The 236,574-nt window shown below is 43.3% G+C and overlaps 2 protein-coding genes across 5 annotated transcripts; both read right to left on the reverse strand.

The window, feature by feature from the left end:
• Positions 1-37,629: 37,629 nt before the first annotated feature.
• On the reverse strand, positions 37,630-173,849 carry LOC311137167 (SH3 and multiple ankyrin repeat domains protein 2-like; the record flags this gene model as incomplete). The annotated part of the gene is made up of 22 exons (XM_084171517.1): positions 37,630-38,158; positions 39,826-42,268; positions 42,568-42,715; positions 43,300-43,427; positions 46,289-46,315; positions 48,643-48,729; positions 49,548-49,683; positions 93,419-93,543; positions 95,160-95,242; positions 100,944-101,025; positions 112,673-112,789; positions 113,475-113,635; positions 121,158-121,473; positions 129,354-129,420; positions 132,502-132,579; positions 138,756-138,872; positions 141,382-141,549; positions 167,555-167,706; positions 168,222-168,330; positions 169,325-169,396; positions 170,852-171,058; positions 173,631-173,849. The coding sequence occupies 22 exons, from the start codon at positions 173,847-173,849 to the stop codon at positions 37,630-37,632; spliced, it is 5,571 nt and encodes a 1,856-aa protein (XP_084027643.1).
• Positions 173,850-213,230: 39,381 nt separating this feature from the next.
• LOC311137185 (actin, alpha cardiac muscle 1-like) lies at positions 213,231-217,586 on the reverse strand (the record flags this gene model as incomplete). Of its 4 annotated transcripts, none has more annotated exons than XM_084171543.1 (7): positions 213,231-213,374; positions 213,608-213,789; positions 214,233-214,424; positions 214,870-215,031; positions 215,219-215,303; positions 215,669-215,779; positions 217,458-217,586. In XM_084171543.1, 7 exons carry the CDS (start codon positions 217,584-217,586, stop codon positions 213,231-213,233), a joined length of 1,005 nt encoding a protein of 334 aa, XP_084027669.1. The 4 variants fall into 4 exon arrangements, with proteins under 4 accessions (XP_084027669.1, XP_084027668.1, XP_084027667.1 ...); XM_084171542.1 differs by lacking the exon at positions 215,669-215,779 and adding an exon at positions 215,780-215,908; XM_084171541.1 differs by having other exon boundaries at positions 215,669-215,908.
• Between the last annotated feature and the right edge of the window lie 18,988 nt (positions 217,587-236,574).

Genomic DNA, 236,574 nt, shown 5'->3' on the forward strand with positions numbered 1-236,574 from the left:
TGTGAGGGTAGTGGGACAGATTTAACGTGAACTGACACGTTCATCCAGAGGTGTTCTGAAACATGACAAAGTGTGTTGTAACCAGTGGCGGTCGGTGCCATTTAAGATGAGGGAGGACGATTTTTTTATTTTATGAGCATGGCCTTCTTTCTATAACAGCATATTGGATGACTGTCATTCATATTCCATTCACCCAGTTCAATTAAAATGTATACATCGGTTCCACATGAATGGAACGTTAGATAAACACAATTATTATTTTTCAGATTACTCATTTTATTTTTGTCAAGCAAATATAATTTCTTCAAGTAGATGCATTGTAATGGAATATAATCAATTTATTTGAATTAAATGTGTAGCTTCAAATGGATTTTATCATGTTCCCTAAACCTGATCACTACTTAATAATTAACATTATTTTATTGATGATATTACTCATAATTATGTAGAACTTTGTCCATAATTTATATTATGGACAAGGTTCTACATCATTATTTGTGTAAGCACAAGATGAAATGCTGCCATTTTCTACCTTAGTGTTTGTATTTATACAAATTAATAGAGAAATAAAAAGTATATGCTAAAGATGTGTAACCAAGGAGCAAGAGACCATCTGCATCAGTGACAAAGAAGGCAAAAGGAATGTGTTAAAAAAAATTATACTGTATGTTTTGTAACAGTTCAGGTCTTTGGAACGACAAATGTCCATTCACTGACATTCAGTGTTCAATGAATTGCACAGGTCTAAATCACATCTTTATAAAAAAAAATAAGAAGAGTTGCCCTAACAATGATTGGGCACTCTCTCTAATGCATTTTGTTACAAAATGAGGTAGTTCTTTTTCATAAGAAGTAACATAGACAAAGAATGAGGTAGGTATGTGTGCACTACCGTTCAAAAGTTTGGGGTCACTTAGAAATTCTTGTTTTCGAAAGAGAATATATTTTTTTGTCCATTAAAATAACATCAAATTGATCAGAAATACAGTGTAGACAATGTTAATGTTGTAAATGGCTATTGTAGCTGGAAACGGCTGATTTTTAACGGAATATCTACATAGGCATAAGTATGAAAAAATATATATATAAACAGTGGGGGAAAAAACTATTTAGTCAGCCACCAATTGTGCAAGTTCTCCCACTTAAAAAGATGAGAGAGGCCTGTAATTTTCATCATAGGTACACGTCAACTATGACAGACACAATGAGAAAGAAAATTCCAGAAAATCACATTGTAGGATTTTTAATGAATTTATTTGCATATTATGGTGGAAAATAAGTATTTGGTCAATAACAAAAGTTTCTCAATACTTTGTTATATACCCTTTGTTGGCAATGACACAGGTCAAACGTTTTCTGTAAGTCTTCACAAGGTTTTCACACACTGTTGCTGGTATTTTGGCCCATTCCTCCATGCAGATCTCCTCTAGAGCAGTGATGGTTTGGGGCTGTCGCTGGGCAACACAGACTTTCAACTCCCTCCAAAGATTTTCTATGGGGTTGAGATCTGGAGACTGGCTAGGCCACTCCAGGACCTTGAAATGCTTCTTACGAAGCCACTCCTTCGTTGCCCGGGCGGTGTGTTTGGGATCATTGTCATGCTGAAAGACCCAGCCACGTTTCATCTTCAATGCCCTTGCTGATGGAAGGAGGTTTTCACTCAAAATCTCACGATACATGGCCCCATTCATTCTTTCCTTTACAGGGATCAGTCGTCCTGGTCCCTTTGCAGAAAAACATCCCCAAAGCATGATGTTTCCACCCCCATGCTTCACAGTAGGTATGGTGTTTTTTGGATGCAACTCAGCATTCTTTGTCCTCCAAACACGACGAGTTGAGTTTTTACCAAAAAGTTATATTTTGGTTTCATCTGACCATATGACATTCTCCCAATCCTCTTCTGGATCATCCAAATGCACTCTAGCAAACTTCAGACGGGCCTGGACATGTACTGGCTTAAGCAGGGGGACACGTCTGGCACTGCAGGATTTGAGTCCCTGGCGGCGTACTGTGTTACTGATGATAGGCTTTGTTACTTTGGTCCCAGCTCTCTGCAGGTCATTCACTAGGTCCCCCCGTGTGGTTCTGGTATTTTGGCTCACCGTTCTTGTGATCATTTTGACCCCACGGGGTGAGATCTTGCATGGAGCCCAAGATCGAGGGAGATTATCAGTGGTCTTGTATGTCTTCCATTTCCTAATAATTGCTCCCACAGTTAATTTCTTCAAACCAAGCTGCTTACCTATTGCAGATTCAGTCTTCCCAGCCTGGTGCAGGTCTACAATTTTGTTTCTGGTGTCCTTTGACAGCTCTTTGGTCTTGGCCATAGTGGAGTTTGGAGTGTGACTGTTTGAGGTTGTGGACAGGTGTCTTTTATACTGATAACAAGTTCAAACAGGTGGCATTAATACAGGTAACAAGTGGAGGACAGAGGAGCCTCTGAAAGAAGAAGTTACAGGTCTGTGAGAGCCAGAAATCTTGCTTGTTTGTAGGTGACCAAATACTTATTTTCCACCATAATTTGCAAATAAATTCATTAAAAATCCTACAATGTGATTTTCTGGGGGTTTTTTCCTCCATTTGTCTGTCATAGTTGATGAATGATGATATGATGAAAATTACAGGCCTCTCTCATCTTTTTAAGTGGGAGAACTTGCACAATTGGTGGCTGACTAAATACTTTTTTCCCCACTGTATATAGGGCAGTAGTCTCTAAGGTGCAGGGTTGAGTACCAGGTGGTAGCAGTCTAGTAACAGTGACTAAAGTTCAGGCAGGGTACTGGGCGGAGGCCTGCTAGTGGTTACTAATTACAGTCTGATGGCCTGGAGATAGAAGCTGTTTTTCAGTCTCTCGGTCCCAGCTTTGATGCTCAATTTGTCTGTCATAGTTGACGTGTACCTATGATGAAAATTACAGGCCTCTCTCATCTTTTTAAGTGGGAGAACTTGCACAATTGGTGGCTGACTAAATACTTTTTTTCCCCACTGTATGTATGCACTCACTAACTGTAAGTCGCTTTAGATAAGAGCATCTGCTAAATGACTAAAATGTTTTTAAAAAAAATAGGCATACTGAGGCCCATTATCAGCAACCATCAGTCCTGTGTTCCAATGGCACATTGTGTTTGCTAATCCAAGTTTATCATTTTAAAAGGCTAATTGATCACTAGAAAGCCCTTTTGCAATTATGTAAGCACAGCTGAAAACGGGATGCTGACCTTTTAGGCAGAGTTGCAAAGAAAAAGCCATATCTCAGACTGGCCAATAAAAAGAAAAGATTAAGATGGGCAGTCTGAGATATGGCTTTTTCTTTGCAACTCTGCCTAGAAGGTCAGCATCCCAGAGTCGCCTCTTCACTATTGACGTTGAGACTGGTGTTTTGCGGGTACTATTTAATGAAGCTGCCAGTTGAGGACCTGTGAGGCGTCTGTTTCTCAAACTAGACACTCTAATGTATTTGTCCTCTTGCTCAGCTGTGCACCTGGGCCTCCCACTCCTCTTTCTATTCTGGTTAGAGCCAGTTTGCGCTGTTCTGTGAAGGGAGTAGTACACAGTGTTGTACGAGATCTTCAGTTTCTTGGCAATTACTTGCATGGAATAGCCTTCATTTCTCAGAACAAGAATAGACTGACGAGTTTCAGAAGAAAGTTATTTGTTTCTGGCCATTTTGAGCCTGTAATTGAACCCACAATTGCTGATGCTCCAGATACTCAACTAGTCTCAAGAAGGCCAGTTGAAATGCTTCTTTAATCAGCACAACAGTTTTCAGCTGTGCTAACATAATTGCAAAAGGGTTTTCTAATGATCAATTAGCCTTTTAAAATGATAAACTTGGATTAGCAAACACAACGTGCCATTGGAACACAGGACTGATGGTTGCTGATAATGGGCCTCTGTACGCCTAAGTAGATATTCCATAAAAAATCAGCCGTTTCCAGCTACAATAGCCATTTACAACATTAACAATGTCTACACTGTATTTCTTATCAATTTGATGTTATTTTAATGGACAATTTTTTTTATTTTCTTTCGAAAACAAGGACATTTCTAAGTGACCCCAAACTTTTGAACGGTAGTGTACATATTTGTGCATGTTAATTCTATTGACTAAAAGTCACCACAAAGTGAAACTGAACTTTTTCCATAAGCAGCAAAGAAAATTAAGGGCATCTACCCAAAACACCATACAAAAAAACCTAACAAAATCACGATAGCTCCATCTTTGGACATGCTAATTCTGTTTTGAGTTTTTGAGAACAATCTAACAAGGTCAACACATAAGTCAAACATATAGTGTAAACACAAAATACAGTGTGAAACACAACACACAACAAAACAGCTCACTGAAACATCCTGTTTTTAAATGCAACAGCTTTGTTAGAAAGTTTGTCCCCATTCAGTTCCATAAAAACCTTCTGAAAGACTTAAAAGGTGTAGCGGAGCTCAGTGGGGTAACTGAGGTTCATGGCATACATGAGGCCGAACAGCATTGCAACAGCAAATGCTACGATGCCCAGATCCTGCAGCACCTTGACGCCTTCAAGGACAATCCCAGTGTCCTCTGGTTCCTCACTCGAGGCATGGTCTTTGATAATGTAGATCTCCACAGTAGTGTACTCAATGGCTGCCTTGGTGGACTCTTCATCCATGCCCTGAACAAGACACAAAGGCAAAACTTGTCGATCATACAAAATGAATCATTCATCAATGAAGTGTTACAGTTAGGGACTCTAGATTGCAAAAAGTATAGCTCATGAAGCACAAGAGCATGATACAGACAGAAATAAATCAAGACTGGAGTCCTTTTAAGTGTCAACTAAATCAAGAACTGCTGGTAATATTTGAACACCGCCTATTACAAGGCTAAAATTAAAAGTGGTTCTAACCAAGATTTCCATTCTATTCAGATTACATTTGAGACATAGCCAATTCGATCACTGTATTCAGCATTCATCCAAACAAAAAAAGACATGGAGTTTTTAATCTGAATAATAACATTCGGAATAAATAAAAATAGTGCATCTAACCGCAGCTAATGAAATAAGATGGAAGACAGAGGAGATGACACAGTACTAGAATAGCTAGTGATAGAATATGATGGTGGCACGGAACAGGAGAGGAAGAGAAACACACTCCCTTTATGATGCACTCTCGTCCGACATCTACGCTGCTGTTCTAAGAAAAGAGAAGAAGGATTTTTTAATTTATGTCTCATTTTGAAGTCAACTTTTGGTGTAGAAACACATATGAATGTGTCTTTTGAAGCATAAGGAATTCTCACATCAGCCATAGGTGTCATGATTGATATGAGTCTTCTGCCCAGCTGTCCTCCTCTTCTTTGGAACAACTTCAGCAGGTTATCTGAGTGTATATCAAGTTGAGAAATACATTTGGACTCTGGAGTGGGGTTGTAGTGATTCTCTTAAACTCAGGATTGACCTGAAAATAGTAATTAAACAAATTAGATTAAAAACTGCAGAAAGGAAAATAGACTGGAGTTGATCACCCAAGCAGCAAACTATAGGGTTCTCTATAGAGAGAGAAATAACTAGGCAGTCAGCACAAATGGCGATAACTCTGAATAAGGCTCACTTATGTGGCAAGCTGAGGGAAAATAATCTTCTAACTTCACCAACAAATCCCAGATAACGTACCCAATAGATCAACAATAAGACAAGCATGGCTAACTTACCACAATGACTTCAAAGAGCGCAGGCCATCTTGCCATGAAGTCCTGTACCATGGGTGCGTCACAGACAACTTCATGTCTCCTGTATGCAAACGTCTTCTCCATTTTCAACTTCACTGTCTCTCTGTTGTTCCTTTTCTTCACATCGGACAGTAGAGCTTTCCGCATGTCCTCAAGGCTCTCTTCTGTTTCTCCTGAGGGATACAGTGCCTTGCAAAAGTATTTATCCCCCTTGGCATTTTTTCCTATTTTGTTGCATTACAACCTGTAATTTAAATGGATTTTTATTTGGATTTCATGTAATGGACATACACAAATTAGTCCAAATTGGTGAAGTGAAATTTAAAAAATAACTTGTTTAAAAAAATTCTACAAAATAAAGAACGGAAAAGTGGTGCGTGCATATGTATTCACCCCCTTTGCTATGAAGCCCCTAAATAACATCTGGTGCAACCAACTACCTTCAGAAGTCACATAATTCATTAAATAAAAAGTCGACCTGTGTGCAATCTATGTGTCACATGATCTGTCACATGATCTCAGTATATATACACCTGTTCTGAAAGGCCCCAGAGTCTGAAACACCACTAAGCAAGGGGCACCACCAAGCAAGTGGCACCATGAAGACCAAGGAGCTCTCCAAACAGGTCAGGGACAAAGTTCGTGGGGAAGTACAGATCAGGGTTGGGTTATAAAAAAATATCTGAAACTTTGAACATCCCATGGAGCACCATTAAATCCATTATTAAAAAATGGAAAGAATATGGCACCACAACAAACCTGCCAAGAGAGGGCTGCCCACCAAAACTCACGGACCAGGCAAGGAGGGCATTAATCAGAGAGGCAACAAAGAGACAAAAGATAACCCTGAAGGAGCTGCAAAGCTCCACAGCGGAGATTGGAGTATCTGTCCATAGGACCACTTTAAGCCGTACACTACACAGAGCTGGGCTTTATGGAAGAGTGGCCAGAAAAAGCCATTGTTTAAAGAAAAAAATAAGCAAACACGTTTGGTCTTTGCCAAAAGGCATGTGGAAGACTCCCCAAACATATCGAAGAAGGTACTCTGGTCAGATGAGACAAAAATTTAGCTTTTTGGCCATCAAGGAAAACGCTATGTCTGGCGCAAATCCAACACCTCTTCATCACCCCAAGAACACCATCCCCACAGTGAAGCATGGTGGTGGCAACATCATGCTGTGGGGATGTTTTTCATCGGCAGGGACTGGGAAACTGGTCAGAATTGAAGGAATGATGGCTGGCGCTAAATACAGGGAAATTCTTGAGGGAAACCTGTTTCAGTCTGGAAGTTCACCTTCCAGCAGGACAATGACCCTAAGCATACTGCTAAAGCAACACTCATGTGGTTTAAGGGGAAACATTTAAATGTTTTGGAATGGCCTAGTCAAAGCCCAGACCTCAATCCAATTGAGAATTGGGTGGCGCAGTGGTCTAAGGCACTGCATCGCAGTGCTAACTGTTCCACTAGAGATCCTGGTTCGAATCCAGGCTCTGTCGCAGCCGGCCGCGACCGGGAGACTCATGGGCGGCGCACAATTGGCCCAGCGTCGTCCAGGGTAGGGGAGGGAATGGCCGGCAGGGATGTAGCTCAGTTGATAGAGCATGGCGTTTGCAACGCCAGGGTTGTGGGTTTGATTCCCACGGGGGGCCAGTATAAAAAAAAAAAAAAAAAAAAAAAAAAAATATGTATTCACTAACTGTAAGTCGCTCTGGATAAGAGCGTCTGCTAAATGACTAAAATGTAAATGTAAATGAGAATCTGTGGTATGACTTAAAGATTGCTGTACACCAGCGGAACCCATCCAACTTGAAGGAGCTGGAGCAGTTTTGCCTTGAAGAATGGACAAAAGTCCCAGTGGCTAGATGTGCCAAGCTAATAGAGACATATCCCAAGAGACGTGCAGCTGTAATTGCTGCACAAGGTGGCTCTACAGAGTATTGACTTTAGGGGGGTGAATAGTTATGCACGCTTAAGTTTTCTGTTTTTTTGTCTTATTTCTTGTTTGTTTTACATCTTCAAAGTGGTAGGCATGTTGTGTAAATCAAATGATACAACCCCCCCCAAAAAATCAATTTCAATTCCAGGTTGTAAGTAGGCAACAAAATAGGAAAAATGCCAAGGGGGGTGAACACTTTCGCAAGCCACTGTAGCTTTGTCCTCTACTTCTGCTATTGAGGTCAGGTTAAATAACTAATTTCCAAAAATAGGGTACATGAACTGAAGTCTGAAGTTGCCGTGAATTCCACACTGTTTCTTTACATCGTTCAAAAGGTCAGTCACAGATTCAGGTAGTCCACAACGGAAGGTCAGTCTCTGGCAGCTGCCATCAATCAGGATGATCTTCATGATTGCAGGAGTTGACATCATCTTGCTTCTTAGTCTGCAAAGAAGGCAGACAAGAACGACAGTCAAGGATTATTCTTCATGGTCCATAAAATGTTAATTATATTTGAAAGTTGTAAGAAATATAGTTTTCATATCTATTTTCTACTTATTAGGCAGGCATGCATATTCATTGATATTCAACCAGTATGTGCTAAACATACTTAACCTCCTATTGGATATGCCATTTCAAAGTCACCATGCGGATTGATCCAATGATGTAGTCAACCAGTGGATAACTGTCTGCCAGTTCACTTAGTGCCACTAGAGTGACATCTCTTGTGGGAGCAGAACTAAGTTAGAATGCTCTATAATGTTCTCTGTGCCAACCACACAGTTCCTTGACAATGAAAAACACACTCTCATGCAAAATGCAAATTTGAACAATTTCACCAAAATCCAGTAATCCACCTGCAAATTTATGGGCAACTATCATTCCTGTCCTGTAGGTTATGCCCTTACTTGTCACACACTGGGAAAGATGATCCTCAGGTGTGTCAGGGTACTTCTGTCTAATGGTTTCAGCTATTCCATTTTTGAGTAAATCCACTGGGAGAGTGGAGACAGTTGAGACCTCCGGTTCAGACTTGCTAAAATATGGAGAGCTCAACTGGTAAGATATCATCATCTGATGCTTGGAGGCTAATGAAAGAGGAACATTTTTGAAGCACCTTGTGTGTCTGATAACTTGCTTAAAAAAAGCTATGTTTGGCCTCAAACCACATTGTCCATAGCCTTACAATAGGACCAAAAAAACTAATCATCTGGGAGTAGTGTTCCATCTTCAGGGACAAGGGGGCCGATCAAAAATGGTAACATGAGCGTTTCCACCCACTGTTTTTCTACTGGACAAACTGTGTGGTAACACATGAGGTCTGTTTGTCTTGTCTGACCACTTGTAGGGGAAATTCAGAATAGCTTTATTCAGGTCATCCAATGTAAAAAGTCGTCTTGATACAAGTAATGCTAAGCAGTGGGACAATACCCTCAAAAATATTGTGAGTAAGATCTGGAGGATAGCCAGAGATGACGTGAAAATGAGATAAGTGGCTTGTGAAAACAGTCTTTCTTCACCCCAGAAATGTTTGTACAAGTGTCTTGAGCTTGTTTTACATGAGTCTCATGAAGATATTTTGTTCTCAAGCTGAAAGCACCAGATGCAACTTCATTTAACTGAATATCACAACTCTTTCCTGTGCAAAACCTGCAATAGTACTCCACTGAGAAACTCTCAATGAAACCAGCTATGCCGTGAGCTCCCAGATTGTCAGCCACTACACTCTGTACTGTACCTTTGACAGATACACCTAGTAGAGGGGCATAAACACCAAGTTCCTCCAGAGTTCGTAGATCTCGTAGAAGAAGTTCTAAAACCTTACCATAACCATAGGTTTTAACATCATTGCTCTTGCACAGAACCGCTAAATAAATGGATGATCAAGAGGAATGAGACCCATGGGGCAAGTTAGCCAACACCAAATAAACAGCACGTAGCTTGTATTTCTTCTGTGAAGTGCCAAGGGGATTACATGTTTCAAATTCATCCATATAAAGACCTAAGAGTATCCTTAGCTCTTCTCCAGAGAGAAAACAGTTCTCCTTAAAATGTGAGCCATCTTTGTATGACTTGTATTGATATGATGGTCCAATATTAATGTCCTGCTGTCCCCAATGACTCTCAACTACTTTATCAACAATGCCTCTTCTACTTAAACGTTTCTTTAATGACTTCAGTATTGGGACATACTGGAAAGTGTGTCTCTTTTTAGCGTTGAGTATGTATTCAATTGGCTCCACAACCCTGAAGTTCTCCTTGTAATTCTGCTTACGCTGATAAGCAGTGCTAAAACGACCACCTTTTTCAATAGACTTTTGCACAGGATCACCAGAACAAACTGCAATAGCAATTTCTTTAATGGTCGATTCATCCACTTGGAGGTTATGTTGACGAAAGATGCCACTAACGAAGTCACTAGATAAAAGGACCAATAGCTGAGCTTGGCACATGGACCTAATGCTCTAATTAAAGTAGAGAAGCTGTAAATATTTCCTCAATAATAGTTGCTAAGAGTTTAGCTGTACAATACAAATCAGAAGAAGCATTGGCATCATCAACAAACTCTTCTTCCTGACTATTTGCAAGTGATTCATCCGCTGATGGTGAAGATACTCTAATAGTTGTGACTACTCCAGGTTTAAAATCCAACCATGTGTGAGAGCAATGTTTGCGATTTTTGCGAGATTACAGGTACAATTAATGTTTGTCTGAAAATTACAGCCTACAAGTGATAGTTTCATTACTCTTGAGATGGCTGTTGATGTGTACAAAATAATCATTTTCTGATGCTAAATCATTACAAGCACATAGATGACAACTGAATATTGCCACTTTTGTGAGATTTTTAGTAACCTCTGTTGAGTGGACTTTACTTTGGTGCACAATTAAGGCATTCCAGGTCTTAAATGCGCATGGACAGTCAATGTATGTACATGGGTAACGGACAGTATGGCCTTAATGTGGGTGCTTTAACTTGTAATTATGCAAAAGTTGGGACCTACTTGACACCAATTCTGAACAGTCCTTACATTTCCACATTCACACAACACTGAAAAAAAGAGAACAGAAATACTTAAAGACCTAAAGACTGATATTCGGAGTGAATCTCTGATAACAGTACTCACCAACAATATATAGACTTTGAATGGGTAGACAAAGCAGCATAAATGTAGTAGGCAAACATCATGGACCTGTAAATATAAATTTTGTTCATGAAATTATGTATTTTTTCATTATGAAATGTTTGATTCAATTATCTATTGATTTATGCATGCATCCACTCATATGCACATACGTTGACTAATGTATTGATAAATGGACACCCATAATATAAAGTAACACTGTTCAAGTGCTAAAATGAACTCCACATCCAATTTCAATAAGTTTGTATGTCACCTTCGCACCACGTTTTACAACATGGAGGCAGCCATGGGCAAACTGTTAAACTGCATGTAAGCACCAATCTCATGGGATTAGGTGTATAATCATTAGATCTTAAATATGTAATGAAAAACAATCTTTAAAAAATGTCTGTTTTAAACAATTTAAAACTTTTACCTCACAAGAAAAAAAATATGCTGCACTAAATACTGCTGCAAAGTGATTGCAGACGATGTCGTGCACAAGCACCAAAGCATTAGTTAGCTAGCAAGTTAGTTAGCATGTTAGCTCAAGCGGTGTACACTCCTCAGCAAACCTTAATTAGTTATTGGCTTGGTAAATTAGAAGTTCTTGACCAATAGGTAAATATCATGGTGTTTCGCCAACTAACTTTACCTCCTTGCAAAATGTTAATCATCTCCTGTTTTACTGTTCATAGAAACTAGCTAGCAACATCGTATTTTACCTTTAGCTGCCATGCCAATATGTTTCAGACTCAAGAGCACAAAATGAGGATATGGAGCAATAACTAATAACGTTACTGCTTACAATTCTGACTACAACCACACAGACAAATGTTGAATAAAATCAATCACCATGCTTACCTTGACCAAGATTCTAGGTACTGTCTTCTCCACTAACGCGCCAGCGTTCTATCTGGAAGATTCTTCTCTCGCACGGTTTGAATTGTTCCTCATTACTCGTCATGAATTAGCTTTATTGGTTCACACTCCCCCTACATGATTCAAACTAGTAGATCTGATTTTGCTACGTGTTGCATTGATTGCAAGCAATGGAATTGCGTTGAGAGGAGAAACAAAACATGTTTGAGTAAATCACACAATATGTTTTCATAAATCTGACAGCCCACCTTGTCCCGTTTTTTCAGTGTAGGTGCACACAGGTCGAGAGAAAAATTTGAGGTGACAGACAGTGACACATTCAATGCCGCCTTGAACACTCTTGCCTGTAATCATTAGTCCAACAGTTGCAAACAAGAGTTTCTATTGGACAAATTCAGGTATGTTTGTCCCCGTTTCGTTCCGTTTGCTTCCGTTTAAGAAATGTTTTTCAACAGAATTGATGGAATGAATACACCCCTGATCACACGTAAACACAGTTCATTTTCATAGCAGCCACGTTGTATTCCTTTTCGCATCTATGCACTCTCACCTTTTTCCTTCGCTTATGGACTTAATGCACAACAAATCAGCTGTATGTGACCAGGCGAAAAAACCTTTCCAAGCCAAACCATATCATAACCAACACACACAGCCTACATCGTTGTCACCATATTAGCTAAAGTAACGTCATAGTCAACATACAGTGCATTTGGAATGTATTCAGACCCCTTGACTCCTTCCACATTTTGTTACATTACAGCCTTATTCTAAAATTTACACAATAACCCATAATGACGAAGCAACAAAGTTTATTTTTAAAAAGATATTTTTGCTAATTTATTACAAATAAAAAACTGAAAATTACATTTACATAAGTGTTCAGACCCTTTACTCAGTACTTTGATGAAGCACTTTTGACACTACAAGCTTGGCACGCCTGTATTTGGGGAGTTACTTCCTTTCTTCTCTGCAGATCCTCTCAAGTTCTGTCAGGTTGGATGTGGAGCATCACTGCACAGCTATTTTCAGGTCTCTCCAGAGATGTTCGATCGGGTTCAAGTCCGGGCTCTGGCTGGGCCACTCAAGGACTTTCAGAGACCTGTCCCGAAACCACTCCTGCATTGTCTTGGCTGTGTGCTTTGAGTCTTTGTCTTGTGGGAATGTGAACCTTCGCCCCAGTCTGAGGTCCTGAGTGCTCTGGAACAGGTTTTCATCAAGGATCTCTCTGTACTTTGCTCCGTTCATCTTTCCCTCGATCCTGACTAGCCTCCCAGTCCCTGTCGCTGAAGAACATCCCCACAGCATGATGCTGCCACCACCATGCTTCACCGTAGGGATGGTGCCAGGTTTCCTCCAGACGTGATGCTTGGCATTCAGGCCAAAGAGTTCAATCTTGGTTTCATCAGACTTTTGGCAAACTCCAAGCGGGCTGTCATGTGCCTTTTACTGAGGAGTGGCTTCCGTCTGGCCACTCTACCATAAAGGCCTGATTGATGGAGTGCTGCAGAGATGGTTGTCCTTATGGAAGGTTGTCCCATCTCCACAGAGGAACTCTGGAGCTCTGTCAGAGTGACCATCAGGTTCTTGGTAACCTCCCTTACCATGGTCCTTCCCCCCCGATTGCACAGTTTGGACGGGAAGCCAGCTCTAGGAAGAGTATTGGTGGTTCCAAACTTCTTCCATTTAAGAAAATGGAGGCCACTGTGTTCTTGGGGACCTTCAATGCTGCAGAAATGTTTTGGTACCCTTCCCTAGATCCTGTCTCGGAGCTCTACAGACAATTCCTTCAACCTCATGGCTTGGTTTTTGCTCTGACATGCACTGTCAACTGTTAGACCTTATATAGACAGGTGTGTGCCTTTCCAAATCATGTCCAATCAATTGAATGTACCAGAGGGGGACTCCAATCAAGTTGTAGAAACATCTCAAGGATGCTCAATGGAAACAGGATGCACCTGAGCTCAATTTCGAGTCTCATAGAAAAGGGTCTGAATACCTATCTTTCTGTTTTAATTTTTTATACATTTGAAAAAAAAAATCTAAAAATCAAATTTTTTTCGCTTTGTCATTATGGGGTATTGTGTGCAGATGGATGAGAATTGTTTTTAATTTAATCAATTTTAGAATAAGGCTGTAACGTAAGAAAATGTGCAAAAAGTCAAGGGATCTGAATACTTTCAGAATGAACTGTAGCTAATAGAACTAATGCGTTAGTAAACCCGCTACAATAATGCAGTAACGTTACAGTGTACAGTCAGTAAGTAGTTTAGCGCTTACACCGGCGGGCCCCGTTGGCAATAAATTAGTAAAACCTTACCTTGACTTGGAAGAGTTCCGGTGTTGTGTTGGATAGAGAATAGCCAGCTAGCTAACATAGCATCCCTCTGTTTGAGCAGGGTGTTTGAGTAGGCTAAACTAGCTAACTGCATTTGCTAGCTAAGTAAGTGAAACTAAAAGTGAAAAAATTTATGAAATCTCTCTCTCTCTTTCTTGCTTCTCCTTCATTTTGGAAGAAATGTACAGTATTTGTTCAACTATTGTCTTTCTCTCTCTTTGAGGCAACTATTCACCACATTTTATGCACTGCAGTGCTAGCTAGCTGTAGCTTATGTTTTCAGTACTAGATTAATTCTCTGATGCTTTGATTGGGTGGACAACATGTCCGTTCATGCTGCAAGAGCTCTGATAGGATGGAGGACGTCCTCCGGAAGTTGTCATAATTACTGTGTAAGTCTATGGAAGGGGGTGAGAACCATGAGCCTCCAAGGTTTTGTATTGAAGTCAATGTACCCAGAGGAGAACAGAAGCTAGCTGTCCTCCGGCTACACCATTGTGTTACCCTAGCCTACAGAGTGCTGTTGAGGCTACTGTAGACCTTCATTGCAAAACAGTTTGTTTTAATCAATTATTTGGTGACGTGAATATATTTAGTATAGTTTTATCTAAAAAGGATAACTTTTTTAATGTTTTACAATTTTTATTTGTATGAAAGTCACTGAGGAGGATGGTCCTCCCCTTCCTCCTCTGAAGAGCCTCCACTGCTTGTAACAACACTTAATATAGAGATGTGCAACGCCTTGCCAGAGACTGGGAGCACTAACCCGGAAAAGGTTGAAAACACTATTATGGTGTTTTGAGTCCTGTGTAGGGCAGAATTAGATCCCTTCTCCTTTGGTGTCATTTCCTCTCTCTAAAGCACCTAAACACTATAGTGTTTCACATCCTGTCATGTGCAGAATTAGAGCCGTTCTTCTGGAGTCCCTCCTCTTGTTGTATATTCCCTGCTCTTACATGGTGTGTTTATAAACGCCTCATTGGTAATTACTACAGGTCAAATGTACAGTATTATGCTCAAACAAAAGTCAGAAGAAAATATAATTTTGCAAAAATACAAATGTATAAGTTTGTCCAGGATAATAATTCCTTTTTCAAGACATAATTTTGAATCTTCAAATGCTTTCTCTTTTCTTTGCAAATGATCAAATGACAATAAAACAATCAGTTCTTTCCTATTTTTGATGTTGATAAAGTAAGATAGTTAAAAAATCTGTAAGGTATTTATTATATGAATATTCAACAGAAACATGGCATTATATTTCACATTCATGGAGGAAAATGTCTACTAATGTCAGCAGTAGGACATACAAAACTTGTATACAAATTCCAGGGCTCAATGCGATCCATTATGCTAATGTTCTGACCTGAGTCTTTATATTCAGATGAGGGTACATGGCATGGAAGGTTGTTCTGATGGATTTAATCACAGTACAGTTGAGTTAGATTATATGATTGACAGTTGACAGTTCAGCTGACAGTCTGATTCATGTCTTGATTGGCTTTGGTTTGAATTGGCCAGCCAGTGTGTAACATGGTTTGTATGTTTTTCTTCAGGGAGACAGAGAAATAGCTAATAATAACAAGCAATAATTATAGTATATGCTTAATTAGGTTATTAACTGATATAATATTAATACATTGCAATATGAATATTCAATTATTAAACATATCAATAACACTATGCACAATGCATACGTGATTAAGTTATGCAATTATAGCAACAAGATAACAATATGAATGTCAAATGTGGGATGTAATAAAATGTGGAGTGGTATGTCAAAGCTAGAGCAGGCTAAATTGGCAGTGGCTATTTAGTGTACCATATATAATGTGTGGCATACATCATCAAACAATAGATAAAGCTTATACAGTTAGTAGGCAAATAAGCCAGAAGTATTAACTAAAAAGCAGGCCTTCATTTGCATAAAAAACAAGTGCACGAAAGGCAAAAAACAATGACGTGACAATTAACAACTACATGTAGCATCAAGAAAACTGATCAATTAATCAAAATGTTTGTTTGACTTGGACTATTAGCATTAGCGGCCGAAATGCAAAAAAACAAACAACGTAATGTTCTTATTGTGAATTCCTTTTCTGTTTCCTTCTTCAATGTGATGTAATTTTGTACTCACGTTTTCATTTACACATTATTTATTGGATTGGTTCGTCTGAGCGTTTGGTGCTCTCACCTGTATGACTTCAGGAAGAACCCAAACACGGGAGGCACCTGCAAACTTGCCTGTTTTATACTTGACCGTAGAGTTTGTTTGAGGGCACACCTGCCACTAATGCCCTCTTTCCACCTCCATGCCTCAGACTGGGGTAATTCTGAACAGTACGGTAGCACAATGTTTGAAGTTCACGTTTGTCCTGTAATCTAAACATTTGTCTTCTGATATGGGTGCCCAATTTCTTCACACGGCATGTGGCTGTGGTTGAGGGGGTAAAATTCAGAAGAACTGTGCAATCGTACTGCCTGCCCCAGCAGTCTGGGGTTAAATTCCCGCAACCAACTTTCATTCCTTCTCTGTCTCCTCCCATTTCTTATCTGTCTAAACAAAGCACAGCAAAAATAAAGGTGGAATTTCATCCAAAATAAAATCTCCCTAGGCACTATTCAGACTTGCGATAAGTTCATTTAACATTAAAAATGTTTTTACTTAAGTCTATTCTTCATTGAGTCCATGTTAAAGTCTACTTATCTCAAGTCTGTATCGGGCTCCATGTGCTCAGTGTAACAAGGGTGGTTCAGCACAAAAGTTCAGTCTTCAACACTGGCTGAGTGGACTAAGGCATTTTTTTCACAAGCAGGAGACCTGGGTTCACATCCACCTCTCACATAAAAGCCCACTTTATACATGTTACCTCTGCTATAACTTACATAGCCCTAAATATTTTTATTTTAACATTATTTATAATCTCACAATGGGCCTGGCAACTGTTGCCTATAATTAGAGGCATTGTCTACTTTAGGAAAAGTATTAAATTCCCAGTGTCTTCTTTAAAATGTTAATCAAAATATTGACTGAAAATCCTTGTCAATCAATATTTATGCTTTAAACTATTGGCAATTTAAAACTATTTCATTGTATGAGACACAGTTTGCGAAAACATTATTTTACATACACTAAAACACTGTTTTAAAAACACAATTATTCAGATTGAAGAACCAATTTGGGTGTTTCCGAGTTCTTCGTTTCTTTTAAAAAATACATTCATAACACTTACATTGGGTTTATATTTGTTATGTGAATTATTTAACAAACTATTTCAGTGTCTCTGTGCGTCTCCCAAAAGGTTGTAAGTCTTTTGGGATTTAAGTAACGGACAGAGTCTCGATCTGCATAGTCAGAGATTTATTCATTGAGAATTCTGCCATCACAATTTCAGAGTCCATCTTTTATATTCATACGTCATACAAAAAAATCCCTCCCCTCTGTAGGCGGGCTGTAGTTTTCCACTCTAAAACTGCTCTCCTGGCCATCAGTTCACACACATATATACACACACACACATGCATACACACACTCATCATAGCCTACTCCCTGCATTACTCAGTTATTGCCGTTCTCACAATATTCTGCACCATGTTTTCATAACAGTTTCTCTACTCCCTAAATTCCTCAGTTATCAGTTGCCTTTGTTGTCTGGCCTAACTCTTACTCACATTGCTAAATAGTGGCTCAATGACATAGCCTTTACTGGTCCTAAACTCACACATTTCTAACACATTACACACAGTTTCAGGGTGTAATAATTAGTCATTAATAATTAATCTATCAATCCACCCATTGACTAATTATTACGCACATACAGTGGGGAAAAAAAGTATTTAGTCAGCCACCAATTAAAAAGATGAGAGAGGCCTGTAATTTTCATCATAGGTACACGTCAACTATGACAGACAAAATGAGGGAAAACAATCCAGAAAATCACATTGTAGGATTTTTTATGAATTTATTTGCAAATTATGGTGGAAAATAAGTATTTGGTCAATAACAAAAGTTTCTCAATACTTTGTTATATACCCTTTGTTGGCAATGACACAAGTCAAACGTTTTCTGTAAGTCTTCACAAGGTTTTCACACACTGTTGCTGGTATTTTGGCCCATTCCTCCATGCAGATCTCCTCTAGAGCAGTGATGTTTTGGGGCTGTCACTGGGCAACACAGACTTCCAACTCCCTCCAAAGATTTTCTATGGGGTTGAGATCTGGAGACTGGCTAGGCCACTCCAGGACCTTGAAATGCTTCTGACGAAGCCACTCCTTTGTTGCCCGGGCGGTGTGTTTGGGATCATTGTCATGCTGAAAGACCCAGCCACGTTTCATCTTCAATGCCCTTGCTGATGGAAGGAGGTTTTCACTCAAAATCTCACGATACATGGCCCCAATCATTCTTTCCTTTACACGGATCAGTCGTCCTGGTCCCTTTGCAGAAAAACATCCCCAAAGCATGATGTTTCCACCCCCATACTTCACAGTAGGTATGGTGTTCTTTGGATGCAACTCAGCATTCTTTGTCCTCCAAACACGACGAGTTGAGTTTTTAGCAAAAAGTTCTATTTTGGTTTCATCTGACCATATGACATTCTCCCAATCCTCTTCTGGATCATCCAAATGCACTCTAGCAAACTTCAGACGGGCCTGGACATGTACTGGCTTAAGCAGGGGGACACGTCTGGCACTGCAGGATTTGAGTCCCTGGCGGCGTAGTGTGTTACTGATGGTAGGCTTTGTTACTTTGGTCCCAGCTCTCTGCAGGTCATTCACTAGGTCCCCCCGTGTGGTTCTGGGATTTTTGCTCACCGTTCTTGTGATTATTTTGACCCCACGGGGTGAGATCTTGCGTGGAGCCCCAGATCGAGGGAGATTATCAGTGGGCTTGTATGTCTTCCATTTCCTAATAATTGCTCCCACAGTTGATTTCTTCAAACCAAGCTGCTTACCTATTGCAGATTCAGTCTTCCCAGCCTGGTGCAGGTCTACAATTTTGTTTCTGGTGTCCTTTGACAGCTCTTTGGTCTTGGCCATAGTGGAGTTTGGAGTGTGACTGTTTGAGGTTGTGGACAGGTGTCTTTTATACTGATAACAAGTTCAAACAGGTGCCATTAATACAGGTAACGAGTGGAGGACAGAGGAGCCTCTTAAAGAAGAAGTTACAGGTCTGTGAGAGCCAGAAATCTTGCTTGTTTGTAGGTGACCAAATACTTATTTTCCACCATAATTTGAAAATAAATTCATAAAAAATCCTACAATGTGATTTTCTGGATATTTTTTTCTCAATTTGTCTGTCATAGTTGACGTGTACCTATGATGAAAATTACAGGCCTCTCTCATCTTTTTAAGTGGGAGAACTTGCACAATTGGTGGCTGACTAAATTCTTTTTTTCCCCACTGTACAAAATATATGTTGTTATAGAAATGTTGGATTGCATATAAAAACATTAAAAAGTCTTATTCAATACAGGTTCATCAGGGTTACCCCATGATTAAAAGTGTAACGTTACTTTTTAGCAATGGAAACTAGTACAACATACTTAAAACGAGACTTTAATACAAAAAAGATCATTACAATAACTTTTAAACTAGAGATTTATAGTTCTAGGAAAACATCCAGTCTCAAACTATCTGAATCGTCGTCATCCTCCACCAAGCCTGGTAGGTCATATCCTTCATTCCTTAGGTCGGAGTCCGGGATTGGGCCGTATCTCACCATCTGTTGGGAAACCGCCTTCTCCATCGCCTTGCTCACCAACCCCCGGACACAGGGAATAAGACAACATCCACAAAGAACAAGTATACCCATAGAAGCTATAACTGCACCCAGAATAGTTACAACAATAGTTTTCCATTTACCAAATATGTTATCAAACCAACCATTTAGGGAGCTATCAATACCAGAGTTCTCAGCCAGTTCGTTCGCCAGCGTGGTGAGTCCCTGAAGCGCTTTGGTCACGGACCCGTCCGGTGCTGTATTGTTGGGGATGAAAGTACAGCACATAGATCCAAACAGAACACAAACTCTGCCCCGCTCAGCCAAAAGCATATCTAAAGCTATTCTATTCTGCCATGCCATTAAGCTAGTTGCCGCTCTCTGCTCAGCCAATCCCTTTATTGCATCACGAGTGTGGTTTATAAATCTTTGCTGGATATAGTAAATATAATTTATCCAATCTACGTTTTTATTAAATGTTGACCACCAGAAAATACTTGATTCAAACCCAGCTGCGATCTGATTCCTAGCTTGAATTCTTCTGGAACCCCTCGAGGTACTCCTATCCCATAAATATATATCCTTTCATCAAAGGATCCCGGGAGGAGGTCCCACTTTCTACGTGACAACTCACCAGTCTCTGACACGTTTGATTGTTTGCGTATGTAGGTGAGTTCACAATCTGTTATCACTACACAACCACCAGATGTCAGCACGGGCCTGGTTTTGGTTCCTAAAATCCTCTGACTGCAACAAAGAGGAGAGATTAGTCATGGTCTCTTTAGTTGTGACATTCTCTGTGTGGGAGCAGGAGCTAAGATGCCCTACCCTGTTTCCTATCTTACTAGTCCTAGAAAAACAATAATAAGAATCCCCTGAGACTTCAAACGGAGGCAACCTAGGTTGGGGTGACTTTGTTATCGGGGGATACAGATAGTGCAAGTTACTACAAGACTCCTTCACCACATTCCCAGGTGGCTTGAACAATTTAATCATGCAGGATAAACCTGACGGAGAGTTAAAGCCCGTCAAGGGGAACGGAGTAGTTGTTAACCTTGGTTTGGCTGTCCCACAGGCATAACAGTCCTCTTTAGACATAGTTCTTGCCGTATACTGAATCCATTCCAACCACAGGTTAGGATCCCTATACCCCGTCTCCACCTGTACTACTTCCTTCAGGTCTATAGTTTGCACTATCTTCACCACAGCCCCTGTCTCACTACCTCCCTCAGAGAGGTTTACTCTATAGGGTGCCCCAGTTGAAGAGGATATCTCACTTGTCAGGTCTGTAACCTGTTTTAGCGTAATTCAGACTTTCAGACAGTACCTACCCTTATATGGGTCACACTGCCATTTCTGGTAATTCCATACTTTCACAATACTACACCTGTCCTTAAACCGTGTATGGAGATTGACATATCCCCCCCCCCCCCCCCCCGCTCGGTATGAGCAACTACATAGTCCCAGGATGTACATGGTGACATACATATATATCTCCCATCCTTTACGATACTACCAGCCAGTAGTCCCCAACTCCCCAACTGGTCCGCAAAGACCTCAAAAGGTGATGTCCTTCCCTACAGTCCCTAGAACTTCCCCTTTCCCTACGTCTAGCTGTCTCCTATGCCTTCGTAGACTGTGCTCAGGTATTATTTTATCAACTTGTGTTAGGTTAACTACTACTTCTGGCGGATCAGGAGGGTTTGAGTGTGTTAGGACTATGGCCCCCACAATCAGACAGCTACCTACCGTCAGTAGACCTGTGAATCCCCACACTCGTCCTGAGAACATGTCAGACGCCAGAGGCCAACCCATTGCTTCACCTTCTATCGAACTCACACAGGGATGATCAGACAGGGTAAGGGAATCTTCGTTAAGGAGCCAACCCCCGAGCCCTAGTGGTCATCGGTTCTTTCTCCTAACTCTGTGTTTGTTCGTCAGGTGTAGCTGGGTTTACCTTTTTGCAGTGTGTGACATGCACCCAGGTGGATCTTTCGGCGATTCTTACAGCGAAGGCCGTCACCAACAGGACCTGATATAGACCTTCCCAACGGGGCTGCTTCCAGTTTTTCTTCTTTAAGGATTGGATCCACACCCAGTCACCTGGTTGGAGGGAGTGGGTTACCTTCTCCTTTAGTTCACCTGTGGGGCACAAAACCTCTGACATACAGGTGTGGTTAATAAACTACCTTCTCACGTGTTCTGCTAGGGTGCTCTCTAGTTCTATGTCTGCCTGTCTGGTCCTGCCAACTGTGGCATTCTGTAAGGTCTTCCAAACACTTTCTCAAAGGGGGATAACCCATCTTTATCTGGGGTTACTCTAAATTTCTTCCCTTCACTCCGCGATAACTCTATAAAATCAATTTCCAATTGCTGGAAAGGGTACTTAGCCGGAGGATACTCACCCTGAGGTGCCCTTTGTCTGCCCTGGTGATTATTTTGAGCACAGATAACACATCTTGAACAAAAGTTTTTATTTATTTATTTTTTATAATTAGTAATCCCATATGCAACAAAGTGTTGTCTAATCTGCTCTACCATCCATCCCTCCTTTTGACACATGTCACTGCCCATGTGTCAATATTACCACCTACCTAAACAATCACTTAGGTAATATTGGTAATTTATCATCCAATTGCCATCCCTTATTTTTGAGACTGTCCCTTGCTTCTTTATTGCTCCTATCTTCCTGATCTCATTACTAAATAAATGATCTAGGTAATAGCTGTTTTGCATTAGATTGTGCCTTCCTCTGATTACTGCAGCTCATTGCATTAATTTAGTTTCAAATACCAATTTGTTGTTTATTAAAGCATACTAAAAATGAAATTTAAATGACAACATTTGATAATACCTCAATTTACTTCTATCCCGTAAAAGTAATCCAAGATTAGTACAATTGACTAGCAACAGGTATCCCTCATTCAGGGAAAGCTCTCTCTCTCTTCTGTTATTTTATGGTTCAAATCATATATATTATTACCAAATTATAATCTTCTTCACACTTTTCACAGTATTGTAAATTACCCTCAACTTGGTAAAATAAACTATCTTAAAGTCCTCCTCTCATGCCTTTAGAATTTACCAGTGTGGATGATTAATTAACACCAGAAAGTTAAAACAGAGTTCAGAGGCAATTGAAATTATTCAACGAACTGTTCCATCCCATAGTATACCAAACATTACCATTATTCTAAATATTTCATAAATGTTACTTATCCCAAGTGTTCATTAAGTCCTCATGACATTCTTTCTCATAAGAAATCATATATACCCCAAACTCAGCCAAAAATTCACTGTGCGTGCTCCTCCAAGACCTATCACCCTTGACCTGCTGAAAACCCCCCAAAATTGAAACAACAACCCTTTATAAACATCATACTAGGTGTGTTATTTTTTTATTTGAAAACCCCAATTAAAAAACAACAACCAAACAGCCAGGTCATGAGGACTCCTGATTTCTCTCTTCCCCTTCTGCCCACAGTTTCTTAACTGGTGCCCTTTCCTTGCACAGTAACTACACGGATCCTCACATTCTCTAGCAAAATGTCCCGTTTTGTCACAATTGTAACACTTCCACTCACTCCTGTCTCCACTATTACCATTTCCTTCTTGTCTGTCTTTGCTACCGTAACCTCTCTTCTCTCCTAGGTATTGACTAATAGTCTCACTGTCTCCCTGCTTTCACTCGTGGACTTTGGAGAAGTCGGCATGTCTGTGATAATATTCTCTCAGATTATCACAGAGTTGTGCCAATTTATTTCCATAAGCCCCTCCTTCTGCCCACTCTAGAACCCCTGTATTCATCTTAAAGCTGGCGGTCAGCCCTTCCATATCTCTTCTGAACTGGTGTACCCCCGTCTTAGGGTGGGGTATCCCTTCCACTGCTCTCACTACATCTCTCTGCTTCATTTACTAAATCCTGGCATTAGTCAATTCTATCCACACACCACCAAAAATGAATAACATATTTGCATACACATAACTAGAAAGCATGAATTTAATGCCATTCTTGCTTAAACAATGCAATTCAACCTTTCTCAAATCTAATTACCTCTGTTATCAACAAAAAATATAGCCACCTCTTATGAAACCCCCAATCTGTCATTGTTTAGAAAACAGCAGATATAGGTAACTGTCCTTTCTAAGTAGGCTACAAATAACACCAAACACATGCCGTAGTTGACCAGAATATATTGAATTTATCTCCATAGTATTAATATCCAATGTAGTGATTGACGTTCCTTAATGGAAACCTTAAATTGGCTTTGTACAATATTATATTAATTATGTCTCACCCATGACGTATGTCTATGTTTGGGTGAGCAAGTTAATATATAATTATTATTCCAATTATTATTTTATGAAGTCTCTAGCCTCTAATTCAACACAAAACCCCATCATCAAATGTACTCCCAGCAGAACTGAAAAAAACAAAACAGACTGTGATTTCCAGGACACTGCACCTTTGTTTCTGGCCTCACTATCTCCCCAAGAATTGGCCCTCCCTCAAGGTCCCTCCCAATCTGCTCTTGGTAAACTGCAAACCTTTTATTGCTTCTGGTTTCATAGGGTATTGCTTCTGATATGACCTATGATTAGATTTGGGTATCACCTGTACTGGAATTACCCCTTTTATTAATCCTACGTCTGCTGGACCCCGGGACCACAAATGCTCTGGAACTTCTTTTAAGTCTGACTCCTGTTGTTCTGTCAACAGGTATTCCTCTCCTCAGCATCTGCTATTCTCATCTAAATGTACTATCTGTGGATGGGCTGTGTTGATCGCCACTCACAATATTGACCCAATCAGTGATCCTCTTACCCTTGGATACCCACTGGCCCATGTCTTTCCAGTCCTCTGCTGGCTCCTTTGCTATGGACACATGTGGGCTCCATCTTTCCCTGAACTTTGGGGCCCTAGTTCCACCTCCACTGCTGCGTGGGTGTTGTCATAGTGAAACCACCTCTCTCTCTCTCTCTCTCTCACTGCTTCTTTCTCCTTTACACACCTTATGTATCTGTTTAAGCATGGATTCGAGTTTATCTGCGTCCAGACGTCCCTCAAAACCATACCTCTCCCTCCACCTGGTTACATAATGGAGAATTCTTCTATCCCTGGATTCCATTTTAATTACATCAAGTATTTCTCGTCCCCAGTAAATTCCGGGACCTCTTGTGAGGATTTTCCCCCCACGGTTGGTACTGTTAAAAATCCCTTAGCCACCTCTTCTATATAAAAAGTCAATTTAACAAGGAATTAAAAACAGCTTCACACCACAACACCTGCAATCACCCCTTCCTGTATGTGTAATCTTGACTAGTCCCCCAGAATTATCTCATACTTTACAGAGGGATTTATCCCCACAATGTAATCTTGATAATTCATGACAGTCTCATACAACAGGAATGGGTTCTCCCTCCTCTATACAACCACCTGGAATTATTCATAGATGTGACTTTTGAGCAAACATTAGGTCTCACACGTATACAACCTTACATGATTATTGGTTAACACCATCGGTAACCCGGAGTTTATAAGGCTCCAGAACGGATAGAGTTACAGCAAAATCTACAGTTGTTTGTGACTTTTGACTTTACTAATATTCTATTTCTCACACATGCTATTTTAATTCCTTCTGGTGTACTTTTTGTATTTGTTTAACCTGGATTATTTGTTGACTGTTCTATAATCTCTTACAGGTTACATCCCATGGGTGTACTTTTAATAGTTTCTTCTATTTCAACACCGGGTAGTTTATTTTGGTAATGGCCTATTACCGTGAATCGTTACGGACCCACCAACAGGTTGACTAGTCCCCCAGAATTATCTCCTACTCTACGGAGGAATATATCCCCACAATGTAATCTTGATAATTCCTGACAGTCCCCTACATTTCACTTAAAATGGCTACGCATTGATCAATTTACTACTTTTCAATATTTTAGCAAGTTCTCAAATCAATTTCACCAAGTAATGAATAAAGACTACTGACCTTATCCTTGCAGCCGAGATTCAATGTAGGTTTGGATTCCTTCACCGTCTCTGTCATTAATCAGGTGTCCTCTGGCCTGTTTTAACCCTTAATGTCAAAGGGCAGGACTTTCTATTTATGAATGTATCATTCGCCTGTCGACGGTTTTCAGAGTTACCTGGAATGACAGAAGCAGGGTATTGGAATCCGGCTCAAAGGACCAAGCTGTTACGTGAATTATTTAACAAACTATTTCAGTGTCTCTGTGCGTCTCCCAAAAGGTTGTAAGTCTTTTGGGATTCAAGTAACGGACAGAGTCTCGATCTGCATAGTCAGAGATTTATTCATTGAGAATTCTGCCATCACAATTTCAGAGTCCATCTTTTATATTCATACGTCATACAAAAAAATCCCTCCCCTCTGTAGGCGGGCTGTAGTTTTCCACTCTAAAACTGCTCTCCTGACCATCAGTTCACACACACACACACACACACACATATACACACATGCATACACACATACATACACACACACACACACATGCATACACACACTCATCATAGCCTACTCCCTGCATTACTCAGTTATTGTCGTTCTCACAATATTCTGCACCATGTTTTCATAACAGTTTCTCTACTCCCTAAATTCCTCAGTTATCAGTTGCCTTTGTTGTCTGGCCTAACTCTTACTCACATTGCTAAATAGTGTCTCAATGCCATAGCCTTTACTGGTCCTACACACACACATTTCTAACACATTACACACAGTTTCAGGGTGTAATAATTAGTCATTTATAATTAATCTATCAATATTCAAACACCCCCCAAACACCAGATCTCAGCTTAGGTGCACTACTTTTCATGGTTTTACTAAACAATTATGGTGTTTTGAGTCTTTCTATTGTAACAGTGCACAATAGCCTAACCAATCCACTGATAGCTAGGTACTCCACCTTGTAAAATGTAATACGGTGCACTGTAAGCAAATATGAGCTGTGACTGTTGTATTTAGATTTTAGATCTCTTTTAATCTCTATCAAACAGGTGCACCCTACAAGAGAACCCTGACGTATCTCTCACCTTTGATATTTATCTCAAGTGCATTCCATTAAGGGTAACTATGTAGTGGGTCCTTCATTCAACTTCTACAAGCAACTCTAATTGATTGTACTAGATCTGTCAACTCAACCTTTGGTGTGATAGAATCAACTGTTACAGGAGTGGGTCGCAGTTCCGGAGTGACCCACAAGGTGTCATCCTCCGACTAATTATCTGCCTATTGGTGTCACCTGTGGCTATCTGATTCACCTGTGTTGTATGCCCTCACTTCTGCTAGTTCCTTGATGTCAAGCAGTACGTATCAGTGTCGGATCATGTGACGGAGTTACAGGTACTTGAGAAGTGTTCTCCCTGTGTCATTGTGTTTTTCCACTCAGAGTTAGTATTTCGTATTGTTTGCTGTCAGCATGTTTTTTGGAGACCTATGTGCTCCTCATTTGTTTTCGTGAATAGTCTGTTGTTTTGTATCCTGGCTTTTGGACCACCAGTAAAGATCTGTGTTTCACCATCCTTGCCTACATCCTGCACCGCACCTGGGTCACAGCTCACACCAACCCTTACAATCAACTACTTCAGGAAACCCTTGTTAGTGACGCATAATGATAACAATCAGATGATAATCATCAGATGCTATAGCTTTAAGGTCGTCCTTGTTTGGAGAGGATCTCACTTGCTTACTGCTTGACATTAGTTATATGAGTTCACCCCAAATTGCTAAGGTAACGCTTTTCTTGGCCATGTGACCTGACCAGGTAAAACTCTACCTGAGTATTTGAGTTGTCATTGAACTCGCATGACTTCAAGCTAGAAAACAAGGGAGATTTTGTCCTAAAATGGTTATCCATAAAATGGCATGAGGCTTAACATTTGGCCAACATTCTTACAATTAAATGGCAATTGAATAATATGATTTGCCTTCACATACGCAGTTCAAGCAGACAAACAACAAACTTAAGTCACAAGTGAACAATTAGAACAAGAACTCAGTGGCCATACCACAATATTATTGAAGACACAATGGAACTTTAATACTTGAGTGAAGTTTTTCTTGGTGCAATATTAAATAAGTGGTAATACAATCAATATAGCCACACTACACTAAGAAATACATTTAGAGCATTCGATTCCAACATTTGGTTAAGAGAAACATGTTATTTTGGTTGGTTTATCTAACCATCTAGCTTCTTGTGAGTTGAGTTCCATAGGTTTCCTTTTCTGAGCCGGAATGTTTCCTGACTAGAAGGTGTTTCTTTCTTTGATTGACATAAATACAGAAATAGTAGTCTATGTGGCTGCCCTGCAACTGTCTGTCCACAATGCACCACTGTGCAACAAAGTTTGAGATTGACTCTGGTTCAAGAGACTGCTATAGAGTTATTGTCTGCTACCTTAACTCCTTATAAACATTATGAACTGTCCGTCCACTGAAGCCAACAAACATCAGTCTAACAGTCTTTCATGGTCCAAGTCATGGCATTGATATAACTGAACTGAAAAATTCCACTGGGGTTGTGACCCCCTCTGTCTGCCTGCCAGCAAAAACCACCATAAGACGCAATAGTCCGCTGTGCTACTGTAGATCACATCTCTGGATCAAATTTTTACAGATAATAAAAACATCTGTTGTCTGAACTTGTGGCGTGGGATCATGTTTACCGGTAGAGTATGTTTGGTTATCAGCTGTTTGTTTTAGAGATTCATATGAATATGCTGACCCATATATTTCAATGTTTTTATTTTATTTTACTGAATAAACCAACATCTATTTTACAGCCTGAATGTTGATTGTTCCATTGTCTCAAAGTTATATTTACACGTTCTTGTTGGTGGTTGTGAATGTGTAAAGGGGTGAATGTATCAATGTGTGCTGATAACTACTGTACTTTGTTGAGGGAAAATGTACTTGCTATGATTGTGATATGTTGTTGTCTTACCTAGCTATCTTAAGAGGACTGCACAAATGTAAGTCACTCTGGATAAGAGCGTCTGCTGAATGACTAAAATGTACATGTAAAAATGGGTTGGGGTGGGGGAGTTTTAATGCTGATATGAGAAACACAGGAAGTGGAAACATTAGGACAGGGATCATCAACTAGATTCAGCCGCGGGCCGATTTGTTCTTGAGCTGGTGGTCAGGGGGCCGGATCATAATTACAAATTATTTGTAGACTGCAAATTGACCGCCCAAACAGATATAATATTTGACTAAAACATGATCATTTCAAACATTGCTTACATTTGTATACGACCAAATACAGTATATCTCTCTGTTATGTGTGGGAATACTTTGGAACCAATTTCCAAACTTAAAATAACTTGGAGCTGATTTTCTGGCGTTTTTACAGTATTTTATGTCCAACAGTTGGAGAACCCTGCATTGGGATATTGCTTCAGTCACATTACTTTTACTGATGATATACATTTTTTGACAAATGGAATTGTAAACTCCCTGTTTACAACCTACAGCTTTATAAAAACCAGCACTGCAGTGAATGAGCTAACTCTGAGAGGCTTCTATGTTCCAGTCATTGTCCCAAAGGACTCTGAAGGAGGATGGGTTAGTGATGAAGTGAGACCTTTGAAACAGCTGGATGTGGATGTAGGAACACACAGAGTGATCTGGCAGAGTTCAGCCAGCCTCCAGAGACTGCCGGCCCAGCCTCGGGTCAAAGGTTACTGAGAATGACCAATGCTAGCGTGACTCTGCGACCACCTCCTCACGCACATCATGGACTGTGTCCCAAATGGCACCCTATTCCCTATATAGTGCAATACTTTGACCAGCGCTGGTCAAAATTAGTGCACTATGTAGGGAATAGGGTGCTATTTGGGACGAAGCCCATGATAGGCTACAGCTCTCTCACCAAAACAAACTGAAGGCTTTCTGCTATTTTTAAACAGTCTAGGGATCCTAAAATAAAATACTTTTTTGGTTTCATGGAGTAGGCTACAACATACACAGTAAAAACAGGGTTAATGAAATTAAAAGCCAGTGCTTTAGTTTTGTTGAGAACATTGAGACCATAAATATCCTATAATTGAATTACAGGATCTCTATGGTTGAGACTGGTTCAAGTGGCTCGTTTGAATCACAAATTAGCCCTACAGCTGTTTATGCAGTTTCAACCGGTCTTATAATTTCTACATAAATGCACACTAATTGGTTTCCCCTCCTCTTGTGCACACACATTACAGATTAGTATTGGTAATATGTTTCCTTTCCACTCCTCTGCAGGGTGTGTGTGTTCATGTGTGCGTGTGTGTGTGTGTGTGTGTGTGTGTCTGTCCGCATGTATGTGTGTGTATACATGCGTGTGTCTGCATTTGTGCATGCATACGTGTGTGTGTGTGTGTACACCCATCGGGTATATAAAGGCACTTTCTCACAGTATCACAATGGGCGTCCAGTTTAATGAACCCCAGCTGGACGTGCAGTAGTCCTTAGAGACCTGATGACCACTGAGGGATGCCTGACCTGCAGGGTGTGTGTGTTTTGTGTTTGTGTGTGTGTGCGCCTCGTCTGCAGGGTGGGAGCCTGCAGCACCACTGACCAAGGACACTCGGAATCCTCCAGTGGCCCAAGAGATTCATACCAAAATAACTACATTCATACAGTGTAATTACAATTCAATGTTATTGTTCTTTCTAAGTAAATGCCTTGTGAGGAAAAACAATCTCCTATTCTTCAGTGTAGCCTATATATTGGCAACATCTTCCGTTAGGACTGAGTTCTTGTAATGATGGATATAAGGACATTCAGGGGCCATTGCTCAGAATCATGATAACCACTAGAGGGCAACAATCTCCATCTATATATAGGTCATCTAATTCTAGAAGGATGGAGTTCAGAATATAATTATTCGTTGGCTCCAAATGGACGATTATCCAGGTGCTCACACGCACAGTAATTATCCTTCAATTAAAATGACTATAACTCAACAAATGTCACACTAAAACGCATATTACAGCAAAACAATATTAGATCACACACACACACACCTGCTGCCAAATGCTAACTCAATATTGGACCAGTGTAATCAAAAATAATTCAAAAAGGCATCATTGGAGAGACACTACCATAGCAACAGCTCAGTATATCAGAATGTATAACTTTGGCATAGGAGTAGGTTGGGTGAGTGGAGTGCTGTATACCGTACCTTTGATCAAGCTGTAAGGGTAGTGGAGATGATGACGTATGTCCAGACCTCCTGTGGATTGCATCACATCCATATATCTAAATGATTGAACACTAGCCTGATCCCAGATCTGTTTCGGCTGTCTTGCCAACTCCCATAATAATTTTCAAGCCAAACATTAGCCCCGTTTATACCTGGTGCTAACATGGGTCCTTTGTCCTGATCTTGTCTATATTCTGATTGAGCCCACATTTCCAGAAATATGTTTACACACGGTACTAAAATGTGTCTGTTATCCGTCCAATGTGTCTGCATTGTGACCAGATATCCTGGTCCCTTCCTTTATGCAAATTATTTCACAGCTATCCCTTCAAAATAATATGTGTTTATTTATTGTAAGATTGACGTAATCAGTCAATGGTGCCACCTGTCAATGATTTTAGAGGGCGGAATAATGATTATTTAAATGTTTTCTCTGTCCAGATCCATCTATACTTGTCAGATATCCAGACACAATGTGTCTTGACTACTTCCGGAGGTGGGCAGGATGATCTGATCACAATCAGATCGCAATGTGTCTTTTGATTGTCTACACCGGTCAAAAAATGTGGGCACAATCAGAATGTGGAGAAGATCAGGACAGAGGACACAAGTTAGAAACAGGTAGAAACAGGACTATTGAGAGAGATACAAGAGACCATATGAGTTACCATAGGCATTGGCAAGACAGCACAAACAGATCTGGAACCAGAATAATTGAATACATCATTAGAACTCATTGCAACACCAAGTGTATCAGTTGTCAATCAAACATGGAGCACCATTGGACGTGTCTTTTCAAGACAAAAAAGCAATACAACATCAATGTCATCAAATATTGCGCAATATTATATTTATTAACCTCCATAAAATGTTGGTTTGTGGACTTAGGGGAAAGTGCAGCTACAACTACTTATCTTCCCTTGATCTCAATAATAATATTTTTTCTCTAAAGTAAATAAATTATTTGTAGCACAAAATTACAGCAACATAGATAGCATGAAAAGGACGTTGACAAAAAGCAGAGTGATTCTGTATCTATGAAGAATAAAACAAGAGGACATCAAGTTTGGAGCTGATACCTGTCAGTTTACTGCATCTTAGCATGTCCAATGTAGCCAGACTGCATCATACTACATTTCACTTTTGTTTCCCAGTGGAGTGAAACAAACCTGAAATAGAGTTGAATTCAGTCTGGATTTCTAGGCTATTTTCCATTGACAGCATACTACGGTGGCCCTACGGGGCAAAGTAACAAGCCAAAGTAGCTTTTAAAATGTTTGCCACGGTACAGTAGCATAGCCCCATCTCCTGATGAATTGACTTTCGTTGAACCTCTCTGGGCTTCAGATGCCTTAGTACGTATGTCAGGTCATAGGTCTAGTCAGCTTCACTACTAAGCCTTTAGACCTGTACATGACCTCAGTGCAACGTGCAGCCATCAACTCTACTATATCATCAACAATCATATTCAGAGGTGTTTTTTTCATCTTGGTCATATAGTGGTCATATAACGCTTCCTATAGCAAATAGTGTCGAAACTGAGAATCTTCATTTATACACACAATGCACAAAATCTGTTTATATCAGCTTTTAATAATTACAGAGGCTTAGTAAATACATGACTATCAATTGCTAAAAGTTTCAAATATGCTCTATAGGAATATGGATTATAACACAATTATTTATATCAATTTTAAAAATAGAGAGACTTGAAATCCTGTTACATGTATAATTATTCCTCTGAAAAATAAAAACAACAACTTGAAACAGAATTTATATTATATTGCTTCTTAACCATATTTCTCTTCTTTTTTGAAAACCTAACCACAGCTCAGGATAGGAATATATCCTGATATTAAATATCTCTACATCATCAAAAAATACTGTGCTCTTTCTTGTTCCTATGGTTCTTAACATAAGATCTCATCTCAAAGTATGCCCACATGTCAACAGTGACAACTGACAGGTGATAATCACTACTCTGCAGTCTATCACACTATAATTGTTATGTTATGATGTCATACTACAGTCATCAGACAGTCATCAGACAGTCGTAAATAAATACAAATTAAGTAAGCTTTATGCAACATCCTTTTGACTGCGGACCATCACACTTTTTTACTTAATCAGACAGTCATATCAAGGTACGTTTTCCACCTCTCACCATTAGATCACACACACATCCCACCCATACATTGAATTTATTGTGCTCTGAGATGTAGATCCAAAATAATGTTTCACAAATACTGTCGTTAGAACTTTAACTAGCACCCTAATTTTGTTTTGGGGAATTTCAAATATCAAGAAGTTTACACTGTTAAGGTCCGGAATATAAACCCAAAGTAAACTGAATGGAAAATACCACTTCAGACCGTTTCAGAAAAAAACTCAGTGGAGAGAGTAAACTACATTTAAACTTATCGGAATCCCTGCCTTTTTGGACTGGTCATGGTATGAGGAGACTTTGCCTTGAGAACATGGAGGGAAATTATACTGAACATTAGGACATTCTTATTCTGGTGATACTGTTTTTGATTTGGCCAGTTTCAAACGTGTTGTATAAAAGAGACCCGTCAAAGAAGTCCAATGGCACATGGTTTAGCAAATGTACTGTAGCTCCATGTGTTCCAGAACAGCGGTCGCTGGGAGTAGAAACTCCCCTAAAAGCATTACCTAATTCTATAAAGAAGCTGTCATCCTTTTGAGCTCTGTGGATATCTACAACTTTCTTCCTCATCAACAAAACACATCAAAACACAATCATAGAATAAATACATCTCTAATACTTCAATTATCATACAACATTTCTACCAAATTGATTCCTAGAGGTATCTGCCTCTCTTCAATTGCCAAACAAGTTGAACTATTCCTATTCTAAAGGAAAGGGAAATGCCAGCTTTAGTGTTTGTTCACCTACTTGTTCTCATCATTGCATAAACTTGAATGATATCCGTCTTCAGAAACATGCCTACTCTGCAGTGTTGGGGTGAATTCCTTTTAAATTCAGGAAGTAAACTGAAATTCCAATTTTCTTCAATGCTTCTCTATGAGAAAAATGTGGAATTGGAATTGGAATTTACTTCCTGAATTGACTGAATTGAAATGGAATTGACCCCATCCCTGCTACGCTGTTGAACTAGGGTAATCCATTCCTGAGTCTTCAATCCCAAAGCCCTAAACATCAGTTCAGGGTATAGTAATAACCTAATGTGATAGTGTGTGTTTTATTCCTCTCAGAGGACATAGAAGACTGTGAAAGAAAGGATGATGGTTGGTGATAACGATGGGAAAGCCCTGACTGCCAAGCTCTGCTCTCTCTGCCATGTCATGTTCAGAAGACAACAGTAGGGAGAGCTGTTGGCACACATTTCAGCTTCCTGTGGAAGACAGTATAATGATTTATGAACTTAATTTACATTTTCAATATGTATTGTGTTCCACTTTTCAACCTCAAGTAAACACAACTACAAACAAATATTAAAACTTGAAAGTATGTTGAAAACATGGCAAGTGAAAACTAAGGGCAACAACTTGCTACTGTACCTATTTTGAAATCCATCTGATGTGACCTCCTTTCAGGGTAGAAATGGGCAATACCTTTGTCTGAGAAACACTGTACTGTCCCTCAAATTAAACTACAACCCAGTAAAAAGGGAGAGAGAGATGTATTTTCTTCACACACTGCAGTGCCATGGCCGGCGTTATGGGCCCCCTAAGCCCTATTGAGTAACACAGTGTGAGTCATACAACCCGGAAATGGTTGAAATCGTTTTTTCATCATTCATTTTTGTGTCTGGGATTTTAGAACTACTTCATATAAGGTCTGTGTTTTGTGTTGGCTTACCCTGGAGTGATGTTTTGATAACCGCACAAATCTCTCCCAGACAAGGTAACTTTAATCTATAATTAGCATATCACATTTTTTATAGTAAATTGAGGTGAATATATTGATAAAAACTCACCTTGTCCGAGAGAGAATTACACAGCTATCAAAACCAAGGTAAACCTACACCAAACACAATTAATTTGTACTTTCTAAAAAATTCACGATATGAAAAATTTATGTCCGAAAAACCATTGGAACCATTTCCGTGTTTTTATGGGTATTATGACGCGTCCACTGTGGCGGATAATTTATTTGACCCGAGACGCGCGCCGACATAAATACGCATCAATCTCAGATAAAGCATCTGAGCGAGCGAAACAGCGCCCCGCTGTCTCAGTATGTGTAGCCCATGTAGCTGATGGTGTCTGGACTTAAAGAGCATGGCATGTCATTCTCTTTTTTGCCAGACCGCATCAGATACATGGGCTACATATAGTAAGACAGAGGGGCGCTATTTCGCTCACTCGGACGCTATTTTGGACGAATGCGCGAAGATAACCTATTTCTTGAAGTGATTTGTTGGACAATCAGATGAAAACATCATGACTGGTTGTGTTCATGCCACATTAAAAGTTAATACTTTTTTACAGCTAAATGTCTTTACTATAAAACCCACACCAGAACTGCTAAAGCAGTAATTTGGACTGCTCGTGAATTTAAAACATGTATTACTCTGCTATTTATAAAGTCATGCCCACTTTCGTCCTTTACTTTTCCTAAATAAGTCTATAAAACACACTGTTAGAATCTTCAAATCACAACCAGAACTGGTGTTATAACCAGTTTTATAATGGGTTTCCCCCATTGCCCCTCCTCCTGCCGACAGTAGGGCCTGCTCCCCTCCTTCTCGCGATAGTTGAAGGTGCCATGCCTAGTTGATAACCACCCCGATAACTGCCTCGAAACTGAACCTAAACTATACTGAAACTAATTTCACACATATAACAACAGATAAACTAAATGAAGTACAGTATGATGTGGGAGAAAGGGGGAGAATGGGTGAGTTGATGAGTGAGGGGAAGCGAACAATGCATCATTATTTAATCACCAATTGTGAATGAAGAACAGGGCGGGCCATTCTATTGTATTGATCAATTCTAATTATATAATCTCAAAATAGTGTGTACCCTATATCAGTCAACTGAATCCAAGCTGTCTTTTCAGTCTACTCTGGCCTACTTGGAGTAGACCGTGAGAGCGTGCGTAATTTACAATGGCAAGCGTTGCTACAAAATCTGAATGAAAATGATTCAGATGGTGGAGAAGAAATGAATCATGATGAAATCTCTGATGATTATTCTTCTGATTCTGAGCCTCAGCCTGAACCTACACCTCCGAGGCCTAAAGGCAAAAAAGCCAGAATGGTGCGCACTGAGCAAGTGCCCGCGCCACCACCAAATGAAACGGTGAGACAGGAGAGAGGAAGGGACGGCACCGTTTGGATAGAACAAGCCGGTGAAAATGCTACGGGCCGATTATCAGCACAAAATGTCATCACTGAGAGAGCAGGCCTCAAGCACTAACCAGCTTTCGTTGTTTATGTGAGATGGACATGCTCCAACTGATAATTAATAATTTCTTACTGCTGTCATCGACACTTACTGTATATTCATTATAATGTCATTATTACTTTTGTGCTGATTTTCACTATTTATCAAGCACACTTGGCGCTTATATGTTTAAGCTACTGATGTTTTCATCATTTGACTGCGCACCGTGCGTCTTGGTGGTTGGGGTATTTTTATTTTGTTGTTATAAAAAGAAGCTGTTACTGCGTTCCAACACCTATGCTTTCTGTTACATAGTTGTAACAAAGGCACTCCACGAATACAATTTACAGAGGGTGGTCTTCTGTAGCTCAATTGGTAGAGCATGGCGCTTGTAACGCCAGGGTAGTGGGTTCGATCCCCGGGACCACCCATACGTAAAAATGTATGCACACATGACTGTAAGTCGCTTTGGATAAAAGCGTCTGCTAAATGGCATATTATTATTATATTAACACTTGAATTTGGGTGTTTTTTGTGTTTTTCAGTTTTTACATACTGTATCCTACAGTAACATAAACGAATGAAAATGCTTTTGTGTTATTTGAAATAAATATATTTTTGTATTCTAATGTTACTTAAGACCTTCCTAAACACAACCAAATTTATATTTTCGTGATAGCATATATTAAATGTATGAATTACATTGTTAGAATGTTGCAGTCAGAATGACTGCTCATTACTTTGAAGGGGGTCCCTTCAGGCCCATCACCTACACACATAGGAGGTCCCGTGAAAAAAACCTGCCTCCATATGGAAATCAAATGCCCGTCTGATTTGTTCTAGCGCCGGCCATGCGCAGTGCAGATTCCCACCCTTTTTCCTGAAGAGATCATTATTCACATACTTTCTAACTGAGATACAATAGAAAATGCAACCCCTGCAAAGCTGGTTCTGGTTTTGCATTCAAATGAGGTTGATTTAAAAAAAATCCTTAAGTCCCATAGCGATTAGGCTGCTGTTCTGTTTGATAGTGGTGTATTCCACGTCGCAGCCAGGTCCCTGTGTGTCTGCTTCCTTACTTCTACTGACAGAGCGGCTCTGTCTCACCTGGGATCGCTCTATCCCACTCTGGGGGACTTTTGTGCTTATTCAGGAAACTGCAGTGCTGTTTCAAGTTGCAGTTTCTTCAGGATACATGAGGATATTTCTAAGTTTCAACAAAACAAGCATCATCATAAGAATTATACAGTAAGTATAGTTTAAATAAGCCAACATAAATAAAACTGTTATGTGAAGTTGTTGTGTTGGAGACTGAGAGACCTCATCCTCTCTTCTCATCTGTCCATCAGCAGTTTCAAAGCTCTCTCTATGTTCATCCGATGGCCGACCCTGGTCACCCCGAGATCTATGAGGTCGTCCTTCTGCAGGCTGGGCAGGTGGGAGCCCTCGATGTCGTTGTCCATGAAGGTGTCTCTGTGCTCAGCCAGGTTTAGGCTCTCCAGCCAGTCGGCCACGTCGTGTTTGCTCCACATCAGAACCGGCTTGGTGGCAAAAGGCTTGTTGGACACGGCCTGCATGAGGGTGAGGGGGGAGGGTGAGCGGCTGCTCCCCGTGCCCAGGCTGAGAGGGGGGGTGGGCAGGCCGAACACATCCGAGAGGGTGGGGGAGGTGGCGGGGAGGGAGGAGGCACAGCCGAGGCCTGAGTCTGGGGGAGAGAGGATGGGGCTGGGAGCTCGGTGGTGGGGGAGACTCTCTGTCTGTCGTTTTGGAGATGGGGCCGGCACACTCGGGCCGAGCTGGGCAGCAAAAGTGACTGTGGTATTCCGCTGTGTACCTGAGGCGAGGGACCCACCGTCTGGACCCCTACAGAACGTACAGAACGCACCAGGTCAGAGGACGAGAGAGAGGTGTTGTTTATCAGAAAATAATTTACTAAAACATTAGTCAGAGACACTGAGTCAGCTTGACAAACAAACTTAAATATTCCACAACTACACCTGGATGCAAACAAACACAGTACACACCCCTGCAGTATATACACTCATCCTGCCTCCTCCCTCCCTGACTGCTCTGACCGGGCCAGTAAGAGACGGACGCTTTGATGTCTCTCCTCCTGCGAGGAAAGGAAGATGTAGTCTACTTGACCTGAAAGACCTACTGGAGAATAAAACAGTCTTTCTCTAAACTACACCAACTCCTGCAAAACTGCAGACTGGGAGTAGGCTACAGTGTGTGTGTGTGTGTGTGTGTGTGTGTGTGTGTTTGTTTGTGTCAGAGGAGAGGGAAGTAAAATAAGTTAAGAAACAAAAGAGATATTCACTCCTTTGTAAGTAGGAAGTGGGGAATTCATTCTAAATACAAATGAACAAACAGTGTTTTTCTTCCCATATAAAGTGACAGCCATTTCTTTGAAAGTGTCAGAAGATCTCTATGCTATTCATCTAGTCACACTATGAATCAGGTTGAATCAGGTTAACCTAATATCTCATTCAGATCACACGACAGGGATGTGCTCTGCTCTGCAGCATATTCAGCAAGCAGAGCTTTGCTGGTATAGCCATGCATTTTAGGGTTAGCCTCCTCTGGTTTGCTCTGTAAATAACCACAGCTTTCCATAATAAGTGCTGCTATCACAGGGGACTGCTGTAGGGAGGAACGCACCGTGTCTGTAAGAAATGCCACACCGGCTTAGGTAGCCTACTGTACAAAACAGATATATGTCATTTACACAAATAGACAAACAGTAACTATTCACACACCAATAAACAAACGTACTGACAGAAACCTGCATAGCCTACATAATGCTGGTGACATAAATACACATTCAGAAATATGTATCCATACGGTCAAAAACCAACCACACAATTACAGGCTACAATCATACATCCCACACATTCAACACTGCATAGCCTACATCTGTTGGAGCCTCAATGTATACACACACCTCTAGTCTCCAATGCCATTCTACTTTAGTAATCTGACGTGACTGGTAGAAGAATGAAGAGGAGGGTTAACTGACGAGAGAGCCCCTCTGCTCATAGATATTTCACCTACTCTGGGTTTGTTGAAATTATAGATGATAAAGAGACAGGTTACACACACCATCCACCCCTTTAAAGATACTCTGGCTGGGTCTCAAATGGCACACTATTCCCTATTTCCCTATGGGCCCTGATCAAAAGTAGTGCACTAAATAGGGAATATGGTGCCATTTGGGATGCAGCCTCTGTGCTATTTTGAACCGTGCTGCTAGTGACACACACAGTGACACATGGCTCACCCCTTCCTTCCAAGGAGAGCGCTGTGGTGGTTTAGTCTCTATGATATCAGACTGACATGACGTTGTTGCTCATCTACTCCTCAAGGCTGCTGCTCTCATTATTAGGTTGCTAGGCAACTCTATCTGCTCTCCGGCAGAACACACACACAATCACACACACACACAAAAACGCGGACACACACAAGCATGCTTAGACACGCACATATGCACGGCATGCACGCACACACACACACAGAGAAAAAAAGATTACCTTGATCCAAAAACGGTCCTACATCCTGAGGAAGAAGAGTCTATCCCGTCCCCTGGCTTTGGTGTTATGTCCTTGTTCTGCATGTCCTGGGGGTTAGAGCCTGGCGGGTCTCCCCACAGCTTTGAGGTCCTTTGCGTTGGTGTTCTGGGGGGCTCTGAGTGGACGCATGCCCCGGGGGGAGGTGGCGGGACAGAGGAGGGCGTTCCGAAAGTTCTTAGGTTCTCTTCTCTATCCATCAAGGCGGGGTCCTTGTAAAGTGCATTACTCTTGTTGGCGGCAGGTTGCCTGTTTTTTGGCTTTGAGGTCCGGTCCACCAGAAAGGCCTGTCCGTCTGCATAGACTGTGCATGTGTTGTCCAGCGCCTCACCGCCCTCTGACGACAGCGTAGAGATACTGAACACAGTGGATGCAGTGCTCGTAGTCTCCATCTGAGGGTCTCCACTACTCTGGCTGTCTGGCTCCACATCAATCCCAGAGTCACTGATAGGCTCGTAGCTCTCCAGGGGGTTGGGGGGGAAGCTGGGGGGCATACAGTTAGTCAGCACCGCAGGCCGTTTGATCATCGTCTGATGAGGGTGGCCTGGGGTGTTACCGTGATGTGGGTAGAAGGGAGCTAGAGACGACGGGGCTCTGCCAGCATTTCGTTGCTGTTTGAGCAGTTCAGCGATCACCCCCTTCTGGTCCTCTGGGATGTCGAAGCTGTTGGCGAACTCCAGCGGTGGCGGCAGTGGGTCAGCAAAGAACTCATCGTCGATGTCCACGGAGGGAACACAGGGCGGAGGGGGGATACCGAAGGGGAGTTTGACCGGCTCATCTACTGAGGTGATGGTGATCATGGTCTTACTACCTCTCAGTCCAGGGCCCATAGAGTGGGGGTTATGGGGGTTAGGGGAGGACATTTTGGAGGTGTTAGGTTGGTTGGGATCCCGGAGCTCGCTGGGGGTGCTGTCTGGACTCACTGCCCCGTCCCTGTCCCCCTCAGACAGGCTGTTCTCCTCTGACCTGGCCCCATCAGTGGTGTGAACCATCAGCAGACCAGTAGACTTCTGCTGAGATGTGTCCACGGTATCTATCAACATGTTCTTCTTCTCCTCTTCTCTCTCAGGTTGGGATAGACTCTTGTCCTGGTCTTTAGCCAGTGGGTGGTCGTATTTGGACTCTGTCTCGTACTTGGCCTCGGTCATCTGCCTGCGAAGCCCTGCCCTGCCTGGTCGACCCATTGTGGCCGTCGCGGAGAAACTCGCATCCATACCAGTCCTTAGCTTGGTGTCGATGAACAGAGGCTTGTTCAGGTCAGGTTTGGCTGGCTCGGTCTTCAGTGGGAGAGGCTGGGACTGCTCTCTCATGGCCCGGTCCCGCGCAGCTAGAGCCAGTGCAAGAGGGGAGTTGGGGTCCAGAGGCTTCCCGGTTACTGGGTGGACGTAGTGTCCGCTGCTGGAGGTGTAGGTCTTGTTTGGCAGACTGACCGGGCTGTGGTGACCCGTGCGGGTGTGGAGTGGCTCCCTCACCATGTTGGGCTCTGAGGTATTGAAGTTTGTCACGTTGCCTTCTCCTCTGGGGATGCTGAGGAGAGAGGCAGGTGGGGCCATGATGCGGCGCAGGCGTTCATCACTAGTGAACATCCCCTCGTCGATGGACTTGGAGTGGCGGAGGCGAGGCGTTGGGGCGGGAGGCGAGTCTTCATCACCCTGGTCGGTGAACCTGTAGGACGGGGAGTTCTGGTGAGACTCCACCATCCTCCTCTCGCGCTCTCGCATGGCGCCCGCCATGGCCGTCGCAAAGGGGCTGCTGGGGTTGTGTCCGTCGTCGGGCCGGAGCTGTCCCGAGTGGTCATGGGCACCAGTTTCTATCTCCATGCTGCTGCCCTGGCTGCTCTTACCACTGCTGGATGTAGACGGCTCCTTGATGATGATGGTTGGGATTTTGATGGTGCAGATCTTCTCCGGGCTGTCCTCGATCTTGTTCTGCTTCACCAGCATGCCCTTCCTCCTCTGGGGCTTGTTAGGGGCAAACAGCCCCAGGTTGCCCATCTTACCCAGGTCTGAGTAGGGGTTCTCAGGGATCTGGGCCCTGCGGTTCAGGAAGCTCTGCTGGGCTGTGAGGCCTTGGCCTGGGCTGTGGCTTCCCTGTTGGTGGTGGTGGTTCTCAGACTGGTACTGTTCAGACTGGGGCTCTCTGTAGTACATACCCCCCTGCTCCCTCCACCCATCGCTGCCGCCCGTGTTGAGGTCCCCTCGCTCTGGGGCGGTGCCTTTAGGAGCAGAGTGCCTGATGGTGCCGTAGCCTCTGACCTGGGGGTTGGGGACGTTGTTGTAAGGGGGAGATGGAGGGGAACTGGCGGGTGGGGGTGGGATGTCCTCTGATGTGTCCGGCATGGAGAGGCTCCTGGTGAATTTCAACATAGGAGGGGTCAGAAACTGAGGGGTCTCCTCTTCTGTTATTCCTGAAAAATAAAAATACATTAACTATTACATTATATCAATGGCAATTATATAATTGAAACCTTCAAGGTTTTGTGTGCGAAAAAGTCATTTCCTAAATTTTTGCTCTGTCCAATACAGGGATTTATCCACAGATGTGTGCATGTGTGTGGGCTTGTCTGTCTGTCTGTGTGTGTGTGTGTGTGTGTTTGTGTCTGTGTGTGTGTCTGTGCACACACATTGATGCTGTATGTATGTGTGTACTGTACAGTATGCAGGTTCAATATTTAGCCTTGACAGAAACATGTTGATATGTTGTTACCAGATGTTCCTATGGACTTCTGTCGTCTCATGGTCCCCTGTCTGTTTGGCACCCCCAGGTAGGGTCCTTGACCTCTGGGACTGCCTGGCTCTCTGGGCTGGGCCTGGGTCTGGGTCTGCATTGACATATCCTGGCTCTCACACATGGACTGCAACACAGAGAGAGGACACTTGGTGCCTGGACTGATCTTTACTACATAGTATTACAGGTCTTTTTGAGGTACATTTCATCAACAATATCCAACTGTGTGTGTTTGTCCTCAAAGACGCAGATAAACTTGTGAAAGAGATGAAGGACAATCAAGAACAAGAAGCTGTTTAAACTTCATATACTCTTCTGAGACCAAGCAAATCAGGGAATGCAATTCCCATCAGGTCATGCACAGCGCCTAACAAAGGAAACCAATCATGCATTTCTATTACCAGCCAGAATATAGCAGTAACTTCCAACAGGCAATGGTGCAGCCACCAGAATTCTCTTAGCATTAGCTTTCAAAAATTACAGAAACTTTTCCAAAATGCCCAGTTTTTCAAAAAAATGTCTATTGATTCCCAGTTGGTTTCCCAGTCCCAGCTGATTTTGGGAATACACCCAACTGCAATTTTTGGAAAACCTGGGAAGTTTGGGAAATGTTCCAGTATTTTGCTACCCTACTCAGTGTACACCTTTCTGGTCTCACTCCTGTGCCACACAGCCAACAATACTTACACTGACGGTAGGGCTTATACTTACATTCATCTCGGGGCTCATGGCAAAGCACCTGCTGTTGGGCCGTGACTTGACTGTGTTAGCGACCCTTATGTCAGCGTTGGAGTTCTCCCACATAGGCTTCTGAGAAGGCATGTTCTCGTCCACTTTATCTGGAACACAAAGACACACACATCTCCACTGTCAGTACAGGACACTGTAGCCTACATCCTACATCTGTCTCTAAGCTAAAATGAGCCTTCATCTCAGGCAATGACAATCCAGGCCCATCAGTCAGAACTGATATCAAACCGAGCAGAAAGGAAAAGAAAGAGAACAGAAATAGTCACACTGACATTGGTCAAAGTCAAAGCCGTGCAAGCTTCCCTTGCTAGCTAACCCTCGATCAGGCTTTTGCTTTTGTTTCTATGGTTTAGTTATCCTGGGTTGCAGTCTATTTCTGCTCTCTTTCCAACTCCTTCTGTGTCCTAAATGGCACCCTGCTATCTATAGTGCACTACTTATGACCTGGGCCCATAGGGGCTCTGGTCAAAAGTAGTGCACTATGTAGGGAATAGGGTGCCATTTTGTACACAACCCTTAAATAATTTACGAGTGACAAGAAGTTGGTAAGACTGCACAAACAGATATGGGAATAGGTTTATGGTTCAGCGGCCACTGCACAACCAACATGCTAGCGTTCTTTTCTTTTTTTTTGTTGGAGCGCTCCCATGCATGGGACGATTACTTAGAGTGACTGAGAAAACAATCCTCTTCTTTAGACTCTCATTATCTGAAGACTGATCATCTACAACAGGAATACACAGGAAGAAAAGGCAGTTCAGATTCGGACATCCATCCATATGGCATCCTTATTCTATAGTTAGTGATGAGTACATTCAAACACGCGTCTCCCTCAAGTCACTGCTGTCAAAACCTGTCAACAGAGGAGAGAGAGCTGTAGGCTACATACATCCCTCTTTATTGTCTTCATGAAATACATTATGAATTAATCTAACCAAGGGCAGACATCCCCACATGAGAAAATACTATAGTACTGTATATTAAGGTATAAATATATAGTATTCACTGTAGTGTTTTTGCAGACTTTATTGTAGTATTCACTGTAGTGTTTTTGCAGAATAAAGTCTCCAAAAACACTACACTGAATACTGTAGTATTTACTGTAGTATACTATAGTATTTAGAGTTTACTATAGTATAAATACTGTGGTAGAAAAACTGTAGTATATACTATAGTAATTACTGTAGTGTTTTTGCGGACATTACTGTAGTATTTACTATAGTGTTTTTATTTTATGATCTTTGACATAGAAGTGGGGGTCTTTCTCCTTGAAGAAACCTACTGGAGAAATACTAAAACAGGTAGGGAAACCTACTGGAGAAATACTAAAACAGGTAGGACTGGGGTCTGAACGGATAGTTCAGAGCTTCTGCTCTTTTCTATAACCTGAAAGGGAACACAATATATGGTCTATACTTGGCATGTATGTTTTTTTTCTAAGAGTGTACATCTTAAGGAGAAATCTTGCTATCCCTCTGTCTGCATACTACGCTTGAACACATGACCATGTGTGTACTGTATGATTAAGATGGAGAAGATTCCAAGGCTGTCTAAAAACATTCTCACCATCACTGACCCTCCCCCCTCCACTAACCCACCCACCCACTCACCCACCCCCTCTTCCTAAAGCCATATCTCTCTCTCTCTCTCTCTCTCTCTCTCTCTCTCTCTCTCTCTCTCTCTCTCTCTCTCTCTCTCTCTCTCTCTCTCTCTCTCTCTCTCTCTCTCTCTCTCTCTCTCTCTCTCTCTCTCTCTCTCTCTCTCTCTCTCTCTCTCTCTCTCTCTCTCTCTCTCTCTCTCTCTCTCTCTCTCTCTCTCTCTCTCTCTCTCTCTCTCTCTCTCTCTCTCTCTCTCTGTCACATCCTCTGGCTACAGTAACATTGCAGTATTTATGACAGCAAGAAACCCTGGTGGATTGATGAAGCCATTCTAGGACACCTCAGTGTCTGGTGTCACCACACATTCTAGAATTCTAGAAGCATTCCTGCAAATCTCCAGTGTTGTGGTGTGAAGCAGTGAACACAGAATGAGGCCAATACAGCTGGAGAACGAGTCTAAGAGTAGGAAGCTGCAGGACTGTAGAGAATATGTTTTGCAGGTAGAATGCTGTGCTGCAATATTGAACGACACACTACACTGTATGTAGCAATATTTCCATGGCAACACCTTGTTTCTGTATGAGTCAAAGCCTATCTGTAGTGGGCTCATTGTATAACAGTGTTGTGCCCTTAAAGTTAAGTCTCAGTGTATTCTGAGAAGGTAGCTAGCTGCTCTTTGAAATGTGCAGCTGACTGTTGTGCATTATCTAGGCCCCTAGTTCTTATTCCATAAAGGTGTTTCAAATTCTTTTATCATTACAGAGAACAGTGCAACTATTTTGGAAGGATAAAAATCTGTGGTAAAAGATGAGAGCTGCATACCAAATGGAACCCTATTCCCTTTGTAGTGCACTACTTTTGACCAGGTCCCTGGTCAAAAGTAGTGCACTATAAAGGGAATAGGGTGCCATTTTGGATGCATATGAGATCTCGGCTGTTGTTTTTTTCCTGTTCTTGCATAACTGTGTTTAAAAGAGGGGCAGAGCAATGAATAATGCATGGGAATAGCATTGCACTCTCACACTGAACTGAAGTACGTACGCTGTGAACGCTGTGAAAAGCTAAGGACATCAAGTGTTGTGATGTGCTAACAAGTCTTTAAAAAGCTTCTAGTTCAGAAGGGTATTTTCTTATGTTCTTAATGTGCTTGCACCCCCGTTTACAACCCTGAGACAGCAAACATTAGTTCACCTTCATACCTGCCCTCTTACAGTTTAGTGGGCATGCAAGTAAATTGTACAAATTGTGTTGATAAAGAAATAAGAATCTAGAGAATAAGAGAAAGAGTACTTTGTACATTCTATGGACATACAAATAACATGTCATGTATAAAGCATGCCTATCACACTTACCACCGGTCACTTTTTTCCTCAAAGTGGCTTAAAAAAAAGAGAATATAAGAACTTATGATCAAAAGAAATCAACAAAAATAATCTCTCACCATGAACACAGGCTATTATGCAAAGATAGTGGAATCTTGTAATGTAAAGCAGCATAATATAACGCCCCTACTCATCACTACTTTGCCAAATATAGGCCTACTTATACGCTACATGACCAAAAGTATGTGGACACCTGCTCGTCGAACATCTCATTCCAAAATCATGGGCATTAATATGTAGTTGGTCTCCCCTTTGCTGCTATAACAGCCTCCACTCTTCTGAGAAGGCTATCCACTAGATGTTGGAACATTACTGTGGGGACTTGCTTCCATTCAGCCACAAGAGCATTATTGAGGTCTGGCACTGTTGTTGGGCGATTAGGCCTGGCTCGCAGTCTGCGTTCCAATTCATCCCAAAGGTGTTCGATGGGGTTGAGGTCAGGGCTCTGTGCAGGCCAGTCAAGTTCTTCCACACCGATCTCAACAAACCATTTCTGTATGGACCTCGCTTTGTGCACAGGGGCATTGTCATGCTGAAACAGTGAAGGAACTTCCCCAGACTGTTGGCACAAAGTTGGAAGCACAGAATCGTCTAGAATGTCATTGTATGCTGTAGCGTTAAGATTTCCCTTCACTGGAACTAAGGGGTCTAGCCCGAACCAAGAAAAACAGCCCCAAACCATTATTCCTCCTCCACCACACGTTTACAGTTGGCACTATGCATTGGGGCAGGTAGCGTTCTCCTGGCATCCGCCAAACCCAGATTTGTCAGTCGGAATGCCAGAGAACGCGTTTCCACTACTCCAAAGTCCGGCGAGCTTTACACCACTCCAGCCGACGCTTGGCATTGCGCATGGTAATCTTAGGCTTGTGTGCGGCTGCTTGGCCATGGAAACCCATTTCATGAAGCTCCCAAACAGTTATTGTGCTGACGTTGCTTCCAGAGGCAGTTTGAAACTCAGTAGTGAATGTGGCAATCGAGGAGAGACGATTTTTACGCGCTACGCGCTTCAGCACTCTGCGTCCCGTTCTGTGAGCTTGTGTGGCCTACCACTTCGCGGCTGAGCTGTTGTTGCTCCTAGACGTTTCCACTTCAGAATAACAGCACTTACAGTTGACCGGGGCAGCTCTACCAGGGCAGAAATTTGACGAACATACTTGTTGGAAAGGTGGCATCCTATGATGGTGCCACGTTAAAAGTCACTGAGCTCTTCAGTAAGGCCATTCTACTGCCAATGTTTGTCTATGGAGATTGCATGGCTGTGTGTTTGATTCTATACACCTGTCAGCAACAGGTGTGGCTGAAATTGCAGAATCCACACATTTGAAGGGGTGTCCACATACTTTTGTATATATAGTGTATTTTCATTAAGCAATTGTATACATGTTTAAAAGCTTACAAACATGACACCTGCCCCATAGACATAGAATGACCGGTATTTTTATTAAAATTTTTTGTGATCCAATTGACATATTAGTCAATTAGCAGACGCTCTTATCCAGAGCGACTTACAATTAGTGAGTGCATACATTTTTCATACTGGCCCCCCCGTGGGTCATCCCATAGACGTAGAATGATCAACCCTTTCATGCTATTTCTATGACTGGACCTTCAAAAGACATCTACTGCAGAACAGTTATAAGCAACAGATGAGTCAACAATAAGGTAAACGTTTTTTTCAAATGGTGAGTTAAATCAAAGCTATTTACATACAGTATACGGCTCTGAGTTAAATCAATCAAACAATAACAATAAATTCAACAATTAAGTAAATTAATAATCAAAAGCATATTAGGTTAGGTGTATGATGACATGGCATGGAATTATGCAATTGTTATGATCGTTCAAAGCTGTTCAAAACGATCAGTCATGCTGTCTAATGAGCTCTTTATCACATTAGATGATACCGCACTGTCGTTAAAATGTTTTCTCTCCAGCTCTCTTCAGATCAAATGGTACAGAGCAGAACACCTTTGTGCCTTTTCACAAAGTACATAATTGCCTGAGCCCCCTCAAAGTAGAGTAAATATAGTACTATATTAAATGGAGGAAATTAACATTTAAAAATGAAAGAACAAAACTATTTTAAGACAGTTGCGAGCAGCTGTGACTAAACAGTAGCTACTGTATGCTGCGTACCTTTGTCCACTGTAGTCGCAGATATTGAAAAACAAATCAGGAGGACACAATTACTTTTAAAAAAATGTCTTCCAGAGAATAACATCACTAAACAAACACACAGAGGACAAACCAAGTGGATACAAAATGCATTTGACCTCTTGGAATTATAATCTCCCATGTATGGATGCTTTGCTGATTCTTACCTAACTCCTCCAGCTCTGATGTCATGGATTTGGAGCGCATGGCCATGGACAGGGCCGTGGAGGGAGCCCTACGAGGAGGTGTGGGCACTGCAACAACACAACACAGAAAAAGCAGGGGTGCATTCAGGGACGTGCTCTGAACGTTGCAGATAAAGATAGAATGAATAGAGCTGACACTATTCCCTATTCTATCTGACAGAAAATCATTTCTGCTTTATGCAATAGGCCTACATTTCTATCTGAGCGTTCTGTAACGTTACATCATCCTGAACAAGCCCCAGATGAGAGAGCTACAGTATACAGCTGGGCGCATTAAAAAGTTTCTTTTCAAAACGCTTCAGCAACTTCACAAGTCTCGTAGGGTGACGCCAAGCAAGCTCCAAGTTCAGCAATCATCTAACAAAATACCTTAAAAATGCCCTTCTAAATTATGCCCCTGACAGTTAATGTAGTACATCAACTTTGAAATGTTTTTACCTGTGCTGCAGTACAGGCACATTTTTTGAATGCCCCCAACTGTAAAACCCCCGTCTTAACTTCAAGGCTGAAAATCAGCACAGTCATCAGGAAAAACTGCAATGTGGTCACCGCTCTAGCTTCCTGATAAAGTACGGTACAGTATGAGGACGAGCCAAGAGGGTTTAGAACAGGCCTGGGTTCAAATACTATTTGGAATCTTTAAAATACATTTGCTCTAGCCTGCCTAGACTGCGGGGTTTGCAGTTTTGGGCCTATCTATTGGTCAAGCACATTTGAAGTATTTGTAATAATTTAAACCCAGTTCTGGTTTGGAGGGCTAGCTGGGACCCTCACTGTGGATTCACCCCAACTAATCAGACGGGCGGTGTAGGGCAGAGCAGCATGGTGGGAGAGAGAGGGAGAGAGAGAGAGGATAAGAAGCTTACCTTTCTTCCTGGCCGTGTCATCAGGGTCCAGATTCCTGCTAACCGTCACCACTTTGATGATGAGCCGGTTTCCCCCGTGTCGTATCGTATTGACCACCTGTTTGTGGCCCACCTTCACTACATTTTCCTGGTTCACCTGCAACACAGAAGACAAGACACCTAGGTTACAGTCTACATCGCTACATCACGCAATGACTGGACAGAAACATAGCATCACAGCCATAAAATACAGGTGTAACAACACGTATTCCCACGGCTGTTACATCTCTTAACAACAACTCACTATCAAGCTGATCTAATCTTGGCAAAGTCAACATCCCTTCATCACTCAAAGACTGGACAGAAATATTAAAATCACAACCTTAACTAAAGCTTCTTAGCCATTAGGGCGACTATTTAGGGGACCTTGAGTGGTTCTGGACCAGTTCCGACAGACATTTCTGTGTACAGCGCACTCTGTGAAAGACACAGTATCCATGCCTGTGCACTCTGTGAAAGGTCTGGTTGTCCCACTTCTAATGCTGTCTCCCAAACGCCGATGAGATCCAGTATGTGAAATCTGACACCTCATTTGCATTGCAAGCGATACGTCACATTTTCTGGCCTATCCAGACAAAGGATATTTTTGCTCTGGTTGTGGAGCACGCAGCTCCGATTGCAATACGAATGAAACGGAAGAGTCTAGCGATTTTAGCAAAAGCAGTCTCATTTCGCTGTCATGTTCTCAGAGCTTTCAACATGAAAAACTACAAAATAATTTAGTAGAATTTAAACAAGACCACTTTCTCTTGGTCACAGAAGGACAAAATCACTTTGTGATTAAAGATGAAGTTGTAACGAGTCTGCAGCCATTTGAATGATGTCTTTGCATTGCTCAAAGGACGTTTTGGAGAAAAGTCTCTGTCGTCAGTTTTATGAAATGGTGCCAATATTGTACTGTCATTAAGTGTGATCATATTTATTAGAATGTTATAAGAAAGGTGAAATCTTATGGTAAATCATTTTAAATTTGATTGTTACTATCTCTAGAAAGCATTTTAGTCATTTCATGCCCTATTACCCCACTTTTGTTGAATAGGAAAAACATCATATATGATTTTTCATATTTTCATAATATTTGTACTATGTACTTGAGCTTGTGTCCTCAAAAGTGAATACACCTAAGCAATGTATAAGTATTGTTACCAGAAAGGTGAGTTCCAGAACTTTCTAAAACGATGCTGCATTACTAGTTATTGTTTATAGCCAAGTCATGAAAAATAATTACCTTGGGGCATGTCTATTTAGGCGGAAATCTACATCTTCCCCTAACGTTCATTAAAGTATGCTGTAACAACTCCTTAACCCCAGGGATACAACTCTCCAACAAGTTGATCTGAACTTGGCAAAGTCATGAAGTCAGCATCTCTTCATGACTCAATGACTGGCCTGATATAGTGTATGAAACCACAACCCTTAAAATAGAAATGCAACAACCCAGAAAAACATGGCAAAGTACTGAGGTCTGACTGACATTGAAGGTGATTAGATACAGTGCCTTCGGAAAGGATTCAGACCTATTTAATTTTTCCACATTTTGTTACGTTACAGCCTTATTCTAAAATGCATTAGATTTTTTTTCTCAGCAATCTACACACAATACCCCAATAATGAAAAGTAACAACAGGTTTCTAGAAATGTTTGCAAATCTATAAAAAAGAGAAGAAAATAAATGCCTTATTTACATAAGTATTCAGACCCTTTGCTATGAGACTCTAAATTGAGCTCAGGTGCATCCTGTTTCCATTGATCATCCTTGAGATGTTTCTACAACTTGAATGGAGTCCACCTGTGGTAAATTCAATTGATTAGACATGATTTGGAAAGGCACACACCTGTCTATACAGTGGGGGGGGAAAGTATTTAGTCAGCCACCAATTGTGCAAGTTATCCCACTTAAAAAGATGAGAGAGGCCTGTAATTTTCATCATAGGTACACGTCAACTATGACAGACAAATTGAGAAAAATAAATCCAGAAAATCACATTGTAGGATTTTTTATGAATTTATTTGCAGATTATGGTGGAAAATAAGTATTTGGTCACCTACAAACAAGCAAGATTTCTGGCTCTCACAGACCTGTAACTTCCTTCTTTAAGAGGCTCCTCTGTCCTCCACTCGTTACCTGTATTAATGGCACCTGTTTGAACTTGTTATCAGTATAAAAGACACCTGTCCACAACCGCAAACAGTCACACTCCAAACTCCACTATGGCCAAGACCAAAGAGCTGTCAAAGGACACCAGAAACAAAATTGTAGACCTGCACCAGGCTGGGAAGAATGAATCTGCAATAGGTAAGCAGCTTGGTTTGAAGAAATCAACTGTGGGAGCAATTATTAGGAAATGGAAGACATACAAGACCACTGATAATCTCCCTCGATCTGGGGCTCCACGCAAGATCTCACACCGTGGGGTCAAAATGATCACAAGAACGGTGAGCAAAAATCCCAGAACCACACGGTGGGACCTAGTGAATGACCTGCAGAGAGCTGGGACCAAAGTAACAAAGCCTACCATCAGTAACACACTACGCCGCCAGGGACTCAAATCCTGCAATGCCAGACGTGTCCCCCTGCTTAAGCCAGTACATGTCCAGGCCCATCTGAAGTTTGCTAGAGTGCATTTGGATGATCCAGAAGAGGATTGGGAGAATGTCATATGGTCAGATGAAACCAAAATAGAACTTTTTGGTAAAAACTCAACTCGTCGTGTTTGGAGGACAAAGAATGCTGAGTTGCATCCAAAGAACACCATACCTACTGTGAAGTATGGGGGTGGAAACATCATGAGTTGGGGCTGTTTTTCTGCAAAGGGACCAGGATGACTGATCCGTGTAAAGGAAATAATTAATGGGGCCATGTATTGTGAGAGTTTGAGTGAAAACCTCCTTCCATCAGCAAGGGCATTGAAGATGAAACGTGGCTGGGTCTTTCAGCATGACAATGACCCCAAACACCCAGGCAACGAAGGGGTGGCTTCGTAAGAATCATTTCAAGGTCCTGGAGTGGCCTAGCCAGTCTCCAGATCTCAACCCCATAGAAAATCTTTGGAGGGAGTTGAAAGTCCGTGTTGCCCAGCGACAGCCCCAAAACATCACTGCTCTAGAAGAGATCTGCATAGAGGAATGGGCCAAAATACCAGCAACAGTGTGTGAAAACCTTGTGAAGACTTACAGAAAACGTTTGACCTGTGTCATTGCCAACAAAGGGTATATAACAAAGTATTGAGAAACTTTTGTTATTGACCAAATACTTATTTTCCACCATAATTTGGAAATAAATTCATAAAAAATCCTACAATGTGATTCTCTGGATTTTTTTTTCTCATTTTGTCTGTCATAATTGACGTGTACCTATGATGAAAATTACAGGCGTCTCTCATCTTTTTAAGTGGGAGAACTTGCACAATTGGTGGCTGACTAAATACTTTTTTCCCCCACTGTATAAGGTCCTACAGTTGACAGTGCATGTCAGAGCAAAAACCAAGCCATGAGGTCGAAGGAATTGTCCGTAGAGCCAGGATTGTATCGAGGCACAGATCTGGGGTAGGGTACCAAAAAATTTCTGCAGCATGGAAGGACCCCAAGAACACAGTGGCCTCCATCATTCTTAAATGGAAGAAGTTTGGAACCACCAAGACTCTTCCTAGAGCTGGCCACCCGGCCAAACTGAGTAATCGGGGGAGAAGGGCCTTGACCAAGAACCCAATGGTCACTCTGATAGTGCTCTAGAGTTCCTCTGTGGAGAAGGACAACCATCTCTGCAGCACTCCACCAATGAGGCCTTTATGGTAGAGTGGCCAGACGGAAGCCACTCCTCAGTAAAAAGGCACATGACAGCCCGCTTGGAGTTTGCCAAAAGACACCTAAAAACTCTCAGCCCATGAGAAACAAGATTCTCTGGTCTGATGAAACCAAAATTGAACTCTTTGGCCAGAATGCCAAGCGTCACGTTTGGAGGAAACCTGGCACCATCCCTACGGTGAAGCATGGTTGTGGCAGCATCATGCTGTGGGGATGTTTTTCAGCGGCAGGGACTGGGAGACTAGTCAGGATTGAGGGAAAGATGAACGGAGCAAAGTACTGAGCGATCCTTGATAAAAACCTGCTCCAGAGCGCTAAGGACCTCAGACTGGGGCGAAGGTTCACCTTCCAACAGGACAACAACCCTAAGCACACAGCGAAGACAACCCAGGGATGTAGCTCAGTTGGTAGAGCATGGCGTTTGCAACACCAGGGTTGTGGGTTCGATTCCCACGGGGAGCCAGTATAAAAAATGATGCATGCACTCACTAACTAACTCTGGATAAGAGCGTCTGCTAAATTACGTAAATGTAAGTCTCTGAATGTCCTTGAGTGGCCCAGCCAGAGCCCGGACTTGAACCCGATCTAACATCTCTGGAGAGACCTGAAGATAGGGTGTGACGCTCCCCATCCAACCTGACAGAGCTTGAGAGGATCTGCAGAGAAGAATGTGAGAAACTCCCCAAATACAGGTGTGCCAAGCTTGTAGTGTCATAACCAAGAAGACTCGAGGCTGTAATCGCTGCCAAAGGTGCTTCAACAAAGAACTGAGTAAAGGGTCTGAATACTTATGTAAATGTTATATTTCCGGGTAAAAAAAAAATACATTTGCAAAAATGTCTAAAAACCTGTTTTCTTTTTCTTTGTCATTATGGGGTATTGTGTGTAGATTGATGAGGAAAACTATTGAATTAAAATATTTAATAAATTTTAGAATAAGGCTGAAACGTAACAAAATGTGGAAAAAGCCAAAAGTCTGAACACTTTCCAAATGCACTCTATCTTCAGTTCCATTAGCCGTGGCATTCCTTGTTGTATGGTGTAGGCTAGGTTTTTCAGTATTTCCTGCTTGGAGGTCTCTGGTGGTATTTCAACCATCCTGTATTATACTGTGCTGCTGTCTAATGAACAGTTCCTGCTCAGAGGTGGTCACTGAGGTGTTCAACCAGTCTGTAGTTCCCTGTGCTGTTGTCTAATATATCATTATTTCAAGCCACTCAATCAGGTCTATTACTTTTCCTATAACACAATGTTAAATATGCTGTCAGTATTGACAGGCTGCTCTGCTCACTGCACAGGCCTGGTCAGTAATGGAGGAGGGGGTCCATTAATGGCAAAGACACACAGTGTGTGTGTGTGTGTGCGTGAGTGCATTTGAGTGGGGTTTGGTTTATTTGCAGCAGCTATTCTTCCTGGGGTCTACACAAAAACATAAAAGATGACAAGTAACACAACACTGATAGACTGATAGACAAGAACAGTCACACAAACGAAAATACAACGATATACAAACAATACAATTAAAGAATAATGTGTGTAGATTGTGTGTTTGTGTGTATGTGTCATTTCCCAATCCCTATTGTGCCATGAGGTGTTGTTTTATTTTAAAAAATGAATGTTGCTGTTTGCTTAAGTAATTGAAAGATGGGACATGCGATCATGGCTCTGTATAATACTGTGCATTGCTGAGAATTCGTTTTGGACTTGGGGACTGTGAAGAGACCCCTGGTGGCATGTCTTGTGGGGTATGTATGGGTATGTATGGGTGTCTGAGCTGTATGTTATTTGATTATGCAGACAATCTGGAATTTTAATCACAGTAATATTTCTCATAAAAACTAGTAGAGAAGCAGTTCATCTCTAGTCAACCCTCAACCAGGAAAGACTGGCATACATGTTGTTGATGTTAGTTCTGTATGTGCAGTTAAGGGCAAGGTGTGCTGCTCTGTTTTGAGCCAGTTGCAGCTTTGCTAGGTCTTTCTTTGCTGCACTTGACCATATTATCAGACAGTAATCAAGATGGGACAAGACCAGAGCCTGAACAATTAGTACAGTTGATTTTTGTGTCAAAAACGCAGAACATATTTTTACAAGAACATTGTCTATATGACTTGACCATGATCATTGACCATCCAATGTTATACTTGTACACTAAGTTTAGCTTCCTCAACTTGCTCAATGGCCACACCTCGGCTGTGATGGTCATGACATTTCGTCAGCCGGTGATTGTCATGCAAATAGCTGCCGGTCTCACGGTAATTGACCGTGAATTAACATAAACATGTTTAGCATTTCCTGGCTTCCACGCATAGCCTACAAGCCACTGATGTGGACCTTTGGAACATCTACATTTTATCAAAAAGTCTAATAAATCAATTTAAACAAGCCTACACCATCACAATTAATCCATTATTTACTTTAGACAGGTCTAAAGAAACATGATATGAAGAAAATATAGCCCATTTCAGAAAAACCGAATAGCATATTCTGAGTTGTCCTTATGTTAGGCCCTGATCTGTCTATGCCGACAAGATTTGCTTAGAATTCCGTGGCATTATTTTATATTATTTTATAGTAAGAAGAATACAATTGAACATAGCTGAATAAAATAGAAAGGATATTTTCCCCTAAACGATTTCTGAGGTGCTCACATGCGGCTATTCTATGTTGAGCGGTTAACAAAGAAACAGGTCCTCCTATGTGCATAATGTAGAGTTATTTATGCAACTTTAGTTGTGATACAAACATTGGGCTATATGTTTAGATTTTTAATACATTCTAAGGCTGCATGATGCGACTCTAATGATGATTTGAAAAAAGTTGCATGAAAGGCATGAGCTCTGCTTTGTTTCTTGCGCAGGCTGCACACACTTCATCAGTCTCTTATTCACAATTTGACAAGCACTTTATAATATTCTCACCCATCAGACTATTCTTAATTGAATCTGTTTTTTTACATATAGCCTACTAATAGCCTATATGTGTGGAATTATGTTTTATTTCGAATGGTGCACAAAAACAAAACATGCCATCCATAGCCTGCACTCGAATAGCGAATGGAGGTTACGTGTGGTTACGATAAGGCTAGGGGAAAATTTCCCTAAAGTAAAGTGAATTAAATTGCCAAAATGATTTAACCTAACTAGCCTACTCCTCTCTATACAGAAATAAATAAAATCATTCAAAATAGACTACTAGAGCTTGATTTGTCCACAGAGGATGATTCTTAAAAAATATGAGTTGTGGATTGTTTTAAATCGCATTGCCTACAGTCAGAAGGAAAGGCAACGCACGCTAAGTAGAGAGGTCAACCCAGGCATCTCGCAATATTTCAAAATACAATCACAGGAAAACATAGTTTGGAAAGAAAATGGTTATAGCTGTAAAGAAAAGACATTGAAAAGACTAATCTGTCTTTTAATATTAAAAATTCACAATTTAATTGAGAGAACAACAGTAGAGCCTATCTTATTGGCACCAGTGGAGAGCATCGGTAATATCCCCAGCGAGTACTGCGCAAATTCACTATTTACCATTGTTGGGTAAGTGCTACTTAAAAGTTTGTTTTTGGACAATACATTTCCTCCTCCAGTTTAGATGGATGTCATATTCTATTTGTGTCTCCCCTTCTCATAGGCCTATTATATGGACAATGTCACTTTTATTGATCTGTTTGTCAGTGTCAGCAAAGTAGCCAACCCTTTAATTTGTCGTATTAAAAAAGATTCTGCTAATGTCTCCAGTCATCTAAAGTGTAGTAGAATTGCATGAAATGTGTTTATAAAAGGCCACATTTTTACCTTGCAAAGAAATAAGAAACATATCTGATATAGCCTAGGCCTACTCTAAGCTATACATGCTCAGCCATGCATTGAACGGTATATTTTGCAAACAGTGATCGAGTTATATTATTAGCCTAAATTATGACTATCCAATCTACTCATCACATCACAAATAGTAGGCTATCTTACATACGTCTGCAAATGCGATGACGCATGTAATGCTTTATTATAAAGGTGCATTTCTATGGTGAACATTTTCTTCCCCAAACTTGAAACTCACGTGCCTATGTAGGCCTATGCCAGTGTCACGCCCTGATCGAGAGAACTCTTGTTGGTTGGGTCAGGGTGTGAGTGTTGTTTGAGATCTATGTTATTAGATTCTATGTTTAGGTTCTAGTATGTGTAGATCTATGTTGGCCGGGTGTGGTTCCCAATCAGAGGCAGCTGTCGATCGTTGTCTCTGATTGGGGATCATACTTAGGTAGCCATTTTGCCTACCTTAGTTGTGGGATCTTGACTCGTGTTTGGCTTGTTGTGTGTAGCCACTGTTTGAGCTTCACGTTTCGTTGTTTTGTTATTTTGTAAAGTGTTTATTCATCTTAATAAACATGTACGCATACCACGCTCCACCTTGGTCTGACCCGTCTCTCAACGATCGTGACAGAAGATCCCACCAAACAAGGACCAAGCAGCGTACCCAGGAGCAGCAGACACCCTGGACACAGGTGGGAAAGACATATTGGACTTGGGGGGAGATATTGGCTGGTAGAGGACCCTGGGTGAAGGAGGAAGCCCAGGCAGGAGAGGAGAAACGGCGACTCAAAAGGACTCGGTCACGAAGAAAGCCCGAGAAGCAGCCTCAAGAAACATTTTTGGGGGTGCACACGGGGTGAACGACGAGGCAGCAGGAGGCCGTGAAAGGGCGGATCTGCAGTTTAAGAGAGGAGGCCACCACATTACGGGGGCTGATAGCGGGGATAGAGCAGGAGAGATCCCTTCAAGAGGAGGCGCTGCAGGAGGCCCGTAGGGAGAAGGAAGTGGTGGATGCACGGAGAGAGGGGCTGGTCAGGCAACAAAAGGAGCGTGTGTTCATTGAGGAACCTAGGTATGCGGAGATACGCACTGTGTCGCCAGTGCGCATTCACAGCCCAGTGCGTCCTGTGCCAGTGCCCCGCACGTGTCGTACGAAAGTGGGCATCCAGCCAGGACGGGTTGTGCCGGCTCAACGCTCCTGGTCTCCAGTGCGCCTCCATGGTCCAGTATATCCTGTGCCAGTCCTACGCACTGTGTCGCCAGTGCGTGTTCACAGCACAGTGCGTCCTGTGCCAGCGCCCCGCACGTGCTGTGCTAAAGTGGCCATCCAGCCAGGACGGGTTGTGCCAGCTCTAAGCTCCAGACCTCCAGTGCGCCTCCACAGTCCGGTACAGCCTGTGCCAGCTCCTCGCACCAAACCAGTGGTGCCTGTCGCCAGCCCGGTACGCCCCGTACCTGCTCCCCGCACCAAACCAGTGGTGCGCGTATCCAGTCCAGTACGGCCCGTACCTACTCCCCGCACCAAACCAGTGGTGCCTGTCGCCAGCCCGGTAAGCCCCGTACCTGCTCGCCGCATCAAACCAGTGGTGCGTGTATCCAGTCCAGCCGTACCTGCTCCCCGCACCAAACCAGTGGTGCGTGTCGCCAGCCCGGTACGCCCCGCACCTGCTCCCCGTACCAAACCAGTGGTGCGCGTGTCCAGTCCAGTATGGCCCGTACCTGCTCCTCGCACCAAACCAGTGGTGCGTGTCTCCAGTCCGGCACGACCCGTGCCTGCTCCTCGCACCAGACCAGTAGTTAGTGTTCCCAGTCCAGCTCCGGTCAGCTGCTCCACTCCGGTGCCAGAGCAGTCCGCTCCACCGGTGCCTAGTCCAGCTCCGGTCAGCGGATCCACTCCGGAGCCAGAGCAGTCCGCTCCACCGGTGCCCAAGCCAGCTCCGGTCAGCGGCTCCACTCCGGAGCCAGAGCAGTCCGCTCCACCTGGGTCCAGTTCTGCTCCGGTTAGCGGCTCCACTTCAGACCCAGAAGTCAGCCCCTCTCCAGGGTCGGGGCCTCCCGCACCAGGGTCCAGACAGGGCTTGACCTTGAATTGAATCTCAAATATAACATATATTTTGATTTGTTTAACACTTTTTTGGTTACTACATGATTCCATATGCGTTATCTTATCGTTTTGATGTCTTCACTATATAGAAAATAAAGAAAAACCCTTGAACGAATAGGTGTTCTAAAACTTTTGACCGGTAGTGTATACTAAATATATGTGTGGAATTAGTTTTGATTTAGAATGGACCATTATCATGCACCTGTCCGAACTGGGGGGGGGAAAATACGTCATCTGTATGCACTTAAATAGCGAATCGAGGACGCTTTTCCCATGGTTCATTTTCATGCCAGCCAGGTAGGCAACTCCTGTTGTAAAGTAAAGCAATGTGCTTAATATTAGGAAAGTTGAGAAATAAATATAGTAGGCCTAGCCTATAGAAAGATGATGGGATCCTCTTTTTAATAGAGGCCATCAAAACTATTTTTTCTCACGCAATTGCGTAGCCTATAGAAATGTTGTGCAACATGAGCTCATGGGCTCTTATGAAGTGTTTGATTAGATTTTCGATTGCATTTGCATTGATGCCAGAATGATTAGAGAGTGATTAGAGGGACATGCCATTAGGCGACAGGCAGTTAGCAAGTTTGGTAGGCTACTAATGACCATTAGCAGCATCAGAGCACAGTTTTCGAGAAGCCTAGTTACCGTGACTACACGTTCAAGTGGAATTTGACTGCGTTTGTGACAGCTAGTGTGGCAGTAATACGGTCACCGTAACAGCCCTAGTCACACCCTTTATGCACAACTCCAGTTGAGGTTTAGGTCTTAGAAAATGTTTTGAACCAAATACAATGCTGTTAGTTTTAGATGTATTTAAAGCTGCAATATGTAACTAAATTAATATACACTAAACAAAAATATAAACGCAACATGTAAAGTGTTGGTCCCATGTTTCATGAGCTGAAATAAAAGATCCAAGAAATTTTCCATACACACAAAAAACGTATTTTTCTCAAATGTTGTGCACAAATGTGTTTACATCCCTGTTAGTGACCATTTCTACTTTGCCAAGATAATCCATCCACCTGACAGGTGTGGCATTTCAAGAAGCTGATTAAACAGCATGATCATTACACAGGTGCACCTTGTGTTGGGGACAATAAAAGGCCTCTCTAAAATGTGCAGTTTTGTCACACAACACAATGCCACAGAAATAGGAATATTTCTGTCTGTAATAAAGCCCTTTTGTGGGGAAAAACTAATTCTTATTGGCAGGGCCTGGCTCCCCAGTCACGTGAGAGCCATAGATTAGGGCCTAATTTATATATTTCAATTGACTAATTTCCTTATTTGAACTGTAACTCAGTAAAATCTTTGAAATTGTTGCATGTTGCGTTTAGATTTTTGTTCAGTATAGAAATATGAATTACAGATCTATCATTGCCATTGAAAGCAAATCTAAGAATAGGTAGATAGGAACAATATGCGCTATTTCTATGTTCCCATTCTTAAGTTTCGTTTTTGCTTCTTTTACTTTCAGTTTTGTACACCAGTTTCAAACAGCTGAAAATACAATATTTTTGGGTATGTAAAATATATTTCACAGCGGTTTAGATGGTAAAATGATTCTCTATATTATACTTGCTTATTTTGTCACATAAACTGAAACTATTATAATTCTAGCAACCAGGAAATGCCGGAGAGTTTTCTGCATAGGGTATCTTTAAGACCGGTTTATTATTTATCACCCATTCTGATACTGACTGTAACTCCTTAAATAGAATTTATGTGAGCTCACTGGCTTTGGGAGCTGACATGTAGAGTGTGGAATCATGCGCATACATAGTCATTCTAGCTTCGTGTAAGACCAGTGGCAAATCATTTGTAAAAATAGAGATGAGTAACAGCCCAAGGCAACTGCCCTGAGGGACACCGCACTGTACATATCTGATGTTAGAGAAGCTTCCTTTGAAGAACACTCTCTGGGTTCTATTGGATAAATAACTCTCCAACCATGTGATGGCAGGTGATGTAAAGCCATGGCAAGTTTTTTCAATAACAATATGATCAATAACATCAAAGGCTACACTGAAATCTAACAATACAGCTCCAACTATCATCTTATAATCCGTTTATTTTAACCAATCATCCGTCATCTGAGTCAGTGCAGTACAAGTTGGGTGCCCTTCTCTATATGCATGCTGAAGGTCAGTAGTTAACTTGTTCTCTGAAAAATTGCATTGTATTTGGTCAAACACAATCCTCTCCATCAGTTTACTAAGAACAGGCAGCAAACTGATTGGGTGGCAGTTAGAGCCAGCAAAGGGTGCCTTACTATTTTTAGCCAGTGGAATTACTTTAGCTTCCTTCCACGCCTGTGGACACACACACTCCTTTAGGCTTTGGTTAAAGATATAGCAAATAGGGGTGGCAATGCAGTCTGCTACCATTCTCAATAGCTTCCCATCAAAGTTGTCTATACCTGGTGGCTTATCATTATTGATGAATAAAAATAGTTGTCCCACATCTCCCACACTAACTTGACCAAATTCAATACAGCAATCCTTCTCTTTCATTATTAGATATTTTATACAAAAATATGATGGTTCACTGTTCAATGTTTTTTATTGATTGATTTGGATCCCCAATCAGTTCTCACAGTTAGTTTCTTAACAGGTGCATGGGTTTCAACAATTGGCATGAATCATTTTACAAACACTTCCAGTGCTGCATCTGGATTCACTTCCTCTACACATCAGACCAACATACATTTTTTACATCTTCAACAAAATAAAACATTTTGTATAATCTCTTATAAATTACTTTAGGCCCAACCTTTGACACTTTGGCTTTCCTTGTTATTGCCACAAAGTTATGGTCACTATAGCCAATGGGAACTGATATTGCTTTGGAGCAAAGCTCTGCAGCATTAGTGAAGATATGATGAATACAAGTGGATGTCACAGATCCAACCATATAATTAGGAATTAGAATACTACAATTTATGTAAACCTTCTTATGATGGTCCAAAGGTCAGCCATGTTGGTCAGGGAGTTGGTCAACCATAGTTTGCCAGTGCTGTCATAAGATATAGTGTAAAACAATGAATGTGAATAATTTATCTGCACTGTATGTGTGTTAGCTAGCTAGCCAGCCAGTTTTAGAGGAATGATTCCATAAAATGCTCTAATTAACTGCCAATATGACAACATTCCATTCAACGATGCAGTCAATCCACATCCATACACTGGTTCAGTTGATGATAGGACTTAGACAAGTTGTAAATGCAACAAGTACTGATATTGTATCATAATAGCACTCACAGTTTTCCAATAAAACAAAATCTGGAGACATTTATGGTCTGTTTACATATATTTTAGAGGCTATTTATACCGGAAATTGGTATAGAACCTGTATAAACTGTATTTATAATTGTATGACAATATTTTAGGTTGACTATTATTCCATTACACAATTTCTGATACATCACATGCCTCACTTTTCCTGCATATGTAAAATCAGGATTATGCCTCTACTGCCATTCATTCCAATTAGACTGTTTTGGATTTCTCCCTGACCAAGATGGCTGTAATCTTTGCCCCATTATGGAACTTTGAGGGTTTATGACATAGCCTCTCTAGTAATTTAATATGATCTCTATGGATCCAACACTATTGGTATGCACTCTAGTTGGTTGAGTAATAACCTGAGTCATATTACAGGCATTTGTCACAATTAGAAGCTTCCTCTTGAGAGGACAGCTAGTTGCTAACCAGTCAATGTTCAGGTCACCCAGAAAATAGACCTCTCTGTTAACATCACACACACTATCAAGCATTGCACACATATTATCCAAATACTGACTGTTAGCACTTGGTGGCCTATAGCAGCACCCCAAAGGCTTTAGATGAGGCAGGTGAACTTGCAACCACAACACTTCAACAACATTTGACATGAGATCCTCTCTAAGCTCTACAGGAATATGGCTCTGAACATAAACAGAAAAACCTCCCCGATTCCTGTCTTTTCTATAGATATTATATCCTTGCATTGTTGCTGCTATATCATCAAAGGAATTATCTTAGTGAGTTTCAGAGATGGCCAGTATATGAATGTTATCCGATGTTGGCAAGTTATTGATTTCATGAACCTTATTTCTAAGGCTACATATATTAATATCGGCTATTCTTAGCCCTTTCCTGGGTAGCTTATCGGAGATAGACATAATATGTGTGTATGTGTGTGTGTGTTTGTGTACGAGGAATTAATCTAGTTAGTAGTATTGTGAATGCATCTCCTCTTTATGTCACTGGTGATAAACAGATCATTACTGTTAAGTACATAAATCATGAGGGTATTGTGCTGCTGGAACAATGCAGCGATAAACACTAAGGTTTGCCAAAGAGACTGTTCGTCTTAACGACACAGCATGTTGTAGCCTTCTGTCTAAACTGATCAAAACCATGGTTGCGTCCCAAATGACACCCTATTCCCTATTTAGTGCACTGCTTTTGACCAGAGCCCATAAAATATGGTTAAACTTGGCTGGAATCCTAAGCACCAACCGGCTGGAATCCTCTGCACATAGAAATCTATCCCCCAGCTTCTAGCTAGGCTAATCACACACCCAGTACAGAATGCATTGTACTGTAGCGACCCTGCATCATAAGCATGTACACTGAGTTGACAAAACATTAGAAATACCTTTGTAATATTGAGTTGCACCCACTTTTGCCCTCAGAACAACCTCAATTCGTCGGGGCATGGACTCTACAAGGTGTCGAAAGCGTTCAACAGGGATGCTGGCCCATGTTGACTCCACAGTTGTGTCAAGTTGGCTTGATGTCGTTTGGGCTGTGGACCATTCTTGATAGATATGGGAAACTGTTGAGCGTGAAAAACCCAGCAGCGTTGCAGTTCTTGACACACTCAAACCGGTGTGCCCGGCACCTACTACCATACTCCGTTCAAAGGCACTTAAATATTTTGTCTTGCCCATTCACCCTCTGAATGGCACACATACACAATCCATGTCTTAATTGTCTCAAGGCTTAAAAAATCCTTCATTATTCTGTCTCCTCCCCTTCAGCTATATTGAAGTGGATTTAACAGGTGACATCAATAAGGGATCATAGCTTTCACCTGGATTCACCTGGCCAGTCTATGCCATGGAAAGAGCAGTGTTCCTTATGTTTTGAACACTCAGTGTATATCGACTCCCCCAAGGGAGCTGCCTTTCTTGGTGCTGTCAAGAGCATGCAAGTCTATGATCGAATGTTGGATTACAGTTCCATTATAGTAAAAAACAGAAAAATTTGACAAACAGAAGACTTAAAAAGACAGATTTTAGAAGAGATGTCTCACTCGTGAATACACGCATGAAACACTGCTGCTCCTAGCGATGCCTTCACTCATCCACTTCTACACACAGTACAGTAGATATTTTCTGCATATGGCTGACACTGGAAAACACCGAATAAACATGAGCTCTGGGAGCTAAAGCCAACAATCACTCTCGAATCTGAGGTCCTGTCACAAACACATCATATCCAAATATTACCAAACAATCTTTTACTCATAAAAATTCTCAATACCCATCATACAATACTCTTAAAGTTTCCATTGCACAGTTAGACAGCTGATATTAACAGATCTGGGGACGGTATTATTGAGCCAAGCCAAAAGCCAGGGGAGTGTCTTCATCATAATAGGGACAGCAAGCAATGTATTGAGCCAAGTGTCATCACAACCCCCATCTGCCAGAGAAGTGTCCAAATGGCTAGAAGGCTGTTCACACATGGTGTTAATGATGGATGGCCGTTTGGTCGCGTATTCATTTACTAATACACCAGAACAATCTCAAATTTGCCCTGAGAAGGTCACTCGAATGTAGTTTGAATTGTTGAAATCATTATTGAGAACATAACTAGCTGTTACGTGAGCATAATAGAATGCTAATGCTTCTATAATGCCAGTCCCAGAGTCCCAGAGTGACAGAGGATGCTGATCCTTTGGGGAAGGTGAGTCTCCTCTCTGACCTCTGACCTCTGATTCTGCCACACCATTAAAGTGTACAGAAAGACAGACTACAACCATAGCCCATGTATTTCTTAATGATGATGCCTCCATAACAGAAAGAGTCCCAGAGTGACAGGATCATGCTAATCCCCTGGGGAAGGTGAAATACTCCTTACCCTCTGTGACCTCTGCCTTATCCAAGCCACCACCACAACCCCCCTAAGGACACAGCCTTCTCTACACCACAACAACTCCCTAAAGACACAACAGGGGTGAAAGTAAGGTGGTACGGTACAGTGTCCCGGCAAAATAAATAGTGGGGGTACACTGTACCAGTAAATCATGAGCCTATCGCAATAATTAAAACAAAATGTCTAGAAAACTGTAGGCTATTACGTCACTTTTTATCATTACCGGTTGTCAGAGGCATGGTAAATGAGCGAATGGACTTGAAAATGGGTGGTATAGCCTACGATCCAAAATGTGATGTGGTTCCACGAGAACACTGATATTTTGCCAAGGCAGAAATGAGTGGCCGACACCGAGACGCGCACGGACAGCAGTGGATGCATATATTCTGGCCTAATGACAATCGCCAAATGTTATTACACTTTGTGGTGTTTTGTGTAACAGATGTCTCTTTCCATTCACCACTGTTTGGAGGCTGGAAATATGTTGCGAGTGGATGAACGTGCACTCGTAGCCTAGTAAAGGAGCCCTTTGAAGTGATTGTTTGACAATCAGATGAAAAAATCCTGACTGATTGTGTTTTTCCCACAATAAAAGTAATACAGTTGAAGTCGGAAGATTACATATAATTAGGTTGGAGTCATTAAAACTCGTTTTTCAACCACTTCACACATTTCTTATTAACAAACTATAGTTTTGGCAAGTCGGTTAGGACATCTACTTTGTGCATGACACAAGTAATTTTTCCAACAACTTTACAGACAGATTATTTCACTTATAATTCAATGTATCACAATTCCAGTGGGTCAGAGGTTTACATACACTAAGTTGACTGTGCCTTTAAACAGCTTGGAAAATTCCAGAAAATTATGTAATGGCTTTAGAAGCTTCTGATAGGCTAATTGACATCATTTGAGTCAATTGGAGGTGTACCTGTGGATGTATTTCAAGGCCTACCTTCAAACTCAGTGCCTCTTTGCTTGACATCATGGGAAAATCAAAAGAAATCAGCCAAGACCTCAGAAAATATATTGTAGACCTCCACAAGTCTGGTTCATCCTTGGGTCATACCGCTCAGGAAGGAGACGCATTCTGTCTACTAGAGATGAATGTACTTCGGTGCGAAAAGTGCAAATCAATCACAGAACAACAGCAAATAACTTTGTGAAGATTCTGGAGGAAACAGGTACAAAAGTATCTATATCCACATTAAAACGAGTCCTATATCGACATAACCTGAAAGGCCACTCAGCAAGGAAGAAGCCACTGCTCCAAACCGCCATAAAAAAGCGCTTTGCAACTGCACATGGGGACAAAGATCGTACTTTTTGGAGAAATGTCCTCTGGTCTGATGAAACAAAAATAGAACTATTTGGCCATAATGACCATCGTTATGTTTGGAGGAAAAAGGGGATTGCTTGCAAGCCGAATAACACCATCCCAACCGTGAAGCACGGGGGTGGCAGCATCATGCTGTGGGGGTGCTTTGCTGCAGGAGGGACTGGTGCACTTCACAAAATAGATGGCATCATGAGGAAGGAAAATGATGTGGATATATTGAAGCAACATCTCAAGACATCAGTCAGGAAGTTAAAGCTTGGTCGCAAATGGGTCTTCCAAATGGACAATGACCCCAAGCATACTTCCAAAGTTGTGGCAAAATGGCTTAAGGACAACAAAGTCAAGGTATTGGAGTGGCCATCACAAAGCCCTGACCTCAATCCTATAGAAAATATGAAAACTGTGTGTGCGAGCAAGGAGGCCTACAAACCTGACTCAGTTACACCAGCTCTGTCAGGAGGAATGGGCCAAAATTCACCCAACTTATTGTGGGAAGCTTGTGGATGGCTACCCGAAACGTTTCACCCAAGTTAAACAATTTAAAGGCAATGCTACCAAATACTAATTGAGTGTATGTAAACTTCTGACTCACTGGGAATGTGATGAAATAAATAAAAGCTTAAATAAATCATTCTCTCTACTATTATTCTGACATTTCACATTCATAAAATAAAGTGGTGATCCTAACTGACCTAAGACAGGGAATTTTTACTAGGATTAAATGTCAGGAATTGTAAAAACTGAGTTTAAATGTATTTGGCTAAGGTGTATGTAAACTTCCGACTTCAACTGTACATTTTAAAAGTGATATGACAAATCTGTATGACTAGGCCCACAGAGATCCTATTGAATTAATAGGGATTCTATATGTAATTCTATGATTAGGCCCTACGGGAATACATTAATTATACTTTCACCCCTGCCCTAATATCACAACCCCCTAATTCCACAACCCCATAACGAGATCGCAGCTCAATTCAGGGCGTGACGAGATGCAAATCAACCACCCAAACGGGAAATGATCATCTGCCATCTCACCAGTGTCATTTAATCTAGTTAATCTCATTACGTTTGGGCTACAGTGAGAGAGCAGGATACAGCCAGACAGAGACAGAGAAGGCATTACACACACGCACAAGCACACACACACATGCATGCTTGCATATTAATTAAGGGGAGAGTGTTGCTCTGTGCTATATATCTCATACGTCATTAAACCCTGATGAAATGAATGACTATTTATCAGCTAACACGGCGTCACACACAGAATGTATTATAAACTGCTGACTGAGCCCTCCATTTTACTCCTCTTATCTGTTCACTTAGGTTCACTATTGTCTTTGGCTGTGTCCTAAATTGCACCAACCCGGCTCTGGTCAAAAATAGTGCACTATGTAGAGAATAGCCCTGCTGACAAAAAAACAGCATAGACCAGCATAGGCTGGTGACCAGCCTTCTTTGTGTTTTCACTGGTGACCAGCCTTCTTTGTGTTTTCACTGGTGACCAGCCTTCGTTGTGTTTTCACTGGTGACCAGCCTTCTTTGTGTTTTCACTGGTGACCAGCCTTCATTGTGTTTTCACTGGTGACCAGCCTTCTTTGTGTTTTCACTGGTGACCAGCCTTCATTGTGTTTTTGCTTCGCTGTGTTTTGGACAAATAAACTGGTCACCCGCAAAACCAGCATCAAGTCACATTATGCTGGCTTGCAAAGTGATGTCTAATTCCTATTGGAATCCAGCCTGACGGGATATCCAAACATTTTTACATTTATTCACCCACAATCTGCATTCAGAATGACTGCCAGGGTTAGAACGATAAGTACGATAAATTAATTAGACTACCTAAACCATGTAAACTGGAACAACCATATCAGTAAAGGGTGCAATAAATCCAACTAATAGATTGGATTAGTTTAGAAAAATATATTTTATCCATATATATATTTTTTTGTGAATATATAAAATATATATATATATATATATATATATATATTTGTATATATTTTCCTTTATTAATTTCCCCTAACCCTACCACCCATCCCCTAATTGAAGTAAACTAATGGACAACAACACTTAGGCTTCTACTTCCAGCTTATACATTTTAGGGACAATATTTTACAATAGTTGTTATTTTTAGTCCCACCCTTCAGCTCCACTCAACCCCTCCCATCTATCTCTGAACACCATCCGGTTTTGATTTCTATTTTTCAACTGTGCTGTGATGTTTCACAAAAGTTCTGAACCTTTCTATTCTCATAGTTTCTACAGATTGTAAATTAAAGACAAACATTTTTGCTTTATATTATTGATCGATTGACTATGACTTTTTAAATCACTCAGCAGTGCTATTTGCAGAGTTAGCTCCAGGTAAATGTTGCAATTCTTCTATTTATCTTTGTGTAGCATGAAAGGTGAAATACATATAATTGTGTAAATGTCTAATAGTTATGTTTAGATATTTTTCTTAAGCACTGGATAGCCTACAGACCCTATAAACAGGGTCCCTGTGAGACAAAACATTGCAGTTTTAAAGCTAATTTCCTGTAATAAAAAATATCTATACCATAGCCTATGACGTGTTTGTTACAGGTCCCAGGATTGAGACCAGGAAAACAGATATGTTTCCTGTAAAACAGGAGAAATTATGAGACAAGAGAAAGTTAGCTGGCTTCAGGAAAAGTTCTCAATAGAATTTAATAAACTTATTTTTTCCAAAAGTGTCAAGGGTCAATTATCTGGTTCATTATAATTGCTTTGTAGAAAAATATAAATTCACAGTTCTCATTATCAATAGAAAACTATCTACATAAAAAATGTGACCTACTTTCATATCCTATACAGTGCTGTGAAAAAATATTTGCCCCCTTTCTAATTTTCTCTACTTTTGCATATTTTTTATACTGAATGTTATCAAATCTTCAATCAAAACCTAATATTAGATAAAGGGAACCTGAGTGAACAAATAACACAACAATTACATACTTATTTCATTTATTTCATAAACAAAGTTATGCAACACCCAATGCCCCTGTGTGAAAAAGTAATTGCCCCCTTACACTCAATAACTGGTTGTGCCACCTTTAGCTGCAATGACTCCAACCAAACGCTTCCTGTAGTTGTTGATCAGTCTCTCATGTCGCTGTGGAGGAATTTTGGCCCACTCTTCCATGCAGAACTGCTTTAACTCAGTGACATATGTGGGTTTTCAAGCATGGACTGCTCGTTTCAAGTCCTGCCACAACATCTCAATTGGGATTAGGTCTGGACTTTGACTAGGTCATTCCAAAACTTCAAATGTGTTGCTTTTTAGCCATTTTCATGTAGACTTGATTGTGTGTTTTGGATAATTGTCTTGATGCATTGACCCGGCTGCGCTTCTGCTTCAGTTCACAGACGGATTGCCTGACATTCTCCTGTAGAATTCTCTGATACAGAGCAGAATTCATGGTTCCTTCTATTAAGGCAAGTCGTCCAGGTCCTGAGGCAGCAAAGCATCCCCAAACCATCACACTACCACCACCATGCTTGACTGTTGGTATGAGGTTCTTACTTTGGACCCATGTCATCCAAAAAGTTGACTCAAGTTTGCAAAAAAGCACCTGGAAGCACCTGGATGATCATCAAGACTCTTGGAAGAATGTTCTATAGACAGATGATTCAAAAGTAGAACGTTTTGGACGACATGGTTCCAGTACTTCATCTTATCAGCCCTACAGGCACCCAGTACATTTTATGGTGATGTGGTATTCATGGCTTTGACTTCAAAAACAGATATCTGGGAATGCAGCGAGTGATTTGCCAGGGAGAGAGGTTATGTGCCAGTGTCTACAGGGCCCTTTCATATTTCATAAATAGGATTTTGTGTCACTTCTGGTAACTTCCAGCAGAATTAACATGTGCACTGTACTAAAAGGGTGCACACATGCACGCAAACAAAGAAAGCAAGAATGTGCATGTGCACACACACACGCATAGTGACACACACACATACACACAGTCATTACATAACGTTGAATGTTTGGTAGCCCAATCATTAAATAACACTTCTCAGTGAACTATAGAGACCCTCAGGTACCTCTGCCCAGACCACAGAGATAGAGACATGATCCATTTTAGACTAACAAGAAAAAAACTTGAGAAAAACAACCCAATCCAGATACAGCCAATTAAAGGAAAGAGAGAGAGATGAGTAGATACAGCCTGTATACAGTAACAGAACAACAGACAACATAATAATGATTCATCGCTTGATTCATCATCCAGTACACAGGCTCAAACGCACAGAAACCACATACACTTCACCTGATGCACAAAATATGTATTCAAGTCAAGTGCAAAAAGCCTTCTGAGACACACTTGTTGTATTGTGGTTATGGAGTACAATGGAGTACAATCAGCTCCTGCTACCCGGAGAGAATGGATGCATTCCAAATGGCAACCTATTCCCTAAATAGTCCACTACTATTGACCAGAGCACTATAAGCCCTGTCAAAAGTAGTGCACTACATAGGGAATAGGATGCCATTCGGCACGCAAAACAAACGTTTTCTTCCCTTTTGGACAAGGATGTTATCATGTAAGGCCAGTGGCTGGCAATCAATGAAGTGCAGGCTGTTTCACTGCAGTTTCACTGAGCCACTTCAGAGACGGAGGGTTAACATTGGCCAATCACCCACAGTCCCATTGCAATTCCATGATCAAATGCAATCTCCTCTCTGCTATTCTATTCTTCAGTCTTCAGGGCAGGCAAAACTCTTTTGTCTTGAGTAGGCTAATTACCAAGTGCACAGAGGAGCTGCTGGGTGAGATCACCTATCGCCGTTCCATTTTAGAGCCTTTTCTGGGTGGCCTGAATCAGAGCTACCTCAGCTCAAAGCCCATGTATTAAGAGCAGCGGAATCGTACGTCAGGCATACGCAGATAAGAGACTATTGAAGAGAGGAAAGGGATCCCCACACAATGATAACGTTCAAGAGAAAGGAATTACATAAACCACATTAGATACTACAGTGGGGAAAAAAAGTATTTAGTCAGCCACCAATTGTGCAAGTTCTCCCACTTAATAAGATGAGAGAGGCCTGAAATTTTCATCATAGGTACACGTCAACTATGACAGACAAAATGAGATTTTTTTTTCCAGAAGATCACATTGTATGATTTTTAATGAATTTATTTGCAAATTATGGTGGAAAATAAGTATTTGGTCAATAACAAACGTTTCTCAATACTTTGTTATATACCCTTTGTTGGCAATGACACAGGTCAAACGTTTTCTGTAAGTCTTCACAAGGTTTTCACACACTGTTGCTGGTATTTTGGCCCATTCCTCAATGCAGATCTCCTCTAGAGCAGTGATGTTTTGGGGCTGTAGCTGGGCAACACGGACTTTCAACTCCCTCCAAAGATTTTCTATGGGGTTGAGATCTGGAGACTGGCTAGGCCACTCCAGGACCTTGAAATGCTTCTTACGAAGCCACTCCTTCGTTGCCCGGGCGGTGTGTTTGAGATCATTGTCATGCTGAAAGACCCAGCCACGTTTCATCTTCAATGCCCTTGCTGATGAAGGAGGTTTTCACTCAAAATCTCACGATACATGGCCCCATTCATTCTTTCCTTTACACGGATCAGTCATCCTGGTCCCTTTGCAGAAAAACAGCCCCAAAGCATGATGTTTCCACCCCCATGCTTCACAGTAGGTATGGTGTTCTTTGGATGTAACTCAGCATTCTTTGTCCTCCAAACACGACGAGTTGAGTTTTTACCAAAAAGTTCTATTTTGGTTTCATCTGACCATATGACATTCTCCCAATCCTCTTCTGGATCATCCAAATGCACTCTAGCAAACTTCAGACAGGCCTGGACATGTACTGGCTTAAGCAGGGGGACACGTCTGGCACTGCAGGATTTGAGTCCCTGGCGGCGTAGTGTGTTACTGATGGTAGGCTTTGTTACTTTGGTCCCAGCTCTCTGCAGGTCATTCACTAGGTCCCCCCTTGTGGTTCTGGGATTTTTGCTCACCGTTCTTGTGATCATTTTGACCCCACGGGGTGAGATCTTGCGTGGAGCCCCAGATCGAGGGAGATTATCAGTGGTCTTGTATGTCTTCCATTTCCTAATAATTGCTCCCACAGTTGATTTCTTCAAATCAAGCTGCTTACCTATTGCAGATTCAGTCTTCCCAGCCTGGTGCAGGTCTACAATTTTGTTTCTGGTGTCCTTTGACAGCTCTTTGGTCTTGGCCATAGTGGAGTTTGGAGTGTGACTGTTTGAGGTTGTGGACAGGTGTCTTTTATACTGATAACAAGTTCAAACAGGTGCCATTAATACAGGTAACGAGTGGAGGACAGAGGAGCCTCTTAAAGAAGAAGTTACAGGTCTGTGAGAGCCAGAAATCTTGCTTGTTTGTAGGTGACCAAATACTTATTTTCCACCATAATTTGCAAATAAATTCATAAAAAATCCTACAATGTGATTTTCTGGAAAAAAAATTCTCAATTTGTCTGTCATAGTTGACGTGTACCTATGATGAAAATTACAGGCCTCTCTCATCTTTTTAAGTGGGAGAACTTGCACAATTGGTGGCTGACTAAATACTTTTTTCCCCCACTGTATGTGATGTCATGGTCGAAGAGTAAGCGTATGGAAAATTAATTATATTTAAAAAATGTCAAGAAGAACAATCAAAGTATCAATGGTATTCCCAATACCTGAAATGTAAACACTACAAGACAATATACACTGAGTATACCAAACATTATGAACACATTCCTAATATTGAGTTGCACTCCCCACTTTTGCCCTCAGAACAGCCTCAATTTGTTGGGGCACGGACTCTACAAAATGTTGAAAGCGTTCCACAGGGATGCCTATGTTGACTCCAATGCTTCCCATAGTTGTGTCAAGTTGGCTTGATGTCCTTTGGGCGGTGGACCATTCTTGATAGATATGGGAAACTGTTGAGCGTGTAAAACCCAGCAGCATTGCAGTTCTTGGCATCTACTACCATATCCCTTTTAAAGGCACTTAAATCTTTTGTCTTGCCCATTCACCCTCTGAATGGCACACATACACAATCCATGTCTCAATTGTCTCAAGGCTTAAAAGTCCTTATTTAACCTGTCTTCTACCCTTCAACCTGAATACATTTTAATGCTTTGTATACTCAGTGTATAATCTCTCGCTTTAGTTTAATCAGTGCACATCTGAGATTACCTTGAAGTGAATACCATAACATTTAGCTAATCAGCTAAGTTAGAAATAGTAATAGTATACAGGCTGTTTTACAGTATACAGAAGACAATAAAGCAACTTTTCTGGCATGAGACACACAGCTACATAGAACACACACACACTGTCACCAAACCCCAGCCACTCGCATATGTTTTCACACACGTTCAGATTAGAGTACCCAGACCGTCAGAGAGACAGAGAGGGTGCTGCTGGGAAATCTCTAACAGCTGTCTCCCTCCCTTTTATCCATCAAAGCGTGCGTAGGGACAAAATGTGAAGCTGGTTGCTAGGTGACCACTGTGACATATTACGACGTGCGTGAACCCTGGACATCCATCAGCATGTGTAGTGAACGAATGAACAGGTCCCCACCATCGCTAATGAGATTGTATTTACATTCTATAGTAAGAATGTATTTACAAGAATCCAAATTACCCAATGAATAGGAAGTATAATGATTTGACTGGCTATTCATTGGGTAATAATGGTGATTCTTGTAAATACATTGTCCTTTTTTCAGACTCAATCTCCCCTGCTTTCCCTTGGGGACAATGTAACACTGAACAACGGCATCATTCTAAAGCTTGGATTGAATTAATTACTACAATATCAACAACTAAACAATTAAGAGACAGTTGGCAATGTTAGTAAGTGGCTAACATGCATACACACACAATTCACTTTCCTCCTATCCTCAAAATAGGTTACACCATGCCGAGTTATTTACTTTAGTGACAGGTTGTGTGGTTATTAGGCTATGAGGTACCTCCAAGGCATGCCCTGCAGTCTCTGGGCTACTGTCCACAAAGAACAACTCACTGTCCATGAGATAGTCACGGTCATGGCCACAAAGAGAGCAGAGCAGAGCACTGCAGAGGGCTGAGATGGGCTGAGTCTCTAATATCAATACAGTACCAGGTAAAGGGAGAGAATGTGCTCAACTCTTATCCTCTTGCGTAAATAACTGAAATGGTGTTTGAAAACAACAAAACATTTAACAAAAAGGCCAGTTGCAATTGAAGACTTGTTTTAATTTTCTTTCCCTTTTTTGCCAAAACAGTGGTGGGGATAAGACTTTGTTATTGTTTCAACTTCAGATTGCCCCTTTAAACACTGAAAATATGTTCCTTCTTCTTCACACACACACACACACACAAACACACCTACGTCCACCCCCCGCCCTCACAAACACACACACACACACCATCACCTTTCACACTGAAAATCTCTTCCTGCGGGGAACATAACATCAGTGCTAAACATAAGCTAGATTCTAGGTTATTTCAAGCAGCTGCTGTGTTCTCTGTGAGAGGAGAGTAAGGCACACAGACAGATAAGAGCTCCTCATCCAACGGGGAGGTAAAGACCATTGGAGGGCCACTGCTAAGAGGTTCTGTATTGTTGTGAGGATGCACTGAGGTTGTGTCCCAAATGGCATTCACTATATATTTTTGACCAGGGCCCATAGGGAATGGTCAAAAGTAGTGCACTATGTAGATAATAGGATGCCATTTGGGACTCGGCCTGAGTCCTTTTATCAATAATGCTGAAACACTCTCAGAGAGAGAGGCTGTTCAAACAAACAATGCTTGATTGTGACTGCCTCACATCCGACCTGAACGTCAGGTGAATATGAATGTTAAATTGTATATCTGAGCAATGATACACTGAGTGTACAAAACAGTAAGAACACCTTCCTAATATTGAGTACCCCCCACCCTTGGATGCTGGCCCATGTTGACTCCAATGCTTCCCACAGTTCTGCCAAGTTGGCTTGATGTCCTTTGGGAGGTGGACCATTCTTGATACACAGGGGAAACTGTTGAGCGTGAAAAACGCAGCAGCGTTGCAGTTGTTGACACAAACCAGTGCACCTGGCATCTACCACCATTGTAACACTCTGGCTCTATGGACGTTTATATTGAGCCAGGGTTGTTCATTTTCTTGTGTTGGGTGTATTTCATTTGGTGGTGTTGGGAATGGGTGAGTCTCATTTGGTTTGTGTCATGTGGTGATTGGTCGATGACTCCCAATCAGAGGTAACGAGTGTCAGCTGTCGGCTCGTTATCTCTGATTGGGAGCCATATATATTCGGTGTGTTTTTTCCTTTGTGTTGTGGGTTATTGTTTCTTTGTAGCTGTTAGTCGTATTTTCAGTTTAGAACTTCACGTATTGTTATTTGTTGTTTGCTTCGTGGTTGCTTTAATTAATAAAGTCATCATGTTCACTCGCAACGCTGCGCGTTGGTCTCATCCTTCACACGATCGTGACAGAATAACCCACCAAAAGAGGACCAAGCAGCGTAACAAGCGGCAACAGGACCTACCTCCAACGGATTCATGGACATGGGAGGAGATACGGGCTGGAAAGGGTCCTTGGCCACAAATGGAGGAATATCACCGACCTCGTGAAGAGCTGGAGGCGGCTGCAGCCGAGAGGAGGTGGTACGAAGAGGAAGCGCGGAGTCGAGGCTGGAAGCCCGTGGTTACTCCCCAAAAAATTTTTGGGGGGGGGCACATGGCTTGGGCGCCTGGGCAGCAGGAGGCTGCCACAGGTAGAGCTGGAGAGAAGGCATTCGGATTACGGGAGCCATTGGCGAGTGGAAGGGGGGAAGTTGTTGTGGCACGGCATGAGAGACTGAAGTGTGTTCCCAGTCTGGTCCGGTCCGTTCTTGATCCCCAGTTAAGGCCAGTGGTGGGTGTTCCCGGTACGGGCCGGTCTGTTCCTACTCCACGCACCAGGTCCACGATGTGCGTCGCCAGCCGGCCAGAGTCTGCCGTCTGTCCTAGGGCGTCTGAACTGCCCGTCTGCCAAGCGCTGCATAAGCCGCCCGTCTGTACTGAGCCTGTAAAGCCGTCCGTCTGCCATGAGCCTGCAGAGCCGTCCGCCAGACAGAATCAGACACCTGCTATGGAATCAGCAGGAGCCGACGCAGCCCATACTAGACTGGAAGCTCAGGTTCGGAACCAGAAAGAGCAGATCCTGCAGATGGGAGCCGCCCTGCTGGAGGTGATGACTGCTATCCGAGGCTGGGGTCCGCCTCCACCGCCAGCCTCCCAGCCAGCACCATCAGCCAGCCATGAGCAGCCAGATCCGTCAGTCAGCCATGAGCAGCCAGACCCTTCAGCCAGCCATGAGCAGCCAGATCCGTCAGCCAGCCATGAGCAGCCAGATCCGTCAGCCAGCCATGAGCAGCCAGATCCGTCAGTCAGCCATGAGCAGCCAGATCCGTCAGCCAGCCATGAGCAGCCAGACCCGTCAGCCAGCCATGAGCAGCCAGATCCGTCAGCCAGCCATGAGCAGCCAGACCCGTCAGCCAGCCATGAGCAGCCAGACCCGTCAGCCAGCCATGAGCAGCCAGATCCGTCAGCCAGCCATGAGCAGCCAGATCCGTCAGCCAGCCATGAGCAGCCAGATCCGTCAGCCAGCCATGAGCAGCCAGATCCGTCAGTCAGCCATGAGCAGCCAGATCCGCCAGAGCCGGTCAGCCCGGATCCGCCAGAGCCGTCTCGCCAGGATCCGCCAGAGCCGTCCAGCCTGGATCCGCCAGAGCCGTCCAGCCTGGATCCGCCAGAGCTGTCCAGCCTGGATCCGCCAGAGCCGGCCAGCCAGGATCCGCCAGAGCCGGTCAGCCCGGATCCGCCAGAGCCGTCCAGCCTGGATCCGCCAGAGCCGTCCAGCCTGGATCCGCCAGAGCCGTCCAGCCTGGATCCGCCAGAGCCGTCCAGCCAGGATCAGCCAGAGCCGTCCAGCCAGGATCCGCCAGAGCCGTCCAGCCTGGATCCGCCAGAGCCGTCCAGCCTGGATCCGCCAGAGCCGTCCAGCCTGGATCCGCCAGAGCCGTCCAGCCAGGATCAGCCAGAGCCGTCCAGCCAGGATCCGCCAGAGCCGGTCAGCCCGGATCCGCCAGAGCCGTCCCGCCAGGATCCGCCAGAGCCGTCCAGCCAGGATCAGCCAGAGCCGGCCAGCCAGGATCCGCCAGAGCCGGTCAGCCCGGATCCGCCAGAGCCGTCCCGCCAGGATCCGCCAGAGCCGTCCAGCCTGTATCCGCCAGAGCCGTCCAGCCTGTATCCGCCAGAGCCGTCCCGCCAGGATCCGCCAGAGCCGTCCCGCCAGGATCCGCCAGAGCCGTCCCGCCAGGATCCGCCAGAGCCGTCCCGCCAGGATCCGCCAGAGCCAGCCAGCCAGGATCCGCCATCTAGTCAGGTACTGCCCCTTAGCCCGGTGCTGCCCCTTAGTCCTGTACTGCCCTTCAGCCCGGTGCTGCCCCTTATCCCGGTGCTGCCCCTTAGTCCGGTGCTGCCCCTTAGTCCGGTACTGCCCCGTAGTCCGGTGCTGCCCCTTGTCCCGGTGCTGCCCCTTATCCCGGTGCTGCCCCTGAGTCCGGTGCCGCCCCTTAATCCTGTGGGGTTGAGTTGGGGGGTGGTCATGAGGAAGGGAGGACGGAAGCGGAGAGTGACTAAGGTGGGATGGGGACCACGACCAGAAGCAGAACCGCCACCGTGGACAGACGCCCACCCAGACCCTCCCCTAGACTGTATGCTGGTGCGCCCGGAGTTCGCACCTTTAGGGGGGGGTACTGTAACACTCTGGCTCTATGGACGTTTATATTGAGCCAGGGTTGTTCATTTTCTTGTGTTGGGTGTATTTCATTTGGTGGTGTTGGGAATGGGTGAGTCTCATTTGGTTTGTGTCATGTGGTGATTGGTCGATGACTCCCAATCAGAGGTAACGAGTGTCAGCTGTCGGCTCGTTATCTCTGATTGGGAGCCATATATATTCGGTGTGTTTTTTCCTTTGTGTTGTGGGTTATTGTTTCTTTGTAGCTGTTAGTCGTATTTTCAGTTTAGAACTTCACGTATTGTTATTTGTTGTTTGCTTCGTGGTTGCTTTAATTAATAAAGTCATCATGTTCACTCGCAACGCTGCGCTTTGGTCCAATCCTTCAGACGATCGTGACAACCATACCCCGTTCAAAGGCACTTAAATATTTTGTCTTGCCCATTCACCCTCTGAATGGCACACATACACAATCCATGTCTCAATTGTCTCAAGGCTTAAAAATCCTTCTTTAACCTGTCTCCTCTCCTTCATCTACACTGATTGATGTGGATTTAAAAAGTGACATCAATAAAGGATCATAGCTTTCACCTGGATTTACCTGGTCAGTCTATGTCACGGAAAGAGCAGGTGTTCTTAATGTTTTGTATATTTTCAATTGGTTAAATTGGAGCCTGAATACATTTGAATGTGTATGTAACACCTATACAGTATGTGGTGGGATCACTAAACCTTAACATATGTGGAGGTCCGTTTGACCATGGCCATCCAGGCCAGCAGCACTGTCATATTATCTCCACTACCAGACCCATACATACATATTCATGTTAAATATACGTCCACTATGTGCATTAACAAACCATATTACAACCAATGAAAAGCTGACATTTACATTGACATTTTAGTCATTTAGCAGACGCTCTTATCCAGAGCGACTTACAGTTAGTGACATAAGCTCACTGACTACAGTACTCTGTTTACTGGGCTTTGACAGAACGCCTATGTGTGCTACTTGCAAAGACAACAGAGAAAGAGTAGGCTACAACCGTGATGAGAAAATAAGAGGAGAGGTGAGAGGAGACTAAATAGATTCATTCAATATACATATACAAAATACATATACATGTGGTGTGGGTATTTTCTTTCCAACATACAGCTATACGCTACGGTGCTAAAGTAAGCAAACACGCTGTAAAAGAGACAATCAGAGATTCAGCACCATTGAAGTGGACAGCGACTGTATCAGAATTCTGAAGTTCAGCACCACATGACAGTGGACAGCATCTACAATTTGCGCTACTGTCACAGTGGACAACATTGGATCACCAGAATAACCTGGGCTACAGTGTCACAACCGGTTATTGGGCTATATGCCTGGGACAACCAACTACAAAGCGGCGTTGGTCTGCTTCTTTAGATTAAGTCCTGGCTGACCAACATCTGTAATAAATGGAGCTGCCAAAACCAGAGGTCACCCAAAGAAAAACAACACACTGAGATTTGGCTCTAGCTTGCTCACAGCGAAAACAACAATGGATAGTAACTAAGGATGTGACAAATGGAAAAAAAATCTTAACGTTTAAACAACAATATTTTTTTGCGGTTTTCCGTTAAAACAATATGAAAAATTCATACAATTCCACCTGACGGTTTGGGTCTCACGGTGCGTCCCTTTCAGATGGTTGAGCATTGCACCTGTACTACCATTATTGTACCTCAATTTGGGCTGACCCCATTTAATGTTTGGTCAATAGGCTGTTGGTCGACCAATACTTTTTTTAGTTGAGCTGTCTAAAATATATCTATTTTTTATGGCACATGAGACACCTGTCTGATTCACGTATGTCTAATCCATTGCGGATGCCGCGGGGATGGAACACCAGTATCAGCACTAGTACATTTACCGTTAGTTACCATAATAATAATAATAATAATAATGTTTGTTTGGTTACGGTAATTTCTGTTAATGCATTCAATATATTATTATTACAGTCTTTTATCGTTCTCATTGTCGGAGTGGACACTTGTTTGCGGACCGCACAACCTAGGCTACACTTGTGAGGAACACGTTTTGGTTAATTTCATTCCATTTAGGAGTTGTCAATTTATTCATTGTCGTTTGTTTGTAGCGCTCCTGTTGAGTAAGGATGCGCACCTGATTATACATAGAAGTAGGCCTAGGCTACCCGGCCTGCGTGCAAATGTGGAACTTCTCAAAGTATTTTTTTCTTCACCTCAAACAGCAAGTAAAAAAGTATGTTTTTACATCCATTGAGAATGACAATAGTTTCTCAACGTAGCCTATTTGAAAATTCTTTCCAGCTCTCATTCGATAACCACTAAGAGTGAAAGGGGGGGGGGGAGAATGTCATGCTCTGATCCAGTGGAAAAGTTATATAATAGGCCTACCTGATTACTTATTATAATTTGTGCAAACAGCATACAGCTACTGTATGTCTGTCCGGAGCTCACTGGAGCTGGAAACTTTGAGGGCCCAGAATATGTTATACAATGTCACAAGTTTGCTAGCTCCAGCTTCAGGCCGGACCAAAATAAATAGTTGATACAACGTTTCAAGTTCCTTGCAGACAGGCTATGCGTAGAATTTTGATGAACCACATGATTTTGAGATACGAAGACTTTATTATAAATGAAATTAAACTGTTCCATGAAAATGTGTATATAAAAATCAGAACTGCCAAGCAGATCGGTAGAAATGGTAAGATAAATTGGCACTCCAAATGGAAATGGTTGCCGACCCCTGGTGTAGCCTATTAGGAGCGCAACAGCAGGAGCGTAACAGAAGAATCTGCGAAAGCCAGCAGCAGCGGGAGGAAGAGGGTCTGGAACAGGTTTCTTTTCTTCTGGTTAGGCTATCTTGATCTCTGGCTCTCTCAAGTCATTTGCGTGTCTTAATTATTTAATCACAGTGTGCTTAAAGCATCAGACAAGCTCAGTAGCCTACATATAGCTGATTTTATTAAAATACATAGGGTGTGTCTATATAGGGAAACAGACGATTAGGTCAACCAAGATTTTTTCTTTGTCGGGGACAGCCCTAACCTGAATTCCACCTCGCAAAGTTTGCATGTCACCATCTTACATTTTTAGTCATTTAGCAGATGCTCTTATCCAGAGCGACTTACAGGAGCAATTAGGGTTAAGTGCCTTGCTCAAGGGCACATCGACACATTTTTCACCTAGTCGGCTCGGGGATTAGAACCAGCGACCTTTCGGTTACTGGCACAACGCTCTTAACCACTAAGCTACCTGCCGAACCCTCTTCTCATTGAACTTCTCAAAGTATTTCCATACAGGACCTCAGGGTACTCCAGGCAGAGCAAAATTCAGTTGGTGGTACAGTAACCGAAAAAGGTTGGGAACTACTGGGCTAGGATATTCTACATGCAACAGACCGAAGACTGAACACACACTTCCATCCTTAGCATAGAGAAAGAGCAGGCGAGCCAGCGCGAGGGGGAGAGAGGAGGGGGCAGGCAGAAGAATGTGCGCACATTCACATACACACACACACACATAACACACACACGCATACCGACACAACACAAACACACATTCATACACATTACACACACTACTACTGTTTTTTTATTTGTCTGTTATTATTATCTATCCTGATGCCTAGTCACTTTACCCTGCCTTCATGTACATATCTACCTCAAATACCTCCTACCCCTGCACATTGATCTGGTACTGGTACTCCTTGGATATAGCTCCATTCTTGTGTGTTTTATTTTATTCCTCTTCTGTTACTATTTAATTTTAATTTTAATTTTTAAACTCTGCATCATTGGGAAGGGCACAAAAGCAAGCATTTCACTGTAAAGTCTACACAAGTTGTATTCGGCGCATGTGACTGTCACGACTTCCTCCGAAGCTGCCTCCAGTGACGAGTACTGAGGATACGAAGTGGCAGGACGCAGATGCAGGAATCAACAATGTAAAGGTTTACTTAACACTGAGCAAGAGAAAAACAAAGAGTGAGTACACGACAAGACACTAACAATCACACACAACACAACACTGAACAGTCCAGGGCTATATAGGGGTGGTGATGAGATGATGAGGTGCAGGTGCGCTGGAGGTGATTAGGGTGCGTTGGATTTCCATTCCGGTGTTGCCGAGGTGGTGCGCTCAGACTGGTGGCTCAGTAGACCGGCGAATCAGAGTGCCGGAGGGGAGCAATGGAAGGAGACGTGACACCTCCTCTCCTTGTTCGGGCAGGCTTCGGCGTTCGTCGTCACCGGCATTCTAGCAACTGCCGCTCCTCATCTCATTATTCCATTTGTTTTGTCTAGTTTCTACACACACCTGGTTCATATCCCCTCATCAGTACTTGTATAAGTATTCCCTCTGCCCCCCATGTCTTTGTGTGTGATTGTTTATTGTGGAGGTGACGATAGCTCTGTGGAGTTTTCTATATTTGTATCGCCGGGATATTCACCCGTGTGCTTTGTTTTCTCCAGTGCGTTGTTATACCACACTGTAGAGTTTTACGCATTGCTGCGTACCGCTGTATTTGCCGAATAAACCATTTATTCTGTGATTTACCCTCCTGCACCTGACTCTATCCAAATCACCCAATACGGAATCACACACCCAACAGCATGGAGTCAGCAGGAGCGCGGAATATGCCTGCAGTCGTTGAGCGGGTCCGGGAGCATTCCAACATGTTAGCAAGCTTGGTCGAAGCGATGGATCGGGTTCTCCAGGTCATCCAGCGCCTGGAGAGAAGAGGACCCGACCCTGCGGAACCAGCTGAGCGACTGGACACAGCCACCCACACCCCAGCGCCCAGAGGTATTCACCTGTCTCGACCGAGGGAGTACGACGGGACAGTGGCCCGCTGCCATGGTTTTTTCCTCCTGCAGTTGGACCTCTATTTTACCACCATCAGCCCGGCTCCATCGGGTCGGGAGAAGGTATCAGCCCTGGAGTGGGCCAACGCGGTCTGGAGTGAAGGAGTGAAGCAGCGAGGAGGCTGAACCCTCGCCAGGCCAGGTGGGCCTTGTTCACGCTGTCGTACATACCAGGCACAAAGAACGTGAAGGCAGACACACTGTCACGGCTGTACGAAACAGAGGAGAGGCCCATAGACAACACCCTCATACTCCCGGCCTCCTGCATTGTGGCGCCGGTAGTATGGGCGATGGACGCGGATATAGAGCGGGCGTTACGCACAGAGCCATCTCCACCTCAGTGCCCAGCTGGGTTGCATACGTGCCGTCTATTGTCTGTGATCGTCTTATCTATTGGGCACACACGTCCCCCTCCTCTGGTCACCCAGGCATCGGCCGTACAGTGCGCTGCCTGACCGGGAAGAACTGGTGGCCTACCTTGGCTAAGGACGTGAGGGTGTACGTCTCCTCCTGCTCGGTGTGCGCCCAGAGTAAGGCACCTAGGCACCTTCCAACGGGTAAGTTACATCCATTACCAGTTCCACAACGGCCATGGTCCCACTTATCGATTGACTTCTTAACTGATCTTCCCCTATCTCATGGTAACACCACCATCCTGGTCGCTGTGGACCGCCTTTCTAAACCCTGCCGCCTCCTTCCTCTGCCCAGTCTCCCCATGGCCCTGCAAACTGCGGAAGCCCTGTTTACTCACGTCTTCCGGCACTACGGGGTGCCAGAGGACATAGTGTCTGACCGGGGTCCCCAGTTTACTTCTAGGGTCTGGAAGGCGTTCATGGAACATCTGGGGGTCTCGGTCAGCCTGACCTCTGGGTTTCACCCCGAGTCTAATGGGCAGGTGGAACGGGTGAATCAGGATGTGGGTAGGTTCCTGCTGTCCTACTGCCAGGACCGGCCGGGGGAGTGGCCGGTGTTCTTGCCATGGGCCGAACGTGCCCAGAACTCTCTCCGCCACTCCTCCACTAACCTATCTCCATTTCAATGTGTTTTAGGGTATCAGCCGGTCCTGGCACCGTGGCATCAGAGCCAGACCGAAGCTCCTGCGGTGGACGACTGGTTTTGGCGCGCAGAGGAGACGTGGAACGCTGCCTACATCCACCTCCAGCGCGCCGTGCGTTGCCAGAAAGCCAATGCTGACCACCACCGCAGTGAGGCCCCGGTCTTTGTACCGGGTGATCGGGTCTGGTTCTCGACCCGGAACCTGCCCCTCCGCCTGCCCTGCTGGAAGCTGAGCTGAGCTGAGTTTGTGGGTCCGTTGAAAGCTCTCCTGAGGAGAGTAAACGAGGTTACGTATAGGTTATTACTCCCTCCTGATTATCGTATTAACCCCTCGTTCCATGTGTCTCTCCTCATGCCGGTGGTGGCTGGTCCGCTCCAGGAGTCTGAGGTGCGGGAGGTCCCTTCGCCCCCTCTGGACATCGAGGGGGCCCCGGCGTACTCCATCCATTCCATCCTGGATTCGAGGCATCGGGTGGGGGGCCTTCAGTACCTCGTAGAGTGGGAGGGGTACGGTCCGGAGAAGCAGTGCTGGGTCCCGGTGAGGGATATCCTCGATCCCTCCCTGTTGCCGGATTTCCACTGTCGCCATTCGGCTCGCCCTGCAACGCGTCCTCCTGGCCGTCCCCGAGGCCAGTATCGGCGCGCTGCTGGAGCTGCGCGTCAAGCGGGGGGTACTGTCACGACTTCCTCCGAAGCTGCCTCCTCTCCTTGTTCGGGCAGGCTTCGGCGTTCGTCATCACCGGCCTTCTAGCCACTGCCGCTCCTCATCTCATCATTCCATTTGTTTTGTCTTGTTTTTACACACACCTGGTTCATATCCCCTCATCAGTACCTGTATAAGCATTCCCTCTGCCCCCCATGTCTTTGTGTGTGATTGTTTATTGTGGAGGTGACGATAGCTCTGTGGAGTTTTCTATATTTGTATCGCCGGGATATTCACCCGTGTGCTTTGTTTTCTCCAGTGCATCGTTATACCGCACTGTAGAGTTTTACGCATTGCTGTGTACCGCTGTATTTGCCAAATAAACCATTTACTCTGTGCTTACCCTCCTGCGCCTGACTCCATCCAAATCACCCGCTACAGTGACAAATACAATTTGATTTGGTCATCTTTATGTCGCAAATTCACCAAAGTAGCCTAAAGTTCGCCTCGTCCTCTCTGGTTTTATATATTTAATTTCCTAATAGTAACAGATCACTGATGGATTGAAGGGAATAAGAGACAGATTACTCTGAGGTCCCAAACACACCCATTTGTAGAGCAGCACCCTCTCTCCCTGAAGACAGGCGATAAACCTTCTCCTACACATCCCCAAGAGAAGCACCCTCTCCACCCGACAGGCTTTAAACCCTCCATCCCCATCCCCGTCCCAAGGCCATCCACATCTCCAGTATTGACTGGACCATTAAACAGGGGTTTACTGGCAGCCTGCAAGGTCATTGGAGGTGGTCTGGAGGGGATGACCGAGCAGAGCACCAAAACACACAAGAGTAAGCTGTGAACTCCCGAGACTGCCATTGTCCCCCAACCAGGGCACAGAGTTGCTGTAATGTCATCATAATATTTGACAGGAACTTACTGTTGAGCTAAATCATTTAATATTTCATTTGAAATACTGTACATTCTTGGCCAGTTCGATTACATCAAATCAAGATCAAATGTTATTCTGAGGAATAATCACCAAAAAGATGTAGAAGTGTGACAAATATTAAAGCTTCCCATGACTAATAGAATATTATAGCACAATAACAACTTCGATTGCAAAGGGACAATTCCCTGGGGCTATCTCTATCTTGTCTATACAGTATTATGTGAAGTGGTAGGATGATATTAGTTTAGCTGCAAGACAAACACTCTATTCTACACTGTTAAAATGAAGTGCTTTGTAACACCAAAACTAGTTGGAACTGAGCTGCCACCAATGCGGAGACAAAACCTTAACTTTGCTGTAGTATTGAAACACATCATCCTGAGATGTTTTGAAACAAGTGTCACACTCTGGCTCCGGGACTGTGTGTTAGAGCCAGGGTGTATTTCATTTGGTGGGGTTGGGTTGGGTGAGTTTCATTTGTTTGTGTTTTTGGTGATTGGTTAATGACTCCCAATCGGAGGTAACGAGTGTCAGCTGTCGGCTCGTTATCTCTGATTGGGAGCCATATATATTCTGTGTGTTTTCTCCTTGTGTTTGTGGGTTTTTGTTTCCTTGTGCTATGTTCAGTTGGTGTCATAGAGAACTTCACGTATTGTCTTTTGTTGTTTTTTCGTGGTCGCTTTGATAAATAAAGTCATCATGTTCACTCACAACGCTGCGCATTGGTCTCCTCCTTCAGACGATCGTGACAGAAAAACCCACCATCAAAGGACCAAGCAGCGTGTCCAGGAGCCGAGGGTCTGGACATGGGAAGAGCTTTTGGACGGTAAAGGGTCCTGGACGTGGGAAGAAATCCTGGATGGCATGGATCGCCGTCCATGGAGCGAGACAGAGGAGAGGCGACGGAGAGAGGAGCAACGGCGTCGGCAGAGCCAACGTCGGAAGGACGAGAGGCAACCCCAAGAAATTTTTTGGGGGGGGCACATGGCTTGGGCGACTGAGCAGCAGGAGGCTGCCACAAGGCAGAGTCAGAAGGCTGCCAGGTTAAGGGGGCTGACGGAGGCAGAGAAGGGACGGATTCAGGAGGCTACCAGGTCAAGGGGGCTATTGGCGAGTAGAAGGAGGGAAGTGTGTGTGGCACGGCGTGAAGGACTGATGTGTGTTGCCAGTCCGGTCCGGCCCGTTCCTGATCCTCGGTTGAAGCCAGTAGTGTGTGTTCCCCGTACGGTACGGCCTGTTCCGGCCCCTCGCACTAAGTGTACGGTGCGCGTCGCCAGCCCAGCCCGGCCTGTTCCGGTCCCTCGCACTAAGTGTACGGTGCGCGTCGCCAGCCCGGTTCGGCCTGTTCCTGCCATCCGCACCAAGTGTACGGTGCGCGTCGCCAGCCCAGCCCGGCCTGTTCCTACTCCACGCACCAGGGATACGGTGCGCTTCGCCAGCCCGGCCCGGCCTGTTCCGGCCACTCGCACCAGGGATACGGTGCGCGTCGCCAGCCCAGCCCGGCCTGTTCCTGCTCTCCGCACTAGGCGTGAGGTGAGTCCCCAGGGTCCAGCATGCCCTGTTCCGGCTCCCCGCACTAGGCGTTATGGGAGTCCCCAGGGTCCAGCATGCCCTGTTCCGACTCCCCGCACTAGACCTGAGATGCGTGTCCTCAGCTCGGTACCTCCAGTTCCGGCACCACGCATCAGGCCTACGGTGCGTCCCCAGGGTCCAGCATGCCCTGTTGCTTCTCCCCGCACTAGCCCTGAGATGCGTGTCCTCAGCCCGGTACCTCCTGTTCCGGCACCACGCACCAGGCCTACGATGCGCCTCAGACGGCCAGAGTCTGCCGTCTGCCCAACGCCGTCTGAACTGTCCGTCTGCCCAACGGGGCCTGAACTGTCCGTCTGCCCAACGCCGTCTGAACTGCCCGTCTGCCCAACGGCGCCTGAACTGCCCGTCTGCCCAACGCCGTCTGAACTGTCCGTCTGCCAAGCGCCGCAGGAACTGCCCGTCTGTACTGAGCCTGCAAAGCCGCCCGTCTGCCATGAGCCTTCAGAGCCGTCCGCCAGACCGGAGCCGCTAGAGCTCTCTGCCAGACAGGAGCAGCCAGAGCCTTCCGCCAGACAGGATCAGCCAGAGCCTTCCGCCAGACAGGATCAGCCAGAGCCTTCCGCCAGACAGGATCAGCCAGAGCCTTCTGCCAGACAGGATCAGCCAGAGCCTTCTGCCAGACAGGATCAGCCAGAGCCTTCTGCCAGACAGGATCAGCCAGAGCCTTCTGCCAGACAGGATCAGCCAGAGCCTTCTGCCAGACAGGATCAGCCAGAGCCTTCCGCCAGCCAGGATCCGCCAGAGCCGTCCAGCCAGGATCCGCCTGAGCCGGCCAGCCAGGATCCGCCAGCTAGTCAGGTACTGTCCCTTAGCCCGGTGCTGCCCCTTAGTCCGGTGCTGCCCCTTAGCTCGGTGTTGCTCCTTATCCTGGTGCTGTCCCTTAGTCCGGTACTGCCCCTTAGTCCGGTACTGCCCCTTAGTCCGGTACTGCCCCGTAGTCCGGTGCTGCCCCTTAGTCCGGTGCCGCCCCTTAACCCAGTGGGGTGTAGTTGGGGGGTGGTAATGTGTAGGAGGCTAATTAAGTGGGTAATGACTATGGTGGGGTGGGGATCACGACCAGCGCCAGAGCCGCCTCCGTGGAGTAACACCCACCCAGCCCTCCCCATTTTTGGGTTAGGCGCGGTCGGAGTCCGCGCCTTTGGGGGGGGGTACTGTCACACTCTGGCTCCGGGACTGTGTGTTAGAGCCAGGGTGTATTTCATTTGGTGGGGTTGGGTTGGGTGAGTTTCATTTGTTTGTGTTTTTGGTGATTGGTTAATGACTCCCAATCGGAGGTAACGAGTGTCAGCTGTCGGCTCGTTATCTCTGATTGGGAGCCATATATATTCTGTGTGTTTTCTCCTTGTGTTTGTGGGTTTTTGTTTCCTTGTGCTATGTTCAGTCGGTGTCATAGAGAACTTCACGTATCGTCTTTTGTTGTTTTTTCGTGGTCGCTTTGATAAATAAAGTCATCATGTTCACTCACAACGCTGCGCATTGGTCTCCTCCTTCAGACGATCGTGACAACAAGGCAGAATTAGATACCTTCTCTTCTATGTATAATTAGAAACCTTCTCTTCTATGTGTAATTAGATACCTTCTCTTCTATGTATAATTAGATACCTTCTCTTCTATGTATAATTAGAAACCTTCTCTTCTATGTGTAATTAGATACTTTCTCTTCTATGTATAATTAGATAATTAGCTTCTATGTGCAATTAGAAACCTTCTCTTCTATGTGTAATTAGATACTTTCTCTTCTATGTATAATTAGATAATTATCTTCTATGTGTAATTAGATACCTTCTCTTCTATGTATAATTAGATACCTTCTCTTCTATGTATAATTAGAAACCTTCTCTTCTATGTGTAATTAGATACTTTCTCTTCTATGTATAATTAGATAATTATCTTCTGTGTAATTAGATACCTTCTCTTCTATGTGTAATTAAATACCTTCTCTTCTATGTGTAATTAGATATCTTCTCTTCTATGTGTCATTAGATATATTCTCTTCTATGTGTAATTAGATACCTTCTCTTCTATGTGTAATTAGATACCTTCTCTTCTATGTGTAATTAGATACTTTCTCTTCTATGTGTAATTAGATACCTTCTCTTCTATGTGTAATTAGATACCTTCTCTTCTATGTATAATTAGATACCTTCTCTTCTATGTGTAATTAGATACCTTCTCTTCTATGTGTAATTAGATACCTTCTCTTCTATGTGTAATTAGATACCTTCTCTTCTATGTGTAATTAGATACCTTCTCTTCTATGTGTAATTAGATACCTTCTCTGCTATGTGTAATTAGATACCTTCTCTGCTATGTGTAATTAGATACCTTCTCTGCTATGTGTAATTAGATACTTTCTCTTCTATGTGTAATTAGATACCTTCTCTTCTATGTGTAATTAGATACCTTCTCTGCTATGTGTAATTAGATACCTTCTCTGCTATGTGTAATTAGATACCTTCTCTGCTATGTGTAATTAGATACTTTCTCTTCTATGTGTAATTAGATACTTTCTCTTCTATGTGTAATTAGATACTTTCTCTTCTATGTGTAATTAGATACCTTCTCTGCTATGTGTAATTAGATACCTTCTCTGCTATGTGTAATTAGATACCTTCTCTGCTATGTGTAATTAGATACTTTCTCTTCTATGTGTAATTAGATACTTTCTCTTCTATGTGTAATTAGATACTTTCTCTTCTGTGTAATTAGATACCTTCTCTTCTGTGTAATTAGATACCTTCTCTTCTATGTATAATTAGAAACCTTCTCTTCTATGTGTAATTAGATACTTTCTCTTCTATGTATAATTAGATACCTTCTCTTCTATGTATAATTAGAAACCTTCTCTTCTATGTGTAATTAGATACCTTCTCTTCTATGTATAATTAGATACTTTCTCTTCTATGTATAATTAGATACCTTCTCTTCTATGTGTAATTAGATACTTTCTCTTCTATGTGTAATTAGATACCTTCTCTTCTATGTGTAATTAGATACCTTCTCTTCTATGTGTAATTAGATACCTTCTCTTCTATGTATAATTAGATACCTTCTCTTCTATGTATAATTAGATACTTTCTCTTCTATGTGTAATTAGATACCTTATCTTCTATGTATAATTAGATACCTTCTCTTTTGGTGTCGTTTCCTCTAAAGCTTCTAAACACTATTGTGGTGTTTCACATCCTGTCTAGTGCAGAATTACATCACTTCTTCTGTAGTATTTTAATGTTTAACATTGATTTATGTATCTGATCATTTGCCAGTTTAACCCATTTTGGCAGGCATTGTTGAGCTCTGTGGTCAATTCACCAGCAGTAACTAGAGGTTTTACAGCAAACATTGCAGGATAGTGTATTTACCTCTACCATTTAAAGAAGGAAATGTGGGAATGGGTGGTCTCATCATTGAATGTCATTTTGCCTGACGGTTTTAATATCCATTCATCATGATCCATTACGCCTCATGGCACAACAAGCTGCTTAATACTAATATAGAAGTATAATTTTCTTTCTTCAAACATGCATACAATGTGTAAAATAATCATAAAGTCTGAAAATGTTTAAATACACACAATCCTTTAAAAACATAGCCATGTGGCAAAACCAGACTTCCAATGAGTTAAATCATTCAATTTCCTCTATATTTGGTTATTCTCATAAAATATACTTACATTTTGAGCAACATTTTAAGATGGATTTATTCTTCAATGTTTTGGTAAAATCAAATTAACAAAACATTGAAATAACTTGCATTCATTTATTATATATATATATATATATATATATATATATATATATATATATATATATATATATATATATATATATATATATATATATATATATATATATTTTGTCAATTTCAATTCACCCCAGACATTTTTTTTTACAGTGTGGCTGTCTGGTTGAGTGTGTCAAATTCCAATGACATTCCATTGAAGTCAGGGGTTGAATTTCCACTTCCACCTGTTCCACTTTCACTCCTTCTCTGTTTCCTCCTGTTTCCAATCTGTCTAAATAAATAAATCATTGAAAAAATTTAGGTGGAATTCCACAAAAACGTATTCTCCATAGGCCCTTATCATCAATTCATATGTAGGCTACAAACCATGTGCATTTCTAAACCATTTGACTATATGAGATACAGTCTGAAAAAAACATATTTTTGTGTGTTCTGAATAACCACTTTGGGTGTTTCAGAGTACTTCTATTCTGTTTTTAAAACACTTTCTGTGTATCATAACACTTACACATTGGGTTTACATTCAAACACCCGCCAAACACTACTTTTCATGGTTTCATTACACAATCACTGGGTTTTGAGTATTTATATTCTTACAGTATAGTTCATGTTTTACCCCTTTTTTGTAACATCATCACCATCCTGCCCTGTATCCATGAATACTACATCTGTATGCTCTAGGAAGACAGATGGCCAATCATTATCTCCCCTCTATTCTGCCTTATACTACAAAATGACTTCCACCCATCCCTGTTGAAGTAACCATAGAAATACAATATCATTCTAGTTCTGTTGAAGTAACACTGAAGAACACTGAGTTGGAGTTCTGAATTTTGCGGGCAAAATGTATTTGTTTTGCTGACATAGAACTGAAGTGACAGCCATGGAAAAATGATTAACTGGAACTGCCCTCTCCTCTCCCCAGTCTGTTCAAGCATGAATTCATTCATTAATTCATCTGACCTACTATACCAGAGGGTCTGTGCAACCACAACCTGTGGTGGTCAAGTGTTAGACAATGCATTAAAGAAATAAAGCATTTAGGTGAGGTACTGTTCTGACAAACGGAAGATATATCCACAGCAAGAAGAGATGAGTGCTAGGCAATACTATGTTCCGTGTTCAAGTGGAAATGTAATCCACAGTGGCTGCCTGAGTTAGCCTGGAATGTAACTGTTCATCTTGTTATGTTTAGGAAACAACAGTGAAGCGGAACAGTTTGGATTTCAGGCTATGCTTGGGTATGAACTCAATCACCTTACAACCAAAAAGACTGACCGATAAAATTGGACAGTGTACTGCAAAGGAGTGTCTCTGAGCACACCTCTGAGGACATTACAGTAGTTTAGGAGGGGAGCAGACAGCGCTTCAACCAAAATGAGATGAGGTGCAGCCAAAAAACATAATCTCTTTCAATACAGTAGCTTAGTATTCCTTATTTCAGCATTAACAGAACACAGATTTCTCATTAAGTATGTGCATGAGGAAACATTCTGGAGCGTATCCAGACTTTTATAACTCACTTTCAGAGGTTCAGCTCATTTGGAGGCCCAGAAAACTATGCCACAATGTGCTGTTCTGTTCTGAAAGCCATGATTTTCTGGGACAAACAAAACTCTAAATGATAAATGGAGTAAACTACCCTAAATTCCCACAAAAGAGACCCATGCTTATGGAGCTTGTCGGGCCCACATTCATAAATGTATTCAGACAGACCTCCCATCAAGTTTCAAACATATCATCACAAATTCTTCACACTGAAAAGGAATCTTCCAAGTCCAGGAAGGAACGTGTGAATCCTCACATCCTATCTCCTCGCCTCTTTCTCAACCGTATTGGAGAAGTAGGTCCAAGGTCCCTCCCATCAGACCCTCTTTTCCAATGCATTTTATGGAGGAGGCAAGGTGAGAGGATGCAAGCAATCGAGGAGAAATGAATTGAGAAAGAGACTCTGCTTCCTTACCTCGATGAGGAAGTCTCCGTTGCGAAGCCCCGCCCGCCATGCAACCCCGCCCTCGTCCACAGACTCCAGGTACTGCAGGGCGGGGAAGGCAGGGGTGGGAGTGAACTCCTCTATAGGCGTGTCCGCTGGAGGGGTGGGTGAGCAGGTGCAGACAACGTCCCAGGTAAAGTCAGAGAGAGAAGAGAAGGTGAGAAATGCAAGGCAGCAATATCACTGGGACAGTATCATTACTGCACATTATTACACATATGTAATACAGGTAATTCAACAAAACATTACCTCGTGAAATTCAACACAACAGTGTAACGTATAACAGACACCTTTGAATGTCAACATTCAAAACAGACACCATCAGGGAAATGGAAAACATTTTTTACTGGACCAAATAATATGAAAACGTTGCAAACTCTGTTGCATACACATGTACGCACAAACACATGTACACGGAAGATGTACATATATATTGACGATATACAGTAATACATGCAGGAACAGCATTACAACAATGCTACAGTAACATTTGTATTTGAATGGATCATCATAATGCAATGTAATTATCAGTAAGACACTAAAAAGCTTGCATGTAGACAACAATGGCAATGTAATCACAGCTTAGTGGCACAATCATGCTGTCTGGCCAGGGACAGCGACAGAGACTGTGGGCTAGGGCTGGGGCTGGGGAGACGCATCATTCACCCCTCCACTCTGTTCCTAATAAATTCCCTGCACTGACTGTGTACAGTTCAGTAGAGAGCTGTGTGTGTGTGTGTGTGTGTGTGTGTGTGTGTGTGTGTGTGTGTGTGTGTGTGTGTGTGTGTGTGTGTGTGTGTGTGTGTGTGTGTGCATGTATGCGTGTGTGCGTGCGTGCGTGTGTGTGTGTGTGTGTGCGTGTGTGTGTGTGTGTGTGCATGTGTGCGTGTGTGCGTGTGTACATGTGTATGTGTGTGTGTGCGTGTGTGTGTGTGTGTGTGTGTGTGTGTGTGTGTGTGTGTGTGTGTGTGAGAGAGAGAGTCTCAAACTGCAGACACTGACAAACTGCAGATCTGACAGGAGCCCATGCATATAATACAAAACTAAACTGACCATCTAAAAAAATACTAATATCAGCAAAGTCACAACAATGCTTCCTTTAGTTTAGATGTTGCAGGTTGCTACAGATGTTACAAGAATACTGTGTAGCATCTTTCTCCTGCAGAACTGAAGTCACAGCACCTCCAAGAAACCAGTGGTGACAAGTGACACTTGCAATAAATCAGCCATGTGTTTTAAGAAAACTCCAAGGACAGTTGTTAGTCTGCTCATTCAATACAGTAGCTTATGTTAGTTTATATTCTATGGAGCAGAGGCAGAGGCTCTGGGTATGTGATTTGAATTGACTGTCTACTTTATCAGAAACAAACGTTTGTGATGGAGAAGCTGTTTAAATCAACAGAATATCAATAGTTCCTCAGTTGATATAGGCTCAGTCAGTTCACACAAAACATGATCAAGGGGCAGAGCTGACTTGAGAATGAGCTACAACACAAAAACTATCACACTGTCGCCAACAGAAAAAAAAAAGTATTGGAATTTGTATTGAAGTAAGTGGGTGTTCAAAACAGCGTGGGTGGATAATAAGCAATATGTGCGTGATTCTCATCACTGACGCGACAGAAACAAATATTGCAACGTGGACGGGTGATGACACATGAACATAACAAGGGAGCAACAGACAGACACTGAGTTAAGGTCCGTCTCCTACCTTTCGCCCCTCGCAGCACAAACCCGAATCCCTCATTATCCTTCTTCTGTAGAACTACCGTCTTCTCGTCAATAACACAGTCGCTGTGGAGAAAATTCCGCGCAAAGCGACCGTTATTACTAAATCCTATCATCCTCATCATAGCCACAGCTGCTCGCCCCGAGTGCTTCATTAATCAACTATAATAATGAATGATGCTCCGTGCATAGATGTTACAGCGACAGCGCACCGTCACCGTGCTCCTCCAAAGATTAAATCCACCTTTGCCGAAAACGTTGATGTAAAAAAAACGGGCGGAGCCGGAGACAGTGGATGTCGGTAGAGAGAAACATTTCCACCCAAAGGAGACCAAAATCAAAAGCGGATAACGTTAGAGAAAAAAACAGCTGGGGAAAAGCAAGCGGCTCTGGGAAGGAGGGAGGGAGGGAGCGGTGAGGGGTAGCCTATAGGGTGCAAAGCTGAGTGGATGAATGAACGAAGGAATGAATGGATGAATGAAGACAGGACATTTGGAGTGATTTATTTCAATTTAGTGGAAGCGACCACCCATAGCCTGCCTATCAAATGTAGTTAATTCCTCAGTAGGCAGTATCCTATAGTGTATGCAACATGGTCTCAGAGCATTTCGTATTATTCTGTGTATACAGCAATATCTGGATGACAACTGCATCAGGCAGCCTATGCTGTTGTGTCATTTATGAAAGCTGAGAAGAGTTAGGCTATATTAACCTACTTAATGTGTTTGCAAAATTGCACACAGACAAGTATGCAGTAATGTGATTTATTGGAGTGAATAGCCTATAACTAAACAAATAATCATAGGCTAACACATACACTGTCACACCAATATTGTGCCAAAAGAAAGCATACACGATTTGGTGAAAAGGCTAAAAAAGAAATTAAATAAAAACTCTCATTATTTTCACAAGAAGAATTTGCTGAATTTCATTCTCAAGAACACCTGGAGTAGAAGTACTTAACCATTTCAGATGCATGGACAATCTAAATGTCATTCTTCCAATCTAGTAGGCCTATGCTTGAATAAAAACAGTAGGTCAGTCTAATTGTCATAAACTAGGCAACACAAGTAGACATCATTCCAGAATTAGTATCGTGTTCCATGCCGGTGGTGATGGTGGGATGCTTGGTTGCCATGGTAACACGCTCTACTTTGAGCTAGTGATCAGAATGGTGTTAGTCATAGTATTCCAGGAACAAAGTGGACCTATAGGTCATCGTAGCGCAGGGTTTCCTAAACTCAGTCCTCTGGACCCCAAGGGGTGAAGGTTTTGTTTTTGCCCTAGAACTACACAGCTGATTCAAATAATCAACTAATCATCGAGCTTTGATGATTTGAATCAGCTGTGTAGTGCTAGGGCAAAAAACAAAATGTGCACACCTCGGGGTCCCGAGGACCGAGTTTGGGAAACGCTGTCATAGTGCAACAAGGATATGGTAGATTCTGCAGAATAACTGAAGTGTACTGCAGAATAACTGAAGTGTACTGCAGAATAACTGAAGTGTACTGCAGAATAACTGAAGTGTACTGCAGTTGAACTGAAGTGTACTGCAGTTGAACTGAAGTTATACTGCACTCTAACTGCAATCTTTTTTGTAAGGGTGTTCTACATGTAATACAGGGATTATAGACCTTCAGGAAACAGAGTAAATGAATGTATATTCCAATATCCTAGTATGAACCCTAAAGGCTACAGTAAAATCTATCAATACATGAAGACAAATTCCAATGCAGACAGTATCTGCCAAGCTAATCAGTAGGAGTTTCCTTTCTGATTCATTTATTGAGAGATTGTACTGTAGCTTGGACATCAAAGTTGGCCTACAGACTCTTTAATTTATTGGAGCAGTGCAACTGGTCAAGAGAATTTAAAAAAATGAAATCCCCCCTAATACAGAGGAATCCCCAAAGATGTCGTCCGTTGAGCAAACCAGAATCCTGGCCAGGTTTACAGAGAGGCTCTGTCCCTATAGCCTGGTACCAGATCGGTTTGTTTCGTGCTGAGTTGGCAAGACCCAGATCTGCTATGCTATGCTGAGTTGGCAAGACAGCAGCAACAGATCTGGGACTAGGCTGAAGTCCCTCACCTCTGTCACCCACCATGCCAGAGCAGATGAGCAGAGCAGCATGCAACCAGCCTTCACAGCACTGCTACCAGGGACTCTGTCTGTGTATCCATGACAACCTACTTTGCTCTTTACACTTGCTGCACTGGTTGGTGGGTATATTAGTACTGTTGGATGGAGGAGGATATCTCTCTCTCTCTCTTTCTCTCTCTTGGTCTCTCCCTCTCTCTCTTGGTCTCTCCATCTCTGTCTCTCTTTCTATTGCTTTCTCTCTCTTTCTCTCTGCTCATGAATGATCTTGTATAGGCCTGGTATGTGCTTTAAAATCAATTCATTTTATCAGGTATGTAGGCTAATGCACGTGCTGCAATATTGTCTCAATGGAATGTTCATCAGTTAAAACATGTAGTTAACGCATGCTTTCTCATGTAGACATGTAGACGGCTCCCTGAGAAGAAGCTGAGGACATTGTGGATGGAGTGCTTTCTTTCCTAGGTACAGTTTTTTAGTTTGTTACTGTTTGCATAACATTCCCGGCATCGAATGCCCAAGAGCGAACAAGCAAGGCCCCGAGCTCAAGCATTTCTTACATCACCATCCATCTGACAGCGAGAAGTTTCACACACACATACTCCCACCCAGCCTATCTCCTCTCCTGTGGAGACACACACATACACATACACACACACACTCCCACCCAGCCTATCTCCTCTCCTGTGGAGACACACACACACACACACACACTCCCACCCAGCCTATCTCCTCTCCTGTGGAGACACACACACACACACACACTCCCACCCAGCCTATCTCCTCTCCTGTGGAGACACACACATACACACACACACTCCCACCCAGCCTATCTCCTCTCCTGTGGAGACACACACATACACACACACACACACTCCCACCCAGCCTATCTCCTCTCCTGTGGAGACACACACTCCCACCCAGCCTATCTCCTCTCCTGTGGAGACATACACACATACACACACACACACACACTCCCACCCAGCCTATCTCCTCTCCTGTGGAGACACACACACACACACACACTCCCACCCAGCCTATCTCCTCTCCTGTGGAGACACACACATACACACACACACTCCCACCCAGCCTATCTCCTCTCCTGTGGAGACACACACATACACACACACACTCCCACCCAGCCTATCTCCTCTCCTGTGGAGACACACACATACACACACACACTCCCACCCAGCCTATCTCCTCTCCTGTGGAGACACACACACACACACACACTCCCACCCAGCCTATCTCCTCTCCTGTGGAGACACACACACACACACACACACACTCCCACCCAGCCTATCTCCTCTCCTGTGGAGACACACACACACACACACACTCCCACCCAGCCTATCTCCTCTCCTGTGGAGACACACACACACACACACACACACTCCCACCCAGCCTATCTCCTCTCCTGTGGAGACACACACATACACACACACACTCCCACCCAGCCTATCTCCTCTCCTGTGGAGACACACACACACACACACACACACACACACACACTCCCACCCAGCCTATCTCCTCTCCTGTGGAGACACACACACACACACACACACACTCCCACCCAGCCTATCTCCTCTCCTGTGGAGACACACACACACACACACACTCCCACCCAGCCTATCTCCTCTCCTGTGGAGACACACACACACACACACACACTCCCACCCAGCCTATCTCCTCTCCTGTGGAGACACACACACACACTCCCACCCAGCCTATCTCCTCTCCTGTGGAGACACACACATACACACACACACACTCCCACCCAGCCTATCTCCTCTCCTGTGGAGACACATACACACACACACACTCCCACCCAGCCTATCTCCTCTCCTGTGGAGACACACACATACACACACACACACACTCCCACCCAGCCTATCTCCTCTCCTGTGGAGACACACACATACACACACACTCCCACCCAGCCTATCTCCTCTCCTGTGGAGACACACACATACACACACACACTCCCACCCAGCCTATCTCCTCTCCTGTGGAGACACACACATACACACACACACACACTCCCACCCAGCCTATCTCCTCTCCTGTGGAGACACACACTCCCACCCAGCCTATCTCCTCTCCTGTGGAGACACACACATACACACACACACACACACTCCCACCCAGCCTATCTCCTCTCCTGTGGAGACACACACACACACACACACTCCCACCCAGCCTATCTCCTCTCCTGTGGAGACACACACATACACACACACACTCCCACCCAGCCTATCTCCTCTCCTGTGGAGACACACACATACACACACACACTCCCACCCAGCCTATCTCCTCTCCTGTGGAGACACACACATACACACACACACACTCCCACCCAGCCTATCTCCTCTCCTGTGGAGACACACACATACACACACACACACACTCCCACCCAGCCTATCTCCTCTCCTGTGGAGACACACACATACACACACACTCCCACCCAGCCTATCTCCTCTCCTGTGGAGACACACACACACACACACACACACACTCCCACCCAGCCTATCTCCTCTCCTGTGGAGACACACACACACACACACACACACACACACACACACACACTCCCACCCAGCCTATCTCCTCTCCTGTGGAGACACACACACACTCCCACCCAGCCTATCTCCTCTCCTGTGGAGACACACACACACACACACACACACACTCCCACCCAGCCTATCTCCTCTCCTGTGGAGACACACACACACACACACACACACACACACACACACACACACACACACACACACACACACACACACTCCCACCCAGCCTATCTCCTCTCCTGTGGAGACACACACACACTCCCACCCAGCCTATCTCCTCTCCTGTGGAGACACACATACACACACACACACTCCCACCCAGCCTATCTCCTCCTCAAGGTTCTCCACTTGCACAAGTTTGCTTTGCCATAAAAGGCTTTGGTACAGTACACTCTTGGAAATATAAGGTTCTTAGGGCTTGGACCTGTAGAAGAACGCGTTATGGTTCTAGGTAGAACCCTGTCACCCACAAAGAACCCTTTTAGAAGCCTTTTTTTCATAGAGAAGGATCCAAAGAACCCTCTCAGAACTATTTATTGTGCTGTAATCAGTAGTGTCAGAGATTAGAGTACAGTACTGCTGTAGATTATCTGATATATAATGCATGGGGTTGATATGAATGAATAAAATAACTGAAATATGCACATGAACGTCAGGTAAAAGGTTAACATGCAATGTCCCATACATGCTATTCCCAAATGAAAAGTAATACATGAAATAAACCATGTACTGTGTATGGTTAAGTTCATAATTCACATTTACCCCTCTCCTCATCATCTTGGAGGTTTCGCTGCGAAAAACCCCAGATGAATAACTTACTACTGTACATGCATAGCTGTTTCCTCCATTCTTTAAAATTGAATAAGGCTGGTGATGCTATTTGTCAGTCTCAACACAGTTCATAAAGACCTATAGGGGGTATGTGTCAGCAGCATCTTCGTCAAGGAAGCTATAAATGTATACATTGTCATATATTATAGCAGCTTAGAAGGAGATATTACACACTGTATAGTACCATGGTTTCACCGATTTCCTCTGAACATCCCCTTGAATAGAAAAAGAGTAAGTAAACCCAGGAGTGATTGAAACCAATCCTTACCTTGATGCATCAAAGCTGTCGTAGGACCCCACAGTGTAGTGCCTGAAGAGCTTTCTCCTCTCAGCTCTGTCTGCCCTGGCATCTGCAGTACAGACAGCAAAACAATCAGTAAATGGGGTGACCAAATCAGTAAATGGGGTGACCATGACTGTTTTCCAAAAGGCACCCTAGTACCTACAGTATATAGTGCACTACTTTTCACCACGGCCCATTTGGTGCCGTTTGGGACGCATTCCATTAAATGAGTGATCAGTAAAGGGGTGACCAATTCAACTGACGAGGCATCACATCATGTTCTGTCCTCTTCATGCTCTAAATTAACATAGATTACTTTGGAGTACTGTACTGTTTTGAAGTAAGAGGAAGAATATAACATCTTTTCATATTCAAAATGAAGCTTATGGAGAGATATAAGATATATCTTATGACATTCAACCCTTCCAAATAAATAGGTAATTATCCATGTATATTCTATGTGGCGGTTGTGTTCGACCCACTTTATGAAATCAAATAGGTTCTAGTACAGAGACAGAAAACAGACAAACAATATGACCATTACGTCTTTACAACTGTTTGAAGAAGGCCCTCGTAACCCCTGAAAATAAGCAGAACATGTACCCGTACATGTAACGCTAAAAATAGCTTCACTTCAATGGCGACTACTTCCGAAACCGCACAACAGAGCCAGTGAGCCAGTATCACAAACCACTCAGAACAAACAGTCTCCGTCCCAAATGGTGCCCGATTCACTATATAGTGCACTACTTTTGACCAGAACCTCACAGGGCTCTGGTCAAAAGTAGTGCACTATATAGGGAATAGGGTGCCATTTGGGACTCAAGCAGAGATAGAAGACGCTGTAGTGAGATTCATAAGAGGCTCTTTCACAGAAACAAGCACCATATGGCACTTTATTCCCAGGTGCTGTATCACAGCAAATTGAATTATGCAATATAAGCTGGACCCTCAATGCACTCAAGCTAATCAAGCAGTCAACCCAAGCCATTGTGAGTAGCCTAAGCAGCACATCGTTGATATAATGTTGGAACCCAGGCATGGATCAATATTGCCTAACAATCAGTGTAGGGAGGTTTGTAATGGCTTTAGAACGAAGTGGCTGCAAATGCTGTGGTGGATTGATGCAAATCAATAAAGGGGACAAAAGGAAGGTGTGTGTGTGTGTGTGTGTGTGTGTTAGGGATAGCACAGAGAATAATTAATCCATAAAAACATGCTAAACATGCCAACTGAACATACACTGGATTCAATCCAGTTGTATAGTGCACATGCTGTATACTCTTTCTTAAGAACACCCTTTCCTAAGAACACTCTTCCTAACTGCAATAAAGACCACCAAATATTCAGTATTTCACAAAAGATTAACTCTAAATATAGACATATAGTAATAACAATAAGCCAATGAAAAACCCAAAGGCCCTTTTAAAACAGAAAACATTTAGGTGTCCAATAGCCATCCAAAAGCCTTTAGACACTAGGATACTAAATTAATTCAAAGGATGTGGAGAGGTTGAAGATATTGTTGAAGACCACAGTGAGTGTTATTTTCGTATTGTTCTGTAGGTTCACTATGTTGATATGTGATGATATCAGTTGTCAGAAGCTGGGCTGCGTGGGACTCAACACTTTCCCCTCCAACCTACTCACTCGTTGTCATAGTCACTGATTTATTTTCTAAGCACAGCCTCTTTGATAGCAGGGTGAGTTATATGACTTATATTACGTACACATATATTCCATGTAGATAGATGTGATGTGTACTCATAAGAGGTCCTACTCTATTCAAGGCCCCTTCTGTTTCTTTTTAAAGATAACTAGAAAGTACACTATTCTACTTTAGTTCCTCCCATCTGCTTTTTCATGAAAGTCCACTATTTTAAATCTCATAGACATTTGAGATGTTCATCATTGCTTCATCACCATCTTTGGTTTCAATTTTAAGTTCACATTTTAAGGCTCAGATATAAAACTACCAAGCTGATATAGTCGGAGATACGTCCAGATTTTAGGCGACGCACTGTCATTCACCCATGGCAATGAGGCAGAGGTGTAAAGCACCTTTTTAGCACAGGTTAAATCCCCCAGCCAGCCACAGCACTAATGAAACACCCTGTCAGTGGTGTCTCTCTGGCTACGTCCCAAATAGCAACCTATTCACAGTGCACTACTTTTGTCCAGGGCCCATAGGGAATAGAGTGTCATTTCTCCGTCTGCGTCCCAAATGGCACCCTATTCCCTTTATAGTGCGCTACATAGTGCTCTGGTTAAAAGTAGTGCACTATCTAGGGAATAGAGTGCCATTGAGAATGAAGCCCCTGTTAGTGTTGTGCTGTACAGCAGCCCTCCGAGTCTCTCTTTCTGCACCCCAAATGGCACCCTATATACCCTGCCAGTGATATACACTACATGACCAAAAGTATGTGGAGACCTGCTCGTCGAACATTTCATTCCAAAATCATGAGCATTAATATGGAGTTGGTCACCCCTTTGCTGCTATAACAGCCTCCACTCTTGTTGGAACATTGCTGCTGGGACTTGCTTCCATTCAGCCACAAGAGCATTAGTGAGGTCGGGCACTGATGTTGGGCAATTAGGCCTGGCTCGCAGTCGGCGTTTCAATTTATCCCAAAGGTGTTCGATGGGGTTGAGGTCAGGGCTCTGTGCAGGCCAGTCAAGTTCTTCCACACCGATCTCGACAAACCATTTCTGTATGGACCTTGCTTTGTGCACAGGGGCATTGTCATGCTGAAACAGGAAAGGGCCTTCCCCCAAACTGTTGCCACAAAGTTGGAATCACAGAATTGTCTAGAATGTCATTGTATGATGTAGCGTTAAGATTTCCCTTCACTGGAATTAAGGGGCCTGAACCATGAAAAACAGCCCCAGACCATTATTCCATATCCACCAAACTTTACAGTTGGCACTATGCATTCGGACAGGTACCATTCTCCGCCAAACCCAGATTAATTTGCCGGACTGCCAGATGGTGAAGCGTGATTCATCACTCCAGCGATCACGTATCCACTGCTCCAGAGTCCAATGGAGGTGAGCTTTACACCACTCCAGCCAACGACTGGCATTGTGCATGGTGATCTTAAGCTTGTGTGTGGCTACTCGGCCATGGAACCCATTTCATGAAGCTCCCGATTAACAGTTCTTGTGCTGATATTGCTTCCTGTGGCAGTTTGGAACTCGGCAGTGACCCGTTGTTGCTCCTAGACATTTCCACTTCACAATAACAGCACTTACAGTTGACCGGGGCAGCCCTAGCAGGGCAGGAATTTGACAAAGTGACTTGTTGAAAAGGTGGCATCCTATGATGGCGCCACGTTGAAAGTCACTGAGCTCTTCAGTAAGGCCATTCTACTGCCAATGTTTGTCTATGGTGATTGCATGGCTGTGTGCTCAGTTTTATACACCAGTCAGCAACGGGTGTGGCTGAAATAGCCGAATTCACTAATTTGTAGGGGTGTCCACATACTTCTGTATATATAGTGCATGTTCTGTACCCACCATCTCTCTTTCTGTCTCTCTCTCTCTCTCTCGCTGCTGCTCTCCAGTAAAAGCTCTAGAGTGCAAACACAAAGCTCTCCCTCACTTTCCTCCTCTCCTTAACACACAGACAGCAGAATTAAAAGAGACTTCTTGACAAGAGTGTGCCCTGTTCTGACAGTTGCTGCTGGTGAATACTAAATCACATCACCGTGGGGGGCACTGTAGCTAGCCTAGCCTAGCATAGCACAGTCAGTGGCTAGCTTGGTAAATCCACAGAGGCTTCAACCTGACTCCTGCATTTCAAATGGATACTGACACAGGCCAAGGATACTATGTATATGGAATACAAAACTAGCACTGTGGAATAGATTCAGCCCTGAAAAGGTGTAATACCAGTGCTGAACTGTACTGCATTTCTTAGGTGTAATCAGATATCTACATCCCTTGAATTACTTCAACTGAGAAAGATGAATGCATACATGTACAGTAGGCCATACAGTAAAGCAACATACAGTACAGTGCATTAAAATATATCATTATAATTTAGCATTAGGGATTCTTCCGCCTCCTTTATATAAGCAGCACTACACTCAATTTGAGAATATAATTTCCCAATCCATTGTCCACGTAATTAACTCACACTTCCAACTAAAAACACTGAAAATAACTAACAGAAATACACCTCCATATGCCTTTCTCCCTGCCAGGTAAAACACTTTCCGTTAGGAAACCAGAAAACATTTCTAACCCTGTTTACAACCGGACTACCAGCTAGATATGATCCTCGCTTTAATCCCTCACCCCCCAACACTCACACAGTGCTGTACCTCCAAAATGAACCTTCTTCCTGGATTTGGCAGTCTCTTCCATTTGCCCCCTTCTGTCCTCTCCTCAAATGGAGTGCTTCCCAGAAATGCTCACACCTCCACCTTCAAGTCCTCGTCCAAAGTCAGGATACCTCACCTCTCCACCTCTAGTCCGCAGGTTAGAAAGCCTTTAGGCAACATCCCCAGAAAGTTTTACCAATGCCAGCATGAGAATATATAGAGGCCATAACCATCTCCATAGATATAAAGAGAGCAACTCTATCTGGTAATGACAAAATCCCACGTAAGCTCTGTTCTTAGTGCAGAGAGAGAGTGAGAGAGAGAAAAAAAATTACAAAAAGAGAGAGAAAAAAATCTTGCCCAGGCCCACTCCTTAGCAACCGGGCTTGTACAGTGTACAGAGGACGTTTCCATGGAAATATATCAATCAGGAATGTACATGAGTGTTACAGTAAAGGGTTCATTATGCTGGTACAACTACATTATGTTAGTTACCAAGCAGAAGCACAGATAGCCACTATTATAATATTCAGATGGTCTTTCCGTCGTAATTATTGATCTTGAGCAATAACAAAGTCTAAAATACTATGTGCGTTATCTTCCCTTCAGGTGAATGAAAACAGACGTATTTGTGAGGACAAGACTGGATGAAAAGTATATGCTATTTATAGCCACATCGACATTGCATTGTCAAATAGTGAATTATCATATCCTTCATAAACTGCATTTGTACAGTAGCACTGCCTCATATAACTCACAGATCAAAATGTACTGATTGAGTCATTGTGACTCTGTCCAGTCACTGAGTACAGCAAATAGGTCTTTCAGGATTCACAAATATACTGAACAAAAATCTAAACATAACAGGTAAAGTGTTGGTCCCATGTTTCATGAGCTGGAATAGAAGATCCCAGAAATGTTCCATACGCACAAAAAGCTTATTTCTCTCAAATGTTGTGCACAAATTTGTTTACATCCCTGTTAGTGAGCATTTCTCCTTTGCCAAGATAATCCATCCACCTGACAGGTGTGGCATATCAAGAAGCTGATTAAACAGCATGATCATTACACAGGTGCACCTTGTGCTGGGGACAATAAAAGGCCACACTAAAATGTGTGGTTTTGTCACACAACACAATGCCACAGATGTCTCAAGTTTTCAGGGAGCGTGCAATTGGCATGCAGGAATGTCCACCAGAGCTGTTGCCAGAGAATTGAATGTTCATTTCTCTACCATAAGTCACCTCCAATGTCGTTTTAGAGAATTTGGCAGTACGTCCAACGGGCCTCACAACTGCAGACCATGTGTAACCACGCCAGCACAGGACCTCCACATCTGGCTTCTTCACCTCCGGGATCGTCTGAGACCAGCCACCTGGATAGCTGATGAAACTGAGGAGTATTTCTGTCTGTAATAAAGCCCTTTTGTGGGGAAAAACTCATTCTGATTGGCTGGGCCTGGCTCCCCAGTGGGTGGGCCTGTTTCCCACATCGGTGGGCCTATGCCCTCCCATGGCTGCGCCCCTGCCCAGTCATGTGAAATCCATAGATTATGGCCTAATGAATTTATTTCAATTGACTGATTTCCTGAAAATTGTTGCATGTTGCGTTTATATTTTTGTTCAGCATAGACATTATCAGACAATAAAAACATCTAGGCCAATACACATTTTAAGGGGTAAACACCAAAGCTCGCATTCCCCTATCAAGAGACCTCTCCAGTCACTGCACATTGTTCTGATACTATACAAGCCACAGGCAAGTGTCTGGAACACACACTGGAACACACACACACTGGAACACACACACACTGGAACACACACACACTGGAACACGCACACACTAGAACACACACACACTGGAACACACACACACTGGAATACACACACACTGGAACACACACACACACTGGAACATACACACACTGGAACACACACTGGAACACGCACACACTAGAACACACACACACTGGAACACACACACACACAGACTGGAACACACACACACTGGAACACACACACACTGGAACACACACACACACTGGAACACACACACACACTGGAACACACACACACTGGAACACACACACACTGGAACACACACACACTGGAAAACACACACACACTGGAACACACACACACACTGGAACACACACACACTGGAACACACACACACTGGAACACACACACTCTGGAACACACACACTGGAACACACACACAGTGCAACACACACTGGAACACACACACACTGGAACACACACACACTGGAACACACACACTCTGGAACACACACACTCTGGAACACACACACAGTGCAACACACACTGGAACACACACACACTGGAACACACACACACTGGAACACACACACTCTGGAACAAACACACAGTGCAACACACACTGGAACACACACACACACTGGAACACACACACACTGGAACACAAACACACTGGAACACACACACACTGGAACACACAAACACTGGAACACACACACACTAGAACACACACACACTAGAACACACACACACTGGAACACATGAGGGTCTGGAACATCCAATGGCATATCCGTGTTCTGTCAGAGTAGCAGGCGGAATGACATCATAATGACTAATATTGTACTGCCACACACACACACGGACCAGACCCTCCCGGCCAATTGCATCACAGATGGTTTGCCAACGCTTCTCAAGCCTACCTGACTTCTAATTTAAAACATCAAAAGAAAATCTGTACACCACCATCCTACAGTTTTTTACAATCACTTTGGCACTAATTTCAGAACCTTGACGTCATTTTTCAAAACTCTAGACACAAAACTCAAAACGGTCATCACTTGTAACACAGGCTGTCCAATGTTCAAAACATTGCATTGTGCATTTATATCTTTAAAGAAATCTTACACTTGCACAATCATTGATTCAAAATACAAATTTATTGTGAAATACCAATGAAACGTTAATTTAGATCACCCACACACAAGCAACCGATAGTTTCACTGTGTCATTGTTCGTACAATCATTAAATATTGTAGTACAAAATAGGTGATACATGTTTCATTATGGTACTACATGTAAATACATCCCTGTAAAAGTACTGCAGTAGTAGAGAGAATACCACAGACACAGTGGAATCATTGAACAAAATCTGAAATATATTGATTAAAAACAATACAGTACTGTAAAACATCAACTTGCTTGCTTGTACTGTAAAAAGCAAAACATAGGAGTGATTACTGTACTTCTACATTTTCATCAACTCTGTCTTGTGGATTTGGCCACAGGTTCTCATCTACATCACAATGGATGTTTTCATTAGCCAAACATCTTGTAAAAAACCTTTGGGCATGGCGAATCCAGGCCTGACACTGGTCTGCCGTGATGTCATTGCATGCGTCATCCATGGCCTGGAGAAGAGTGACTTGTTCATGAGGGCGCCTATCATAAACCTTCCATCTCCATGTGTAGAAAAATTCCTCAATCGGGTTAAGGAAAGGAGAGTATGGGGGTAAATACAGGGTGGTAAATTGTGCATGGGCCTGAAACCATGCTTGCACCATATGAGCATGGTGGAACCTGACATTATCCCACACAATGACATAGGTCACGCCATCAGCTCTACAGACCTCATCGAGCTCATCAAGGAAGGTTACAAGGAGAGCTGCATTATATGATCCAATACGAGGTATGCGTCCCACCACACCATCTTCTGTTATAGCCGCACACATGGTAATGTTGGCCCCACGTTGTCCAGGTACTTGGATGGTTGCCCGCTGGCCAATGAAATTCCGACCTCTCCTCCTTGTCTTGGCCAGGTTAAAGCCTGCCTCATCCAAATATATGAATTTGTGATGGTTGTCATCAGCATCCAGCTCCATCACCCTCTAAAAATACATTTTGGAAAGAGATTTACTGATTACTGTACAATGAAGAATTATTAGGGAATTTTATTACAACAACCACCTTGAAACTGAACATACCTGAACATACTCAGTCCTAATTTGCTTCACTCTGTCTGCATTTCTTTCAAAAGGCACACGGTACAGTTGTTTTAAAGACACCTGGTGCCTTTTCAGCATGCGTGCAATAGTCGGCAAATTTATGGATTACACATTGTTAAACATGTCTTCATTGTCCAAGATATGCTGGCGAATTTCTGTAAGGCGAATATCATTTCTGGCCCGAACCAAATCAACCACAGCCTGCTCTTGTTGGTCAGTCAGAATTTTGCCTCTGCCTCCCCTATTTGGCCTAGTCTCAATTCTGCAGGGAACATTACAGTAAGAAGACACTTGCTCACATCACCTACTCTGTGATACACATTGGTATGCAGTCATTTGACAATTGAGAGTAGCATAATGTTTAGTGCATGCTGACGACTTACCGGTTCTCATTGCGGAATGTTCTGATTATTGAGGCCACGGTTGACCTTCTAAGGTTTGGTTGTATCATTGTAGCCGCCTCAGTCATTGTCATGCCATGATTTATGACATGGTCTACAATTATTGCTCAGATTTCATTGGACACTCTTTGCTGTTGCTGCCGCTGTCTTGGTCCGTGGCCTTGTCCTCTACCACGTTCCCCCACATCTCTCAAACGAGGCCCACGACCACCTCTCAGAAGGGTGCTTGTCCCCTGCCATTCCTTTGACCAACACGTCTTCCTCGTCTTCCTCCCATCACTGCTTGACCTCTATTGTGACCTGGATCGCCTGCCAGCTCCATGTTACAGTACGTATCGCTATGTTGTTGCAAGTGGATCCCAATCAATTCTTTATATACTCGTTCCACAATGTGAACTCAATCATCAGTAACGAGTTGGCAGAATTGGACAAGCAATTACAAGGGTCTGCATCCATACAGTGCAGTACTGTCAATACTGTAAATAGTCTGAAAAGGTGGTACATGGGACCATAGAAACGGTGTCTGATAAAGAATGATGATGAAATATTTCATCCATAGATAATGTAGTCTAATTGGTTCATGCTCCACACTAATTGGTGACAATGAATCTCGTTATCTTGAAACTTTCATGATCTAAACATGGAATATTGTTTGTCTGTTTCCATACAACTATGCATTAAGAGTAATGAAACAGTTACTTATCATTTTGAGCAGTTGTATCAATTGATAGTTGGATAATTGTAATGAAATGAATAGACACTCATCTGAAATGTAATGTGTGAATTGCCTTTTGAAATAGTAGTACTTTGATGTTAAGTTGTGTCATATTGAACAGGTGATTTTTGTTAAATGAACAAATGATCTTAGTTTTATGTGTATTGTATCCAAGCAATTGAAAAAAGTGTTAGAGTTTTGAAAAATGTGCATTTTGATCATTGGTTGTGAGTTTTGTGTCTAGAGTTTTGAAAAATGACGTCAAGGTTCTGAAATTAGTGCCAAAGTGATTGTAAAAAACTGTAATATTCCATTTAGCAGACATTTTTATCCAAAATGACCTACAGTAGTGACTGCACATATTTTCATACTGGTCCCCGGTGGGAACCCTGTATATTATTTTGCTGTTCAAGAAGATTGATAAGATTGTGATGGCGAAAGTGAAAGTGTTGAAGTATTGTTTTATTCAAATGTTGCTTTTATAGTGTGTTATAAAACGGTTGTTTGGATCCTGGATGCTGATTGGTTGATAAGCGGTAATTGTGGAACAACAACTCCTGCAAAACCAACCTGGACTCAGGGGTAGACGTAACATAGTAAAAGTAAATGGCTCTCTCTACCCATAACCCAGAATGACATTCTAGGAGAGGTCAGGGAACCAAGGGTGAAATACACAGGCTATGCATGTATTGAACATGAGGTCCGCACGCCTGCTACTGTATATGTATGTAGCCTGTGACTTAGCCTACTGAATGCAAATGATCCATGCAAACACTGTGTTGTGAAGGATACAAGTGTAGGCTGTGTACTGTGTCCTTGTTGCTGAGTGCTAATTGCATTACCAGCCTGCCATGGCCAGAAGGCACTTCACATATTCAGAGGGAAGTAAGAGGTAGTTTCGCATGCTAGCCGTTCCGGTAGACTTCCAGTCATTGCGCTAACGCTAGTTAGCAACTTCCTTCAAACGGCATGCAGAGACATACAAATGGTATCCATGAGTTCATCTGAATCTGGGTAGGTTGAAGATGATTTGCCAACATCTCACACTATCCCTTTAAGTGTTTCAATTGCATTATTATTATTATTATTATTATTATTATTATTATTATTATTATTATTATTATGTCAGTACATCAGTGTAGCCGGATCATGCAATCATGGTGTGCTTTAAACTCAAGAGACCCCTTATCCCCTCTGGCCTGAGCAAAGCTGCATGGCCTCATAAGCTACTGAACACTGGCTGCACTGATGTGGAAGGCATTTATTTGGACCAAAATAACTTTCAACAGAATGTTGCCCCCAGGAGCAAGGGGCGCACACACACACACACACACAGAAGCGTTCACACACGTAGAAGCACAAACACACACACACACCCACAAACACATAGTATTGGCACAGAGAACACACACACACATGAATTCACACAAACTCTACAAAAATACTGTACATGCACAAATGCAAAGGAAGAAAGCAGTCTACCAGCCAACACCTCAGACATTTTAAATCTTCACTACAGTACTACAGCTACATTGTAGTCTAGTCTCATGTTTCAGTGTGGCTCTCTCTACCCATAATCCAGAATGACATTCTAGGAGAGGTCAGGGAACCAAGGATGAAATACACAGGCTACGCATGTATTGAACATGAGGTCCGCACGCCTGCTACTGTATATGCATGTAGCCTGTGGCTTAGCCTACTGAATGCAAATGATCCATGCAAACACTGTGTTGTGAAGGATACAAGTGTAGGCTGTGTACTGTGTCCTTGTTGCTGAGTGCTAATTGCATTACCAGCCTGCCATGGCCAGAAGGCACTTCACATATTCAGAGGGTTATCAAAGCATGAGAGAGCTAGGGCTGAGACCGAGCACAGGAAAAAAATATCTCACAAGAATCTGATTGCTTTTGTTTTGAAGAAACAGTATGTGTGTGTGTGTGTGTGTGTGTGTGTGTGTGTGTGTTTGAATAAAACAATGGGTAATGAAATTACTCTTGTTATAAAGGTCAATTTCCTTCCTTTATTCATATAATGGAGCTCTATTGAGTTGTAAAGGAGGAGAGGGACGGGCTGTGTGAGGCGAAAAATGGGGCCGTTTGGCATCCGACTTTACACTAACAACTGTTCTACCAATCAATAAAACATCAATCCTCATGCCGCTGCGAGCGGAGATTTAGAAGTGAGATAGAACTGTGAGGTGATCATTCTTGTTGAGAGGACTTAGGTTTCTCTTAGTGGGCTGGCTAGGGATCACACACACACTGAGGACTTACATGGTTTCTCCTCCTGGGCTTGGTTAGGGATATTCTCCTCAACACACTCTGCTGGGAACCACCCCAAGTTACCACGGGCACTGCCCTCCCAGAAACCACCTTCACCTATGGAGAGCACTGGGAGGGGGGAGATAGAGGGGGGGAGGGACGAGAAAAGAGAGAAAGAGAGAGTGGGGGAAAGAGGGATGAAAAAAAATTGACAGTGTGTAAGAAAAATGTAAATAGTAGTATGTAAAAGAAGAATTTACTGTATTAGTCATTATTATTCTAAAAAGACCCTAGCTCCACTCCACCAATGTGCCTGTGGCCACTCCAGCCTACCCAACATGACAGCTTGACAGGTAAATATTATGTAACCTTTGAAAAGGCACAATTGAATATTAAAACTCTAAGTACTGAGGAAAAACACATCCTAAGAGATAAAGCTACTACTGAAGTTAGAAATAACTAGATTAGAAGTGAGAGTAAATAACTATAGTAAATAAAATGTGCACTGCAGTCTTTTGCATAAATATCTTGCTTTTAACTGTTTACTTAGTTGGAAAAAACATTTTACTAAATCTTAGCAGATTACTGATTGACCTCTTATTGACATCCTTCTGAGTGGTTGCCTCTAATATCTCTTCCCCCAGTGTTTAAAGTGGAATGAAAAAGGTGCCGGAACTAATTAAAATTTTACAGTCCCGGTGTTCATACTGTATTTATACTATAAGAACTCCCAGTACTCAAGCAGTAGAAAATGTGTCCCAATTCAAACACTGCTTCGCTCTGGGATACAGCGTAGAGAAACCAGGATGTTTACCTTTGACCTTGTCATTCTTGTACAGGGGGATCTCCCCTTCGGCCTGTGGTTGATAGGACTGGGTCACCACATAGTGCTTCCCTGGCACAGCACTGTACAGCTTACGCTTGGGCCCCTGGCTGTCTATGCCACCAGAGAAAGCTTCCCGACCCCTGTTTGGGCTGGAGGGGGAGAGGAGAGGAACAGAGACTGAGGTTAGGGGAAGGTTAGTCTGTTGTCACAAAAATAGAAACATACTTTTTTTGCGGTCACATAGAGTGATTTTATTAAATGGAGCAAAGTCTTTTGGTATAAAGCACACTTTACCAGCCTGTGACCCCTTGAAACATTATAGTGTGGAGATATTCAGGGTAGAGGATAGGGAAGTGATAAAAGTGCATGTAAGGTATATCTTTTCAGATAACAATGAAATGATATGGGTATGTTTTTAGTAGGGCTGTGATGATTATTGTACAACCGTGTAATCGCCGATTATGGATGAAGACCGTCATGAAAATAAAATAACTGTCATATGCGTTTTAATAATAAAAATAATAATGTACAAAAATTATCATCAACTTCATTTTCAAGTCGACAAACGTAAAAGAAAGCTTGGTTTACATATAACAGCTGACTGAAGACAGAAGCCCGGGCATTCAAACAGATGTCACGTGTGGTTGAGTCCAGTCAGGAGCGGAGGAGGGGAGAATTATTTGATTTATTTTGTATTGTATTATTTTTATTTTATTATAACGGTGACCAATAACCGTCATCAAAATTCCATGTTCGTCACATCCTAGTATTTAGTGAACTCTACTCTACTCAGTGAGCAGCAATCACAGTAGTTGAGGATATTCACTGACAGGAATGAAAGGTTGTACAATGGCCCCCTCTGTTGGACTGCTGTAAAACTGGTGGCCTACAATATGAGGTCATAGCTGGAACTGGATCATCAACCACACTAATGAAAGGAATAACTCCGTGTTGATCTTCAATTTGATGTTGATATTTTCCATTTCCCACTCAAAAGTCTGACATTCGGTAGCATGGAGAAGTGAAATATGTAGCAATTGGGAGACATTACATTTTTATTTACCAATACTGCCTATATGTTTACAAATCCCAGAACACCAGTATAATTTATAAAATTATTGGATAGTGCTTGGACAGTATAATTACTATGATGATCCACTCGTACAGGTTTACAATCCCTTGGACATAGCTTTATAATGAAGCCTGAGGCAGTGACGAGGCTCTCCTCTGTTTAATACGAATGCTCCTTCTAGCTAATTAAAGCAGCGCACTCTCTCTATCCATTAGGTTGTTTGGAGTTGCTGTACAGTGTCTGTGTTCCTCCACAGGGGCTTATTACCACTCCTATCCCAGCCTGTGGTCCAGACCTACTCTCTACACACATCATCTATCCTACAACACAATGAGGAGAACAGGGAAACCAATCACAACTGTTATCCACAGAGCTCTTGACCTTTATCTGCTTTATAGAGAGAAATGACACAGGGGAAGAGGCAGTAGATGGAATCATTACAATGTCTTCTGCACTACATTATGAGGTTAAGGGCCCCAAATTGAGATTATCTTGTGTATTTAGCACAAGAGCCCTATACAGCAAAGCTAATTTGCATAGAAAATACTTTGTGGACTTTGTTTAGACTTAAAAAGGGTCATATTCTGTCAATGTCACTGATATGAACACAGTGTAATACAACAAGATCTACACCGAAAATGACAACACATTTTGAAGCTCCACAGATGCCATGCTGTACTCAGATGGAGATGGTGTACTGTAAACGACTGACAACCAAGGCAGCAGCAGAGCAGTGACATGTGATGTCCTGGTAAGTTCACTTCCTGTGCTCGGCTTGGGGGATGAGAGCCTACCCACCTCGCTGCTCCCCCTGCTAGCCCAGGTAGACAGCGTGACTGACACACACACAAGGGAGCAGTCACACACACACACACATTTTACATTTTGCATACAGTGGGGAGAACAAGTATCTGATACACTGCCGATTTTGCAGGTTTTCCTACTTACAAAGCATGTAGAGGTCTGTAATTTTTATCATAGGTACACTTCATCTGTGAGAGACGGAATCTAAAACAAAAATCCAGAAAATCACATTGTATGATTTTTAAGTAATTAATTTGCATTTTATTGCATGACATAAGTATTTGATCACCTACCAACCAGTAAGAATTCCGGCTCTCACAGACCTGTTAGTTTTTCTTTAAGAAGCCCTCCTGTTCTCCACTCATTACCTGGATTAACTGCACCTGTTTGAACTCGTTACCTGTATAAAAGACACCTGTCCACACACTCAATCAAACAGACTCCAACCTCTCCACAATGGCCAGGACCAGAGAGCTGTGTAGGACATCAGGGATAAAATTGTAGACCTGCACAAGGCTGGGATGGGCTACAGGACAATAGGCAAGCAGCTTGGTGAGAAGGCAACAACTGTTGGCGCAATTATTCGAAAATGGAAGAAGTTCAAGATGACGGTCAATCACCCCCGGTCTGGGGCTCCATGCAAGATCTCACCTCGTGGGGCATCAATGATCATGAGGAAGGTGAGGGATTAGCCCAGAACTACACGGCAGGACCTGGTCAATGACCTGAAGAGAGCTGGGACCACAGTCTCAAAGAAAACCATTAGTAACACACTACGCCGTCATGGATTAAAATCCTGCAGCGCACGCAAGGTCCCCCTGCTCAAGCCAGCGCATGTCCAGGCCCGTCTGAAGTTTGCCAATGACCATCTGGATGATCCAGAGGAGGAATGGGAGAAGGTCATGTGGTCTGATGAGACAAAAATATAGCTTTTTGGTCTAAACTCCATTCGCCGTGTTTGGACGAGTACAACCCCAAGAACACCATCCCAACCGTGAAGCATGGTGGTGGAAACATCATTCTTTGGGGATGCTTTTCTGCAAAGGGGACAGGACGACTGCACCGTATTGAGGGGAGGATGGATGGGGCCATGTATCGTAAGTTCTGCTTTTCTGATGTATCAAATACTTATGTCATGCAATAAAATGCAAATTAATTACTTAGAAATCATACAATGTGATTTTCTGGATTTTTGTTTTAGATTCCGTCTCTCACAGTTGAAGTGTACCTATGATAAAAATTACAGACCTCTACATGCTTTGTAAGTAGGAAAACCTGCAAAATCGGCAGTGTATCAAATACTTGTTCTCCCCACTGTATTTAGCAGACGCTCTTATCCAGAGCGACTTACATTTAGTAAGTGCATACATTTTTCATACTTTCATACTTTTTCACACACAGAGACACACACACTGAAAGAGGCCAGCAGAGCGGCATAGAGAGAGAGAGAAAGTGGGCCAGAGGAGAGTTCCAGCTCGACATGCCCTCAGTGGCTGCTGCCTCATTAAGACTCTATAGAGACTCTGTCAAAGTCACAACCAAAGGCATCCCTCATGCTAACTACCTAGCATAGCATCACTGTAGGTACCTAGCATAGCGTCCTCTGCTTTACTGTAGGTAGGGACTATAGCCTATAATATCTTGTGTACAGACTGCGTAAACATAAATGGTTTAATCGAGCATCCAACCAAATTCCGCAAGATTTTAGTTCTGGGTTAACCGAGATTAGATAGCATACTATGTGAATCACTATTTCTGTCTAAGTCACGGCCAAAGGCATCCCTCGTGCCAACTGGATAGGCTAGCATAGCATAGCCTCCTCTCCTTTACCGTAGGTACACTCTTAGAAAAAAGGGTTCCAAAAGGGTTTTTCAGCTGTCTCCATAGGAGCACCCTTTTTGGTTCCAGGTAGAACCCTTTTTGGTTCCAGGTAGAACCCTTTTGGGTTCCATGTAGAACTCTTTTCGGTTCCATGTAGAACCCTGTGTGAAAAGGGTTCTACATGGAACCCAAAAAGCTTTTACCTGGAACCAAAAATAGTTATTCAAAGGGTTCTCCTACGGGGACAGCCGAAGAACCCTTTTAGGTTCTAGATAACAACTTTTTTTTCGAAGAGTGACTGAGAGTGTGAAGCATTATAAGGGAAAACATGACATACACATCCATTGTGTCTGGCAGGTGCTGGCTATAACAAATTATCAATAAAAGTTGGAAAGAGACTGCAGAGTCCGCACACTGCATTCTACGCTCCCAGGCATCACATATAATGCAGTGTGTAAAGGACTATAGAGTCTCACCAACAATACTGACATTCACGTTACATAACCTTTTTTTGTGTAACTACAGCAACACAATTTGAGATTGATATTTTTTTTTGACTTACTATAGATGCTACACACTTTATAGACTATAAATGCATAGGCCTAACGTCACTGCCATTCACTGGTAGGTCAAAATCATATAAATGTGACCTTTGTAAATGACAGCAGTCAAACCAATGTTGACCTTTTAGTCATGACTTTACACTTAGTAGCCATGGTAGTGTGTGTGTGTGTGGAGATGGCAGATCAGTGTGACTGACAGCAGCTCACTACCTGTTCAACAGTCAAGCTGTCACATCAGATCCTCCAGATGCTATAGTGGCTCTACACACACTACTGTGCCGAGCCGAGCCAAGCTGTCTTGAGCTAGCTTGGTTACCCATCCACCATAGTTGCTGGAAATGTGCTGGAGCCAGCACAGTTTTGTTGGGGTCGACACAATACTGTGAAAAAAGAGAGGCTGGGGGATCTGCTAGAATACTTGGCATCAAACTTAGCAGTGTGATGCAACCAAAATGTGTGGAAAAACCATTATGAAAATGGCACCGGATTGCTGCATGATGGAAAGACTATGGAGATAAGGTTAGGCTAACAGACAGGTCTAGGTACATTAGGGTCTACATAGCTATAGTCTCGTGTAGGGTTGTGGCGGTCATTAAATAGTAACGGGACACTCTCTCGTTGCCGTACTCCCAAATAGGAAGCATGGAAGCGGGGCTAACATTGCTGCAACACAAGGGTATCGTACTGTGCAAATGTGCTATGGAAGGTATGAGACGTAAGAGAAACTTATGAACGGGATGAATAATAGATCATTTAAAAAATGCTGATGGTATAAATAATCCAGTGCGAGGTTTATAGGACACACGCTACCAGCTACCAGCTAGATAACCATCCGTACAAACTACAAAAGAGCACGTCCTTGTTTACCACCTCCCAACCCTTGTTGACGACATCATCTGATTCCAAATGGCACCCTATTCCAATCCCTATATAGTGCACCATTTTTGACCAAGGCCCATAGGGCTCTGGTCAAATGTAGTGCACTATGTAGGGAATAGGGTGCCATTTGGAGAACAGTCCTGGCTACCAGCTACCCGCCTCTACAAACTACAAAGAGCAAGTCCTTGTTTACCAGCAACCAACCCTGGTTGGCGACATGCTCAAACCCACCCGGCTGTGTTCCAAATGGCATCCTATTCTGGTCAAAAGTAGTGCACTGTGTAGGGAACAGGGTGCCATTTGGGACGGGGCCGTGCACAAACCCACCCCTCATACCCTGAACCAAAGACAGTGATTACATAAGGATGTTAAATTTGGAAGAGGCAGTCGTGGGTTGAGGTATTTATGCAAAACAAGAACAGGAAGGAAATAGGTCCTCTAACAGCAGCATCAGCCAATGGTTGTGTCTGAGTATTGTCACAATGTGTCTATTTTTGATCTACTGCTATGCTGAGGCAAAAACAGATGAGTGTTCTTGTAACACTCACTGTCTTGGTAAATAATTGCTTCTTTAAAGGTATCATGTCAGGATATATCAGCTTTTCAAGGACACTAACAGCCAAACAAGCCCCGCGTGGCTCAGTTGGTAGAGCACGGCACTTGCAACGCCAGGGTTGTGGGTTCGATTCCCACAGAGGACCAGTATGAAAAATGTATGCGCTCACTACTGTAAGTCGCTCTGGATAAGAGCGTCTGCTAAGATGAAAAAAGCAAAAACAATAGAAGGAATGGTCTATATGTGTGAACTGTGTCTGATTGCTGTTCTTTTAGGTACAGTACAGTATGTAAACCTAGAGAGAGGGTCTACTACCAAGTACATCAAAAGCAATAGTGTAGGTGAATTACCTAATACAGCTACAATAGCAGGCTTTAACCCTAAAAAGTTATTTAGCACAAGCACTGTCTACGCCTTAGAACTAAATACAGTATAATCATTTATTTTCTATTGGCCTCTGAATCGTCTTTGTCCACACAGACAACAGTACTGTAATAGCAACCAGGAATTATCAGATCACATCCGAAATACACTATAGCTGTTAGCGCTTTGCTTTGGTCTGCAGTTTGAGGATATTATCTAACACACCGTGGAGTAGGCTAGTTAGCTGCTAAAACCCATATGCACCATATGGCAGTAATGGCCATAGCAACCACTCCTGTAACTAGGGAGGAACTAACGGTGTCCCATTTTAACTGCTCTACTCCAGTAACGGTGCCAGTATAATGTATTCATACACCAGTAAGCCTGCTGACCTGGCTGAGAGGAGGCCGAGTGAGAGCAATCACAACAACTCATTATGCATCCTGAACACGGGCTGAACTCGGGCTGAACACGGGCTGAACACGGGCTGAACACGGGCTGAACACGGGTTAGCAAAGGGGAGAAAAAGGTCACATTTCCATAGGATCACTTATCATGTGACATGTCATTTTTAGATTCAATTTAGATTCATTTCCTTTTTCCCTTTATGTGAGCAGTGAGTAATTGGCATGGCCCACTTACTGAGCCTGCTCTGCTCTCCATAGACCCCCTGCTAGGTGAAGAGATTCACTCACTCACTCACTCACTCACTCACTCACACACACACGGTTATTAACATGGACCAAAAATGATCTCTACTCAAATCTGGTTGTATATCACGGTGACAATGACAGATGTGAAGTAGGAGGGTGGTGTGGGGTAAACCAACAGAAAGCAGTTTGCTGAAGTAGGACTGGGGTATTGTTCAAGAAGAGTTATCCCGATTGGCTTTGGGAATCCATGCACATAAACCAAGGCGTAGTGGGACAGCTGTCCTGCCAAGCCTCTCCTCTGTCTGCCTGTAATTCCTCTCACCCTATTCCCTATATAGTGTACTACTTTTGACCAGGGCCTCACTCATCCCAACACAACAAACCCTTCCCTCCCCTGTCTACAACACAAACATCCACTCCAACATCCACACTTTCATAAGAGAGACGGATTGGACCGACGGTGGAGCACATCTAGAATCTCTACTCCCCAAGATGCTGTGAACACCAGGGACTGTTTTTGGGCCAACATCCACACACATCCATAAACAAACATCCACACTCTCATGAGAGAGACTGATCAGACCTGCAGTGAGTGCGACACATCTACCATCTCTATTCCCCAAGCTGTCATGAACACAAGGGACTCATTGGGACAGAGTTTCTGGGCCAAAATCCTTCGCACTCTGTTTGTAGAGGTCCTGTAAACTACCAAAGGCACTAATTGGAAAGTTACACCCTATAGCGGTCGCACCCTAAAGTTGGTGACATGGTTTAACTAAAAGGAGGTCTAGTAGGGTTGGGCAGCCCCATAACAAATCAGGGCCCACCCATAAGAATTGAGATATCATTATGGGCTGGGCCCCCCCTAAATAAATCCACGATTTAACTTTGGGCACCTGCAAAAGAAGTTGGGAGCCCTCAAGAGTCAATGTATAATTCAAACCCTGGTTGGTGACTGACCTGGGCTGTCGCTGAGAGGTCTGTCTCCGTGCTTCCTCCCCCAGGCGCCCCAGAGAAGGCGAGCGGGGAGGGCGGGGAGCCCCCTTCCCCATGGTCCTGACTGTTCCATTGGGGCTGGGCATCTGCTGCTGCTGTGGCCGACGGGGGGAGAGGGTACGCAGGGGAGAGTGGCTCGGGGATGGCAGGGGTGACCGGTTGTTCACGTTCAGGTTGTTGTCACTGTTGGAGCGCAAGAGCGCCGGCCGTGGTGCAGCGAGGGTGCTCCGTGGGGCCTGCTTGCGCCGGGTGGGTTGGGCCGACGCCTCACGGAAAGGCACTAGAGGCAGGGAGGGAGGGAGGGAGGGAGGGAGGGAGTGAGAGAGAGAGAGAGAGAGAGAGAGAGAGAGAGAGAGAGAGAGGGAGGGAGGGAGGGAGGGAGGGAGGGAGGGAGGGAGGGAGGGAGGGAGGGAGGGAGGGAGGAAGGAAGGAAGGAAGGAAGGAAGGAAGGAAGGAAGGAAGGAAGGAAGGAAGGAAGGAAGGAAGGAAGGAAGGAAGGAAGGAAGGAAGGAAGGAAGGAAGGAAGGAAGGAAGGAGGGAGGGAGGGAGGGAGGGAGGGAGGGAGGGAGGGAGGGAGGGAGGGAGGGAGGGAGGGAGGGAGGGAGAAATTAGACCAAGTTTCATCATGGTAGAGTATTACGTCACATTCTTCATTGTTCCTCTGAAACTCAAATAGAAGCAGGTCAGTTAGCAGAATACTCAACACACACACACACACACTCATTTTTCAATTAACAACCTTGAGGCATTAAGCATCTTGAGGCTCAGTGAAAATGCAAGGAGAGCTCCAAACTTGCTGGGCTCACCGGCTCAGAACAGGCTGGCTGTGGAGAGGACTCTATTCAACTCCAGCTATATTAGGAGCCTTGGTAGAATTCCCCTGTGTTTGAAGCAGCACACTGTGCACACAGCTGAAGCATGATTAATGATGATGTTTATTTCTCCGCTGCCTACTAAATACCAGGAGGAAGAGGAGGCTTATATACAGCATCCACATGATTTAACCCAGCAAAGATAGGCCACTTTGTGAGAGGGAAGACAGCCAAAATCACAGTACACTGTCATAGGAAAAGGGTAATCTATTTAAAACATTTCCAAAATACATTTGACAAAAAGGCTATGCATTCCCCCCGAGGAAGATTCAAATCCTGATTGCACAATGTAAAGCAGTGCCAGTGAACCTCCAAAACTCTGTGAAAATATATACAATAAAGTGTACGCCCATGAGGCACAAAGAGAGGAAAGGTAAGATGCCCAACCCCCCACTGCCTGAACAAGACAGATCCCACCCCCTCTTCACCTCTCTCCCAATAACGGTGATATCTGAATGGCCTATCATCAACGGAAGAGGCAAAGCTAATAAAGTTATGGTGATATGCTTGGATCTGCTTAATAAAGTGACATATCATAACAAATGCGTTCTCTCTGTGTCTGTATGACAGTTCAATATAGCTCTATCTCTTCTGCAAAAACTGTCAGACAATTTACAATTCACCTGTCGCAAAAAGTTAGTTTACTTCGTAGAGTCAGATATTGTGAGTTGTTGACATTGATCATTATTCGTCAAATCAACCTAAGGTACTAACAACCTAGGTTGAGCTCTACAGTATATCCTGTAAACAGATATTACTTTCCCAGGCTGTTCTTTGAAAACTGTGGGCCAAAATAGTTAACATCCTCTTGAGAAGTGGTTATGAAAGCAACCATCAATATTTATACAAACAAAACAAGTTATACAACAGTAACTAATAGTGATTCAACAATTGCTTTAGTTAATGAACCGTTATTAAACTGCATGCTGCTTTTTGTCAAGATAGAACTACCATATCAATTAAAAGGCATAACACAATGTACAGTATAGAACTCATTCTCTCAGCTTCTGTATTCCACACAAACTTTTAATCACCACTCAAAACATTAAAAGCCATCAAAGCCCTTACAAAAATCCTCCAAATCAACCACAACAGCTTACCTTCTTTCTTCAAGGCATTCAGAAAAGACTTCATTTTCCCCCTTTTCCTTATTGTTTAATTATGTATTGGAAATGTGGAGTGAATATGAAATGTATCCGAGTTTTGTAGAGTGAAAAAGCAGCAGCGAGTAGTTCCAGTGGTATAGCGAGTCACAATGGGAGGGAGAGAGATCGGCTGGGCAGGCAGGCAGGCAGGCAGGCACACTGGTGACAGAGAGAGCCCACCCCACATGATTCCGCTTGTCACTGACTATGAGGATGAGTGAACAACGCACCAGCCACACACATATCCCTTTCTCTCTCCCTCTCTCCCTCTCTCTCTCTCACACAGACACTCTCTCTCTCTGTCTCTCTCATGACACTCTCTCTCTCTCTCTCTCTCTCTCTCTCTCTCTCAGACACACACTCTCTCTCTCTCTCTCTCTCTCTCTCTCTCTCTCTCTCCCTCTCTCCCTCACACACAGACACTCTCTCTCTCTGTCTCTCTCACAGACACTCTCTCTCTCTCTCTCTCTCTCTCTCTCCTCTCTCCCTCACACACAGACACTCTCTCTCTCACAGACACTCACTCTCTCTCTCTCGCTCTCTCTCTCTCTCTCTCTCTCTCTCTCTCTCTCTCTCTCTCTCTCTCTCTCTCTCTCTCTCTCTCTCTCTCTCTCTCTCTCTCTCTCTCTCTCTCCCTCTCTCTCTCTCTCACACACAGACACTCTCTCTCTGTCTCTCTTACAGACACTCACTCTCTCTCTCTCCTCTCTCTCACAGACTCTCTCTCTCTCCTCTCACAGACTCTCTCTCTCTCTCTCTCTCTCACACACACAGACACTCTCTCTTACACAGACACTCTCTCTCTCTGTCTCTCTCACAGACTCTCTCTCTCTCTCTCTCTCTCTCTCTCTCTCTCTCTCACACACAGACACACTCTCTCTCTCTCTCTCTCTCTCTCTGTCTCTCTCACAGACTCTCTCTCTCTCCCTCTCTCTCTCTCTCTCTCTCTCCTCTCTCCCTCTCTGTCTCTCTCACACACAGACTCTCTCTCTCTCTCTCTCTCTCTCTCTCTCTCGCTCTCTCTCTCTCTCTCTCTCTCCCTCTCTCTCTCTCACACACAGACACTCTCTCTCTCTGTCTCACTCACAGACACACTCTCTCTCTCTCTCTCTCTCTCTCTCTCTCTCTCTCGCTCTCTCTCTCTCTCCTCTCTCTCCCTCTCTCTCTCCCTCTCTCTCTCACACACAGACACTCTCTCTCTCTGTCTCTCTCACAGACACACTCTCTCTCTCTCTCTCTCTCTCTCCCTCTCTCTCTCACAGACACACTCTCTCTCTCAGCTTCACCCAGGTTCACAGCACAGAGACAAGCAGCACAGGATATTATGCTTGACTTGAAGCAGCAAGAATGTGTCCATTATTATAATCATTATGGATGGGGAGAATTCAACTAAACCACATCAACTATGATTACTATCATTAGCACTGCTAGTTATATCAACTAGAGTAAGCGCTGCATTAACTAAAACTACTTCAATAATAACCAAGTTAATGATATTGCCATAGATGACAGGACAGGCACATTTCCAATATATGACTGTCAAACACCCAAATGAGAAATGCATACTGTAAATCAATGTTCAATGAGAGCGGGCTGAGCTGTGAGAGATGGGATTTTAACCCTTGCTTTCGCGGGAACAGCTGTATCGGAAACAAACCCTTTGTGTTGCTAGGCAACCTTAGCGAGGAGGTCTAAATTTGTCACTTGCAAGTTGCTTGTTGGTTGTGAAATTATCTGACTCCTTATGTATATATGGTGTTATTCCCAAGCACTGTAACCAAGCATTGACAGTACAAGACACAATCCAAATCCAATGGGAATGTGATGGAAATTAACAAATGTTCTGATATTAGGAAATGTTATAATGTCAGACTCAGCACCTCTTCGGAATACCTTTGGGACTTTCATTGGGGAAACAGCATAATGAATTCAGAGCCTGGCATTTAGAAATAATCCTTCCATCAACATTGCTCAAAATGTATCTCAACCATTGGTGTGGTCATTAGTTGCCTAGCTAAATAAATATATAGAAACCAGTCCTATAAGGCAATATTTTCACTTACTCTGATGGTTCAGAAAATGACAATGGTGACTCTATTTCCTGTGCCGAAAATATGCTGTCTATGACGAATTACAAAGCATTATGACTTCAAACTAACTTAACATCTAACAGCTAAACGACTGTAGGTTACAGGGGAATTGTGGATGGGGGAATCCCTATGATCACCTCTTCTCTTTTCTGGTATACAGATTGTTAGATAGCAACCTGACAACCACCAACCACCGCTCTCCTCTCCAAGGAATAACATTAACACTTCAAAACCTGAACATCGACATCAACCACTCAATCAATCAAACACAAAACAAATGAATGAGCAGCTTGTGCTAGATCAATCTCAAAGAGTGTAAAATACTGAGGAACCATCTTGTTTGAGCATCACAAACCCTGAGTGATGGATCCATAGAGATAGCAAAAGAGATAGAACAACACTTCTGGCATCGAATGCGTCACCACATAGATCAGTGATACAGTAGATCATACAATGATGCAAGGTGGATAATCGTTCACAGGACATTGATGTAAACAGCACTGATGAGTTCAATTTTTTTTTTGTAAAACTAACCATCAATGCATAGATTTATACCATATAAAGAGACTACCCATGGGTCTCCCATCATCATCATCAAGGAACCAAAGATTCAGATCCCCTAAGCCTATTATCACATGGATCTGGGAACCATGGCAACCACTGGGTAGCTATATGTGACAACGATTTACATAGTTGACTGTTGAACAAGGCAGATACTATAGGTTGTCATGGCGTGACTGTAGGCAGAGGTGTCATGCCAATAGGGGACACAAGGGCACATGCCCCCTCAGATTTGTCAGTTAAAATAATGAAATGAATTACTAAACTTCATATTTAAGCCCACGTATTATCATAATTATTTTTAAACATATGTCAGCTGTATTTTTTGGAGGGGGCACAATGACTGAACCAGGCAAAGAGTACCCCCTCCTATTCTCCCTAGTAAGTGGTTCCTTTCACTGGACTCTACCTACACACTCACACATACTACACTGACTCACCAACACACACACACACACACACACACTACATACTTTCACACTCTTTCACACTCTTCACATACGCTGCTGCTACTCTGTTTATTATCTAACCTGATTACCTAGTCACTTTCACCCCTACCTACGTGTACATATTACCTGAATTACCTCAACTATCTTGTACCCCTGCACATTGACTCGGTACCGGTACTCCTTGTATATAGCCTCTTTAATGTTATTTGTGTTTTTGTATTTTAATTTGATCAAGCTATGTAGCCTATTGATTCCTTCTTGATGAATAAATAAAATGCAAATGTTTTGTTGTTTCTCTGTAATACTAGCCACCTAGCAATTTTATGAAGTTGGCTTTAGCTAGCCAGCTAGATAGGTTCCCAATCTCCCAACCTCATAACTAGCTACCAAGCCATTTCAGGCCATCAATCAAGTTAGAGTAAGTTGTCTATCTTAGCTGGCATGCCTGCTGGCAAGGTTGCTAGACTTGAGAAAATACTAAAATTGCTTTAATTATTGTGTTACGATGTTATATACCATGGTGGTGTGGTGGTATTAAACATTTTGTATTTTAGATATGTAGTGGTATAATAATGTTATATGATGTACTGCCTTGGCAGCAGCTAATAGGGATCCTTAATACAGTGAGGGAAAAAAGTATTTGATCCCCTGCTGATTTTGTACGTTTTCCCACTGACAAAGAAATGATCAGTCTATAATTTTAATGGTAGGTTTATTTGAACAGTGAGAGACAGAATAACAACAAAAAAATCCAGAAAAACGCATGTCAAAAATGTTATAAATTGATTTGCATTTTAATGAGGGAAATAAGTATTTGACCCCCTCTCAATCAGAAAGATTTCTGGCTCCCAGGTGTCTTTTATACAGGTAACAAGCTGAGATTAGTAGCACTCCCTTTAAGGGTGTGCTCCTAATCTCAGCTCGTTACCTGTATAAAAGACACCTGTCCACAGAAGCAATCAATCAATCAGATTCCAAACTCTCCACCATGGCCAAGACCAAAGAGCTCTCCAAGGATGTCAGGGACAAGATTGTAGACCTACACAAGGCTGGAATGGGCTACAAGACCATCACGAAGCAGCTTGGTGAGAAGGTGACAACAGTTGGTGTGATTATTTGCAAATGGAAGAAACACAAAAGTACTGTCAATCTCCCTCGGCCTGGGGCTCCATGCAAGATCTCACCTCGTGGAGTTGCAATGATCATGAGAACGATGAGGAATCAGCCCAGAACTACACGGGAGGATCTTGTCAATGATCTCAAGGCAGCTGGGACCATAGTCACCAAGAAAACAATTGGTAACACACTACGCCGTGAAGGACTGAAATCCTGCAGCGCCCGCAAGGTCCCCCTGCTCAAGAAAGCACATATACATGCCCATCTGAAGTTTGCCAATGAACATCTGAATGATTCAGAGGAGAACTGGGTGAAAGTGTTGTGGTCAGATGAGACCAAAATCGAGCTCTTTGGCATCAACTCAACTCGCCATGTTTGGAGGAGGAGGAATGCTGCCTTTGACCCTAAGAACACCATCCCCACTGTCAAACATGGAGGTGGAAACATTATGCTTTGGGGGTGTTTTTCTGCTAAGGGGACAGGACAACTTCACCGCATCAAAGGGACGATGGACGGGGCCATGTACCGTCAAATCTTGGGTGAGAACCTCCTTCCCTCAACCAGGGCATTGAAAATGGGTCGTGGATGGGTATTCCAGCATGACAATGACCCAAAACACACGGCCAAGGCAACAAAGGAGTGGCTCAAGAAGAAGCACATTAAGGTCCTGGAGTGGCCTAGCCAGTCTCCAGATCTTAATCCCATAGAAAATCTGTGAAGGGAGCTGAAGGTTCGAGTTGCCAAACGTCAGGCTCGAAACCTTAATGACTTGGAGAAGATCTGCAAAGAGGAGTCGGACAAAATCCCTCCTGAGATGTGTGCAAACCTGGTGGCCAACTACAAGAAATGTCTGACCTCTACTAAATCATGTTTTGCAGAGGGCTCAAATACTTATTTCCCTCATTAAAATGCAAATCAATTGATAACATTTTTGACATGCTTTTTTAACTGGATTTTTTAAAGTCCATAACTATGTGTGTTAGGTGTGTACTTTTGTTTCAAAGTAGATGTCTTTAAGACTACTAAGAAACACTCTGTGTGACCCTGGTTTAGCCCAAGGTTAAAGAATCAATGTGCATCATTAATTAAAATGACAATTGAACAGATAAACAGATGCTTAGCCTATGCAGAGAAATGTACATATTTTTTACATAGAATTACCCATAATGAGTCATGCTCTAGATTGCAGGAAAAAGCTGCAAACCCAAACCCCCCCCCCCCCCCTTTTTAGGTTCTAGATAGCACCTTTTTTTCAACGGGTGTAGTGTGAGGATAAAAGAGGATGGATGTGCCCTTTGTGAAGAATAGAGGGAGATTGTCCCATTCAAATCACAGACAACCACTGGAATGCTGTTCTTAGTTCTCAAAGGTATGCTGTCTTTTTAGAGGCATTCTATACTGTACTATACATTACACGTTATACAGTAAAGTAACCTATTATAAAGAGTACACTTTATAAATATGTGTGTGTATGTGTGCGTGCATGACGTGTGTGACGTGTGTGACGTGTGTTCTCATCCCAGTCTCTCTACTCTGCACTATGTAGGTCAGCTCCACTGTGTACTGTAGCTAAGTGTGGAAGCAGATGTGGGATTGGAGCAGAAGACTGACTGTCTATAGGTGAGAGAGGAAACACAGTGCAGGTCCATCAACCAGTAAAGAGCAGGGCCCATTCAGAGAGGAAGATCTTTGGTCAACAACATACAACATTCATAAAGAAGCACATGAATTGGACATGACTTGAATCGCATTCAATACAACAGATTTGCTAGCAACCATTTCCTAGCCTGGTCAACCATACTGACTGCTGCGCTCAATGGTTTACCAGTCTCACCATTTCCTATATTAAAACAATAACGTTTTCTTCTTCTTCTCTTAAATAAACCCAATTTAGACACACAGATAATTGTTTAGTTCAGTAACTTACCAATATCAGTCTCTTTGTGATTCTTGATTAATTCTGCCAATTCAAAGTTCCCCGCGATGATGGCCACCTGGAACAGAATGATAGATTTGTGTTCAGGCATTTATCATAGTAATATTTTTAAATCAAGCAAAATGGCTTTAAAAAATCTGACCTATGGTATTCATTATAGAAGATTCCTGACTACCTGCTCTGATGACCTCCCACGTGCGGTGCCTCAATTATTTGTCAGAAAACAACTTAATACCCACTGTCAAAGGACTCACTTTTATGAAATGCAACCTGAAATCATTATAGCTATTAATAATAACACAATAAACAACAGCCCGGTAAGAGTTGTACTGTAGTGGGTGGAGGACAGCCGAGCTGCAGCCACAGTGGGTGAGTCAACACATATCCAGCCAGTAGACCCTGCCACCTTTAGCCAGTCTTACATAAGTCAGGTCAGTGGCGTAGGAAAAACGACGTGAGGCTCAGGCTGCATCAAGGCAGGTAGACCATAGTTTAGTCACTGAAAACAAAGTCCAAATGAGGTCTCCACCTGAATCATAAAGTACCTCTCATGAATATCCAGATAGTTTAGTCACTGAAAATAACAACTGAAATCACTATTTGAATCACTACTTATCACGGAAATAAACTGAATAAACTCATCCCTCCATATTGAAAAACCAAATAACATTTTCCTTTATGATGCACAACTGAAATGAGTGCAATTAACCTATCAATGTAATACAGCAATAACCCTACAGTTGGAGTTGTAGTGCTGAAATGTAATGCATGATAGAGTGTAGAATGAGGCTGCATAATCTCTAGCTGATTGTTCGATGATGAGAGCCAGGAGGTCCTCTCTGGGGGTGACAACACATGACATGACTCCTGCTTCCCAGCTCATCTCCCAGAAACAACCTTCTGCTACAGTATAACCATGATGATAGCCTCCTAGATCCCTTCTGCTATAACAATTATACCCCCTCTTAACACTGCACAGCAAAGTATACCATATGCGCTTCGCTCTCTGCTCTGCTGTCTGTTTACCTGGTCCCAAACCATATGGAGGTAAGTTATGATGGCTGGGCACAGAGGGACAGAGAGAAAAAGACAGACAGGAAAACAAGGGGACTGAGAAACAGAGAGCAGATGGGGGGTGTGAGAGAGAGAGAGAGAGAGAGAGAGAGAGAGAGAGAGAGAGAGAGAGAGAGAGAGAGAGAGAGAGAGAGAGAGAGAGAGAGAGAGAGAGAGAGAGAGAGAGAGAGAGAAGAGAGAGAGAGAGAGAGAAGGGGTGGGAGAGAGAGAGAGAGAGAGAGAGAGAGAGAGAGAGAGAGAGAGAGAGAGAGAAGAGAGAGAGAGAGAGAGAGAGAGAGAGAAAAAGAGAGATGGAGAGGGGGATGAGGAAGGAGTACCTTGTCTCAAACCATATGGAGGTAAGGTGAGGTATAATAATAATATAATATGCCATTTAGCAGACGCTTTTATCCAAAGCGACTTACAGTCATGCGTGCATACATTTATTTTTTTTGTGTATGGGTGGTCCCGGGGATCGAACCCACTACCTTGGCATTACAAGCGCCGTGCTCTACCAGCTGAGCTACAGAGGACCACAAATATGTATGATGGCAGGGTGTACTAGGAAGTGGAGCGGGATGTGATTTCAGGATGAAAGTGGGTCAGGAAAGAGGAGCAAGAAGAAGAAGAAGTGAAGTGGTCCAATTTGCTCTGAATCAGTAGTGCGTCCCAAATGGCACCCTGTTCCCTCTATTGTGCACTACTTTTGACCAGGACCCATAGTGCACTATATAGGGAATAGGGTGCCATTTGGGATGCTCCCTGAGTCTCAGCTCTTAATTTGCCACCATCAGTCAGCAGATGCCTGTTTAACTGGGAAGACTTAATCTGAATTTGATTGGCCGAGGTGAATGCGGTTTATGGACCCCTTCAAATGAGCTGTAATTAAGGAGTCATTGAGGCAAGAAACATAACTTCAGAAGTATGAAGGGATGAATGAATAATAGAGAGAATTTGAGGATGCATCAGTACATTACATAAACAGCAACACCCCACTGACTCCTACATGATGCAAGAGAAGACAGTTGGCTCAGCTGGGGATCAGACCAAATAATAGGAGTTCAGAGCAACTGAGGATGAGTTCAGACTGCTACGATAGCATGAGGAGGTAAAGAGGGGATTTGGTGAAAGATGTTCAACTTTGAACCATAAACATACCACAATGGGAGACTCTTTCCCAGAATAAACATTATTTGTGTTTGTGTGCTTGATAATAATGTACCTCATGCAGTAATTCTTATTTTGCCATGCTATTTAAATAGCAATATGTCTTATCAGCTGTATAGGCCTACTGCCAGTAAAATAAAATGGGTCAAAACAATGTGCGTGTGAATTCACGGCTCAATTATTTGTGGGATAAGGAATTACTGTATCTGCATGAAAAGTAGCACACATTTTACATTTACATTTTAGTAATTTAGCAGATGCTCTTATCCAGAGCGACTTACAGTTAGTGAGTGCATACATTTTTCATACATCACACAGATGGTAAAATGAGTATGAATGATAAATGGGAAAAAGACAACATACAGTCAACTACAGCTAGGAAGCTATTCGATATCCATTCTATATGTTTTACTTCAACTCCCAAAATGCATCACACCTACAGTATGACTAATTGGTTGTTGGAGATTTAGAACACAGTGGAATGCTGCCACATGCATGTAAACAACAATTAAAACATGAATAATTATCCAAGAACCACTGACTGCTTGTTCACAGTTACATAAAAGACTAACATATAAGGAACCACTGACTCATATAGTGCTTTACTTAAATCAGTAACAATCCTACTGCTTTTCCTTTTTGAAACCGCAAGTGAACAAAATGGGATTGAAAACACAGCCTGCAGAAATAGTATCACATACTACACTATTATAACAAGCTCTCTACTGATGTAATTCGTCCGAGAAAAGAACAGTAATGGAAACAATGGATGATGAGAATGTAGCCTACCACGTAGAAGAATGAAGCAATGTATGGGCCATGTGGCATGCTAGACTGGAGATTGGAATGTAGCCATCTATATTCTACAGCAAGTCTTTACTGTGAGCAGTAATGGTTAGAGATGTGAGTCAGTCCATACCTGGAATGGTGTCTGGCTTCTGTAGTTCTTCACTTCCTTGTTGGCACCACGAACAACCAGTACTCTGGCACAGTGTTCCTTAGGGAGGAAGAGAGAAAGAAAAAAGAGAGAGTGAGAACAGAGTAAGACACTGGAAGGGTTGTGACCAGGACCTCATTCATTTCAACTCCACCTCTCTCTCTCTCTCTCTCTCTCTCTCTCTCTCTCTCTCTCTCTCTCTCTCTCTCTCTCTCTCTCTCTCTCTCTCTCTCTCTCTCTCTCTCTCTTTGTCTTTCTGCAGCCAGCTACTGTACAGTATTACCCTCTTCTGTACTGAACCCATTTAACGAGAGAACCAGAAACCATCTTGCTCAAGCATTCCATTTCATCAACTGATCCAGAACTCATTCCAGAACATTCCAGAACTGATCATTGTCCTGGAGCTGCAGCTCACCCTGTCTGGCTGATGATACCCTATGTGTGTTCCCAGGTAAAGCCTCAGTTCTCCAGTAAGGATCTCAGTGCATTGACCACATGTAGTGTAAAGATTGGTGAGGAAAGAGATAACCAGCCTGTGGAGCTGTGGTAACTGTATGTGGCACTACAGCCTGCTGCTAGCTGGATTCAGCAGCCCACCCACGGAAGGCTCCACTACAAACACACACACATTCACACGCACGCACACAAACACACACATACACGTGCCCACACACACACATACACACGCACGCACGCAAACACATACAATCAGGCACATAAACAAGCAGGTGCCCACGCACGAACAGTGCTTGCACACACACACACACACACACACACACACACACACACACACAAACACCACAGTTCAAGCTAATACCCCGCCTACTGGGCGATTCCACGCCAGCATGGCCCAAAGAATATTTTTAGTAACTCACATTTCAGTTGAATGCATTCAGTTGTGCAACTGACTAGGTATCCCATTTCCCTTTCCATGCAAATTTTATTGGGAGGAAGGATGTTTAACATGCTTTTTACATTTGTATCATAAATAATTTTTTAGAAAATCATGATGAAAGTGGCCATTTTAGGCCCTTTTTAGACCTATGCATGCCTCCTGTCATGCCTCCTGTAAGACCCTATGATCCGTGAGCCGTGCATAGTACAGACAACATCTTGGTGTCATTATACATCTTGGTGTCATTATACATCTTGGTGTCATTATAGTCATTATAGTGTGCTCTAAAATATGGAGTATGGCTATATTCTGAAATAGAATTTTCACATAAATTGATTCAACATTAAATACATCATTATTATTAATATCTCTAAAGTGCCCTTTTAGATTTGTGCTTTTTGTTAGACATATTGTTTGTAACAATATACTATTCAAACATCTCACATTTCCAAGTGGGCTCTCTGATACTTTTGAAGAAATTATCAATTTTATACATAGACATTTATATTATAGGCCATTAACCAATCACAGCCCTCCAGTAGGATCGTTTGTTCAGCAAATGATTAGTGCTATCCGGGGTCCCACTCTCCCAAGTGGACATTCTCTCTTTTCCCCCTGACCCATCTGTCTATCTCCTCATTTGAATTCCATGCTGTCACAGTCACTAGCCCATTCAAGCTTAACATCCTTATCATTTATCGCCCTCCAGGTTCCCTTGGAGAGTTCATCAATGAGCTTGACGCCTTGATAAGTTCCTTTCCTGAGGATGGCTCACCCCTCACAGTTCTGGGTGACTTTAACCTCTCTACGTCTTCCTTTGACTCATTTCTCTCTGCCTCCTTCTTTCCACTCCTTTCCTCTTTTGACCTACCCTCTCACCGTCCCCCCCTACTCACAAGGCAGGCAATACGCTTGACCTCATCTTTACTAGATGCTGTTCTTCTACTAATCTCACTGCAACTCCCCTCCAAGTCTCCGACCACTACTTTGAATACTTTTCTCTCTCGCTCTCCACCAACACTACTCACTCTACCCCTACTCAGATGGTAATGTGCTGTCGCAACCTTCACTCTCTCTCTCTCCCGCTACTCTCTCCTCTTCCATCCTATCATCTCTTCCCTCTGCTAAATCCTTCTCCCTCCGATCTCCTGATTCTGCCTCCTCAACCCTCCTCTCCTCCCTTTCTGCATCATTTGACTCTCTATGTCCCCTATCCTCCCGGCCGGCTCGGTCCTCCCCTCCTGCTCCGTGGCTTGACGACTCATTGTGAGCTCACAGAACAGGGCTCCGGGCAGCCGAGTGGAAATGGAGGAAAACTAGACTCCCTGCGGACCTGTCATCTTTTCACTCCCTCCTCTCTACATTCTCTTCCTCTGTTTCTGCTGCTAAAGCCACTTTCTACCACTCTAAATTTGCCTCTAACCCTAGGAAGCTCTTTGCCACCTTCTCCTCCATGCTGAATCCTCCTCCTCCTCCCCCTCCCTCCTCCCTCTCTGTGGATGACTACGTCAACCATTTTGAAAAGAAAGTTGACGACATCCAATCCTCATTTATTAAGTCAAATGAGCGTGCCGTCTCTAGCCAACTCTCCTGCTATCTCTCTCAGAATGACCTTCTTGATCCAATCCAGTCAGGTTTCAAGACTGGTCATTCAACTGAGACTGCTCTTCTCTGTGTCACGGAGGCTCTCCGCACTGCTAAAGCTAACTCTTTCTCTTCTACTCTTATCCTTCTAGACCTATCTGCTGCCTTTGATACTGTGAACCATCAGATCCTCCTCTCCACCCTCTCCGAGTTGGGCATCTCCGGCACTGCTCACTCTTGGATTGCGTCCTACCTGACAGGTCGCTCCTACCAGGTGGCATGGCGAGAATCTGTCCCCGCACCATGTGCTCTCACCACTGGTGTCCCCCAGGGCTCAGTTCTAGGCCCTCTCCTATTCTCTCTATACACCAAGTCACTTGGCTCTGTCATATCCTCACATGGTCTCTCCTATCATTGCTACGCAGACGACACACAATTAATTTTCTCCTTTCACCCCTTCTGATAACCAGGTGGCGAATCGCATCTCTGCATGTCTGGCAGACATATCAGTGTGGATGTCGGATCACCACCTCAAGCTGAACCTTGGCAAGACGGAGCTGCTCTTCCTTCCGGGGAAGGACTGCCCGCTCCATGATCTCGCCATCTCGGTTGACAACTCCATAGTGTCCTCCTCCCAGAGTGCAAAGAACCTTGGCGTGACCCTGGACAACACACTGTCGTTCTCCGCTAACATCAAAGCGGTGATCCGATCCTGCAGCTTCATGCTCTACAACATTCGCAGAGTACGACCCTACTTTACACAAAAAGTGGCACAGGTCCTAATCCAGACACGTGTCATCTCCCGTCTGGATTATTGCAACTCGCTGTTGGCTGGGCTCCCTGCCTGTGCCATTAAACCCCTACAACTTATCCAGAACGCTGCAGCCCGTCTGGTGTTCAACCTTCCCAAGTTCTCTCATGTCATCCGCTCCTCCGCACACTCCACTGGCTTCCAGTTGAGGCTCGCATCTGCTACAAAACCATGGTGCTTGCCTACAGAGCTGTGAGGGGAACGGCACCTCCTTACCTTCAGGCTCTGATCAGACCCTACACCCAAACGAGGGCACTACATTCATCCACCTCTGGCCTGCTAGTCCCCCTACCTCTACAGAAGCATAGTTCCCACTCAGCCCAGTCAAAACTATTCGCTGCTCTGGCACCCCAATGGTGGAACAAGCTCCCCCACGACGGCAGGACAGCGGAGTCACTGACCACCTTCCGGAGACACTTGAAACCCTACCTCTTTAAGGAATACCTGGAATAGTATAAAAGTAATCCTTCTACCCCCACCCTCCCCCCCTCCCCCCATTAAAAAAAGATATATATAAAAGAGTGCTTGTCCCACTGGCTATCATAAGTTGAATGCAACAATTTGTAAGTCACTCTGGATAAGAGTGGCTGCTAAATGATGTAAATGTAAATGTAAAATGTAAATGTCCTTGGGACGTCCCTGCCCTAAACCCTAAACCCTAAATGTTAAACCCTACTCTTACCCTTACCCTAACCTTAACCCGTACCTAACCCTAACCCTAACCCTAACCTTAACCCTTACCTTAACCGTTTTAACTTTCTACTTAATGGTGTGACGGCAGAGTCGGATGTCCCAAGGATCCCTGCTAGCACTACCCTTCAGCAAATCACCAGCAGAGGGAGTTCCCGAATCCGTTTTCCCAATCACTGTGTTGGTGGTGCTCATAACATGTATCATCTCATTACTTTAAAAGTAGCAGAGAGCCCACTCTGGAAATTTGATTAACATTTTAAAAATATGTTGAAAAATTTATGAAATCAAAAGGCTACTTTCCAGATATTAATATTAATAGTTTTAATGTTCAATAAATTTAGAGGCATCATGCCCATAGGGGACACAGGGGCACGTGCCCCCTCAGATTTATCTGGTGAAATGTTTTGTTGTTGTAATACTACTAGCTACCTAGCAATTTTATGAATTTGGCTTTAGCTAGCCCAGATAGATTCCCAATCTCCCAACCTCATAACTAGCTACCAAGAAGCCATTTCAGTCTCTTTAAAAAAATAACCACCAGTCAGGAGGATACAGACAGATCAAGGCAAGGGCGGAATTGTGGTGTAGATATTGGTGGGGATGAACAGTAGATGGGGGTTCCGGGGGGTCCTCCCCTGTAAATTTGTTTGACATTTTAAAACACATTTCCTGCAATTCTACACAGTTTGACAAAATGGCCACTTTCATCTTGATTGTAAAAAGCATATCAAACATCCGTCCTCCCAATTAAGTTTCTATATGAGAATTGCCAGAACAATCTGAGAAAACAAAAATATTTTCGGTCTATGCTGGCATGGAATCCCCCTATTTGCTCTTTTTATATTCTACTGCCACTAGCCCTCAGAAGAACAACAAATTCTGCATAAAATATGGGGCAGATATCTATAATAGTAATAATATTATGTGTACAAGCCCCAATCCACAAAAATCTGACTGCTATTCGAACTGAATGTTAAATCAGACAGAAGTTGATTTACAGTGAAGTTTATCCCTCCTAGTGGCTGTCATTTTAGTCATTAGATCACACTAAAGCTGTCATGCAAAAGGGTGTCTAATCAGAAAGCCACGGAAATAAACCTTGCCTGTGTAGGAGCAGAGCAGTTGAGGAAAGACATTGCACAACACCAAACAACGGAGAGGAAACCATCTCTCTCTCTCTCTCTCTTACTCTCTATTTCTCTCTCATCATCCCTCACTCTCTCTATTTCTCTCTCATCATCTCTCTAATCCTCTCTCTCTCTCTCTCTCTCTCTCTCTCTCTCTCTCTCTCTCTCTCTCTCTCTCTCTCTCTCTCTCTCTCTCTCTCTCTCTCTCTCTCTCTCTCTCTCTCTCTCTCTCTCTCTCTCTCTCTCTCTCTCTCTCTCTCTCTCTCTCTCTCTCTCTCTCTCTCTCATGGCAGGAAAGAGAGGTTTAATGATCTGTGCCATATCTCATGGGAGCAGTGACCCCTACAGAGAACAGGGGAGATATTTCACACACACATCCAATGCTAAAACCACCATCTGGAAAATGTGTGTGTGTGTGTTTGCGTGTGCATGTGTGTGTGTAATGTTCATATGACAGAGTGGAGGGATTAACATTTAAACTATAATTCATAGCCATTGACACAAGGATCAGGCACACGCACAGTAATGAATGACATTACTAATTGTCATAATTTGTTTCCATCAATCTCTAAGCCCATGCAGAACATGATAGATGGATACATTTTAAAATGTTAAGACAATATTGACTAGTGTTCCCCCAGGATGCATCCATTGCAGTGAAATGTATCATCAGCAGCGCATCCAGTCAATCTTTACCCATGTGACGAATCAACAGGATATTTTTAATCATAATTGCCCCCTTGCTAATAATAGCATCATTTTCAGGATTGGGGTGAATTCCATTTCAATTCAGTGAATCAGTTTACTTCTTGAATTGACTGAATTCAAATGGAATTGACCCTAACCCTGATTACTATGGGCCTGTACCAAAACAATGTACTAGTGGTATAATAAAAACATTGTAGCTGGTATAATATAACCCCCTCTTCTGTACAGTAGATTGACTGCTGATTGGTGTGGTCCTCTGTAGCTCAGCTGGTAGAGCACGGCGCTTGTAACGCCAGGGTAGTGGTTTCGATCCCCGGGACCACCCATACACAAAAATTTATGCACGCATGACTGTAAGTCGCTTTGGATAAAAGCGTCTGCTAAATGGCATATTAATTGGTGATTTGTGTTTTCTCACCTGTTTGTATACAGCACAGATGTGTAGAGCCGTGTTTCCAGAGGCGTTCTGGACACCCATATCTGCTCCGTAGAACAACAGGTGCTCCAAGTGCTGGACGTGTCCATACCTACATGCCTGCCACACAAACACAGAGACCAGGTCAAATCATGTCCATACCTACAGGTCTGCCACACAAACACAGAGACCAGGTCAAATCATGTCCATACCTACAGGTCTGCCACACAAACACAGAGACCAGGTCAAATAATGTCCATACCGACATGCCTGCCACACAAACACAGAGACCAGGTCAAATCATGTCCATATCTACAGGTCTGCCACACAAACACAGAGACCAGGTAAAATCATGTCCATACCTACAGGTCTGCCACACAAACACAGAGACCAGGTCAAATCATGTCCATATCTACAGGTCTGCCACACAAACACAGACACCAGGTCAAATCATGTCCATACCTACAGGTCTGCCACACAAACACAGACACCAGGTCAAATCATGTCCATATCTACAGGTCTGCCACACAAACACAGACACCAGGTCAAATCATGTCCATACCTACAGGTCTGCCACACAAACACAGACACCAGGTCAAATCATGTCCATATCTACAGGTCTGCCACACAAACACAGACACCAGGTCAAATCATGTCCATATCTACAGGTCTGCCACACAAACACAGAGACCAGGTCAAATCATGTCCATATCTACAGGTCTGCCATACAAACACAGAGACCAGGTCAAATCATGTCCATATCTACAGGTCTGCCACACAAACACAGACACCAGGTCAAATCATGTCCACACCTACAGGTCTGCCATACAAACACAGAGACTAGGTCAAATCATGTCCATATCTACAGGTCTGCCACACAAACACAGAGACCAGGTCAAATCATGTCCACACCTACAGGTCTGCCACACAAACACAGAGACCAGGTCAAATAATGTCCATATCTACAGGTCTGCCACACAAACACAGAGACCAGGTCAAATCATGTCCATACCTACAGGTCTGCCACACAAACACAGAGACCAGGTCAAATCATGTCCACACCTACAGGTCTGCCATACAAACACAGAGACCAGGTCAAATAATGTCCACACCTACAGGTCTGCCACACAAACACAGACACCAGGTCAAATCATGTCCATATCTACAGGTCTGCCACACAAACACAGACACCAGGTCAAATAATGTCCACACCTACAGGTCTGCCATACAAACACAGAGACCAGGTCAAATAATGTCTATACCTACAGGTCTGCCACACAAACACAGAGACCAGGTCAAATAATGTCCATACCTACAGGTCTGCCACACAAACACAGACACCAGGTCAAATAATGTCCACACCTACAGGTCTGCCATACAAACACAGAGACCAGGTCAAATAATGTCTATACCTACAGGTCTGCCACACAAACACAGAGACCAGGTCAAATAATGTCCATACCTACAGGTCTGCCATACAAACACAGAGACCAGGTCAAATAATGTCCACACCTACAGGTCTGCCACACAAACACAGAGACCAGGTCAAATCATGTCCATACCTACAGGTCTGCCACACAAACACAGAGACCAGGTCAAATCATGTCCATATCTACAGGTCTGCCATACAAACACAGAGACCAGGTCAAATCATGTCCACACCTACAGGTCTGCCATACAAACACAGAGACCAGGTCAAATCATGTCCATATCTACAGGTCTGCCACACAAACACAGACACCAGGTCAAATCATGTCCACACCTACAGGTCTGCCATACAAACACAGAGACCAGGTCAAATAATGTCCATACCTACATGTCTGCCACACAAACACAGAGACCAGGTCAAATAATGTCCATACCTACAGGTCTGCCATACAAACACAGAGACCAGGTCAAATAATGTCCACACCTACAGGTCTGCCATGCAAACACAGAGACCAGGTCAAATAATGTCCATACCTACAGGTCTGCCACACAAACACAGAGACCAGGTCAAATAATGTCCACACCTACAGGTCTGCCACACAAACACAGAGACCAGGTCAAATAATGTCCATACCTACAGGTCTGCCACACAAACACAGAGACCAGGTCAAATAATGTCCATACCGACAGGTCTGCCACACAAACACAGAGACCAGGTCAAATAATGTCCACACCTACAGGTCTGCCACACAAACACAAAAATATAAACAATTACCAGGTCAAAAGAAAATGAAACAGTCTACACAGTAGCCTAGCTATCATAAGGCATACCGGGACTATCATAGAAAATAACCATAGAGGAGTCGGTAGACTAGAGATATTCTAAACTGTTTTGTCTTGTTCTGCACACTAGATGTCAGTCAGAGTACCATCTGAGCGGAGCTATCTTACTGTTGTTTTGCTGCTGATGGTCTAGCCAAGTTTGCTTCTCAACCAAAGCAATTCATAAAGTCCATATAATTTCAATGGCTTGGCTAATTTGCTTTAGTACCGTCCCAGGCGCTGTAACTTGAGACTCCCAACTAAACCAGTATGTGGAACATTTGTATGCTCTGGGATTCAAACCAGAGACCTTTCGGTTACTAGCCCAAAGTTCTTAAGCACTAGGCTACCTCTATATAAATCCAATCAATTACTACACCTGGTGTATCTCGTGCCAGCTGTTCTCGTCGTGGCAGGAGATGGTGGCGTGGGCCCTCAGTAGCATCTCACAGCAGCTTGGGTCTCCCTCCACCAGGACTGTGTGGTAGAGGGGGGTCAGACTCTGGCTGTCCTTGTAGTCTGGAGATGCACCCAGGTCCAGTAGAGCCTGAGGGGGGCGATTTAGGTTTAAAGAGACGTTGCCGCTAGATGCTGATCTTAGGTCAGTTTCACATTTTTTCCACTAATGGTTAAAGTTAGGTTTGAGGGAGGGGAAGCTGATCCATCCTAGATCTGTACATAGGATACACTTCAGACCTGAGCTACACTTTATTTAAAGTAACTGTTCAATGTTTCCAGATTTCTATGAAATATGACCTATAATTAATTACAATATGAGCGAAATAGTTTTAAGCAAGTTAAATAGCAGTTTTTCTGTGTTGGAATGGTGTGGGCTTACCCCAACAACAGAATGGTGTGGGTGTATACTGGTCATTAAAAACATTCATGCAAGTAGACCGCTGATTGGCCAGCTCATCCTCCTCAGGACAATGACATCATCCTCTATGAGGAAATAGCAAAAAAAAATTAAACGGTCTGTTTAAGATACAAGTTTGAGGTGGGGATTTTGAAGAGTTTTTTTCTCCAATTTATGCACTGAGCAAAAATATAAACGCAACATGCAACAATTTCAAGGAGTTACAGTTAATATTAGGAAATCATTCAATTTAAATAAATTCATTAGGCCCTAATGTATGGATTTCACATGACTGGGGATACAGATATGCATCTGTTTTTAAGATACCTTAAAAAACTAAAGGTAGGGGCACGGACCAAAAAAAACAGTCAGTATCTGGTGTGACCACCATTTGCCTCATGCAGCGCAACACATCTCCTTCGCATATACAGTGGGGAAAAAAGTATTTAGTCAGCCACCAATTGTGCAAGTTCTCCCACTTAAAAAGATGAGAGAGGCCTGTAATTTTCATCATAGGTACACGTCAACTATGACAGACAAAATGAGAAAATGTTTTCCAGAAAATCACATTGTAGGATTTCTAATGAAGTTATTTGCAAATTATGGTGGAAAATAAGTATTTGGTCAATAACAAAAGTTTCTCAATACTTTGTTATATACCCTTTGTTGGCAATGACACAGGTCAAACATTTTCTGTAAGTCTTCACAAGGTTTTCACACACTGTTGCTGGTATTTTGGCCAATTCCTCCATGCAGATCTCCTCTAGAGCAGTGATGTTTTGGGGCTGTCGCTGGGCAACACAGACTTTCAACTCCCTCCAAAGATTTTCTATGGGGTTGAGATCTGGAGACTGGCTAGGCCACTCCAGGACCTTGAAATGCTTCTTACGAAGCCACTCCTTTGTTGCCCGGGCGGTGTGTTTGGGATCATTGTCATGCTGAAAGACCCAGCCACGTTTCATCTTCAATGCCCTTGCTGATGGAAGGAGGTTTTCACTCAAAATCTCACGATACATGGCCCCATTCATTATTTCCTTTACACGGATCAGTCGTCCTGGTCCCTTTGCAGAAAAACAGCCCCAAAGCATGATGTTTCCACCCCCATGCTTCACAGTAGGTATGGTGTTCTTTGGATGCAACTCAGCATTCTTTGTCCTCCAAACACGACGAGTTGAGTTTTTACCAAAAAGTTCTATTTTGGTTTCATCTGACCATATGACATTCTCCCAATCCTCTTCTGGATCATCCAAATGCACTCTAGCAAACTTCAGACGGGCCTGGACATGTACTGGCTTAAGCAGGGGGACACTTCTTGCACTGCAGGATTTGAGTCCCTGGCGGCGTAGTGTGTTACTGATGGTAGGCTTTGTTACTTTGGTCCCAGCTCTCTGCAGGTCATTCACTAGGTCCCCCCGTGTGGTTCTGGGATTTTTGCTCACCATTCTTGTGATCATTTTGACCCCACGGGGTGAGATCTTGCGTGGAGCCCCAGATCGAGGGAGATTATCAGTGGTCTTGTATGTCTTCCATTTCCTAATAATTGCTCCCACAGTTGATTTCTTCAAATCAAGCTGCTTACCTATTGCAGATTCAGTCTTCCCAGCCTGGTGCAGGTCTACAATTTTGTTTCTGGTGTCCCTTGACAGCTCTTTGGTCTTGGCCATAGTGGAGTTTGGAGTGTGACTGTTTGAGGTTGTGGACAGGTGTCTTTTATACTGATAACAAGTTCAAACAGGTGCCATTAATACAGGTAATGAGTGGAGGACAGAGGAGCCTCTTAAAGAAGAAGTTACAGGTCTGTGAGAGCCAGAAATCTTGCTTGTTTGTAGGTGACCAAATACTTATTTTCCACCATAATTTGCAAATAAATTCATAAAAAATTCTACAATGTGATTTTCTGGATTTTTTTTTCCTCAATTTGCCTGTCATTGTTGACGTGTACCTATGATGAAAATTACAGGCCTCTCTCATCTTTTTAAGTGGGAGAACTTGCACAATTGGTGGCTGACTAAATACTTTTTTCCCCCACTGTAGTTGATCAGGCTGTTGATTGTGGCCTATGGAATGTTGTCCCACTCCTCTTCAATGGCTGTGCAAAGTTTCTGGATATTGGCGGGAACTGGAATATGCTGTCGTACACGTCGATTCAGAGCATCCCAAAAATGCTCAATGGGTGACTTGTCTGGTGAGTATGCAGGCCATGGAAGAACTGGGACATTTTCAGCTTCCAGGAGTTGTGTATAGATCTTTGGCGACATGGGGCCGTGCATTATCATGCTGAAACATGAGGTGATGGCGGCGGATGAATGGCATGACAATGGGCCTCAAGATCTCATCACGGTATCTCTGTGCATTCAAATTTCCATAGATAAAATGCAATTGTGTTCATGGTCTGTAGCTTATGCCTGCCCATACCATAACCCCACCGCCACCATGGGGCACTCTGTTCACAACTTTGACATCAGCAAACCGCTCGCCCACACGACGCCATTCACGCTGTCTGCCATCTGAAACCAGGATTAATCCGTGAAGAGCACACTTCTCCAGCATGCCAGTGGAGAAGCGTGAGGATGACAAGTACACAGATGAGCTTCCCTGAGACGGTTTCTGTGCAGAAATTCTTCGGTTGTGCAAACCCACAGTTTCATCAGCTGTCTGGGTGACTGGTCTCAGACGATCCCGCAGGTGAAAAATCCAGATGTGGAGGTCCTGGGCTGGCGTGGTTACATGTGGTCTGCGGTTGTGAGGCCAGTTGGACGTACTGCCAAATTCTCTAAAACGATGTTGGTAGAGAAATAAACATTCAATTCTCTGGCAACAGCTCTTGTGGACATTTCTGCAGTCAGCATTCCAATTGCACGCTGCCTGAAAACTTGAGTCATGTGTGGCATTGTGTTATGTGAAAAAACTTCACATTTTAGAGTGGCCTTTTATTTTCCCCAGCACAAGGTGCACCTGTGTAATGGTAATGCTGTTTAATCAGCTTCATGCTGTTTAATCAGCCACACCTGTGGATGGATTGTCTTGGCAAAGTAGAAATGCTCACTAACAGGCATGTAAACAAATTAGTGCACAGCATTTGAGAGAAATAAGCTTTTTGTGCGTATGGAACATTTCTGGGATCTTTCTTTTCAGCTCATGAAACACGGGACCAACACTTTACATGTTGCGTTTATATTTTTGTTCAGTGTAGTATAGGATTAGTATTTGATGAGTCAACAACATTATTTGGGTGTGAGTTAACAGAATATTAACTTTTAAAAGTGAGATTTTCACTGGACAGTTACTTTAAAGCCTGCAGGTAGAATGCTTTATAACTTGTTATAAACATGTATGATCCTCTTTATTGCTTTACAATATTGTAGCGACCCTTTAGCTCTATTATGTGGGGGGCTCATGGGGAAAGTATGGGGGAAGGAGTTGCCCCTAGTTCAAATAGCTCACTAGGTATGGGGGGTTGAGGGTGATCTGAGTGAGAGCGAGACAGATCGAGACTGAGTGGAGAGTGATAACGTCTCCTCTGAGTTCCACTAAGTTATACAGTGAGCCAGACACGTTTATTGTTTTAGGACAATCATTCTAACCCTCTGTTAGCCTGTATTTCGAGGGCATTAAAACCTGGTTTACAGGTTCAACTTGAGCTACAGTCTCCTCGTTCTTGTAGTTAGCTAGCTAGCTAAGGAGTGGACCTGCTAATGCCACACTGGTGCTCAGAAGTGGGATTAGCCAAGCCTTCATTCCCCTCGTGCTAGCTAGCTACTGGAGAGAAGACGCCATGACGGATACAATCGAGAAAACAATGGATCACTTTACAATCTTTACTCCTCCGGAGACGCCGAGGAAGTGGTCATCAGATGAAGCTCGTCGTGAAAAGAAAAGAGATCAGAAGACAGCTACTCTGCTAACCGAGTTACCTCAGGTATTGATGAAAGCACCGTTCCAGCTCACCCATGTTACCCATGCTGGCTGTGGCAACATGAAAGAAAAAGACAAACGCACGAAAAGGTGAGCAAAAACCTAATTGTATCTCAGAACTAGAGGGTAACAATGCAAGCAGAGTTGAAGAGGGTTTTATGCAGAGAATGGGCACGACGATGGAGAGGGCCTTTGGGCAGATCTTCAGAAGCCCCTGGAACAGTGTGTTGGGGAGAGAGAGCCCCGGCATGGGCACGTTGCAGGATGTCTGGAAGGTAGAGAGCAGGATGCAAACACTGATGATGATGCCAATGCTTGTGATGCTAATGCTAACTATGTGGATGTAATGGGAAATGTTACTGTGAAGGCAAGCTCCATCCCCACCACCAATCCTGCTAACCGGATACCTGAATGCACATTCCCTTATGATGACAGAGAGGCTTATCGCAGTAGTCACTGGAGTTAGCTATGCTAATGTTTACCCCAGCCAAGAGAGTTATGCACAAATTAGCCATGCTTGCTACCCCAGATGCACAGATGAAGATGATGTTAGCTATGCTATGCCTCAAGCCCCAGTTAGGCATGCTAATGCTACCAGCCAGGCTGAGGATGTAGTGATCTCACTAGCAGCTGCTATCACTACTGCCCTGGCGAACTTTAAAGCCACTTTGGACCAGCCCTTGCCTTCTCCAGCTGTCCCACAGTGGCACTTGAAAATCGGCAGTTCCGATGGACTTCCAGCATGGGAGACCCAGTTTGAGCTTATAGCTGCTGCTAATCAGTGGTCACCAGCAGAGAGAGCAATGCAGCTAGCTTCAGCGTAGGAGGGAGAGGCTAGGAAAGCGCAACTAGATGTGACAGTGGCCAACCTGAATAACCCACAGGTAATAGCCAGGGCCTTGGAGAGGTGCATTGGGAACACCACACACCCTGCAGTGATGCAACAGAGGTTCAATGCAAGATGCCGAACCCCTGGAGAGAAGCTGGGTGTGTTTGCAGCCAAACTACACTACCTAGCACAAAGATGTTACCCTGAGTTTGATGAAGCTACCAGATCAGTGTTAAGCAGAGATGCATTCAGCTCCACAACCCTCAGCCGCTGTAGGCAGCTCTAAAGCGGGCGCAGGAGGTGGAAGACATACTCATCAAAGGTTTTGGATGCTTCCCTAACCAAGTGATGACTCGCCCCCAGAATTGTGCCCTCCAACATCTTCCACCAACTTCCCTCAGCACGGCTCCAGTGCATCCACCTTCCTTTAACCTGATGTCTCCAGAGGAATGACAACAGATCTGCTACCGGCGTAGCCAGAGAGGCCACACATGGCGTTATTGTCTAGCCCCTGACTCCATCCTCTTGGCCAATACTTCAGGAAACGGCCCTGGTCCGGTGTAGAGAGGAGTGACCCGGGCCACCCTTCATCTCTCCTCAAATAATTGATAAACACCCTTCATCTTCCAGACCCCCTCCCCGTCTGTACACACCCTCCTTGCCATTAACTGCTGTCAAGTTCATGTTTGGGTTGAGGGCCACTACTGGACACAAGTTCCACAGTGACCCTTATCCATCCTGACCTTCTACCACCCAGTGACCTTCTGATCTTCTGCCAACCCCAAGCCACCGAACTTCCCTTGATCACAGTAACTGAAGTAAGAGCACCAATGCTTTACACATTCCGACACAGCTTTGCTGTCACCCCTAATGATGTAGGTTGAACCCACTGGGTGCAGCGATGACCTCATTGAATTGATGGCATCTACCGACACTATCGAACCGGCTGATAGTCCGTGGGCCTCCCCCGTAGTCATGGTCCTCAAAAAGGTTATCCTCCCTGGATCTACGGAGCGGATACTGGCAGGTACCGCTGGCCCCTGAAGACAAAGCGAAAACTGCCTTCACAACAGGACGAGGCATATGGAAGTTTACCACTATGCCGTTCGGCTTGTGCAATGCCCATGCCACCTTCAAGAGGCTAATGGAGAAGGTTCTCAAAGCTGTGCCCCAAGAACACTGTGTGGTGTATCTCAATGACCTACTGGTGCATGGGACAAGTCTGCGTTGGAAAACTTGAAGGAAGTTCTGGGCTGAATCCAAAGAGTTGGGCTGAAGCTTCATGCAGGAAAGTGCAGTTTCATGCAGAAAGAGGTTACCTTCCTCGGACACAGAGTCAGCCATGCAGGAATCATGAAGAAGTCGGATAAGGTAGTCGCTGTCAGGGATTGGCCTAAACCCGACAACATACACCACGCTACGGTCTTTCTTAGGGCTAGCCTCCTATTACAGACGTTTCATTGCTGGGTTCACCACTGTGGCCACCCCTTTGTACCATCTGTTGTGGAAGAATACCCCCTTCGAGTGGGGGCCGGAGTAAGAGACAGCCTTTAACACCCTGAAGCAGGCTTTATGTGAAGACCGTGTGCATCGCCCAAGATCCAGGGAAACCGTTCATCCTCGATACGGATGCCAGTAATGAAAGCCTCTGTGCGATTTTGTCACAGCTGACCCAGGAAAGAGAACGAGTTATTTCCTATTACAGTCACATCTTTGACAAGCCAGAGAATAACTATTGTGTAACACGCCGGGAGCTTCTAGAAGTCATCGAATTCAAGCATGTTCCTTTGAAGCCTTCCTTTCAATGTACAAACCGATCATGCTGCCTTAAGTGGCTCCAGAAGGACAAGTAGCTTGGTGCAATGAACAGCTCCAGGCAATACAATTCACCATCCAACACAGAGCCGGGGAAAGCCATACTAACGCTGATAGCCTGTCCCGGCGGCCATGTGCTCCTGAATGCCGCGACTGTGATCGAGCAGAAACCCGTAAGGCCATGAACCTGCAAGTTGAAGAGAGGAAGTGGGTCGGATCTCAGAATTTTGGGTCTGTTGGACCCGTGAAGACCTCTACATAGCCAGTCACACATTCCGGCAAATACGCTTGACTCAAAGTTCCTGCCTTGATTGGAATGGAGTACCGATGGCATCCCAAAGCACCTGGACATCTCTTGAAGCAAGGCCTCAGCCACAGTTGTTGCTTCTTGGTCAGGTATGGGGTACACTTCCGGATACTTCGTGAAGTAGTCGATGGCTACTAGCACAAACTGGTTTCCTCTGCAGGTCCATAGTAATGGCCCCAACACATCAACTGCCACTCTGTCCATGGGTGTCCCTACCTGGAAAGATTGCATGAGAGCAGAGGATTGATTTTTGGGGACATTTACGGGCCGTACAGGTGTCACAGCGGCAAGTGTAGTCCTCAACATCCTGTCTGCTCTGACCCCAGTAGAACCTCTATCACAATTGCCTCAGGGTCTTTGTTACTCTCTTTATTACTCCAAAGTGGCCAATGCCCAGGGATCCATGATGTGCCTCCAACACCTTTTCTCAAAGATCATTGGGCACCACCACTTGGCTCCAGCTAACACCTCGTCAAGCCTCCCTCTTGGAGCTTGGCTATTGAGACCATATACCTCTGACGGTAGCAGACCGTGCCACTACTTCTTCCCAGGGTTGCCAGGACCCTTCCTCCAGCCAACCCATGACCATCCTGAGGTCAGGATCATCCATCTGCAGTTCTCGCCAACCTTGTTCATTGCCTGGTAGCAGCTCCCGGCAGTAGTCTTCAACATCCTGTCTGCTCTGACCCCAGTAGAACCTCTATCGCAGTTGCCTCATGGTCTTTGTTACTTCAAAGTGGGTCTTTGTTACTCCGAAGTGGGTCTTTGTTACTCCCAGAGCTGCTACCAGGAAATGAACAGTTAAGAAACTTTTGTGAATGTGTGGTATGGTATGGCTATTATTAGTCTTAGCTACAGCAGGCCTATGAAGGCAATGCACACTGGAGCTCCATCTGACTCCGACAGTTGAACTTGAGGTGAGGAAGAATGTTTTACGCCTTAATTTAACAATATCATGTTTTTCTTTGTAAAAAATATTCTGATCGAAAATTTACAAATTAGCATCCTTCTGTATGCCTGTATCTGTATAGCAGTAGTAGCCTATCTGACAAGGATAAAGAATGCATGTTGGTGTCGGGAACATGCCACCTAAGCTTCTCTTCCTTTTATATTTATTTTTTAAATATTAATATCATACAGTCGATGCCTAGGCCTATAGGCCTATATGCATGCAATGCCCTGATGCATTTAGCGCTCAAATCTCTGACAGCTAAACCGTGAGGTGGACAATTATTGTTTTAGGAAAGTAAAAACCAATAAAACAATAGGCTATAAAGTTTTTAATATGCTACACATCGAAACACAATGAATCGTTATTTTGTCATTTGTTATAGTCATTTCTTAAGGACATGTAACTGTGGGTCATTTGGCCAATATTGCTTGTTTATTGATGCAGTTGGTATGGTGAATTATTATTAATGAACTGTAGACTTTAATGGACTATGAGGTAGAACTGGGTTAATCATGAGCATAGAGTTAGATTTCTTTGTTACTGGGCCAGGAATTGAATTGGGTCATTTCACTGTGTGTGTGGGGTTTGTGTATGTTTCAAGGATTTAGGGCCTTGTCATGGTTAAACTAAACATGAGTGTGTGTGCAAGACAGGGGAGTGAGTGGAGGAAGAGAGTAAGAGGGGGTGCCATTCTGCAGACTGGCATCGGCTTTGTTGAAACTCTAATAAAGTAATATCTTGACGCAACAAAAACTCTGTAAGACCTTATTTGTAATAAAGTATAGTGGTTATTTTCCACAACATAATTGGCGATCCCGGCAGGACTGGTTATAAGAGATCTTTGAGTGCTTTGCCATCGGAGGAGGTTTTGATGAATCACACAATCAGTGGCCACTGTTTAAACAAAGGTAAGCGACGTTCTTACTTAAACTGTGTGTTTCGATCAAGCTGAATCTGAGGGTAGGGTACGGAAGGGTTCTCTCCAGAATTTAAGGACAAAATTTAGCAGAAGAACAGAGATTTTGTTGGAATAAAGAATAAGCATGCATGCAATGTGATTGTTGAAAAGTGTAAATAGGTTAAATCCTGTGGTACCGCTGTGGAGAGCTAAGTTAGCACTCCAGAGGACTGGACGGGCAGGTGGCTAGCCAAGAGTTGTACATAAGACTGAGAGGGCCTACGGTACCGCTCTAACGTGGAGTTCATTGTTAGAGGACTGCTCGGGTAGGTGTGCATTATCCTGGAGGAGGGGATGCACAAATTAGACAGCTAATCGGGTAAGAAAGTAGGTCATCCTGAGTAGGTGACACCATCAATTGGAAGTCGCGCTTTTCATCTCAAGTAGGTGAACGGTTGTGAACGCCACCAGGGTTTCAAAAAATAGAGAAATAATTAGATAGAGTAGGTCTGCTCATCTTGTACGGGGGAATGGTTTGTTTGAGCGTCTCTGGTTCATTCAATTGTGATTAAATTGTCATTTGGTCAGCTTCGTTCAATCGTCTGACACATTTGTTCGTCCTGCTGGTCATTCTGTCTGATTCATTTAAGCACGAGTGGCTGCTTATCTGTGTGGGTGATCGGACAATAAAAATAAATCCTGTAAATAATAGCCTTTTCTTTGTGGAGAAAGAAAAGGAACTATATTTTAGGTCATTTTGATGCTTCTCACGTAACTGGGAGAAGAAGAAAAGGAGGTGTGTGTCTTTTCCCGGAGGGGTATGAGTAATCCTGTTGGAGGAACAGGTCACGTGTACGGGGATGATCATATGACGTCGACACATTGAATTTCGGTCAAGCTTTTAGGGGGTAATTCATGTTGGGATATTTAGGAGTAATATAGGATTATGGTAAAATTAACCATAGTGGAATGTCAAAGAATATTGATTGTATGTTGGTAAATAGCGGTGTGTGAATGTGATATGGTAAAATTAACTTCCGGGAATAAAGGATCATTAGAAATATGAATGCGGTGGTTGATATGAATAATATTAAAATATGTTGAATGTTATGTGCGGATAAGTGATTATTAGAGGGTGGGTAAAAGTGAAATAATATATGAGTGCTGGCTTGTGCGCCCAAACACGTAGACGTACGTGGGGGGTGGGAAACAGTACATAGAGCGTGTGGTAGAAAAGGTTAAGCAGTATAATAACTATCTATCATTTCAGGAGCAGAGGTGATATAGTAAAGGAATTGTAGTAAATTGGGGGGGGGGGGAAGCATAATCCATTTGATTAAATTCGTTAGATCTGTTACCAAATCAACGAATGTAGAGTTGACTCGTTGACTGCTAAATTATAAGTATGGTATGTGCAAGAAATAAGAACCACTACAGACCATTTTAATTAGGATAAAGGAGGATTTATTTGTCATTTCAATAAAGCATAGTCCTGCATTACTCACTAAAATCTAGTTTTTTAGTGTTTTATTAATTTGAGCGTAATCAGAAAGGACAGTTATAGATATTGAATAGCGGACTGGCAATTGCGATAGAGCTGAGGCCGTGATTTGAATTGATAACAAAGGAAAGCAATTTGATAGGGAAGTTAGAATTTCAACAGTGAATTGTTTGAGTAGACAGAGGAAAGTAATGTATTTTAATAATATGAATGCAAATATACTGTTAGTTATTGGTGGTTTGGGCATAGACTTTACTAATGCCATGTTTTAGTTCGCGGGTAAAAGAGAGACAGACTAGCGAGTACGAATCGAGCTGTAAGTGAGATTAATAATAGAAATCTAGATAGGAGAATTTAGGATAGGGAGTAGCAGTCCAGATATAAACAAGGAAAAGGGAGAGTTGAAAGCCAAGGTTTGGGAATAAATGCCGAGACGAAGATTAGAAAGAGAACCACGGGAAAACAGATACAAAAGTTCAGATACGGGAAAATAGAGTATGTTAGTACAACGGGAGGGTTTTTGAAAAGTAGAGTAACGAGGATATTGATCGGGGAAAGTAGGGTGTGGTCTAGCGACCTAGAACCAATAGGGTACTGGGAAAAAAACTGGGGACAGGAAAAGTCTCCAGGGCTATTTTATAGGTTTGGGATAAGATAAGGGAAATAAGAGTATAGTTAGAAAGCACAGGGGAGTGACTGTCTTATTTTAATGGGAGATGAGACAAGGGAACAAAGGATAAGAACAATATTAAAAGAAAGGGATAATCTCATTTTTTGGAAAGAAGAAGAGAGAGAATGAGAGAAATCTTGAAAATATTCTGTGAGGAAGGAAAGAGTTGGAGGGACAGCATAGCCAAGGCTAGAAGGATACTAATGGAGAGGGAGAGTGGACCATAAAAGGCTGGTTTAACTGCACCACCACCATACACAGAAGGGGGCAGTATTCTCAGGTCACAGGTCTAGTCTCAATAACAGGGAATGTAGAGATAGAAGAAGAAAAAAGGAAGCAGCAGGTTTCCACACCAAGAAGAGGAGAACAATCACATTTAGGTATAAACTGTTATGAAAGACTGAGGGGGATGTTAACGGAGCTGGAAAATTATGGGATAGATGAACAAGAGTATGATGGGCAAAGAGATGGGGGGAATACAAGTGATGAGGAAGGTGAAGAACTTGGACAGTATGCTGACTCTGATCAAGAACAGAGGGAGACAGAGGGACGATTATCACAGCAAGGAGCCACAGGAGGCGAGACTATAGCAACATAATTAGGTGTGGCACTACAAGCCCATCGGGAAAAATCAGATTTAAGAAGCAGAAGGACAATAAGAAAGCCAGAAAAATATGGAGCTCAATATCCCATTTTGGTAAAGGGGACACAGGTTCACTATGTGCCCTGGGGATCACAGGACCGGGAGGGCCTGGTGACCAGACTGCCTAACCTGCATGAAGGAGAAGGGAAACGGATTAGAACATTTGAAGAACAAACGATGGGGAAGCTACTGACGGTGGGAGACTTGAAGGCATTGCTGGCCAGGGTGGTGGGAGTGGCCAAAATGGAGGACCTGTTGCAGGCAGGTGGCCTCATACCGGCGGTACGGAGGACAGTACTGGATGGAGTGGCCTTTGACAATTATAGGCCAGGACTATGGCACACTCTGAGAATAGAGTATCCAGCCAAAATAGACCCTTAAGCACTAAGAGGGGAGCCATTGGGGGATAAAGAAAACCTGGCAGGTTACCTGGACAACCAACTCAGGAGGTGGCGACAAGAAACAGAAAGAGATCCAGAGGGGGATCCACTGATGAGGATATCATTGATGGAAGCAATGCCAACGCCTGTCAGAAGCCAACTAGAAGATGTGGTGGGACTAACGGCAGAATCACGCAAGGAATTCTGCGACCATATTATCCACGCAATGGAGAAATGCAGGAGGGATGAACGGAAATTGGCAGAGCAATGGAGAGAGATTCTGAGAAAACTGGGACAGTTGCAGCTGGAAGAGATGACAGGAAAGGACAAAAAGAAAACACAAACTACACCTGTTCTCCAAGAAGGTCAACAGATACCGCCTCAGCAGCAAGGCCAAAGATCTACTACCTTACCAGTAGTGAATGTGTACACACAACAGTCTCCTGGACAGCGGCAAAACAAGAATAATGAAAAGAGACCCAATAATCAATGGTACCAACCACAGCATCAGACACACCAGAGTGGTGGACCAAGAAGACCAGGTGTTTGCTGGAGGTGCAGTCAATCAGGACATACAAGAAGGGATTGTCCTACCAAGCCGTGGTGGCCTAGGCAACCACAACAGGGTAATTGGCAAGGGAATGGGCCCAGCTTAGCTGAATGGCAGCAGTCTTAGAACTCGTGGGAAGGACCAAATCAGGATAGCTAGAGAAGCATTTATTTTGGACTAGGGGACAGGGGACAGCACTAACTTCTTGTAGGTTCTGGATTGATTACACTACAATTTATATTTGTACTAAAATCAATGCAACAGGTTGAAATGATTAGATTACTGGAAAGTGGTTATGGGTTTGTTATGTTATAGGTGTATATTCCACTTAATGAAAAATGATAATGTCTGATGTGTCTTGGTTGGGAGTCTTTTCTGGGATTGATGGAAATCCCCTACAGAATGAATGATGAGGGAGATGTAGGAGACTCACGTCTCAAACAACATTTTAATAGATACTTGGGATCAAATATCCTTACACGGAGAAATTGACTGTATTTGCGGCTACGGAAAAGCCTAGGGGTTTAAATCTTATGGGACTTTATTGGGTTAACCAGGGGAAAGTGTTGTAGGAGTAGTTATTCCTTGGGAAAGTGCACTAAACCCTGTACATGTTAGAGCCATACCAAATACAGAAGGAAGGGAATGGAAAGAGCCGTTAAACAATGATTGGTATAGATGAGTACAATATATTACATTACAATTAAATAAAGAAAATAGTCTAATATGCATCTATACCAATTATATACCAATATTACTCCTAATATATATCTCCGTTTAAAGAATTAACAGTAGTTCAAAATCTTCACAGTTACCAGGACTGTGCTAGGATTCAATCACAACTTTTGTCATATTTAGGAAATTATAAATATAAACAATTTTATGATCAACCAGGATGGGGAGAGAAGTGTAAGCAATTGTTAGAATAGGAACAAGGAAAGGGGAAACGCCAGAGTAATGTCAAATAGACTATGAGCAAATATAGGAATGTTACAATAAAACAATTGGGTTATATAATTTGGGAGAATTCAAGGGAGAATGTGAAACTAGGTGGCATTTAAACAGATAGCCTTTGGAATGCAGGGACCCCTCAAATAAAAATCTATCAGGCAGCAGGATCAAGTATTAGAAATTGGTATTAAGAATGAGTGGTGAAACATAATAATTTGTCATATAGTCAATTCTTATAGGGATGTTTTGGATTAGAAATGAACTCAACTAAACTGTTATGATCTGTCCTTTCCTGAGGTTACTACGGATGGTGTCTTAATGCATATCAGAGATAATTCGGTCCAGAACGGTGTGAACCTCAATAAAAACCAAACACCCTCTACCCGGCTGAAGAGGAGCAACAAAGGCGTTGAAGACGTTCCTGTCCAGCACCACCTCTACCAGGAGACCTGAATCAGAACCAGCATCAAATCAAAGCAATAAATTGCCTTCTCTTTTATGCCTTTTCTCTCAAGAAGGTGACAGGAGTCCATGTGGAGTGAGCAGGAAGAGAGATCTATTCAAATACAACATTTCTCATAGTTTGGGTATACTGGTTGGCAAAATGGACAAAACAGAATGAAGGTGGAGGTGGGGCGGCTCAGGTGTGACATTGGAATTGGGACATTGCCATGGGCAATCCAAGATGAACTATGAAGCTATCTGAAGAACATAATGAAGACGCCAGAAGACTGAGTGCCGGTAGAGGAAGGGAGTGTTAGTTGAGGTAGTAGTATGTTGAATTGAGGAGGTATTATACACTAATAAATGTATAGTAATTTAGACTAGGAATGCATTAAGATACTGATCTGTTGTAATTCTCGTTATGAGGAAGGTAATGCTAGAATTATGATAATATAACTATACAGTATGCCAGTGTCAATATGTGCCATGGTGAGAGTTTTAACTTTGAATGATGGAACCAAGATGACTAAGAATTGTCATTCTAAATTTGTTTTGGGTAATTAATTTGAGTATGATTATGAATTGTAAGCTGACTGATTGATCTGAATGAAGTTATGTGAGTTAAAGATATTGATATTATTCTTAAACATGTCCTAGGTAGTATGGCTAAAACAGCGCTACGTTAGTTTTAATGTGTTAGGATACTAACACTTATATTGGAATTGGTTTAAGTAGAAATATTAATATTGTTCATTATGAGTATAACTTTGAATGCAAAGATGGTGATTGATAGCATAAACATAATATACTTTTGTAAGGTTATGGGATTAGTAATCCCATGAGGGGGGATATGTGGTGAATTATTATTAATGAACTGTAGAGTTTAATGGACTATGAGGTAGAACTGGGCATAGAGTTAGATTTCTTTGTTACTGGGCCAGGAATTGAATTGGGTCATGTCACTGTGTGTGTGGGGTTTGTGTATGTTTCAAGGATTTAGGGCCTTGTCATGGTTAAACTAAACATGAGTGTGTGTGCAAGACAGGGGAGTGAGTAATTGGTTGGAGTACTATGTGCATAATAAAAGTCGAGTTTAGCCGCCCTCAGAGACAAAGGAAGTGGGTGGAGCAATAAAAGAGCGGGAAACTGAAGAGGGGACTATATATGAAGGAGGGAGAGAGTAAGAGGGGGTGCCATTCTGCAGACTGGCATCGGCTTTGTTGAAACTCTAATATATTCATATCTTGATGCAACAAAAACTCTGTAAGACCTTATTTGTAATAAAGTATAGTGGTTATTTTCCACAACACTGGCAGTGCCAGGTCTGAGGTTTCTTTCTCTCTCTCTTTCTACTCTCAGATCTGAACGGGTCTGTTTGGGTCTGTTTTTACAAAGGTATTTTCGGAACGTGTCTGATTGTCCTCAGGTCCATTTCGGAAAAGGTCTACGTTTAAAAAATATATATTTATGCATATCGGGTCGGGTGGGAAAGCCACGGATCCATTTCGGAACGGATCCAACTTTTTGGACCCGTGAAGACCTCTACGGCTGGGTATCAGGAAGATGCGGAGTACCCCTTTGCATCTGCACAGCGATAGGCTAGTCGAAAGATTCATGTGGACTTTAGGTGCCCAACTAGCCCTCGAGACTGCCCAGGACCAGAGTGATTGTGACATCCAATTTCCCCTCATTCTCATGGCCTATCGAAGTGAGGTGCAGGAGTCAACGGGCTGCACTCCTGCACAGTTGATGCTGGGGAGAGAATTGAGGACCCCACTTGCATATGGTTGGCCGCCTGACGCACCAGCTGTCACAGCAGGTTCTGAGTGTTCCCGTCAGCTGCAGGCCTGCTTGGAGGTGGCCCACCACTTTGCTCAGCAGACGACGGAACTGACAGGCATGCGACAGAAGCGAAGCTACGATGCACATGTCAAAGTTCAAGACTTCCAGGTTGGTGATCTTGTGTGGGTGTATGGTCCGAAGACGGTAAAAGGGCGGAGTACAAAGCTGAATAGCAACTGGATCATGCTATGTGATCAAAAGAGTTGGAGAAGTTTTCTATGATGGCCCCCAGAGGCCGGACCGTGGTGCTGCACAGGGACAGGATGGTGCCCTATAAAGAGGACAAGCAACCAGCCTTCGCGAGGACACCCAAAACCCAGGGGACAACCCATTCTCCTCAACCCAGAAGTGAGACCTCATCGCCGCAGCACACCTTCCACAGAGAAGGAGTGACACCAAATGGAGCCATTGTAGGGGAGAGTGGGGTAAGTTGAGTGTTTTTACATTCAGCATCACTACGTCAAGGCAAATATAGTATTCTTTCTAACAAAGATATCTACATGCACTCACCGGCCAGTTTATTAGGTATACCCATCTAGTACCGGGTCTGACCCCCCCTTTGCCTCCCGGACAGCCTGAAATCTTTGGGGCATTTTACAAGGTGTCAGATACGTTCCACAGGGATGTTGGTCCATGCTGAAGCGATTGCATTACGTAGTTGCTCCAGATTGGACGGCGGTACATTCATGCTGCGAACAGCCTGTATCATCTCATCCCAAAGATGCTCTATTGGGTTGAGGTCTGGGGACTGCGTAGGCCACTCCAGTAAACTGAACTCACTGTCATGTTCCAGGCAATATATTTCCACTCCTCAATTGTCCAGTGTTGGTGATTGCGTGCCCACAGGAGCAGCTTCTTATTATTTTTAGCTGATAGGAGTGGAACCCGGTGTGGTTATCTGCTGCAATAGCCCATCCGTGACAAGGATCAACGAGTTGTGCGTTCCGAGATGCCGTTCTGCACACCACTGTTGTACCTCGACGTTATTTGTCTGTTTGTGGCCCGCCTGTTAGCTTGTATGATTCTTGCCATTCTCCTTCGACCTCTCTCATCAACGAGCTGTTTTCGCCCACAGGACTACCGCTGACTGAATGTTTTTTGTTTGTCGCACCATTCTCGGTAAAGACACTTTGCGTGAAAAGCCAAGGAGGGTGGCCATTTCTGAGATACTGGATCCGGCACGCCATATCACGCTCAAAATTGCTTAGGTCACTAGTTTTGTTCATTCTAACGTTCAATCGCACAGTATCTGAATGCCTCAGTGCCTGTCTGCCTGCTTTATATAACAAGCCACGGCCACGTGACTCACTGTATGTAGGGGTGATCCATTTTCATGAATGGGGTGTACCTAATAAACTGGCCGATGAGTGTATATTTCAGGATGTTGTGTATCCCTGCAAATAATCAGAATTCATGTAAACTGAACAGTTTGGAAAATATAGCTTATCCAAAAAACTGATCTCTTGGCACAACTTACCCCGGGTATGGGGTAAGTTGAGCATAGGGTCAGGGTAAGTTGAGCCGGCTTAGGGTAAATGGGTGATGGTGTCCTGTGACAGTGGGTGATGGTGCTGGAAAAGTCTAAGTTTAATACATGGAATGGGGGTGTGGTACTGTATAGCTTAAATGTATGCCTACATTCAGATATACTGTAGATAGTATGAAAAATGTATGCACTCACTAACTGTAAGTCGCTCTGGATAAGAGCGTCTGCTAAATGACTAAAATGTAAAATGTAATCTCTCTGCATTTGAGGCTACTAAGGCCATGACACTGGTCTGTGAAATTCTTGATATGTTTAGCAAGCTCAGACTCCATGTCATCAGATAAGACCTTGTGTGCCTCTGCTACTCTATCATTGCCTCTTTTTCGCATAGGTACATGTTCGTTTTCTTTTTTGTCAATTCAGTCAATTTTTGTATCCCTTGCTGCTGCTCGCATGGACTTCTTCCCTTCTCTCACTTCATTTGCTGCTCGCTCAAGAACCTCAACGGGGGCTAGACCCCTGCTTTTTTTACGTTTGTATAAACAGGGCATGATGATGTCTGCTCTTTAACATAAAAAATGCACTATATTGAGTTCATATGCATGACATCGCACTAATACTATGCATATTATGCATAAAACTGACAAAATGTAGTCATAATTTGTATGGGGTATGGTGGCCATTGGCTCAACTTACCCGTGGCCATTGGCTCAACTTATCCCAAGGCAAACATTTTGCCTAATATTATTACCCACACAGTTACAAGGATGCACTTTCATGCTAGGTTTAGGACCTTATATTGTATCTTATAAAGACTCCAACTGATGTATAAAACAATCTCAGAACGATCTACTTCAGATACAAGCGTCATGAAACCTATAACATAATACATTCATTTGACTTTGTGAAAATCCGTTTTTTTTTTACCTAACTTGCTTACATTTTCAATATGGTTTCATCCTTCACAGACGCCATGAAATTATCGCCTCTTCCATAATATATGGCCAGATTATACATTTTGTGTATGGTTTCTAACCCTTTGGCTCAATTTACCCCACTCTCCCCTACTCTGCAATGTAGGGTCTCTACACTGTGTATCTGAGCTATTCTGTATATCTGAGCTAAATACACGCCAGCTGTATTTCTACCTGTTTGAACGGCAATAGCTCAGATACACATGAAAACATGAATTGACCCCAGGAATCGCTCAGATACAGTGGGGGAAAAAAGTATTTAGTCAGCCACCAATTGTGCAAGTTCTCCCACTTAAAAAGATGAGAGAGGCCTGTAATTATCATCATAGGTACACGTCAACAATGACAGACAAATTGAGGGAAATAAATCCAGAAAATCACATTGTAGGATTTTTTATGAAATTATTTGCAAATTATGGTGGAAAATAAGTATTTGGTCACATACAAACAAGTAAGATTTCTGGCTCTCACAGACCTGTAACTTTTTCTTTAAGAGGCTCCTCTGTCCTCCACTCGTTACCTGTATTAATGGCACCTGTTTGAACTTGTTATCAGTATAAAAGACACCTGTCCACAACCTCAAACAGTCACACTCCAAACTCCACTATGGCCAAGACCAAAGATCTGTCAATGGACACCAGAAACAAAATTGTAGACCTGCACCAGGCTGGGAAGACTGAATCTGCAATAGGTAAGCAGCTTGGATTGAAGAAATCAACTGTGGGAGCAATTATTAGGAAATGGAAGACATAAAAGACCACTGATAATCTCCCTCGATCTGGGGCTCCACACAAGATCTCACCCCGTGGGGTCAAAATGATCACAAGAACGGTGAGCAAAAATCCCAGAACCACACGGGGGGACCTAGTGAATGACCTGCAGAGAGCTGGGAACAAAGTAACAAAGCCTACCATTAGTAACACACTACGCCGCCAGGGACTCAAATCCTGCAGTGCCAGACGTGTCCCCCTGCTTAAGCCAGTACATGTCCAGGCCCGTCTGAAGTTTGCTAGAGTGCATTTGGATGATCCAGAAGAGGATTGGGAGAATGTCATATGGTCAGATGAATCCAAATTAGAACTTTTTGGTAAAAACTCAACTCGTCGTGTTTGGAGGACAAAGAATGCTGAGTTGCATCCAAAGAACACCATACCTACTGTGAAGCATGGGGGTGGAAACATCATGCTTTGGGGCTGTTTTTCTGCAAAGGGACCAGGACTACTGATCCGTGTAAAGGAAAGAATGAATGGGGCCATGTATCGTGAGATTTTGAGTGAAAACCTCCTTCCATCAGCAAGGGCATTGAAGATGAAACGTGGCTGGGTCTTTCAGCATAACAATGATCCCAAACACACCGCCCGGGCAACGAAGGAGTGGCTTCGTAAGAAGCATTTCAAGGTCCTGGAGTGGCCTAGCCAGTCTCCAGATCTCAACCCCATAGAAAATATTTGGAGGGAGTTGAATGTCCGTGTTGCCCAGCGACAGCCCCAAAACATCACTGCTCTAGAGGAGATCTGCATGGAGGAATGGGCCAAAATACCAGCAACAGTGTGTGAAAACCTTGTGAAGACTTACAGAAAACGTTTGACCTGTGTCATTGCCAACAAAGGGTATATAACAAAGTATTGAGAAACTTTTGTTATTGACCAAATACTTACAGTGAGGGAAAAAAGTATTTGATCCCCTGCTGATTTTGTACATTTGCCCACTGACAAAGAAATGATCAGTCTATAATTTTAATGGTAGGTTTATTTGAACAGTGAGAGACAGAATAACAACAAAAAAATCCAGAAAAACGCATGGCAAAAATGTTATAAATTGATTTGCATTTTAATGAGGGAAATAAGTATTTGACCCCCTCTCAATCAGAAAGATTTCTGGCTCCCAGGTGTCTTTTATACACGTAACGAGCTGAGATTAGGAGCACACTCTTAAAGGGAATGCTCCTAATCTCAGCTTGTTACCTGTTTAAAAGACACCTGTCCACAGAAGCAATCAATCAATCAGATTCCAAACTCTCCACCATTGCCAAGACCAAAGAGCTCTCCAAGGATGTCAGGGACAAGATTGTAGACCTACACAAGGCTGGAATGGGCTACAAGACCATCGCCAAGCAGCTTGGTGAGAAGGTGACAACAGTTGGTAAGATTATTCGCAAATGGAAGAAACACAAAAGCACGTGGAGTTGCAATGATCATGAGAACGGTGAGGAATCAGCCCAGAATTACACGGGAGGATCTTGTCAATGATCTCAAGGCAGCTGAGACCATAGTCACCAAGAAAACAATTGGTAACACACTACGCCGTGAAGGACTGAAAACCTAGCAGCGCCCGCAAGGTCCCCCTGCTCAAGAAAGCACATATACAGGGCCGTCTGAAGTTTGCCAATGAACATCTGAATGATTCAGAGGAGAACTGGGTAAAAGTGTTGTGGTCAGATGAGACCAAAATCGAGCTCTTTGGCATCAACTCAACTCAGCTTTGTTTGGAGGAGGAGGAATGCTGCCTATGAACCCAAGAACACCATCCCCACCGTCAAACATGGAGGTGGAAACATTATGCTTTGGGGGTGTGTTTCTGCTAAAGGGACAGGACAACTTCACCGCATCAAAGGGACGATGGACGGGGCCATGTACCATCAAATCTTGGGTGAGAACCTCCTTCCCTCAGCCAGGGCATTGAAAATGGGTCGTGGATGGGTATTCCAGCATGACAATGACCCAAAACACATGGCCAAGGCAACAAAGGAGTGGCTCAAGAAGAAGCACAATAAGGTCCTGGAGTGGCCTAGCCAGTCTCCAGACCTTAATCCCATAGAAAATCTGTGGAGGGAGCTGAAGGTTCGAGTTGCCAAACGTCAGCCTCAAAATCTTAATGACTTAGAGAAGATCTGCAAAGAGGAGTGGAACAAAATCCCTCCTGAGATGTGTGCAAACCTGGTGGCCAACTACAAGAAATGTCTGACGTCTGTGATTGCCAACAAGGGTTTTGCCACCAAGTACTAAGTCATGTTTTGCAGAGGGGTCAAATACTTATTTCCCTCATTAAAATGCAAATCAATTCATAACATTTTTGCCATGCGTTTTTCTCGATTTTCTTGTTGTTATTCTGTCTCTCACTGTTCAAATAAACATACCATTAAAATTATAGACTGATCATGTCTTTGTCAGTGGGCAAACGTACAAAATCAGCAGGGGATCAAATACTTTTTTCCCTCACTGTATTTTCCACCATAATTTGCAAATAAATTCATTAAAAATCCTACAATGTGATTTTCTGGATTTTTTTTCCTCATTTTGTCTGTCATAGTTGACGTGTACCTATGATGAAAATTACAGGTCTCTCTCATCTTTTTAAGTGGGAGAACTTGCACAATTGGTGGCTGACTAAATACTTTTTTTCCCCACTCTATGCACAAAAACAATATAACGTTCAAAGTGGGTGAATCTTTCCTTTAAAACCAGGGTGGCCGGTTTTACAGTCTCATTGTTCTTCTATTTAGTTAGCTAGCTAAGGAGTGGACCCGATAAAGCCACAATATGTGACCCGTTTCAAGAAGCTAGGTGTATGTCACTACTTCACAGGAGAAGCATTTTAATATTTTAATATTTATTTTAATCAAAAAGCGTTTTTGGCAAAAATGCCTTCTGGAACATGACAACTTTCATGTGCCTTAATGACAAACTTGTATGCCATCTGTAAATATGAATACAATTGTTAAATTACGAGACTAGTTGGTTTAGCCACGGAAAAAGACAGGAACCTTCCCGCTCCATGTATACATGTAAGATTGTGGACTACAGGAAAAAAAAGAGGACTGAGCACGCCCCCATTCTCATCGACGGGGCTGTAGTGGAACAGGTTGAGAGCTTCAAGTTCCTTGGTGTCCACATCACCAACGAACTATCATGGTCCAAACACACCAAGACAGTTGTGAAGAGGGCACGACAAATCCTATTCCCCCTCAGGAGACTAAAAAGATTTGGCATGGGTCCTCAGATCCTCAAAAAATTCTACAGCTGCACCATCGAGAGCATCCTGACTGGTTGCATCACCGCCTGGTATGGCAACTGCTTGGCCTCTGACCGCAAGGCACTACAGAGGGTAGTGCGTACGGCCCAGTACATCACTGGGGCAAAGCTTCCTGCCATCCAGGACCTCTATACCAGGCGGTGTCAGAGGAAGGCCCTCAAAATTGTCAAAGACTCCAGCCACCCTAGTCATAGACTGTTCTCTCTGCTACCGCACGGCAAGCGGTACCGGAGTGCCAAGTCTAGGTCCAAAAGACTTCTCAACAGCTTCTACCCCCAAGCCATAAGACTCCTGAACAGCTAATCATGGCTACCCGGACTATTTGCACTGCCCCCCCACCCCATCCTTTTTACGCTGCTGCTACTCTGTTAAGTATTTATGCATAGTCACTTTAACTCTACCCACATGTACATATTACCTCAACTACCTCAACTAGCCGGTGCCCCCGCACATTGACTATGCAACGGTACCCCCCTGTATATATAGCCTCCCTACTGTCACTTTATTTTACTGTATATATAGCCTCCCTACTGTCACTTTATTTTACTTCTGCTCTTTTTTTCTCAACACTTTTTTGTTGTTGTTTTATTCTTACTTTTTTGTTTAAAATAAATGCACTGTTGGTTAAGGGCTGTAAGTAAGCATTTCACTGTAATGTCTGCACCTGTTGTATTCGGCGCATGTGACCAATACAATTTGATTTGATTTGATTTAATTTAAGAGTCTAGCAAAATTTTCAGATATTATACTTTTCTAATTTTGTCAGAAAGTTATTTAAATTTAATGCATGGTGGCTAGCTATGACAATCTGTTTGTACTGTAGCTATGGGTTGGGATTACGGTTAATTGTTTAGCTAGCTAGCTAGCTATATGTCTAAACAAAAGACTTGTTTAGATGTCTAAACAAAAGAGAATGATTACATGACCCATCAAGTTAGCCAGGTGTGTCTGGGGGTCATTACGGCCATCAATTGTATTTCATGAACATGTGTACATGTCTAGACAATAGTGACCCATCAATTTAGCTAGATGTGGCTGGGGGGTGGTTATAGCATTTCTTTCACATAACCCATCAATTTAGACAAGTGTCTGGGTAAGCATCATCTAATAATCATAAAATATTTATAAAATATTTGTATCTGGACACTTTCAAAGTCAGGTTAGGATAGAGGCAAAGGACTAGATAAAGTGTATTTTTACCTGGAGTTTTTCCTTATTGTAGGCTACTACTTTCACCACTTTTAGTCTTGAAATCTTTGGTTGTTTACTACACTACCTTACTCACTCTGTTTAGTACATGGCCTCACATGTGAATCCTTAAAGAGATGGGTGGGGCTAAGGCTTAAGAGGGTGTGAACGATGCTGAATGGGTGTAGACAAAGAAAAGCTCTCCAGTAGGTTTACCAAAACATTCAAGGGCCATTTTCTCAAAGGTGAGGTTACAAGTTTATCAACTTTCAAAGCAGAATTACTTTCCCATTGTTCCTCAACTGCAGTGTATGATATACCATGTTGTAGCTATGAGTCTCTACTTTTATCCAATGTAAAAAACACCATTCAAATGTTGCTACATAAGACCAAATCGATGTGGTTGGTCACATACAGTGGGGAAAAAAAGTATTTAGTCAGCCACCAATTGTGCAAGTTCTCCCACTTAAAAAGATGAGAGAGGCCTGTAATTTTCATCATAGGTACACGTCAACTATGACAGACAAAATGAGAAAAAAAAATCCAGAAAATCACATTGTAGGATTTTTAATGAATTTATTGGCATATGATGGTGGAAAATAAGTATTTGGTCAATAACAAAAGTTTCTCAATACTTTGTTATATACCCTTTGTTGGCAATGATACAGGTCAAACGTTTTCTGTAAGTCTTCACAAGGTTTTCACACACTGTTGCTGGTATTTTGGCCCATTCCTCCATGCAGATCTCCTCTAGAGCAGTGATGTTTTGGGGCTGTCGCTGGGCAACACAGACTTTCAACTCCCTCCAAAGATTTTCTATGGGGTTGAGATCTGGAGACTGGCTAGGCCACTCCAGGACCTTGAAATGCTTCTTACGAAGCCACTCCTTCGTTGCCCGGGCGGTGTGTTTGGGATCATTGTCATGCTGAATGACCCAGCCACGTTTCATCTTCAATGCCCTTGCTGATGGAAGGAGGGTTTCACTCAAAATCTCACGATACATGGCCCCATTCATTCTTTCCTTTACACGGATCAGTCGTCCTGGTCCCTTTGCAGAAAAACAGCCCCAAAGCATGATGTTTCCAACCCCATGCTTCACAGTAGGTATGGTGTTCTTTGGATGCAACTCAGCATTCTTTGTCCTCCAAACATGACGAGTTGAGTTTTTACCAAGAAGTTATATTTTGGTTTCATCTGACCATATGACATTCTCCCAATCCTCTTCTGGATCATCCAAATGCACTCTAGCAAACTTCAGACGGGCCTGGACATGTACTGGCTTAAGCAGGGGGACACGTCTCGCACTGCAGGATTTGAGTCCCTGGCGGCGTAGTGTGTTACTGATGGTAGGCTTTGTTACTTTGGTCCCAGCTCTCTGCAGGTCATTCACTAGGTCCGCCCGTGTGGTTCTGGGATTTTTGCTCACCGTTCTTGTGATCATTTTGACCCCACGGGGTGAGATCTTGCGTGGAGCCCCAGATCGAGGGAGATTATCAGTGGTCTTGTATGTCTTCCATTTCCTAATAATTGCTCCCACAGTTGATTTCTTCAAACCAAGCTGCTTACCTATTGCAGATTCAGTCTTCCCAGCCTGGTGCAGGTCTACAATTTTGTTTTTGGTGTCCTTTGACAGCTCTTTGGTCTTGGCCATTGTGGAGTTTGGAGTGTGACTGTTTGAGGTTGTGGACAGGTGTCTTTTATACTGATAACAAGTTCAAACAGGTGCCATTAATAGAGGTAACGAGTGGAGGACAGAGGAGCCTCTTAAAGAAGAAGTTACAGGTCTGTGAGAGCCAGAAATCTTGCTTGTTTGTAGGTGACCAAATACTTATTTTACACCATAATTTGCAAATAAATTCATTAAAAATCCTACAATGGGATTTTCTGGAATTTTTTTTCTCAATTTGTCTGTCATAGTTGACGTGTACCTATGATGAAAATTACAGGCCTCTCTCATCTTTTTAAGTGGGAGAACTTGCACAATTGGTGGCTGACTAAATACTTTTTTTCCCCACTGTATGTTATATGCAGGACGTTTTCAACTATGATTCCTATATGTGGGGTGTTATGGGAAAGATTGTTTATAAAAATCTAAAGGTATCAGTCGACACCAATTCTCTCTCTCTTCCATCTCCTTAGCCCTAACCCTTCCATGTCTGCAGATCTGAAGGGTTTAGAGAAAAGCAGTAGTGGTGGATCTTCCACTATATTGCTTCAACCTTACAGATCTGCACACATCAAAGGGTAAGGCCAAGGGGTAGAGAGGGAATTGTGGCCGACTTTATATTAGCTGTAAAAGGCATAGAGTTACTGGATAACCTTCAGCATGGCCTGATTCTTGGCCCTGACTGCATGGTGGAGAGCGGTCATCCCATCTTGTGATCTGAAGTCCAAATGTGCTCCACCTTGTTTCAACACAACGATGACCTGCGCCATATTGTCCAGGTGGGCTGCAAAGGTCAGTGGAGTTTCTACAAAACAAACACACAACATGGTGTTGTTTAGTGTTATATATATATATATATATATATATATATATATATATATATATATATATATATGTTATTGCATTAACATCATCAAATAAAATGTTATGGGTAAGTTTCCTGGAATAGAAGGCTAGTTCTGGAATAGAAGGCATGTTCAAAGAAGAATGGCCATCGAAATAACTTTGTAGTCCAGGACTAGGCTTTGTCCTGGAAACCAGCCCTGTAAGTACCACAGAATGAAGGTGCACAAAAACACAAGCAATTGTACTGTGGCCGTAGACTGAGACTTTTGAAACATTTGAGGTGAGCTGATCTCTAATTTCCATTTACAACAAACTAAGCCATTCATAATTGATTGGACACTGTTTACTTCTCAGAAGCAGCTGCTGTATAATACAACATGAGGTGCACATCACAATATTGAGACAGAGCCTGTGTGTGTGTGTGTGTGTGTGTGTGTGTGTGTGTGTGTGTGTGTGTGTGTATGTGTGGCGTACCACCAGTTTCAGGGTCATGATAGTTGGGGTCGAAGCCTTTCTCCAGCATCTTTGCCACTTTATCCAGCTGGTGATGCTGAATGTGGTCCATGAATTTCCTATAGTTGGCCTAGGAGTAGGAGGGAGCAGAAAGAGAGATAGATAGAGAGAGAGAGAGAGGACGGATGTGTGATACAGGGAGGTTGGTACAGTAGGGAGGTCAGATGATGGTTACACAGGTCTCTGCACTGCTGTTCTTCTCATGGTGCTTTCCCCAGGGACCAGGGACACATGTGCTGCTTTCCAGGCCAGTTATAAATAGCTAAGAGAGCAGGTCCCAGAGCTGAGCTGAACTGAACAGTGCCAGGCAAAAAGGGAGAGAGGCTCGCCTGCAACCTTCAGGCAGGACAGAGACACTACAGGGGGACTGACGCTGACCAGAGCACTCTAACGCAGCTACACACACTTTGAACAACTCCAACACACACACCACACACACACACGCGCAAACAAACACACACAAAGGAAGAGTGGACTTGAAAGAACAGGGAAAACAGCAGGGATGGAATTTGATAGGTGAATTATTTAGTATGGCATTCCCGGACAGTGATAGGAATTATCCTGGACTCAGTCGTTTTCTGTCTCAATCCAATACTCCATCTTGTTCTGTGTTAAAATACGTACCTGCTAAATATTGAGCCCATGGAAGTAATGCACTTCAATAATTTACACTTTATATTCAGCTTGTAGCCGAATAGTGCATTGATTTGATCAGTATTACAGAGAAAGGACCTGAGATGTTCTTTCACTCATAATACAATGAAAATCTCAAAGACAAGCTCCGTTAATAATATCATTTTTCACACGACTGTAGTGTCTTGAGCCATACTCTACTGCCGCTGAAATTTTCTTTTCTTCATTGACCTTTCCAGCACGGTTCCATCATTGGCGGATACATAGTGTGAAAAGGGTATACCTGTCCAAGGTATAGCTTTCACCTGATCCAATACAATAAATGACACCAGCAATTGATATTCAAAGTCATTGCAGTGAATATAATGAATCTATTGTACAACCTGAAAGAAGTGAAAAAGGGAATATAGAGCCTCATTTATTTTTCTCACCTCCGTGTGGATTTTGGCAATCTCCTTTTCGTTTACATTGGGCTGCTGGTAGACCCTGCTCTTGTAACGGAACTGTAAATAGGAGAAGGGTATTAAAGGAAACGCTTCACTTAAAGCCAACAGGTAATAATGCATTATGATGTTGTTGTAATGCATTGTAAGACTTATCATGAGCATGACCACCCTATAATGTCTCTTATAATCATCTCGTAATGATCCTGACTAACAAAACAGCCACAATCATACCCTGCAGCACTGACACTGGTGATCCATATATTCAAAACTAAGTAAGTAGTACAACTACCAGTAGAAGAAGCAGGCAGTAATTAAGACTTCAGTCAAGTACTAGCGTTACCAGGGGACCCCTGACTGGGGCTATATCGAACAAAGAACAGAGAGAGGGAGCCAAGAGGGAGTTTCCAGCTATGGAAACGTTCACATTGGGTTTTTGGTAGACCTTGCTCTTATAACGAAACTGTAGGGGATTCAAAAAAGATGACTTCCCAATCATACCCAGGGCCCGTATTCACAAAATCCTCTCAGCGTAAGAGCGCTGATCTAGGATCAGGTCCCCCCTGTCCATAGCATTGTTCTATAAAGCCTCAGTTATGATCTTAAAGGCAAAACTGATCAGCACTTCTCTGAGACACTTTATGAATACTGGCCCAGAACTGGTGATACATATGTCTAATACTAAGTAACTAAGGTGTACTATACTAGAAAAGATCACCCAGGCAGGCAATAATTAAGTAGTAGTGATACCAGGGGACCGCTGACTGAGGCTATATAGAACAAAGAACAGAGAGAGGGAGCCAAGAATGGAGTTTCCAGCTATGCCGCCTCATCACAATCCAGCCGAGCTGTTTGGAAAACAAGACTTATTATAGTGATGCAGTCCCTTGATCATTCATTAAGTGGCTGAATTTCTCCAGATTCTTTGATAATGATCAACCAGGAGAAGTGCTTATACAGCAGCCCTGGGTGGGGTTCAGCAGTGTGTCCAGTGCTGTGTTACTGGACCGCAGGGATGGAGCAGTGCTGGAGAAATGTAGGAAGTAGGGCCCACACACACAATCCATTACAACGTCGTACTTGCCTAATAAAGGTATGTTGTAGAGCAATCAGTGGCGTACGTTTGCCAATACAGGAGGACTGGACTTGAGGGATGGAGCAATACTGGATGAATTAAGTAGGGCCTGCAATGCACACACGATTGCTCCACCACATACTCTATAGGCTAGTATAACGTTTTGAGCCATGAGTGCATCTATTTGACAAGACGAAGATCAAAACAGTAATAGCCTGATGAAGGTACTGTATGTTGTGGAGCAATCAGTGATGGATGTGCGTTTGACAATACAGACTAATGGAGCTGTACTGTTTCTGTACCACCAGAGTTGGGATCCCTTTGCTGATGGTGGGGGAGTTAGTCTGAGGGTTAGGACTAGGGCTAGGGTTAGGGTTAGGACTAGGGCTAGGGTTAGGGCTGGACCTGAGGGATGGATCAAAGCAGTACTGTTACTGTACCTCTAGAGTTGGAACCCCCTTGATGCTGGTGGGAGTGGGGTAGTCTTTGAGGGGGCGCTCTTCGTCCAGGAAGCCAGACTTGCGGCCCTCCACAGCGGGCTGAAACAGGCCATAGTTCAGCACGTCCCTCAACGTCTGGGTCAGTGTACACAGGATCTGCTGCTTAGCAACCCACACGGTGGCCTCGGGCTTAAACCTCATACATGTCTGCTCCAAAACAAAGACAACACATGTAAAGATCATACTAACATACCAAACCTGGAGTTTAAACATACATTTCTGCTCCAAAACATTAGACGACAGCTGGCGTTGGGTTTAAAAAGCATACATTTCTGCTTCTAACATACACATGCAGATTTTACATTCTGGCAGCAGGTGCTAACAGATGGATCTGGACAAACAATAGCACACGTCTCCCTGCCAGTGAGACAATGGCTGTGAATATAGGCTTTTATTTACAGTAGAATAGACTAGGAAGTCCAGTATAGAACAGTATGTAAATGTCTACTAATTATATTCTGCTACAGTAATTAGCTAGCCTCTTCCCAACAGAAGCAGGACAAATATTATCATTCCATATTCATTAAGTCATTTGGCAGAGGTGCACACTACACAGTATTGGTGGAAGAAAACAACTGGAATTAGCTCAATCAATTAGTAAGGATTATAGCAATGCATTATGCCTGTTATCCAGAAAATCCTAGGGGGTTTATCTGAGAGTGTGTGTTCATTTCTGATAAGGCATTTGAAAAACAACAGCACTTCTTCTCAGCAAGAAAATCTATGTTTTGTGGCTGAATAACCTAGCTATTGATTTTCAATTGCTTTTTTTCTCCCTCTTACATACAGTGCCTTCAGAAAGTATTCATACGCCTTGACTTATTCCACATTTTGTTGTGTTACAGCCTGAATTCAAAATGGATGAAAAAGTATATATAATTATACCCATCTACACACAATACCTCATAATGACAACGTAAAAACATGTTTTTAGACAAATGTCGTAATGTATTGAAAATGAAATACAGAAATATCTAATGTATGTAAGTATTCACACCACTGAGTCAATACTTTGTAGAAGCACCTTTAGCAGCGATTACAGCTATGTGTCTTTCTGGGTAAGTCTCTAAGAGCTTTCCACCCCTGGATTATGCAACATTTGCCCATTATCCTTTTCAGAATTCTTCAAGCTCTGTCAAGTTGGTTGATGATCATTTGCTAGACAACCATTTTCAGGTCTTGACATAGATATTCAAGTAGATTTAAGTCAAAACTGTAACTCGGCCACTCAGGAACATACACAATCTTCTTGGTAAGCAACTCCAGTGTAGATTTGGCCTTGTGTTTTAGGTTATTGTTCTACTGAAAGGTGAATGAATCTCCCAGTATCTAATGAAAAGCAGACTGAGCCAGGTTTTCCTCTAGGATTTTGCCTGTGCTTAGCTCTATTACGTTTCTTTTACATCCTGAAAAGCTCCCCAGTTCTTAACAATTACAAGCATACCCATAACATGATACACCATCCAAAGTGTAATCAATAACTTCACCATGCTCAAAGGGATATTCAATATCTGCTACCAATAGGTGCCCTTCTTTGAGAGGCATTGGAAAACATCCCTTTGTGGTTGAATCTGTGTTTCAAATTCACTGCTCGGCTGAGGGACCTTAAAGCTAATTGTATGTGTGGGGTGAAGACATAAGGTAGTCATTCAAAAATCATGTTAAACACTATTATTGCACACAAAGTGAGTCCATGCAATGCATTGGGTGACTTGTTAAGCACATTTTTTTCTCCTGAACCTATTTAGGTTTGCCACAACAAAGGGGTTGAATACTTATTGACTCGACATTTAAGCTTTTCAGTTTTTATTAATTTGTAAACATTTCAAAAATCATAATTCCACTTTGACATTATGGGGTATTGTGTGTAGGCCAGTGAAGGAAATCTAAATGTCATCCATAATAAATTCAGGCTGTAACACAACAAAATGTGGAAAAAGCCAAGGGGTGTGAATCCTTTCTGATGACACTGTATCTATCTAACTGCTCGGCTGAGAACAGTGTGACTTTCAGTTTATACATTATACAGTACATAGCTATTGTAGCTCGCTCTTTCATATTGACTATATGCAGCTAGGTTGGCGCAAATATCCCACAATAGCTATGACCTCATTTTTTAACAGCTTTGTGCTTTACTAACAATTCTACTAGCCTAGGGTTCAGTCTTTCACATAAGCAACACGCAGTAACAAACTACCGGTATGTCGTAATTCCAACCAGCATGCAGCATCCCAAATATTTTTCTACTCTCACTAGCACTGATTTGGCAGATAGCTGCTGTTTTCTTTCCTGTTTTCCTTGCAATGATTGTGACGTGGTCGTTAATCCACACCCGGCTATGATTACAGACACCTGTGTGTGTCCTTCCAAACTATATAAACTAGTGACCCGCAGTGTTTGTCATTATACCCTGATGAAGACAGCTTGTCTGTCGAAACGTTAGTTATAAAATTACTGCATCTGAGGTCGTTGTTTTACCTACTTTAGTTGAATGCACTGATTGTTAGTCACTCTGGATAAGACTGTCTACTAAATGACTAATATGCAACAAACAAAAAAGTTATGTCCCTGTCCCTACTCACGGACTACTGTCGGTCAGGGATGACAACACAAATGGAAAGTGAAAGGTGCTTATGTTTTGGCTTTGAACTGGATTTAGATTGCATATTACTGCAGTATGATAAGAAAATAATTTACAGAGACAGAAGTGTGTACTCACAGACTGCTGCAGGTCAGGGATGACCACACAGAAGACCAGTGACTCCCTGCGGGCGGCCCTATCCTTCTCTGCCCTCCTGCCGGTCCTTCTGCTGGCCCTTTCCCCTCCAGGTCCTCCATGGCCAGGCAACTCCTTGGAGCTGTCTGTCTCAAAACCTCCAGACCCGTCAGAGAAACTCTGGGCCATCTCCTCCTCGCTGGACGTAGGACTCCGAGGCATGATACTCTACTGGAGAGAGGAGACAGTGTTACACAGTGTACATTATACAGTATATACTACTAACGCACACACAAGCTCAGAAGGTCAGGCTACGAGGCATGCTGGACTCTACTGTAGCCGTGCCAGGGATAGAGGACTTCATTATACAGTAACCAACCCCAGATAAACACACAGACACAGTGTACTTCACACATAAAATACTAACACACACAAACACGCCATCTCCGGACTCAACGTTGGGCTTCGAGGCATGATACTGTACTACACTGTTGCCGGGGGAGGGAGCGAAGAGAGGAAAGAAGGGATATTACACAGTGTACTTTATACACACACACATATGCACACACACAAAAGTTCTGGTCCATCTCCTCCTCACTGGACATTGGGCACCGAGGAATGATACTCTACTGGTCAGGCCAGCAAGAGAGAAGGAGGAGGGGAGAGAGAGCGAGAGAAGGGAGGACACAGTGTTACGTAGAAACCATACAATTACAGACACAGATACACATACAAACATAGTGTACTTCACACACTGACGCGCACACAGCGTCACACACACACACGACGTCACACACACACACACACGCACACTGTGGACCATCTCCTTCTCACTGTACGTCGGGCCTGATATTGGACTGTGGCCGGGGGAGGGAGAAGAGATAGGAGAGAGGAGAGAAGAGACAGGCTCACCCAGATCCATACATTTATTACAATGTCAAACATACAAACAGGACTATGACAATGCTATATCCCAATTATCTTTCCTTCCTCCCAAAGTGTGCACCTGTTCACTTCCCTTCACTGATATGAAAGGAAATAACTGGAATAAGAAATATGGTGGAAACCTCCACTCACCCATGTCTCCACCAATCCAATGCTTTTAGGTTGTGGGAAGTAGTGAACAAGTGAGTGCACACTTCAGGAGAAAGGAGATATCATTGGGACGTGATTCATATCCCCTCATTTGGCGCCAAAAACTGATTTAGAATGTTTGCTAATGTTTACTCGTGTTGCTAGCGTGTATAAGCATATTCCTATAGCTAAACATGTTCCACGGTTGTTATGCAAAAGATCACACTCGAATAGAAATGTTAACATTGTTTATTATACTTTAAAGTTACATTATTGGGGCATTCGCATGCTTGTGGTAAGTGGGAAACTATAAATCCAACATTATTGTGTTTAAGTGCTTTTGAAGTCGGAACAATTATCTTTGTCTCTTTGTCAACAACAACTGGTGCACAATCACTAATATTAAGGAAGTCTCAAGGTTCTGCTCGCCTGAGTTAGAGTACCTCATGATAAGCTGTAGACCATACTGTTTACCAAGAGAGTTTTCATCTATATTCTTCGTAGCTGTCTATTTACCACCACAAACCGATGCTGGCACTAAGACCGCACTCAACGAGCTGTATAAGGCAATAAGCAAACAAGAAAATGCTAATCCAGAGGCGGCGCTCCTAGTGGCCGGAGACTTTAACGCAGGAAAACCAAAATACGTTTTACCTAATTTCTACCAGCATGTGCAACTAGAGGAAAAAAACTCTAGATCACATTTACTCCACACACAGAGACGCGTACAAAGCTCTCCCTTGCCCTCCATTTGGCAAATCTGACCATAACTCTATCCTTCTGAGACCGTACATACATATCCCAACAAGAAGCCATGGATTACAGGCAACATCCGCACTGAGCTCAAGGGGCGGGACACTAATCCGGACACTTATAAGAAATCCCACTACGCCCTCAGACGAACAATCAAACAGGCAAAGCGTTAATACAGGACTAAGATCAAATCCTACTACACCGGCTCTGGCATTCGTCGGACGTGGCAGGGCTTGCAAACTATCACGGATTATAAAGGGAAACCCAGTCGCGCTGCCCAGTGACGCAAGCCTACCAGACGAGCTCAATGCCTTCTATGCTCGCTTCGAGGCAAGCAACACTGAACCATGCATGAGAGCACCAGCTGTTCCAGACGACTGTGATACACACTCTCCATAGCTGATGTGAGTAAGACCTTAAAACAGGTTAACATTCACAAGGCCGCAGGGCCAGACAGAGTACCAGGACGCGTACTCAGAGTAAGGCTTTTGTTTTTATGAGCGTTTATGTCTGCTTGTTCTCATGTTGTATTTTTGGTTTCGTCTCCTTCACCCCTCTGTGCTGTGTGGACCTTCCCATTTACACCAGAGATCTGTATATAATGACGTGATGCATTGGCCTTATTTTGGACAGATTTTAGCGAGACTGAAACCTCTCGCTTCGCCTCTTCCTCTATGGTTTACACACACACACCATACCCCTACCCCTGCCTCTCATGCCAACAAAGTTGAGAGATTACATCTCTCTATTTGCATTTGAGGTTTGGTCCAACAGAATCGGTCATATGGACAACAAAACAGATTGAGACATTATTTTACTGTAATAGAGAAGTTAACTTTTCTAACGATACCCTTTTAATGTATCAACTACTCAAATTGCGTGCAGAGCAGACACTACTAAAACGAGAGTATCAATGAACATTGATTCTGGAAAATGAATGCCTAATTTGTTGTGCAAGGCATGGGGGTACCATGTGCTGCTAGCAGCATTTTAGCCAAAGATTGTTATACTAGTTGTCTAGTCTGTGTTTTATAAATGTGCAATAAGCATAAAACACAATTATTATATAAGGAATTGGCAACTCATCCTCATTCTGAGAAAAAAGGTAGGCCATTTAATTTCAATATCTGAACAAAGTGGACAGACTAATATGCTTTTCAAACATTTGGAGACAGACACAGGGGTGTTTTCATAACAATTCAACAGTTCAACCTTGTTGGCTAGCAAATAGATCCAAGTTGACTAAACTTTAAATATAAAGATTAGCTGGCTAATCACTAGCACGTGGGCTTGAGAGATTGTTGATGAGACCTGTGTTCATTTTCTATAGCCTAATTCCTGCTACAAGAAGTTATTGTAGAAGTCATTATTAGTGAATGTGCATTATGCATGGTTCTAGTTAAATTTGTAACAGAAAATGGCATTTTCATAGACAGATTAGTGATTATTGCCCCCAAAAAAGCAGGTTAAACTATTTTGATAAAATAATAAAATAATTAGTGGGTCTTATGGTTGTGGAAGGCTTACAGTGCATTTAGAAAGTATTCAGACCCCTTCACTATTTCCACATTTTGTTACGTTACAGCCTTATTCTAAAATGGATGAATCCATCTACACACAATACCCCATAATGACAAAGTGAAAACAGAAATACCTTATTTACATAAGTATTCAGACCCTTTGCTATGAGACTCGAAATTGAGCTCAGGTGCATCCTGTTTCCATTGATCATCCTTGAGATGTTCCTACAACTTGATTGGAGACCAACTGTGGTAAATACAATTGATTGGATATGATTTGGAAAGGCACACACCTGTCTACAGAGCATTCGGAAAGTATTCAGACCCCTTGACTTTTTCCATATTTTGTTATGTTACAGCCTTATTCTAAAATTGATTAAATATCTTTCCCCCTCATCAATCTACACACAATACCCCATAATGACAAAGCGAAAACAGGTCTTTAGAAATTCTTGCAAATGTACAAAAACATTTAATGCGATACCTAATTTACATAAGTATTCAGACCCTTTGCTATGAGACTCGAAATTGAGCTCAGGTGCATCCTGTTTCCATTGATCATCCTTAAGATATTTCTACAACTGGATTGGAGTCCACCTGTGGTAAATTCAATTGATTGGACATGATTTGGAAAGGCACACATCTGTCTATATAAGGTCCCACATTTGACAGTGCATGTCAGAGCAAAAACCAAGCCATGAGGTAGAAGGAATTGTCCGTAGAGCTCCGAGACAGGATTGTGTCGAGGCACAGGTCTGGGGAAGGGTACCAATACATTTCTGCAGCATTGAAGGTCCCCAAGAACACTGTGGCCTCCATCATTCTTAAATGGACCAAGTTTGGAACCACAAAGACTCTTCCTAGAGCTGGCCGCCCGGCCAAACTGAGCAATCGGGGGAGAAGGGCCTTGGTCAGGGAGGTGACCAAGAACCCGATGGTCACTCTGAATGAGCTCCAGAGTTCCTCTGTGGAGATGGGAGAACCTTCTCTGCAGCACTCCACCAATCAGGCCTTTATGGTAGAGTGGCCAGATGGAAGCCACTCCTCAGTAAAATACACATGACAGCCCGCTTGGAGTTTGCCAAAAGGCACCTAAAGGACTCTCAGACCATGAGAAACAAGATTCTCTGGTCTGATGAAACCCAGATTGAACTCTTTGGCCTGAATGCCAAGCGTCATGTCTGGAGGAAACCTGGCATCATCCCTACGGTGGAGCATGGTGGTGGCAGAATCATGCTGTGGGGATGTTTTTCAGCGGCAGGGACTGGGAGACTAGTCAGTATCGAGAGAAAGTTGAACAGAGCAAAGTACAGAGAGATCCTTGATGAAAACCTGCTCCAGAGCGCTCAGGACCTCAGACTGGGGCGAAGGTTCACCTTCAAACAGGACAACGACCCTAAGCACACAGCCAAGTGGCTTCGGGACAAGTCTCTGACTGACCTTGAGTGACCCAGCCAGAACCCAGACTTGAACCCAATCGAAAATCTCTGGTGAGACCTGTAAATTGCTGTGCAGCGACTTTCCCCATCCATCCTGACAGAGCTTGACAGGATCTGCAGAGAATAATAGGAGAATCTCCCCAAATACATGTGTGCCAAGCTTGTAGCGTCATTCCCAAGAAGACTTGAGGCTGTAATCGCTGCCAAAGGTGCTTCAACAAAGTACTAAGTAAAGCGTCTGAATACTTATGTAAATGTGATTTCAAAAAACCTGTTTTTGCTTTGTTATAATGGAGTATTCTGTGTAGATTGATGAGGGATTAAAAGAAAAATCAGGCTGTGTCACGCCCTGGCTCTGGGGACTCTTAAATGTTGAGCCAGGGTGTGGATTTTTCTATGTTTAGTTTTCTATGTTTTTTGTTCTAGATCGTTTAGATCTATGTTGGCCAGGGTGGTTTCCAATCAGAGGCAGCTGTAGCTCGTTGTCTCTGATTGGGGACCATACTTAGGCAGCCTGTTGGCACCAGTTAGTTTGTGGGATCTTGATCCGTAAAGGTTTGGTGTGTGTAACCTCAGGACTTCACGTATCATTTCGTTTTGTTGTTTTGTTCGTGTGTTGTGTATCATTAAAGATGTACGCTTATCACGCTGCGCCTTGGTTCCACGAGTCATCAGTCAACGTGCGTGACAGGCTGTAACGTAACTGTCACGATCGTTGATGAACGGGTCAGACCAAGGCGCAGCGTGATATGCATACATGTTTATTTGACTATTAAACACAACGACAAAACAAGAAACGAAATGTGAAGTCCAAGGTACACAAACAACATACCTAACACGGAACAAGATCCCACAACCCACTAGTGCCAATAGGCTGCCTAAGTATGGTCCCCAATCAGAGACAACGAGCTACAGCTGCCTCTGATTGGGAACCACACCGGCCAACACCAACATAGAAATACACAACATAGAACATACACACCCTGACTCAACATATACGAGTCCCCAGAGTCAGGGCGTGACAGTAACAAAATGTGGAAAAAGTCAAGGGGTCTGAATACTTTCTGAATGCACTGTGTCTTTAGCCTAGGTATAACTTCACCAGCCCTGAATTCATTCGATTATTGTTGACTGTTTGAAATGTAGTGTTTTGACAATTAATTGTTCAACAACGTTTATTTAAACAAAACATAAAAAAAATGGAGGTATATTTCGTGAATCGCCCATAAGTTTGAAAAGATCGAGATATGATATTTAGGCCATTTCGCCCAGCCCTAACTCAGAACATGCACTGGCCCGCTGACATTTTCAACCTCTCCCTGACCCAGTTTGTAATACCTACATGTTTCAAGCTGACCACACTAGTCCCTGTGCCCAAGCACGCCATGTTAACAAGCCTAAATGACTACCGCCCTGTAGCATTTACATCTGTAGCCATGAAATGCTTTGAAAGGCTGGTCATAGCTCACATCAACACCATCATCCCAGAAACCCTGGACCAACTCCAATTCGCATACCGCCCCAACAGATACATAGATGACGTAATCTCTATAGCACTCCACACTGCACTTTCCCACCTGGACAAAAGGAACACCTACGTGAGAATGCTGTTCATTGACTACAGCTCAGCGTTAAACACCAGAGTGCCCTCCAAGCTCATCACTAAGCTAAGGACCCGGGGACTAAACACCTCCTTCTGCTACTCGATCCTGGACTCCCTGACGGGCCGCCCCCAAGTGGTGAGGGTAGGCAACAACACATCCGCCACACTGACCCTAAACACGGGGGCTCCTCAGTGTACTCCCTGTACATTTCACTTACCCCTCCGGTACGGCCCGTTCCTGCTCCCCGCACCAAGCCAGTGGTGCGTGTTCCCAGTCCGGCCCGGCCCGTTCCTGCTCCCCGCACCAAGCCAGTGGTGCGTGTTCCCAGTCCGGCCCGGCCCGTTCCTGCTCCCCGCACCAAGCCAGTGGTGCGTGTTCCCAGTCCGGCCCGGCCCGTTCCTGCTCCTCGCACCAAGCCAGTGGTGCGTGTTCCCAGTCCGGCCCGGCCCGTTCCTGCTCCCTGCACCATGCCAGTGGTGCGTGTTCCCAGTCCGGCCCGGCCCGTTCCTGCTCCCCGCACCAAGCCAGTGGTGCGTGTTCCCAGTCCGGCCTGGCCCGTTCATGCTCCTCGCACCAAGCCAGTGGTGCGCATCTCCAGCCCGGTCCGGCCTGTTCCTGTCCCTCGCACCAAGCCAGTGGTGCGCGTCTCCAGCCCGGTCCGGCCTGTTCCTGTCACTCGCACCAAGCCAGTGGTGCGCGTCGCCAGCCTGGTCCGGCCTGTTCCTGCTCCTCGCATCAAAGCCAGTGGTGCGTGTGTCCAGTCCGGCACGGCCCGTGCCTGTTCCACCGGTGCCTGGTCCGGCATCGGTCAGCTGCTCCACTCCGGAGCTAGAGCAGTCCGCTCCACCGGTGCCTGATCCAGCTCCGGTCAGCAGCTCCACGCCGGAGTCAGAGCAGTTCGCTCCACCATCGTCGGGTCCAGCTCCAGTCAGCGGTTCCAGTCCAGACCCAGACGTCAGCCCCTCTCTAGGTTCGGGGTCTCCCACACCAGGGTCCAGACAGGGCTTGGTACTTCGTGGGAAGAAGGAGAGGGGAAGCAGCGCGCCGAGGTCCAGACCAGACCAGGGGCGCAACAGGGAGGCGGATAATAGGTGGTGGTCACGCCCGGAGCCGGATCCGCCTCCGAGGCGGAATGCCCACCCGGCCCCCACCCTGTTATGTTTAGGTTGCGCGGTCGGAGTCCACACATTTGGGGGGGGGGGTACTGTCACGCCCTGGCTCTGGGGACTCTTAAATGTTGAGCCAGGGTGTGTAGTTTCTATGTTGTGTTTTCTATGTTTAGTTTCTAGATCGTTTAGATCTATGTTGGCCAGGGTGGTTCCCAATCAGAGGCAGCTGTAGCTCGTTGTCTCTGATTGGGTACCATACTTAGGTAGCCTGTTGGCACTAGTGGGTTGTCGGATCTTGTTCCGTATAGGTTTGTTGTGTGTACCTTAAGACTTCACGTATCGTTTGTTTGTTGTTTTGTCGTGTTTGCACAGTTGTAATAAACATGTACGCTTATCACGCTGCGCCTTGGTCCTTCTTGTCCGTAAACGATCGTGACAAATTGATAATTGGGTGAGATATGGATGTATTGAAATACCTGTTCAGGCGCATTTTGGATTATCCTGCACTCTCTCCAAATCTGACCACCAAAACCTGGGGCATCTGACGTCACGTGATGGGAGCTCTCCAGTACACACATACCATGTAGCCTTTGCAATATTGTTGCCCTAGTTTAGAGCTCTGGATGACATACTGGATGACACACTTTCACACACTACTACCGGTATCCTTAATTCGAACAGGCACTGCTTTAAAATTGGATATTGATGATGCTTCAAAATACATTTTACAATAACACTTTGTCACAACCCCAATTCTGTCCAACAGGGACGTTTTTCAAATAGAAAACGCTGTATGTAGGCTAGATATTTATACTGGTTATATTTGACTGATACCACTTCATACAGTAATTGAGACCCAAGCCATTATGTGTTTAAAATGGTTCTACTGTCCTTCCTTTAGTTCATTTCCTGCCCATTTCTCTCACTGTGTGATGCCTGGTTCTCATTGTCATTGACTTCCCTTTTATAGCTCTGTGCTGAGAGTTTCTCAATCACTGCTCACAAATGTAATTTAAAACTGAGCTGTGAAGTAAAGGAAGCAGACCAGAACCTTTTCTACTTGTTGTTTTCAGACAGCCAAGAAACTGATGGGCAGCTTGAAATCATATGCCATGACCTTGACAGTATCAAGTGGTGAGATCCATCCTGCAATAAGAGAATAGCAGTGTGAGAATAGCATCTTAAAAACTCAATTCGTCCGAGGCCTCCCACAGTGAAAAAGCAGAAATTCACTACTTTAATTAATATGCTTGCTCTGCACTCATATTTAGGCTCACATTGAAGTGTTTTACCATTTTATTTTCAGGCCAACCAGGGCTACAAGCAGAACACAAAACAATTTGATATAAAAAGTTGTATTCATGAGTTTTATTGACAAATGTCAATAAACAAATAAGGTCCACCAAGCAAAAACCTGATAAATAATGCATTTATAAGAATGCTGTAAGTACAGAAATTGTTTGCTCAGTGGGAAATGGATGTCCAACTAGTCAGTGGCAACTGTGTGGAGTTTGGAGTTTGTGACAGCAACTATGTGAGCTTATTACAGTATTATAGACACTATGTGCTGGGATTTCCTATGATATTCTATGTAGAAGAACTTCTTACCTTCTAACGACTCTTGTGTGGCATGTGAGCGTCATAGAGCAAAACATTAGATGTGCATTCGTGAGTCTCAGCTTTTCATAGTGGGGTCATAATAGTTTGTAGCTCAAACCGTTGCGACTTTACAGTCATTTTTGTGATCCAGTAAACACTCTACGTTGTGGTTCTCCCTCAGTCCAGTCCAGTCCAGTCCAGACGAGGCCACAGCCACAGTCGAAAAATGACTAGCTCCATAAAAAGTACTCCAGCAGCACATTACCTCCCTAGAGCATCTTCTCCAGACAGCTACATCATTCATCATGACTGTCTGTCGCCTCCACTTCCTCCAGACTCCTCCAATCACCACGGAAACACACACAGACCCCTTTGAATCACCATGAGACACGCTAGACTCAGAAGGAAGGAAGTATCATGTTGGCTTGTTAAATGGTTGTTTAGCCTATAGGGTCTTGGAGGCAATTAAACAGTTGCCTAGCACAGCAAGTCTGATACTGATATACCTTGGATATTACATGGGTGTTACAGCACACTGTTAAAGCGTGCTGGGCCCAGAAAGAATCTCTGCAAAGTGAAAGCCAATGCCAGACAGAACCATTGTCAAAATGTCAAACCCAAGGTAGCTAAAAGTATGACACGTGAGGTAAGAGGATATGGGTTTCGGCTTTGAAGTTAATTCGGATAACACCTTAGGCAGACCTTATTCAAAATCTCTAACTTTCTATTCATGCAGTATGATAAGATCAAAGTGTACTGTACAGCAATACAAGTGTGCACTATAACCGAAACCCTGTACTTTAAGTCCCGGTCAGTCTTGCATCTAGCCCATTTACTGTGTACTGGGCGCTAATGAGAACCCCAGTGGATAGGATGGGGATCAGCTGGCCAAGCTGGGACTCTGTAATGAACTCAGTCATGCAAGAGAGGATATAACACTCCAAAATGCTAATCTGACACAGTCAGGGACCATAACATCCCTTCCCTGGGTGGCTCTACTCTGCTGGATCCAGGGGCTAGTTTCACCTCTCAGTGACTGTACCTATTACTGTGATTGGTGTATAGCACTGCAACTGTTCTACAGTGTCTAGTTTAACAATCTACTCTACAGTGACCTGTTCTAAAGATCTAGTGTGACCCTGTTGGTGTCATTAACCTGCAGTGAGGTCGACCAAAAGGGACCATTCTGTCACACAGGGTCAACAGTGTGGCCCTGACTGTCTTCTAGGATCAGGGCCAGGGGCAGCTCCAGAGGGAGGAACTAAATCATATTAAGGTGAACAAACAAACCTCCAGTATACCAGAGGAACACAACCAAGGGTGGAATTGGGAAGGAACTCTTGGGAGTTCCCAATGTGAAATTATTTTGACATGTCAACATTAGTTGTTTTGTAAGAAGCAAAATGCTACGATTTTGCATTCCCAGAGTGAACTTTTGCCCAATCTGCACCTGAACACCTTGACTCCAGATGGTGTGACATATTGGCTTAGCGTCCAGCATCCGTCTGACTGCCTGAATCAGGGCAGAGTTGTCAAGAACCTCTAACATACTGCAAACGATTCTGTAATTCACATAGGAATAGGCGGTATAACATACATTTCATATCACGGTATATTCCAGATTGATTTACAATTCATTTCTATTTCACCAAATAAATGCATGAAGAAAACAGTACTATCCAGCTGCAAATCACCTGGAGGGGATAATGTCAATGCAATAGCAATCATTTCAGGACCACAACGAGGACAGCGATGGGTTTAGCTACTGAAACAGACACTCAAATTAGAGAGGAGCGCGTTCTCACCATGGCCGACTAGAAATGCACACTGTTGTTATTTCAGGACCACTGATTGGACAGCGTCATTAGGAAGGTTTGACTAGATGTGGCTCTCATTACCAGCACGGCTGTGAAACAATGTAAACCTAATTTCCAACAACGCATCCCTAAAAATGCACCACTACTGTACAAACATATGTTTTCTTAAACTCAATATTAGCATGAAACAGACAAAAATACCAATCAGGAAACGGGGCCTTTATGAAGTACAACCCCATATCAAATACTGTATTTCTTCTCCATGCTAACAATATTGAGTCAATTTGATTTAGGCCAATTTTATGTATTCCGGATGAAGCAGAAAGACATTGTCAGTCCCCAGGCAGTGTTAGGGAGAAACATCACTCAGTGTCACAGTGGATGGAGGCCTAATGATCTAGCTTCTCAGTCAGTTTGTTTCCTCTGGACGACTGGAAAGCATCACTAGCTATGCCACAGTAAATAGGGCAACACACATAGGACTGTTTAGCAGGCCGGTCGGAACGTCTTGGTCTCAGACGGGTGTGTAAAATGCCAATACTGTTGGTTGAACAGATTAACGCATCACTTGCTGAACAAATTAATTGTTTAGTTTGCTAGAAAAGGATGTCCACCTTAAAAGTGTGTCCATCAATCATTCGTAATACCTAGGTCAGGGATGGGCAACTTTGATGGGGGTGGGGGCCACAAAACATATGAACTCATCATGAGAGGCTGCAGTTGCTCGCGGGTTTGCGCCCCCCCCCCCCCCCCCCCCCGAGAGAAGATGTTGCAATTTCATAACTAATTTCATGTAATTCTACTGGTTTTGCAATGGGGTGGAGAGGAAAATGTGCTGTTTTAGAGCTAATTTTCTGCAATTATACACATTTTGCCATAGGGGGAAGAGAAATGTTTGCAGTTTTTACAGTTTTTAATATGATATCTGATTGAGACTGACTAACAAAATCAATGGGGGGTGGGGGGTGATTTATCTGAGGGCCTACAAAACGGGTCCTTTACCCACCCCTGACCTCGGGCTTATACTGTGCAGTTGGCTGTGACTTTCAGTAGAGCTGAAACGACACCTTCCACAACAGAGGATCATGTCCAGTCAACACAGAACTACACAACATTTCCATCTGAGTTCTAGCCTGTTCCCAAATCTGTTTTGCAGTCGTGCCATTTACATTTACATTTTAGTCATTTAGCAGACGCTCTTATCCAGAGCGACTTACAGTTAGTGAGTGCATACATTTTTTTTTTTTTCATACCATGAGCATAGGAGTTGGCGAGACAGCACAAACAAATATGGAACTAGGCTAATGATGTTCCACTCTCCTGAGTAAATCCCTGATATCAAGAGAAACACATTTACGCTCATCTCCATTCATGTCAATCTCAGGTACCAGATCCACCAGCCCGTTACCTTACTAAACATGACTGAATTGCGACCCAAGTCCAAGAGTTATTGTTTAAGACTATGTGTCAGAGACTCATCCGGAGACATGGAGACACTCAGCCAGGCGAAATGAACTTCCCTATGGATACAAAAGGGTAATGAATAATTTATTAACCTCTCACAGTGTAAGGGAATTGCCAGAGCCAGGAAAGCCAGTGTATCACGATGAGATGAGAGTGGATTTAAACACAGAGTTTCTTGTGCCTCAGTGGTTATGCTTTATATTATACCTGCTATCTATCTGCCTCTAGATTACACTCTTCTCTATCACACTCTATAATACTCACTTATCTGGAGAACAGGTAGGTGGCAGGTAGCCTAGCAGTTAAGAGTGTTGGAACAGTAACCGAAAGGTTGCTGATTCAAATTCCTAAGCCAAATAGGTGAAAAAATCTGTCGATATACCCTCGAGCAAGGCATTTAACCCTAATTCAGGGTTTTCCAAACTTGGTCCTGGTGACCCCAAGAGGTGAACACTTTGGTTTTTGCCCTAGCACTACACAGCTGATTCAAATAATCAACTAATCATCAAGCTTTGATTACTTGAATCAGCTGTGTAGTGCTAGGGCATAAATCAAAGTGTCCCCAGGACTGAGTTTGGGAAAAGCTGTCCTAATTGCTCCTGTAAGCCGCTCTGGATAAGAGTGTCTGCTAAATGACAAAACAATGTTTTTTCATTTATTAATATTTTTTATGCACAGAGAACAGAGAATAGCCTGCTCCCTGTGAACCTGGCTGTTATATTTACCACTATGGAGCAAAACTGGGTTCAAACACTATTTGAAATCTGTTTGTGTTAGACTGCCTGGAGTGCCAGTTGGGTTGCGTTTGCAGTTTTATGACTCTTCTATTTTAATCATAATTGAACCCAGGTCTGCTATGGAGCATGAGCAACCTACCCTGCCAGGTCTAGGATCCAGCTGAAACAGCCCTACCCATGTGAGGCTCACAGGTTTACACCCTTTTCACATTACGCATAGTTGCTGGAACTGTGCTGGAAAGGGCAATGTGAAAAGAAAACATCACAGCCAGCACAGCCCTGCCCATGGGAGGCACACAGCAGCTTTAGACAGTGCTCTGTGCTCTCATCTCCATCCAGATGATCTATGGATCTGTTCATCTGCTCTGCTATCTTGCATTATTGATAAGGAGTGTGGTGAATGTGATTATTAATAGATTTAAAGTGGAACTTACAGCATTTTAGCAACATCTTATTACAATCTGCTCATATACACCCCCAGGAAGAATATGACAAATTTTTTTACATTTTCTGACAAGCGATATGGTCATTTTCAAATTTTCATAAATTTATAGAATGTTTGGGAATTACGTATACTAAGGCATTTGTGAAAATTCTATAGCAATATAGAGTGGGAAAGCAGCCATGCGTTTGGACAATTAATAGACACTGTCCAGGACCGGAGTCTACGCAGACCTGTGCGCCATAGCCAATCAGAGCTACAGTAAGCCTATATGCAAATAAGCTATTTGCCACAAGGGCCTGCCATCATTCACTTTGAACTGGACTGTGTGCTTACAGGCAGTAGCAACTTTAGATTATTAGAACGCATTCGCCAAAAACCACAAAATACACCTGAATGTATTTCTGCAAATATGTAAATACCACGGGAGTCCTCTTACATTTGGGAACCTTCACAATCCTATTGATCAAATGACCATGAAAAGGTAAGCTCTCTCTCCCTCAGTTGCCTATGCACATCAACAACAACAAGATCAACAACTAACGCTAGCCAGAGCAAGATGAGCTAAAATCGAATGAGGTAACCCTATCAAACTTTTTCAGCTAGTTGGCCATCAAAATTGCACTGATAAATGATGGGGAATAGTAGCCTGCTCATCCTTCTGCAGCTTGCCTGCCAATGCATGCTTGTCCCAACACGTTTTGACAACTGAATGGGAACTTGGCTGCCTACCCGCCCATTTGATCAATGCCAAATACATTTGATTGACAACTAAGAGATATGCTAACTGTGGATAACAGTCGTTCAAGTTCAACATAGCTAGCTCGCTAGCTTAGTGATTCACATTTCTTGCTAGCTAACCAAATGACACTTGCAGCATTTCTAGCTGTAGCCACGAAAAACAATAAAACGTCATTCACTCACCCACTCCGCCAATGACATGACACCTCCCAGCAGCTAGCTAACTAGCTAACATTAGGCTCTATGTTTTTAGCTTGCTAAATAAATAGCTAGTTACATAAATAGATACGCTAGCACAGGGATGTCAAACTCAATCAGCGCAAGGGCTATATTGAAAAAACACAACGAATTCGCAGACCAGACAAAGCCTATTTGTTTTTACAAAAAAACTTGCAACTGCGATCCTAACTGGCCATTGTTTTATTTGAAAACATATGGCCCTTTATAATGTCCACTATTCTGACCCCTTGACTTTTTCCACATTTTGTGGTTTAAATGGATTAAATGGTTTTTTACCCCTCATCAATCTACACACAATACCCCATAATGACAAAGCAGAAACAGGTTTTTAGAAATGTTTGCAAATGTATTAAAAATAAAAAACTTCAATATCAAATTTACAAAAGAATTCAGATCCTTTACTCAGTACTTTGTTGAAGCACCTATGGCAGCGATTACAGCCTTGAGTTATCTTGGGTATGACGCTACAAGGTTAGAACATCTGTATTTGGGTAGATTCTCCCATTCTTCTCTGCAGATCCTCTCAAGCTCTGATGGGGAAAGTCGCTGGACAGCTATTTTCAGGTCTCTCCAGAGAAGTTCGATCGGGTTCAAGTCCGGGCTCTGGCTGGGCCACTCAAGGACATTCAGAGACTTGTCCCGAAGCCATTCCTGGGTTGTCTTGGCTGTGTGCTTAGGGTCGTTATCCTGTTGGAAGGTGAACCTTCGCCCCAGTCTGAGGTCCTGAGCGCTCCGGAGCAGGTTTTCATCAAGGATCTCTCTATACTTTGCTCCATTCATCTTTCCCTCAAACCTGACTAGTCTCCCAGTCCCTGCAACTGAAAAACATCCTCACAGCATGATGCTGCCACCACCATGCTTCACCGTAGGGATGGTGCCAGGTTTCCTCCAGAGGTGACGCTTGGCAGTCAGGCCAAAGAGTTCAATCTTGGTTTCATCAGACCAGAGAATATTGTTTGTCATTGTCTGAGAGTCCTTTAGGTGCCTTTTGGCAAACTCTAAGTGGGCTGTCATGTGCCTTTTACTGAAGAGTGGCTTCCTTCTGGCCACTCTACCATAAAGGCCTGATTGGTTGAGTGCTGCAGAGATGGTTGTCCTTCTGGAAGTTTCTCCCATCTCCACAGGGGAACTCTAGAACTCTGTCAGAATGACCATCGGGTTCTTGGTCCCCTCCCTGACCAATGCCCTTCTCCCCTGATTGCCAGTTTTGCCGTCGGCCAGCTCTAGGAAGAGTCTTGGTGGTTCCAAACTTCTTCCATTTAAGAATGATGGAGGCCACTGTGTTCTTGGGGACCTTCAATGCTGCAGAAATGTTTTGGTACCCTTCTCCAGATCTGTGCCTCGACACAATCCTGTCTCTGAGCTCTACGGACAATTCCTTGGCTTGGTTTTTGCTCTGACATGCACTGTCAACTGTGGGACCATACAGTGCCTTGCAAAAGTATTCATCCCCCTTGGCGTCGTTTTTTAATGGATTTTTATTTGCATTTCATGTAATTAACTAGTCCAAATTGGTGAAGTGGAATGAAAATAATAACGTGTTTCAAAAAATTCTAAAAAATAAATAACTGAAAAGTGGTGCGTGCATATGTATTCACCCTCTTTACTATGAAGCCCCTAAATAAGATCTGGTGCAACCAATTCCCTTCAGAAGTCACATAATTAGTTAAATAAAGTCCACCTGTGTGCAATCTAAGTGTCACATGATCTGTCACATGATCTCAGTATATATACACCTGTTCTGAAAGGCCCCAGAGTCTGCAACACCACTAAGCAAGGGGCACCACCAAGCAAGCAGCACCATGAAGACCAAGGAGCTCTCCAAACAGGTCAGGGACAAAGTTGTGGAGAAGTACAGATCAGGGTTGGGTTATAAAAAAAATATCAGAAACTTTGAACATCCCACGGAGCACCATTAAATCCATTATAAAAAAATTGAAAGAATATGGTACCACAACAAACCTGCCAAGAGAGGGCCGCCCACCAAAACTCATGGACCAGGCAAGGAGGGCATTAATCAGAGATGCAACAAAGAGACCAAAGATAACCCTGAAGGAGCTGCAAAGCTCCACAGCGGAGATTGGAGTATCTGTCCATAGGACCACTTTAAGCCGTACACTCCACAGAGCTGGGCTTTACGGAAGAGTGGCCAGAAAAAAGCCATTGCTTAAAGAATAAAATAAGCAAACACGTTAGGTGTTCGCCAAAAGCCATGTGGGAGACTCCCCAAACATATGGAAGAAGGTACTCTGGTCAGATGAGACTAAAATTTAGCTTTTTGGCCATCAAGGAAAACGCTATGTCTGGCGCAAACACAACACCTCTCATCACCCCGAGAACACCTGCACATTAGAGGCTGCTGCCTATAGACATAGACTAGAAATCACTGGCCACTTTAAGAAATGAAACACTAGCCACTTTCATAATGTTTACATATCTTGCATTACTCATCTCATATGTATATACTGTATTCTATACTATTCTACGGGATCTTAGTCTCTTTAATAATGTTTACATTTCTTGCATTACTCATCTCATGTGTATATACTGTATTCTATACTATTCTACTGTATCTTAGTCCATGCCGCTCTGACATCGCTCGTCCATACAGTGGGGAAAAAAAGTATTTAGTCAGCCACCAATTGTGCAAGTTCTCCCACTTAAAAAGATGAGAGAGGCCTGTAATTTTCATCATAGGTACGTCAACTATGACAGACAAAATGTTTTTAAAAAATCCAGAAAATCACATTGTAGGATTTTTTATGAATTTATTTGCAAATTATGGTGGAAAATAAGTATTTGGTCACCTACAAACAAGCAAGATTTCTGGCTCTCACAGACCTGTAACTTCTTCTTTAAGAGGCTCCTCTGTCCTCCACTCGTTACCTGTATTAATGGCACCTGTTTGAACTTGTTATCAGTATAAAAGACACCTGTCCACAACCTCAAACAGTCACACTCCAAACTCCACTATGGCCAAGACCAAAGAGCTGTCAAAGGACACCAGAAACAAAATTGTAGACCTGCACCAGGCTGGGAAGACTGAATCTGCAATAGGTAAGCAGCTTGGTTTGAAGAAATCAACTGTGGGAGCAATTATTTGGAAATGGAAGACATACAAGACCACTGATAATCTCCTTCGATCTGGGGCTCCACGCAAGATCTCACCCCGTGGGGTCAAAATGATCACAAGAACGGTGAGCAAAAATCCCAGAACCACACGGGGGGACCTAGTGAATGACCTGCAGAGAGCTGGGACCAAAGTAACAAAGCCTACCATCAGTAAAACACTACGCCGCCAGGGAATCAAATCCTGCAGTGCCAGACGTGTCCCCCTGCTTAAGCCAGTACATGTCCAGGCCCGTCTGAAGTTTGCTAGAGTGCATTTGGATGATCCAGAAGAGGATTGGGAGAATGTCATATGGTCAGATGAAACCAAAATAGAACTTTTTGGTAAAAACTCAACTCGTCGTGTTTGGAGGACAAAGAATGCTGAGTTGCATCCAAAGAACACCATACCTACTGTGAAGCATGGGGGTGGAAACATCATGCTTTGGGGCTGTTTTTCTGCACAGGGACCAGGACGACTGATCCGTGTAAAGGAAAGAATGAATGGGGCCATGTATCGTGAGATTTTGAGTGAAAACCTCCTTCCATCAGCAAGGGCATTGAAGGTGAAACGTGGCTGGGTCTTTCACCATCACAATGATCCCAAACACACCGCCCAGCCAATGAAGGAGTGGCTTCGTAAGAAGCATTTCAAGGTCCTGGAGTGGCCTAGCCAGTCTCCAGATCTCAACCCCATAGAAAATATTTGGAGGGAGTTGAAAGTCCGTGTTGCCCAGCGACAGCCCCAAAACATCACTGCTCTAGAGGAGATCTGCATGGAGGAATGGGCCAAAATACCAGCAACAGTGTGTGAAAACCTTGTGAAGACTTACAGAAAACATTTGACCTGTGTCATTGCCAACAAAGGGTATATAACAAAGTATTGAGAAACTTTTGTTATTGACCAAATACTTATTTTCCACCATAATTTGCAAATAAATTCATAAAAAGTCCTACAATGTGATTTTCTGGAAAAAAATTTCTCATTTTGTCTGTCATAGTTGACGTGTACCTATGATGAAAATTACAGGCCTCTCTCATCTTTTTAAGTGGGAGAACTTGCACAATTGGTGGCTGACTAAATACCTTTTTTCCCCACTGTATATGTATATATTCTTAATTCATTCCTTACTTAGATTTGTCTGTATTGGGTATAATTGTGAAATTGTTAGATATTACTTGTTAGATATTACTGCACTGTCGGAGCTAGAAGCACAAGCATTTCGCTACACCCGCAATAACATCTGCTAAACACGTGTATGTGACCAATACCATTTGATTTGATTTGATTTAACAAAAACTTCGCTATAGGCTGTTGTAACATTTAAACTTAAAACATGTTTAGAAAAAATTTGCACTGCAAGGATCACTGGTGCGGTTGAATGCAGCATTGCTGTATGGTGCACTCAAAATGTATTGTAGTTGAGTAGCCAACTTAGGCTACTGCTCAAATCTTGCTCTAATAGGCCTACATCATATGTCAAACTCATTCCAAAGAGGGCTGAGTGTCTGCAGGCTTTTGCTCCACCCTTATACTTGATGGATGAATTAAGGTCACTAATTAGTAAGGAACTCCCCTCACCTGGTTGTCTAGGTCTTAATTGAAAGGAAAACCCAAAAACTGACACTCTGCCATCTGTGGAATGAGTTTAACACCCCTGGCCTACATGTTTCTCTTTTGCATTGTGTTGCAGGTTTAGTTTTTTGGTTATTCATTGTCAAGCTTTAAAAACCGAGGCCAGACTGCAACATTTTAGTAGCCTAGCTAGGACTGTGGCATGTGTCTGTACACTTTCCCTCCTCTGCACGCTGTAAACAGGACACACGAAAGCAGCACAATTGAAGTTGAATTCACCTATGCGAGCGCATCAGGCTATAATTTCATAAAGTAGATGACTCAATTGTTGACTCATTGCTTGCTGTATCTCATGGAATTTTGATAGAACCTATTTTTAAAACCTCTCATAAAGTTGGTTTTGAAGCATAAACTGGGAATTTGATATTTTTCACTGATATTATGATTGTCTGTTTCATATCTGCAAAGTAGTTCAAACGCTGTCAGTTCCACTTTAAAAATTAATCAGCTCTTCCTTCATTAGTAAAATTACATTACCCTGTTGTGGCAAAGGAAGTCTTGTAGGATGGAAATTATGGAGGTATGTAAAAGAGCTACATTGCGTGACTATATTGTATGCATTAAGCCTGTCGTGTGTGTTGTGTGGTGGGGCTGGTTAGGGTACTGGACACATTTCTATTGTCTCTGTATAATGGAGCGATGAAGATGTATTTGTTTTGTATGGTAGAAAGAAAGCATCCAGTGGGTTGGGGAAAAAACCTTATGCTGTCTGATGGCATCTAAGTGAGCTGTGGAGGACCTACAGTGCCTATTGAAAGTTTACAAACCCCTTGTACATTTTGCTGCCTAAAAATGTAGTCTAAAAATTGATTGAATTAGATTTTGTTCTTACTGATGTACACAACCTATTCCACATTTTAAAAGTGATTTTTTTTTAAAATAGAAAATCTTCCAAATGAATAATAAAATACAAAAACTTGTCTTGAGTGCGTATGACTTCACACCCTAGTGTAAATACTTGTTGGAAGCACCTTTGGCAGCCATTACAGCTGTGAATCATTTTGAATAAGATTCTACCAACTTTGCACAACTCTTAGGGAAATGTATACCCATTGTTTTAGTCCAAATTGATCAAGCTCAGTAAATTTGTTTGAGAGTCATTGATGGACAGCAATATTAAAACCTTGTCTCTGATTACTTTTTGGCCTAAATTAAAAACCACAGGCTTGGGTCAAATCCAATACCACACAACACAGCGTGAAACCCTTTGTATTTTCAAGTATTGTGGTGGCAGCATCGTGTTATGGGTATGCTTGTCACCAGCAGGGACTGGGAAGTTTGTCAGGATTTGATTCGATTTTATCTGTATAAATAAAGATTGATTTGTCAGGATCAAAATAATTATGAAAGGAGGAAAGCCCAGTTAAAAAGTTTGAGGAAACCCTGCCTTAGTGGGATAGAGTTTTCAGCAGGTCAATTACACAAATTTTAATGCCAAAGACACACCAGAATGCTTTTCCAATAGCTGTTGAGTGTTCCTGGATGGTCCAGTCTCAGTCCTGACTTAAACCTGCTTGAAAAAACGATGGGTATATGCTGCCCTATGAGTTGTACAAAGTTGGTAGAATCTTATTCAAAATGGTTTACAGCTGTAATGGCTGCCAAACGTGTTTTCACCAAGTATTAATTCTGTGGTGTGAAGACATACGCAAACAAATTATACAATTGTTCTTTCACTTTGATAATGTGGAGTAGGTTGTGTAGATCAGCAGGAAAAAAAATAGGGTGCAGGCCAGGCAGCAGGCTGTTAGCCAACCTGCCAGCTTAGTGGAGTCTGCCAATAGCATAGTCAGTGTAGTCAGCTCAGCCATACCCATTGAGACTGTGTCTGTGCCTCGACCTAGGTTGGGCAAAACTAAACATGGCGGTGTTCGCCTTAGCAATCTTATTAGGATAAAGACCTCCTCCATTCCTGCCATTATTGAAAGAGATCGTGATACCTCACATCTCAAAATAGGGTTACTTAATGTTAGATCCCTCACTTCAAAGGCAGTCATAGTCAATGAACTAATCACTGATCATAATCTTGATGTGATTGGCCTGACTGAAACATGGCTTAAGCCTGATGAATTTGCTGTGTTAAATGAGGCCTCACCTCCTGGTTACACTAGTGACCATATTCCCCGTGCATCCCGCAAAGGCGGAGGTGTTGCTAACATTTACGATAGCAAATTTCAATTTACAAAAAAAAAAAATGGCGTTTTCGTCTTTTGAGCTTCTAGTCATGAAATCTATGCAGCCTACTCAATCACTTTTTATAGCTACTGTTTACAGGCCTCCTGGGCCATATACAGCGTTCCTCTCTGAGTTTCCTGAATTCCTATCAGACCTTGTAGTCATAGCAGATCATATTCTAATTTTTGGTGATTTTAATATTCACATGGAGAAGTCCACAGACCCACTCCAAAAGTCTTTCGGAGCCATCATCGACTCAGTGGGTTTTGTCCAACATGTCTCTGGACCTACTCACTGCCACAGTCATACTCTGGACCTAGTTTTGTCCCATGGAATAAATGTTGTAGATCTTAATGTTTTTCCACAAAATCCTGGACTATCGGACCACCATTTTATTACGTTTGCAATCGCAACAAATAATCTGCTCAGACCCCAACCAAGGAGCATCAAAAGTCGTGCTATAAATTCTCAGACAACACAAAAATTCCTTGATGCCCTTCCAGACTCCTTCTGCCTACCCAAGGACGTCAGAGGACAAAAATCAGTTAACCACTTAACTGAGGAACTCAATTTAACCTTGCGCAATACCCTAGATGCAGTTGCACCCCTAAAAACGAAAAACATTTGTCATAAGAAACTAGCTCCCTGGTATACAGAAAATACCCGAGCTTTGAAGCAAGCTTCCAGGAAATTGGAACGTAAATGGCGCCACACCAAACTGGAAGTCTTCCGACTAGCTTGGAAAGACAGTACCGTGCAGTACCGAAGAGCCCTCACTGCTGCTCGATCATCCTACTTTGTCCTACATGTTCAACATGGCCCTCCTATGTTGAACATAATAAACAGCTCTCTATCCACCGGATGTGTACCAAACTCACTAAAAGTGGCAGTGATAAAGCCTCTCTTGAAAAAGCCAAACCTTGACCCGGAAAATATAAAAAACTATCGGCCTATATCGAATCTTCCATTCCTCTCAAAAATTTTAGAAAAAGCTGTTGCGCAGCAACTCACTGCCTTTCTGAAGACAAACAATGTATACGAAATGCTTCAGTCTGGTTTTAGACCCCATCATAGCACTGAGACTGCACTTGTGAAGGTGGTAAATGACCTTTTAATGGCGTCAGACCGAGGCTCTGCATCTGTCCTCGTGCTACTAGACCTTAGTGCTGCCTTTGACACCATCGATCACCACATTCTTTTGGAGAGACTGGAAACCCAAATTGGTCTACACGGACAAGTTCTGGCCTGGTTTAGATCTTACCTGTCGGAAAGATATCAGTTTGTCTCTGTGAATGGTCTGTCCTCCGACAAATCAACTGTACATTTCGGTGTTCCTCAAGGTTCCGTTTTAGGACCACTATTGTTTTCACTATATATTTTACCTCTTGGGGATGTTATTCGAAAACATAATGTTAACTTTCACTGCTATGCGGATGACACACAGCTGTACATTTCAATGAAACATGGTGAAGCCCCAAAATTGCCCTCGCTAGAAGCCTGTGTTTCAGACATAAGGAAGTGGATGGCTGAAAACTTTCTACTTTTAAACTCGGACAAAACAGAGATGCTTGTTCTAGGTCCCAAGAAACAAAGAGATCTTCTGTTAAATCTGACAATTCATCTTGATGGTTGTAAAGTCGTCTCAAATAAAACTGTGAAGGACCTCGGCGTTACTCTTGACCCTGATCTCTCTTTTGACGAACATATCAAGACTGTTTCAAGGACAGCTTTTTTCCATCTACGTAACATTGCAAAAATCAGAAATTTTCTGTCCAAAAATGATGCAGAAAAATTAATCCATGCATTTGTTACTTCTAGGTTAGACTACTGCAATGCTCTACTTTCCGGCTACCCGGATAAAGCACTAAATAAACTTCAGTTAGTGCTAAATACGGCTGCTAGAATCCTGACTAGAACCAAGAAATTTGATCATATTACTCCAGTGCTAGCTTCCCTACACTGGCTTCCTGTTAAGGCAAGGGCTGATTTCAAGGTTTTACTGTTAACCTTTAAAGCGTTACATGGGCTTGCTCCTACCTATCTTTCCGAGTTGGTCCTGCCGTACATACCAATACGTACGCTACGGTCACAAGACGCAGGCCTCCTAATTGTCCCTAGAATTTCTAAGCAAACAGCGGGAGGCAGGGCTTTCTCCTATAGATCTCCATTTTTATGGAACAGTCTGCCTACCCATGTGAGAGACGCAGACTCGGTCTCAACCTTTAAGTCTTTACTGAAGACTTATCTCTTCAGTAGGTCATATGATTGAGTGTAGTCTGGCCCAGGAGTGTGAAGGTGAACGGAAAGGCTCTGGAGCAACGAACAGCCCTTGCTGTCTCTGCCAGGCCGGTTCCCCTCTCTCCACTGGGGTTCTCTGCCTCTAACCCTGTTACAGGGGCTGAGTCACTGGCTTGCTGGTGCTCTTTCATGCCGTCCCTAGGAGGGGTGCGTCACTTGAGTGGGTTGAGTTACTGACGTGATCTTCCTGTCTGGGTTGGCGCCCCCCCTTGGTTTGTGCTGTGGTGGAGACCTCTGTGGGCTATACTCGGCCTTGTCTCAGGATTGTAAGTTGGTGGTTGAGGATATCCCTCTAGTGGTGCGGGGGCTGTGCTTTGGCAGAGTGGGTGGGGTTATATCCTTCCTGTTTGGCCCTGTCCGGGGGTTTCTTCGGATGGGGCCACAGTGTCTCCGGACCGCTCCTGTCTCAGCCTCCAGTATTTATGCTGCAGTAGTTTATGTGTCGGGGGGCTGGGGTTAGTTGGTTATACCTGGAGTACTTCTCCTGTCTTATCCAGTGTCCTGTGTGAATTTAAGTATGCTCTCTCTAATTCTCTCGTTCTCTCTTTCTCTCTGAGAACCTGAGCCCTAGGACCATACGTCAGGACTACCGGGCATGCTGACACCTTGCTGTCCCCAGTCCGCCTGGCCTTGCTGCTATTCCAGTTTCAACTGTTCTGCCTGCGGTTACGAAACCCCTACCTGTCCCAGACCTGCTGTTTTCAACTCTTAATGATCGGCTATGAAAAGCCAACTGAGAGACCTGAGCCCTAGGACCATACGTCGGGACTACCGGCCGTGGTGACTCCTTGCTGTCCCCAGTCCGCCTGGCCTTGCTGCTATTCCAGTTTCAACTGTTCTGCCTGCGGTTATGGAACCCCTACCTGTCCCAGACCTGCTGTTTTCAACTCTTAATGATCGGCTATGAAAAGCCAACTGAGATTTATTCCTGATTATTATTTGACCATGCTTGTCACTTATGAACATTTTTGAACATCTTGGCATGGTTCTGTTATAACCTCCACCCGGCACAGCCAGAAGAGGACTGGCCACCCCTCATAGCCTGGTTCCTCTCTAGGTTTCTTCCTAGGTTTTGGCCTTTCTAGGGAGTTTTTCCTAGCCACCGTGCTTCTACACCTGCATTACTAGCTGTTTGGGGTTTTAGGCTGGGTTTCTGTACAGCACTTCGAGATATTAGCTGATGTACGAAGGGCTATATAAAATAAAATTGATTGATTGATTGATTGATCTAATTCATTCCCTTTTTGGATTTCATTTTAAGGCAGCAAAATGTGAAGACTAGTGTAAGGGATGTGCAGAGTTTCACTATGGACTCTAGGTCTATGTGGAGGATTAACTAGATTGTGTGCTTCAATATTATATGATAGAAAGGATCCAGTGTTGGTGGGAAAACCCTTATAAGCTCCGTTGTTGTGGAATACATTCTAAGTGAGCTGTAGAGGTGGTGTGACATCCAACCGTTTGTCACAGCGATGCAGAGCCACCAGGATTTCCTCCAGATTAAAAGTGCCATCCCATAAAACCCTCTCCGCCTCCGTTGCTATGGAGGCCCTGCTTGGAAACACCATGGGACCTTCCACCAGTATAACAGTGATGGAAAAAAAATGGCTTGCCTTCATAATATTGCATGTTTGAAAAATGCTGCTGTCCTAAAAACTCACTAAAGAAACGAATAAATTAGAGCCGTACTGTGAATTCCTGGTAGGCTGCATGGTCCGCTGGGAATAGTAGACTTAGACGAACTAAACCAGATCTGTACATTCAAAGTAGAAACACCCCACTGGGCACAGATGGCAGTTCAACGTCTATTTTTTTTTATTTACATTTGGTTGAGTTGTCAACTAACGTGAATTCAATGTGAAATTAACAACAAAACTTACAATGTCATTGGATTTAGGTTAAAAGTTGGTTGAAAAAAATATGAATTTCCCTTACATTGATCCAATCAGATTTCCACGGTCATTCAATGTCATCACATAGATTTTTTGGGTTGAAATGATGTGGAATCAACGTTGATTCAACCAGTTTTTGCCCAGTGGGACACACTTTCCTGAGTGAGTGAATGTGTCTAACAGAAGAAGGATGTTCCTAACACCAGGTACTGCTGTGCTGCCTCCCTTTACTGTTCTACTCCATGTACTAAAGCCCTTCCTTTAATTTTTGAAGGTCATGCTCAAATGCTACAACATTCACGTATATACACAGTTACAACATGGAACAGAAACTATGTGCACGTGCTGTTCAAAGCTTAATGCAAAGGATATGTACAGTACTAAATAAGTAACCAAATGAACCAATTTCCCCTCAGGGATTAATAAAGTAGTTAGTATCCTAAGGGTGGTGTTGGTATACACTTTTAGATCAAAGGGTTCTAAAAGGGTTCAGAGGCTGTCCGCATAGGAGAACCATTTTTGGTTCCAGATAGAACCGTTTTTTGGTTCCAGGTAGAACTCTTTTGGGTTACATCTAGAACCCTCTGTACAGTGGGGAAAAAAAGTATTTAGTCAGCCACCAATTGTGCAAGTTCTCCCACTTCAAAAGATGAGAGAGGCCTGTAATTTTCATCATAGGTACACGTCAACTATGACAGACAAAATGAGAAAATGTTTTCCAGAAAATCACATTGTAGGATTTTTAATGAATTTATTTGCAAATTATGGTGGAAAATAAGTATTTGGTCAATAACAAAAGTTTCTCAATACTTTGTTATATACCCTTTGTTGGCAATGACACAGGTCAAACGTTTTCTGTAAGTCTTCACAAGGTTTTCACACACTGTTGCTGGTATTTTGGCCCATTCCTCCATGCAGATCTCCTCTAGAGCAGTGATGTTTTGGGGCTGTCGCTGGGCAACACGGACTTTCAACTCCCTCCAAATATTTTCTATGGGGTTGAGATCTGGAGACTGGCTAGGCCACTCCAGGACCTTGAAATGCTTCTTACGAAGCCACTCCTTCGTTGCCCGGGCGGTGTGTTTGGGATCATTGTCATGCTGAAAGACCCAGCCACGTTTCATCTTCAATGCCCTTGCTGATGGAAGGAGGTTTTCACTCAAAATCTCACGATACATGGCCCCATTCATTCTTTCCTTTACACGGATCAGTCGTCCTGGTCCCTTTGCAGAAAAACAGCCCCAAAGCATGATGTTTCCACCCCCATGCTTCACAGTAGGTATGGTGTTCTTTGGATGCAACTCAGCATTCTTTGTCCTCCAAACACGACGAGTTGAGTTTTTACCAAAAAGTTCTATTTTGGTTTCATCTGACCATATGACATTCTCCCAATCCTCTTCTGGATCATCCAAATGCACTCTAGCAAACTTCAGACGGGCCTGGATATGTACTGGCTTAAGCAGGGGGACACGTCTTGCACTGCAGGATTTGAGTCCCTGGCGGCGTAGTGTGTTACTGATAGTAGGCTTTGTTACTTTGGTCCCAGCTCTCTGCAGGTCATTCACTAGGTCCCCCAGTGTGGTTCTGGGATTTTTGCTCACCGTTTTTGTGATCATTTTGATTCCACGGGGTGAGATCTTGCGTGGAGCCCCAGATCGAGGGAGATTATCAGTCTTGTATGTCTTCCATTTCCTAATAATTGCTCCCACAGTTGATTTCTTCAAACCAAGCTGCTTACCTATTGCAGATTCAGTCTTCCCAGCCTGGTGCAGGTCTACAATGTTGTTTCTGGTGTCCTTTGACAGCTCTTTGGTCTTGGCCATAGTGGAGTTTAGAGTGTGACTGTTTGAGGTTGTGGACAGGTGTCTTTTATACTGATAACAAGTTCAAACAGGTGCCATTAATACAGGTAACGAGTGGAGGACAGAGGAGCCTCTTAAAGAAGAAGTTACAGGTCTCTGAGAGCCAGAAATCTTGCTTGTTTGTAGGTGACCAAATACTTATTTTCCACCATAATTTGCAAATAAATTCATTAAAAATCCTACAATGTGATTTTCTGTATTTTTTTTTCTCAATTTGTCTGTCATAGTTGACGTGTACCTATGATGAAAATTACAGGCCTCTCTCATCTTTTTAAGTGGGAGAACTTGCACAATTGGTGGCTGACTAAATACTTTTTTCCCCCACTGTATAAAGGTTTCTACCTGGAACCCAAAAGGGTTCTACCTGGAACCAAAAGGGTTCTACCTGGAACCAAAAGGGGTTCTTCAAAGGGTTCTCCTATTGGGACAGACGAAAAACACCTTTTTGGTTCTAGATAGCACCTTTTTGTGTACAGTTGTCCCATCTGTGCTTAGATAATGATGGGACAGATAGTGATCACGCTCTCCGTAGCTGATGTGAGTAAGACCTTTAAACAGGTTAACATTCACAAGGCTGGGGACTATCGTCCCATAGCACTCACATCTGCCATGACATTTTTTGAAAGGCTGGTCATGGCTCACATCAACACTATCATTCCAGACACCCTGGACCCACTCCAATTTGCATACCGCCCCAACAGATCCACAGATGACGCACTCTCTATTGCACTCCACACTGCCCTCTCCCACCTGGGCAAGAGAAATGCCTATGTGAGAATGCTGCTCATTGACTACAGCTCAGCATTCAACACAATAGTGCCCTCCAAGCTCATCACTAAGCTAAGAACCTTGGGAATGAACACCTCCCCCTGCAATTGGATCCTGGACTTCCTGACGGGCCGCCCCCAGGTGGTGAGGGTAGGCAACAACACATCCGCTACACTGACCCTCAACACAGGGGCCCCTCAGGGGTGCATGATTAGTCCCCTCCTGTACTCCCTGTTCACCCACAACTGCGGGCCACGCATGACTCTAACACCATCAATAAGTTTGCTGACGACATGACGGTGGTAGGACTGATCACCAACAATGAGACAGCCTATAGGGAAGAGGTCAGAGGCCTGGCAGTGTGGTGCCAGGACAACAACCTCTCCCTCAACGTCAGCAAGACAAAGGAGCTGATCGTGGACTACAGGAAATGGAGGGCCGAGCACGCCCCCATTCACATCGACGGGGCTGTACTGGAGCGGTTCGAGAGCTTCAAGTTCCTCGGTGTCCACATCACTAACGATCTATCATGGTCCACACACACCAGCACAGTTATGAAGAAGGCATGACAACACCTCTTCCCCCTCAGGATGCTGAAAATATTTGCCATGGGCCCTCAGATCCTCAAAAAGTTCTACACCTTCACCACTGAGAGCATCTTGACTGGCTGCATCAGCGCTTGGTATGGCAACTGCTCGGCATCCGACCTCAAGGCGCTACAGAGGGTAGTGCGTATGGCCCAGTACATCACTGGAGCCGAGCTCCCTGCCATCCAGGACCTCTATACCAGGCAGTGTCAGAGGAAGGTCATAAAAATTGTCAAAGACTCCAGCCACCCAAGTCATAGACTGTTCACTCTGCTACCGCATGGCAAGCAGTACTGATGAACAAAGTAACAGGACCCTGAACTTCTAACCTCAAACCATAAGACTGCTAAATAGTTAGCAAAATAGCTACCCGGACTATCTGCCTTGACACTTTTTGCACAAACTTTATTTGACTCATCACATACCCTGCTGCTACTGTTTATTATCTATCCTGTTGCCTGGTTACTTTATTCTTAGTTATATGTGAATGTCTGCCTCAATTGCCTCATGCAACCTGCACATGGACTCGGTGCTGGTGCCCCGTGTATATAGCCAAATTATTCTTACTCATTGTGTATTTATTATTCATTTTATTATTACTTTTCTATTATTTATTTTCTTTCTCTCTGCAGTGTTGGGAAGGGCCCGTAAGTAAGCATTTCACTGTTTGTTTACGAAGCATGTGACAAATAAAATCTGATTTGATAAGGAAATGTGGTATTAACATTTCTCATTTAAGGTCCTCAGATCCCTTCAGTACTTGTCTACCTGATTGTGCCTGTTTGTTCAAACAGATGTCGACATCAACAAGGTCTCCTGTAGCTCAGTTGGTAGAGCATGGCGCTTGCAACGCCAGGGTTGTGGGTTCGATTCCCACGAGGGGCCAGTGTGAAAAATGTATGCACTCACTAACTGTAAGTCACTCTGGATAAGAGCATCTGCTAAAATGTAAAATGGCTACAATAGCACTATTATTCTTGGAAAATGAAGCATTGGGAAATGAACTTCACATCTGTTAATCATTGTAGTCTTTTGAAATTGGGTATTAAAGATATTGAAAGTGAATACACAGGGAGATTGGGGGAGCAGCTTGGAGACACTGTCCTGTCCATAGAGATAGTGTTACTTTTAATTTTATGGCTCTGGCATGCAAACAGCTCATGGCCTGGAAGCTAGCCCAGTGACCTTGAAAAGGCACAGATAAATGTGTCAAAAAGCTTCAATTTGTGTGTTCCTCCACACCCTGCCAGCTAGCTATTCACCTTTTACTCTCTTTCTCCCTCTCTGGCCATCTCTCTCTCTCCCTCTCTCCCCCTCTCTCTCTCTCTCTCTCTCCCTCTCTCTCTCTCTCTCTCCCTCTCTTTCTCTCCCTCCCTCCCTCAGCCATGCCAATGCTTTAGATTGGTTATTCATCATTCAGATTGAGTAACAAAACACACTCTGTCCACCTCACCTATGGCAGATTCATAAACCTGGCGATAAAACCATGTTAGAGTAATTCAAGACACCATTCGGTTATGACAATGAGTGGATAAACTACCAAAATGAAGTTGTTACAGGAAGGAGAAATGGGCAGCTACTTCAGCCAAAGGACATAAACAACATACAAAGTGAATTCATCCCAAATGGCACCCTATCCCCTATTCAGTGCACTACTTTTGACCGTTGCCCATAGGGTCCTAGTCAAATGTAGGGCACTATACAGGGAATAGGGTGCCATTTGGGAGAAAGTCAGTATCTCAGGGTGAGATAGTTTTCTGTCAAGAGACATTATGTACAACAGTGTTCACCATCATTGACAGAATAGTAGATGGTAAGTGATTTCATATTTCTGACAATAATTATTTAGAAGTAGGCTAACATTTGACTTATTTACATCTGGGGACAAAATCATTGCACTTGACAGATTGCAATATTTAATTGGCTATTATCTTTATAGCCTTTTTATGTACTCTTGTTAGGAACATAGCATACAGTAATAACAAATGGGTCATAAGTGAGCTTGAAAGTATAATTGGTAAATGGTCATTACTGTTGAAGATTCAGTAATTGACCAATTAGGATAATGGAAACACCCACGTTTTTACTGCAGAGCCAGCAATGTCATAATGTATTACAATTTACTAAAATGTAAAATCTATTGCAAAAGCATAAACTGCTACACTGATTAATTGATTGATAAATGTTGATTGATTGAACTTCTTTTAAATACAGATATTTGACATTGTACCAAGCAACAGCATTGAAAAAGGAGAACATTTTAATTGTTATATACCCAAATGAAACCACTCATTTTCATTCATACTACTGTAGTTTTTAAAGTGACCAGGTAGCTTTTTTCCCCCAATAGTTTCTTGAAGTGAGACTGCCAAACTATAGGCTATTTAAAACAGCATTTGGCTAGGCTACATCAAAGTTCATTCATCACAATTTGACTAGAACAATTTAAATTAGATTATTCTGTAGGCCTATTTCAACTTTGATTCCTTATTAACAAACCTTCTGCTTTTTTTTTTTACATAGCGCTGATAAAAATACGCGCGGTGTAGAAAACAATAGCCTTTGCACTTACCTTTGATGATTGGAGCCGGAGGTACGCGACTTCTCCCCCTCCACTTCTCCACCTTCGTTTGGAGGGAAAGCAAAAACTGCCAAAGGTGTTTCTCCGCAGCGTGGACCGGGTAACCCGAGGGTAACGTTATTTTTCCGTTTTCAGTATCCTTTTCAGAAAGGGAAATTGGTGTGTGCCCTACACTACATCTGCTGAGCTCGCGTGTCCGCCGCTCGGGGTATCTGGGGGAATGGTGTAAAAGGGTTTGGAAACATGCGGATGATAAACATTACCGAGCAGAGGAGAGGAGAGGAGAAGGGGAGCAGAGAGAGAGAGGGGGGGGGGGGGGGGGGGTGTTCACGGTGGAGGAGGGGTAGTAATTGCACCTGTCTTACCACCACCGTACAGCTTAGCTAATGTAGACTACGGACCTAACATGGAAAACATCTCCACCCTAATAAAGCTGTTTTGTAATGGTTCTAGCTATTCCATCATATTTTGTTCTACACACATAGACGATTAAAACAACATCATTACATATTTATCAGTAACCTGCTGGGAATAGTATCTATGAAGTGTAATAACGGTGAAGAATATTCCCTGCAACCTTATATTTTCATCTCAAATCAATATAAAATACTGCTTTGTGTTAGTCTATTAACATGGTTGAAAACAATAGTCAATATTCAAGAGTGGTGCTTGAATCATAGAACCAACCACATGAAAATAATTATCTGCAACCCTATCTTTTTTAGTGTTCAGTATAACTTGCCTAGGCAGCCGATAGTGGGCGCTAGATCTGCACTATTGTCTGGGATTGGTGTGCCCAGCCGGTAATACACTCGTGTCCCCCGTGGACCTGCTTGTACATAAAGCATTCAGGCTGCAAAGGCATCATTTTCCTCATGGGTTTTGTTGTAAACAAGTATAAATATTCAAAGTGATGTTTGAATCACATACAGCATCGAACCACATACAGTATCATTTTATTTTAAAACATTTTACTGCAGTGGGCTATATCAGGGTCACACCCTCTGATTCTTGGTAGTCTTAAACAAATCTACTTTCAAACACACATGGTTATGGGCTTAAAAAAAGAAGACACCTGTACCATGTCAGATATATAGTTGAAATGTACTCAATTTTGAGTTTGCATCCCAATATTACACTTTATATACATCACAGAAGACTGAAATGTAAGAAAACTGTTTGACTTAGAAACACCAGATTTTCGTCTGTTAAAAAAAAAATAGTATTTATTAATTATGAAATTATGAACATATTAATAACATTCCACCCATGAGGCCAAAGAGGGTGCTTTTGGTCGTTGACTGCAGGAAAGGGCTACTGGTGATCGCCAATAGAGATGTAGGCTACTGTACAACCAACCCGATTGAAAAGGTGGCATCTTCTCAACTTCTATAGCCTATATCCACCTCTGTGATTTCTCTCTCTCTTCCTGTGTGATTCCTTCCTTCCTTCCTGTGAGTGAGATGTTGCGGTCGAGGAACGTAAATAATTCAACCCCAACCCCCTACCCGATGCCTTCACCTTCATTTGTCTTTGACTCCTCTACCCAGCTAGCAGAGGAGAGGCGAGCCAGAAGTGGATCAGTAGCTTGCTGGGCTGTCTGGCTGAGCCAGAAGTGGATCAGTAGCTTGCTGGGCTGTCTGGCTGCAGAACTAAGTTTGGCATCATAACCTTATGTTACAGTAGCTTGCTCCATGACAAATCACAACCACTCACAGAGCAAGAAACCGAGAAATATGCCTGGGTTGTATTATAAAAAATCATACAGGTGAAGGAAGTTTATGTCTGTCTGGCTGCTAAAAGAAAGATGACAAACAGCTAAATGTGTTGTTTCCCCATCCTTGGACTGGGTCTGGATTCTTTGTCAGTCTTGCCCATTCTCACAACATTGTGGCTCTTGTCTACCACACAAATATATAAAAGGCAATGGGTTTGTCTATAGATATTAGGGTACAGAAGCACATTCTATACAAAAATGAACAGATATTTACCAAAAAATTACATGGTACTTCCACAGTAATAACCAATTAATTATATATATCGTGCCTTCAGAAAGTATTCATACCCTTTGTTGTGATGCAGCCTGAATTTAAAATGGATTAAATTGCGATGTTGTGTCACTGATCTACACACAATACCCCATAATGTCAAAGTGGAATTATGTTTTTAGAAATGTTTACAAATTAATTAAAAATGAAAAGCTGAACAGTCTTGAGTATTGAACCCCTTTGTTATGGCAAGCCTAAATACGTTTAGGAGTAAACATTTGCTTACCATTTGCTTAACAAGTCACATAATAAGTTGCATGGACTCACTCTTTGTGCAATAATAGTGTTAAACATGATTTTTGAATGAGTACCCGATCTCTGTAAAAGACCAGGGAGGTTTTCCAATTCCTCACAAAGAAGGGCACTTCAAAGAAGGGCACCTCTTGGTAGATGCAAATTTTGTCTTGAAGACAACGTTAATTTGCTTTGACTCTAGTGTTCTATTTGTAGATGTGCATTTGCAGGGCACAACAAAAAATAAACCAAGTAAAGCATCACACAGTTCTTCTCCCTAAATTCCCTTTCCCCTCCATGTCTCATTCACTCCATTGCGTTCTGACCGCTTCCTCCACACACGTGTGCGGAGTGCGCACACAAGCTCCCATTAGGCCTACAGAAATGCCAATAAATCTATCTAACTGATGGGATACACAAGCTACATTCATTGCCAAATGACGACAGTTTTATCTGGTTGATTGAAGTAGGAAAATATGTGTTCCAACAATGAGCTGCAGTTTTGGAATAATTGCGTCCTGTGTATTTTCCACTTAGGCTATTTTGCGAACTGCTAGTGCTAGTGCCATTTAGAATTGATTATCTTCCCCATACTCAACTGGCGGACTGCGGACCGGATTCGACCCCTGGTATCATATAAACACAAATAAGACATGGAAAAATTTGTAGAATTGCAGAAAATGATATTTAAAACAGCAAAACAAATATTTGCCCCAAGCAAAATGTGTAGAATGTAGCAGAATTTGCTTTAAAACTGCAAAATCGTATCTCCGCCAACAGAAGGGGTGCTAACCATTTGGGGTCGCATGAGTTGCAAGGTTGGGGTTTGTTACTACACCGTTAAATTACAATATCCATCCGGACCTTTGCCACCTAGGAAATTTGTGTGACCGGACCTTCTCAAATAGTACTTGAGTACCCCTGGCCTAGGCTATAACCCCCATAAACATAGAAAGGTTCCACAATGAAAATATGTAGAAACATTAGTTTGATAAAGACAAAGAGCGTTATTTTCATCAGAATTATTAAGCATAGGCCTACTCACCAAACAGATGTCGTGGCGGTAATTCATCACCATGAAGTGTTCAATGTGGAATTGTTAATCAATTTTGAAAATTCCAAAGAACAGGCAGAATAAACTAAATCGAACATCTGTATATCGAAAAGAAGACAGATTTTGTTTTGTAACCCTGAAAAAATTGTCTTTCAACTCGCCAAATTGAGCCCTGTTTCAAATGATCACTCTTTGAGAATAGCTGTTCCAGATGCGAGATGCGCATCCCTTTGCACTGGCAATATTTTGTTCTATTTTATTCTGTTATATTACATCGTATTTTTTTTACTGTAAAATAGGTGTGTCTTGACTGTGATAAGGGCTCGGGAAATAAGAGCGTCATGTCTACTAAATTAACAAAACAAGGCTATGCCATGGCACAGCCATAGGCTTCTATGCAAGCGCCAATGCTGAGGTTACTGCCTTTTTGAAGATTGTGTTCCACAATGTAATATAACCAGTTGATATTAAGGTTTAAATTAATTAATCTTAAATAGCCATTTTTTATTGAGTGAATATACTGTATATGGGGCAATTTAGCAATTGGGATATGTTATCTGTAATGGTTACAATAAATTAGTCATTGTTGCGCACTGATTGCATTTAGATAAATGTGCAAAATTGTTTTTTTTTAGGGCGGGCCATGGTAAAACATTTATTTTATTTTATAAAACAGTTTTTACCCATACTCAATTATCATGCGAGTACTCGAACAGTCAAAATAATTCTAATGCCCATCCCTACTCCTGTGTTCCCTTGTGTTCCCTGTCTCCCTCTGACTGGCATCTCTTGAAGAGACAGACCAGAGACACACAGCAGGAAATAACATGTAGCTCCAGGGTGTCCTTAGAAAGAAACGTCTATGGTACATACAGCCTCTGTCCTAGATTTTGCTGGCCTGTTTCCTTCTCATGTTGTGAGGATAGACCACAGTGCATGTCCACACTGCTACTACATTTGGTGGGCTCCAAATCTAACCTATAATACTGTTGAACAAATCTTCTCCGTCTGTTGATATATCTGTTGCCTGCAACCTCTTTGACTGTGTTTGTCATTATATAGTGTTCAATTAGTAGTTAGATGGCGCCTGAGGAAATGGCTGCCGTTTTACGGCCCTCTAACCAATTGTACTATTTTGTGTGTTTTTTCGCGTTATTTGTAATTTATTCTGTACATAATGTTTCTGCCACCATCTCTTATGACCAAAAAGAGCTTCTGGATATCAGGACAGCGATTACTCACCTCTTTTGGACGAAGATTTTTTCTTCAACGAGTCGGACGCGAAGGATATTCTACAGACACCCGACAAGGCCCAAATCCCCGTCATTCGCATGAGAAAGAGACGTAGATATCGTGGACGTAGGTCGGGGTGTCTTGTAAGGATCCGACGGCGAGCGAGTAAACTGCCTCTTCCATCAATCCTATTAGCCAACGTTCAAGCATTTGAAAATAAATTGGACGACCTAAGATCAAGATTATCCTACGAACAGGACATTAAAAACGGTAATATCTTATGTTTCACTGAGTCGTGGCTGAACTACGACATGGATAACATACAGCTGGCGGGATATACGCTACATCGGCAGGATAGAACGGCTGACTCCGGTAAGACAAGGGGTGGCAGTCTGTGTATATTTGTAAACAACAGCTGATGCATAAAATCTAATACTAAGGAAGTCTCTAGGTTTTGCTCGCCTGAGGTAGAGTATCTCATGATAAGCTGTAGACCACACTATTTACCAAGAGAGTTTTCATCTATATTTTTTGTAGCTGTCTATTTACCACCACAAACCGATGCTGGCTCTAAGATTGCACTCAATGAGCTGTATAAGGCCATAAGCAAACAGGAAAACTCTCATCCAGAGGCAGTGCTCCTAGTGGCCGGGGACTTTAATGCAGGGTAACTTAAATCCGTTCTACCTAATTTCTACCAGCATGCTAAATGTGCAACCAGAGGGGAAAAAAACTCTAGACCACCTTTACTCCACACACAGAGATGCGTACAAAGCTCTCCCTCACCCTCCATTTGGCAAATCTGAGCATAACTCTATCCTCCTGATTCCTGCTTATAAGCAAAAACTAAAGCAGGAAACAGCGACTCGGTTAATAAGGAAGTGTTCAGACGATGCAGATGCTAAGCTACAGGACTGTTTTGCTAGCACAGACTGGAATATGTTCCGGGATTCTTCCGATAGCATTGAGGAGTACACCACATCAGTCACTAGCTTCATCAATAAGTGCATCGATGATGTCGTCCCCATGGTGACCGTACGTACATACCCCAACCAGAAGCCATGGATTACAGGCAACATCTGCACTGAGCTAAAGGGTAGAGCTGCCGCTTTCAAGGTGCGGGACTCTAACCTGGACACTTATAAGAAATCCCGCTATGCCCTCCGACGAACCATCAAACAGGCAAAGTCAATACAGGACTAAGATTGAATCGTACTACACCGGCTCCGATGCTCGTCGGATGTGGCAGGGCTTGCAAACTATTACAGACTACAAAGGGAAGCACAGCCACAAGCTGCCCAGTGACATAAGCTAAATCACTTCTATGCTCGCTTCGAGGCAAGCAACACTGAGCATGCATGAGACTATGTGATCAAGCTCTCCGTAGCCGATGTGAATAAGACTTTTAAGCAGGTCAACATTCACAAGGCCGCAGGGCCAGACGGGTTACCAGGACGTGTACTCCGAGCATGCGCTGACCAACTGGCAAGTGTCTTCACTGACATTTTCAACATGTCCCTGACTGAGTCTGTAATACCAACATGTTTCAAGCAGACCACCATAGTCCCTGTGCCCAAGAACACTAAGATAACCTGCCTAAATGACTACCGACCCGTAACATTCACGTCTGTAGCCATGAAGTGCTTTGAAAGGCTGGTCATGGCTCACATCAACACCATTATCCCAGAAACCCTAGACCCACTCCAATTTGCATACCGCCCCAACAGATCCACAGATGATGCAATCTCTATTGCACTCCACACTGCCCTTTCCCACCTGGACAAGAGGAACACCTACGTGAGAATGCTATTCATTGACTATAGCACAGCGTTCAACACCATAGTGCCCTCAAAGCTCATCACTAAGCTAAGGACCCTGGGACTAAACACCTCCCTCTGCAACTGGATCCTGGACTTCCTGACAGGCCTAAGGGTAGGTAACAACACATCTGCCACACTGATCCTCAACACGGGGGCCCCTCAGGGGTGCGTGCTCAGTCCCCTCCTGTACTCCCTGTTCACCCATGACTGCATGGCCAAGCACGACTCCAACACCATCATTAAGTTTGCCGACGACACAACAGTGGTAGGCCTGATCACCGACAACGATGAGACAGCCTATAGGGAGGAGGTCAGAGACCTGGCCGTGTGGTGACAGGATAACAACCTCTCCCTCAACGTGATCAAGACAAAGGAGATGATTGTGGACTACAGGGAAAAAAAGAGGACTGAGCATGCCCTCATTCTTGTCAACGGGGCTGTAGTGGAACAGGTTGAGAGCTTCAAGTTCCTTAGTGTCCACATCACCAACAAACTATCATGGTCCAAACACACCAAGACAGTTGTGAAGAGGGCACGACAAAGCCTATTCCCCCTCAGGAGACTGAAAAGATTTGGCATGGGTCCTCAGATCCTCAAAAAGTTCTACAGCTGCACCATGGAGAGCATCCTGCCTGGTATGGCAACTGCTCGGCCTCCGACCGCAAGGTGCTACAGAGGGTAGTGCGTACGGCCCAGTACATCACTGGGGCCAAGCTTCCTGCCATCCAGGACCTCTATACCAGCCGGTGTCAGAGGAGGCCCTAAAAATTGTCAAAGACTCCAGCCACCCTAGTCATAGACTGTCTCTCTGCTACCGCACGGCAAGCGGTACCGGAGTGCCAAGTCTAGGTCCAAAAGGCTTCTTAACAGCTTCTACCCCCAAGCCATAAGACTCCTGAACATCTAATCATGGCTACCCGGACTATTTGCATTGAATAAAATGTGATTTGATTTGATTTAGTATGCAAACAATCCACATAGAGAACACCAAGAGCTTATTGAACGGGTTGTATTGCGTGACTTCACCACCCTGAAAAGACAGACTTCACCACCCTGAAAAGACAGACTTCACCACCCTGAAAAGACAGACTTCACCACCCTGAAAAGACTGACTTCTGCCACAATGAAAAAACTGACATCTGCCATCCTGAAAAGACGGGACTTATGCCACCCTGAAAAGACGGGACTTCTGCCACCCTGAAAAGATGGACTTCTGCCACCCAGTGGGTGTCTTGTCACATTACAGTACATTTCAGAGGTACACCTAATCTACATCAAACTAAACATCTAACCAAACCACTCTATTTTATGTGTTGTATTTATGTAAATGTAGGGAGTCCACTAAGATAATACGTTTGACAGAGCATTTCTTTCTTTTTTTGGGCCAGAGCTTTCAACAGGAAATGTCATGTGTAAAGCATATCCCAGAATATCTTATTAGTGGAATGTAAATTCCATTACGCTCGATGCTCACAATTTGTCAACACACATGTAATTGTTGGAATATTTTTTATGCAAAATAGTCCTGTAATAATTCCTTTATGTTTTGTTATGAGGTCACATAGGCAACTGCACATGGAAGTCAAAAGTCAGAATTCTTTTATTTAGTAATATCCTGATAGTCTGATGGCTCATAATACAGATTGTGTTTGGGAACATTGCACAAATAGTAAACAAATACAATGGGTTATTTGTGGGGATTAGAGACACATGAGAATAGACAGAGAGCATTTGGGGGCAGTTGACAGTAGGTGGTTGGAGAGAGAATTTAGAAGCACTTCCTGTGAACGATTGAGGGTCCGGCCTCCTCGTACTCATCTTTGCTGATCCACATGGCCTGGAAGGTGGACAGGGAGGCCAGGATGGAGCCGCCAATCCAGACAGAGTACTTACGCTCAGGGGGGGCAATCATCTACAGGGAGCGACAGTGAGTGGTTAGGGCCGAGTCAACTGTTGTCTATACAAAGTCAAGTGTCTATCCTAACCAGCTTTGCTACACCTAAGGTCCTTTGAGACCACAAAGTACTTTATCCTCAAAGTACTTTGAGGTACTTCACTTTAGCATCATTTCTCGAAGTAATTGTGATGGTGGTGGTTAGGTCAATGTAATTATCACAGAGAATGAGATGCATATATTCTCCATACCTTGATCTTCATTGTGCTGGGGGCCAGGGCTGTGATTTCCTTCTGCATGCGGTCACCGATACCTGGGTACATGGTGGTACCACCGGACAAGACATTGTTGGCGTACAGGTCCTTACGGATGTCAATGTCACACTTCATGATGCCGTTGTATGTGGTCTCATGGATACCGGCAGACTCCATACCTATGGGGTTAACAAATAACAGTCTTTACACCCATATTCTGTTGAACTCCAAACCTATGAGAAAAACAGTTTTAGGCAAGAGAATGGATAATACAACATTGACATATAGGCAAGACAATAGAGAAAGGGAAGCATTGGATTCTGAGTATTGTCATGTGTAGTGAGGCCCCATTGGAAAAGAGAGGACAACCCCAACCTTATACTTAGTTCATAAGCATCATATAAAAGACGATACATAGAGTATATCCTTAATGATTCATAAATATGGTTACATAATATGGACTACTTTTCTTCCTGCTATCCTGCATAATATGTTATACATTACTTGTGCAACAACACATAACATTTAGCCTGGTCCCAGATCTGTTTGTGTTGTCTTTACAATGGCAGGAGTTGGTCCAGGTTATAGAACATTGTGTAGGTGCAATGATTTGGATACTGACCAATGAAGGAGGGCTGGAAGAGGGTTTCTGGGCAACGGAACCTCTCGTTACCAATGGTGATGACCTGACCGTCGGGCAACTCGTAGGACTTCTCCAGAGAGGAGGAGGAGGCAGCGGTGGCCATCTCATTCTCAAAGTCCAGAGCCACATAGCACAGCTTCTCCTTGATGTCACGCACAATCTCTCTCTCAGCTGTTGGGATGGATAAAATAGTATGTTACCTACCACTATAGACAGACAGACATGGTAACAACTGTTACATTTAGAGAAACCAAACCTACAGTATGTGTCAATATTAATGACTTTGAACAGGCTCCTCAGGTAACAGTACAGTAAATGGCTGCAGTTACTCTATCTTGCCAATAGGAGGCACTGTAAGATTATGAGCAATCAACAGTGACACGGTTCAGTTGAACTAAACAGGTGTCATTAACACTACATGTTAACTGGGTGAAAGGTTACATGATTATTCAATTGTAATGAAATAGAAGTAAAATACTTCAATAAAAATGTATAGAGTTCTACATTAGGCTAATTGTATCTACTATAAGGTTATTCATTGATAGTAAGTCGCTCTGGATAAGAGCCTCTGCTAAATGACTAAAATATAAATGTAAATGTAATAGTCTATCATTACCGGTGGTGACGAAAGAGTAGCCTCTCTCAGTGAGGATCTTCATCAGGTAGTCAGTCAGGTCTCTGCCAGCCAAGTCCAGTCTCATGATGGCATGGGGTAAGGCGTAACCCTCATATACGGGCACATTGTGGGTCACTCCATCGCCAGCGTCCAGCACAATACCTGCACAGGTCACACAGACACATTAGTACAGACACACCAACGAGCATCACGGTGGTCAATGCCAGGGTTATGGGTTTGATTCCCAACGGTGCTACACATACAAAAATGTATGCACTCGCTGTACTGTAAGTCACTTTTTACTGTAATCCATTTTTGGGTGGATCAGTGTTAGGAGGAGCATGCTCACCTGTGGTACGACCAGAGGCGTACAGGGACAGCACAGCCTGGATGGCCACGTACATAGCTGGCACGTTGAAGGTCTCAAACATGATCTGCAGGAATGGAGGAGTCACCATGAGTCAGTGTGAGAAACATCCCACTAGGCACAGACGTCAGTCAGTTCATTGTCTAGTTGTCAACTAACGTGAATTCAACGTGAAATCAACAAAACATTTCACCATGTCATTGGATTTAGCATAAAAGTTGGGTAAGAAAAATACGAAATCCCCTTCTTGCAAATCTAATCAGTTTTCCACGTTGATTCTACGTCATCATATTGATTTTTTTGGTTGAAATGACGTGGAAACTACGTTGATTCAACCAGTTTTTGCCCATTGGGATGTTTCTCATTAAATGCTCAATAAACTATATCATAAGACTGACGGCCAGGTGTTTGGGTTTAAGGTGTAGGGCCCACCTGGGTCATCTTCTCTCGGTTGGCCTTGGGGTTGAGTGGGGCCTCAGTGAGCAGGACGGGGTGCTCCTCAGGGGCCACACGCAGCTCATTGTAGAAGGTATGATGCCAGATCTTCTCCATGTCGTCCCAGTTAGTGATGATGCCGTGCTCAATGGGGTACTTGAGGGTCAGGATACCTCTCTTGCTCTGGGCCTCGTCTCCAACATAGGAGTCTTTCTGACCCATACCCACCATCACACCCTGGGGAAGAGACAGACAGACATGTGTTATTCACATGGACAGAAGGTACAGACATGAACATCAACAGCCACATATTGATTTGTAAAACAGAGCTACACATGACACACATTTAGGGTCTGTTTTCCCGCACATAGATTAAGCCTACTCGGCTAGAAAGCATGCTCTATGGAGAATCTCTATTGAAAGTGCCTTTTATTCCGGGACTAGGCTTCATCTGTATCCATGAAACTGGCCCAAACTCTAGTCTGAGTGCAGGTCTGTTTGTGCTATCATGCCAACTCCTTGTCACTCATTGTCATGCCATGTTTGGCTTGACAATGACAGCAATGTAGTTGGTAAGAGCATAAACAGATCCTGGACCAGGTCACCCATACTGTAGGACAGGGTTCCCCAACTGGCAGCCCATGTGGAATTTTTATTGTTGGATATAAAAGACTCTAAAACACCAGGAGATCCGCTCCAAGTGATTTTATACTGAACAAAAATATAAATGCAACATGTAAAGAGTTGGTCCCATGTTTCATGAGCTGAAATAAAAGATCCCATACGCACAAAAAGCGTATTTCTCTCCAATTTTGTGCACAAATTTGTTTACATTCATGTTAGTGAGCATTTCTCCTTTGCCAAGAAAATCCATCCACCTGACAGGTGTGGCATATCAAGAAGCTGAGTAAACAGCATGATCATTACACAGGTGCACCTTGTGCTGGGGACAACACATTTGCAGTTTTGTCACACAACACAATGCCACAGATGTGCAATTGGCATGCTGACTGCAGGAATGTCCACCAGGGCTGTTGCCAGATAATTTGTTGTTAATTTCTCTACCATAAGCTCCCTCCAATGTCGTTTGAGAGAATTTAACAGTACAGCATCACAACCGTAGACCACATGTAACCACGCCGGCCCAGGACCTCCACATTCAGCATCTTTACCTGAGGGATCGTCTGAGACCAGCCACCCAGACAGCTGATGAAACTGAGGAGTGTTTCTGTCTGTAATAAAGCCCTTTTGTAGGGAAAAACGAATTCTGAATTGCTGGGCCTGGCTCCCAAGTGGGTGGGCCTATGCTCTCCCAGGTGCCCCTGCCCAGTCATGTGAAATCCATATATTAGGGCCTAAGGAATTTATTTCAATTGACTGATTTCCTTATATGAAATGTAACTCAGTAAAATCGTTGAAATTGTTGCATGTTGTGTTTGTATTTTTGTTCAGTATAATTCAAGAAATCTCTTCCCAAGTATTCCCTCCCATAATAGAGAGACACGTGATCGTATACAAATGTAAGCAAGGTTTGAAATTATTATGTTTTAGTCAAACATTATATATGTTCGGGCTTCTTGCGGTCAATTTGCAGTCTACAAATTATTTGCAACTATGTTCCCTGACCATCCGCTCCAGAAATAATAGGCCCGTGGCTGAATCTAGTTGATGATCCCTGCTGTAGGATCAATGACCAACTAACAATAGTGTTTCAGGAATTTCAGGAATTACCCTGTGATTGACAATGATGGGGTAATAGGGGGGAGGGAGTAAGATAATGTCTCACCTGATGACGGGGGCGCCCCACAATAGAGGGGAACACTGCCCTGGGGGCATCGTCACCGGCGAAGCCAGCCTTCACCAGTCCTGAGCCGTTGTCGCATACCAAGGCTGTTGTCTCTTCCTCGTCACACATGGTTGAGTCCGGTTACTGTGGGCCTACACACACACACACACACACACAATACACCAGTTGTCACCAATAAGTCAAGTGTGTCAGAGCGCAATGTGTTTCACATTGCTTTAAGTGCTTAAAAGTATTCCTGTGGTGGTCCTAATTCCAAACTCTAAAGCACAATAGCAGTTTTTAAGAATCTTAAAGCAGGGATCTGTATTGCATTTTGTATCAACTTTTTATTATGTATAATCACAAATTAAAAGCAACATAAAAATGAATTTGCTATTTAGTCTTAGTTTATCTGTAAGAAATGTTACTTCATTCATCGCTCTTTTTTCTCTTGTCCACTCAGGTCTGTTAAATACTGTATGTATGTTATAGTTGAATATACTGTATCTTACATATACATTGGAATGTATGGAAATATAATGATAAATGCACTGATTGGAAGTCGCTCTGGATAAGAGAAGAGCATCTTCTAAATGACTAAAATGGTCATGTATTATTGAATGATCAATTATTATGATAATAACATAGTCCCATTGTAACAGGTTAATGAGAATTGCATGTGTGCAGGAGAGTGACTTACCCTGGAGAGCTGGACAGGAGGCAGTGTGTTACAGTCCCTTGAGAGAGAGAGAGAGGAGAGTGCGCCTGGCTCACCTGCTCTCTGAATTTAAATAGGAGTACACAGGACCCATGCCATCACATACCTTCAAGACCTCGGGCCTTTTTAGGAGACATTGTGACCCTTACAAACCAATGCGGAACTGAAAGGTAGAGTTGCCCTGTCCCACTATGGTTGTCACACACATGCGCACGCATACACACTCAAGAGTCTCATTTGGCCTCTGATAATTTATGGCTAGGTGGCAGCAGCGTGGTCTATTGTTGGAAAACTGGAAGACAGGTTAATGGTGCGTTCGCAGAGAAAGGCATGTTGGAGGTCACTATAAATAAAGACTGGTGCATCAGCCATAATGGAGATATGGCCCTGACTGACGTTCAGACACAGTGTTACAGCCAACCAACCAGGGCATACCATGAAAGATGACAACCGAAGCCTCTACGGACCCCAGCAGGCCTTCAAAGGAAGTTTCAGAGCCTCACCCTGAATGGGAGTGGACAATAGTCATATAAAGACAAGACTGTTTTCACCAATAGAAATGTAGGACAGTCTTCACCAAACCAAAAAAGTAATCTCTAGTCTGGTCAGTGTTCAATAACCAGAGGATGTCCCTCAGGGTTGGGATGATTCCATTTCAGTTAAGTTTATTGAATTCAGTCAAGTCAATGAGGGAATTTCAGTTTACTTCCAGAGTTGACTAAATTGAAATGGAATTGACCCCAATCCTGATGTTCATACAGTAAAACTATTGTCCTCATGACCTGTCAATTTAGTAAGTCTTTACACAGTGGTACAGCACAGCAGACTGGCCTCACTGACCACAGTGTAACTTGATTTCCCAGTCCCATTGATAACCACAGACCTGAGGAAGTGGTTCAGAAGGGGATGACCAAAAAAGGAAGTGATGGTTTGAATGGTGTTGATAGGAGGGGAGTCCACAGCGCTTCTATTAAATGGTGTGGTTTGTAGAAACATCCCCCAGGTGCCCCCCAGTGGCCATTAAATTACTGACAAGACAATATTCAGATCAGATTCTCTATTGCCAGACTCATGGCACAGTGATCCACCCACAGAGACATGGAGGCTGTGGATAAATACTATTCAGATGAAGTAATAGGAGGAAGTTTAAGGAACAGGTTTAAGTATTGGTGTCTTTGGCCTGGTTTGCTAACTACCTCTCTCAAAGAGTGCAGTGTATAAAGTCAGAACATCTGCTGTCTCAGCCACTGCCTGTCACCAAGGGAGTACCCCAAGGCTCGATCCTAGGCCCCACGCTCTTCTCAATTTACATCAACATATCTCAGGCAGTAGGAAGCTCTGTCATCCATTTATATGCAGGTGATACAGTCTTATATACAGCTGGCCCCTCCCTGGATTTTGTGTTAAACGCTCTACAACAAAGCTTTCTTTGTGTCTTACAAGCTTTCTCTGCCCTTAACCTTATTCTGAACACCTCCAAAACAAAGGTCATGTGGTTTGGTAAGAAGAATGCCCCTCTCCCCACCGGTGTGATTACTAACTCTGAGGGTTTAGAGCTTGAGGTAGTCACCTCATACAAGTACTTGGGAGTATGGCTAGACAGTACACTGTCCTTCTCTCAAACTAACCCTGATTCAGATGACCATCCTACCCATGCTAGATTACGGAGACGTAATTTATAGATCGGCAGGTAAGGGTGCTCTCGAGCGGCTAGATATTCTTTACCATTCATCCATCAGATTTTCCACCAATGCTCCTTATAGGACACATCACTGCAATCTATACTCCTCTGTAAACTGGTCATCTCTGTATACCTGTCGCTTATTTATAAGAACTCTCTTAGGCCTCACTCCCCCCTATCTGAAATACCTACTGCAGCCCTCATCCTTCACATACAACACCCGTTCTGCCAGTCACATTCTGTTAAATGTCCCCAAAGCACACACATCCCTGGGTCGCTCCTCTTTTCAGTTCGCTGCAGCTAACAACTGGAACGAGCTGCAAAAAAACACTCAAACTGGACAATTTTATCTCCATCTCTTCATTCAAAGACTCAATCATAGACACTCTTACTGATAGTTGTGGTTGCTTCGCGTGATGTATTGTTGTCTCTACCTTCTTCCCTTTGTGCTGTTGTCTGTGCCCAATAATGTTTGTACCATGTTTTGTGCTGCTACCATGTTGTGTTGCTACCATGCTGTGTTGTCATGTGTTGCTGCCATGCTGTGTTGTTGTCTTAGGTCTCTCTTTATGTAGTGTTGTGGTGTCTCTCTTGTCTTGATGTGTGTTTTGTACTATAGTTTTATTTTTTATCCCAGCCCCCGTCCCCGCATGAGGCCTTTTGCCTTTTGTTAGGCCGTCATTGTAAATAAGAATTTGTTTTTATCTGACTTGCCTAGTTAAATAAAGGTTAAATCAAATAAAAAAAGTATAAATAGGTTATTGAAGGATAGGTATAAGTCAAGCACATTGAGTCACACACACTAATCAGTTGTCATAAAATGAGATTGCATTTAGGATAGTAAGGTCATGTTATTTTAGAATGTGATCCAGCCAAGGTAATTACACATTAGGTTTACTTGTATCAGTGTTTTTGGCAGCCAGGTGTGGCGGAGGAGAGGAGGTTATGTGAGCTTATAGAGCATTGGGCTACTGCCGATCTTTTAACTCTGTCCTTGGCTAATCTTATAGCCTCATCTACTCTCTTTCTGTAGTTTACTTTACATTACTGGCCTGTTTTTACTGTACAGCTGGCACCAAATCAACTGGATAAACATCAACTCCAGTCACTGCTACACCAGCCAGTGCCGTGTCCAGAAAATTTTGAATGGGGTGGCCAAGGTGGGGCACAGACCCACTTTAGTTTAAGGGGGGCCATAATATTCTTAACTTTAAGTGGATTTTTACAGGACCTCCTAAAGACATGGAATTTAATTGTAAAAATTTATTACTTTTTAATGTGTGGTGAACACAACTAGTCATGATGTTTTCATCTAATCGTCAAACAAATCAGTTCAAAAAGTAAGTTTGTCTACTCAAAAATAAGTCCAGCATCCGAACAGTGCATTGTACACCCGCCATTTGAATGGAAAGGGACATCTATTACAAACACCAAAGTGTAATGACATTCAGTCTACAAAGTGGTGTGTATTCATGGTTGTTAGTCTGCACCTCTACACTAAGTGATGTTCTCTGGGTGTGCGCCAGCTCATGCTTTTATTAGACTCCTCATGGATGCCTAACAATGAAAAAATAAACAAAGCGAGCGAGGCAAACAGCGCCCCTCTGTCTAAGTATCTATAGCCCATGTATCTGATGCTGTCTGGCCAAAAAGAATATGACATGTCATACTAATTTCATCAAGACAGCATCAGAAACATGGGCTACACATACTAAGACAGAAGGGAGCTGTTTCCTCGCTCGGATGCTTTCTCCGGTAAGATTGATGAGTCTTGTTGTCGGCGTGCCTTGGTAAAAATTATCAATATATTCAGAGACGACCTATCAGTTTCTCTGAATTTCTGGGGGGGGCCACTGGGGTGGCCAATCAGATTTCAGGGGGTGCCACCCCCTGGACACACCATAGACACCAGCAGCCCAACAGCGGTCTGCCATGCTACCAGGAGAATGTGCACCAGATACACACACAGACTGCAGAGTCACACAGAGATGCTCTGATTCTGAGAACCACTTTAAACACACAGAGACAGAGAACGAGGCAGACGCAGACACAGCGTTATGATTACACAAAATGGGAGGGAAAAAGGTTTTGCATTGTCTTCCTTACAGAAGTTCAAACATTAGATTAGACCATTCGATTTTGACCTGGAGGTTGTTAGCCTCGTAAAACAGACTGACCTCTGCGCTCACCATTGTTTTACTTCAGGCTTGAAGTGGGCTTAATCCTAGTAAAAATGCCCTGTTTTAGGTCTGTTAGGATCACCACTTTATTTTAAGAATGTGAAATGTCAGAATAATAGTAGAGAGAATTATTTATTTCAGCTTTTATTTATTTCATCACATTCCCAGTGGGTCAGAAGTTTACATACACTCAATTAGTATTTGGTAGCATTGCCTTTAAATTGTTAAACTTGGGTCAAATGTTTTGGGTAGCCTTCCACAAGCTTCCCACAATAAGTTGTGTGAATTTTGTCCCATTCCTCCTGACAGAGCTGGTGTAACTGAGTCAGGTTTGTAGGTGGATGAACGCAATGCCCTCGTTTGGGTGTAGGGACTGATCAGAGCCCGAAGGTACAGAGGTGCCGTTCCCCTCACTGCTCCATAGGCAAGCACCATGGTCTTGTAGCGGATGCGAGCTTCAACTGGAAGCCAGTGGAGTGTGCGGAGGAGGGGGGTGACGTGAGAGAACTTGGGAAGGTTGAACACCAGACGGGCTGCGGCATTCTGGATGAGTTGTAGGGGTTTAATGGCACAGGCAGGGAGGCCAGCCAACAGCGAGTTGCAGTAGTCCAGACGGGAAAGTAGTTGGCTGAAAAAGACAGATCCTCATGTGGGCAGGGCAAATAATTGATATACTAAAGTAAATAAAGCCTTGACCTCTTAAATTAGAGGGTGACACCTGGCCACATGCGATGCATCATCTTCGTTGCTCTCCTTTCCCCTCCTGTAGGAGTTATGTTTGGGCCCTGACTTTTCCCTGAACATGTGACCTGGTCCTTCATTTTGCTGCCTCATGGATCTTTACTACAGCATTCAGCTGGTTCTCTAAAACAATAACTACTAGTGTCTCTTTGGGAGACAAAACACACACACACACAGTAGCCTATTGTTTTATGAGGATTCCTCCTCTTGTAGAGTCCTATTGCCATGAGATCATGTGACCAAGGTCCAACTTGTGCCACCGCCAGCCCCTCATAGTCAGCATGTTTTGTTGATGGTGGTGGAAAACGCTGTCTCAGGCGCGGCTCCAGAATCTCCCATAAGTGGTAAATTGGATTGAGATTTGGTGACTGAGACACAGACACACCCTTTAAACCACTATGATCCTTTGAGACCCCTCTTTCAACGTCACTGAGATCTCTTCTTCTAGCCATGGTAGCCAAAATAATGGGCAACTGGGTATTTTTATACATGACCCTAAGCATGATGGGATGTTAATTGTTTAATTAACTCAGGGACTACACCTGTGTGGAAGCATCTGCTTTCAATATACTTTGTATCCCTCATGTACTCAAGTGTTTCCTTTATTTTGGCAGTTACTTGTACTTGGTAAAGCACAATGGTGAATGGTATCCCTTGGGAAATATAGGGAGTTTTTTTCTGGCATCAGACCAGATAGACTGCAATTGTGTTTAGAATTGGGGTGGGCTTTTGGATCTGATATATACAGTGGTATGGACCAATGGTATGGATGCAATGCTACAGAAAATCTGTCAATCATCATGAATCAGTAAGTCAAAAATGTTGATTTACTGTATCTTATTGGCTGAACTTTCACCTTTAGACTAGTGACCTTACAAAGATAACAAGACATAATTGATTGTGTGTGGTTTCTTTGGTGAGTGGGCCCTTCTTTACATGGTATCATCTGCGTTGACATTTCTGTGAAGCTGTATATTGTAGGATACTTTGAGGGGATTCCATGCAATGCAACATTGCATTAGCATGCTGTGTAACATCCAAAAGGTGCAAGGGTGCACATGACCATTCTCAAATACATGTCTTTATCTGTTATACTTTATGTATTTCCATATTGCATATCTCTTTACCTCCAAGTGAGCATACTGGAAAGGCATGAGTATGCCATGTGTCCCAGTGCCACCACTCAGAGTCACCCATGTTACAGTAAAGATCAGGCAGGTCCAGTAATCCAATAAGATGATTATCCTGAGAGCTGTTAACTCACTGCACGCTCATTAAATTAGATCAAAGGGACCTACCGCTCATTCACAACATTGCCATCATTTCCATAAAACATATATCTACAGTAGAAATCCCGAGAAATATTATTAATTTAAGGGTGGAAATGATTTACTTCCACTCACTGCCTAAAGCTATCAATTAGTGTTGTGTGTTAGAGGGGTACCAGTTGATCATTATTAGTCGGTCTTACTTATTGTGGGGGGGATGAGCTTCTCTTAAGCTTGGGGGGGCTAAGAATAGGTCATCAGAGAATAGGTACTCAGGTCTCTCTGGGAGTTCATAGAATGATAGATAAACTTCACAGAACCATGGGGGAGATTCCATTGCTGCATTGCTGATCCCAATATACACCATTGACAGTATAAAAAAATCAACATTCATGACAAAGAATATGCATACAGTGGGGAAAAAAGTATTTAGTCAGCCACCAATTGTGCAAGTTCTCCCACTTAAAAAGATGAGAGAGGCCTGTAATTTTCATCATCGGTACACGTCAACTATGACAGACAAATTGAGAAGAAAAATCCAGAAAATCACATTGTAGGATTTTTTATGAATTTATTTGCAAATTATGGTGGGAAATAAGTATTTGGTCACCTACAAACAAGCAAGATTTCTGGCTCTCACAGACCTGTAACTTCTTCTTTAAGAGGCTCCTCTGTCCTCCACACGTTACCTGTATTAATGGCACCTGTTTGAACTTGTTATCAGTATAAAAGACACCTGTCCACAACCTCAAACAGTCACACTCCAAACTCCACTATGGCCAAGACCAAAGAGCTGTCAAAGGACACCAGAAACAACATTGTAGACCTGCACCAGGCTGGGAAGACTGAATCTGCAATAGGTAAGCAGCTTGGTTTGAAGAAATCAACTGTGGGAGCAATTATTAGGAAATGGAAGACATACTTATTTCCCACGGGGGGACAGTATAAAAAAAAAAAAAAAAAAAAAAAAAATTTATTCACTAACTGTAAGTCGCTCTGGATAAGAGCGTCTGCTAAATGACTAAAATGTAAATGTATACAAGACCACTGATAATCTCCCTCGATCTGGGGCTCCATGCAAGATCTCACCCCGTGGGGTCAAAATGATCACAAGAACGGTGAGCAAAAATCCCAGAACCACACGGGGGACCTAGTGAATGACCTGCAGAGAGCTGGGACCAAAGTAACAAAGCCTACATCAGTAACACACTACGCCGCCAGGGACTCAAATCCTGCAGTGCCAGATGTGTCCCCCTGCTTAAGCCAGTACATGTCCAGGCCCGTCTGAAGTTTGCTAGAGTGCATTTGGATGATCCAGAAGAGGATTGGGAGAATGTCATATGGTCAGATGAAACCAAAATATAACTTTTTGGTAAAAACTCAACTCGTCGTGTTTGGAGGACAAAGAATGCTGAGTTGCATCCAAAGAACACCATACCTACTGTGAAGCATGGGGGTGGAAACATCATGCTTTGGGGCTGTTTTTCTGCAAAGGGACCAGGACGACTGATCCGTGTAAAGGAAAGAATGAATGGGGCCATGTATCGTGAGATTTTGAGTGAAAACCTCCTTCCATCAGCAAGGGCATTGAAGATGAAACGTGGCTGGGTCTTTCAGCATGACAATGATCCCAAACACACCGCCCGGGCAACGAAGGAGTGGCTTCGTAAGAAGCATTTCAAGGTCCTGGAGTGGCCTAGCCAGTCTCCAGATCTCAACCCCATAGAAAATCTTTGGAGGGAGTTGAAAGTCCGTGTTGCCCAGCAACAGCCCCAAAACATCACTGCTCTAGAGGAGATCTGCATGGAGGAATTGGCCAAAATACCAGCAACAGTGTGTGAAAACCTTGTGAAGACTTACAGAAAATGTTTGACCTGTGTCATTGCCAACAAAGGGTATATAACAAAGTATTGAGAAACTTTTGTTATTGACCAAATACTTATTTTCCACCATAATTTGCAAATAAATTCATTAAAAATCCTACAATGTGATTTTCTGGAAAACATTTTCTCATTTTGTCTGTCATAGTTGACGTGTACCAATGATGAAAATTACAGGCCTCTCTCATCTTTTTAAGTGGGAGAACTTGCACAATTGGTGGCTGACTAAATACTTTTTTCCCCCACTGTACAGAGGGTTCTAGATGTAACCCAAAAGAGTTCTACCTGGAACCAAAAAACGGTTCTATCTGGAACCAAAAATGGTTCTCTTATGTGGACAGCCTCTGAACCCTTTTAGAACCCTTTGATCTAAAAGTGTATACCAACACCACCCTTAGGATACTAACTACTTTATTAATCCCTGAGGGGAAATTGGTTCATTTGGTTACTTGTTTAGTACTGTACATATCCTTTGCATTAAGCTTTGAACAGCACGTGCACATAGTTTCTGTTCCATGTTGTAACTGTATATATACATGAATGTTGTAGCATTTGAGCATGACCTTCAAAAATTAAAGGAAGGGCTTTAGTACAGGGAGTAGTACAGTAAAGGGAGGCAGCACAGCAGTACCTGGTGTTAGGAACATCCTTCTTCTGTTAGACACATTCACTCACTCAGGAAAGTGTGTCCCACTGGGCAAAAACTGGTTGAATCAACGTTGATTCCACATAATTTCAACCCCAAAAAATATGTATTCACTAACTGTAAGTCGCTCTGGATAAGAGCGTCTGCTAAATGACTAAAATGTAAATGTATACAAGACCACTGATAATCTCCCTCGATCTGGGGCTCCATGCAAGATCTCACCCCGTGGGGTCAAAATGATCACAAGAACGGTGAGCAAAAATCCCAGAACCACACGGGGGACCTAGTGAATGACCTGCAGAGAGCTGGGACCAAAGTAACAAAGCCTACATCAGTAACACACTACGCCGCCAGGGACTCAAATCCTGCAGTGCCAGACGTGTCCCCCTGCTTAAGCCAGTACATGTCCAGGCCCGTCTGAAGTTTGCTAGAGTGCATTTGGATGATCCAGAAGAGGATTGGGAGAATGTCATATGGTCAGATGAAACCAAAATATTACTTTTTGGTAAAAACTCAACTCGTCGTGTTTGGAGGACAAAGAATGCTGAGTTGCATCCAAAGAACACCATACCTACTGTGAAGCATGGGGGTGGAAACATCATGCTTTGGGGCTGTTTTTCTGCAAAGAGACCAGGACGACTGATCCGTGTAAAGGAAAGAATGAATGGGGCCATGTATCGTGAGATTTTGAGTGAAAACCTCCTTCCATCAGCAAGGGCATTGAAGATGAAACATGGCTGGGTCTTTCAGCATGACAATGATCCCAAACACACCGCCCGGGCAACGAAGGAGTGCAGAGTCAATGTGCGGGGGCACCGGCTAGTTGAGGTAGTTGAAGTAATATGTACATGTGGTTAGAGTTAAAGTGACTATGCATAAATAATTAACAGAGTAGCAGCAGCGTAAAAGGATGGGGTGGGGGGGGGCAGTGCAAATAGTCCAGGTAGCCATGATTAGCTGTTCAGGAGTCTTATGGCTTGGGGGTAGAAGCTGTTGAGAAGTCTTTTGGACCTAGACTTGGCACTCTGGTACCGCTTGCCGTGCGGTAGCAGAGCGAACAGTCTATGACTAGGGTGGCTGGAGTCTTTGACAATTTTGAGGGCCTTCCTCTGACACCGCCTGGTATAGAGGTCCTGGATGGCAGGAAGCTTGGCCCCAGTGATGTACTGGGCCGTAGGCACTACCCTCTGTAGTGCCTTGCGGTCGGAGGCCAAGCAGTTGCCATACCAGGCGGTGATGCAACCAGTCAGGATGCTCTCGATGGTGCAGCTGTATAATTTTTTGAGGATCTGAGGACCCATGCCAAATCACCGTGCACTTTCACCACCCTGCACTTTCAACACCCTGTGAAGATCAATAACTTATTTCATTTGAAGCCTAATAAACTGCATGGAGTTTCCTCCTCTCTGACCTTCTCCTCCAATGGGTTTTAAGAAGTAGAACAGGAGAGAGGACCCGAGGAGTATGAAATTGAGATCTTCCCATAGAGTACAGGTTGGCTACGCATAACTACAGTAAAGGATGTTACTGTTTCATCAGGGAGCCACAAAGATGAAGTAAACAAATGTAATCACTGAATTCACGTTATGTTTGCTATTTCATGCAGCCACAGAATAGAATAGAAAAAATAATAAACAAATAATTTTGTATTCGACTTTTGCATTGTTTAAAGTTGAGAGATACAGTGAGGGAAAAAAGTATTTGATCCCCTGCTGATTTTGTACATTTGCCCACTGACAAAGAAATGATCAGTCTATCATTTTAATGGTAGGTTTATTTGAACAGTGAGAGACAGAATAACAACAACAAAATACAGAAAAACGCATGTCAAAAATGTTATAAATTGATTTGCATTTTAATGAGGGAAATAAGTATTTGACCCCTCTGCAAAACATGACTTAGTACTTGGTGGCAAAACCCTTGTTGGCAATCACAGAGGTCAGACGTTTCTTGTAGTTGGCCACCAGGTTTAAACACATCTCAGGAGGGATTTTGTTCCACTCTTCTTTGCAGATCTTCTCCAAGTCATTAAGGTTTCGAGGCTGACGTTTGGCAACTCGAACCTTCAGCTCCCTCCACAGATTTTCTATGGGAATAAGGTCTGGAGACTGGCTAGGCCACTCCAGGACCTTAATGGGCTTCTTCTTGAGCCACTCCTTTGTTGCCTTGGCTGTGTGTTTTGGGTCATTGTCATGCTGGAATATCCATCCACGACCCATTTTCAATGCCCTGGCTGAGGGAAGGAGGTTCTCACCCAAGATTTGACGGTACATGGCCCCATCCATCGTCCCTTTGATGCGGTGAAGTTGTCTTGTCCCCTTAGCAGAAAAACACCCCCAAAGCATAATGTTTCCATCTCCATGTTTGACGGTGGGGATGGTGTTCTTGGGGTCATAGGCAGCATTCCTCCTCCTCCAAACACGGCGAGTTGAGTTGATGCCAAAGAGCTCGATTTTGGTCTCATCTGACCACAACACTTTCACCCAGTTCTCCTCTGAATCATTCAGATGTTCATTGGCAAACTTCAGACGGCCCTGTATATGTGCTTTCTTGAGCAGGGGGACCTTGCGGGCGCTGCAGGATTTCAGTCCTTCACGGCATAGTCTGTTACCAATTGTTTTCTTGGTGACTATGGTCCCAGCTGCCTTGAGATCATTGACAAGATCCTCCCGTGTAGTTCTGGGCTGATTCCTCACCGTTCTCATGATCATTGCAACTCCACAAGTTGAGATATTGCATGGAGCCCCAGGCCGAGAGAGATTGACAGTTATTTTGTGTTTCTTCCATTTGCGAATAATCGCACCAACTGTTGTCACCTTCTCACCAAGCTGCTTGGTGATGGTCTTGTAGCCCATTCCAGCCTTGTGTAGGTCTACAATCTTGTCCCTGACATCCTTAGAGAGTTCTTTGGTCTTGGCCATGGTGGAGAGTTTGGAATCTGATTGATTGATTGCTTCTGTGGACAGGTGTCTTTTATACAGGTAACAAGCTGAGATTAGGAGCACTCCCTTTAAGAGTGTGCTCCTAATTTCAGCTCGTTACCTGTATAAAAGACACCTGGGAGCCAGAAATCTTTCTGATTGAGAGGGGGTCAAATACTTATTTCCCTCATTAAAATGCAAATCAATTTATAACATTTTTGACATGCGTTTTTCTGGATTTTTTTGTTGTTATTCTGTCTCTCACTGTTCAAATAAACCAACCATTAAAATGATAGACTGATAATTTCTTTGTCAGTGGGCAAACGTACAAAATCAGCAGGGGATCAAATACTTTTTTCCCTCACTGTATCATTCACGCAAGTTAAGTTTTAAGTTTCAAGTTTTATTAGTCGTATGTACGGGATACACATGGTATATACCGTCAAACGAAATGCTTACTTGCAGGTTCCTTCTCGATAATGCAACAACAATCAGAAACAATAAAAGATACGAATACGAACATAAAATAAATGGCTCAGTAGAATAGAATAAACATTTTAGCATAAGTATAATACAGGAAGACACAATATACAGTCCAATATTTACACGTGCTTGGGGAAGGGGAGATTGGGGGGCAAGTGTTTATATTGTGCAGTATTTAGCAATCATAATAAGAGTCTCGTAGCAGCAGTTGTGATGTGTGTGTGTGTATCTGTGTGTGCGTTTGGATGTGTGGATGTCTGTGTGGGTGTGTGCGTGAATGAGTGCATGTGTGCTAAGGTGCAGAGAATCAGCAGAGGGCTGAGGAAACACCCATCAGGAAGTCCAGAATCCAGTTACAGAGGGTGGTGTCCAGACCCAGGGCTCTGAGCTTGGTGTCAAGCTTGGAGGGAACAATAGTGTTGAATGCTGAACTGTAGTCAATGAACAGCATTCTCACATACTGTAGGTGTTCCGCATGTCCAGATGTGTTACAGCCTTGTGAATAGTGATGGAAATGGCATCTTCCATGGATCTGTTGGAGCGTTAGGTAAATTGGAGTGGGTCCAGTGTGCCTGGTGTGCTGGCCTTGATGTGGGCCATGACCAGCCTCACGCCCACCAGCTGGTCAGCTCACACTCTGAGGACGCGGCCAGGGACGTCAGCCTCAGAGAGCGAAAGGACCTGGTCGTCCTGAGCAGTGTGACTCTTAGATGGCTCGGTATTGTTTGCCTCAAAGCGAGCATAGAATGTGTTAAGTTCGTCTGGGAGGGAGGCTTCAGTGGGCACCACACAGCTGGATTTGCCTTTGTAGTCTGTTATAGTCTGTAGTCCTTGCCACATGCGTTGCAAGTCGGATTTGTCTAACATCAATTCAAGTATGAGTCTGTATTGTCTTTTTAGTTCCCTAACGGATTTGCGTAGCTCGTACCTGCTTGCCATGCATGTCCCGATCGTTGTTGTGGGTACAACATCATCAACACATTTCCTAATGAAGGTTGTTACTGACGATGTACAGTGCCTTCGGAAAGTATTCAGACCCTTTGACTTTTTCCACATTTTGTTACGTTACAGCCTTCTAAAATTGATTAAATACATGTTTTTCCTCAGCAATCTAAACACGCACACACACTGTGCCACACACACACACTGTGCCACACACACACTGTGCCACACACACACACACTGCTTATTGGATTGTTGCCCATCAACCACTCACCTAACAAGCAACCAATTTGCCTCAATTCCCCATTACGGTACCTTGACATTATTGACAATGTACTTCACAAGCTGCATTTTTTTTCAACAATTTGTTTTGAACATGCTTTCATTTTTTAAAAATTCATTCACAGGTTGAATGTCAATAAGAAGTGCCTTCGGAAAGTATTCAGACCCTTTGACATTTTCTACATGAAGTTACGTTACAGCCTTATTCTAAAATGTATTAAATAAATACAAATCCTCAGCAATCTACACACAATACCCCATAATGAAAGTGAAAACTGTTAGTTTTTTTTTTTAATTTGAGCAAATGAATAAAATAAAAAAATATATGTATACCTTATTTACATAAGTATTCAGTCCCTTCGCTATGAGACTCGAAATTGAGCTCAGGTTCATCCTGTTTCCATTGATCATCCTTGAGATGTTTCTACAACTTGATCGGAGTCCACCTGTATTAAATGCAATTTACTGGACATGATTTGGAAAGGCACACCTATCTACATAAGGTCCCACAGTTGACAGTGCCATGAGGTCAAAATAATTGTTCGTAGAGCTCCGAGAGAGGATTGTGTCGAGGCACATATCTGGGGAAGGGTAACAAAAAAATTATGCAGCATTGAAGGTCCACAAGAACACAGTGGCCTCCATCTTTCATAAATCAAAAGAAGTTTGGAACCACCAAGGCTCTTCCTAGAGCTGGCCGCCCGGCGAAACTGAGCAATCGTGGGAGAAGGGCCATGGTCAGGGAGGTGACCAACAACCCGATGGTCACTCTGACAGAGCTCTAGAGTTCCTCTGTGGAGATGGGAGAACCTTCCAGAAGGACAACCATCTCTGCAGCGCTCCACCAATCAGGCATTTATGGTAGCGTGGCCAGACGGATGCAACTCATCAGTAAAAAGCACATGAGAGCCCGCTTGGAGTTTGCCAAAAGGCACCTAAAGACTCTCAGACCATGAGAAACAAGATTCTCTGGTCTGATGAAACCAAGATTGAACTCTTTGGCCTGAATGCCAAGCGTCATGTCTGGAGGAAGCCTGGCTTCATCCCTACGGTGAAGCATGGTGGTGGCAGCATCATGCTGTGGATATATTTTTCAGTGGCAGGGATCCTAGTCTGGATCGAGGCAAAGATGAACGGAGCAAAGTACAGAGAGATCCTTGATGAAAACCTGCTCCATAGCGCTCAGGACCTCAGACTAGGGTGAAGGTTCACCTTCCAACAGGACAAAGACACTAAGCACACAGCCAAGACAATGCAGGAGTGGCTTCGGAACAAGTCTCTGAATGTCCTCGATTGGCCCAGCCAGAGGCCGGACTTGAACCTGATCGAACATCTCTGGAGAGACCTTAAAATAGCTGTGCAGCAACACTCCCCATCCAACCTTACAGAGCTTGAGAGGATCTGCAGAGAAGAATGGGAGAAACTCCCCAAATACAGGTGTGCCAAGCTTGTAGCGTCATACACAAAAAGACTCAAGGCTGTAATCACTGCCAAAGGTGCTTCAACAAAGTACTGAGTAAAGGGTCTGAATACTTATGTAAATGTGATATTTCAGTTTTTTATTTTTAATACAGTTGCAAAAATTTCAAAAAAACTGTTTTTGCTTTGTCATCATGGGGTATTGTGTGTAGATTGATGAGAATAAACCATTTTTTAAAATACATTTTAGAATAAGGCTGTAACGTAACAAAACGTAGAAAAAAGTCAAGGGGTCTGAATACTTTCCAAATGCACTGTATAATCCTTAATGTTGATGGATGAGTCCTGGGTGGACTAATCTTTGAACATATTTCAATCAGGAAGCCTGAGAGGAGGTCTCCAGAAGGTGGCATTATAGAGAGGGTCTGAGAGATTAGGGGCCTGAGAGATGAGGGGCCTGATAGACGAGGTCTGTAGCTGGAACCATCAAACAGGCAAAGCGTCGATACAGGATTAAGATTGAATCCTACTACACCTGCTCTGACGCTCGTCGGATGTGGAAGGGCTTGAAAACTATTACGGACTACAAAGGTAAACCCAGCCGCGAGCCTACCAGACGAGCTAAATGCCTTTTATGCTTGCTTCGAGGCAAGCAACACTGAAGCATGCATGAGAGCACCATCTGTTCCAGACGACTGTGTGATCACGCTCTCGGTAGCCGATGTGAGCTAGACCTTTAAACAGGTCAACATTCACAAAGCCGTGGGGCCAGACGGATTACCAGGAAGTGTACTCAAAGCATGCGCGGACCAACTGGCAAGTGTCTTCACTGACATTTTCAACCTCTCCCTGACCGAGTCTGTAATACCTACATGTTTCAAGCAGACCACCATAGTCCCTGTGCCCAAGGAAGCGAAGGTAACCTGTCTAAATGATTACCGCCCCGTAGAACTCACGTCGGTAGCCATGAAGTGCTTTGAAAGGCTGGTCATGGCTCACATCAACACCATCATCCCGGAAACCCTAGACCCACTCCAATTCGCATACCGCCCTAACACATCCACAGATGACGCAATCTCAATCGCACTCCACAGTGCCGTTTCCCACCTGGACAAAAGGAACACCTATGTGAGAATGCTGTCAATTGACTACAGCTCAGCGTTCAACACCATAGTGCTCTCAAACCTTATCACTAAGCTAAGAACCCTGGGACTAAACACCTCCCTCTGCAACTGGATCCTGGACTTCCTGATGGGCCGCCCCCAGGTGGTAAGGGTAGGTAACAACACATCTGCCACGCTGATCCTCAACACTGGGGCCCCTCAGGGGTGCGTGCTCAGTCCCCTCCTGTACTCTGTAGTGGTCCTCTGTAGCTCAGCTGGTAGAGCACGGTGCTTGTAACGCCAAGGTAGTGGGTTCGATCCCCGGGACCACCCATACACAAAAAAATAAATGTATGCACGCATGACTGTAAATCGCTTTGGATAAAAGCGTCTGCTAAATGGCATATTATATTATTACTCCCTGTTCACCCACAGCTGCGTGGCCAAACACGACTCCAACACCATCATTAAGTTTGCTGACGACACAACAGTGGTTGGCCTGATCACCGACAACGATGAGACAGCCTATAGGGAGGAGGTCAGAGACCTGGCAGTGTGGTGACAGGACAACAACCTTTCCCTCAATGTGAACAAGACAAAGGAGCTGATCGTGGATTACAGGAAAAGGCGGGCTGAACAGGCCTCCATTAACATCGACTGGGCTGTAGTGGAGCGGGTCCACATCACCAACAAACTATCATGGTCCAAACACATCAAGACAGTCATGAAGAGGGCACGACAACACCTTTTCCTCCTCAGGAGACTGAAAAGATTTGGCATGGGTCCCCAGATCTTCAAAAGGTTCTACAGCTGCACCATCGAGAGCATTCTGACTGGTTGCATCACTGCCTGGTATGATAACTGCTCGGCATCTGACCATAAGGCGCTACAGAGGGTAGTGCGTACGGCCCAGTACATCTGGGGCCAAGCTTCCTGCCATCCAGGACCTATATACTAGGCGGTGTCAGAAGAAGGCCAAAAAAATTGTCAAAGACTCCAGTCACCCAAGTCATAGACTGTTCTCTCTGCTACCGCACGGCAAGCGGTACCGGAGTACCAAGTCTAGGACCAAAAGGCTCCTTAAAAGCTTCTACCCCCAAGCCATAAGATTGCTGAACAATTAATCAAATGGCCACCTGGACTATTTACATAGACACCCCCCTCCCCCCCTTTTGTTTTTACACTGCTGCTACTCGCTGTTTATTATCTATGCATAGTCACTTTACCCCTACCTACATGTACAAATTACCTCAACTAACCTGTACCCCCACACATTTACTTGGTACCGGTACACCCTGTATATAGCCTCGTTATTGTTATTTTATTGTATTACTTTTAATTATTTTTAACCTTAGTTTATTTAGTAAATATTTTCTTAACTCTTTCTTGAACTGCATTGTTGGTTAAGGCTTGTAAGTAAGCATTTCACGGTAAGGTCTACACCTGTTGTATTCGGCGCATGTGACAAATAAAAATGGATTTGATTTGGACCCTTCTCTGCTGCTCTGTATTTGGATATTCCTGCTTCGGGATCATTTCATAGTTTATTGGAATGGAAACGCTATGTTTATGCAAATTCTGTGTTTGTTTTTACAAACATGAGAAGTATTGGTCATTTGAATGTATAGTGTGCAACAATGTTACATTTAAAGTGTGATAGCACTAGCCTATATTGAATGTACCTTCATATGGTTTATGCCAGGTGAGGGTAGCTCCTTTTGGGATGTCCAGGCCTACCTTATGCTGAGTTAGTAACCAAGTGGGAGGTGGAATTTACCAGTTGTGAAGTCATAAATACCAGTTGGATGCATTCACGTGCTTTGAACTTATTGAGAAACGCTGATTGGCTAAAGGTGTAAACTAAACTAAAAGTACAGCTATCATGCTTGTAAACAAATGATAGTGTTCAAAAACCATGTTAATAGATTACTTTTGATGAGTCATGTTTTGTTGTTTCATTTAACTGCCGAAAATGCTGTTCTCGAGGTCATTTCCTTAGTAGGTGACGTCATAGGTCAGCATGTGGGAGAAGTGGGAGTTCAGGATAATACACGAGTTTCCCACAAGTAATTACCAGTTGGAGGGCCGTTCAAGTGGATTTTTCCCAATCGTATGTGGTACATTTCCAATTCCCACTTGGTTACGAATGAAGAATTATACTCAGTTGTTATATTTACGTCAATTATATAGGCCAGTAGGCATTTTGCCTTTTGTGCTCTAGTGGAGTATTGCTATTTTGGCCAAGTAGGCCTAAGCTACGTTCGTTTTTCAAGTCAAGTATTTCATTTTTCGCCATTTCTATATTACATTTCAAGTTTCAACTTTATTTGGCCCAAAGGGCAATTGGTTTTGTAGCAGGTGATACATAAAAAACATAAAATCCACATGGATCACAATGATACACAATGACAACAACACAATGATACTGAATACAATCGCCCAGTTCATCAGTCATGGGCTGACAGCCATCAATATAGATGTATACAATACTAATAATCAACATTAGCATTAACAGCAGCACAAAAGCAATAGTAGCCCTACAAAGTACGTGATCTCTGCACATTCTAAAATCATCACATCAACATCGTCATCAAGAATATGCTGACCAAAAAAAACATCACATGCAATGTCATCATCACCATCATCATCAACATCATGGTCCTCTGTAGCTCAGCTGGTAGAGCACGGCGCTTGTAACGCCAAGGTAGTGGGTTCGATCCCCGGGACCACCAATACACAAAAATGTATGTACGCATGACTGTAAGTCGCTTTGGATAAAAGCGTCTGCTAAATGGCATATTATTATATTATTATCATGATCATCCCCCGGTCATTAGGACAGACTAGCCAACT

The sequence above is a fragment of the Coregonus lavaretus genome (assembly GCF_964263955.1).
Source record: "Coregonus lavaretus genome assembly, chromosome: 11".
NCBI lineage: Eukaryota > Metazoa > Chordata > Actinopteri > Salmoniformes > Salmonidae > Coregonus > Coregonus lavaretus.